Source organism: Schistocerca cancellata, chromosome 1, assembly GCF_023864275.1.
Source record: "Schistocerca cancellata isolate TAMUIC-IGC-003103 chromosome 1, iqSchCanc2.1, whole genome shotgun sequence".
Lineage (NCBI taxonomy): Eukaryota > Metazoa > Arthropoda > Insecta > Orthoptera > Acrididae > Schistocerca > Schistocerca cancellata.
In genome coordinates, this window is record NC_064626.1 from 686115446 (window position 1) to 686403803 (window position 288358).

Below are 288358 nucleotides of genomic sequence, written 5' to 3' on the forward strand. Positions count from 1 at the left end.
TAGAACTACTTAAACCTAACTAACCTAAGGACATCACACACATCCATGTCCGAGGCAGGATTCGAACCTGCGACCGTAGCGGTCGCGCGGTTCCAGACTGAAGTGCCTAGAACCTCTCAGCCACAGCGGCCGGCCCATCTCTACAACCCACGTCCCTGCGACAAAGTGGCACCTTTCCCTGACAGACAAATAACCAATTCCTCTGCTTCCCTGGGTTCACGTCCCGAAACCAATACACCTCTTCCTCAACTTTCTCTGTTACCTCTTGATGTATGAGGTTGACGTCCAGAAGGAAAACGCCGACATCGGTAATGCGCTATGGAGATGGTAAATGCTGTCTTCAGCGACTCTTCTGGCACTGCTTGTAACTGTTGGTAACTCCTTTTTAGATCCATTGTTGAAAAATACCTGCGTTGGCCCAGGTTGTCCAATGTTTCTGTGATATTTGGTATCGGTTACGTGTGCGTCACATTTCTGGCTTTTAAATGACGTTAGTCGCAACAGAACCTGTATGTTCTCGTCCTGAGCGATGAGTGACAAGGGGTGCTCCTCGGGGCTATCGCTCTCCTCGGTAGTGCTATTCTTTAACTGTTGATTGATGAGCTCTTTCATTAACGGTTGTATGTATGTGGTATTCTGTACGAATTCTTATAGAAAGGAGGATTATCCCCATCGGGATCCTGTGGGGCGTCAAATTGTCACTGGTAGTGATCCACTAGGATTAAACAAATCTGTGACCTGTTTTGTATCAACAGCGATTCTGTGGCTATCCTATCTTATGTTTTCATATGCTATACTTTTTCAAGTAATGTAGATGCACTGACTGTTTGCTTATTGCAAAGATTCACACCTGACCTTTCTACATTGTCCTCATTCCCCCAATTTCTTGTATACTATGTGCGATAGTTCTCGCTGCCATAAAATGCTGTATCTCGTGTTTTACGATCTGGCGTATGAAAGAGACGAGGTCATGCTGGTCTCCCACAACTGTCAAAGGGATCACCTTCGCGAGTATATAGTACCTCATTAAACCGACTATCCTTTTTTTCTGTTTTATTTCCTTGATACGCTGGCATCACTTAATGAATTCTTCTTTTGTAACATTCTTTAACGGAAGTACTTTGTACAAGTCTTCTACGATTCCTTTCATCTAATGTGAGGTATTTCAGCTTCTTTCATATTCGGATTCACGATGTTGCAAAAGGACAAAACATACTGCATGTAGGGTTGTGTCGTTTGGCCATGACATGGGATATGTTCTTCAATGGTTCTTCTGATAAGCGGACTTGCTGTTGATTGTAATCAAACTTTATCGTCAGTTGCATCTGAAATTTGTTCCAGATACCGAGCTTCTCTTCGATGTTCTCGACTGACTGCTGGGCTGTCCCAGACACTTAGAAGTATTCTTTTTCCAAGTACATCATGCTGTGCCACCTGCTGTGTTAGGCAACTCGGTCGAATTCTGTCAGCCATTTTGATCAGAGTCTCCGAAAAACAATGATAGATGCCTCATGTGCAGCTGAGTTATTGCTGACTTGGAATCCATTGGTCTCCTGAACTTATCTAACTTTGGAACGATGTACTGCTTATACACTGGTTCCTGTCAGTGTAAGCGACGGCTTCTACGTTGTCTAATTGGAGCCATGGTACTGTCAACAATTTTTGGTAACCGACATCACCACCAAGCAACGTCGCACCGTAACCAAAATAAAGTCTAAATCAGAAAACAGGGTCGTCAATGGAAACGCACACTTATCACTGAAAGAACGATTATTACGAACACTAACGTATGGCCAGAACAGAAATGGACTCCTGGACGGAGAGTGCAGCTATTTGTCCAAACATAGAATATTTCGGAATACACAAACATTACAAACATATTTCAAGAATCTTCCAGAAATTATAAATACTGAACAATTGCTGTTGGTCAGGTTTGAAGTGGCGATCGCGCATAAAACCAGCCAGCGACGCCATGCACCGTAGCTCGCAGCAACATAGTTCAGTTATTGAAAGCAACGGACACTGCAACCCATCTGGAGTCAAAGCCAGTAAAACGTGACTAGATTTACTGCAAACATTTTAACACTGTGGATTTCGTTGTCTTGAAACGTTACTACCAGTCTGGATTTGCTGAAAGTTCAATACCGATTTTTTTCGCAAATTTATCAGTTCTTCCCAACGAAAAAGTTCTGGTGTGGTATGATTATGAGACATAGCTCGTTTGGACCAAACAAGCAGCGCAAATCTACATCTTCATGTTTAGCGTTTCTCGTAAGTTATCTGCCCGAGTATACTGCGTTCAAACATTGCTGTAATGTGATCTGTATTTTTAATTGTTGTGCCGTTATTCGGCATGCTGATCGCAGATGTGGATTTAAGCCATATTAAATATTCAATAAAGTAATACACGATGTTCACAAAATAAGTAACTATTTCCTTGAAAAAAAAAAAGATGTATTTCAGAATTCATTCGTTTCCAGTGCACTACAGACATCCTTTACATCGTTTTTCCTTTACTACAACTCACTGGTTCGTTTCAACATGTCCGCCATTGACGTCTCTGCACTTTTCCCTTATGTTCATGTCTTCACGAAATGCGTTTCGCAGATGTCGCGATGTGATTAGGGACACAGCATCTCGGATTCTAGCTGTCAGCTCACCAATGTTAGCCACTTTTCTTGTATAGACTTTTGATTTAACAAATCTCCATATAAAAAAGTCCAGCGAGTTAAGGTCCGGGAATCTTGCTGCCCATGATCTATGACCTCCTCGTCCTCAGGTAGTCCCTGACCATTATCGCATAATGGCATGGGGCATCATCACAGGGGTAAACAACAGTGTCTAAGACACCGTCTTGTTCCTGTTGTGGCTGCAGAAATTCCGTGAGCATTTCCAAGTAACAGGCACCATGGCTTTCTCTCTGAAAAAGAATAGTCCAAAGATCTTTGTGCGAGTGATTCTCAACCATACATTAGTCTTTGGACTGTCCCTGATATACTCAGTGAACTCATTTGGAGGCGTGTTGGGCCACATGCGACAGTTACGCCGGTTGACGTGTCCATTTACGTGGAAGGGTGCCTCATCACAAGGTCCCGGATTTTAATGACAAGTCATATTTTTTTTCTGAACAGTAGGATGAATTTTCGAACAATTTATACACAAATCGAGGCATTTTAGTGTCGAAAAATGTATTTTGATTGTGCATTTAAAGTCATATTTCAACAAATTTTAGTAATAGGTCATATTGGGGCTAACTTTTAATATAATAGGTTACATTTCCGTCAACTTTTGCCAAAAATGCATACACCGTTTTTCTCGTATCTTTCGGGACACACGAATAAGAAAATGAATATGTTGCTCACGAGACAATATTTAACGTGGTATCATGAAAGATAAACAGATAAATTAGTACAAAGCTTTATTTCTCAGGACTGTAGCAGAAAATCGGTGTACCACAACAGTCGTTTCGCGAACATAAAACATTGTCGCGCAGAGTCGGTAATACGCTCTCAGAGCCAACAAAGGCGGCTTCTGCCGTAATAATCATCGCAGTCGCACAGGTGTGCCCAGTAACCAGTTTGAATACAGCCTTTGCCTTGTTCGACATGCCTAAAGCAAAGTGCTCCGACAGCGTGAAGTTGCGAGGATATGTTCGAGAATTTGGAGAGAAGTTCTTTAGTACTGATGGGAAAATATTATTTTGTAAACTGTGTGAAGTTAAAGTTAGTGCAGAAAAGCGCTTTAATCTGCAACAACATTGTAACACCGCGAAACACAGAAGCTGTGTGAAACGAAGTGCTGAAAATAACAGCAGGCAAACGCTGTTATTTGAACAGACACGTCAATCGTCAACCATGCAATCATTCTGCAAGGATTTGTGTGAGATGATGATGTCCTGCAACATCACATTGGAAAAGCTGAAGAATCCAAGCTTCACACGGTTCTTGGAGAAGTACACAACACTTCCAGTTCCAGATGAATCTACACTGAGAAAGAACTATTTATCTGTATGCTACAATGATGTGCTCAACAAAATACGAGTTACTATTGCTGAGCAAAAGATCTGGCTGTCGATAGATGAAACTACGGATATTAATGGGCGGTATATTGCAAATGTTGTTGTTGGTGTTCTAAAAGTTGAGGACCCTGGAGATATGTTCCTGCTAACGTGTGAAGCTCTTGATAGAGTAAACAATTCTACGTCTGCCATTTTGTTTGACAACTCTCTGAAGCTACTGTGGCCGGATGGTGTGAAAAGAGACAACGTTTTGCTGCTTGTACCAGATGGTGCTTCATATATGGCTAAAGCAGCCAAAGGGCTTCAGATTCTCTACCCCAGTATGGTGTACGCCACTTGCCTTGCACATGCGTTGCACAGAGTTGTCGAAGAGGTGCGATCAAATTATCCTGACGTGGACAAATTAATTTCCCGTGGCAAGAAAATCTATGTGAAGGCTCCGCTACGGCTGCAGAAATTCAAGGAACAAGCACCTTCAACGCCCGTCCCACCTGAACATGTTCTTACACGATGGGGTTCTTGCCTTAATACTGCTATTACTACACCCAAATAAAGACAATCTTGTGTGTGCTTGATAGCGATGAATCAAGTGCTATCAAAATTGTGAAAGAGGTTTTTACAGATACGTTGTCTCGAAACTTGGCATACATCAACGCCAATTTTTCAGTGATATCAAAAGCCATCAAACGACTGCAAGCTGTTGGCACTCAGCTATGTGAGGCCCTGAGTATTGTGAAACATGTGCAGAGTGAGTTGGGTCGAGCTCTTGGTCATGTGGCTGACAAAGTGAAAACCAAATTGCAAAGTGTTCTCCAACAAAATTAGTGACAGTCTTTCAGGGAATGCCGCAACTTTTGAAGATACTGAAACAAAGCTGAACTCCAGTGACGTGGCTGCCTTCAAATACGCTCCAGTGACGTGAAGTGGAGAGGAGATTTTCCAGGTACAAAACTGTCCTCAGCGACAACCGTAGATCTTTGACAATGGAAAACCTGAAAATGCACCTTGTGATCCAGTGCAACTTTGCAGATACTAAAGATTGACATACGGTATTAAATAATGTGAAACGCTTTAAATACTATGTAGAAATAAAAACATTATTTTACTGTTTCGATAGATGATCTTTTCACTGTACTTTGTGTTTAGAAAATAAAATATTCAGACATTCAAAAAATAGGTGCAAATTAGCCACAAACCCTACAGAAAGAAAGAACTTTACTTACAATATTTTGAGAAGTGAATTTTATATTACTTTATGGTGAATAAAAAATTAAATGAACAAACAAGAATGCTTTAAATAAACTTCTATTAAGTCGTATTTTATTTTTTAACGTCATATTTATGTAAGTTTTAGGTCATAAATGCTTTCATATTTCACTGTTTTTTAGGTAATAACAATCCGGGCTCTACTCATCGCTAACCAACACGTATGAATTTAATCATCAGTCTCCACACACTCCAACAAATCTATGCACATCGCCATGCGCTCCACTATGTCCTCGTCACGGAGTTGGTGAAAGACTTGCAAATGATATACACGCTGAAACTTCCTGGCAAATTAAAACAGTATGCCGGACCGAGACTCGAACTCGGGGCCTTCCCTTTCGCGGGCAAGTGCTCTACCAACTGAGCTACCCAAGCACGACTCAGGCCCAGTCCTCACAGCTTTACTTCTTCTTAGTCCGCCGCTCGTGGTCTCGCGGTAGCGTTCTCGCTTCCCGAGCACGGGGTCCCGGGTTCGATTCCCGGCGGGGTCAGGATTTTCACCTGCCTCGAGATGACTGGGTGTTTGTGTTGTCCTCATCATTTCATCATCATCCAGGAAAGTGGCGCAATTGGACTGAGCAAAGATTGGGTAATTGTACGGGCGCTGATAACCACGCTGTTGAGCGCCCCACAAACCAAACATCATCATCATCACAGCTTTACTTCTGCCAGTATCTCGTCTCCTACCTTTCAAACTTTACAGATGCTTTCCTGCGAACCTTGCAGAATTAGCACTCCTGAAAGAAAGGATATTGCGGAGAGGTCCCGAGTTCGAGTCTCGGTGCGGCACACAGTTTTAATCTGCCAGGAAGTTTCATATCAGCGCGCACTCCGCTGCAGAGTGAAAATCTCATTTTGGATATACACGCTTTTTCAAGCTGAATTTCAGTACTTTTAACACTATTGATTGCGGAATTTGCAATTGACGTGGAAGACATAATACAGTTTTAATACTCTGTTCAATTGACTCCCTTATGGCGTCAGTGTCAGCCGCACTTTTGGAAGGCCGACCTGGTGGAGACTCGTCAGCAACAGCGACTGTTCGTTGAAACTTATTCAACAGTCTCCATATGCTTTTATTCGGTGGTCCATCTTTCCGAACTTTCCGTTGAAACCGACGTCCCAGCTCATCGTGTGGAACATCCTGTAGACACCATGCGACAATGGCAATACGTTCAGGAATCGTCAGCATACTGCTCAGTGAGCAGGCTGTAACTAAAAGACACTGTAAGTTACTGCAAACACGAAATACTTAATTTATGAACACCCTGTATTTTGTTTTGTGTAACTGGATTGTAAATATTTTGTAACCATACTGAGATGTATGTAAGAATTGTGAATCTGAATGTTAGACATGAGTGATCGAAACTGATATTTTCAGCAAATGCAAAAAAAAGCATTGATCATTGATGCCCCTCTGAATTCCAATGGATAGAACCTTTCATTGCATTGTGTTCCGGAGGCTACTGTCCATGATGAAACAAAGTTTCCTCGTTCACCATTCATTTTGCGTTTCTCCACCCATTGCTTCGAGTATTTCTCCGATCGCCGTCCCTCATCGTTATAAGGTCCGCCCCCGGTAGCTGAGTAGTCAGCGCGACAGATTGTCAATCCTAACGCCCCGGGTTCGATTCCCGGCTGGATCGGAGATTTTCTCCGCTCAGGGACTGGGTGTTGTGTTGTCCTAATCATCATCATTTCATTCCCATCGACGCGCAAGTCGCCCAAGTGGCGTCAAATCGGAAGACTTGCACCAGGCGAAATGTCTACCCGACGGGAGGCCTTCGTCACACGATATTTTATTTATCGTTATAACGACCACGTGGACTGATTTTTATCTCTGCACCTGTCGTTGCCTGGACACTGCACCTCGTTGTAACCATTACTTGGTCTGTCTTCCCCACCCACTTGTCCACAAACATATTGTCCTTCCCACAACGCATTCTTTCATGTATCTGCCATCGTCTTCTTCTTCTTTTTAATCTTTTCATCTCAGGATAATACTTACAACCTACGTCCTAAATTATTTGCTGGATGTATTCCAACCTTTACAGTGTTAACCCTCTACGGCTCCCTCTAGTACCAAGGATGTTATTCACTGATGTTTTAACATATGTCCTGCCATCCTGTCCCTTCTTCTTGTCAGTGTTTTCCATATATTCCTCTACTCGCCGATTCTGAGGAGAACCACCTCATTAGTTGCCTTAACATTCCACGTAATTTTCAACATTCTTTTGTGGCTTCACCTCTCCAATGCTTCGGTTCTCGTCTGTTCTGGATTTTTTCACAGCCCGTGATTCACTGCCATACAATCTGTGCACCAAATGTACATTCTCAGAAATGTCATCCTCAAATCATGACCTATGTTTGATACTAGTACATTTCTCCTGGCCAGTAATACCCACTTTGTCAGTGCTAGACTGTTTTTTATGCCCTCCTTTCTCTGTCTATCACGGTTTATTTTGCTGTCTATGTAGCAGAATACCTTGACTACGTCTACTTTTTGATCCCAATTCTGAAGTTAAGTTTGTCGCTATTCTTATTTCTGCTACTTTTCATCTCCTCGATTTACTCGCATTTCGTATTCTTATTAGTCTGTTCATTCTATTCAACTCGTCCTGTAAATCTTCTTGACTTTCACTGAGGATAGCAAAGTCGTCAGCGAATCTTATCATTTCTCTTTCGTCAACCAACTGAAGTATTTCTTCTGTTGTCCAAGTTTTCTTCGCAGTTACCTTCCTTCTACCTATATTTTTCTTTCCTACTTCTGCGGTTGCGCTTTTTAGAGATATTCATTCCTCTTCACTGAATTGCCAACTGAGCTATTCATTACCGCTTCTTCTCATTTCTTCGATTTTCTCTCAATCCATATTATGTACTAATTAGTCTGTTCATTTTATTCAACACGTCCTGTAATTCTTCTTCCCTTACCAGCGAATCTTATCATTGATATTCTTTCATCTTGAATTTTATTCCACACTTGAATATTTTTTTAATTTTCATTATTGCTTCTTCGATGTGTAGATTAAACACTACGGACCGTACTGCATCGCTGGCTTGCACCGTTTTCAATTCGAGCATTTCTTCCGCGGCCTTACAGTCTTATTGTTCCCTCTTTGTTCTTGTATGTATTGTATATTCCCAGTCTTTCCATATAGCTTACCCTTGTTTTTCTCAGAGAACATCTTGCACCATTTTATTTTGTCGGACGCTTCTTCCAGGTTGAAATATCCTATGAACGTGTCTTGATTTTTCTTCAGTCTTGCTTCCATTACCAACCACAAGGTCAGTACTGCCTCTCTGGTGCCTTTACCTTTCCTAAAACCAAACTGATCCTCTTATTAACACAGCCTCAGTTTTTTTCGATTCTCCCGTATATTATTCAAGTCAGCAGTATGGATGCATGGACAGTTAAGGTGATTGTGCGATAATTGTCGCACTTGCTATCTTCAGCATTGTGTGAATGAGATTTTTCCGGAGGTCTGATGACATATCGCTAGTAGCCAATTTGCTGCCACTTCCCCTAACGATTTTAGGAATTATGATTGAATGTTATTTGCTCCTTCTGCCTTATTTGATCTTAAGTCATCTAAAGCTCTTAGAAATTCTGACTCTAATACTGCATCCCCTCACTCCTTCCTGTCCACTCGTGTTTCTTCTTCTGTCACGTCATCGTACAGGTCTCTGCACTCGTAGAGGCCTTCAGTATACTCTTTCACCTGTCTCCTCTCTGCTCTGCATTTAATGTTATCGCTCTTGCTTTTAATTTGCCCGAAAGTTATTTTGTCTATTCTGTATGCCGAGTCAGTCCTTCCGACAATGACTTCATTTTCCATTTCTTCATATTTTTCTTGTCGCAATTTCGCCTTAGCTTCCCTGGACTTCCTATTTATTTCATTCCAAAGTGACTTGAATTTCTGTATTCCTGAATTTCCCTGAACATTTTTATACTTCCTTCTTTCGTCGAGCAGCTGAAGTATTTCTCCTGTTATCCAAGGTTTATTCGCAGTTACCTTATTTTTACTTGTGTTTTTCTTTTCACCTTCTGCGGTTGTCCTTTTTAAAGATTTCCATTCCTCTTCAACTCAACTGCCTACTGACCTATTCACGACCGCAGTATTTGTAGCCTCGGAAAACTTCAAGCATACCTCTTCAATCCTTAGTACTTCTGTATGCCACATCTTTACGCATTGATTCTACCTGACTGGTCCGTTCAACGTTAGCGTACTGTACGTCACTACTGAAGTGTGATCCGAGTCTACATCTGCTCCTGGGTACACCTTACAAACCAAAATCTGATTTCGGAATCTCCTCCTAATTATGATGTAATCTGTCGGAAATTTTCTCGTATCTCCCGGCCTTTTACTCCTCTTCTTGTGATTCTTGAATAGAGTATTGGCTACTACACTACTGGCCATTAAAAATGCTACACCAAAAAGAGATGCAGATGATAAACTGATATTTATTGGACAAATATATTATACTAGAACTGACATGTGATTACATGTTCACGCAATCTGAGTGCATAGATCCTGAGAAATCAGCACCCAGAACAATCACCTCTGGCCGTAATAACGGCCTTGATACGCCTGGGCATTGAGTCAAACAGAACTTGGATGGCGTGTACAGTTACAGCTGCCCATGCAGCTTCAACACGATACCACAGTTCATTAAGAGTAGTGACTGGCGTATTGTGACGAGCCAGTTGCTCGGCCACCATTGACCAGACGTTTTCAATTGGTGATAATCCTACTCCCGTTATACAGTTTTCTGTTGCTGTATTGTATTATCTTATAGTCGTATGACCAGAAATCTGTGCCTTCTTTCCATTTCACGTCACTGACCCCTACTGTATCTAGATTGAGCCTTAGCATTTCTCTTTTAAGAGTTTGTAGCTCCCCTACCACGTTCAGACTTGTGACACTTTACGCCTAGATTGGTAGAATGTTACCCTTAAGTTGGTTACTCTTTCTTTTTCTCATGCCACCTCCCCCTTGTCAGTCGCATTCCTGATACCGGAACCTTTTGCCATTCCAGAGACAATCATGTCACTCTTTCAATTACAGGCCAAATGTCCTGTGGATAGACATTAGGTGTCTTTAATGCGATGGTTTTCATTGCTTTCTGCATCCTCGTGTCGTTGATCACTGCTGATTCTTTCGCCTTTTAAGACCCAAAAAGAGCATGAGAGTGCCCTGAACCTCTGTCCGCTTCACAGCCCTTTTTTACAAGGCTGTTGGCAGAACGAGGGTGATTTCTTCTGCCGGAAGTCTTCGGCCGCCATTGCCGATAATTTTTATTCATAATTTATGCACTGGCGACATTGTAACCGAAAACCTAGGACGCTCTGATTACTAGTCAGAGATGCTATCTCTAGACCATGGGTCCACTTCGCTGTCTTCTTACTCTTCTTACCACTTCTCGACAAATTAATGAGGCATGGATCGTCCCACCGCCAGAATCAGTTACATCTGTCTCTGTTCTACTCCAACCACAATAGTTACCTTCACCATAAATAAGTGTTCCATCTACCTTGACCTCTCCTGTCTTTACTCCACCTTACACTCATCCAACTTCTTATCGACAACCGGTAAACTTATTTACTTTTGCATTGCATCTTACATTGAACCAGTTGCTGCTCCAATCCCACTTCCAAAACCATTTCTGCAGCTCCAGCTTTGTCTTTAACTGACTCCTCTACCCCAGCGTCTTTATTTATTTTTGTCATCGGTCGTCTGACTAGATTGAAGTAGCCGTTACGACGTCATCTCCTGTACTGTTCTCGTCGTCTCAGAATAACACTTACACCCAACGTCCCCAATTGTTTGATCCTGTATTCAAGTCTCTGTCTGCCCATAAAGTTTTTCCCTCTACTGCTCCCCCAGTAACCATGGAAGCTATTCCTTGACGGTTTAATGCTTTTCCTACAATCTTAACTCTCCTTTTACGTAGTGTTTTCCTCACATTAGTTTCCTTGCTTATTGTATGGAGGAGCTCCATGTTTCTTATCTGAGCCGTACCTGCTATATTTAAATCAGCCTATTCAGCACCAACTTCATCTCGTTAACTTACCGTACTGCAGGTGAGATGTCCAGCCATAACAGATTCAATGCCGTTGAGCAATCACCTTCAATCATACAAAGTAGCGACATTCTAGCCATCCCACAAGCCAAGACAAGTCCACAAGAGCCTAACAGCTAACCATCTGCGCTGCTACCACACTCCAAAATCCTGCTCCAAACTACTCTTTGTCTTATTTGGAGCGAGCCTACAGAGCCCAGATGAGTGTGCCGCTATTCTGCTGACTAAGAAACCCATAACAGATTGCATAGCTCCTCCGTTATTCTTCTATATCGCAAGCATCGATCCAACTTGGTTAGATAGCAGATTGACGAAGGATATTCGATAATCGATCAGATGAGAGCAGTGCAACTGCTATCTAGCTCCTCAGTGAACAAACGGCACTCCCTTAGGATTCATCTCCGTCTGACATTTGCTTTGCGCACAACTAGATTCATGCGGTTGTTCCATCTTAGGCACCCTGGGTGGATACTCCTGGATGTTTCATGATTGTGACTGGTCCAAGACATTGATTGCCAATGGCGTCGTCAGATTCCGCTACATTTGGTCTTTCTGCACTTTGCAAAAATTTCATAACGATGCCACTTCACAGTATACGCATGTATCGTCTGGGAACAACGCAACAAAAATTAGTACTCCTCAGGAGACATCTCCCCAATACCGAGAAACACAGCCTCTAGCCTTGTCGATGGCCTCAATTAGACGAGAAAGAGCGTTCACAAGTTTCTTCAGGTACGCTAAATGCAACTGAGGCCACTTATTGATGAGCAGATTTTGTGGAGGTACAAAGTTTCGGAGATGTTGACTGCTTCGTTTCACCCGCTGTTGCAAATAATCCCACACGCTTACTGCAGGGTTGACAGCAGGTGACTTTCGAGGGCCTGTGGAGGTGCGAGGAGGTACGTGAGTCGTCGTCAAACTGAGAACGTATTCACGCGCCATTACGAAAATATATTGGAAGATGAAGTATTCATAGCATACTCATCATGAAAATGTAAAAGAAAGGGCAACTTTTGATCACCGAGAATACTAAAATAAACATCCTGGTTTATTCATGGTAACCTGAATGAGTGGATCCAAGTCATGGCATAACAAACGCGCATAAAACATCAGAGAAACAAATCCGGCGTAAATCACACCCTTCATGCATTGCAGGTTAAGCAACTCATTGGGCTGTCGATGCACTTGATCCCATACAACATTTGAAAAGAAGCAAATCGCGACTCTTCGGACCACACGACACGCCTCCAGTCAGGCACTGTTCCGTTTGAGTATTATTTGGCCCACTGATGATGCGAAGCTTTATATGCTGCTGTATTGGCCTTTTGCGACGTATTCGACTCGAAATGTTAGTTGAATGTAGTTAGCTTCGCAGTATCTCTCGGAAAATGGATGAGGTGGACCCGCATTCACGGACAGTAGCAATTCCTGGCGAGCTCAAAATCGATTTTTGTGGGTTAGTCGTATCCGATCCTGCCAGTTCACTGTGTTATGTGGCTGTGAGTTCTACGTCATTCCTTGTAGAAGCACTGGACAGTCTACGTTGGTAGACCTACACGACCGCCCGGAACCAGTTGTAGACTAGCTAGAGCGTTCCAGAATACTCAGTGTGCTATTTTAATGGAGTGAATAATATTTTGTGCGCTAAGCTTACACACACACACACACACACACGTGCGCGCGCGCGCTCAAAGTGGCTTAAAGTCATGGGAAGGCAGTGTGACACGAGTCGGTCGTCGTCTACTGAAGACAAATACCGTGCATTTGTCTCTGTACAGCCCTAGTACGAATGGGGTCCTAACGTCCCATATTCAGATCGGCGTTATCTGACTAAATAAACCTTCGATCGCCCCGAATGCGTCTGCAACTCTGTGCGGCGGTTTTCGTTTGTGGAAACAGTCTCTGTGGTACCAAAGACCCTCTTCTACACTGCTGGTTTCGGAAACCGGATTTCTTGAGTAATCTCCCATTTTCTACGATCACACACACCTTGTAACGATTATCGTCCCATATTCAAAGTCGGTGAAGTCGCAGTGTGTTATAACGTTCGATACCCACGTGTCTGTAGCAGGCTGCTCAGAAATCGTGTCTATCTTCCATATACAACATCTAGCCACACCTTCCGGGTGTCGTACACGGCACACCGCTTGTACTATTTCGTTTGTGGAATTTAGTGATATGTGATGGAAGTAATCTCTGCTCTCGGTAACGTAAGAATCAAGAGGAGCCGCGTGCGTGCATTTTAAATCACTGCCGCCATCCTTCTCTCTCTCTCGCTGCATTACCAGAAACTGTTCGATATCACACGATCATTTTGGATTCCCCATACCACTGATTTGTGCCACACCTGTAAGACACATTATTTGTAAAGGTATTTGGATTCTAATAATATTAAATTAACTATAAATAGTGAGCTAGTTATGACTTAAATTGTGTTTTCTTATTTTGTATCAAGTCCTGAGATAATCAGAAAACTATTTCCATTTGCCACGCATAAAGAGAATCGGCAGAATTACTATAATGTCTAATCTATCTGTGTGTTTACCTGGCACTGCAACTAATTGAGACATTAATTGCTCATTTTCTTTTGGCATATTTAGAACCTGTATCTTCACGCTTTTTTTTCGATGATTTAATTTAGTTATGACTTACAACTAAACTGACATACCTCATTATCGTGAGTCTACAGATAATACGAATAAATAACTTGATCTCTCTCAACCTTACACATTATAAATGGCGACCTGACAGGACTTGTAAGTCATTGAATTAACTTGCCAATTAATTTTTTGTTTCAAGGAAAACTTAAGTTCAGTGGAGGACGTCTACCACAAAAACAACTGAAGTGGAAAAATTGGCATGCTGAGAGAACAGCTTTCTTTGGTGGAGTTCGAATGAAAATTTGAAAAGTTTACTTATGCTATCTTGCTTGGTACCAAGTTGCTCTCTTAGACTAGTTCTAAGTGCGGTCTAGATGTAGCAGGCAGTTTCTGTTGTAAATTAATTACTATAATAAACATTCTTTATGTGTCCAAGATGTAAAAATTTGCGTGTCATGCAAACAATAGGGCCAGTCACAGTTAGATTTTTTTCGGCAAAATAGTGAAACAACTAAACATGGATCCCAGGGAGATTGGTGATGTTGAATTGGACCCTAAAATAGAAGAGTCTCTCACTTTGGGAAGTCAGTCGACTGACCAGTTCACTGAACTTTTCGAGAAGTTGGAGTTAATGTGTGTGACAGTATCCGCAGTCTTAAAATGTGTATTCTACGTTTCGTCAGCGGAAGTGGCTGGGTCGGTAGTACAAACAGAAATTTCAGAAAAACAAGATGCTGCCTGATACGAAATTTCAGCAACGCATAATGCTGTGATGCTCGAAGTTTCAGCGAAACAAGACAAACTATGTTCAAAGAAATTTAAGTTGAAATTTCAGCATAAAATTAGCGCAAGCAGGTCTACCATAAGCCGTCAGAATTAACCGATGATGTAGTACAGATAAAAAAAAAATTGTGGTGTCTGAAACTGTTTGTCAACTCTCTGATAGAGTAAATAATGTTGTTGCTCAACGCGAAAAGACGATGTGCGAACAACTCTAACTACAAAGGAAAATATTTGGAGATGAATTATCAGCTTGGACGTTTGAAAAGCACACACAAATAATTGATACGTTAGATGCAAAGTTCCAAGCAGGAACTCGCAAAATAACGAATGGCGTTACTTCCGAATGGGATTATTCAGCCAGTCACGTAGAAATCAAGTTATACAGTATTACAGAAAAGATAGACTAAAATTTGTCACTGTCGTGGAATGCCATAAATGAGAAGATAGAGACAGCAGAGAAAGAATAGCTGAAGTAAAGGATATGATGCACAAAAATCGTCAGTTTCAGATAACTCGGAATTCATTCAGGCTTGTGAATAGATGTCTAACGGGCTGCAGTGAGCGCAATGTGAACCGATGTCTCTATTGCTGCTCAAATCTCCATGTAGTAGGAAGGCTGCACGGACCTTTACTTCTATGCTACTGGAAGAGAATTCGAAAGATACCGTCCATTCCAAGTGTTTTTGCCTGACGAAAAGAGCATCCATCCAATTATTTTTTATAAGAGCATTTTATGGAACATTGCCACGTTCTTGGTTCGATGTTCAGAAATGTTTATATTCTCTGAGCTACAGAGGCAGCCAAATATTGGCATACATACAATGAATTTAAGAAGTGTTTTCTGTCCAGTTATTCTGTGGGGGACAGGAACGACTTCACAATGAGGTTTCCAACACGGAACGTTTTCATACTTCTCACGGTAGCCTAGTAAAGTACTTCGAAAAATGTGTCAACCAAACAAGATAGTGGAATGACCCTACATTTTATTGCGCCGTATTAAGAATACTAAGGGCAAAATTGCCAACATATAAGAGAGCGAAACTAATCAATGTACCTAAAATGACATCTAGAAGAATTCAAATCCATACTTGGTTCCACTGATCTGATTCATGAAGATCAAACCAGGAACAAAGTGAAAAATAACAATAGCAACTGCAGTAACAATCATAATAGATCTTTTGACTCTTCCAACACGAATCATCATTCAAATAATATTGACCAATATGATGTGCTGGAAGAACAGTGAAATAATAATAATAATAACAATCACTATAGTTATTCTAACAAGTGTAAGCACACACAACAACATACAGCACTGATTACGGATACAATAACAGTCATAATCACAAACAGCAAAACCATCAAGCTGACGAAAACTAGCTCAATCGAGAACCTGACAGAAATGTGGAAGACGAAAGCAGTCGCCCATCCACTTCTGAACAGGAAAATAATTGTGACCTCATTATGCCATGAGATGATGATTGCAGAGTGAAGTAGGGGCAGTGACAAGTCAATTAACTTGATGAGTTATGATAATGGGAATGACTTTATATGTGAATTTTACCCTGATGTAAATGATCCTAATAATCAATATTCTACAGGATCACAACCGGTGATTACTAAAAATCTTGTCTACATTCTGATCATAATACGAGTAATTCCAGGTGCAGGCTCTGCTGTCAATTCTTGTCCTGTTGAGAATGGCCTTTCTGATCATGGTGCTCAGCTAATTACAGTATATGACATAGCTCCATTCAGTAATTCAAAATTACCCTCCAAATTTGTGCATTCAATTAATGACTCAACAATTAGAAATTTCAGAGAAAATCATCAGCCGTTAGACTTGGATGAGGTGTACAAGGAACCCGATGCTAATTTAAAATATAACTTATTTCATAATAGACTTGTACGAATATTTGAAATCTGTTTCCCCAAGAAAGTAGTAAAATCTGATTATAAGCAACCATGCAAAAAACCTTGGCTTACTAAAGGAATAAAAATATCTTGTAACAACAAGAAAGAGTAATGATCCATAAACAGCCAAATATTATAAAAACTACTGGGCTACATTAAGAAAGGTTATTAAAAAGTCCAGAAGCATGTGCATCATGTCTGAGATTAATACCGCTGATAAAAAAATCAAAACAATTTAAAATATTATTACAAGGGAGGGGGGCAACCAAGAGTACAGGATGACAGCATTACCATCAAAGCGAATGGAAACTTGACAAACAACAAGTCGGTAGTCGAAAACATTTTGAATAATCATTTTTTAAACGTTGTAGAGAAAATAGGATCTAAATGTTCATTAGAAGAAGCAAGGCAGTAAATGGAAGAGACCTTACCCACACCATTTGATACAATTGAAATTCCACCCACCTCTCCATCTGAAATTAGGAAGATAATAAACTCTCTCAAGAATAAAAGCTCACATCGAATTGATACCATTTCCAGCAGGATAAAAGGGGTATTCTTAGCCACATATGTAACAGCTCTGTGAAGCAGGGTATTTACCCAGATAGACTGAAGTATGCCGCTGTTAAACCACTGCACAAAAAAGGGGATACGTCTGATGTCAACAACTACTGCCAAATCTCTCTTCTGACTGCCTTATCCAAAATTCTTGAAAAAAGTAATGTATTATAGAGTAGCTTCACACCTCTTTAAAAATAAAGTTTCAACAAAATGTCAGTTTGGTTTCCAGAAAGGTTTTTCAATGGAAAATGCTATATATACTTTCACTAATGAAATATTAAATACTCTGAGTAACCGGAGGTCACCTGTTGGGATTTTTTGTGATCTCTCAAAGGCTTTTGATTGTGTAAATCATGGAATACTTCTAGATAAGCTCAAGTCCTGTGGTATGAATGGGACAGCGCTCGAATGGTTTAAATCATACCTAACTGGAAGAGGGCAGAAAGTTGAAATAAACAGTTCACATAAAATGCAAAAAGAAGATGATTTCTCAAACTGGGGAACAATCAAGAATGGGGTGCCACAAGGTTCAGTCTTGGGCCCTCTGCTGTTCTTAATGTATATTAATGACTTGTCATTCTGTATTCACAAAGATGCAAAGCTGGTACTTTTGGCCGATATTACAAGTATAGCTATCACATCCAACAGACAAGAATTAACTAGTGAAATTGTAAACGATGTTTTTCAGAAAATCATTAAGTGGTTCTCTGCAAATGGGCTCTCATTAAACTTTGACAAAACACAGTACATACAGTTCCACACAGTAAATGGAATGACACCATTAATAAACATAGATTTCGACCAGAAATCTGTAGCTAAGGTAGAATACTCAAAATTTCTAGGAGTATACATTGATGAGAGGTTGAACTGGAAAAAACACACTGAAGATCTGCTGAAACGTTTGAGATCAGCCACATATGCTATTAGGGTCATTGCAAATTTTGGTGATATACATCTCAGTAAATTAGCTTATCACGCCTATTTTCATACACTGCTTTCGTATGGCATCATATTCTGGGGTAACTCCTCATTGAGTAAAAGAGTATTCATTGCACAAAAGCGTGTAATCAGAATAATTGCTGGAGCTCATCCACGATCATACTGCAGACACTTATTTAAAGAGCTAGAGATCTTCACTGTAGCCTCACAATACATATATTCACTTACGAAATTTGTTATTAACAATCCAAACGAATTCAAAAGTGATAGCAGTGTACATGGCTACAACACTAGGAGAAAGGATAATCTTCACTACTCAAGGTTAAATCTAACTTTGGCTCAGAAGGGGGTACATTATGCTGTCACAAAAGTCTTTGGTCGCTTACCTAATAGCATCAAAAGTTTGACAGATAGCCATATAGCATTTAAAAGGAAATTAAAAGAATTTCTTAATGGCAACTCCTTCTATGCATTAGATGAATTTTTTGATATAGTAAGTGGGTAATTTCCCCAAACACTACAAAAAATTAAGTGTCATGCAATATTTTGTGTAATGTAATATCTTGTATAGACACCTTTTATTAACCTGACATGTTCCATATCATTACGAAGTGTCGTATTCATGATCTATGGAACAAGTACTAATCTAATCTAATCTAATGTGGCCTCCTCTGATATGTTCAATAGAGTATACAGTAATGTAAAGATGTCACCCTGGCCCACCAGATTCTGGGAGCTCTAGGCACCAGATCTCATAATATAAAATTACAGGTCGACCCACCTTTTAAGCTGGAAATGTAGTGATAGGATATATGTTCCTAGCCGTTGATTCCATGTCGGATGACTATAATATTAGGTAGGAAAAGGATGCAGAGATCGATCTTTCTTTGCAGCTGATGGCGTTGAAGTATCTGTAGATTTGCTGAAAACTGACATCGGTGATGGTAAATTATGTCAAGGCAGTGAAACTAACTTTATAAATAGGTAGCAACTCCTTGTATAAAGGGGCAAGTTGTGAATAAAATAGTTGAGTCTACGTATTTAAGCAATAATTAGCAGTCTAATTTAACAAGAATTTTGTTAGTGTATTCAAATGAGTCTGAAGAGAAGCCTGGTGTAAGACAAGGTTATGAATGCTATCTCAAAAGTCATTCCACATAAGGCCTGTCACAATTCTTACTCCATTCCACGGGCCAAAAAACCTGCTAAACCCAAGCAGATTCGAAAAATGCTTGATTGAAACATAACTGAACCATTCTTGAGTTCACATTATAGCCCGATATTTGCAGTAGCGAAACCAGGAGGCAATGTTAGACTGGTTATAGATGCCAGAGCTATTAATAAAATCATTGTACCTGTCCAGATAGGACTAGAAAACATAAAGGATGAAATTTAAAGATTTTATTGGGCTAAATTTCGAACCAGTATAGATCTCCGTGCCCTCTACTGACAGATTCCTCTCTCCGAGGAGTCACGATAATATATCACTTTTATCCATGCAGGTAGAAGCTATCAATGGAAGGTGTCGACTTGATCGTTATTTCATGCGTGTTCATTGCAGCACTCTATCGTGAAACAACAAGTAGTACAGCCGTTATGCACAGATCCCTTCGTAATTGCTGGGATACCACAAGCTGGAGCTTATTTAATTCTCTACCATGGAACTAACGGATTCAAGGAACAGTATGCTCGCCAGGATCTGAATAGATGCTTCCCGTAGTGTTTTGTAGCTAGGCGTGTAGACAGTTATAAATACAAGTGTAGACTGTGTTTTCTGTAGAGCGAATCTGTACTACTAAACATTTTAACCCTAATGTGGAAAAAATAGGTGTATAAAAAGAAGCAGTGAATTACTGTGATGCATTTTCACTGAACAAATTGTATGTTCATACCGAGTGAAGCGATTGTGCAAATGTGTTAATTAACGCTTTCTCCATAATGGAGAGATTCCAGTATGATTTACAGTTACTTGCAATTAGTAAAGTTAACCACGTTTTTTAGTTATTTAATTGACTGTTTCTCTGTATGTAATGATGAACTTTAATGATAACGAACATTTGTCATGGTGGTGGACAGTCTGAAGTCGGAAGGTAATTGTGCGTAAATATGTATAATAATCATTTCAGTTACACTTTGAAAGAGAACCATTGTTATGTTTTAGACGCTAGAGAGTTTACTTTGATTTTGTATTTTGTAGAATTTTAAGCACTGAAGATGACAAAGCTATTTCCTGTGCTGAAAGCACATGAGTCAATATATTGCATCAGTGATTAGAAACAACAAAGCTATTAATATTATTATTTACTAGTAAAGTAATTGGGTACAAAAGTCATGTAACAGTTGTTTATAACCAGTTAGTGAAATGAAGGTATGTTAAAAGTTTTGCTGTATTTTGAACAATTATAAGTTGAGCGGGTTAATATAAATTAGGAGCGTTCTTTCATTCAGAGTTAGAGTGATATTTAAGATTGTACTATCTCAGTCTTGTGTTTATTTGCAACTTGTAATGAGTCTTGGAGCAGTAACTTATGGTATGGAATGGAGTGAGTAACAAGATAAGGTGCAATCTGCACTGCTATTATCTGTACACAAGAACAACCTGTGTCTAAGTTCTAGCTAAGGGTACACGTAAGGCAGCTGAGTAACAGAGGAGAAAATTTTATTCATTCATGTTTGAAGTGAAGGTAATTTATTAATGTTTATATATTAACTTTATTTGAACATACATATAGCCTGATGTGTGTAATTTCAGATGGCAGTCTTGAATGGTATAATGTGAGGATGCAATATAAGTCTTATCAATTTGTATTCACAGACTGGCGATATGAACATGCAATCTACAACTGAATGTGTCATTTGTGGATGATCTGATAATAGAACGCAAATGACTTAACACTTACCTCCAAGCAGCGACTACGATAGTGAAGGTGAACATCTGTTTTATGTGGTGAGGGTTATTCATGAACACGAATTTTAATGTGTCATGGAGAACACGCTTCGGCATTACAAATGTGAACAATAATGAATACTACGATTAACTAACGACAGAGACGCTATGTAGAACCGTATATGGGTGCTATGGACAGTGGCAATCTGATATTAACTGTAATATTTCCTGTGAGTCACGAAATGATGGACAGTGAACTGATTCAGCCACCACACGCTATTTGCTTGTCGCTGTCATATAAGTCGTAATGCTGACTGCGTTCCTCGGATCCTCATGACGCTAGTTTCACGTTCGGTTAAGATGATTTTTCAGCACAAGGCGCACCTGTGCCACCTATTACAGGAACTTTTTGTTTTCTCTTCAGAAACCTATTGCTGTTGCATATTTGTTGACAATGTTATACATTTTTTTCACATGGTCCTGCCATCTGACGTGCTGGATGGCAGCAATGTAAGCTGTATGTGTTATCATCCCGAGGGTCCTAAGATGAACCAAAACCGTCACACCCTGGGCTGGAGCAATGAGAGACTTGAGACAACACACTGCCGACAACTCATACAACAGCTGTGACCAATGACCAACGTAAAAATACCTTGTTTAAGCAAAACTATTAGCAAAAAGACTTTTTAGTTTCACATAAAAAATTAATAATTTCACATCTCCACTCGAGAAAGAAATGAAAAATACGTTGAAAACATTCAAACAAAATGAAAATCCCTTATCAAGACTACAGTAATCAAAGATTAGTAAGACTAAATGTCTCTTGAGATTGAAAGCTCCTCTCGTGATTTTCCCTGATTTTCGGCAAGGCTCGGTCGAATGATGGAGCAGCATAAAGAACCTTTTTAATAAGGGGTGAAAGATATAATCAGACCTCACAAGTAGACAGGCATAGACGACGAAAGCAATTTATATGCATAAACAAAACGATATGTAATGCAGTTTCACTGATGGACTCAATATATTGAACATATCATTTATACCTATCTTCTCTGTTTCATGACTTTTTATCACGATTGTAAGTAGGCTGTTTAGATTTTCATATTGGTAACGCCACGTAGCGCTCTGTATGAAAATCACTGGCTGTGCTGTGTGCAGTCTGTGGCTGGTTTGCATTGGCCATTGTAGTGTTGGGCAGTTGGCTGTTAACAGCGCGTAGCGTTGGGCAGTTGGAGGTGAGCCGCCAGCAGTGGTGGATGTGGGGAGAGAAATGGCGGAGATTTGAAATTTGTAAGACTGGATGTCATGATCTGCTATATATATTATGACCTTTGAACACTATTAAGGTAAATACATTGTTTGTTCTCTATCAAAATCTTTCATTTGCTAACTATGCCTATCAGTAGTTAGTGCCTTCAGTAGTTTGAATCTTTTATTTAGCTGGCAGTAGTGGCGCTCGCTGAATTGCGGTAGTTCAAGTAACGAAGATTTTTGGTGAGGTAAGTGATTTGTGAAAGGTATAGGTTATTGTTAGTCAGGGCCATTCTATTGTAGGGATTTTTGAAAGTCAGATTGCGCTGCGCTAAAAATTATTGTGTGACAGTTTAAGCACAGTCATGTACAATTTTTCTAAGGGGACGTTTCATATGTCGACCCTTAGCCGAGGATACCTCATTGGAATCTTCTGATTTTTTCTTGTAGTTTGTGCAATTAGTGCAGCCTTTGTTTATTGCTACCGCGTAAATGTAGAGAGAATTTCCTTTGTAGATCTAGTTTTTCATTCTTGTACAGTAAAACAGTTGTGGATTGCATGTAGATTTGCACCAAGTATTTCTCAGTTGCGCTTGCAATTAACGAGATATTATTTTCAATGCTACGTTAATGTGTTTTCTTATTTTGCTCTTCAAATTGTGGTTTTCTGTGTTGTCGTGTGAAATATTGTGACAATAATGGCGTGTGAAAAGCGTAATACTAGGCTGCAAAGTAAACTGAGAAATGACAGTGAAGACGAAAGCAGTGTGTTAGCGCCGCCGAGTAATGAATTAACTAATGTTCAAAGTAGTAATTTGATAATTGTGCATAGGGAAATGGAGCAGGCTGCAAGTAATGGTGTAGACAGTGAAACAAGTAATGAACAGGGAAGCATTATCGATCGATCGGTCGGCAACAGCTCGCCTCAGGAATCCGAAATGACAGAACACAATATTGCAAATACTGTAGACTCAAGTTTTGGGTCCTCACCGTTTTCTCAAATGAGTCAAGACACATTTTCTGCTTGTCAAAATGTGAATGTTGCCGGTGAAAATGCACTGCTAAAAAGCACAGAGAAACAGATTCCAGACACTAATACATTATTATTGCAATTAATGCAACAAATGGAACAAAATCAGAGACAAACACAGCAAAAGCTTCAAAAGTTAGACATAATGGAACAAAATCTTCGGAAGTTAGACATCACGCTTCTACAAACACGTGAAGATTTAACTACTGAGTTACATAACATTGAATCGAAATGTCAAAAAGTCTGCAATGACGTAAAAACACAAATTTGTGAGCATTTTCAACCTATTTTTTCGCGGTATGAAAATGCATTACAGAATCACGAAGCAGCCATAAAAGAACTGCAAACTATTGTTGATGGAAATCATGAGACCTTGCATGCTAAAATTGTCTCAGTTGCATCTACCGATTCGGTTACGCAACTTGCAAAAACTCAGGAAAACTTAATGGACACAGTAGATACTCTGAAAATTGGTTCAGAAGACACATGGAGGAAATTAGTTCATTATCAGAGAAAGTAGTTGAACTTTCGGATCAGCTAAATAATTTATCTACCAAGGTAGATGATAATCTGAATGACACAAAACCGGTAGTCTTTAATGACGCAGAAGAGTGCAAACAAATTAAGAAATTCAAACAAAATCAGAATCAAATTAATACGCAACACAAAAGAGAAATCCGGGAAGTACAAGATCAGTTGGCACAAGTAATACAAAAATTACATATTTCAGAGGACACTCGCGCTCCAACATGGGAAGAGGGACTTAGAAATACGGAAAAGCCACAAAATAATAACACGGGGCATTTCGGAAATTATGAAACAAATTGGCAAGGTGCACCGAATTTTGAGATGGAACCGCCGACACGACGTAACAGTGACCGATATGCTACTCGCCGACACGATGATTTTGACTATAAGCTGTTCACTACTACACGTAAATTCAGAACATTTAAGAATTTTGGCAACGACATTCATCCACAAGCGTGGCTCCATCAATTCTCTCACTGTTTTCCTCCCAACTTGTCATTAGAGCACAGATTAGAATTTATGTGTGGCTATTTAGAGAATGAACGAGCTGTAAGAATGCGATCGGTCATTCACGATTGTCACAGTGAAGGAGAATTTTATCATACCTTCCTCTCAACATGTTGGTCTCAAGCCACACAAGACCAAGTAAAACATAGCATCATAATGATGAAACATTTCGAACAATCTGAATTTTCCAGTCTTGTGAAATATTTTGAAGACATGTTGCACAATAATCAGTACCTGTCAGACCCATACAGCCCCTCGGAACTCATCCGCATTTGCTTAATCAAACTACCTGAACATTTTCGACATATTATTTTGGCAGGACGTTGCAAAGACGACATTGAAGCTCTTGAGGGACTCTTACAAGAATTAGAAATTGACACTGACAATCGCGGAATGCGATTATATAATGGTAAGACAGAGATTTAGGAACCAGGTTTTAAATTGTAAGACATTTCCTGGGGCAGATGTGGATTCTGACCACAATCTATTGGTTATGAACTGCAGATTGAAACTGAAGAAACTGCAAAAAGGTGGTAATTTAAGGAGATGGGACCTGGATAAACTGACTAAAGCAGAGGTTGTACAGAGTTTCAGGGAGAGCATAAGGGAACAATTGACAGGAATGGGGGAAAGAAATACAGTAGAAGAAGAATGGGTAGCTTTGAGGGATGAAGTAGTGAAGGCAGCAGAGGATCAAGTAGGTAAAAAGACGAGGGCTAATAGAAATCCTTGGGTAACAGAAGAAATATTGAATTTAATTGATGAAAGGAGAAAATATAAAAATGCAGTAAATGAAGCAGGCAAAAAGGAATACAAACGTCTCAAAAATGATATCGACAGGAAGTGCAAAGTGGCTAAGCAGGGATGGCTAGAGTACAAATGTAAGGATGTAGAGGCTTGTCTCACTAGGGGTAAGATAGATACTGCCTACAGGAAAATTAAAGAGACCTTTGGAGAGAAGAGAACCACTTGTATGAATATCAAGAGCTCAGATGGCAACCCAGTTCTAAGCAAAGAAGGGAAGGCAGAAAGGTGGAAGGAGTATATAGAGGGTTTATACAAGGGCGAGGTACTTGAGGACAATATTGTGGAAATGGAAGAGGATGTAGATGAAGACGAAATGGGAGATAAGATACTGCGTGAAGAGTTTGACAGAGCACTGAAAGACCTGAGTCGAAACAAGGCCCCGGGAGTAGACAACATTCCATTGGAACTACTGACGGCCTTGGGAGAGCCAGTCCTGACAAAACTCTACCAGCTGGTGAGCACGATGTATGAGACAGGCGAAATACCCTCAGACTTCAAGAAGAATATAATAATTCCAATCCCAAAGAAAGCAGGTGTTGACAGATGTGAAAATTACCGAACTATCAGTTTAATAAGTCACAGCTGCAAAATACTAACGCGAATTCTTTACAGACGAATGGAAAAACTGGTAGAAGCCGACCTCGGGGAAGATCAGTTTGGATTCCGTAGAAATGTTGGAACACGTGAGGCAATACTGACCTTACGACTTAGCTTAGAAGAAAGATTAAGAAAAGGAAAACCTACGTTTCTAGCATTTGTAGACTTAGAGAAAGCTTTTGACAATGTTAACTGGAATACTCTCTTTCAAATTCTGAAGGTGGCAGGGGTAAAATACAGGGAGCGAAAGGCTATTTACAATTTGTACAGAAACCAGATGGCAGTTATAAGAGTCGAGGGGCATGAAAGGGAAGCAGTGGTTGGGAAAGGTGTAAGACAGGGTTGTAGCCTCTCCCCGATGTTATTCAATCTGTATATTGAGCAAGCAGTAAAGGAAACAAAAGAAAAATTCGGAGTAGGTATTAAAACTCATGGAGAAGAAGTAAAAACTTTGAGGTTCGCCGATGACATTGTAATTCTGTCAGAGACAGCAAAGGACTTGGAAGAGCAGTTGAACGGAATGGACAGTGTCTTGAAAGGAGGATATAAGATGAACATCAACAAAAACAAAACGAGGATAATGGAATGTAGTCAAATTAAGTCGGGTGATGCTGAGGGAATTAGATTAGGAAATGAGACACTTAAAGTAGTAAAGGAGTTTTGCTATTTGGGGAGCAAAATAACTGATGATGGTCGAAGTAGAGAGGATATAAAATGTAGACTGGCAATGGCAAGGAAAGCGTTTCTCAAGAAGAGGAATTTGTTACCATCGAGTATAGATTTAAGTGTCAGGATGTCGTTTCTGAAAGTATTTGTATGGAGTGTAGCCATGTATGGAAGTGAAACATGGACGATAACTAGTTTGGACAAGAAGAGAATAGAAGCTTTCGAAATGTGGTGCTACAGAAGAATGCTGAAGATAAGGTGGGTAGATCACGTAACTAATGAGGAGGTATTGAATAGGATTGGGGAGAAGAGAAGTTTGTGGCACAACTTGACTAGAAGAAGGGATCGGTTGGTAGGACATGTTTTGAGGCATCAAGGGATCACAAATTTAGCATTGGAGGGCAGTGTGGAGGGTAAAAATCGTAGAGGGAGACCAAGAGATGAATACACTAAGCAGATTCAGAAGGATGTAGGTTGCAGTAGATACTGGGAGATGAAGAAGCTTGCACAGGATAGAGTAGCATGGAGAGCTGCATCAAACCAGTCTCAGGACTGAAGACCACAACAACAACAACAACAATCGCGGAATGCGAAAACAGGAACACAACAATTACAGGTCACATCTGTCGCAATTCCGCGATGAAAGAAATAATAACTGGACACGACAAGGCTATTCTCACAACACAAAAAGTGACCAAAACAGACACCACCCGTATGACAACCGTTGGCAGAGTAGTAATAATTACAGGGAAAGATCACCTCTCCGCAGTAGTGACTATTACAGAGACAGACAATATGGGAACCAAAATAATGATTATCAAGGGAGACAGAATAACTTCAGACGAAACAGTCCAACTCGCAGTTACGATTCAGGGAGAAATTCTTCACCACGTGACCGACAAGAAAGAAGCTATGGAAACTACCGACAAAACGACAGACCTGAATTCCATCAGAACTAGCGGGATTCAAACAGAGCAGGGCACTCTCGACAAGGTGAATTTGTAGAAGTTACGTCTCCTAATCCCAATAACGACGCAAGCCAACAAAGATACGGCCAATGACTCGCACCACAAGCAGCCACGTACACCGGCTGGTTCAGAGAAAAATAACATAGACGCTTACCTTGAGAAAAATTCCAGTATTCCTTACCGACGTATACCACATGATAATTGCGTTGAAGTCAAAACTCTGCGCACTATAAAGGGTAAAAGATTGTTCCACATTTCACATGTAAAACCGTTTATTGAAAGATAATCTGTCTGTTGACTTAGTCTTTACCATAAAACTTTTCTCTTCACGCTACTAGTACAATTTGTCACACTGAGAAACTGTTAACATGCAACAATGTTTTGAAGTTAACTATCCAGTCTAGAACCTAGGGAACATTTTTAAACAGAAATTACGAATGCATTGTTATAGTGAACTGACAACACAGTGTTGTTATTTGTACATTCTTGCTTGTTAGTTGCACAATTACATAACGACTATCAGGCTTACATACTTAGAACATATACTGGCACTGCTAATGAAATTTTAATGCAACATTTTGGTTTATTTGAAAATACATTCTGGATTTAAAGTACTTTCTGTGAGACACCAGATGACACAGTGGTTAGTTTATGTGACAGCTACACGATTTTATCACGACACTACTAATGAGTGACCATTTACAATGTTGCTTTTGCGGTGTTTCTGTTTTATATCTGCACAGTTTTTCTGAATTCTTCTGGAAAGTAAAACATGTTTTAGTAGCAACTTTTGTGGTATAGCTACAATGAGACAGCCTTTTTCGTAGCACAACAATACGTTACATTATAGTACTTTCTTGATCACGGTAAGGTACGTAATAACTAAGATATCTATACGCAAAGCATTTCACTTTTGTTTATCATGAGGTAAGTACATTGACTTCTGCAGAACTTAGCTTTCGGAGGACGATAACTACGACACTTCCACAGAGATTGACCTTACAACAAGACGCACAGTTTAGCGCTACAGTGCACGTATTTGAGTGATTAATTTTGTACTTGAACCATTTATTTTTCAAGATTTTTGAATTACAAAGAAAGTTTTCTGTGATACATTTCATTCCATTGCTGTAATCTGTAACACCTGAGGGTATAATTACATTAATCCTCAGGGGGGTACACGCATACTTTGTGTACCATGTGTTTGGCAAACACAAGGAGCCCTAGCTAATATGGTATTTGCTTATACAACTTTACACATCGGTACCATATTTCTGTAACACAGAATTACACAGATATCTGATTATTTGACAGAGAAACAAACATTCTTTTTCCTACGTCAGAGACACATGTTTACGCAATTACACAGTTGGATAACTTCACACTTATGAAATTGTATTTTGTCTGTAGTTTGTGAACTGTTCATATTTCTTTGGAATCATTGTGATACTATGAGAGCTCTGCATGATGTATTTGGTATGGGACCATGATTTTAAAGTACGTTTGAGGTAGATGACACTATCGAAATGAGCAGAGAATTGTTTTTAGGTTTTGAAATTATTGCAGAAAGCTATGACGTTTTAGAGATTTGGCTGAATTTTTAAGATATTATTGCGATGACGATGTGTATTATGCTGTTGAGGTATGTTTATGATCAATAAGATGATGCTACCATATATGAGGAATGTGATTATGTGTTTATATGTATATGAATAATGAATAGAAGTTAGGGACTCTGGTTTGTGAAAAAGGATGTTGGAAACCAAGAATCGTACTTTAAGAGTTATGAAATGTGTGTAAATGCGTGAATGTACCACAATGCCGACGAAAATTTTTTGGACACTGTTATATTTATAGGATTTTGTTTCTACACATTTGTAACGCAAATTCTCGACCTGTGAAATTTTTATATGAGACTGTCACTGTAGCGGAAACTGATGTCGCAAATATTTCGGTAAAGAAGGTAGGTCACCTTGACGTAATGCGTTTTGGGCTCCCAGCTGAGAGATAGTCGTCTGACAAAAGAAAGCCATTAGATGGAGAAAAAAAGAAGCCATTATCCTCGCTATTGACATTTCTTTGTCTAAAACATCGCAAATACGACACGCTCAAACTTGGAAACATGTGATTACACTGTGGAGCTCCTAATTTATGATATTTACTGAAATGCCTAATGAAATGATGAGAAACATTTTACATCTATTGTCTTTCTAGTTGAGAGATTGCTCATTTTGTTTAATATCTGGTTTCCAGCTGTGTTGCAGCATTGGCTTTATAAAATAAAATTAAGTGCATTTGCTAATGTGAACACTTTCTGCCAACAGATCTATTAAATAATAATTGTATGATCCATATTCTTTGAAAAAGAAGCACTTGGAATGCAAAGAACAATAAGAAGGGATTAATAAGAGTAACTGCATACATAATTTTCTTTTCAACTACTTGGTAATTTTTTTGGTAGAGTAAGTTATCGTGATGCACCACTCTAGTGTTAAGATGTGACATAGGTATTAAACATGGCCATTTTTACTGTAACATTTTTTCTGCTTGAGCTTTGTCATGTTTAGATATAAGTTATTGCATTTGCTGTTGATGTTTGCCAGGCATAATGTTACTGAATTTGACTTTTTATTACACTGTTAAGCCAATTTATTTTTCTTGTTGCTGCACATTGGCTCATATTAGTTGTAATATTGCAATTGCTCTGTTAATTTAGATTTACTGTTGCTTGCTTCAATTTGCATTTTTTTGTCATTGCTGTTTGTGTTAACTGTTTTGTGCTGCTGCATTGCCTCGTCCCTTAGTTTAGCATCTGAGCTCAGTAGATTTAAGTTAGCTTAAGAGGAGGTAGACTGTATAAGTAACTATGATGAACTGGAAGAAATGCATTGAGAAGCTATAAGAAAATGGATTGGCCAAAAAAGTAGTGTACAGTGGAGAAAAACTATTTTTGAAAGGGGAAGTGAACAGCATAAAGAAAGCATGCTTGGATAGGACTTTTTTGGTGGAAACAAATGTTGAAATAAGACGAAAGATCTATGGGATGAAGTTTTGGGTTGGACTGCTGTATCAAATGTTACAATGAAAACAAACCCTGTCCTTTCCTCCTGTGTTATTCTGCTATGTGTTTGTGTACTCTTGTGTATTAGTGTTTTTCCTGTCTTTATGTGTTTAGGTAATAAGATTTATGTTGTGGAATTTTTCTAATACTCAGTTACATTCACTATGATGAGGAATACTGTTATCCTCAAATATAATTTGCATTAATAATATGTCATTTTGTTTGTAAAGATGTTTATAGACATTATTTATTCTGTTTTGTTTTAATGCTCATGTGTGAAATTAATGTTTCGAAAACTATTCTCATTATTTTATATATTTACTTATGTTATAATTCCTGTAATACTGATGTACATGTTTATTTCTATTCTTTTGTAAGGCCTGTGTTACTACAAATGCTATCTGTACTGTTATGTTCTTTAATGATGTATTTTGTACATTTGTAATTGTATTCTTATGTTGTAAATTTATAATTGTAGAGACACCAGTTCTTCAAATTAAGAATCATTTCACTGCACATGTTTCTGTTGGTCATAGTATATGCACAATATATGAGAAGTTGGGACTGTCAGTGTTTGCATGTGTGTTAATAATTCAGCAAGGGACTCATTAACAGCATTGCTGGTTCTAAGGACAATTCCAAAAACTTTGTGAGTGCACAAGTGGTGGTTTATAGACTTGCTATATTGTCCGCAAGACTCTTCGATGGTGATTGTGCACCAGCACAGTCACAACAGATGGCTGCTGGCCGTCTCTACAAGGGCTGAAGTGGGTCTGCACCTCTGGTACCAATACCATACTCTCTACCAGGACTACAGTGGGTCTGCATTTTTGATGGCCCACCAATACCATTATTTCTGCAAGGACTACAGTGGGTCTGCTCTGCGATGACCTACCTACCAATATTCTTCAACTTCGACTGACTCTGCTGTGGGTTTGCTCTGTTGTGGACCATTACCTGTCTGCATGTCAAGAGTCAGCACTGTCTTTCCATTGGAAGGACAACACTACTTCTTCAAGACGGCATGGAAATCCACTACTTCTGTGTGCATTCTCTTTTACTGCTCAGACTTTGAGAAAAAAAAACACTGCAATTTTACTGTGATGAATGATCAGGACTGTCTTTATGGACTGTGAGAAAATTTTATCTTTTGACCAACATTGTATCAAAAATGTGTGCATTTGATATCTTTGTTATTGTAATTACGAAAAAATTTTTTACAAATATATATTGGCCAGTGCCAAAACAATTTGTAAAATTTTTTGTGGGGAGCATGGGGGTATGTAAGTTGGCTGTTTAGGTTTTCATATTGGTAACGCCATGTAGCGCTCTGTATGAAAATCACTGGCTGTGCTGGGTGCAGTCTGTGGCTGGTTTGCATTGTTGTTGGCCATTGTAGTGTTGGGCAGTTGGCTGTTAACAGCGCGTAGCGTTGGGCAGTTGGAGGTGAGCCGCCAGCAGTGGTGGATGTGGGGAGAGAAATGGCGGAGTTTTGAAATTTGTAATACTGGATGTCATGAACTGCTATATATAATGACTTTTGAACACTATTAAGGTAAATACATTGTTTGTTCTCTATCAAAATCTTTCATTTGCTAACTATGCCTATCAGTAGTTAGTGCCTTCAGTAGTTTGGTCACTCATTTTAAAGTAGGGAGTAGTAATAGCTCAGTAATCTTCGTGGTGCCACCGCAAGGCACCACACTTGCTAGGTTGTAGGCTTCAAATCGGCCGGGGTCCGTCATTAAACAACGGACCCGCGAGTCGCCACTGTCGACGCTAGCAGACCGATCGCCGCCACTCGGCTGGTCTTAAGAGACAAGCTAGAGCACTGCCCAGTTCTACAGCCGACTTGAATAGGAATGGTTCACTTGTTATAGCTTCAGAGATCTCATTTGCAGAGACGCTAGTTAGCATAGCCCTCAGCTAAGTCAGTAGCTACGACCTAGCCAGGCGCCACATACAGTTTATGCATTGGCGATTGATCTATATGTGTGAAGCAATGAGAATTGTAAAGAAGTATTTGCAGTTGAGTCTAAAATTGCACTTGTCAATATTATTGTACAAAGTAAAGATCGACGTTAACCGCTGATGCTGAATTAAAGCTAAGTATTTAATTGTATCCCTGTTTCCTAACTTTGTAATCACCTACGATGTTCCAGATACAACCCGTCAAGTATAGTTCATTGATCCTCACGTCAGCCTACGTGATCAACGCGTGCAATGGCCACACCTCGTGATCAGACTAACAAGGAGACGGTGGGATCGGGGATTTGTCCGATATTTTGTGTGGTGAAGGAGGACCCCTAACATCTCACGTGGTTAAAATATTAGGACGCACTACCCGGAAAATCCCTGGAAAAATCGATCCAAAATTTCTTAGGTGCCATATGAGAATAAACCAGAGGTCTCGGATTCGATTCCTTCTCCGGCACTTTTTTTCCTTCTGTTTCATTTTCTTTTATTATTCCACCAATTATTCAGAAAGTTTCCCAAATCTACATTATCTTTAACAAATTAGTTACATTATTGAATAAAAATTATTTTCTTTTTGTCCAACAACACAGTTCATGGCGGTGGGTTTCCCATTTTTCATTGTAAAGTATATGAGGAGAAACATTGCGTTTTTAATCAGAATAGCAAAGTCGATTGGGAAACATTCAATTTTTATACATATAATAATTATAAACAAGAACCGCAGTGGTAATTAACGTAAAAACAAAGCAATAGTTTTTGCGACGTCTTGCGCAACATATGAAAGCGAATTTTTTACAATCACAGGGCGTTTGCAATAAATCTGTACAAAAACATGCCCCATTAACATTTACGAAAATTTTTTGAGTTTCTGATAATTTTGAGGCAAACCAGGAATATTGAATCATGTCTCGGAATATTGGTGACGATAATTGATGGTGAATTATAGAACGAATTTTTATACAATCTTCCTGGAAATTAATTCACGATTCTCCTGTAACAATGCGCTGCAATTTTGCAAGTAACAGAAGGAAAAAAAAATGTTCAGGAGAAGGAATCGAACCCGAGACCTCTGGCATAAAGGTCCGAACGCTAACCACGTAGGCTAAACGACGGCTCGGCAATAACCTAACATTTTATACTTATGCGCACCTAAGAAACTTTGGATCGCTTTTTCTCGGGATTTTCCGAGTAGTGCGTCCTAATATTTTAACCACGTGAGGTGTTAGGGGTCCTCTTTCACCACACAAAATTGCGGACAAATCGCCGACCCCACGGTCGTGCCGTCTCCTTGTAAGAGTCAAATTGCGTGACTCAGCCGGGTCACCCTTCATCCATGAGGCCCATAGTTCCGCCTCATGCACAACACTCTTATCGTACAGCTATCGTAACTTTCATTTCGACAGTGGAGGTTTCTTACCGAGCTCTGTCTACCTTAAGTTCCTATGAGGCAACATGCGTGTTTTATTATTCTATAAGCACGTATTTCGTTCATTAGGTTGTAGTAAAGTACAAAACTGAACAAATTTCGTAGGTTTTTCTAGGAAATATTTATTATATACAAACACATCAACTAGGAAGAGTAAGCGTACACTAGTGATAAATATTCAATAAGACAACAGTTTTCCCCCGCGCTGTCGTTTGTAAGACGTGTGGAAAGCTCATGAACGCCTCAAATGTCTCTCCGTTGTGCCTGAAGAGCGAGGCACCGAGGTCTCGCAGCACAGCCGGTACGTAGGCTGCCGGAGAACTGGCGCCGAGCTGGGCCGCTCCGTGGAGAGGGCCGTGGCGCCGCACTGCAGGGGGCGCCGCCGCTGGGCGCGTGGGCGGGGCGCCGGGCCAGGGCCGCCGCTCTGCCGCAGGCTTCTCACTCAGAGTAGTTCGCGTACGAGTCGTCTGCCGCGTTTCCACTGCAACAGTTTTGTCTGTATTTGTTTATTCCGCTTGCGACACATCCTTGCACCTAACCATTCTTAAAATTTCGCCATTTCGCTAGTATTTGTATGGATGTGGGATATTAATTAAAATTTAGTTCCTATGAGAGCTTATTTACATTATTTTCAGTACAGAACAGAGCCACTGGTACAACTGCTGAATGGTGTGAGTACATACTGGCTGTTGGGTGTTTCCTAACATTATCGGAACTTTTCAGGAGGATGTCGCAAATGAGCAGGCCCACGGGATGCGCGCCTGCAGTTTATTGGCGTGTTTAGAATTTTAAGGTCGTAGCATTGGAGCACCATACCGACAAATCGATCAGTCAGTGGAAATACTGCAGAAAGAGTGGTAATCAGCTGGTCTCAGGTCAGCAGTGAGGCAAAGAAGATTTACCCCTCGAGAAATGGTAGCATAGTACGACAGACATGACGAACAGACGGGGGACAACAACTGAAATTCGACTAGAGGTTACAGAAATATGCATTATATGTGCCAAGCAAGATCGTAAGAGATGGAAAAGAGCCACCGTAATACAACAACCGAGTTAGAAAACTGCTACGGAAGCAAAGGGAACGTCACAGCAAACATAAACATACCTAAAGCCTTTGCAGACAAACAAATATTACATGAAGCGAAATGTAGTGTGAGGAGGGCTTTGCGAGAGGCGTTCAACGAATTCGAAAGTAAAGTTCTATGTACTGACTTGGCAGAAAATCCTAAGAAATTTTGGTCTCATGTCAAAGCGGTACGTGGATCAAAACAAAATATCCAGACACTCTGTGACCAAAATGGTACTGAAACAGAGGATGACAGGCTAAAGGCCGAAATACTGTCTTTTTCCAAAGCTGTTTCACAGGGGAAGACTGCACCGTAATTCCTTCTCTAGATTGTCGCACAGATGACAAAATGGTAGATATCTAAATACACGATAGAGGGATAGAGAAACAATTAGAATCGCTCAAAAGAGGAAAGGCCGCTGGACCTGATGGGATACCAGTTCGAATTTACACAGAGTACGCGAAGGAACTTGCCCCCCTTCTTGCAGCGGTGTACCGTAGGTCTCTAGAAGATCGTAGCGTTCCAAAGGATTGGACAAAGGCACAGGTCATCCCCGTTTTCAAGAAGGGACGTCGAACAGATGTGCAGAACTATAGACCTATATCTCTAACGTCGATCAGTTGTAGAATTTTGGAACACGTATTACGTTCGAGTATAATGACTTTTCTGGAGACTAGAAATCTACTCTACAGGAATCAACATCGGTTTCGAAAAAGACGATCGTGTAAAGCCCAGCTATTCGTCCACGAGACTCAGAGGGCCATAGATACGGGTTCCCAGGTAGATGCCGTGTTTCTTGACTTCCGCAAGGCGTTTGATACAGTTCCCCACAGTCGTTTAAAGAACAAAGTAAGAGCATCTGGACTATCAGACCAATTGTGTGATTGGATTGAAAAGAGTTCCTAGATAACAGAACGCAGCATGTCATTCTCAATGGAGAGAAGTCTTACGAAGTAAGAGTGATTTCAGATGTGCCGCAGGGGAGTGTCGTAGGACCGTTGCTATTCATAATATACATAAATGACCTTGTGGATGACATCGGAAGTTCACTGAGGCTTTTTGCGGATGATGCTATAGTATATCGGGAGGTTGTAACAATGGAAAATTGTACTGAAATGCAGGAAGATCTGCTACGAATTGACGCATGGTGCAGGGAATGGCAGTTGAATCTCAATGTAGACAAGAGTAATGTGCTGCGAATATATAGAAAGAAAGATCCTGTATCATTTAGCTACAAAATAGCAGGTCAGGAACTGGAAACAGTTAATTCCATAAATTATCTGGGAGTAGGCGTTAGGAGTGATTTAAAATGGAATGACCATATAAAATTAATCATCGGTAAAGCATATGCCAGACTGAGATTCATTGGAAGAATCCTAAGGAAATGCAATCCGAAAACAAAGGAAGTAGGTTATAGTACACTTGTTCGCCCACTGCTTGAATACTGCACACTAGTGTGGGATCTGTACCAGATGGGGTTGATAGAAGAGATAGAGAAGATCCAACGGAGAGCAGCGCGCTTCGTTACAGGATCATTTAGTAATCGCGAAAGCATTATGGAGATGATAGATAAATTGCAGTGGAAGACTCTGTAAGAGAGACGCTCAGTAGCTTGGTATGGGCTTTTGTTGAAGTTTCGAAAACATACCTTCACCGAGGAGTCAAGCAATGTATTGCTCCCTCCTACGTATATATCGCGAAGAGACTATGAGGATAAAATCAGAGAGATTAGAGCCCACACAGAGGCATACCGACAATCTTTCTTTCCACGAACAATACTAGCCTGGAATAGAAGGGAGAACTGATAGAGGTACTCAAAGTACTTTCCGCCACACACCGTCAGGTGGCTTGCGGAGTATGGATGTAGATGTAGAAGAGTGTCACCATGAACCGTAGGGAACATATTACTGGGAGCTCAGTTGAGATTTCGATATGTCATGCGTTGTTACTGCTGACACAACAGAGTTGCGTGGTGTACAGCCGAGTGAATAGGAGCATTGGATTGTTTTCTGTGATGTTAATCGATGAGTATCGCTTCTGTTTGTGGCGATCAGATCAGCACCAACGTGTCCGTGGACGACCCGGTGAGCGTCCGTACAATGCAGCGATTCTCGAGAGTCGTACCTGTCCAACTACTCAAATCATGGTGCAGGGAGCAACTGGATACGGCAAGAGGTAGTTGTGAATGGGAGCTGAATACTCGCCGGCATGCGGCAAGAATGATAAGCTCTGTTATCATACCCTTCACGACCAGGGTAAAAAGTTGCATATTCCAGCAGGACAACGCAAGACTGCACGCTATAGTTCACGCCGTAAACGTCTCGAAGAATGTAAGGGCTCTTAACCGTCCTGCAAGTTCGCCCGGGCATGTATAGGATGCAATGGGAAGACGTATAGTTTCCTGTCAGCCTCTAGCCAGTAGTGTTCATGAAATGAGACAGGACGTATATCAGTTATGGCAAGAGATTCCTCAAGATGACATTCGTAGGCTGTTTACTTGCATGCCACAACAAAAGTAACAAATGGGTCAAATGACTCTAAGCACTATGGGACTTAACATCTAAGGTCATCAGTCCCCTAGACTTAGAACTACTTAAACCTAACTATGTAAGTAGCCTGTTCAGGTTTTTATGTTGGTAACGCCACGTAGCGCTCTGTATGAAAATCACTGACTGTGCTGTCTGCAGTCTGTGGCTGGCTGGCATTGTTGGAATATTAGCTATTGTCGTGTTGGGCAGTTGGTTGTTAACAGCGCGTAGCGTTGGGCAGTTGGAGGTGAGCCACCAGCAGTGGTGGATGTGGGGAGAGAAATGGCGGAGTTTTGAAATTTGTAAGACTCGATGTCATGAACTGCTGTGTATATTATGATTTTTCAACACTATTAAGGTAAATACATTGATTGTTCTCTATCAAAATCTTTCATTTTCTAAGTATGCCTATCATTAGTTAGTGCCTTCAGTAGTTAGAATCTTTTATTTAGCTGGCAGTATTGGCGCTCGCTGTATTGCAGTAGTTCGAGTAAGGAAGATTTTTGTGAGGTAAGTGATTCATGAAAGGTATAGGTTATTGTTAGTCAGCGCCATTCTTTTGTAGGGATTATTGAAAGTCAGACTGCGTTGCGCTAAAAATATTGAGTGTCAGTTTAGTGTTGATCAGAATAAGTAAAGAGAGAAATGTCTGAGTACGTTCAGTTTTGCTTAGCTGTTTGAAAATCAAATAACGTAAGAGGTTTATCAGCACAGTAATTCATAAATTTTTCTAAGGGGAGGTTTCAACTAACGTAAAGACATCACACACATCCATGCCCGAGGCAGGATTCGAAACTGCGACCATAGCACCAGCGCGGTTCTGGACTGAAGCGCCTAGAACTGCTCGGCCACAACGGCTGACCAACGAAAGTAACAGTGTATGGTATTCGTGACCGCTTGATTTTACCCCAGTCTGATGTACACAATGGGCATCAGTTCCGAAAGGAATGAAAGTGTAATCGTTTAATATGTACAAGGTTTTTAAGAGAAACAAAGACATCGGTCGAAATTAGACACTGAAATAAATTCAACAGTGACAAGTGAAAACTTGTGCCGGAGTTCCAGAGTTCGAAAGCATCAATGGAGAAAACGTCTGAGGACGTTTTAATTTTATGGGTGAGCAAAAACATGATAAGAATCTTGTGTTACTATTACGACGAGATGAGAGACATTCGTTGGGCGGACGAGGTGCTGACAGGCGTGCACAATAAGAAACGAAAAAGATACAACGTGCTTTGGCCACGTAACTTCTCTGGTCATAGCCACCTTAAGAGAGCTGTCAGTCTAGCAGAAACCAGCATTTAAAGTTTACGGGGCATAGTGAGTTATTCACTGCTTGTTTCTTAATTTCGTAAAATACAATTTGTCCAGACGCTTCTTCATTTTGTAGGACAGATGATAGCTTTGCTATATTTTATAGGACGACGCGAGAAAATTTCAGAATGATGTGGCAAAAATTTACAAGAAGAAACAGTGATGTAATATCTAATGAGGACTTATTGGAGAATTATTAAAGTGGATGTCTAGCAATAAAGAAATATAAGCGATGACCAGATACTATTGAGAAACAGGAGATGTACAAGAGTGCTACAAACAGCAGAAACCGTGAAAGACTAAGAACAATTGGGAATTCATAATTGAAGTTAAATTACGAGAGAGTAGAAGAAACGGATGGAGATAGACTACATTGTGAACAAAAAGTGACTAAACGAATATATTTGGTAGAAGTTTTGTTTTCCGTCACAAGTGATATCGATAAATGGTGATGATGATGGTATAATGAAACTGGTCCCGAACCACCAGAGAACAGTGTATAATATGTCATTTCTAAGTCCAGCCGGCCGAAGTGGCCGTACGGTTCTAGGCGCTGCAGTCTGGAACCGCGAGACCGCTACGGTCGGAGGTTCGAATCCTGCCTCGGGCATGGATGTATGTGATGTCCTTAGGTTAGTTAGGCTTAAGTAGTTCTAAGTTCTAGGGGACTAATGACCTCAGAAGTTGAGTCCCATAGTGCTCAGAGCCATTTGAACCATTTTTTTTTCTAAGTCCAGCTTTCATAGCAGTAGATTATCCGTGTTTTTATTTGGGGAGAAATCTCCACAATTACGGATAATTTTCGCCATTTAGAATGCAGTGTACAATTTGTGGCCATTACCAGGCCAAGAGAACACCTTGGAGCCTCCAAATAAGATTAATTGATGTTTCGTTTCCGTAAGCCTAGTATTGTTTGGTTCTTAAGTAGCGCTCGTTGAAAACTCTTGGCAGAGACTTTTGGAGTGCTTTAGTTATTAGAGAATTTCCATGATGTCAGTGCAATCTTAACTTTCTGTTTAATTTTAAGTAATGTCCGCATGTAGTGCAGGCAGGTGCTAGCACCAAGCAGACTTGTGCAGTTCGCGAGATCAACTGGGAAGGCCTGTTTTAGGAAAAAAAAGCAGTCAAATTATGACCATAGGGCTGAATAAATGGAAATTAATTATTGTTATTGCTTTGGGCTCGATCTCAGGCAGCTAGTCGCAGACCTTTGCAGAGGGCTTAACGCATGGTTGACCGCATGCGAGATGCGAAGAAAGGTTACAGCTCTTTCACAAAATTCCAATTATCGAAGGTGAGTTTGTGTCTTGGCATAAACATGATGTTACCTTTTTATGCCAGCTCTTTGTTGTTTGACAGAAGTGAAAGAAGGATGGATTTGATCATAGGGTCGTACTTCCGTAAGTTTGTTAAATTGGAAATCATTTTTGTGGAAAGTAAAGCGTTTGTTTGTGTTACTGTGGCCCCATACTTCTCTAACTGTTATTCTGAGACTATTGTTTGTTTTGATCTGAGGACGTAGCAAGGAACGAGATAATTAAGTCGAGACTGTCAGTGGTGTACAATTTACGTCTGATGTCCAGAGAAGGAGTTTATGTGGTTGAAATCAGGTAGGTAGAGGGCTGAAATAAATAGTGAAAGAGTTGTGACTAATTAGTCGTTGATACGGTGAACTTCACAAGTGCAGGTCTATAGAAAATGGATTAAGGTTCAACTGTAAATGTTTCCTTCTCGACAATGAAATTATTGCATAGTGTAGTGAAATCACCACTCTCGCATATAACAGACCAGGAAGATGATTGTAACAGACGTTCCGTGTGAATTCTCGAGAAGACGAGAAGGAATATTGTAAGTGCTGCATCCCTGCCGTCTTCCACCTCACGGAGTATGAAATTATTGTTTCAGTTACAAGACGACAGTGGAGTGATCTAAACGAGTTTGTTCATGACGCTTCTATAAATCTACATCTATAGCTATAACTACATCTACTTCTATGTCTACGTCTATACTCCATTTTGTGTACCACTATCTAACCCCTCCCCCCCTTTTCCCCCCTTTATTGTTCCAGCAGTAGATGACATGCAGGAGGAGCGCCTGCTGGTAAGCTTCCGTATGATCACAAATCTTTCTCATTTTACTTGTTTGGTTTCCTTGCAAGATATATCCAGGAAGAAGTAATATGATTGTTGACTCTTTAAGGAATGTACGCTCTCGGAATTTCAGTAGTAAACCGCATTGTCATGGAAAACGCCTCTCTTGTAGCACTTGTCACAGGTGCCTCTTGAACATCTCCGTGATACATTCGACAGTACTAAACGAACCTCTGATGAATTGCGGAACTCTTTTTTGGATCTTTTCTACTTTCCCTGTACTACCTGCTACGGGTGCCATACTCCGAAGCAATACTCAGGTGTTGGTGGAACGCGGGCTTTGTGAGCTGTCTCCTTTACCGGTAAACTGTACTCGTAGGAGATTCTTCGAAAGACTATGTCTGGCACTTGCCTTCCCTACAATTAGTTTCTTGTGGTTGTTCAATTTTAAATCGCTCCTTACGCGTATTCGCATGTATTCAATGGATGTGACTCTTTCTGGTGACTGTTCTGCAGCCGTGTAATCAAACTTATTATCTTTCCCCCTATTTACTCGCAATGTGTTACATTTATTTTGAGAGCCAAAAGTCAATCTCCGCACCAAGCACTGAGCATATACAGGTCTTCCAGTCGCATCAAAAAGTTGTTCTAATATCCGACTATCTAATACAGTTGCTACCAGTTCAATCATAGTTGGCGGAGACTTCAATCTAAGCTCTGGATACAGGGATTAGTGACCATAAGGTCGTGGTAGCGAGGTTGAATACTGCAAAATCCAAAGCCATTAAAAATAATCGCAAAAGTTATCTATTTAAAAAAGCAGATAATAATTCACTTGGCGCCTTCTTAGAGACCGTCTTCATTTGTTCCAAACAAACTATGTGCAAGTAAGACCAGATGTGGCTGGAATTCAGAGAGGTAATATAGCTGGCAATTGAGAGATTTATAGCAAATAAATTAATAAGAGATGGAACAGTTCACTCTTGGTACGTAAAACAGGTCAAAACATCGTCACAGAAGCAACAATAAATGCATACCGGATTTAAAAGAAGTCCGTAAGAGGAGGGACAAGCATAGAGTAGGCAGTCTCTTTAGCAGATACGTTGCATCTTCGAAATGTGCTGCCAATAAAACGCAATCTTTGGTTCGCCTTCCCCGCAACATTATCCACAGCGTGGTCAGAAACTGCCTGAAAGGCTTGTTAGGAGTGATGTAGGTTGCGCTAAGTAATAATTCTTAAGATAAAAAAAAATCGATACATTGCACCGTTTCCGAGTTAGCCAATCAGGCCGTTGCGCGCAGCGGTCCGCCAGAGACAGTGTCACCAAACGCATTCTCCGTTTGCTTCCTCAAATCGAACAAGAAAGCGATACAGAAGTTGGACATGGGACGGCAGTAAGAGTCGAACCCGAGCCAAAGGCAGAACAGTCTCGTATACTATCGTCCACGCCATGAGAACATCTGACACCAAATGTAACTGGTGGGCCACTTGAATCGGAGCGCTCAGCGCCCTGATTGGCTAGCTTCAATGTTAATTAAAATGGAGCAACGTAGCAAATCTTTTTCTTCCCAATTATTTCTCAGCACAACCTATCCGGCAACGCTTTTCAGACTGACCGCCCTGTACATAATCCTTATTGTGGTATCCCGGCCTGGCGAGTTTGAAGCCCCGCCGGAGGGCCGCTAGGTGGAGGTCTGCATCTATTGGCGCTGGCGTCGCTACTGCAGCGCTGGCCGCAGAGGCACGCTCCTCTGGTTAGCCTATGTGCTCGCGGCCGCTCTTTAAAGCTAGCAGCGCAGCAACTCGGTCCTTCACCCCCATCCTGAGATACCTTGGCCTCACCCTCGACCGACACCTCACTTGGACCCCTCACCTCTAGACCATCCAGCAGAAAGCCCATTCTCGCCGCCGCCTTCTGAAACTCCTGTCTGGCCGGACTTGGGGATTGCGTCCTTCTACCATCCTCCACACCTACAAATCCCTCATCCGTCCTATCCTCTGTTATGCCAGCGTTGCCTGGATCTCCACACCCACCCGCTTTTACAAGACCCTCCAAATCATCGACGGCATGCGCTCCGCCTTGCCTTCCGTATCCGCCTTCCTTTCCCCACACGGCTCCTGTATGAACTCATCCCCTTCCCCCACCTCCTCCTGTTCCGCCAACATCTCCACATCCTTTACATTGTCCGCAGGCTTGATCCCCCCCCCCACCTTCTGGTTTCCTCCTTCCTCTCCCCCCCCCCCGTCCATTGCCATGCCTCTATCGCTGTATTCCTCCCTCTCTCCTTCTCCACACCCTCAATCTCCTTCATCAGCGCAATTTCCAGCGCCTCCCCCTCCCGGATGATGAACTTCGCTGTGACATCTACCCTTCCTTCCAACTATAACCTGGCCTTGTTCGCCCCCCCCCCCTCTCCAGGGCCCCCTTTTTCCTCTCTCCTCCTTCTCCCAGAGCGGATTTTCCTCCTTCCCCCCCTCCCCCTCCTGAGACCCTGCACCCCATCCTTGCCTCTTTCCTTCCCACATCCCTCCCTACCTGGTCCTCTTCAGCGCGCTCCCCGCCCATCTCCCCGCTCTCTTCCCCACCCTCCCTCCCTTCTTCCGGTCTCCCTCATCTCCTTGCGCCTGGCAGATCCTCCGTTTTGATCATCGTCAGTGTGCCATGTCAGTGTTGTGTTTACTGCTGTTTCTCCTGTGCATCAAGAGGTGTGATTTTAATTGTGTGCTGCCTTGAGGTTCGCTGTCAGTGTTTGTTGTGTGCTACGCCATCTGTCGATACTTTCATGCTCCGGACATACTGTGCCTTGTGTTCTTTTAATTGTCCCAGTGTGTGGTTTCTTGTATGTGCTACTTTTTTACGGTTTTTATCTCCATTTTACCGTCGCCCCTTTTTTTGTCTATTGCCTTCCATGAAGTTCCCCACTTTTATATCTATGTTCACCATATTCTCTCCTTTGTATATTTTTAAATGTCTTCTAATGTTTGTTCTATGTCTTTCGGCTGAAGAGCAGCGCATATGCTGCTGCCAGCCCGCCCTGATGGGGAATTGAAATACAATAAAGAAAAAAAAAAACTCGGTCCTCAGTCGTGATTTCACTGCGCTGTCGTATTGATCTCGCCACACACAGCTGTTTTCATTTCCGGATTCATTACGTCTCAGGTTCTTAGTTGGTTTACTCGTTCGACGTGTTACGAAACTGCGTCAACCTTCCTCCTGTTCTTGCCTTCCTGTTAACGATCGGTGAGTCGATACTGACGGCCCTTGTCCAGTTTCAGCGAGTTCACGAGTCGTCTGTGGTCTCTTCAGAGTTTGGTCACCGTAACTGGCGACGAGGAAAAAGATTGGCAGCAACAGCAACACCTGTTCTTGCAGCAGGAATTATAACAGCAGTTCTAGCAGGAAACTGAGTTGGTCTGCCAGGAAATTCAACTTGCGAAGGATCAACTGCAATTAAGGATACCCAACCCATCCAGGATATGGTCATGTCACAGGCGGAGAGTCACTCTTCCGCGTTTCCAGAATTTAACGACGCCAAAGGGGGTTGGGACACGTGTTTTGAGCGACTGAAGCCGCATTATGCAGATTTTCGGGCCTCTGATGACGCTCTCCGACGGTCGCGCATCTTTCTTGGGCTTCCCCAGAGAAGTTTTCTTTACTGAAGAAGTTGGTTCCACACTCGAATTCTGTCGCACTCAGTTAGAGAAGACGTGTTTGTTGCTTCCGAATTATTACCCGCAATGATTCTACGTGGCTGCGTCGTGCCTCGAGTTTTATTAATACTTCAAGTAACCTGGTCAGTCATATCGCTCGTGGATGATCGATTTGCAACGCTTGAGTCTCCGTTGCGATTTCACATGTGCAAAACCTCATTGCAGATTCTTTCCTTCGAGACGTAGTGGTTCAGTTGGCTCCCGGTCCGGAAGTATGAAGTGGGGAGTTCGAATTGGACAACACATGGCGGACAAGTTGCATATTACATTACAACTGCCAATCAAGAAGTCTGTTTCCAGGTGAGCGTCTAATCTCGACTGGGTTCCCCTGAGTTGCCCGCACCCTCTCGTACGTTGGTAGGGTATTGTGTCAGTTCGATTCCCCTTTGGGTTCAATTCACAATCACCACTGCACACGAAAATGTAGGACGGCTGATGACGCTTTTCATTGTCCTTAGTCACTCACCAGGAAACATTTTCGGTCTGGATGTCTCTCATTATTTGGGTTCTCTGATTCGTTTCAGATCGTCTCTGACACAGATCTATTAGAGCAACTTCACGTCCTTGTACTGCTTTCGCACCTATATTAGCGCCTGGCCTAGGGTATCCACAGATTTTCAGCCTAATATCTCTGTGTTTCCACACACAGGCCCCATTTTCTGCTGGGCGCGACACATTCCCATCTCCCTACAGGCAGCCGTTAAGCAGGAATTCGATCATCTTCACGAAACAGGAGTGATTGAATCTTTTAGAACCAGTGCTTGGGCCACACCCCTGGTAGTGGCCAGGAAACCAGATGGCTCCATACAGCCCTACAGAGACTTAAATGGACAATAAATACCCAATACGGAGTCCAAAGGACCTTCTCACATAGCTGGATAAACTTGGCCAAGGCATATTTTCAGATACCGCTGGAAGAGGAGAAGTGAATCATTGTCGTTATCAACACTCCCTTCGGTTATACAAGCGTTTGAGTTTTGGGACCTCTTCTGCTCTGGCAGTCTACCAGAGATACCTGGAACAGTTAACCATGTCCATCTCTGCTTGCACTAACTACCTAGATTAATTGTCATGGACATTACACGTCAGGGCCATCTGTGCAACCTTGGCACAAGCGCAGGATTCAAGTCCCACTTACACAAATGCCAGGTTTTTAGGAACAAATAGAACGCCTTGGATACTTGCTCAGCAAAGAAGGGATCCAGCTCACTGACAGTACTGTAGACTGTCTCCAGCACCTCCAAAACTTAGAGGAGCTACAGGCTTTTCCAGGGAAAGTGAGTTATTATTTTAAGTTCCTTCTCCAAGTGGCTCATATTATGGGTCTGCTAAACCAGCTGCAGAAAAAGGGAATTCATTACAGGTGCATGGCTTACTGTGGACACACTTTCACACGGTTGGTCTGCTATGCACGGCACCCTGCCTTATGCCCCTTTTCCCATCACATCCACTTTTTTTGGCAGCCGATGCCTCTCCTTACGGCATTGGTGGAGTCTTAGCACATCGGAATGATGACAGCACCGAGCAACCAATCACCCATGCGTCAAAGATACCGACAGTCATTCAAAGAACTTACCGACAAAAATGATGCTTTTGCGATTATTTGTGCAATTAAGAAGTTCCACATTTATCTATTCGTGACCAAGGTTACACTCACTGTGGACCACAAACCACTGGTCGAATTTTATGCGCTATACTCCCAACTTCCAGAGTGGACAGCACAAAGGGGTCAGCGCTGGGCACTTTTCCTCAGTTTCTATAATTATACTATTAAATACAAACCCACAGCAGAACATGCAAAATCTGATGCTCTAACTCACCTACCTGCAGGGCTACACCGAGGCTTTGACCAGCAGGAAACCTCATGTTTCCAGGTAGATGTGGAAGAGTGAGATGCTTTGAAAGTGTTTCCCATTACGGCTGCTCGGATCGCTACAGCCACGTGCTGCATCTGTTTCATACAGTGTGTAGTGAACTGTATTCCCCATGGGTGGTTCAAGTGCTTTTCAAAGAACACCGATCCAGAGATCCGAACCAACTGCCTTGTGACCTCAGGTTTTACAACTCCTCCATCATGGACATTGGCAGTATGTCTACTAGCCAGGCTCAAACTAAGACGTGGTGGCAGCTGTGCCACTTGTGCCGCTCCACCCTCTTCGCCCTTGGGATTGTATTCATTTGGATTTCGAGGGCCCGTTTCTAGGATTTGTCACTCGTTGTCGTGGATTCTTACTCTAACAGCCCATAAGTGGGCTTACGTGCTGGGACACCAACTGTGTGACCAGTTCACCTCCCAAAGCGCCATCCAATCTCCTTCTGGAGCTATACCAAGGTTTCACGGCCGGGGAGGGGGAGGGGGGGTAATCTGGTAGCCTGGGCTGGCGACTTTGAAGGCCCACCGGAGGACATGGAACTCATTGGCCGCTTGCTAGGCGGCTGTGCTTCATCCGTAAGCGCTGGCGTCACTGCTGCAGCACTGGTCAAAGGGGCTCGCTCCTCTGACTGGCTTCCTTTGAAAGGAGCACCTCTATCCTCAGTGGTGATTTCACTGTGGTCTTCTATTAATTTCGCTACACATAGTTGTTTTGATTTCTGGATTCGTCACGTCCCAAGTTTACGCTCGTTGTTTACTCTTTGATTATTCTATCGTGCCATCTCCATTGTTGTTCTTTTTGTTTTCACCTTATTGTTAACTCTCAACAACTGGCTGTTTATGGTCCTAGGCCAGTCGGCCTGATTTTTTTGTGTTGTCGCCTTGAGCCCGGTCTTATCAGATTCAGGGCATTACAGTCCCAGTTTAAGTTCTTCATAGCTGTACTCCCAAGATATTAAGTTGTAGTGGCAGCCTTTAAATTTGTAGGATTTTTCGTGTAACTGTGTACGCCAACGAAAAAAAGAATGCCAGACTTAAAAGAACGCAAATACTTTAACACTGACGATGTTTTACAGAACTTTGAAATTTAGCGCGGAGTTCAATGCCAGGTGCTTTTAACAGGTACCACAAAGAAATTATAGCTCGACATATGGCCGAAAATCCAAAGACATTCTGATCGTATGTAAAGTACACTAGTGCGAAGCCACAAACAATACCTTCGCTGCACAATAGCAATGGTTATGAAACCGACGACAGTGCCACTAAAGCGGGCTACAGCACATCGTTTTCTGAAATTACGTCACCACAGAAGACGAAGCAAATATTCTAGGATTCTAATCGAGAAGATCTGGAAACATAAGTAACTTGATAGTAGATATCCATGATGTAGCGAAGCAACTTAATTTATTTAATAAAGTCATTTCTCCCGCTCCAGACTGAATAACACCGACTTCCTCTCATAATGTGCTGATGTAGTGGCTCCATACTTAGCAACCATGTACAACCATTCTCTCGACGAAAGATCCGTTCCTAAGAAATGGAAATTTGTAAAGGTCACACAAAGACACAAAAAAGGAAACTGGAGTAATCCGAAAATTTAAGACCCATAACACTGACGTCCATTGGCAGTAGGATTTATGAACATACAGTGTTTTCGAACATTATAAATTACCTCGAAGAAAACCATCTATTGACGCCTAGTCAACACGGATTCAGAAAATATTGTTCTTGTGAAAGACAAGTGACCATTTATTTAGACGAAGTAATGAGTGCTATCACAGGGAACGTGAAATTGATTCAGTATTTTCAGAACGCTTTTGGTACCATTTCTCAAAAGCGGTTTGTAATCTAATTGTGTGCCTATGGAGTATCGTCTCAGTTGTGTGACAGGATTCGTGATTTCCTGTCTGAAACAACACAGTTCATAGTAACTGACGGAATGTCATCGATTAAAACAGAAGTAATATCTGTCGTTTCCCAAGGGAAGTGTTATAGGCCCTCTGCTGTTCCTAATCTATGTAAACGATTTAGGAGACAGTCTGAACACTATTTGCCGGCCGGAGTGGCCGAGCGGTTAAAGGCGCTACAGTCTGGAACCGCACGACCGCTACGGTCGCAGGTTCCAATCCTGCCTCGGGCATGGATGTGTGTGATGTCCTTAGGTTAGTTAGGTTTAAGTAGTTCTAAGTTCTAGGGGACTTATGACCACAGCAGTTGAGTCCCATAGTGCTCAGAGCCATTTGAACCATTTGAACTCTGAACACTATTAGATTGTTAGCATATGATGCTGTCGTCTACCATTTAGTAAAATCCTTACAATATCAAAACCAATTGCAATATGATTTAGGCAAGATGTCTGTAGGACGTGAAAAGTGCCAATTAACTGGAATCCGTTAGATTTCGGTTACACGTCAAATAGCAGAAATTAAAAGGCTGTCAATACAACTAAGTACCGAGGGATTAAAATTACGAACAACTTAAATTGGACTGATCATATAGATAATGTTATGGTGAAGGTGAACCTATAACTGCCTTTTATTGGCAGAATGCTTAGAAGGTACAGCACATGCCTGCCCTCTTCTGGGATACTGCTGCACGGTAAGAGACTTTTAAGAGACAGTATTGATAGAGGACATGGCGAAGTAGGGGACACAGTGACGCAGGTGTGATATGTGAGTTGGGGTGTCGTACATTGAAACAAAGGCATTTTTGAAATTTCCTGGCAGATTAAAACTGTGTGCCGGACCGAGACTCGAACTCGGGACGTGGCGGAATTACAGCTGTGAGGACAAGTCGTGAGTCGTGCTTAGCTAGTCCAGATGATAGAGCACTTTCCCTCGAAAGGCAAAGGTCCCGAGTTCGAGTCTCGGTCTGTAACACAGTTTTAATGTGCAAGGAAGTTTCATAGCACTTCACACTGCACTGCAGAGTGAAAATTTCATTTTGGAAAAGCGTTTTTCATTGCAAAGAAATATTTTCACGAAATTTCAATCAGTGACTTTCTCCACTGAATGCGAAAATACTTTCTTGGCGCCCAGCTATATGGGGGTGTAGTGGTCACCGTAATAATGTGAGAGAACCGAGCGAGATGGGGCAGTCCGCAGCTCGTGGTCGTGCGGTAGCGTTCTCGCTTCCCGCGCCCGGGTTCCCGGGTTCGATTCCCGGCGGGGTCAGGGATTTTCACTGCCTCGTGATGAGTGGGTGTTGTGTGGTGTTCTTAGGTTAGTTAGATTTAAGTAGTTCTACGTTCTAGGGGACTGATGACCATAGACATTAAGTCCCATAGTGCTCAGAGCCATTTGAACCATTTGAGATGGGGCAGTGGTTAGCGCACAGACTCGCATTCGGGAGGACGACGGTTCAAACCCGCGTTTGGCCATCTTGATCTAGGTTTTCCATGGTTTGCCTAAATCGCTTCAGGCAAATGCCGGGATGGTTCCTTTGAAAGGGCACAGCCAGCTTTCTTCCCCATCCTTCCCTAATCCAATGGGTCCGATGACCTCGCTGTTAGGTCGCCTCCACCGAATCAACGAACCAACCAATAAAGTAAGAGAAATCAGAGCTCGCAATTCGAGAGTAGAACGGTGGAGATGTAGTCTGACGGTGGTTCGATGAACCCCCTGTCAAGCACTTAAGTGTGAACAGCAGAGTAGTAACGCATATTTAGACAGTCTATATGCTTGTAGTTTGTTCATTGGACGACAATATGAAAGTATCTAACGCATTTAGGAAGACAGGAGATGGGGAGACTGGTGTCTGTTGTTGGCCGCGTGTTGACAAACAAGCTGGGTTTCACAACATCGATGAATGCATAGGGTCTTCCACCACGGGTTGGTGATTTGGTCTAATCACTGCAAAAAATCAAAGTGGAAAGTACACAGCAGCAATACTTCCAGTTTTATGAGGTATGCTGAGCCACGTGGGACGCCCACGGTGATCCTATCAACGGCACGGTGAGAACCGACGCTCTGTGCGTTGTCGTTACCTGGGCGCTGGCACTGCCGGCAGGGGGTCCTCCGCGTCCTCGGTCTCGACGGCGGGCGCGTCGAGGGCCTGGCGGCGCCGCCTGCTGCTGTGTTGCTGCGGGGGCGGCTGTGCGACCAGCAGGTTGTGGCTGTCCTCGGGCAGGCTGGGCACGCCCCCGCGGCCGCCGCCCTCCAGCCGCAGCAGCGGCAGCGCGGGCGCCCTGCGCAGCACCGCGTCGCTGTTGTCCGCCGGCGGCGGGTCCGACTCCACCGTCAGCGACCTCCTGCAGGACACGCAGACACACTGCTCACACCATCACGCTACAGCTAGCTGTGAAATCAGTGTTCCACCTACACTACTGGCCATTAAAATTGCTACACCACGAAGTTGACGTGCTACAGACGCGAAATTTAACCGACAGGAAGAAGATGCTGTGATATGCGAATGATTAGCTTTTCAGAGCATTCACACAAGGTTGGCTCCGGTACGACACCTACAACGTGCTGACATGAGGAAAGTGTCCAACCGATTTCTCATACCCAAACAGCAGTTGACCGGCGTTGCCTCGTGAAACGTTGTTGTGATGCCTCGTTTAAGGAGGAGAAATGCTTGCCATCACGTTTCCGACTTTGATAAAGGTCGGATTGTAGCCTATCGCGATTGCGGTTTATCGTACCGCGACATTTCTGCTCGCGTTGGTCGAGATCCAGTGACTGTTAGCAGAATATGGAATCGGTGGGTTCAGGAGGGTAATACGGAACGCCGTGCTGGATCCCAAAGGCCTCGCATCACTAGTAGTCGAGATGACAGGCATCTTATCTGCACGGCTGTAACGGATCGTGCTACCACGTCTCGTTCCCTGAGTCAACAGATGGGGATGTTTGCAAGACAGCAGCCATCTGCACGAACAGTTCGACGACATTTGCAGCAGCATGGGCTATCAGCTCGGAGACCATGGCTGCGGTCACCCTTGACGCTGCATCAGAGACATCAGCGCCTGCGATGGTGTACTCAACGACGAACCTGTTTGCAATGGCAAAACGTCATTTTTTCGGATGAATCCAGGTTCTGTTTACAGCATCATGATGGTCGCGTCCGTGTTTGGCGACATTGCGGTGAACGCACATTGGAAGCGTGTATTCGTCCTCGCCATACTGGCGTATCATCCAGCGTGATGATATGGGGTGCCAGTGGTCACACGTCTCCGTCACCTTTTGTTACCATTGATGGCACTTTGAACAGTGGACGTTACATTTCAGATGTGTTACGACCCGTGGCTCTACCCTTTATTCGATCCCTGCGAAACCCTACACTTCAGCAGGATAAAAAATCCAAGCTCTTTTTAACTCAATGCCCAGGCGTATCAAGGCCGTTATTACGGTCAGACGTGGTTGTTCTGGGTACTGATTTCTCAGGATCTATGCACCCAAATTGCTTGAAAATGTAATCACATGTCAGTTCTAGTATAATATATTTGTCCAATGAATACCCGTTTATCATATGCATTTCTTCTTGGTGTAGCAATTTTAATGGCAGTAGTGTATGACGGAAGGCTTCGGAACAAGTTAAGGCTTAATCACAATGCCTCTGACAACCAAGAACACAGGAATGCTCTGAAACCAAAGATACTGATTTCAAAATAATGTACAGGACAAAACTGATCTACATATAGGGTGTCTTAAACCTTTTAGGTCAAACTGAAACAGGTGGTAGGTTGTACACAACCGATTATATTGAGACAGGAAAATAATGGTCGAAAATGCGTATTTATTGCGTTATGGATGCATATAGCAGAACAGCAACGTAGCTCATAGCAGTTATTCAAAGCGAAGACCGCCTGTGTCAATGCTTGTATTGCAATGGCACTGCAATTCTGCCACGCTCTTGCAAAGATCCCGGGTGTCTGTTGGGCACTGGAACAGGGAGTGGGTGATAAACAGCGTACGCTTCTGACAACCAAACAAACATACTGTACTCATCTTAGCTCATAGCACATGTGTTGTGTTTCGGCCGGCCGAAGTGGCCGTGCGGTTAAAGGCGCTGCAGTCTGGAACCGCAAGACCGCTACGGTCGCAGGTTCGAATCCTGCCTCGGGCATGGATGTTTGTGATGTCCTTAGGTTAGTTAGGTTTAACTAGTTCTAAGTTCTAGGGGACTAATGACCTCAGCAGTTGAGTCCCATAGTGCTCAGAGCCATTTGAACCATTTTTTGTTGTGTTTCTGCGAGATGTGCTCCCACAGTTCTTGGGAACTGTACCCCTCGCTGCCCGTGTGAGGATGTGGTTTCAACACAGGTGCACCAGCTCACTTTGATGTTAATGCCCACGAGACCTGAATGACACGTACCGACATTGTTGAATTCGAAGGGGAGGTCGTGAGTCACGACCAGCGCGATCGCTGGACCTCACACTTCTGGACTTTATCCTTTGGGGTTACGTCAAGACATTGGTGTATGAAGCTCCATAGAAACGGAGGAAGACCTGCTTGTTAGGATCCAAGCTGCCTGCCTCCTGGTGCAACAGACACCGGGGACCTTTGAGAGAGTATGTATGTATGCATATGTGCACTAGGATAGGTAGGAACGCCAGGAGCAATTTCAACCAAACTCGTTACACACATGCCAGGAGACAGTTACTAGTGGGTGGGTGTAAGACACCCCTATGCGTGGTGGAGGGGTGGGGCTGAGGGGGAGGAGGGATGTGGTTGCATGTAGAAAAGCGGCTATATTTTCTGCAATTGTTCGACGTCAGTAAAAGTATGTTTACGTTGTATTGCCTTGCAGAAGATGATTAATCTCTAGATTGTTGTGGTCTTCAGTCCAAAGACTGGTTTGATGCAGCTCTCCACACCACTTTCTCCCAGTACAAGCGTTTTGATCTCCGAATAACTATTCCTACGTACATCTATTTGAACCTGCTTACTGTACAAAAAGTATTGGTGTCCCCCTACAATTATTCTCCCCCTCCCCTCACCCCACACTTCCCAGCATTATCAAACTGAAGATTTGTTGATGCCTCAGAGTGTCTTCCTGTCGACCGAGCCCTGCTTTTAGTCAACTTGTCGCACATATTTCTGTTTTCCTCAAGTCGATTCAGCACCTCTCAATCAGTTATGCGATCTACCCATCTTATCTTCACCGTTCTCCTGTAGCGCCACGTTCCTAAAGTTATTGTTTTTTGTGCGTTTCAGTTCCGTAAAAGCCTACTCCGTCCGAACAGGCCTCGAAAGACCCTAACAGTGTCATCCTCAGCCTATAGGCGTCCCTAGATGCGGATATGGAGGAGCGTGTAGTCAGCACACTGCTCTCCCGGCCGTCGTCAGTTTTCGTGACCGGAGCCGCTACTTCTTAATCAAGTAACTCCTCAATTTGCCTCACAAGAGCTGAGTGTACACCTCGCGCCAACAGCGCTCGGCAGAACTAACGGTCACGCATCCAAGTGCTAGCCAAGCTCAACTGCGCTTAACTTCGGTGATCAGGCGGGAATCGGTGTTACCACTGCGGCAAAGCTGTTGTTGCCCGTAAAAGCCTACACTACAGACAAATACCTTAAGAAGAGATTTCCTAACACTTGAACTGATATTAGTTGTAAATAAATACTTTTTGTGCTATAGATAGTGTTCATTTTCTGTCTTTCTACTTTGGCCATCGCCAGTTATTTTGCAGCCCAAATAGCAAAACTCGACTACGACTTTCAGCAGCTAGTTTTCTAATCCAGTTCCTAGAATCACCTGATTTAATTCGTCTAAAATCCTTTACCCTCCTTTATTTTTGTTGAAGTTCATCTTATATTCTTTTTTTCAAGACATTATACATTCCTTGATTTGCACCCGTGGTCTTGGGGTAGCGTCTTTGATTCAGAATCAAAACGTCTTCGATCGCAGGTTCGAAACCTGCAGTTGTTTAAATTTTGATTAATAATCAGCATTGGCGGAAGACTTCCGGCATAAGAAGTGGGCCTCATTCTGCCAACGGCCTTGCCAAAGAGAGCGGAGGAGCGGATAGAGGTTCAGGGCACTCTCTTGTCCTAGGGGTGGGAAATTGCCCCTAAAGGCGGAAAAATCAGCAATGATAAACGGCATGAGGATTCAGAAGGCAATTGAGACCACTGCGTTAAAGACACGTAACGTGTATCCACACGACATGTGGCCTGTAATTGAAGAAGTGTCATGATGATCTCTCCATTGACAAAAGATTCCGGAATAGTCCCCCATTCGGATCTCCGGGAGGCGACTCCCAAGGAGGAGTTTACCATGAGAAAAAGATTGAATAATCAACGGAAGGATAACGTCCTACGAGTCGGGGCGTGGAATATCAGAAGCTTGAACGTGGTAGGGAAAGTAGAAAATCTGAAAAGGGAAATGCAAAGGCTCAATATAGATATAGTAGGAGTCAGTGAAGTGAAGTCATTGATTTCTGGTCAGATGAGTAGAGGGTAATATCAACAGCAACAGAAAATGGTATAATGGGGGTAGGATTCGTTATGAATAGGAAGGTAGGGCAGAGAGTGTGTTCATGTGAACAGTTCAGTGACAGGGTTGTTCTTATCAGAAGCGACACAAACAAACACCAGCAACGATAGTTCAGGTATACATGCCGACGTCGCAAGCTGAAGATGAAGAGAAAGAGAAAGTATATGAGGATATTGAAAGGTTAGTACAGTATGTAAAGGGGGATTAAAATCTAATAGTCATGGGGAACTGGAATGCAGTTGTAGGCGAAGGAGTGGAAGAAAAGGTTACGGGAGGATATGGGCTTGAAACAAGGAATGAAGACTAATTGAATTCTATAACAAGTTTCAGCTAGTAATAGCGAATAATCTGTTCAAGAATCACAAGAGGAGGAAGTATACTTGCTAAAGCCGGGAGATACGGGAATATTTCAGTGAGATTACATCATGGTCAGACAGAGATTCCGAAATCAGGCACTGGATTGTAAGGTGTACCCATGAGCAGATATAGTCTCAGATCACAATGTAGTAGTGATGAAGAGCAGACTGAAGTTTAAGACATTAGTCAGGAAGAATCAATACGCAAAGAAGTGGGATACGGAAGTACTAAGAAATGACGAGATACAGTTGAAGTTATCTAAGGCTATATATACAGCAAAAAGGAATAGTTCAGTAGGCAGTACAGTTGAAGAGGAACGGACATCTCTAAAATGAGCCATTACAGAAGTTGGGAAGGAAAACATAGGTACAAAGAAGATAACTGCGAAGAAACCATGGGTAACAGAAGAAATACTTCAATTGATCGATGAAAGGAGGAAGTACAAAAATGTTCCGGGAAACTCAGGAATACAGAATCAGAAGCCACTGAGGATTGAAATAAATAGGAAATGCAGAGAAGCTATGACGAAATGGCTGCAGGAAAAATGTGAAGACACCGAAAAAGAAATGATTGTCGGAAGGACAGTCTCAACATACAGGAAAGTCAAAACAGCCTTCGGTGACATTAAAAGCAAGGGTGGCAACATTAAGAGTGCAACAGGAGTTCCACTGCTAAATGCAGAGGAGAGAGCAGATAGGTGGAAAGAATACATTGAAAGCTTTTATGAGGGGGAAGATTTGTCTCAGGTGATAGAAGAAGAAACAGGAGTCGATTTCGAAGAGATAGTGAATCCAGTATTAGCATCAGAATTTAAAAGAGCTTCGGAGGACTTTAGATCAAATAAGGCAGAAGGGATAGACAACATTTCATCAGCATTTCTAAAATCATGGAGGAAGTGGCAACAAAACGACTATTCACGTTGGTGTGTAGATTGTATGAGTCTGGCGACATACCATCTGACTTTCGGAAAAGCATCATCCACACAATTCCGAAGACGACAAGAGCTGACAAGTGCGAGAATTATCGCACAATCAGTTTAACAGCTGATGTTGCTTACAAGTATAATATACAGAAAAATGGAAAAGAAAATTGAGGATGCGCTAGATGACGATCAGTTTGGCTTTAGGAAAGGTAAAGGCACGAAAGAGGCAATTCTGACGTTGTGGATAATAATGGAAGCAAGACTAAAGAATAATCAAGACACGTTCATAGGATTTCTCGACCCGGAAAAAGCGTTCGACAATGTAAAATGGTGCAAAATGTTCGACATTCTGGAAAAAGGAGGGGTAACCTATAATGAGAGATGGGTCATGTACAATGTGTGCAACAGCCAAGAGGGAATAACTATAGTGGACGACCAAGAACGAAGTGCTCGTGTTAAAAAGGGTGTAAGACAAGGATGTAGCCTTTAACCCCTAATGTTTAGTCCGTATTTCGAGGAAGCAATTATTGAAATAAAAGTAAGGTTCAGGAGTGGAATTAAAATTCAAGATGAAAGGATATCAATGATACGATTCGCTGATGACACTGCTATCTTGAGTGAAAGCAAAGAAGAATTACATGATATGCCGAATGGAATGAACAGTCTAATGAGTACAGAGTATGGACCGAGAGTAAATCGAAGAAAGACGCAGGAAATGAGAAGTAGTAGAAATGAGAACAGCGAGAAACTTAACATCAGGATTGATGGTCACGAAGTAAATGAAGTTAAGGAATTCTGCTATCCAGGCAGTAAAATAACCAATGACGTACGGAGCAAGGTGGATATCAAAAGCGGACTAGCAATGGCAAGAGAAGTCTACCAATGTCAAATATCAGCCTTAATTCGAGAAAGAAATTTCTGAGAATGTACGTCTGGAGTATAGCATTGTATGGTAGTGAAACATGGACTGTGGGAAAACCGGAACAGAAGAGAATCGAAGCAATTGACATGTGGTGCTACAGACGAATGTTCTAAATTAGGTGGACTGATAAGGTAAGGAATGATGAGGTTCTGCGCAGAATGGGAGAGGAAACGAGCGTGGGGAAAGCACTGATAAGGAGAAGGGACAGTAAGATAGGACATCTGTTAAGACAGGAGGGAATGACTTCCATGGTACTAGAAGGAGCTGTAGAGGGCAAGAACTGTAGAGGAAGACAGCGATTGGAATACATCCAGCAAATAACTGAGGACGTAGGTTGCAACTGTTACTCTGTGATGAAGAGGTTAGCACAGGAGAGAAATTCGTGGTGGGCCGCATCAAACCAGTCAGAAGACTGATGACCAAAAAAAAGAAATCCATTCATTTTAACTGTTCTTCCAAGTCCTTTGCCATCCCTGACGTAAGTACAATGTCATCAGCAAACAATAAGTTTTTATTTCTTCTCTCTGAAATTTGTTTCCCTTTCCAAATTTCTTCTTGGTTTCCAGTACTGCTCCATGTAAAGATTGAATAACATCGGCGATAGTCCACCTCACTTCCTTTCTGCCACTGCTTCCCTTTCATATCTTTCGACTGCACTCTGGTTTCTTTACAGCTTGAAAATATCCACTCGCTTCCTGTATGGTATACTGCTATTTTCAGAATTTCAAAGAATGCATTCCGATCAACATTGTCAAAAACTTATTCTAAGTCTACAAACACTATAAACGTAGGTTTGCCTTTCTTTAACCTACGTTCTAAGATAACTCGTAGGCTCAGTATTGCCTAGTATGTCCTACATTTCTTAGAGAAACCAGACTGGCCTTCCCCGAGTTTGGCTTTGACTAGTTTTTCCATTCTCCTGTAAAAAAATTCGTCTCAGTATTTTGCAACCATAATTTATTAAACATATGGGAGTAATTTGTCAATTATTAGGCCTGTCAGACCCTGTCTTCTTCGGAATTGGAATTCAAAATCAAAATCAAATGGCTCTGAGCACTATGGGACTTTACATCTATGGTCATCAGTCCCCTAGAACTTAGAACTACTTAAACCTAACTAACCTAAGGACACCACACGACACCCAGCCATCACGAGGCAGAGAAAATCCCTGACCCCGCCGGGAATCGAACCCGGGAACCCGGGCGGGGGAAGCGAGAACGCTACCGCACGACCACGAGATGCGGGCGAATTGGAATTATTCCATTCGTATTGAAGTACGCAGGTGTTTCGGCTGACTCCTATCTTTCACACCAGATCGAGTAATTTCCTCGTGGATAGCTCTCCCAAGGATTTCAATAGTTTCGATTAAATATCATCTATTCCAGCCACCTTGTTTCGACTTAGGTCTTCCAGTGCTCTGCAAAATACTTCTCGTAGCGTCACAACTTATATTTTCTTCTTCCTCTTTCCTTTCTCTAATAATGCTTTCGAGCTTATTTCCTATAAACAGTCCTATATATTCGATCAACCTTTCAGCTTTCCCGTCTTTGAGTGAAACTGGCTTGACATCTCAGCTCTTGATATTCATACAGCCGCTTTAGCTTTCTGCGAAGGTTTCTTTAATTCTCCTATAGTCAGTGTCTATCATTCCCGTAGTTATACATTCTGCTACATCCTTGCGTTTCTCTTCTAGCCACTACTGCTTTGTCATTTTGCACTTCCTGTCAGTCTCATATTTTAGACGTTTATATCTTCTGCTGTGTTTCATTTGTTGCATTTTAATATATTCTCTTTTCAGCAGTTAGATTCAATCACTCGTACGCTACCCAACGATTTGTATTGGTTTTGGCTTTTTACCTATTCGATTCTCTTGCGGCTCCACTATTACGTCTGTCAAGAATACCCATTCGTCTTCTAATGTGTTCCTTACCTCCGTCCCAGTCAATCGTTGCCTGATGCTACTTTTTAAAATCTGGATAACCACTGGTTGTTTCAGTTTTTCCCAGTTCCCATTACCTTAAATCCCCACCTCTCTGCAACGTATTGCTACTCAGGTAGTCACATCTCTGTGTCGCTGCTTTGTTGCAAATCGACTATCGCTGGACGTATTAGGTTGGTGCATAAGTTCTTAGCGAGTCTGTTTTTCATGTTGGTATTCCGGTTGCTATGGGTTTATTTATCAATTTTCATTTTTTACTTGTAGTCCACTGTTGGTATTTGAGTTTACGTAGTGTCGTTTTTTCATTTGGAGATAGTGAGTGGAACTGTGGACGCTAGAAAATGGATTGCCAAGTAGGGAAATCGGAACACTGCCGACATATTCTTCTGTTTGAATTCATTAGAGGCGTGACAGTAACGGAAAATTTCCAACATATTATTTCGTTTGAGTTCGATAGAGCGGTGACGGCAGCGGAGGCAGCCAGAAGCATTTTCGCCGTGCATGAGGATAACAGCAATGGTCTGATCATAGCAAGAAAATACTTTTGTCGATTTAAGGAGGATCGTTTTACGGATTCTCCACGTTCAGGAAGATCTTCGGGATTTGATGAAGATCGTTTAGACGTATTAATCCACAATGTTCCACGTCAGTGTGCTCGAGAACTGGCAGATGTGATGAACTGTGGTCATTCCGCCATCGTGCGAGGTTTCCATACAAAACGAAACGTTCAAAAAGCTTGTGAATAGGTATCGCATGCTCTAAGCCAAAATCACAAAAGTCAGCGTGTGGTAGTACGTGTATCACTGCTTGCACGTCATCAGTTCTCTCGTGAACAACGCCGACCATTCATATACTGGTGACTACAAATGGTGTCTCTGTGCTAATATTAGGAACAACCTTCAAGGAACTTCGTTTCCTGCGAACATGATTCGACGAGTTGTTCTCCTCAAAACCACGTGATTTCTACTTTCACGGATTCTAAAAGCTACGCCAACGTTGGGAGACTGTTGTAAATAGTGGAGGACAATATATTACTGACGACTAAAGCCTCTGTTATGTGTACCTGTTGTGTTTACTGAACTTGTGGAAAAATGCTACGAACTGTACACCAACCCAACATGCAGATATCTCTGTTAACGATCTCCCGCACTGCCTGCCTTTACGAAACTTGGTCTATCCTTGGTCAGAACAAAGGAAGGTTGGTAGCGCCGAATATTATGGGTGGAAATCTTTTCCTCTGCTGGTCGTTACGAAATTTGACGTCAGTGAATCTGCGCTCCAGTTACACCTTTGAATGGAACACGCCGGCCGAAGGAATTCTGCCGACACTGGTATCTGTCCTTAACCACACTAAATTAGGCAATTGTTTTGATGGAAGTCATTTACGTTCATTGGAGCAGGCAGTCAGCAACATTCGTGAACTGACACGGAAGGTGCTTCAGGCGTGGCAGAAAAAAACCCTGAATGTGACATTCGAAGGCTGTTTGCTTCCATACCATAAAGAATACAAGAGGGTATTCTTGACTTTGGAGCTCACATTTCGTAATGATGCAGATGGTGGACATCAGCTCCGAATGGAATGAACGTTTATTCGTTTAATACCCTTTATGTGAAGAACATCTCTTAAAAGTTTGGTTAGTATGAAACTGGTGTTTCAACGAATAACACTACATTTCCATCTGCGTATTTTCAACATTGACGTGTTTTTGTTATTTATTCATGTTCTCTGAACAAATTGAGACATTTTATTCACTGTTAACTTACAACCATTACTCCAGCAATACAAAAGTTAATTTTGGTAGATGCTTACTTGACGACGGGCGGAGCGTGCGGCCGAAGCGTGGAAGAGTGAAGCGCAGACATCTCCTCCAGGGTGAGTGACACTCGGCTGCAACACAACACGTCAGTCCGATCATTACGGTGTCTGCTTCAGCCTACTGATTCAAGGGAGTGCAAACAAATGATAGCTGAAGAGTCGAGAAAAGGAAGATCTCGGAGAGAGGGGAACTGGTGCTGCACCTCGAGTAACGGTGGGAGGAAAATGGTGTGATGTCGACAATATCACTAAAGACGAATGTGTGATCTGTTAAGGGGCTCCGGAACGCCCTATCGCCCTATACATGCAATGTTAAAATAACGCTTATAAATTACATCTTTCCTCACAAAGTATTTGAGGTAGGAAGTTGAACTTTTTACAGATTATTTATTGGAATATGGGCTACAACTTAACACAGGGATTTTACAAAATTTTAGTTCAGTTATTAAAGATGATTTTTTTCGATTGTAATGAAAATTCACAACATTTTTTTGCAATTTTTTATTTATATATTCAAAAATATACAGTTTTTTGGAAAAAGGCTGTGTTAAATTATGCAGAAGGTACTGTGTAACATTTACTGAAAGTTTGAAACAAATATGTTTGTAAGATCCTTAGAAAACATGTAATTAGTATGAGAAAATAAAAGTTTTGGGAATCGAGCAACAAAGATTGGATTAACTTTTTAGTGCATTCCAGGTCCATAGGATGGATTATCTTCATCCTCTGCAAACTCCTCCTCCAGCTTCCTCTTGTTCCTCCTCCTGTTTACTCTTGCTTGTATTTCTAGACTCTTTACAGCCCCGTCTGCAGCCCGAAGGCGTTCCTTGTCTAAAGCAAGCATCGCTCGTACCATGTTAGAACCTATCTTCATTCCCATATTTCTAAATACCTTGCACCTTACAATGTTGCCATCATTGAAAGTCGCAACAGCAACTTTACTTTTACTCATTATTATACTTCAACAAAACAGAGACTCAAGAAACAGAATTAATTACGAATATTTTCGAGATAACGACAGAGTAAATAAACATGAAACAATCGACAATCACACCAGCGATATATATTGAACCATCACAGGTTAGCCACAACACATACTTTATCTCACATCACTAAAATGTACCTGATGAACACGGACGTTAATAATAACACCATTTGACAGCAGTTTAACAGCGCCACAGTGGGTCACGCCCATGTAGAACACATTTCAAAAAAAATTTAAAAATATTTGTAGTCTTCGGAATTGAATAAATTATATATCTATTAAAAGGTAATAGTCTGCAGATTCAGAAAACGTAAAAAAGTAAAAATAGAACTTTTCATGAGTTTGAGCCTTTCCGGAGCCCCTGAAGGTGATTACGAAACATTTTCCATCTTCTAAGATTCGACGTGTTGAATATTTCGTGCATAAACTACAAATGGGAAAATGTTTAGACGTTATTACAGTAGTTGAAAGAGCCGCTCGCTATTTTCTTGACAATACTAATGAACCACAACTGCAACGTCGTGTAAATTTCGGAGGGTTTCCCAAATTTTAAAGTTTCCTGTGTGGAAGGTCTGGTACTTAAAACGGTAGAACGGCGGCGTCAGTCACCCATCAGACATGAGACGTTTGGCACTTACATCTTCTAAGCCGCAAGAAAATTTGTTAACAGTTGCCGACTAAACGCTACATCTACATCTACATCTACATTTATACTCCGCAAGCCACCCAACGGTGTGTGGCGGAGGGCACTTTACGTGCCACTGTCATTACCTCCCTTTCCTGTTCCAGTCGCGTATGGTTCGCGGGAAGAACGACTGTCTGAAAGCCTCTGTGCGCGCTCTAATCTCTCTAATTTTACATTCGTGATCTCCTCGGGAGGTATAAGTAGGGGGAAGCAATATATTCGATACCTCATCCAGAAACACACCCTCTCGAAACCTGGCGAGCAAGCTACACCGCGAAGCAGAGCGCCTCTCTTGCAGAGTCCGCCACTTGAGTTTGTTAAACATCTCCGTAACGCTATCACGGTTACCAAATAACCCTGTGACGAAACGCGCCGCTCTTCTTTGAATCTTCTCTATCTCCTCCGTCAACCCGATCTGGTACGGATCCCACACTGATGAGCAATACTCAAGTATAGGTCGAACGAGTGTTTTGTAAGCCACCTCCTTTGTTGATGGACTACATTTTCTAAGGACTCTCCCAATGAATCTCAACCTGGTACCCGCCTTACCAACAATTAATTTTATATGATCATTCCACTTCAAATCGTTCCGCATGCATACTCCCAGATATTTTACAGAAGTAACTGCTACCAGTGTTTGTTCCGCTATCATATAATCATACAATAAAGGATCCTTCTTTCTATGTATTCGCAATACATTACATTTGTCTATGTTAAGGGTCAGTTGCCACTCCCTGCACCAAGTGCCTATCCGCTGCAGATCTTCCTGCATTTCGCTACAATTTTCTAATGCTGCAACTTCTCTGTATACTACAGCATCATCCGCGAAAAGCCGCATGGAACTTCCGACACTATCTACTAGGTCATTTATATATATTGTGAAAAGCAATGGTCCCATAACACTCCCCTGTGGCACACCAGAGGTTACTTTAACGTCTGTAGACGTCTCTCCGTTGATAAGAACATGCTGCGTTCTGTTTGCTAAAAACTCTTCAATCCAGCCACACAGCTGGTCTGATATTCCGTAGGCTCTTACTTTGTTTATCAGGCGACAGTGCGGAACTGTATCGAACGCCTTCCGGAAGTCAAGAAAAATAGCATCTACCTGGGAGCCTGTATCTAATATTTTCTGGGTCTCATGAACAAATAAAGCGAGTTGGGTCTCACACGATCGCTGTTTCCGGAATCCATGTTGATTCCTACATAGAAGATTCTGAGTTTCCAAAAACGACATGATATTCGAGCAAAAAACATGTTCTAAAATTCTACAACAGATCGACGTCAGAGATATAGGTCTATAGTTTTGCGCATCTGCTCGACGACCCTTCTTGAAGACTGGGACTACCTGTGCTCTTTTCCAATCATTTGGAACCTTCCGTTCCTCTAGAGACTTGCGGTACACGGCTGTTAGAAGGGGGGCAAGTTCTTTCGCGTACTCTGTGTAGAATCGAATTGGTATCCCGTCAGGTCCAGTGGACTTTCCTCTGTTGAGTGATTCCAGTTGCTTTTCTATTCCTTGGACACTTATTTCGATGTCAGCCATTTTTTCGTTTGTGCGAGGATTTAGAGAAGGAACTGCAGTGCGGTCTTCCTCTGTGAAACAGCTTTGGAAAAAGGTGTTTAGTATTTCAGCTTTACGCTTGTCATCCTCTGTTTCAATGCCATCATCATCCCGGAGTGTCTGGATATGCTGTTTCGAGCCACTTACTGATTTAACGTAAGACCAGAACTTCCTAGGATTTTCTGTCAAGTCGGTACATAGAATTTTACTTTCGAATTCACCGAACGCTTCACGCATAGCCCTCCTTACGCTAACTTTGACATCGTTTAGCTTCTGTTTGTCTGAGAGGTTTTGGCTGCGTTTAAACTTGGAGTGAAGCTCTCTTTGCTTTCGCAGTAGTTTCCTAACTTTGTTGTTGTACCACGGTGGGTTTTTCCCGTCCCTCACAGTTTTACTCGGCACGTACCTGTCTAAAACGCATTTTACGATTGCCTTGAACTTTTTCCATAAACACTCAACATTGTCAGAGTCGGAACAGAAATTTTCGTTTTGGTCTGTTAGGTAGTCTGAAATCTGCCTTCTATTACTCTTGCTAAACAGATAAACCTTCCGCCCTTTTTTTATATTCCTATTAACTTCCAAATTCAGTGATGCTGCAACGGCCTTATGATCACTGATTCCCTGTTCTGCACTTACAGAGTCGAAAAGTTCGGGTCTGTTTGTTACCAGTAGGTCCAAGATGTTATCTCCACGAGTCGGTTCTCTGTTTAATTGCTCAAGGTAATTTTCGGATAGTGCACTCAGTATAATGTCACTCGATGCTCTGTCCCTACCACCCGTCCTAAACATCTGAGTGTCCCAGTCTATATCTGGTAAATTGAAATCTCCACCTAAGACTATAACATGCTGAGAAAATTTATGTGAAATGTATTCCAAATTTTCTCTCAGTTGTTCTGCCACTAAAGCTGCTGAGTCGGGGGGTCGGTAAAAGGAGCCAATTATTAACCTAGCTCGGTTGTTGAGTGTAACCTCCACCCATAATAATTCACAGGAACTATCCACTTCTACTTCACTACAGGATAAACTACTACTAACAGCGACGAACACTCCACCACCGGTTGCATGCAATCTATCCTTTCTAAACACCGTCTGTACCTTTGTAAAAATTTCGGCAGAATTTATCTCTGGCTTCAGCCAGCTTTCTGTACCTATAACGATTTCAGCTTCAGTGCTTTCTATCAGCGCTTGAAGTTCCGGTACTTTACCAACGCAGCTTCGACAGTTTACAACTACAATACCGATTGCTGCTTGGTCCCCGCATGTTCTGACTTTGCCCCGCACCCGTTGAGGCTGTTGCCCTTTCTGTACTTGCCCGAGGCCATCTAACCTAAAAAACCGCCCAGCCCACGCCACACAACCCCTGCTACCCGTGTAGCCGCTTGTTGCGTGTAGTGGACTCCTGACCTATCCAGCGGAACCCGAAACCCCACCACCCTATGGCGCAAGTCGAGGAATCTGCAGCCCACAAGGTCGCAGAACCGTCTCAGCCTCTGATTCAGACCCTCCACTCGGCTCTGTACCAAAGGTCCGCAGTCAGTCCTGTCGACGATGCTGCAGATGGTGAGCTCTGCTTTCATCCCGCTAGCGAGACTGGCAGTCTTCACCAAATCAGATAGCCGCCGGAAGCCAGAGAGTATTTCCTCCGATCCATAGCGACACACATCATTGGTGCCGACATGAGCGACCACCTGCAGATGGGTGCACCCTGTACCCTTCATGGCATCCGGAAGGACCCTTTCCACATCTGGAATGACTCCCCCCGGTATGCACACGGAGTGCACTTTGGTCTTCTTCCCCTCCCTTGCTGCCATATCCCTAAGGGGCCCCATTACGCGCCTGACGTTGGAGCTCCCAACTACCAGTAAGCCCACCCTCTGCGACCGCCCGGATCTTGCAGACTGAGGGGCAACCTCTGGAACAGGACAGGCAGCCATGTCAGGCCGAAGATCAGTATCAGCCTGAGTATCAGCCAGAGACAGAGCCTGAAACCGGTTCGTCAGACAAACTGGAGAGGCCTTCCGTTCAGCCCTCCGGAATGTCTTTCGCCCCCTGCCACACCTTGAGACGACCTCCCACTCTACCACAGGTGAGGGATCAGCCTCAATGCGGGCAGAATCCCGGGCAACCACAGTCGTAGCCCGATCGGGGGATGCGTGGGACGAGCTGGCCGTCCCCGACAAACTCCCATCCAGACCCCCACAGTGATGCCCATTGGCAACAGCCTCAAGCTGTGTGACCGAAGCCAACACTGCCTGAAGCTGGGAGCGAAGGGATGCCAACTCAGCCTGCATCCGAACACAGCAGTTGCAGTCCCTATCCATGCTAAAAACTTGTGCAAAGAACGTCTGAACTAATCTACAGAGAGCGCAAACAAATCGACACAAAATTTAAACGGTTATTAAAATACGAGATTGCCTAGTAAATGCAGTAACTTGTGCACTGCTGACACACTGCTCGGCGGCGGAAGGAGACTACGCGAATTTACACTATTCAGGTACTAAAACGCGATGCTACAACTCTCAAATACTATAATACGCCCGAAATTTATGAATTTAACAATGCAAGTAACAAAAACACGCAAAGAAATTAAGAATTAAACTATGTAACAAATGAGTGAGCTAGGAGTATACGACTTGCTGCTGCAGCTGCTTATCCAACGGCGGCAGGGAGCACACTGACTGTGACCAACCGACACTGGCCGTTCAAAACAAAAACAGAAGACTGACGACTACGCGAATTTACACTATTCAGGTACTAAAACGCGATGCTACAACTCTTAAATACTATAATACGCCCGAAATTTATGAATTTAACAATGCAAGTACCAAAAACACGCAAATAAATTAAGGATTAAACTATGTAACAAATGAGTGAGCTAGGAGTATACGACTTGCTGCTGCAGCTGCTTATCCAACGGCGGCAGGGAGCACACTGACTGTGACCAACCGACACTGGCCGTTCAAAACAAAAACAGAAGACTGACGACTACGCGAATTTACACTATTCAGGTACTAAAACGCGATGCTACAACTCTCAAATACTATAATACGCCCGAAATTTATGAATTTAACAATGCAAGTACCAAAAACACGCAAATAAATTAAGGATTAAACTATGTAACAAATGAGTGAGCTAGGAGTATACGACTTGCTGCTGCAGCTGCTTATCCAACGGCGGCAGGGAGCTTCTGAATAATGCGAAATTACGAACTTTACAAATGGAGAACTCGAAAGTTCAACAATTCATCTGACATCTACATCTACATGGATACTCTGCAACACATTCAGGTGCCTGCCAGAGGGTTCATCGAACCGCCTTTACAATTCTCTATTATTCCAATCTCGCATAGCGCGCGGAAAGAATGAACACCTATATCTTTCCGTACGAGCTCTGATTTCCCTTATTTTATCGTGGTGATCGTTCCTCCCTATGTAGGTCGGTGTCAAAAAAATATTTTCGCATTCGGAGGAGAAAGTTGGTGATAGGAATGTCGTGAGAAGATTCCGTCGCAACGAAAAACGCCTTTCTTTTAATGATTGCCATTCCAATTTAGTTGAATTTACGGCTTTTAGAGTAGACTGATTTATCGTGTAACCGAAGTTTAACAAGTTCCTTTTAGCACTCATGTGGATTACCTCACACTTTTCGTTATTTAGGGTCAAGTGCCACTTTTCGCACAATTCAGATATCTTTTCTTAATCGTTTTGCAGTTTGTTTTGATCTTCTGATGACTATTAGTCAATAAACGAAAGCGTCATCTGCAAACAACCGAAGACGGCTGCTCAGATTGTCTCCAAAATCGTTTGTATAGATAAAGAACAGCAAAGGGCCTATAACTTATCTTGGGGAACTCCAGAAATCACTTCTGTTTTACTCAATGACTTTCCGTCAATTACTACGAACTGTGACCTTTGACAGGAAATCACAAATACAGTCACATAACTGAGACGATATTCCATAAGCACGCAATTTCACTACAAGCCGCTTGTGTGGTACAGTGTCAAAAACCTTACGGAAATCCAGAAATACGGAATCGATCTGAAATCCCTTGTCAATAGCACTCAACACTTCATATGTATAAAGATATAGTTGTACTTCACAGGAACGATATTTTCTAAACTCATGTTGACTGTGTGTCAACAGACCGTTTTCTTCGAGGTAATTCATAATGTTCGAACACAATATATGTTCTAAAATCCTGCTGCATATCGACGTTAACGATATGGGCCTGTAATTTGGTGGATTACTCCTACTACCTTTCTTGAATATTGGTGTTTGTTTTAGTAATTCGATTTTTTTAGAGCTATACACACTTTCGAGATGGCGATGGATTAATAGCTTACAACCGCTCAGGAAGCCCCATGAACCAGACAACTGGCGATGGCAGTACTAGGTTCCTAAAGCCACCGAACGCGAAACGAGCTTGGTAAAGTGCACATTTCTCTTGCTCTCTGACAATAAGGCTGCGAAAGACAGTCCAACTGATGGGGAGCGACGCTGATCCATGACTGCTTTACGTTCACATGCACGGTTCAAATTGTGCATAGCCCTCTCGACAGAGCCCAAGGTGGGGTTCCCAAAAGAACTGAGGACAGATGAAATAACCCCACCTCTCGGAATGTCCATCAGTCGATATTGACAGAATGCGGAAGTGAGCGTAATAGAATTATGCAGTGTATTATTTAACTAGCCTCCAGGTTAGGAGAAGAAGGAGGAACTGATGCATAAGGCTTGTCAGCCTGTACCCGATTGTAAGTATATATGAGCGACATGGCACAGGTGCTAGGCATCCTATATCGGAGAAAGTAAACGTTTTACGTACAGTGTTCCTTCTTTCTTAGCGATGGACAATGGAGACATCAGCTGTGAAATATTGTGCTATCTGGAACGAAGGCTGTTCTCTTATTACTTTTCTTCCTGTTAGTTGTGTTTATTGTTTTAATGTATTTGCTATCGACCTCGAAGCAACTAAGATTTCATCTTCAGGGACTTAAGCAATGTCATCGATGTGATATACCACCACAAGTACATCTTGTTAATGTCACACAGGAGCTTCTAGTGTAGAAAGTGTAAACCATATGAAGATGCTGCTGTTAATTACCAGACTGTTGGGGAGACTATGTCATTGCCACATATATGTTTTCTACGCCGTCGTACCTCGCCACTGTAGGGTAACGACATTTAGTGGGACACTTCAGTCCACACAGCGTTTTACCATGTGAGCCGCGCGTTCCCCCAATAGTTATAATGTGAGCCACGCCTTCAGCAGTACCCGTGAGGGCCGGTAGCTTCTCTCTCTCTCTCTCTCTCTCTCTCTCTCTCTCTCTCTCTCACACACACAGCGACGAAATTTTTCTGTATTAATGTGGCTGCTTCTTTGTCCAGCACTGAACTGGCGGGATATCTGCCTGTCTGCTATTATAATTCGAGCTATCCGATGGCGACTGGCGTTATTTGTACCTTGACGAGGATGGCAATTTACTATGGCGATGGCAGTTTCTCCGGAATCGCGGCATACGCGGTAGTCCGTTCATACCGTAGTCCACGACAAGTCCATGAAAGATTGTTTAGAAATGTAATAGTTCCACGTGGGTTTGGCACGTGTGAATGCAGACAGTGTGTGAGATCCCCAATCTCTCTTTCTTGTGCTCGATTATTAACCTGACATCCAGAACAGTCTTTCACGACATCATCGTCTCGCGCCGTTACTATCACCTTCTGGTGTTACTGGTGTATGCTGCTAAATTATTTTATTGATAGTCTTACGACAGGCAATTATCTGGTTATGTATGATGACAAATAATAATGAAATAACAGTATACCTCCAACAAAGTCAGGTGCTTGACAGGTTGAAGTGCCATTGTGGGGCGACAGGTAGAGAGCGTTGCTGGGGACTCTCCCAAGTGTTCACACGGGCCGCCCGAGATGGCTATCCCTCACACACCATTACACGGCCGCAGAAGGCCTTCTGCGACAAGTTAGCCTTGCGGCGTGGCAGCGTCCGCCTCTATTACGAGTGCAAAACCTGCTCGATGCGAAACGGCTGCACAAGTGCCTAGCGAGCGGGAAGTTACTCCTTATAAGCTCGTTTGGAACAACTATTTTGTCTATGAATCCCTAACATCATATAGCATTATTTTATTCGTGCAATATTCGAGTATCGGTATTTTGTCACACTATCACTTTACCTAACGAGCATATAGAGACGAAATCATCGAATACTTCAATTGGTCATCGGACGGTAACTCCGAAAAATGTATTGTCACACTGATTCGTCTACTCACATTGAAATTAAAAATATTATTCCTTTCCATGTCAAAAAGTAGCTCGAACGATTATTAGTGCTTCCACTTCTTCTTTAGGCGACATCATTGTACAAAGTCTTTCACAAATAAATTTTGTCGGTTAAAGCTGAGGATGGACTCTTTTGTATGATTAATTTGTAATTTTCGTCTTTTCGACCACAATAATAAGAGAAAGTACTTCCAGTAGTAACCATGACCGTTTTAATAAAGCCATCTCTTGAGAACTGAGATCTGTAAGAAGAAGATTTTTACGTGTTGGTTTACACGGTACGAGGTTCTAGACCATGTGCTTTTCGGGAAGGAGAGACGTTCCAGCAACATGTGTGACAGAATCTGTTCAGCGGACAGTCTTTTTCGTCTTTTCGTAGTACATGACTTAAGTGGTTTATACTACTCTTCGTACAGAAACCAATTCCTGAGGGAATTGCAATAAATGAAGTTCATGTGTCAGTGTAGTCTTTACAACACAGTTTTTCGGTTCCGAACAGCTGTAATCAGTTCATGTAGTGACAGTAAAATGTCGTTTTGTAATCTCGATAGGGACGTTACGTTATAGCGACTGGAAGCTCATGGGTACAACTGTTTTTAATGTACTTGTAACTTCTTGTGTTTTTAGTCGCTTGGTCACGTACCCAAATCTACCACCTGAATACCGGCATAAAACAGAAGAAAAATGAAAGATACGGCGAAGACACGAACAACAGGCGGAACAAAGGTTCGATTTCCGTCTGCCTGCGGATGCATAATATTACAACTAGCAACCACAGCACACGACACTTGCAGCCTCAGGAACAAGGTCCAAGGCCGGGGCACAGTTCGCTGCAAGAAGCAGCGGCAGCCTTTAGACACGGGGAAGGGCGAGTAAGGACGCTGGAGGGGACTTGTGTCTTTTTATATCCTGCTAGTATATTTGCAAAATTTCACTAGAAGATACAGTACCGGACATACTTCACATTCAGAAATGACAAAACGACATGAATTCCAGTTCGTGAAGCGATTTCCACGGCGAGATAAATAAAATATCATTGCATATATCAGTGATGGTGCTGCGATACAAATAGCTTTTGCAAAGTTTTTGAATTAAAGAATGCGATCAGAGAATTAGTGGTTCTTGTGAACCTTGTTGTCAAAAATCTGAAACTGGTTTGATGCAGCTCTCCACGCAAGATCTTTCACATCTGCATCAGGCGCAGATCTAAGGAGAGTCATGGAAAACCATCCCTCGCTCGCCCCCCTCCTTCCCCCCCCCCCCCAAAAAGAGACATTTAAGCTTTCATATTTCTACGTGTATCAATTCTCAAATTACCTGGATAAATTTTGGGAACTAAAGTAGCATGAAGACAGTTTAAAAATATTATGGAATTCCGCAAAATTACAGCTTTGTTTAACGCAGGATACTGTTCAGTGGTTTGCTGGAGGGTGCCAAGCGATGTAGTAAGCATCAACCATAGGGAATTATTATTATTATTATTATTATTATTATTATTATTATTATTATTATTATTATACTTAAGCATTTTATATTATTATTATTATTATTATTATTATTAAATATTAGGCAATATGGGACGTTATGTTTGGGAATGGTGAGGGAGGAGAAAGTTAGAAACTATAAGCCAATCCCCAAATCCAAGAATCCAACTCTGGATACGTGCCTGACCACCAGCATAGCTACTGGAGACTGCATCTGTTCAACGTACTTACAGTATTTAAACTTTGGTACCCCACATTACACTCCTATCAGGAAATTACCAAACTAATTTCTAGATTACTTGCGAATTGTCCTTTCAGCCTATCCCCCCTCGGGTCAATCAAGCTACATTTGAAGACAATATTTCCGCTGTCCGCCACATTTCATTTTTCGTAATGCATCAGTAGCATAGATAACTCATTAATGATTGCATCAGTGTGTTTGATATTTAGAGAGAGTAATTAGCAGTTTATTACTTTATTACATTCTTATGCTTATATCTATTTGCAAAGTCATAGCTGTGAACGACTGTTCTCTTCTCGAGGAAGAAATAATTTATTATAAAGAAAAGGTTGGTATTCAACTATCTTGATAGGGAAGTCATTACGCCTTTTAAATGCCAAGCTTCTTCTTCTGTTCCGTTTTTGGAACGCCTTTTCTTTGAGAGAAAGTGGGCGGTCCCCGCAGACAGTGGTCATCATGGGGCTACGAAGTGGCCTTGCCTTTTCCATTCTTTGGTGCGGCTTTTCTTTGGAAGAAGTCTGCGGCAGACAGATTGCAGTGGAGATGCTAGCCAATAAGCAGTGGTTGAGCAAAGTTCATGTAATAGTTAGCTCTAAAAGATTTTTATGTTTTGCGCTAATAATGGTGCATTTTATTGAGGAATGCCATAATTAGTACATTCGCGGTAATAAGTCGTCTCTTGTAAACTGTAGCTGTGGAGGCAACATATTTCCAGGAAAAACCGGTGTTGCAAGCATTACATCATCATTGTATCGAGAGTTCCAAAAGGTAGACAATAGGCCGTATTCGATCCAAATAATATGAGACGTTAAAATACTGAGATAGTTCATTCGCACCAATCCTTATCTCTACTGCGTATGAAAAGACAAGCGACACTGGACTCGCATTCGGGAGGACGACGGTTCAATCCCGCGTCCGGCCATCCTGATTTCGGTTTTCCATGATTTCCCTAAATCACTTCAGGCAAATGCCGGGATGGTTCCTCTGAAAGGGCACGGCCGACTTCCTTCCCAATCCTTCCCTAATCCGATGAGACCGATGACCACGCTGTCTGGTCTCCTTCACCAAACCAACCAACCAACCAAAAGACAAGCTACTGACGATTATTTTGTACTTTGTATTATTCTAAACATTCTGTGGCTGTGAGCTCAGCAACCGTGTATGCAGTTATATAAAATATGTCAGCAAACCGGTTGCACACAATTAAAAAAACACATTAACCAGATTTCGATGGTTCTATCTTCATGGGAACGGTAAAAGTTACTTAAAGGTATAAATAATATACATAAAATAGATACGTATGGGAAAATTCTCAACCAAAACCAGAAAACTGTACTTACATGAAATCTCATAACAACTTTATAATTTCTGCAACAGTGACCTCGTCAAATGGCATGTTTGTGTTCCATGAGTCAAGAATAAAAATCATAATAAGAAAGGCAGACAGTTATCACAGAATGATAAAACCATGGTTTCAAGTGGCGGCACAAATTAACAGATGTGGCCAGCTAAGACCGCCACATACACGGCGTAAGGGGGTCAGACTAAACGGCATGTAAGCCGACACTGCCATGAGATGGACACGAGGATTAGTAGTGCCATCTAGTAACAAAGCGGCAAACTTATAAACATCTGCGTTAAGAGCAAAATTACATGGCTGTAGGTAGGCACTAGTAACAAATAGTACCCAGATAATGGGCAATATGAAAATTCGCAAAAATAGTAAATCAGCCTTTTTACAGTAGTTTTAAATAAATTAAAAAACTGACAATGACAAGTGGATAAGGGAAACGGACATCCCCAACGCTACTGTAGTGAAAAATTAAAAAATCAGGCAGTTCTAAGTAACGGCTACAAACCTTGAAAGAAGTTTTTATTACGCAACTCTAATTGTTCGTTAAGAATAAAACCTTCTTTAAGCGGGAGGTGTTTGAAAATTTCCAATTCTTAAAGAATATCGAGTCTGAGACCATTTTCCTCGGAGTGTAGGATACTGACATCTTGCAGTTCTTTGGGTTTATGCCCTGTGATTAACAAGTGGTCGGCACAGGATGATTTATATTTTATAAACTCTTGACTTTTGCAAATGACACTGTGTTGAATCCAGATTGTGAATAAGATCGTTTTTTCGGGAATTATTGGCGGAAAAAGCTACTCTGCAATCATATTTCTTTTGCACAAGACGCTGTATTCTGTAAGAGACAGGTCCAAGAAATGGTACGGAAATAAAATTTTTCTGATCTTTTCGTCATTTATGGAAACGCCCAGAGTGGTGATTCTGTTCTTCGTTTTATTATTGAAAATGTTACTTACTGTGATGGGTTAGTAGCTATTATTAACTGCAATATTTTTGATCAATTTTCAATTAATGACCAAAATGATCAGATAAATTTTAGTTCCACACCATCTCTTCGATCTGTCTCTTACAGAATACAGCGCCATCTGCAAATCAAATGTGATTACAAAGTAGCTTTTTCCGCCAATAGTTCTCGAAAAAAATAATCTTATTCACAGTCTGAATTCAACACAGTCTCATTTGGAACAGTCAGTTTCTAAAATCAATTGCGACTTGTACAGCCTATTACATAGGACAGACAGGGCGGGCTATATCTGTAAGATTTAGAGAACATCTCCCGGGAAAAAATGGTACTAATATTCATAATTCATACTTTGCCGACCACTTGTTAATCACAGGGCATAAACCCGAAGAAGTGCAAGATGTCAATATCTTACACTCCGAGAAAAAAGGTCTCAGACTCGATATCCTTGAAGAACTTAAAATTTTCAAACACCTCCCGCTTAAAGACGGTTTTATTCTTAAAGAACAATTAGAGTTACGTAATAAAAACTTCTTTCAAGGTTTAGAGCCGTTACTTAGAACTGCCTGATTTTTTAATTTTTCGCTACAGTAGCATCGGGGATGTCGGTTTCCATTCTCCACTTGCCATTGTCAATGTTTTACTTTATTTAAAACTACCTGTAAAAAGGCTGATTTATTATTTTTGCGAATTTTCATATTGCCCATTATCTGGGTACTATTTGTTACTAGTGCATACCTACAGCCACGTAATTTTGCTCTTAACGCAGATGTTTATAAGTTTACCGCTTTGTTACTAGATGGCACTACTAATCCTCGCGTCCATCTCATGGCAGTGTCGGCTTACATGCTGTTTAGTGTGTGTGAAATCTTATGGGACTTAACTGCTAAGGTTATCAGTCCCTAAGCTTAAACAGTACTTAACCTAAATTATCCTAAGGACAAACACACACACCCATGCCTGAGGGAGGACTCGAACCTCCGACAGGACCAGCCGCACAGTCGATGATTTCAGCGCCCTAGACCGCTCGGCTAATCCCGCGCGACTGCTGTTTAGTCTGACCCCTCTCACGCCGTGTATATGGCGGTCTTGGCCGGCCACAGCTGTTAACTTGTGCCGCCACTTGCAACCATGGATTTATCATTCTGTGATAACTGTCTGCCTTTTTATTATGATATTTTTTCTTGACTCATGGAACACAAACGTGTCATTTGACGAGGTCACTGTTGCTGAAATTATAAAGTTGTTGTGAGATTTCATGTAAGTAAAGTTTTCTGGTTTTGGTTGAGAATTTTCACAAATGTATCTATTTTACGTATATTATTTGTACCTTATATATTTTTCTAGGTAGCTTTTAACGTTCTGATGAAGATAGTCTTAGAACTATCGAACCCTGATTAACGTGTTTCTTTCTTTTTTTTTTTAATTGTGTGCAACCGGTTGGCTGACTATTACATTTTATATAACTCTGTATCATGACAGGAGAGAAAGACCCTTTTGTGAAACAAAATGTTTTTTTGGGAACAATACAGTAATAATTTATTGTAAAATGTCTTACATTCTGTTTACAAGCTGTGCCCCCCCCCCCCCCCCCCCCCCCCCCCGTCGGTGGTTCGAGTCCTCCCTCGAGCTGGAGTGTGTGTGTTGCCCTTAGCGTAGGGTAGTTTGGCAGTTTATGTTAGATTAAGTAATGTGCAATCCTAGAGTCCGATGACCTCAGCAGTTTGATCCCATAGGAACTTACCACAAATTTTTTGTTTACAAATGCTTATAATTTACTTATGCTTGAATCCCATCCAAGAATATCAGTAGTGTGGCATGTGTGCTGGCTGGAACTACATTATGTGATCAAAAGTATCTGGACACCCTCAAAAACATATGTTTTTTCATATTAGGTGCATTTTGCTGCCACCTATTGCCAGGTATTCCATATCAACGACCTCAGTAGTCATTAGAAATCGTGAGAGTGCAGAATGGGACGCTCCGCGGAACTGACGAACTTCGAACGTGGTCAGGTGATTGGGTGTCACTTGTGTCATACGTCTGTACGCGAGATTTCCACACTCCTAAACATCCATAGGTCCACAGTTTCCGATACGATAGAAAAGGGGAAACTTTAAGGGACACGTACAGCACAAAAGCGTACAGACCGACCTCGTCTGTTGACTGACAGAGGCCGCCGACAGTTGAAGAGGTTCGTAACGTGTAATAAGCAGACATCTATCCAGACCATCAAACAGAAATTCCAAACCGCATCACAATCCACTGCAAGTACTATGACAGTTAGGCGGGAGGTGAGAACTTGGATTTCATGGTCGAGCGGCTGCTCATAAGTCACACATCACGCCGGTAAATGTCAAACGACGCCTCGCTTGGTGCAAGGAGCGTAAACATTGGACGATTGAACAGTGGAAAAACGTTGTTGGGAGTGACGAATCACGGTACACAATGTGGCGATCCGATGGCAGATTGTGGGTATGGCGAATGCCCGGTGAACATCGTCTGCTAGCGTGTGAAGTGCCAACAGTAACATTCGGAGGCGGCGGTGTTATGGTGTGGTTGTGTTTTTCATGGTAGGGGGCTTGTACCCCTTGTTGTTTTGTGCGACACTATCACAGCACAGGCTTATATTGATGTTTTAAGCACCTTCTTGCGTCCCACTATTGAAGAGCAATTCGGGGATGGCGACTGCATTTTTAACACGATCGAGCACCTGTTGACAATGCACGGCCTGTGGCGGAGTTGTTGCACGACAATAACATCCCTTTAATGGACTGGCCTATACAGAGTCCTGACCTGAGTCCTACAGAGAACCTTTGGGATGTTTTGGAACGCCGACTTCGTGCCAGGCCTCACCAACAGACATCGATACCTCTCCTCGGTGCAGCACTCCGTGAAGAATGGTCTGCCATTCCCCAAGAAACCTTCCAGCACCTGACTGAACGTATGCCTGCGAGAGTGGAAGCTATCATCGATGCTAAGTGTGGGCTAACACCATACTGAATTCCAGCATTACCGATGGAGGGCGCCACGAACTTTTAAGTCATTTTCAGCCAGGTGTCCGGATACTTTCTATCACATAGTTTGTAAGACCTAAGTCATATTTTGGCTATACATCCTTGTTCAAGGCGGTCTTCTCTCTCTGGTTGCGGAAGCGTTTATCTAGTGGCTGTCGGGACGAGGAGGTGGCCAGTCAGTCGGTGCACGGAGCCACGAGGAAAGGTGGGTGCTTGCTCGCTTGGGAGGAATGCGATTTGTTTAAGGGATACGCCGTACACAGTGAGCGACCGCGGGCCTGCAGTACTGTGGATTCTGGAGACGTCGCAGCCTTACCTTACAGCAGTGAATTTGACTCATGGAGTGAATGCTTGTCACTATCCATGGACGTTTCTGATTGAAACAGATACTGAGCTTTGGTGTGGCCATATCGCTATTTTGTCACCGTTTTCCAGATACCTCTCACAGATTGTGTGCCGACAGAATGTATAAAGTGTGGTAGTCGATTTCGCCGTACACTGTGTTCATGTGGTTTTATACAGCGACAGATTTCTCACGATTGTACATTGTTAATGAGCAGTTGTCTGATTGCCTTACACTGTTTCTGTGAATCAGACTGCTCACTGCATTTTAAAATGTTATGTAATGATGGGCTTTGTATGAGTACACTTTGTTGACGTATTAACTGGAATGCACTGACATTCATACACCTATGGACGTGTTAAGATAGAATTAGTGCTTGGGACCCAGCGGATTGTGCCAAAAAAGTTACTGTTCCTTTTATGGTTCTGCGTAAACTCAGATTTCATCTCAATCTGTTTGAAAATTTGTAAAATGAACATGTGTATACCGAAAATGCAATTAATTCAATTTTTTTGGATTCTAAAGTAAACTAGTGATTGTCAGCTTAAAGAATGTGATAGAGAGTGTTTTGTAAATATTTCTTTTCTAAACTGAGGAAAAATCGAGAGTACTTGTCACCTGGTCGTTTATGCTTACACTTAATTTCGTATGGGGCTAAATGCTGTAGAATTTTATTGAATCAGAGCCTTACAACATTTTGTGTTCCTTGTGGTATCTCATTTATTAGGACAGTTGTTGTTAAGTAAAATTGCACCTTTGTATTTGACTAAAGTGTTCAGATATTAACCTGACCTCAATTGATTCCACCCTTTTAACTTGTTAATCTACTACAGTACAGTACATTTGGAAGCAGAGTATGGTTGATTGATTGGTTGAAGGTGGACATTTTGTGTTGCGATAAGGTTTTTTCTTGTATTCTTATACTGTTGTTATTTTTCAGAATGCCTGACAATGTAAAGTATCCGCCTTTAGGTGTGGAGTTAATCTATGTATTACATGACCGAAGTTAGAGACTAAAGGCACTGTCCATGAACTGGTTGAAAAAGTGCTTCAAAATAGTCAGTTGCGGTGGAGCAACACATTACCGAGGCCAGTGAGGTAAGTCTGGATGCTGCTGCATGACAGGGGTGCTACAGAGTGAGGATAGCTGGACGCCGAATCAAATACGGAAGTTGGAGGCCTGTTTTAACCATTACCTGGATAGAATGAATGAGCTAGTGGGTGGGGACAAGGAAAAAGCGCATAGTCTAGTAACATACGGTGATACTATTCGAGGGTGGTTTCAGATCAGTAACAGAAGAGTAAGGGTCATTGACGGTGCAGTTGAAGTGAAAGATTAAAATATAGGTTGGGGCAAATGATCCTTGATACTCCATTTATAAAACTGCAGAAAGAGTTACAGGAAATTTTAAATGAATATCCCCATTTTCCGTTGAATTGAGTTGATTGTAAAGTTGATTTTTGTGTTTTACGGTGGAGTTTCAAATGGAGTACGGGCCACGGAAATGAGTGATTTAGATGGCTTGAGACTGATTGTCATTAAAGTAAAGAATTACTTGTTTGATGAAGTTTTGCAAGTGACACAAGAAAATAGTATGCAGAAACAGTTTAGGACTACAATTTGTAGGTTAATTCCACATAGACCACTGCAAGAGTTCATTTATCGGTAGTAAGGACGTGAACAGGGGACTCATGAGTCAGTGATAAAGTATTTGGAGTGAGTTAAAAGAAGCGTGAAAGCCTTGGAACTTTCATATAACAAAGAGCAAGTAAACCGCATTATAGGCCGGTTGAACCCTGACAGTAGGCAGCACACGGTATATTGTCAAATCTCCATGACTCAATTAGATGAAGTTGTAAGGTACAAGCAGGCCATGGAGCCACTGAATTTGTGGATTCGTACAGGGACAGCCAATCCGTAAAAGGAAGAGCTTGTAGAAGTAACGCTTTACAGAGGAAACAGGAGGAGCAAAACGTCGACAGAAAAGCACACTAAGGAAACAGTGATTGACAAAGGTGGGTAGACAGGGGGCCACGTAAGATAATTTGTAGGAAGTGTGGGAAGCACGTACATCTAACATTGAATAATGAACCAATCTGCACTCTTCTGGATTTAGGTAGTACGATCTTGGTAGTTAATTAGAAATGGTTTCGGAGCACGAGGGAATCTGAGCGTAGTGGGAGAAGGTAGCAGATAACAGACAATACCTGACAGATGATAAGTCTAGTTGAATTGTGAACGTAAGTTAAAGTCAAGCTGATGGTTGATGAGTTTTCTTGGAAGATGAGGATGAAGGTCATTGAAAATTTTGCCACTGACTATATTTCTGATTCCCGTCTGGTCAGTGGAGCAGTTTCATTGTAAAATTAGGCTACAAAGAAGTTTTTTGTTTAGCTGGCATGGGCAAAGAAGCGCGGTGGTGATGGCTTGTAATGAACCCATTGAGGAAGTAGGTAATACGGGGAAGTAAGATTCGTTAGATGACCAGGTAGCTCATTTGCATGAATTTATAAGGGATAAGATCAAAATTGTGTGTGCGGAATTTCCCGACGTCTTAACCAACGGATGTGGGGGTTACCGGTTTTCTATAGTATCGGACCAAATCAATGTGTCAGGTTCCAGTCAAGAAACAACCCTACAGATTGTCGCCACCAAGGATACAAACATATGGGAACAAAATCAAATGTTCAAATGTGTGTGAAATCTTATGGGACTTAACTGCTAAGGTCATCAGTCCATAAGCTTAACCTAAATTATCCTAAGGACAATCACACACATCCATGCCCGAGGGAGGACTCGAACCTCCGCCGGGACCAGCCGCACAGTCCATGACTGCAGCGCCCTAGACCGCCCGGCTAATTTATGGGAACACGTGGAAAAGATGCTTGAACAGGGTATAATTCGACCATCTAAATCCTCATTTGCTGCTACTGTGTTCTTCGTTCCTAAATCTAATGGTGAGCACCGTCCCGTAATGGACCCTGTAAATAAAACAAAAACTTACTATGGAGGTCATTGCCGTTACTGAATTTGCATTAGTGGTTCAGGTGCTCTAAGAGAATGTGGGTATTACCCTCTTTAGATCTTAACCAGGCTTATAATCAAATACCTTTAGAGGAGGCTTCGCAGCCGATTACCACGTTCGTAATGGACTAGAACTTACTCGAATTTAGTGGTGTACCTTTTGGACTGGCGACAGTGGCAGCGGTTCTTTGTAGCTTGTGGATGCCATGTTTTCCTGTATAAAATTTAATGCAGTATGTTTACAGTATCTGAATGATCTGGTGATGTAGGAGTAGTTCGATTCAGGAACACATTCGGCACTTACATGCGATGTTCGAGCAATTAAGAAAGGTAGTTGTGACATCCTATGACAGATAGTTGTTTTTGCATTTGCTTTTATTGGCATAGAATTTCAAGGGAAGGAATTTGTTTTGACCCAGAGAGACTGGAAGCCACTGATCACTTCCCACAACAACTGCAGAATGTCAAGCAAGTTGCCAGGACCGCCGGGTAGCCAATGTTTAGGACATTTATTGGTGGCTTTGCGGAGAAGGTAGTTCTCCTTAACGGTGTAAAAAGGGATTTAAATTTATGTGGGGGACCTTCCAGAAAGCCGCATCTTTGGCCTTAAAGGAAGCGTTAAGGTCAGCATCGGTACTGGCTATCCCAGATTTAAATGCTGAATTCATTTTGCAAACTAATGCATCAAGTGTAGAAACAGGTGCAGTTTTGTTGCAGGGACAGGGAAGGAATCATAAGGTACCTACGCCTCAAGGGGTTAAATGAATTGAAGGAAAGCTATTCAATCAGTTCTCCTGGTTTGTGCAGCTGGTGGATGAGTATACTTGTACTACCGAGATGGGTCGAGGCTTTGAGTCCATCTTGGCTATGGTAATCCGTTCAGGTCCATCTTGGCTATGGTAATCCGTTCAGCACCTTGTTCATAGTGGTTCACCTACGTTCATATATTCTGAAGCTTATCAATTGCAGTTTATAACTTGATTGTGGTGCGTCAATGTCTCGGAGAGGAGGAAATGATACTTAAACACACTAGGTGCTTCTTAAGTATCAAGTAAAAATATTAATTTACATAGATAGCAATTCGTCGGGTAGTCATTGTTTTGCACTATTCGACAGCACGTGTAACACGAAACGGAACAGATGCTGTCTAGATTTCTGTCCAACTGACCATCCAAACCATAAGTGATCGTGTTGTGCAGCCAAAGGCACTCCATAGCATCAAGCCAGTTTTTTGGGCGAATACGACAATGACGAATACAATCTGCTAATTTTCGTTCACGGAACCTCCACATATGATGGGTACGTACATCGTGATGTTGTATCTAGGACCGTGAGTCGTCTGAAATAACGACGTGGTGCCACTGCTTTGTACGGAGTTGTCGCTGTGCGCCCCACTTTCTGGGGGCTCCTCTCTGTGGTGCTGCAGACTTTATCACGCTGTCTATGTGAGTATTTATCTGGCTGCTAACAAGCCCATTTCCTGACTCAAGGTAGGTCACGTGGCTGTATAATCTTGCACATCCAAGCTAAGAATACGGTTGTCCTCTCGGGCGCTAAACGGATATGACCGATAAAACCCTGCATGGCGTTGGACACGGTCTCCCTGAACCCATCAACTCCATGTTCGAATGACGGTTGCGGGATCCCGACCAGCCGACCGCTGTGGCCGAGCGGTTCCAGGTGCTTCAGTCCGGAACCGCGCTGCTGCTGCGGTCGCAGGTTCCAATCCTACATCGGGCATGGATGTGTGTCATGTCCTTAGATTAGTTAGCTTTAAGTAGTTCTAAGTCTAGGGGACATACGACCTTAGACGTTAAGTCCCATAGTGCTTAGAACCATTTGAACTATTTTTTGATCCCGACCAACACGAGAAAAAAATGTCACGGATCTGTTTTCCCACAAATAACTGACATTTAAATTCGCTTTATGAATGAGGAACGCTCTGCGTAATCTTCCATCATATACAGAAGATAAATGGTGTTACGACTGCTTAATTAGTGCAGCTGCGCGGAAATGGTAATCGTTTGCATGTAATACACTTAATGCCAGTTTGACGTTTGTAAGACGCCGCGTTCACAGTAGTGTCATTTTAATGGGCGACAATTTACACTCCTGGAAATGGAAAAAAGAACACATTGACACCGGTGTGTCAGACCCACCATACTTGCTCCGGACACTGCGAGAGGGCTGTACAAGCAATGATCACACGCACGGCACAGCGGACACACCAGGAACCGCGGTGTTGGTCGTCGAATGGCGCTAGCTGCGCAGCATTTGTGCACCGCCGCCGTCAGTGTCAGCCAGTTTGCCGTGGCATACGGAGCTCCATCGCAGTCTTTAACACTGGTAGCATGCCGCGACAGCGTGGACGTGAACCGTATGTGCAGTTGACGGACTTTGAGCGAGGGCGTATAGTGGGCATGCGGGAGGCCGGGTGGACGTACCGCCGAATTGCTCAACACGTGGGGCGTGAGGTCTCCACAGTACATCGATGTTGTCGCCAGTGGTCGGCGGAAGGTGCACGTGCCCGTCGACCTGGGACCGGACCGCAGTGACACACGGATGCACGCCAAGACCGTAGGATCCTACGCAGTGCCGTAGGGGACCGCACCGCCACTTCCCAGCAAATTAGGGACACTGTTGCTCCTGGGGTATCGGCGAGGACCATTCGCAACCGTCTCCATGAAGCTGGGCTACGGTCCCGCACACCGTTAGGCCGTCTTCCGCTCACGCCCCAACATCGTGCAGCCCGCCTCCAGTGGTGTCGCGACAGGCGTGAATGGAGGGACGAATGGAGACGTGTCGTCTTCAGCGATGAGAGTCGCTTCTGCCTTGGTGCCAATGATGGTCGTATGCGTGTTTGGCGCCGTGCAGGTGAGCGCCACAATCAGGACTGCATACGACCGAGGCACACAGGGCCAACACCCGGCATCATGGTGTGGGGAGCGATCTCCTACACTGGCCGTACACCACTGGTGATCGTCGAGGGGACACTGAATAGTGCACGGTACATCCAAACCGTCATCGAACCCATCGTTCTACCATTCCTAGACCGGCAAGGGAACTTGCTGTTCCAACAGGACAATGCACGTCCGCATGTATCCCGTGCCACCCAACGTGCTCTAGAAGGTGTAAGTCAACTACCCTGGCCAGCAAGATCTCCGGATCTGTCCCCCATTGAGCATGTTTGGGACTGGATGAAGCGTCGTCTCACGCGGTCTGCACGTCCAGCACGAACGCTGGTCCAACTGAGGCGCCAGGTAGAAATGGCATGGCAAGCCGTTCCACAGGACTACATCCAGCATCTCTACGATCGTCTCCATGGGAGAATAGCAGCCTGCATTGCTGCGAAAGGTGGCTATACACTGTACTAGTGCCGACATTGTGCATGCTCTGTTGCCTGTGTCTATGTGCCTGTGGTTCTGTCAGTGTGATCATGTGATGTATCTGACCCCAGGAATGTGTCAATAAAGTTTCCCCTTCCTGGGACAATGAATTCACGGTGTTCTTATTTCAATTTCCAGGAGTGTATAAGCGCTGTCCGATAACAAATTCTACTATTTTTCATCGTACTGAATTAAAAATCTATCTTATCTCGTCTGTTTTCGTAATTATTTTGATCATTGTAGGAAACAACAAACTCCACTCCTCCTTAAGAACGCTAATAGCATAGCGAAACGAAAAATAAATTACAATAACTGTTAAAGCATCCGTCTTAAGTTCCGTGGGAAGTTTTATTTATTCACTGATGACTAGTTTCGGACGGTTCATCCTTTATCAGATTATTCAAGTACGTAAGCCTTGCATTACAACCAGATGTGCAATACAGGCCACAAAACATGTAAAAACGTTGCACTATAAAAAGCAGCATCAACACATGTTCATAGCCGTAGTGCCACGTTTACGTGTTTTGTGGTCTGTAATGCACATCTAGTTGTAACGCAAGACTTATGTACATGGATGATTTGATAATGGACAAACTGTCCGAAATCAGTCATCGGTGAATAAATGAAACTTCCTACTCAGTTTATGGCGGTTCCTCTAACAATTATTGTAATCACAGAAAAGTCGTAGCCCTTTGCGGTTCCAGCATGCTTGACATACGCAAAAATGAAATTAATTTGAGAGCGAAGTAAATACTTCCCTTGTAGAGTTCTCCAGTTAGAAAACCTACGGCTATTAATTCAAGAACCAAAATAAACCACAATAAGATTTGCACTCTGCAGCGGAGTGTGCGCTGATATGAAACTTCCTGGAAGATTAAAACTATATGCCGGACCGAGACTCGAACTCTTTTTATATATTTTTTCATTTTGTTCGTTGTTGATCGTTGTGTTTGGTCGTTGCGGACGTCACATGACTTCTGTTCAAGTTCGTTTGTTGATCCTTCCACTCAGTTTTGTATTACAGAGGCCAACCGGCTCTCTGACCGAACACGCTGAGCGAACGCGTTCGCAGGAGAGCTTCTGTAAAGTTTGGAAGGTAGGAGACGAGGTACTGGCAGAAGTAAAGCTGTGAGGACGGGGCGTCAGTCGTGCTTGGGTAGCTCAGTTGGAGTTCGGTCAGAGGGTTAGCTACCCTCTGTAACAAAAAAAAACTGAGTGAATGGATCAACGACGAACCTCAATGGGTGTCATCGGACGTCCGCCTCGAACAAATTCAACGAACAATATCGAACAAAATGAGATTAAAAAAAAAGTTGGTGGAGCACTTGCCCGAGAAAGGCAAAGGTCCTGAGTTCGAGTCTCGGTCTGGCATCCACTTTTAATCTGCCAGGAAGTTTTACCAAAATAAACGATACGTTGAGATTTCCTACCCGTGCTGGTCTTAGCTGCACCGGAGACAATATGAAATAAGAAAGTAGATTTTAGTGGCAGTTGATGTAACTACTACAACGAATGAGGATAATTCCTGTTATAAATCAGTCTAATAATGCACTTGTAGATTCATGCAACGTTTAATTGTATCACACGGTTCATAAATTAACTGAGGTTGCCATTACGAGATTCGGTAGGTATGCGTACCTGTCGAAGTTGTCCACCTCAGAGGTGTCCTCCGGCGTGACGGGCGACGGCACGGGGCTGGCGGTGACACATACCGCCCACCAGGGCGACACCTGCAACAGGAGCGTCTGGTTGGCACATTCCCATCTCTTGTAACAATGAAATCGCACAGCAAGTAGGTACGAGTAGTGCAGCTCCTAGTCTTAATAGCTTCTCCTCGAGCAGATGACAACCTTCATAGATTATTTCAACCTAAATTTGTTAGTCAAATGAGTTTCGAGCAGTGTTTAGGACATATTATTTTTCCCGATTTGGCGTTCTTTGTGTAATAACCAGTTTCACACACCAACTTGAAGTAGGTTTGCACTCCTGCTTTCTTAAGGCAGGAAGGAGCAACAAGTTTACAGATGCTGTCAGGATTTGTTTCACTGGGGTGTCCACAGAGCTCTAGTCAAGGATTTTCTACTTCTTTGCGATTTCGAGGATTTCTTAACTTTTCCAGGTTTTCGTGCAATAAATCACGATTTTAGAAGGCAGAATAGCAGGAGAATTTTAACTCAAAGGGATCGCATTTAAGTAGCTACTTGTTGCTGTGAAATCAGATTTAATAAATAGGAGCTAGTATGGTTGTTGTACATATCAGTCTATGTGATAGTCGGGTCTGACAGATCTCAAAATAGTCTTCTAAATATAGGGCAACATCACACTTTTTACACTGCCATGCACTTTCACTTCTTTTCCCTCCTGAGTAGCACACAGAATACCTTTTTGTGATTTTTTTCTTCTCCTTTGGGGGTACGTGCATCGGGAAACGAGCCCATGTCTTGTCTGAAGTCTCAGAGGTGGTAATCGCTGAACAGGCAGTTCACTAAAGTGAATTCTACAAAAGTGTCATCTAAGAAATAACTCAATTTCTTTCAGATTTCCGTACTAAAGAATGAAATGTGTGTTGTAGAGTGTATAGTTATTTTTAAAATGATTTTGTTTTCTGTTATGTAATGTTATTCTGTGAAACAGCTAAATAATAAATAAATACTTTTTTAAAAAAGCATTTACTGTTGCTGTGAAGTTAGTGTAGTAGATGTTTTCTTTCTACTGATTTTGTGATACACAATGAAGAATACATACAACTGAAAGATAAAAAAAACTATTTTTCAATGCCCCTTAAGTGTGCGTCACATAATTGGAAGGAGAGTTGTTATTTGGTCTTGAAGTCTACCCACAAGCTCCCTTCAAACGTTCAAGGGCACATTTAAGTTTTATCACCTTCTGCCATGGTGCCTGACTTTCCCTTCTTCTCACTTTGCCTGTTCTCGTCACGTCAACAAGTTCATTATCACTGTCGAAAACACTATCAACACATTTATACAATCCCTTCTAAGCGTCATCACGAACTACTCTTTCCACCGTGTTGGTCGTTTACTAAGATAAACTACCACGTGACACACATTTTCTGTGTTTCGTCTTAGAATACTTTTCAGAGCTATCAGTTGCCCAGAAATTGAACTCCATGCGTTCATATGATGAGGTGCACATACGTGATCTGAGTTCGTCATAAGATTTAAATGCCACAGCAACTTCATGCGACTACCGTTCGTCATTTGGTGCGACTGCGTTAATATATATCAGCAATGTTGCACACTCTTCAGTTCGTAAAAGTAATCAATAAGCCCTAAAGAGATGCCTAAAAATGCTGAAGGTGAAAACACTTAAATAGTACATGCCTGGCGATCCTTGTTTGTAGTTAGCACTGTGTTTCTGACACGATCAAAATCCACTATAGCCGGCATACTCGTACTGAGAGAATTCGGTAATTGTGTGGATATTTAAAAAAATTATATATCGTTATTTTTCCGTTTGTCCTACATTTTTTTCTAGTATAACTAGTTTCTACTTGCAGGTATCATTTTCAATAGTTGCGTAAGCAAGCCGTCGTGTCTGTGTCGGAACTACACGTAAGAATACTAAGTGAGATTGAAAAAGAAAGGACATATAAAATGTTTTATGCTTCAAAATTTAACAGTAGAGAACAAATGAAGAAAAAATGAAGCAAAAAGGGACTGCTTTAAAAAGTTTAACTTGCGCGTTCAAAGTGTGGGAATGGTACCGTATTAGCAGACACCTCGAGAAAGACACCTATCAAAATTTGAAGCATTACGTTTTCCTGATACAGTGGATTTAAATGTTTCGATCTTATGTAAATCACCGTTATTCGCCTCGACCAATGAATCGAAAGCTAAAAACAAATTTGATTCTTGTACCATGAAGTCACACACAGTTGTACACTTAAACGCTGTTTTAGCTCGAAGTGAAGATTTACAAGTAAAGAACAATTTTAAAACTTCCCTTAAGTCACGGAAACAAAGCTATGCCTGGTACAAAAATTACTTTTTTATTCACTCTTTCCTCCTTCCTGTATGTGCACAGAATTTCTTTCGCACTCCAGGTTTTCGGCTCTGGGATGAACGTAATGATACAAATTGTAACGGTAATAACATTTACGCACTGCATGAACAATCCTTTAACGAATCTATAAATAGATGTTATGCTGCCCCCCTAATATTCTTCCGAACCTATTGACGACCAGTGCTAGTGCACCATACCGATGAAAGTGGAGCAGTGGTTAGTACGCTGGCATTGCATGCGGGAGGACGGCTTTTTAAATCCATACATCTACATCTACGTATATACTCCCCTAGCCACCAAGCGGTGTGTGGCGGAGGGCACAATTCGCGCCAAAGTCATATTTCCCCCCCTCTGTTCCACTCGCGGATCGCGTGAGGGAAAAACGACTGTCTGAACGCCTCAGTACGAGTTCTTATTTCCCTTATCTTTGAATGGTGACCACTGCGCGATTTGAAAGTTTGTGGTAATAATATATGCTCTACATCCTCGGTGAAGATCGGATTCGAAATTTAGTGAGCAGACCCTTCTATATAGCGCGCCGTATATCTGCAAGTGTGTCCCACTTCAAACTTTCTATGAGATCTGTAACGCTCTCGCGATGGCTAAATGTACCAGTCGCGAATCTTGCTGCTCTTCTTTGGACCTTCTCAATCTCTTGAATCAGACCCAACTGGTAATGGTCCGATACAGACGAACAATACTCCAAGACTGGACGAACTAACGTACTGTAAGCAATTTCCTTTGTTGAAGGACTGTATCGCTTCAGGATTCTACCAATAAACCGCAATCTAGAGTTCGCCTTACCCGTTAGTTGTATAATCTGACCATTCCATTTGAGATCATTTCGAATAGTCACACCCAGATACTTGACGGACGTTACCGCTTCCAAAGACTGGGCATTTATTTTGTACTCTTACAGTAAGGGGGATTTTCGCCTTGTTATACGCAGTAGGTTACACTTACTTATATTGAGAGATAACTGCCAGTCTTTACATCACGCATTTATTTTCTGCAAATCTTCATTGATTTGTTCACAACTTTCGTGTGATACAACTTTCCTGTAGACTACAGGGTTATCGGCAAACAGTCTAAGGCCGCTGCCAATATCATCAACCAGATCGTTTATGTAAATCGTAAAAAGCAGAGGACTATTACGCTGCCCTGGGGCACACCTGAAGTTAGGCTTGTTTCTGTTGAAGTCACCCCGTCCAGGACGACATACTGCTTCCTGTCTGTCAGAAAACTTTCTATCCACCCGCATATGTCATCGGATAGACCGTAAGTGCGCACTTTTTGTAGCAAGCGACAGTGCGGAACTGAGTCGAATGCCTTTCGAAAGTAAAGAAATATGCCATCTAGATATAAGTTCTCCATGGTTTTCCGAAATCTGTCAAGGTGAATGCCAGGATAGTTGCTTTCATCTTTCATAAGGACAGCACCGACTTCCTTTCTTACTTTCCCCAATTCATTCTTTAATTATCTCGTTGTCGACAGAACGCTAAAGCATAATCTTCTTTCATTTTTGTGCACGTCGTATTTGGGTTCCAGCAAAGGATTTAGAGAGAATTACCCTCTAAGAAAAAAAATCGACACACTACGAAGGAATTAGCTGAATGGAGAGGGAATCGATAAATGTGATGTACACGCACAGACAGACAAATGATCACAGTATCAGAAAAACCGGATGATTTGTTCAAGGCAAAGAGCTTCATAAACTCAGGAAGGAAATAATGCGGTGGTCCACTTCTGGCCCTTACGCAAGCAGTTACTCGGTTTGACATTGATTTGCAGAGCTGTTGAGTGTCCTTCTGAGGGACATCGTGCCGAATTCTGTCCAATCCCGACGTAGCTGGAGGGCCCTGCTTATAATACCGCAAACGTTCTCAATTGGGGAAAGATCCAGAGAACTCGTATTGGGGAAAGAATCGGCATCCCTCCGGAATTTGCCGTAAATGAAATAAGGGGAACCATGGCGAAAGACAAACTTAGAGCTGAGGGCAAAAAGATGGTCTGTACAACACAGTAGGATCGCGAAGCGGATAGACATGTTTTGTTGCAGCGCGTCAGTAACCGAAATGACATGCGGCGTAATTGGCAATGTGATGTTTGTGCGTGTGTGTCCATGTGTGGCGAAAGTCAGCGTTTCCACACGCCGCAATCGACAGTGCAAAGCTTTATCGCGCAAGTCTTCTTCGGATGACGCAAAGTGCCGGGGTTAACAAGGTCAGTCACGCCGCGGGTGAGTGAACACGTGACGAAACTTTCGGTTTTCCTCCTAAAGAGCGAATTTAACTCGCAAGCTGGCGACCTCATCTGCAGAGGACGACCGGAGAATAACGATTGTTACGAAATTCTTGAGTCGTCTTGCCGAAACGTACTGTGATAATACACTACTGGCCATTAAAATTGCTACACTACGAAGATTATGAGCTACAGACGCGAAATTTAACCGACAGGAAGAAGATGCTGTGATATGCAAATGATTAGCTTTCCAGATCATTCACACAAGGTGTCATGCTGACATGAGGAATGTTTCCAACCGATTTCTCATACACAAGCAGCAGTTGACCGGCGTTGCCTGGTGAAACGTTGTTGTGATGCCTCGTGTAAGGAGGAGAAATGCGTACCATCACGTTTCCGACTTTGATAAAGGTCGGATTCTAGCCTATCGCGATTGCGGTTTATCGTATCGCGACATTGATGCTCGCGTTGGTCGAGATCCAATGAATCCAACGACTGTTAGCAGAATATGGAGTCGGTGCTGGATCCCAACGGTCTCGTATCACTAGCAGTCGAGGTGACAGGCGTCTTATCCGCATGGACGTACCGGATCGTGCAGCCACGTCTCGATCCCTGAGTCAACAGGTGGGGACGTTTGCAAGACAACAACCATCGGCACGAACAGTTCGACGACGTTTGCAGCAGCATGGACTATCTACTCGGGGACCATGGCTGCGGTTACCCTTGACGTTGAATCACAGACAGGAGCGCCTGCGATGGTGTACTCTACGACGAACCTGGGTGCACGAATGGCAAAACGTCATTTTTTCGGATGAATCCAGGTTCTGTTTACAGCATCATGATGGTCGCATCCGTGTTTGGCGACATCGTGGTGAATACACATTGGAAGCGTGTATTTGTCATCGCCATACATGCATATCAGCCGGCGTGTTGGTATGGGGTGCCATTGGTTACACGTCTCGGTCACCTCTTGTTCGCATTGACGGCACTTTGAACGTTACATTTCAGATGTGTTACGACCCGTGGCTCTACCCTTCATTCGATCCCTGCGAAACCTTACATTTCAGCAGGATAATGCACGACCGCATGATGCAGGTCCTGTACGGGCCTTTCTGGACACCAAAAATGTTAGACTGCTGCCCTGGCCAACACATTCTCCAGATCTCTCACCAACTGAAAACGTCTGGTCAATAGTGGCCGAGCAACTGGTTCGTCACAATACGCCAAAAAATGGTTCAAATGGCTCTGAGCACTATGGGACTTAACATCTGTGGTCATCAGTCCCCTAGAACTTAGAACTACTTAAAACTAACTAACCTAAGGACATCACACACATCCATGCCCGAGGCAGGATTCGAACCTGCGACCGCAGCAGTCGCGCGGTTCCGGACTGAGCGCCTAGAACCGCGAGACCACCGAGGCCGGCCACAATACGCCAGTCACTACTCTTGATGAACTGTGGTATCGTGTTGAAGCTGCATGGGCAGCTGTACCTGTACACGCCATCCAAGCTCTGTTTGACTCCGTGCCCAGGATTATGAAGGCCGTCATTACGGCCAGAGGTGGTTGTTCTGGGTACTGATTTCTCAGGATCTATGCACACAAATTGCATGAAAATGTAATCACATGTCAGTTCTAGTATAATATATATGTCCAATGAATACCAGTTTATCATCTGCATTTCTTCCTGGTGTAGCAATTTTAATGGCCAGTAGTGTAAGTGAACAGGGTGCCATGCAAGCCTTAGGTTTCATAGAATTATTGTTTACTCTCTTCCGCAGCGATAATGGAAGATTACCATTGCCTGTGCGTAACTAATTGTAGGTGTCGCAAGTTAGCGTGCGCTGTTTATCCTTCAGTGACTATGTAAACAGCTGCTAAGACAAGTCAGTAAGATTCTCGTTGGATACCCAGAACGATACTGCGCAGATATAGTGAACATGTACCCAAAACTGTAGATCTGGAGAAATGCCCCGTGGGAAATTATACGTGGCCGATGGGAAAACTAGAAAAGAAATGACTTGGTACTTTTGAGGAATGCGGTTAATGAATAGATGTAAAAATTAAAGGGATTAATACCCGGAAAACTGAAAGGTATTATACAGAATAAGTAATAGAGTAAAGGTTGCAGACGGAGAGAAAATTCTGTAGGAAAAGACGAAGGCTGGAGCGAGAATCATAACCGCTAGTAGTGTCGGAGGCGGGAAATACACGAGGATTGACGGAGTACCAGCATCTGTCATAACGCAAGTTTCGAGAATAATAACAGAAAGAAGTGAACAACTGTATGCAGACTGCACTGAATGATTTAAGAAGATCGCTGCAAATAATGAAAACAGTCCTTTCTGGAAGCCAACGCTGGCCGTATATCTTTCGCTCCGAAATCATGAGTAGCACTTGGCATTATATGACTTCTGCATATTTAAGAGTAACTGTATAGTGGGCTTGCATCTGGGATAGCAACAAGAGAAGAGTTAACTCACGTTGGGAAGAATGAAGTAATAAATGGTTCAAATGGCTCTGGGCACTATGGGACTTAACATCTGAGGTCATCAATCCCCTAGAACTTAGAACTACTCAAACCTAACCAACCTAAGGACATCACACACATCCATTCCCGAGGCAGGATTCGAAACTGCGACCGTAGCGGTCGCGCGGTTCCAAACTGAAGCGCCTAGAACCGCTCGGCCACTGCGGCCGGCGATGAAGTAACAGGTACAGTCAAATGAGGAACACGAGAGTTAAGGGGGTGTAAAATTAGAACGGTGATCTACGTTCAGGAATAAAACGTCCAAAGTTTTCTCTGTTTCACTTACACTTTCTGAGCAGTTATCATTTACTCTTGACAATTTTAAAACTCAACATGAAACGCAGGCGTAATCAGGCGATCGGCCCGCATCTCGTGGTCGTGCGGTAGCGTTCTCGCTTCCCACGCCCGCGTTCCCGGGTTCGATTCCCGGCGGGGTCAGGGATTTTCTCTGCCTCGTGATGGCTGGGTGTTGTGTGATGTTCTTAGGTTAGTTAGGTTTAAGTAGTTCTAAGTTCTAGGGGACTGATGACCACAGCAGTTGAGTCCCATAGTGCTCAGAGCCATTTGAACCATTTTTGAATCAGGCGATCGACGGCCGTCTTTAGCAGATAACTTCCAGAAATGGACACGTGCTCCGGTAATTTTTCAAATTTTCAGAACATTGGCAGAGAACTCATTCCTTACTAATTATCGTTATTCAGATGACAGAGATACACACAAGACTAAGAAAAACATTACAGAATTCAACGACTACTACGCTACGAGCAACAGCGACAGAAAAACGTTCACGACATGAATCTGATGGTGGGGAAGCTGAACAATGGCTTCAGATGTACGCATGCCAGCAACTTGCCGGAAGAGCAGCGTGTGACCGGAAGACAACGTTTACAAAACATTCGTTTGGCCTGTTTTCAGTGTCGGCATTCCCACGTCGTAGCGTTGGGTGGGAATTCTGAAGTTGGGAGGGGGACAGCTGATTCTGAACCCCTTCGTGGTTTTCATAATGCGACATAATCTTTGTAAATAGGCTTGTTTGTCTCGGTCGTGTCAATAAAGTCACTTTTATTTAGTGCGTCTCCTTCCTCCTGCATCTCAAATACGTAGTTCAAGTTTTTGTTAAAGTTGATCTTTGTTGCTTTAATTGGTGAACAGTTTCACTTACAGTCATTCGACAGCCCTGTCAAATAAAACGTTAAATTCTTCTTCTTCTTCATTAAGTGGCAAGGGTCTTATTGACCATCGCCTGCTCTACAAGCCTCCTCCATTTCCTTTTGTTGAGTGCACTGTTTGTCCATTCAGTGTTCATGTCCATCCTAGTTGTGTACTCCCGGATGTTATCTCTCCACCTACTTCTGAGTCTTCCTCTCGTTCCATCTATTGTCCTTCCAAATGCTATTTTAGGTAGCCTGTTTTGTGTCATTCTTTCTATGTGGCCTGCCCAGTTCAACCTTCTTTTCTTTAGCACATCTACGATGTTACGGTGTTTGTACAGCTCCCTTAATTTTTCATTTTTTCTTATTCTCCCTTCCATGTTATCTTCATCACATACTGGACCAAAAATTTTTCTTAGTATTTTTCTTTAAAGTATTAACAGTTTTTCTTTATCTTTCTTTCTAAATATTAATGGTTCACATCCGTGTAATGTTACTGGTATAATGATCGACTGATAAAAGCTTATTTTGAAGTTAGTACTTAGTGATCTTTTCGGCAAGATTTTGATAAAACTAAAGAATGTTTTGTTCGCTATTGCTAGACGGGCATCTATTTCTATATCCATTCCATTATTGTTACTAAACAGACTCCCTAAGTTCTTGAAGCGGTCAACTGTTTTGAAAGTGAATCCATCTGCAGCCAAAGGTGCATCACTTTGGCCATTCTTACTTATGAGCAGATATTCTGTCTTTTCTTCATTAACAAGTAATCCTGATTTCTCATCAATTTTGTAATAATTGTGCACCATTTTGATTAAATCTGTTTTGGAGTACCTATTAATGCTATATCATCTGCGTCGGGAAGTCTAGTAATGTTCATCTCCTGCATTTGGATCCCTCGTGGATTAGGTTAACTAAATTCTCTATCGATCTTCTCTAAGACGAGGTTAAATAAGATAGGTGAAATGGCGTCTCCTTGTCTCATTCCACTGAAGACTTTAAAAAATTTTGTGTTTCTCCTACAGTTATATTGATTCAAGGTAGTGTCATCTGTACAGGTTTTAATTAATCTGATTAGCTCTGATGGTATTTCACATTCCCTCAATACATTTAGAAGTGTCTTTCGGTGGATGCTATTATAGGCCTTTTTGAAATCTGCAACTAATATGTGTACATCTACATTGAATTCCCAAGCCTTTTCAGTTATCTGTCGCAGAGTGAAAAAAAGGCACGTCGATAGGATTTTATAAGTAACATCCAGTAAATTACTTTTTCAGAATTTTTTAGTAACTATGATTAAGTATTCTTCCCTCCAAACTCCTCTACTTAACAGTTTTATTGGGGCGAGATCTGCGATTATGTGACCGAATACCTCGTTGTTGCTTCACCAGTCAGTTTACAGTTACTCTCTTCACGTAATATAGAGTGGCGTTGGCTGAACTAAAAGTATAATTTTTATCTTTCTGTTTTCATATCTACGTAGTTGTCCGAATCAAACATCTGCTTGAAAGTTCAGTTTTGACTGACTTATCACGGGCAAAAAGTAATCTTGAAATATTTCTTATAAATAGAGTTTTATTGTAATGAATATTATATGGCATTTATTGGTAAGATTTCCGAACATATACGCGACATCAAGTTCATCGTTCGTTCCCGATAGCGAAAGATCGATTAAAAAAAATTACAAAGAGTCACTGCATTTCATAATATCTACACTAGGCCAATGTTTTGCCTTGGAACTTATAATCTGAGACTGACAGAAGCAAGCATTTTTGTGACTTGTTGAGTGCTAGCAGTTCATAGCCGAATTGTCTACCGAGCGAGGTGGCGCAATATTTAGCATTCTGAACTCGCGGTCGGGAGGACAACGGTTCAAATCCGCGTCCTCCCATCCACATTAAGGTTCTCCGTGATTTCCCTAGATCGTCACAAACAAATGCCGGCATGGTTCCTTTGAAAGAGCACGGCCGATCTGCTTCCCCGTCCTTCAAACGTTTTGAGCTCGTGCTCCGTCTCTAGTTGTGACCTCGATCGCGATGGAACGTTAAGTCCTAATCTCCTTCCTTTCCTTCTCGAAATGTTCTCTGCGACTGTACTGAATTGTCAGCGTTCAAGGTTTATGCCAGGCATTGTCCCTTGCTTTATTACGCTGATATGCTTTAGTCACCAATGATAAGATTCACTGATGGCATTGTTAGCCTCAGTGAAAGTGAGAAAGAGTTGCAAGAACTGTTGAATTGAATGAACAGTCTAATTACGCCACAGTTTCGACTGAGTGAACAGAAGAAAGACGAAAGAAATGAGAAACAGGAGAATTGAGACTAAACTTAAAAATCGCTTTACATTCTGGTACACTGCCACCCATACACACATATGAACCCGCATCTCCTCTCCTGAGTCTCTAAGCTAGTTACGCCTTGTCTTTAGTTCGTGTCCAGCCTAGTGGCCGATGTTATATAATATGCAAGGGATATAATGTAAGAACGAAGTGAGGTTCCTCTCCTAATATACACTGAGGTGATAAGTCATCGGGTAGCGACGTGCACAAATACGGATAGCGACGCTGTCGCATACACAATTTATATATAAAAAGGCAGTGCATTGGCGGAGCTGTAATTTTTTCTCAGGTAACTTATGTAAAAAGTTTAGTGGTTATGGACGCACGGTGGGAATTAACAGGCTCTGAAAGCGGAATGGTAGTTGGAGCTAAGCGAGTTGGACATTCAGCTTCGGAAATTAGAGAATTCAATATTCCGAGATCCACAGTGTCAAGTGTGTGCCGAGAATACGAGATTTCGGGCACTATCTCTCACCACGGACAGCGCAGTGGCCGACGGCCTTCACTTAATGACCGACAGCAATGGCGTTTGCGTAGAGTTGTCAGTGCTAACAGACATTCAACACTGCGTGAAATAACGGCAGAAATCAATGTAGGACGTAGGACGAACGTATCGTTAGGGCAGTGCGGCGAAATTTGGCGTTAATGGGCTATGGCAGCAGACGACCGACGTGAGTGCCTTTCCTAATAAAACGACAACACCTGCAGATCATCTTCTAGGGTCGGCTGGAGTGGTCGAGCGGTTCTAGGCGCTACAGTCTGGAACCGCGCGACTGCTACTGTCGCAGGTTCGAATCCTGCCTCGGGCATGGATGTGTGTGATGTCCTTCGGTTAGTCAGGTTTAAGTAGTTCTAAGTTTTAGGGGACTGATGACCACAGCTGTTAAGCCCCGTAGTGCTCAGAGCCATTTTGAACCTCTTCTAGGCTTGTGACCATATCGGTTTGACCCTAGATGACGAGAAAACCATGGCCTCGTCAGATGAGTCCCTACTTCAGTTGCTTAGAGCTGAAGGTAGGGTTCGAGTGAGCACAGACCTCACGAAGCGATGGACCTGAGTTGTCAACAAGGCACTGTGCATGGTGGTGGTGGCTCCATAGTGGTGTGGGCTGTGCTTACATGGAATGGACTTTGTCCTGGTTATGTTCGGTGACTTGGAGAGCATTTACAGCCAAACGACGATGGAATTTTTATGGATGACAATGCGCCATGTCACTGGGCCACAATTGTTCGCAATTGGTTTAAAGAACATTCTGGACAATACGAGTCAATGATTTGGCTATCAGGATCGCCTGACGTGAATCCTACCGAACATTTATTGTACATAATCGAGAGGTCAGTTCGAGCACAAAATGCTGCACCGGACTGCTATACAGGCAGCGTTGTTCAATATTTCTGCAGGGGGCTTCCAACGACTTCTTGAATCCATGCCACGTCGAGTTGCGGCACTTGAGGTATCCCATGGCTTTAGTTACCTCAGCGTAGTGTGCCATATGCATCTCTGAATCCTGCGGATGAAGGTGAAGCATTGTGGAGTGCTAAGGCTACACTTCTTGATCGGCATGAGTGGGACCGCCAATCTTAAGATCTTCTTCAGTCGAACAAATCACCATCATAAAACTGAGCTTCATCTACATCTACGTGGTTACTCTGAAATTCACACTTAAGTGCCTGGCAGAGGGTTCATCGAACTATTTTCAAACTAATTCTCTAACATTCCACTCTCGAATGGCGCGTGTGAAGAAGAAACACCTAAATCATTCCGTTCGAGCTCTGATTTCTCTTATTTTATTATAATGATCATTTCTCCCCGCGTAGGTGGATGTCAACAAAATATTTACGCATTCGGAAGAGAAAGCTGGTGACTGAAATTTCGTAAATAGATCTCCCTGCCTTTGTTTCAGTGACAGCCACCCCAACTCGCGTGTCATATCAGTGACACTCTCACCCCTACTGCGCGATAACACGAAACAAGCTCCCCTTCTTTGCAATTTTTCGATGTTCTCCGTCAATCCTAACTGGTAAGGATCCCATACCGCGCAGCAATATTCCAACAGAGGACGGACAAGTGTAATGTAGGCTGTCTCTTTAGTGGATGTGTCGCATCTTCTGAGTGTTCTGCCAACAAAGCGCAGTCTTTGTTTCGCCTTCCCCACAATATTGTCTATGTGGTCTTTCCAATTTAAATTGCTCGTAATTGTAATTCCTAGGTATTTAGTCGAATTGACAGCCCTTAGATTTGTGCGATTTATCGTATACCCAAAATTTATCGGATTTCTTTTAGTATCCATGTGGATGACCTCGCACTTTTCTTTGTTTAGTGCTAATTGCCACTTCTCGCAGCATACAGAAATTCTATCTAGATCATTTTGTAATTAGAATTGATCGTCTGATGATTTTACTAGACGGTAAATTACAGCGTCAACTGCAAACAATCTAAATGGGCTGCTCAGATTATCACCTAGATCATTTATATAAATCAGGAACAGCAGAGGGCCTATGAGACTACCTTGCGGAACGCCAGATATCACTTCTGTTCTGCTCGATGATTTACCGTCTATCACTACGAACTGTGACCTCTCTGAGAGGTCTCTTTGACCCATTACTGTTCCTCATATATGTAAACGATAGTATACAAAAAGGAGAATTAGTTCTTTTTGTTCCCACGCCCGGGTTCCCGGGTTCGATTCCCGGCGGGGTCAGGGATTTTCTCTGCCTCGTGATGGCTGGGTGTTGTGTGCTGTCCTTAGGTTAGTTAGGTTTAAGTAGTTCTAATTTCTAGGGGACTGATGACCATAGATGTTAAGTCCCATAGTGCTCAGAGCCATAGTTCTTTTTGCAGGCGACACTAGTATCATAATCAGTCCCAGCACATGTACAGAAACAGAAGAAATGGTAAACAAAGGTCTTAAAAATATCATCGACTGGTTTCCTGCGAATGGTCTTACTCTCAGTTTTAAAAAGACAACGTATTCAGTTCTGCACATCTAGAGACACTGCACAATTATAACACATGATGAGAAAATAATAAATGTGGCGTTAACAACAAAATTCTTAGAGATGGAAGTAAGGACAGAAAATCCACCGTGACTATGATCACTATAAGAGGGCTGACTGACTTATTGTTGTCCAATTTCTAACGTGACAATGTCTTCTTCTACCACCGGGATTTCCCTGGTTTTCGCTCTCTGGTACCTGAGGCAGTGACGTAGGAGGGTGGTTTAACTGTGCTGCTCCTCCGCTTCCCACTCCCGCCGTCCTTTTCATCCTCCTCCTCAGATTGCTCAAAGGAGCGCGTCTGCGGGCTGCGCAGCGGAGAAAGTGTGTCGCCGGCGTGCTGGCGTGAAGCGGCGAGACCGTGACAGCGGCCGCACGGAGGCAACGTCACCGCTGCCCTTACACTCGCCTGCACATGTGCTACAACACTCGTTCTGCCGCCGTCTCAGCTGTTTATGGCGCTCTTACCCTAAGCTGATGGCAACGTTTGGTTTGACTCTGAAATCTACGTGCAGAGTCTGGCATTGTAACTGTACCAGTTCGTATTTTCCTTGATTTCTGTCCGCTGCACCTACGGCAGGAAACGAGCGACGTTGTTCAGGGCTGACGATTGAGTAATTTTACATAAAGAATGTGTGACGTTATTCTGTTAACTTGTACTGAGCAGCTTTACGTTGATGACTTGCACAGATAGACAGCGAAGGCTGAAACCCATGAAAACTGCGAAACTCCTGAAACAGATTTTTCGAAACTGTATGGCAAACATTAGCAAACTTTTTATCTACTTAAGTATTTCGACTACTAAGTTTCTTCTGTAAACAGAACAGATTATCATTCCGAATAATATTCCACAGTTCTTCGTAATAGGTATAATAACAATGATTTGCTGGTGTTTGCTATGGAAGTTTTTTTCAAAGACGGCGGGAAAGTTTCTAAATGTGAGACTAAAGTCTGCCGACAGAGCCTTGTTTCAGACCCGTTACGCGATGTTGACTTGCCAATAGACGAAAACTGCCCTTTGCCGGTCCCATTAGTCTTAACTTCCAGGACGTTATACAGCTGGTCCTAAGAGGTAGTTCGTCGTCGTTATTAAGAAGTCTCATGTTACTGTGCTGCTGTTTTCGAGAACTATAAAATGCCGAAAAAGGTTCTGTTGTCGGAAAATTTCCGGTGTTCGCCTAGTTCGTGCAGCTGTGGAAGTATCGTCCACCTACTAGCTGATAACTCAGAGTTAACTTGGAGACAGAGGACAAAACTCTAATAATATAACGTTCATAGAAGATATGCTACTACCATTCTCTTGTAAATGAGATGAATACAAGTAAGACGATTCGACGTGGCAATTAACACCCTGAACTACTGACCGACACAAACAAGTTATGTGGTTCGCAACGCCTTGTTTTACCAAATATTATTGGTTTCTCCACCTTAATCTTACAGCAATTAATTAAACAGAATTTTCAACAGACGCGCTTCACTTTTATTTACAAAGCATCTTCTGTGTTCATTCTGGAAATATAGATACATGTCGTCGTTCATTTTGCTTGTTAAGATTATAACAATGGAAAATTACAACATACGTATCCATATTTGCAGAATGACGACAGAATGTACTTTGTAAAGAAAGGTGAAACGGGTCTGGTGTAAAATTGTCTTTAGTTAACTACAGTAAGCGTAAGACGGAGAAACCAATAATAATTGATTTTAATAGCTGCTGCGGAGATGGTCATGCAAACAAACATATAATAGTCTTCTTTTACATTATCTATAACAACGGATATGTTAACTAATGAAGGATGCACGGAGAAACGTATAGTCTGGACTTTCTTTTTATTGCAAGGTATTTTAAATAATATGTAACGATTTGGACAGTCGTACTGTAGTTTTCATTGGGTCCTATTCTGGTGCTACATTTATTTTATTATGGGCTCACGCCGTAAATTAAAGTAAATCACCATCTGCTTCCCTGTTTTCTCTCTGTCCCCGAGACGAGAGTGGTACTGAAATTACTGAACATTATACCCTCTGCTAGTAAGAATTGTTTTTCCATTATTTTACAGAGTAAAATTTAAATATAATAAAACCTCACAAAATGCTATTAAGATTATGAAATCAAGATGATCATAATGGAACGCTATGTTGCTTTAGAATGCTGTAACCCTACAGTGCATGGTGGTGCATGCATATATGCATTGTCACTCAGTTTCCATCAGCATTATAAAGCAGCAGTAATTATTTAAAGCTCTATCCTCGCAGCTGTGTATATTGCTGAATCACCACTTTCAATTGTTGCTTTTATTATTGGCAGTATTTACAGTGTCAGTCTTCTGTACCACTGATCTTTGGTGTTGACATTGTATAATCTTAGTGTTGAGTACTGAGTGTTTGCATAATCAATAATCATTGTTTTAGCTAAAGGTAAGCACTAAAACAATATCTTTTGATACACTAATTTGTATATAAAATATACAAACAAATCTGAGTCTCCTATGCTTCAAACTAGGATATTCGTGAGTTTTCAAAATTGCTTGTTATAGGTTAACAAACGATTGTATAAAATGAACCAAGAGACCCTTTCATCCTGCTAATTTGGTGAATCAGATGAAGCTGTTTGTCATAAGTCATCCGCATTCTCTTATGGTAGAAATCAGCTACAATCAGTTGAGGAAATGTCACCAGTGGACAAGGAGCTTCTACAGTGTGCGTCTGGGCCTGATTTTACTGAAGACGTCCAAATTTGTTCATACCATAATGCCTTGTTGATGATAAAATTCCAATTCCTGCAGAAGACTTGCTGCAGTCCATTTGGTAAAGAAAAAAATGTTATCAAGAAGCCTTTAACACTAGTAAACATTGCAGTAAATGAAGTTTTTATACCTGGTCACAAAATTTGTATCAAATGTAGACATGAAATGGCCGAAAAAGAATCATCCCACCAGGATAAGCAAAAATCACCATACACTGAAGACATGGATGTTGTTGATGCCTGCTTTACTGCTATTACTTATCAGCACTTGGAGAGTCACCATTGAATCTTCATCGGATCAGCAAAAGGAATTGAATGGGATACATAAAGTGCAAAGTTCTGAAAGCCCAAGGCAGCATTACTAAGATAATAAAATTGCCACAGCTGTTGCTGCGATCCAAGTGGATATTGCTCAAATACAAATGGAAAAGTGCCAAAAATGTAAACATATGGACAGCTCATGGTCTTGCCGTAGCGTTCTCGTTTCTCGCGCACGGAGTCCCGAGTGCAATTCCTGGTGGGGATAGGGATTTTTCCTGCCTCGAAATGACTGGGTGTTGTGTCGTCTTCATCATTGTCATTCATCCTTATTAAGGTTGGAGGAAGGCAATGGCAAACCACCTCCACTAGGACCTTGCCTAGTACGGCGGTGCGGGTTTCCAGTATCGTTCCCTACGCTCCTCGAAGTATGGGACCCTATCATCATCATCATCATATCCTCTGTACAAGAGTAATTTTGGGCCTTAAGGTAACGCCTTTCAAACTATAATTACTGGTGATCACCAAGAGGGCGTTAGAGAAGGTATTGTTTTGAACAAGGACGCCAAGAGCGCAGGATGCATCCCTAGGAGGTAGTTGTCAGTTAGTTCCAGGCAGGTACTGGCAGCCTAATAGATCTGAACAGTTCCCTCAGAACTCGCTGGTAAGACAGACATAGTTTTTGTAGGAACTGCTGTTCAGGGCGACAAAGGAAAATCGTGCCTATCCTGATAGCCTGTCATTTTCTGACTAAGACCAAATATTTAAATAAGACCCAGTAGAGAAAGTCAGCTTCACTTCTGTAGGTGTCCTGGAGCAGACGACACGTACCGTCCGTGTTCATCACAGAGAACCTCGTGGACAACCGCCAGCCGCCTTCGGCACAAGGCGAGATGTTGCGGTCTACGGACCGAGTATCGCGCCATCGTAGTCCACTGTTGCTCCTCGGTGCGGGCGTTTCTCTCTCTCGCTCGTCTCAACCTTTTAGGAGCTTCATTGTCTCCGATCTGGTAAACCTTATTTTAAATCTTATTTTAATTCGTGCTGCATGATACGTGAATTTGAATTTGAACACAAGTGCACTCTTTCATCCAGATTTCAGTGCTAAATATTCGTTTTCTGTTATCTGTAAATCTTGAATGCTGAATATGTCGCAGTTAAGGAGACCAATTTGGGCTCTTCCCATTCTTATGAATTTGGTATTGTTCTTCTCGTTCTCCTACATCCCCATGATTAACCTCGATTAATTTATGTTCAAAATCACTGCTTGATTCTTACCCTCAGAGAGGTGACACGGTATGGCATCACCTTCATTGCATTCCATTTGTTAGTGGAAGTGGTGAGCAGGCGAGGTATAACAGCACACTATGTTTACACCAAAGTGGATAGGCAATTACAAATCATGACACCAATCAGGTGACACTGTTTATTGAGTATCGGATACAATGTTTCCATCAGATGACTTTTCAAGAGTAGACGAGAAACGATGCAGACTCGTTTGATGTAAAAGAGGTTGAAATAAGATGTCTCTCATGACTTCCATGCTCACCGAGTCCGACTATTATCTTATCGTTTCGGTTTTCACAGAAAAAAAAAACAATAAAAACACATTTATCTACTTAGCAGTGCATCAAATGTGATGATATGAAACATGAATAAAAACAAATTCAAATTGTCATACATCGCATACCGTAGTGCGTCAGTTTCTGAGACAAAGAAACGATCTATGTAAGTATCGGATTCATGAGACAGGCCTTTCGTTTAGATTTTACATTGTTTTTAACGAGCGAATAAATTCGTATCATACTGTACCACAACTAGAATGTAAAAAAACCGAGAGACACAGACATACTTCTGAGATTTTGAATACATATTTGGTAGGTTACATGCAAGGTACGCAAGAGCAGTCTCTTGGACGGGGTTACACAGACCACAAATCACTACAGTGCTATTTACGTTCTTATGGCTCATATACATGCTATGCTAGCAATACACGTGGTGATATTAATCTACCATAATATTATTGCACCTGTGAGCGAGGGCGCTTTGGTCGACTTATCGTGAGTTTTTATTGTGACGTTTCATGAGGACACGCTGAACCACTTGATAATGTACGCACAACTGTCTTGAAATAATTTACAGTGATATGCGTTTTCCTTAGCCATCACTGTACTTGCTTACTGTAACGTCACCGTGTGTTTCCTATAACGCCGACGGAACGCCAGGTGCAATATTATCGTGATCGGGTAATAACCTTGTGGCTGAGCGCCCTTAACCGACAGACAAACGCTAGAAGACGCCGCTCATACTATGCAAAGGCTCATTAAATCCAGGTCCCGTGTGTGCTAGGTAAACATGTTTTGGTGGAAGTCTGCTTTTACGATTCTTGATTTATGGCCCAAGCATGTTTCGCCTCCGTTTCTCACTGTGATTTCTTTGCAGTGTGACCATCCTACGATTTTCTTGAGCTTTCTGCGTGTCGTCTAAAAAAGTAGGAACACATTTTCGCAACTAGTAGATCATAGTTGTGTTCACTATGTATGACGCGTAAGAGTCTTCAATGAAGAGGACGGCCTGGATGGTGTCTTTCTAGGTAAGTGAAGATCGCATCGAATTTATTTTGAAAGTAATATATATATATATATATATATATATATATATATATATATATATATATATATATAGTCAGTCATGACGGAATTACGTAGTTTCTTTCATAGCAAGAGTATCAGAATGAGGCGTTTGCATTACCTCGACCGAAACAGGCATAAAGGCACTCACTGTCCATTGTGTTATTGCATTGTTAGCAGTTTCTCCAATCTACGTTCTTCTTAATTACCGCAAAAATTCTGTTCGGTATTGATTTTGTTAGAGTTTTTAGTTCTTACAGAGCAGTTGTCATCCACTCTTCTTGTATCGCACTTTTCAGCTCACATACGACCTCAAATTTCCCTCCATACTGATAAACACGCCTTGCAGGTATTCGTCAAAGATTGACCAGGTGCATGATGTTATTGAAACATTAGACTTTCATTCTTTAGGTCCTCATGCATTCTAGTCAATTCTGTCTCTACCATATCAGTGTTCCATGTTAGAGCCGCTTCTAGTGTTCAGCCAAGCAACACGTGATCTACCTTTAGCGCAGAAGTCTGCCCTCATCATAACACTTCCACCAATAAAATTTCTGTTCTTTCTTTCCTTCTCCTCTGTTCTCAGATCATACCAGTAATACTGAAACCCATCTGGCCCATCTAAATTAAACTTTTTCTCGTCACAGATCATTTAATCCGATCCTGAAGTCCATCTAGTCTTTTTATTTTTCGATGTTTATTGAAGGCAAGATGTTTTCATTTGACAAAATTTATCGTACGCGTCTGGCAGGTACTGGCAACTGTAAATCAGCAACAAGTTGAGAAGAATAACTGTTGGTCACCCTTGATTTGAGCAAAAGCAACCATTTAGATGCCTCAGATAATTTTGCACCTTGCTCATATCTTCAGTTCTGTCCATATTCTTTGTCCAGTCTAACGAAATTATCAATAACTGTACTTGAACGGTTCGACTTCGTGGAGATTTGAAGATTAGAGAGTCTGATATCCTTGAACACACCGACTTTTACTTTTTCATCTCATGGTAACTGTTTTGCACATGATACTGTCAGAATCGTGATTTATGCACAGAATACTCACTGTCACTAATAGTCTCTGCTTCCTATCTTCAGTTAAGGTACGTACACGCGCACTTACACCACACAGAGCCTTTATTCCGAGTTCCACCCTGTACCACCTGAATTTTAGATGAAATTATAATTAACTCAATACCACTAGCTGATGACGGGCGTTGATATAGTTCAACGAGGACAGTTGAAAATGTGTGCTCCGACCGGGACTCGAACCCGGTATCTCCTGCTTACATGGCAGACGCTCTATCCATCTGAGCCACCGAGGGCACAGAGGATAGGGCGACTGCAGGGATATTTCGCGGGCACGTTCCCCGTGAGACCCACATTCTCAACTTATAGTCCACACACTGCATTCGTAGTGCCCCGGCAATTTTCCCCTTTACTCGCGGCAGACAATCCACCGAGTCCCATAAGAGTTCAGGCAAATCGTGTGGGATCCGCACTGAAGAAGGTCATCAGCCGATTAGCCTTAAACGATGTGAAGATGGCATCTGTTCTTTCGGACATGTCCGAAAGAACAGATGCCATTGGTGATGACCCGGCTGATGACCTTCTTCAGTGTGGATGCACACGATTTGCCTGAACTCTTACGGGACTCTGTGGATTGTCTGCGGCGAGTAATGGGTATAATGGCAGGGGCACTACGAATGTAGCGGGTGGAATATAAGTTGAGAATGTGAGTCTCACGGGGAGGGTGTCGGCGATAAATCCGTGCAGTTGCACCATCCTGTGTGCCCTCGGTGGCTCATGCCGGCACGGTAGCACAGCGTGTTCGGTCAGAGAGCTGGTTGGCCTCTGTAATAAAAAGACTGAGTGCAAGGATCAACAACGAACTTGAACGGATGTTACGTGACGTCCGCAGCAACGATAAAAAAAATGGTTAGAGCGTCTGACACGTAAGCAGGAGATCCCGGGTTCGAGTCCCGGCCGGAGCACCGAAGCACACATTTTTAACTGTCCCCGTTTATGTATACCAACGCCCGTCAGCAGCTAACGGTATTGAGTTAATTATAATTTCATTCTAGAAAGCTCCACGGTCACCAATTGCATATGAATTGCAATGTCTTGTTGTATACTGTTCTACCGATATCAAAAGCGATACTATTTGCATTCGACTGTGTACTGGATCTCATACTATTGCGTATACCCTGTGCACAAGTATTCCAACCGACAATATTAATTTTCTTACAAGTATCCATGTCTTGAGACTGATTTTCACCAGTGTATAGTTGTTGCGACTGAAGAAAGAGACTGGAAAGAGGAGAGAGAGATGTGTAGATTAGAGTTTAATGTCCCATCGAAATTGAGATCATTACAGACCAAGAAAAAGGGCTGATTGAAGGAAAATAGGGAAGGAAATCGGTCATGCCGTTAGAAATAATCATCGCGCGCCAATTGCCTTAAGCGGCACGTGGAAATCAGGAGAAACGATAATCTGGATGGCCGGACGGAATGTGAAACGGCGCCCCCCAGAATACGAGACACGTGTGTTTACAGCTCCTCGATGGGTGAGAGGAGTAGGCGGCGGCGGCAGCGGCGGCGGCGGCGGCGGCGGCTTCTGCTGGCGGCGTCTCGGCCTGGCTGCGCCCCTGCCCCTGCGGCCAGCGCCACACCCAACACGCGTCGGCGTGTCCCGCACAAATGTCAGCACCCGAGCCGTTCCAAACCTGAATCTGCTCACCCCGCCAGGACAGGCCAGGCCACCGTCCCGGCCGGGACCGGCTCGGCCGTCATGGTTGGCTCGGGTACGGCCGCGTGCTCTCTCTCTCTTTCTCCCCTTCTCTCTCTCTCTCTCTCTCTCTCTCTCTCTCTGTGCTCGGGCTACGGCCGCGTGCTCTCTCTCTCTTTCTCCCCTTCTCTCTCTCTCTCTCTCTCTCTCTCTCTCTCTCTGTCTGCTTCACTGACTGACAGGTGAGAGTCTTACCGGCACTCGAGACAGCTGGAAGCACTTCCAGTTCCAACTGCATTGAAAGTCCGTCCCACTGACAGATGTAGAAGTACCTAAAGGTGTGCTTCAGGAAAGCATGTTGGGACCAGTGCCGTGCATGTTCTACATTACTGAAGAACGACAACAAGTAACGAAATTTTTCTTATTGTGTATATAGAGTATGATAAGAAGGACCCACAATTAAATTTTCAGCCGATTTACTGGTATACAGGACGCCGAATTGAGTACGCTGAACTGCCTACTCCAACCTGGCTCAATATCGAGTCTAATAAGCTTCGAAGAGAGACGTGAGTACGTCATTCCATGCTGCTTCACGCCAACGTGCGTAGTGGCTGGTGAAAGAGTGGGTGCTAGTATCTAAGCAGGTCGTGACCAGATGTTTTGAATGGGTGTGAGATCTGGAGAAAGGGGTGCCAAGGTAACAGTTGAACACCTGTGCAGATGTTGGTCAGGACAGCAAGGGCAATATGCGGACATGCGTTACCTTGTTGGGAGGTATGTCGCGGAGACCTCGAAGGTAGGGAATAGTTACCAATCTTAAGATATCAGTAATGTAACGCTCGCTGTCCAGTGGACAGGCATGTGAACCGGAGATGATCATTTTGTGTACCCAGTGACAGCCAATGTCACCACGCCGCGTACACTCCACGGAACCTCCGCGTCCACCGTGATGCTGCACGCAGAATGGAGACTTGTCTAAAAAGACGACGTGGTGCCTCTCGGTGCCGAGTGTTGCCATCAGGCACACTAGCATTGGCTCGTACTTCTGTGCTGCCACATCAAGGGAAACTGCAATAATGGTTGCCTTCCTTATAGTTTGGGGTGCTCCAGAAGGCGTCTCACGGTCCATGTGGATATTTGTTTTGCTGCAAACAAGCCAATTCACTGACCAAAAGTACGTGATGTGGCTGCACAATCCTGCACTGCCGAGCGAATGTCTGTCCTTTCAGGCGTTAGCCGCGCGTAGGAGGCTTGACATCCGGCATGGCGTTGAGCATGATGCTCAAAACCCATAGATTAGATATGTGAATGACAGTAGTTCGACGCCGATACATATGATCAACAATACTGCGAACGACAATGTGCAGTGTCGATAGGGGCACGAAACCGCCGCTTTCGAATTCCAACATGTGCTGCTACACGTTTCCCACGCTTACACGGGGCGTCACACGATATTCTCAAAAAAAAAAAAAAAACAACTTTAATATGCGATTTATGAGTGAGAGACCCGCTGTGCAGTGTTTCCTTATACACGATGTGACGTGCGTAAGTGCAGGTATTTTTACGTATATGTGGTACATCAATATGTGTGCACACCAGTGAGTTGGTTCATTCTTCTCTGCCGCGAACAGTGTTCCCACAAACACGTCACATAATGTACTACCTGATGATCAGATAGTCTAACCGTTTTGCGTCCGTACATCCACACTTCAACATGTGATCTCCTGCCCAGGGAAAAGTAAGTATCATTGGCTTGCTCTTGCCACATATACTTGCAGGTGCTTACCAACCGAAAAACATATGACTTGTAGTTGCTGTAATTATTGGTCTGCAAATCACGGAAATACTGATGCAATGTTGTTCTGTACACCGTCCTCAGCCAGCAATAGAAACATCTGCACTTGTACTCGTTACAACCCATATACAAAATGTAGATAGTGTTAAACCTACTTACTTTGTGTGGCTCTGCTGAAATGCTATATATATATATATATATATATATATATATATATATATATATATATATATATATATACTCCTGGAAATTGAAATAAGAACACCGTGAATTCATTGTCCCAGGAAGGGGAAACTTTATTGACACATTCCTGGGGTCAGATACATCACATGATCACACTGACAGAACCACAGGCACATAGACACAGGCAACAGAGCATGCACAATGTCGGCACTAGTACAGTGTATATCCACCTTTCGCAGCAATGCAGGCTGCTATTCTCCCATGGAGACGATCGTACAGATGCTGGATGTAGTCCTGTGGAACGGCTTGCCATGCCATTTCCACCTGGCGCCTCAATTGGACCAGCGTTCGTGCTGGACGTGCAGACCGCGTGAGACGACGCTTCATCCAGTCCCAAACATGCTCAATGGGGGACAGATCCGGAGATCTTGCTGGCCAGGGTAGTTGACTTACACCTTCTAGAGCACGTTGGGTGGCACGGGATACATGCGGACGTGCATTGTCCTGTTGGAACAGCAAGTTCCCTGGCCGGTCTAGGAATGGTAGAACGATGGGTTCGATGACGGTTTGGATGTACCGTGCACTATTCAGTGTCCCCTCGACGATCACCAGTGGTGTACGGCCAGTGTAGGAGATCGCTCCCCATACCATGATGCCGGGTGTTGGCCCTGTGTGCCTCGGTCGTATGCAGTCCTGATTGTGGCGCTCACCTGCACGGCGCCAAACACGCATACGACCATCATTGGCACCAAGGCAGAAGCGACTCTCATCGCTGAAGACGACACGTCTCCATTCGTCCCTCCATTCACGCCTGTCGCGACACCACTGGAGGCGGGCTGCACGATGTTGGGGCGTGAGCGGAAGACGGCCTAACGGTGTGCGGGACCGTGGCCCAGCTTCATGGAGACGGTTGCGAATGGTCCTCGCCGATACCCCAGGAGCAACAGTGTCCCTAATTTGCTGGGAAGTGGCGGTGCGGTCCCCTACGGCACTGCGTAGGATCCTACGGTCTTGGCGTGCATCCGTGCGTCGCTGCGGTCCGGTCCCAGGTCGACGGGCACGTGCACCTTCCGCCGACTACTGGCGACAACATCGATGTACTGTGGAGACCTCACGCCCCACGTGTTGAGCAATTCGGCGGTACGTCCACCCGGCCTCCCGCATGCCCACTATACGCCCTCGCTCAAAGTCCGTCAACTGCACATACGGTTCACGTCCACGCTGTCGCGGCATGCTACCAGTGTTAAAGACTGCGATGGAGCTCCGTATGCCACGGCAAACTGGCTGACACTGACGGCGGCGGTCCACAAATGCTGCGCAGCTAGCGCCATTCGACGGCCAACACCGCGGTTCCTGGTGTGTCGCTGTGCCGTGCGTGTGATCATTGCTTGTACAGCCCTCTCGCAGTGTCCGGAGCAAGTATGGTGGTCTGACACACCGGTGTCAATGTGTTCTTTTTTCCATTTCCAGGAGTGTATATATATCATCTGGCAGACACTATTAATAGCATCTTTCGTTATATCGCAGATCATGGGGTTATCTATAATTTGCTATTCGTAAAAAGCCGCACAAAAAACCAGTCAGATTGTGATAAGATTTCAAACTGATGCAAAGATTAGCAACTTGCATTAAAAGTCGAGGAATGTGAAAGTGTGCACTTGAGAAAACACACAATCCATTGAGTCACAACTGAAATTTCTTATAACTACATGGATAAAACAATTTGTAGGGATGCGAAAACAGAATAATTATATACTCCCAGCATTAGGCAAAACAGGTGGCAGTCTGTTGGCGGTGTTGAGGAAAGGTGGTGAAGTCTAGGCTCTGTCAACATATTACTGGGCTTTCAGTTTGACGCTATCTTGGATGATGACAAAATCTAAGAGGAAATCACAGTAAACGTACCTTTTTTAAAATTTATGTACGTGAGTTTTAAGTCACATCTTTTGGACAAAATACCCCAAAATCGACATGGGTCAGGAAAACAATAAATGTGCATTCAGGACTCAGTTAGGTCAGACATCCCTGCGTAAGAGGTATGATGGGAAGTACCTTTTGTCATGCAATTCAGTGGTTTACCGAGGATCGGCGCAGATGTCGGTGCTGATGAAGAAGTAGACGACATTGGCCATATTTCTTCAGCACGTGTGCAGCTGAACTTTTCTTCAACAAGCTGAAGCGCCTTTGTGTATTTCCGTAAAGTGACTATATTTCTCATTCGCGAGCATCAGATTCCTTGGGTTCAATGTGTCGACTTATAACTGCTTCCCGACCAGCATCCGAGCATCTCACATGTCTTTTTATTCGTGCTGAAAGTCCCCGTCCAACTTTATTAACATTTCGCGTCTCGTGTACTGACACTGCTAGTGAGAAAAATATTACAACAGAATGCAGTTTTGACTTAGTAGTTGGGCCACATTTCTCTGAAACCTGTTCTCCAACAGCGCTGGTCTTTCGGTTTTGGAAAGCGAGCCTGTGTGCAGACGAGGGCGGGGCAGCGACGGGCTGTGGCAAGTTTCGCTCGCGAGAGGAAAAACTGTGTGCGAGGAGCAGTCCAGACAGCTATAGTCGAGCAGTCAGTGGGGTTGTCTGAAACGCGTGTGTGATGAGTTCTGTTCGCCGTACAGTCTCGCTCTTTTTCTTTCTGGGATTTCTGAAAGCTACTTGAAGGAGAAGTATGATTTGGAAAAACCAACATTAACAGCCGGGAAAGCGAAGTTTTGACCACGGATTACAGACTACAACATACTTATGTGCAAATAACGATACAGGTTGATGGATGACACAGCGGACGAGCGGCATCGCTATATTAACATTTTAGTTTTCAGCATGTGAAAAAAAAAATTACAGCATTTACCTCCGACTGTTCAGGGTTTTCCGTAAACGTTTCCAATTATTTTACGTGTGTACCAGAAACTTCCAAAGTTTCCGTAAAGCTTGCTGAGGCACAATTATGCGGCATTTCTGTTCTCTTTCAGAAAATATTTTATTTTCGCTGTACGTTTATAGTTCATATTTTCTTTAATTCCGTATGTCTTTCCTTTGTTTTGGTGTTGCAGAACCACTGGTAGGAAAATATTAAACATCCAAGAATCACGGAAAACTGTGTCTTTCCCATAGCTGCTCCCCCCACCCCCCACCCTCTCCCCCTGTCTTACCTAGACCTTTATTGCACAATGTACATGTGGGGTGTCGTCAGGCGCATTTTCTCTGGTGTTTCGGCAGATATTTGAAATTTTGTGTTTGCGCTGTGTAGCTGGAGTCAGCCAAAACAAATACCGCTCATCACATCTCTCATGCGACGCACAGTGTCGACGGAAAACGCCGGTTTGCTTTTTGTTACAAACAAAATGATTTTTAAACCGGAAATTTTATCTGTCCATTCAATAGAGCGATCCCAAATTGTTCTACTACGATACTCTTTTTATAGATATGTTTTAACGGGGGAGTAAAACAGAAGAATAGCTTTGTATTTCAGCAGCGACTGAGTAGCGCTGCCGCATGGCCGTAGCTGTCATTGCCGGCAAGGGCGATTCTGTCCCTCGTGGAGTCCTTGTTATTTCCGTGTTTTACTGTCGCTGTTAACACATAACGAGAAAACGAATGTCGCTAATTGGGACCGCTCTATCGATGGATACGTAAAATTCCGCTTTAAACATCATTTTGTTTGTACCGGGGAACAAATCGACGCTTTCCGTCGATACTGGACGTCGAGCTTATGTACCCACACGTGAAGAAAATCCAGTACTGATTCTTCTTGTCACTGTTGCACCACTGATGTAGTCATTCTTCCTTTTTACAAACATTAATCTCGTGCAGCTGGTTCCCTGTTACGAACAGGGGCTTTTCCTCTGCAGGTACCATATCTCTGGATCAGAGGTGTCTACTGAACATCAGGCCGTGGTGGCCGAGCGGTTCTAGGCGCTACAGTCTGGAACGGCGCGACCGCTAGGTCGCAGGTTCGAATCCTGGCTCGGGCATGGATGTTTGTGATGTCCTTAGGTTAGTTAGGTTTAAGTAGTTCTAAGTTCTAGGGGACTGATGACCTCAGAAGTTAAGTCCCATAGTGCTCAGAGACATTTGAACCATTTTCTACTGAACACTAGGTCCAGGGTTTGGCGGTTCACATCCCGCTGCTGGAAGAAATTTTCATCGGCAGTATTTGGCAGGAAAACGAGCGGTTGCCGATCAGTAGCCATTGTGTCAATGGCTTGTGTTAAATTCTAAACCTGTCTCGAGTGTGATACGGAACCAAAGCGTGACACATCAGCGATCCGTTCATCTGGTGGGAACGCTAAGCAAGGCGGCTCCCTTGGCGCTATTCGAAAGGGACAGGTTACGTAATAGCACCGAATCCCCCCCCCCCTCTGTCTCTCTCTCTCTCATCGTCTACAATACAAACAGTATGCTATACTGTGCACGTGAAAGTGATGTACAGTATACGATTACATTCCCGTCACGACAAACTTCGCGAAGGAAAGGTGACAATGCGCGCGGAAGAAGAGCAGTTTTCCAATTGATTCAAAAATGGTTCAAATGGCTCTGAGCACTATGGGACTTAACATCTTAGGTCATCAGTCCCCTTGAACTTAGAACTACTTAAACCTAACTAACCTAAGGACACCACACACACCCATACCCGAGGCAGGATTCGAACCTGCGACCGTAGCAGTCGCAGCAGTCGCACGGTTCTGGACTGAAGCGCCTAGAACCGCTCGGCCACCGCGGCCGGCTTTCCAATTGGACAGTTGACCCAAGACCAAGAGGTTTCCCTAAAAACAGTACCACACGAATTTACTCTATCTATCGTTGGCCACAAGCAACAAACGCTTCTTCATCTAAAATCGTGCGGGACTCATACGATGGAACTTGTGCTTGTTTAACACTTTTTAACATTTCTTTGTAATGCGTTCCTCATCGTGCTTGTCGGCCTCACGAGTTTTAAACGCCAGCTTGTGCCTCTTACTGGCACTGTCTAGTACACGAATTAGGCAGGGTTAGTAGTTTGAAAATAAGGAGTTCGATTATTTCCGTCAGATTTGCCTCATTCGACGAAAAGCTGTAAAGAGTTTAATTGTGCATTAAGGGGCTACCGTGAGAAACGAACAGCGACTGTGAGAGTCTGAATGAAATAACATCGCCTGGATTCGTAATTAATCAGAAATGGGGCGTCGTAAAGCGCTAATAAACGATAACATTTTAAAAAATTTCTGTTTGGGATCGTCAGTGGCTGACGCAAATGCAGAGAGAGTGTCGGCAAGTGCGTTCAGTGTGTGTTTAGGCAGAGGGACAGCTGAAAGTCGGCCAAGTTCAAGGCTGTGACTGGCGAGCACCGCAGAGGACGATAGTCGATGACCCGTGCGCAGCTGCGATGTTTACTGTCTGCCGAGCACCAGACGCGCGCTCCGTTTAAGCTCGCCTGACAAGGACACAACACTCAAGATCGAGGGCGTCCTCTGGCGGGCAACCTCGTCAAAAGTCGTATCGAAGCTGCTTTTCTGGCGTCTCATTCACGACATTTTGACGTCTTCCATGCCTTTGTAGGGTTCCGTATCTCAGTCGGTAGAAGCGGAACCCTTGTAGAATCACTTTAGTGTCCGTTGTCTGCCTGTCTGTCCGACTGTTAAAAACCTATCAAGTTGAAATTTATGGCGCGTACTGAGGTCCGTGGTCGCTTGGCGGTGTGAAACATTGAAGCTTCGAGGTCAATGAAATCAAAAGATACGGCCATTTATGTCACATATTTCGATGCTCGCAAAGTCACGCATCAAAACCAGTAGCGTATTCCTCGTTGTCCTAGAATCATTAAGTTTGGCAGGAAGCAAGGTTTTACAGTACAAATAAAGGAAAAAATCCGAAAATTGTGAAGCTGTAATTATATCACACGAAAAAAATTTCTTTTATCATTTGTTATACGACGTCACTAGTTCTGCATTCTAACTGACTGCGTCGCAATGGTAAAAGTTAAACATGAGGCATGAAATAACTTTTTGCTCATATGACGCTTTTCAGAATTTATCCATCATGAGATATCCATCATCAGAAATAGCGTTTCAGGCTGCATGTGATACAGACATTCGCAGGCGCGTTACATTAGCAATGAAGTCATTCCTTACCTGATGTCTGACTTTTACTACCGCAATCCAGTCCTCCCGAATAGAGAACTACTGATTATTATATTAATGGTCACCAGACTCATGCAAGATTTTATGTTTCAATTAAAACAATCTGGAAAATCTTGGAATTCCGGGGACCGATATACTGCCAATAGCAATGTCGAAAACAGGCAAAAATGGTCAAGATTCTCGGGCCTCAGAATTATTGAACTGTCTATATACATAATTAAATTTGTACAGAACCTTCAATGTGCGTGTCCCAGTCGCACCTGGCTAATTTTTTTGCGATATTCCAAGGCTCGTTTCCGACCCTATACCCTCCTACAGAAGCATAGTTCCAGAAACTCCTTCTGTAAATCTGGACTACTGTTTCTAGATCACTGGCTTTGTGCATACGAATGCATTTTTCTAGGCCTTTCTTATTTTGCCTTCTATTTGTTCTTCCTATGTACTTTAGTGACTTAGATTCATAAAGTTTAAAATTCTTTCCTTGCTTCTACTCTGTCTGTGACTAATTTTGTGTTCCACTGGATGTTATTGTCACTTCTAGTCTTCATTATTGTCTGTATCTTTCTTTCCCTTCTAAATTAAGCAACCTATTCATTTGATTTAATAGTTATCAAAAAATTTTGCAATCCCCAGGTGCAACAGTGGCGTCAACTGTCTTCATTTATACCTGTATCTTCGATGAGGAAGAACGGAAGCAGGATTGGCTACGTTTTACAGCACTGTTTTACTCATGAGTCTGTTCCTGCAGATAGTGAACCTGTTGTATAGTCCTACACGTCAAGAAACAAGTGACTCTCCCCCCCCCCCCTCCCACATTCACTCACGAATGACCATGACGATGTGTTTAGAAAAATTTTGGTCTATACGGAGTTGTTGTCCCAAACGCCGTTGCGTATGTTGCAAACACAGAAGTACAGCGTGTATCAAAAAGAATCATCAGATTTTTAAAAAAATCATAAGTTTTATGTTATTTGAGATAAGAGTGTGAACAATGTACTGTTAGAAAGAGCAACCTCTCGAGTCTTAATGCTTCCCGCTAGGTAGCACGCTGTCATCTGGAAGTACGCGGAATTTTTAAATCAATGGATTACTAAACGATGGATCGGTCGCACTGCACCAAATGATCCAGCCTTACATTACTCGCCTCCAGGGTCACCGGACCTGACTGCTTGTGATTATATTTTGTGGGGGTTTTAAAACACTCTGTTTATGTGCCTCCGTTACCAATAATAATGAATGAACTGAGAAATCGCATAACAACAGCTGTGGAAGCTGTAACTCTAGACATGCTCGCTGCAGTGTGGGAAAAATTTGAATATCGCATAGACATGTGCCGTGCATCTCAAGTCGGGGGCATATTGAACACCTATGAAAAGGTATGAAAAAAACTTTTTGAGCTTCCCGTTCATCAAAAAACAAAAATCACTATATATGTTTATTAGTTTCAGAAATGTAGACGTGCCAAATCGGATGATTCTTTTTGATACACTCTGCGTATAAAGGGTTACGCCTCCGCCTATTGTTTCCTTGAGACAAAATTGTTATGATAAATTTTTTTCATCGAAATACGGAATGACTATATCCGCAAAGTGCACTAACAGCCTTTACGGAGCCGTGTCATAGCTCTCACAATTGTGTAGTAAGAAATGCTGACCCCAGCCGCCTGCCGCCCCCTCCGCGACATTGCAATTGCGAAGGACACACAGATTGAAGTCCAAGTCCTGCCGATGCCGATATTCGATTCGCGACCGTTTGGCAGCCCACCAGTTCCGCAGCTGATTCGGAAGTTACTGAAAATTTTTTTGCAAGGTACGGATGTGTCTCATTGCATGACTGTTTTTAGGATGTATTGTTCCATCCGCACCGTTACTCTCTTTATCGCGTTTGCACGTAAGGAATATATCGTCTGCAGCGTTTATCGGAGAATCTGTTGCTTCATACATCTTCAAAAATAGTGCAAATGGCTCTGAGCACTATGGGACTTAACTTCTCAGGTCACCAGTCCCCTAGAACTTAGAACTACTTAAACCTAACTAACCTAAGGACATCACACACATCCATGCCCGAGGCAGGACTCGGACCTGCAACCATAGCGGTCGCGCGGCTCCAGACTGTAGCGGCTACAACCGCTTGGACACTCCGGCCGGCCATACATCTTCTATGTATCATTTTTTCCTTTAGACACATGGGAAAACGTGGAAATATATTTGGATGTCGTTTGCAGATTCATTATTGATTGAACGTTTTGGATACCTACACTAAATCACTATATTATATACTCATAAAAGTAGCAGAATTTAGCAGTGTTTTGGCATGCTCGTGTGAAATCACACTTTCCTTAGAACCAGCTATCAGCGTCGTGTACCCATACACAGCATACTAGCTGTAAATGTTTATGAATTCCAGTGTTTGGTCTTTGTCAGTTTACTTATCACGCGTTCTTCTTAAGATAAGAAGACTTGGTCCTTGTCGTTCATGGACTACTCTTACGAAATTTTACGTTCTCATATTTAGTCGAGTTTGAAAGCGCTACCACCTTTACGCAGCCAGACGCGAATCAAACCATATAAGCTGACTGAAAGGAAAGATAAAAACATGCACGATCACAGTTAATCATTATTTTAGAAGCGTTTCAGAAGTTTCTATTTACTCTCAGTTGCGTAACACATCCTACAAATTACGGTTTTTTGGATAACACTATCTAGGTACTACTGCAAGACTGAACTGTCCAGCATCGAGTTAAAAATCGAGATAATTCTTCATTTGGGATGTAAGTGGATCTGTATAATATCTGTTGTATGTACTGAAATTTGCTGGATGGCCAGGTAGTCACAACTTCTACCTTTAAACTAGATAGTATTCTCATCTCATGAATTAAAATTTTCTTCTATTCGTAGCACAGAATTACAGAATGCATTTTCGGATGACACCATCTGAATGGGAAATTTTTAGTTCTAAAATTGAAATAGTCTAAGGTAATCTAAAGTAATTTTTTAAAATTAAGTAATTTTATTAGGGAATGTCCACACCTACAAAAATTAGTTGTTTATTTAGAAAATTCCCAGTAGTTGAGCCCTGTCAGTTTCTCAGAGAAATTATAACCACTCATATCCACAATCTGTCGACTCATATGAGGTATCGGAAGCATACCCAATAAGTAGGACCTCACGCAGCTGTTCGTTTCCCAGTCGTTGACGAGGACTCTGCAGACAGGGCGTGCGTCCTGCTCTTAGACGCCTGTTGTCTGTGGAAGAAGGCAACGGAAATCTCCGGCCGGTGACTACAGCCAAGGTCAGATCGGCGCCGGATATTCTCAAAACTGGTCGGCAAACCTGTTGCTTTTTGCGGCCAGGTCCTCTGCAGGAGAATTGTGTAATGTGCCAGGCCTGCCGTCTGAGGTAAGCAACAGTCAGCCGGAGGCTTGGCCAGCCCGGCTGCTGCCACGGTCGGTTCAGCCGTCCCTCACCGATAGTGCTCCGATGCCGTGACTCTCGCCGAATGCTCCTACATCTCAACCTGTACTAGTTAAATACAATTTATTTTATGTTGGTAGAACTTGGAGACGTCATCTACTCCTGTCCATTAATATACACTACTGGCCATTAAAATTGATACACCATGAAGATGACGTGCTACAGACGCCAAATTTAACCGACAGGAAGAAGATGCTGTGATATGTAAATGATTAGCTTTTCAGAGCATTCACACAAGGTTGGCGCCGGTGGTGACATCTACAACGTGCTGACATGAGGAAAGTTTCCAATCGATTTCTAGTACACAAACAGCAGTTGACCGGCGTTGCCTGGTGAAACGTTGTTGTGAGGCCTCGTGTAAGGAGGAGAAATGCGTACCATCACGTTTCCGACTTTGATAAAGGTCAGATTGTAGCCTATAGCGATTTCGGTTTATCGTATCACGACATTGCTGCTCGCGTTGGTCGAGATCCAATGACTGTCAGCAGAATATAGAATCGGTGGGTTCAGGAGGGTAATACGGAACGCCGTGCTGGATCCCAACGACCTCGTATCACTAGCAGTCGAGATGACAGGCATCTTATCCGCATGGCTGTAACGGATCGTGCAGCAATGTCTCGAATCCTGAGTCAACGGATGGGGACGTTTGCAAGACAACAACCATCTGCACGAACAGTTCGACGACGTTTGCAGCAGTATGGACTATCAGCTCGGAGACCACGGCTGCGGTTACCCTTGACGCTGCATCACAGACAGGAGCGCCTGCGATGGTGTACTCGACGACAGACCTGGGTGCACGAATGGCAAAACGTCATTTTTTTCGGATAAATCCAGGTTCTGTTTACAGTATCATGATGGTCGCATCCGTGTTTGGCGACTTCGCGGTGAACGCACATTGGAAGCGTGTATTCGTCATCGCCATACCGGCGTATCAGCCAGCGTGATGGTATGGGGTGCCATTGGTTACACGTCTCCGTCACCTTTTGTTACCATTGATGGCACTTTGAACAGTGGACGTTACATTTCAGATGTGTTACGACCCGTGGCTCTATCCTTCATTCGATCCCTGTAAAACCCTACATTTCAGCAGGATAATGCACAACCTCATGTCGTAGGTCCTGTATGGGCCTCTCTCGATACAGAAAATGTTCGACTGTTGCCCTGGCCAGCACATTCTCCAGATCTCTCACCAATTGAAAACGTCTGGTCAATGGTGGCCGAGCAACTGGCTCGTCACAATACGCCAGTCACTACTCTTGATGTACTGTGGTATCGTATTGAAGCTGCATGGGCAGTTGTACCTCTACACGCCATCCAAGCTCTGTTTGACTCAATGCCCAGGCGTATGAAGGCCGTTATTACGGCCAGAGGCGGTTGTTCTGGGTACTGATTTCTCAGGATACATGCACCCAAATTGCGTGAAAATGTAATCACATATCAGTTCTAGTATAATATATTTGTCCAATGAATACCCGTTTATCATCTGCATTTCTTCCTGGTGTAGCAATTTTAATGGCCAGTAGTGCAGAATGTAATGCGCATGAGTGCAGATATTTCTATAGGTGACTGAGGACGGTGTACCGAGCAATATTACTTCAGTATTTACGTAATTTGCAGACTATTAATTATAGCCATTACAAGTCGTATATTGTTAGGATGGTTAGTAGTTCCAAGTACGTGTGGCAAGAGCAAGCCAGTAACGCTTATTTTCCCCTGGGCAGAACATTAGCTATTGAAGTGTGGAAGTGTGGATGCAAAATGTTAAGTGTATACTGACAGGGGTACTGCAATACAACCGTGCAGAAAACATCAGTTCGTAAAGTTTGTGAAGCCTCTTGGGAAGACTATTGGGCGCAGACGAAAAGAAAAAAAAAGCAACACACAGATGAGTGTACATATTAAGGTTATATATATATAAAAATCTCGGCACTTACAACCATTACATACTGTATTATAAGACCAGGAAGAACAGCACTTAGTGATATTTATGTATTGTGCATATACAGAATAAAAGAATATATGACTAAATTTGTGTGTGGTTTGAGCGTATACAGTACTCGAAATTTTATACAGAGTTCCCCCATTTGGCGGCAACAATGGCTCTAGCTTGACTAGTATCAAATCGTAGTGAATCTGGATGACAAATGCAGGTGCTTCATCCATGCTGGTTCAAATCTGAACCAGAGTTCATCAATCTTATTGATGGCCAATGGTGGCGTACCAGTCTCTCGGAAACCCACAACCAGATCTTTATGATGTGTGAGAGATGTGGAGAACGTGCTAACCAGGGCAACAGTTGAACACACTCCATTTCGAAGTAGGTCAGAACAGCATTGGAAACATGCAGTTGTTCACTATGTTGTTGGACAGTAATGGATCGGAGTCATCGAAAATAGGTATTACGAGTCAAAAATGTAACTGATGGTGTCCATATTACCCGGTTTGGGAATCACCGGAAATTACATTGTATACCCAACGGTACTTCACACCAACAGACTAGGTGCTGGACCCAAATGAGGATGATGAATGCAGTCTGTTTAGTTTCGTTCTCCTCCAAGCTTCCATGCACGGATACATCGATGGCGATGCAGAATTCGTCTGAAAAGATCACGTGGTGACACTCTTGTGTCTAGCATTGTTGTGAGGCGCTCACACCACTGTCGACTCGGCTCTCTCTCTGTTGCTGCGTCAAAGGGAGCTGCAATAACGGTCGCCTTGCTGGCAATCCGTGAGCTGGTCCAGCAGACGTCGTTGTACTGTCCATTTGCATACCAGTCTTGCTGCAAACAAGCAAATTTCTGACTCAAGGAACCTGACGTGGCCGTACGATCCTGCACAGTTGAGCGAACAATAAGTCTGTCCTCTCGGGCGCTGGTCTCTAGGGGCTATTGAGATCCTGCAGTTATTATGACCCTCCTGAATCCGTCGATACCGTATTCGCTTGACAGTCGTGGTATTTTCTCACAAACAACCGACATTGCATTGCGATTTATGAACGAGAAACCCGCTGTGTAGCTTTCCTCAATATACAGAAAAAAATGGTGGAAATGGCTCTAAGCACTATGGGACTTAACATCTGAGGTCATGAGTCCTAGCCAGCCGAAGTGGCCGTGCGGTTCTAGGCGCTGCAGTCTGGAACCGCGAGACCCCTACGGTCGCAGGTTCGAATCCTGCCTCGGGCATGGATGTGTGTGGTGTCCTTAGGTTAGTTAGGTTTAACTAGGGGACTAATGACCTCAGAAGTTGAGTCCCATAGTGCTCAGAGCCACTTGAACCATTTGAATAATGAGTACTAGACTTAGAACTACTTAAACCTAACTAACCTAAGGACGTCACACACATTCATGCTCAAGGCAGGATTCGAACCTGCGACCGTAGCAGCAGCGCGATTCCAGACCGAAGCGCCTAGAACCGCTGGGCCACAGCGGCCGGCCAGTCTATACAGATAGATTGATATACTCCCACCTACACTGTGTGGTTGCATTAGAATATTAATCATTTGCATATCCAAGCATATACTACATTCATGCCAATTATCGATTGCTGCATGCCGTCTTCACACAGTTTTAATTCTAATGGCCAGCAGTGTGTTGAAAACTTTTTATTGACCGTTTATATGATTTCAGAGTGCGTAATAATGATGTAATGACTGCGTAAAATACACGTTAATCTTTGACGACGCTGCTATAAGACAAGTTGCTACAAAATGGCGGGGCCCCATTCAGTGTAAGCACAGTGTCCATTAAGACAGGTTGATAAGAAATCGCAATGGTTGGACGCTGATTTGAAACGCAGTCCTCCCACATACAATGTGTCGTCAGAGTTTATTTTCCTATTAAAATCAGCGGTCTATCAAATGGTCTAACACTCATGTTCATACTCATTGTTCCTTCGTGTGTAGGACAGCAATACTTGCGATTTTCGCAACGACTGGGCTGTGGGAGCGACGAACTGGCGGAGTTTCTGCTTTATACCGGTTGAAACCGCACCACAGGGTAACGAATTACTGCCGACGTTATCAGTAGAAAAATATTTGTCGTGCTTGACTAGCAATTCCCGTCAAGAATAAGATAACTTTTTAATGGCGCTTATGACTCATCGTGAATCTGCTTTGAACTATTTGCTCACTGTTGCCTCAACCTCGCACAAAATAACGTGACACTCCATTTGCAAAAAATTTGTTTTAGTAAGTCGTACGATACTTCCACCCGTTTTTAATATTTGAAGCCAAATACTTAAAGCATTAAATGGTGTTTCTAATGCGGTGGCATCCAGTACTCAACATAGCCGTCGGGCATAATTTTACAGCTGAGGTTGTGAGAAGGTGTTGCATTATAACGGTCTCACAAAAATACGGAATACAATACTGCTGACTTAAGGACGTATTTTACGAGAAGCTATTCAGAGCGCACAAAAGAAAGTATCGATCTCCACACATATGGAATAATTATTTCGTAATTAGATCTTTCTGTTCTTGGCATCAAATTTTACTACTCACCTATACAGAATGACTAGGGTTACATTACAGTTTATTGCTGTGACAGTATTTAAAAACTATACTTTATATTCATGAAATGTGTGGTATAAAATTCCAGTAAACCAACCAGATTTGCTAGCGCTAGTACTATATGAAACAGCTTTGACGACCGTAGGTCATTAACTAAGATATCTCCTGCGAAGTAGAGCTTGTATTACATCGATTGACTACGAGTCAAAGAACATCCATCACAATATATAGCTCCAGAGTCTCTAATGACATATCTAAATATTGCAAAACTCTTCCCGTTTGTGCTCAAATACAGGAGTTTGAATCGTACTCGAGACTGCTGCTCAACTGCCTACTTGTCAAATCTAGATGAGTGACTTTCGAACCGCAATATTGTCTCATATTTTTGATGGGGGACAAAATACGGAATACATGATAATTATACTGTAAATTTAGAGATGGACACCAAGGAAATCTATCACCGCTTGCTTCTAATGTTCTACTTTTTTCTACATACACAAATGTTTGCATGCGATGACAGATCCTGATGCATTTGTGTTTTTATTGTTTCTCCGGCATTTGAGTCGTCTTCAGGGTGAACATGGCGTCGATTCAAAAGTGGTTATCCCATCCGTGACTGGTAGAATAGGAAATTCACCTTCTGTTACAATTTGGTACAATTTAGTGTTCACCTGCCCATCAAGCAATCGACCGAATGAGATGGCGCTGTGCTGGAGGAACGAGTCATTCATATTTAGTTTCTTTGTGGTTCGTTTAATGCGAATGCTGGAATGGTTCCTTTGTAAACGAATCAGAGCATTCCCTCCCAAATCTTAGACATATCCGAACTCTTAGTTCATTTCTGTCTTGTCTTCGACTGGACATGGAACCCTAATCGTACTTCCTTGCTACGACCAATCGACGTTCACTTTTATCTGCATAATCTATGTTTATTTGTCCTATTTTGGAGTATTGCTGTACCATGTGGGATCCTTCTAGTGGTGGAGGACTTTGAAAAAGCTCAAAGGAGGACAGCTGGTTTTGTATAAGCGCGAAATGGGATGGAGAGAGTCACGGAGGTAATGAGCGAGTTCGGGTGGCTGTCATTAAAACAAAGGCGTTTTTCTTTGCGGCGAGATATTTTCAGGAAATTTCAGTCACCAGATTTCTTCCTCGAATGTTAATTCATGATGTTGAATTTCACTTACCTCGGGAGAAGCAACTATCGTAATAAAATACGAGATATCAGCGCTCGCACGGAAAGATGTAGGTTTTCGTCGTTCATACGTGTTAATCGAGAGAGGGACGGTCGAGAAAGAGTCAGAAAGTGGATCTATAAATCCTCTGTCAAACACATAAGCGCTATTTGCAGAGTAAACTTGTAGAAGTAAATGTAATTTTTCCCGCACCTGTAATGACCAAAGTCCTGTGGTGCTCCTGATTGTACTTGGGAAAAGGTACATAAATTTCTAGTCGTTATTTGTTCCAGTTTCCCGTAAGTAGAGTGGAATGGTTCAGCTTTGGCCTTCTAAATTACGGTAACGTTTCCGTTATTTCTTGCCAAGAATATTTCCTGCAACCAGTATGTCCAAAACCTTGCTTGAGTGTCTTTCTGTCGAGGGTCAGGTCTTCCGACGCCAAGTATGATCTTTAATCTACCAGTAATAGCTCCAAAGAGGCAGTAGCAAGCAAGTCGGCTGCAAATTATGAATTTTTCCGCTGACACATGATGGTTTCCGCAACTACATTTTTCGCTTGTCCTTTTGCGCCACATGTACTCTTTGACTTTTCATGTCCTCATCAACTAGTTTCAGTTACGGTGCAAATTTGATAACAACGGAAAATATGCCTGTTACGGTTGTCGTACGAAATCAGCGGACTACTGGGCAATAAACGCCCTGACCATCTTGCAAAAAAGTGCACGAACTGATGCCCACTATAAATTCTTTGCAGGATTATGTTTACTGTCAGAGGCTTGCAGTTAAGGCTAACAATAATTTAAACTTGAAAGAAATTTTGAACTGTGCTATCCAATAGCAAATGCCGCTTAATTGTGGTCTTAAGCGGAAATAGATTATCACCATTAATATATTAAGAGCAAGCCACATGGTTACCATGAAACGTCCTCTTAGAAAAATTATGAATTACTGTGCTGGTAAACTTCTACGTTACTTGATACAGAAACAGCTGAGTAAAACTGAACGTACTCAGACATTGCTCTCTTTACTTATTCTGACCATCAATAAACTGACACACAATACTTTTAGCGCAACGCAATCTGACTTTCAATAATCCCTACAAAAGAATGGCCCTGACTTAACAATAACCTATACCTTTCATGAATCACTTACCTCACAAAAATCTTCGTTACTCGAACTACTGCGAGTGCCAATACTGCCAGCTAAATAAAAGATTCTAACTACGGAAGGCACTAACTACTGATAGGCATAGTTAGCAAATGAAAGATTTTTATAGAGAACAAACAATGTATATACCTTAATAATGCTGAAAAGTCTTCATATATAAATCAGTTCATGATATCCAGTCTTACAAATTTCCTCTTTCTGACGGACACACGTCCATATCGTCAGCTCTCAAAACTCTGGCATCTCTGTCCCCACATCCACCACTGCTGGCGGCTCACCTCCAACTGTGCAACACTACGCGCTGGCCGGCCGGTGTGGCTGTGCGGTTCTAGGCGCTTCAGTCTGGAACCGCGTGACCGCTACGGTCGCAGGTTCGAATCCTGCCTCGGGTATGGATGTGTGTGATGTCCTTAGGTTAGTTAGGTTTAATTAGTTCTAAGTTCTAGGCGACTGATGACCTCAGAAGTTAAGTCGCATAGTGCTCAGAGCCATTTGAACCACTACGCGCTGTTCACAACCAACTGCCCAACACTACAATAGCAAATATTCCAACAATGCCAACCAGCCACAGACTGCACACAGCACAGTCAGTGATTTTCATACAGAGCGCTACGTGGCGTTACCAACATAAAAACCTAAACAGTCTACTTACAACCAACAAAAAGAAACATCTATTAATGTTAATACCCTCTATGAATTGCGATTATTGTGCAGTCAACTACGACATTCGGCATTTTTTTTTACTGGAATGTGAAAAATATGAATAAAAAGACGAGAAAATATTACATTAAGAACTAAAAATTTCTGATTAATTTTCACTCGGATTGATTCTAAGTTATTTTAACTATCAAGCCTATAAATGTATGTAGAAATTCATTAGACCTTGCAAAATGAATCTTTAATAACACTTCGTTTGTACTTATCACGTGACTGTTTGGTTTTTTTATTTGTTACTTTATGAAAAGCGTAACTCTGAATGTCACAACGTTCAGTGCTCTTATATGGGCTCTCAGCACTATTAGACTTAACTTCTGAGGTCATCAGTCCCCTAGAACTTAGAACTACTTAAAGCTAACTAACCTAAGGACATCACACACAGCCATGCCCGAGGCAGGATTCGAACCTGCGACCGTAGCGGTAGCGCGGTTCCAGATTGTAGCGCCTAGAACAGCTCTGCCACTCCGGCCGGCTCCGTGCTCTTATATTCATGAAAAAAAATACACGAATATTAATTTTAAAAACTACCCTTATGTTTATGTCTTACGTACGAGGTCTCTTCAAAAAATTCCAGAACGTACGTAATTTCACGCCAATGGCATGTTGGAGGAAAATGCGACTGGCATCCCAGCACACGCCTGTGTTTAATGTGTAACTGTTAGTTATTGTACAGAATAGAACGTTGTGTCTCACAGTTTGCGAATTTTGAGATGGTAGAGTTAAAGGAGCAACGCGTTTGCATTAGATTTTGCGTGAAACCCAAATAAACCTGTACAGACACACACTAAATGATGAAGGAAGGCTACGGTGGTGAGTGTTTTGCCGTCCGACGACGCTCATGTCAAGAACGTCAAAGAAATTGTGACGCCAATCGAACACTAACCCTCCGAGGGATTTTAGTTGGATCATGTCATGAAATCCTGACACAGCATCTAGGAATGCATCGTGTTGCCGGCAAGTTCGTCCCACGGCTCATAGGTCAAGTCCAGAAAGACCTTCGCCTCTCAATCTGTGGAGAGCTTTTGGATCGCGCAAATGAAAACGAGATGTTCCTTAAGAGACTCATAACTGGTGATGAGACGTGAGACAAAGCTTACGATGTTCAGGCCAAGGTTCAGTTTTCACAGTGGGTCGGTAAAGGTTCTCCAAGACCAAAAAAAGCTCGTCAGGTCAGGTCAAATATCAAATTCATGCTGATAGTTTTCTTTGGCTTTGAAGGAATAGTTCATCATGAATTCCTGCAACAGGGACTAACTGTTAGTCTATGGTACTATCGGGACGTGATGCGACGACAGCCAGATAATGTGAGAACGTAACGGCCTGAAACGTGGCGAGACAATTTATGGTTCTCGCGCCACGATAACGCAGCCGCACATTCGTCCCTGCTGGTGCGTGATTATTGCACAAAAAACCAAATCTCTGTGCTGTCTCATCCTCCGTTGTCTCCAGGCCTGGCCCCTGCGGTGTTTTTTATTTATGAAGTTGGAAACCCCGTTGAAAGGACGAAGATTTGCAATGATAGACTAGATAAAAGAAAATTCGCAGACGGTGCTTCGCGCGATCCAGCAAGAGGCGTACGAAGACTGCTTCCGGAAGTGGAAACGGCGTTGCGAGCTTTGTATCCATCGTGGAGGAGAGTATCTCGAAGGAGCCCATGCCCAATAAGTAAAAGGTAAGCGTAGAATCTTTTTATGGATTTTTTGAACGGACCTCGTATAACGTAACTAGAATTTAATTTCACCTCATGCTTTCCAATCTTGTAGCTGGCTATAGATGCCATTGGTCGAAGTTATTTGAAATGAAATAAATATATACTTTTGCTGTAGGACTTGCTCTATAATTATAAATGTTTCAAATGGCTCTGAGCACTATGGGACTTAACATTGAAGTCATCAGTCCCCTAGAATTTAGAACTACTTAAACCTAACCAACCTAATGACATCACATACATCCATGCCCGAGGCAGGATTCGAACCTTCGACCGTAGCGGTCACGCGGTTCCAGACTGAAGCGCGTAGAACCGCTCGGCTACACCGGCCGGCTTCTATAATTATAGTCCCTGTTCTTGACTTCCAGTATTCCAAACTGTTTTTGGGTACAAATGAAGCCGCAGGTATGTAAAGAGAGCACAGGCATCCGAGCGCCACCTAGGGTGATTTGCAGGTTACCTCTTTAGCTCTAAACGTAACCACTTGCTAGTCAGCGCGAGCACTTAGTCACTTAATGCTACGCGGGAAGGTCGCTGCAGGCAGCTACTCAAAATAAAAAGGCGGCCCGGTGTGGGTACTGTCTCTCAGTGAAGAGGCTGCTAGGATGCGTTGCCTCCCCGCAGAGCAGAACTGCGGCTGTCTGCCACCGGCGCCAGCGGGATTCAAACAAGAAACAAGCGCAAAGCGACATGTGTGTCGAGACCGGTCCTTCCGGAATGCTAATTACCGATCCTCGTGCAGCCAGATAGACGACTGGAATTTGCCGAAGACGACAGGCTGTCCTCGTCAGGTTCTGCGAGTTTCTAAGCTTTCACTTTTTCCCCTTCAGTCTTTGCTTTTTTCGTCTTTTCTGCTTCCGTTCTTTTCTGTCCTTTTGCATGGTGCGGGGACTGGTTACACAGATTGGTTGCGAGTGTAATAGATACCACACTGCGGCTGACCTAATGGAGCAACTGACCTTTATTTTCTGCGCTAATGGTGGCGTGGATACCCAAATAGTTTCCTCTCCAAGTCGATTTTTGTTACTGAGGGTCCTTGTAGTAACCATCACTATTTTTAATACGAGTGTGTCTAACTTTTGCTCAGTAATTGATCGCTGAAAGCCGGCCGTGGTGGCCGAGCGGTTCTAGGCGCTTCAGTCCGGTACCGCACGACTGCTACGGTCGCAGGTTCGAATCCTGCTTCGGGCATGGATGCATGTCATGTCCTTAGGTAGTTCTAAGTTCTAGGGGACTGATGACCTCAGATGTTAAGTCCCATAGTGCTCAGAGCCATTTGAACCATTTGATCGCTGACGATCCAAACCTAATGCTGTAACCACTGCATCACTGATGGGAGTCCGTCGCCTAGCGTTTCGTCTTTATACCGATGCGAGACTGTTTCGCATGCAGTATTCACTTTTGTGGCCCGATTCTTTTTACGAGCAGGTCGCAAAAGTCGATTGCTCCCATAATGGTACACCTTAAATTGCAACAGAAATATTGTGCGCTGAGCTACTGACTCAAGGACGAGTCTTTAATGTGTCATTGTGACTCTCTAGAAGATTAATTAAAGAAGGCAAATTACCAATGCACCGAACATTCGTTTTTAGTACACTCACCAGCACGAAAAACGCAACACTTATATTTCTTACAAAAACTGAAATTTATTTTAAATTTATGACGCTTTTATGAGACTAATGATGGAATATTGTGGTACGGTCCCATTGTTATTAATTATTTTTATACGTTCAAATGATACGCACAGAAGGAGTATTTAGAATTTGAGTACCGCGAAAGCACGATGTTGCGCTACTGCGAGAGAAAGTAAGTACCAGCGTGCAAATATTTTCATCTGAGAAGAATAGCTGAATTATTGGTAATCTAACCTTCTGCGAATACACCGTTGCAGATAAAAAGCTATTATTTATTAAGTGAAATATCTACATCTGTATCATCATTTTATTATTGTTATTATGCACTAAATTTTTTTACACTTTTCCGGACAGTACAATCTTTCGCAAGGGACACCGTGCACCCAAATGCGGAGACCTGAAACGATTCACTTTTCACTGAACTTTACGGGTGCTTTCACGCGAAATGGGCATAGCATTGTCTTCTGTTCACTGTAGCTGTCGTGTATTTTTCCAAGGTACTCGTCGCTATACAGAGTGAAACGGCAGTCTTCGGATGGGACACCCCAAGCTGCCTGCCGCCAGTTTAAACAAGCGTTTAGGCTTCACTCTCAAGCTCAGTTTCGGTACACACTGTCAGGTCAGCAGCTTACAGTTTCTGTCAGCTGCAACCTGTATATCATTAGTCCAAAGAATATTAAAGGTTTTCTGGGCGCGTCTGCCGATGGAGCAAACAGTGACTACGATTAACGTAGAGATTTTCGTTGTCGACACATTCTACTGTAGTTCTTTCTGTACTAAGTGAGAACAAGTTATAAGTTATCTTTCGTGATCTGTAAAAGTTTTCGGTCTTAAATTGAAGAATATTGACATTCGCGTCATCCAGTGTTACTGATGAAGTGTTCTGCTACATTACTCCGAATAATTTTCGCCTCACTCGATATGCAGATTGTACTAGAGCCAGATTCTGTATCTTTGAAACCATCGAACTACGATATATCGTCAAATTTGGCTTCCTGTCTAGCGTGAACGAAATTGTGAAACAAAACGCAATGTGTTATGATGTCTTCCGCAAACCCAGCTGAGACTTCGAAAGTTCTGGGAAAAATCCGCCACTTATTGGATAATTCCAAACGTATAAGGGGTAGTCAAATGACAACGAGGAAGATGGGTTCAAATGGCTCTGAGCACTATGAGACTTAACATCTGAGGTCATCAGTATCCTAGAACTTAGAACTACTTAAACCTAACTAACCTAAGGACATCACACACATCCATGCCCGAGGCAGGATTCGAACCTGTGACCGTAGCGGTTGGGAAAAGTAAGTAAACTGATTATTATTTCAAAAGTAATCACCATACATTTATACCACTGTAAGAGAAGATGGTCAAAGCCTCCATGGAAATAATTTGCGGTTCTCTACGGAATAGTGATTGTACCCTGGATGCACCTCTTCGTCGTAAGCAAATCGACGACCACGAATGTCTTTCTTCAGTGCTCCAAAAATATGGAAATCGGATGGGGAGAATTCAGAAGTGTATGAAGAATGTGTAAGGGCTTCCCAGCGGAACTTATGTAGTGTAATTGACACAACAGGCACGCCAGCTCCGGGAAAGTCATGATGACCTTTTTCTTTGGGTGCAAGGGATCGCTGTACGTTAACCTTCTAGAACACGCGCCACAGTTAGCGTACAGCGGTACATGGACATTTTCAAAAATTGAAGCGCACCATAAAGTCCAAAAGCCCAGGAATGTTGACGGACAGCATCATTCTGTTGCAGAATGATGCCCGCCCACATTTTGCAAGGTCGTTTCGCCTACGCTGTAGAAATTTCGCTGGGAAGCCTTTACACATCCTTCATACAGTCCCGATCTCTCCCCATGCGATTTCAATATTTCTGTAGCCCTGAAGAAAGACATTTGTGGCCGTCGATTTGCTTACGACGAAAATGTGCACCCCTTATGGAACCGCAAACATATTTCTGTTTTGACCATCTTACCTCACAGTGTGATGAATGTATTAACAGTTGTGACTTTTAGGGTATTTCCATTTCTGTGGCTAAATGCTATTCCTGTCGCAGCAAAGTCATATTAAATGATAATTAGTTGAAACCCTCAGCTGCCGACAGGTGTTATTTATATACCTCGATGGGGACAGCTAAAATGCGTGCCCCGAGCGGAACTCGAACCGGGGATCTCCTGCTTACATGGCAGACGCTCTCATCCATCTGTGCATTCGCACAGAAGAAAGCCAATGGCCGGGTTTATTCTAGAGAAGCTGCACGGTCATCAATGGTATTCTTTCGAGAACAGTTACTACCTTCATATATAGTTAAAGGCTACCCGGCCATTGCCCTTCGCCTGTGCGAATGCTCACAGGTTGCCCGAACTCTTACGAGAATCGTCACCTTAGTTGGCGCGAGTAGTGAGTGGATGGGCAAATATCTATTAGGAACATTACCTATGTAGATTGTGGATAGTTGGGAATGTGGGTCTCACGGGAAGCGTGCAAAGGATAAGTCCCTGCAGTTGCGCTGTTCATCTGTGTTCTCGGTGGCTCAGATGGACAGAGTGTCTGCCATGTAAGCAGGAGATCCCGGGTTCGGGTCCCGGTCAAGGCACACATTTTCAGCTGTCCCCGTCGAGGTATATCAACAACACCTGTCGGCAGCTGAGGGTTTCAACTAATTATCATTTATTCTAGAGAAGCTGCACGGTCATCAGTGGTATCTGTTCATTCGAGAACAGTTACTATCTTCGTATAAAGTCACATTATCTTAAGTCTGGTAGCGAAAAGGCGTCTCGCCATTTGTACAAGTATCTCTCGTCACGGGTCTCTCCCTTTCACACCGCATTTGTGTATAAAGAACCTGCGGCACTGCTGAGGAAGCTGCAAACAGAATCAGCCACAGTCGATCCAGTTCTGGGATGTGTAAAAGCGCTGGCCGGTCTACTGGACAGTCGTCAGTTCGATGCACTGAGCCATTCCGAGTGTGGCCCATCTGCTTGTCTCTCAGATCTACGCTTTAAGTACGGTTCAGTCAGTGAGCATCAATGCCATTTGTTATGAGTAGGAAAATTTACGTCTCAGACCTGTTTTCTGTAAAATTAGTGTGACGGATTGCGCCTGTTGACTTGAAGTAAACATACCGGTTGCAATATTCTCTCTCAGGCGGCGAATGAAGCGACGTCATAGACTGGCAGGCACGATTGGCCTTTTGGCCAATCAGCGTTATGTAATTTCGCATTTACGTCACGCGCCTGTCCGAGTCTGCGGCGTTTTGCGCTTGCAGTGGCAAAGGTCGCTCAGCGGCGAAGACTGGTCTCGACGCAGCTGAATGGTTATGACTGCCAACAAGCGGATACCAGTTAGCAAACAGCTGCCAGTACTGACGGCTTCAGTTGAAGGATAACAAGAACAGAGTAAAATAGAAAGCAGTGTTAGTGGCAAAAGGGGAGGGGAGAAGGGAGGGCAAAATTTCTACAAGTTCACTTGCTGAGTTTTTGATACGGAGGGAGGTGGTTTAAGCAGTTAATTTGACTCTTTTATATACCACATGTCACGTAAATAAAAAATCAAGAGCAGCGATAACTGCTAAGACGCAGAACTGGTTTCCAGCATCGAGAGAGGTGCGCAGAGATGAGACAGTAGACGCATGCACCGAGGCTCAAATCCTCGACCGATCATCCAGATTTAGATTTTCCATGGTTTTCCTAAATCAAGTGAGACGAATCCGCGAGCTGTCACCGAAAATATCAGAATATTGGTCAAAGAATCAGATGTCCCTCAGTCCGGAACCGCGGTGCTGCTACGGCCGCAGGTTCGAATCCTGCTTCGGGCATGGATGTGTGTGATGTCCTTAGGTTAGTTAGGTTTAAGTAGTTCTAAGTCTCGGGGACAGATGACCCCAGATGTTAAGTCTCACAGTGCTCAGAGCCATTTGAACCATCAGATGTCCCTTCTCTAACAGCTGTTATCTCAATGGGATCGTATAGTTGTTTCCTACGTTCGTTTTCGAGAAGGTTAGACTTCAGGTTCCACTTGATCACTATAATTTACATCCCTCGTCTCCTTAAACCACTCTAAGATTGTTCCTACAACAAGCCTTTGCAACTCCTGCACCGACCTCTCTCTTTATTCTTTCTTGCACTTGCTGTCCACAGGAGTTTTAAACCTCAAAAGTAGAAAGCAAAGACCTTATAAAAAAGAAAAGTAGGAAGTAGCAAATGAAGTAGAAAACTGAACGTAAAAATCCGGTATTAATTTGAAATGTGTGATATTTGATTGGACGGTGATTGAAACTGTATGTTCGACATTCAGTTTGGATTCACGTGCTCTAAACTAAGTTGTAAAGACATAGTGTCATCTCTGTCTCACCTATAGGAATTTTGATCATACAGTTGAGGACCTAATTAAAGACGAACACCTTTTCATATATTCTTGTAGTCACTGACGGTAAGAACGACTTCGTAGGCAGACAGCTGCTATTTTTTCTCCATTTAGCAGCTTAGTATAAATGTACGTTTATTGCAACAGCATAGTGATACCGAGGCAAACTAACAGAGCACGGCCGATTATCGAGTCAACTCCTTAAATGAATTAGCAGTTTAGTTAGCATTCTGAATTGATAACCAGAAGAGAAAAAGTCTCTTAACGTCTAAGACAATTGGAAAAATGCATATTGATTCCTACGCAGATGTTTTTTGGCCCGGGCAACATGTCATCAACGCGAGCATCAAATCTTTTTCTTTTCCATAATGTTTATTCCGTCTAGTAATGGGTTCGCTTCTTCAGAATTCTGCAAATTTTATTTTACTTCTAGCTGACGAACCAGGTATTCCCCGGTTATTTATTTTGCCAATTTTCTGTTAGAAACGTATGGTCCCTGTGCTCTGGGAGTACCTGTTTCGCGATCTGAAACCCGATGTTGTAAACGTTCCTGTGGCAAACCCTCTTTTTAACTCTGTAGACGGCTGTTGCTTTCACCTACAGCCATTTGCGCTTCGTAGTTGAAAGCTGTCAAAAGCGCTGCCAGGTGTCATGGATTTCCTTAAGGTGACTCGAATGTAGGATTATCGTAACAGAAAAGAATACGTGCATTAAAACTTCTTGTACGATGCGTCATTTTTGACGCATCTCAGAGTTTAAGACGTCATGTCTGCTTAATTGTGATAATATGTGCTTCTTGCCCCCACAGCGATTGTTACGGGACAGTAAGGGATATGTGTACCAAGGTTCCTCGAAATCGATCCATTGGTTGAGGAGGAAATGCGGAAAACACACACACACACACACACACACACACACACACACGCGCGCGCGCGCGCGCGCGTGAGCACACAAACACACTTCCGTTTTTACAATACGTACGGATTTAACTTTGTGGCCGAATCCTCTTTCTGACGCCTCAGTCGTCAAGGTAACCTAAGGGAGCGACGACGAGTACTCCATTTGTTAGTTTCTCGTGTAAACTTCGTTCTATGTGCTATCGTATTTTAAAAAATGGTTCAAATGGCTCTGAGCACTATGGGACTTAACTTCTGAGGTCATCAGTACCCTAGAACGTAGAACTACTTAAACCTATCTAACCTATGGACATAACACACATCCATGCCCGAGGCAGGATTCGAACCTGCGACCGTAGTGGTCACGCAGTTCCAGATTGTAGCGCCTAGAACCGCTCGGCCACTCCGGCCGGCCTATCGTATTTTAACTCTTCATGTACTATATTCCGTGACACGGAACCAGCCCAGCATTTGCATGGGAAACCGCCTAAAAACCACACCCAGGCTGGTCGGTGTACCAGTCCACGATCGTTAATCCGCCGCGCGGATTAATGCAAGGCTGGCTCGCTCCCCGGTCTCCCAAGCCGGCGCGCTCCGCGTTACGCTACACGAGAAGGCCACACGCGAACATAAATATGTTTCATAATTATACTGTCATTTTCATGAAATACTAACACGAATTAAATAAAGAAGAATCGAGAAACCGGTGGAAACGACCCCGGAAAAGATAACTTTGGGTTCCGGAGAAATGTAGGAACACGCGAGGCAATACTGAGCCTACGACTTACTTTGGAAGAAAGTTCAAGAAAAGGCAAACCAATGTTTATAGCATTTCTACTTTTAGAGAAATTTTTTAATGATGTTGTCTGGAATATACTGCCTGTAATTCTGAAGGTAGCAGGGGTAAAATACTGGGAACAAAAGGCTATTTACAACTTGTACAGAAACCAGACAGCAGTTATAAGAATTGAGGAGCATGAAAGGGAAGCCCTGGCTGAGAAGGGAATAAGCCAGGGTTGTAGCGTATCCTCGATGTTATTCAATATGTAAGTAGAGCAAGCAGTGAAAGAAAGCAAAGAAAAATTTGGAGTTGGAATCGAAGTTCAGGGAGAAGAAATAAAAACGTTGAGGTTTGCCGATTAAGTTATAGTTGACAAAGACAGCAAAGGTCCTAGAAGAGCAGTTGAATGGAATCGGTAGTGTCCTGAAAGGAGGATATAAGATGAAAATCAATAAAAGCAAAACAGTGATAATGGAATGTAGACTAATTAAACCAGGCTATGATGAAGGAATTAGATTAGGAAATGAGAAATTTAAAGTAGTAGATGAGTTTTGTTATTTGGGTAGCAAAATAAATGATGATGGCCGAAGACGAGAGAATACAAAATGTGGACTAGCAATCGCGAGAAAAGAGTTTCTGTACAAAAGAAATTTGTTAATATCGAATATAGATTTAAGTGTTAGGAAGTCTTTTGTGAAGGTATTTGCATGGAATGTAGCCATGCACTGAAGTGAAACGTGGACGATAAATAGTTTAGACAAGAAGAGATAGAAGCTTTCGAAATGTGGTGCTACAGAACAATGCTGAAAATTAAATCGGTGATATATGTAACTAATAAGGAGATACTAGAAAGAAAATGGGGCGAAAAGAAGTTTTTGCACGACTAAAAGAAGGAATCGGTTGGTAGGATAACAAGGGATCACACATTTAGCACTGGTGGGAAGTGTGGGGCGTAAAAACCGTAGAGTGAGAACAAGAAATAAATACAGTAAGAAGTTTTAAAAGGATATAGGTGGCAGTAGTTATTCGGAGATGAGTAGATTTGCACAGAATAGAGTACCACGGAGAGCAGTATCAAACCAATCTTCAGACTGAAGACCACGACGACAAAAATTCTACTGCAGTCAGATGGGTGTGTAGTGAAGCGCGTCCGAAGGGCATCTCTTCTTGAAGACTGGAACGAGTTGCGGGCGTTTTACCAATTGTGTGGGATGCATCGTTCTTCCAGTGAGTTACGACACACCGTTGTTTGAAGATGGGCGATATCTTCCGCATATCTGTATTACAGTCAAAAGGATACTTCATGAGATCTACGAGCTTCTGCTGTATCGAGTGGCCGGCCAGAGTGGCCGAGCGGTTCTAGGCGCTTCAGTCTGGAACCATGCGACCGCTACGGTCGCAAGTTCTAATCCTGCCTCGGGCATGGATGTGTGTGATGTCCTTAAGTTAGTTAAGTTTAAGTAGTTCTAAGTTCAAGGGGACTGATGACCTCAGATGTTAAGTCCCATAGTGCTCAGAGCCATTTGAACCGTTTCTATCGAGTGTTTTGCACTCAGATTTTAAAGCTATCAATGCTGCATTCGAGTGACTGACGAAAGTGGGAATTATTTTGTGATCTTCGAATTTCAGAAGGCAGTATTTATTAATATAACCGTAATGTTATCACCATTCAGTTTGGTTTCATTACGAACAACGAGCGTCAAGCTAGAAGATTTAAATCCGTTAACTGATTTTACGCGAGTCAAATCTTTTTGTTTTGTTTGTGTTAACTCAGCAGACATAGTAATTATAATTGAGCATGCTTCTGATATTGCCACTGAACTGTTTCGCATCCATCACTGTCTTTCACTGCACAAACTATCGTGTGGCTTACTATATTTCTCAATTTGTGTTGCCAGACGTCCACACTCTGCTCCCCAGAGCTCAACGTTTGTAACTGGCTGTTCAGGTAATTTCTGATCACTTTCTTAGGATAAAAATAACCAGATTTGCCTTACCAACTTTCTAGAGATCAATAACGCTATAATAGCCTTGTGATCACTGTTTACACTGAATCGTTAACATTAAGCCTTTATTTTTTACCGTTTGAACTAAATACAAGAGACCCACTATTTGCAGCGTGTTATGCTGAACCAAAAGAGGTTTCTATAAACCCTAAAAATGCCTCATGACTGCAACACATCTACTCTACTGTTCACACTGCTGTTTCCCCTGTGTGGCGCATATCTCATCCTTTAAGGGGGACACTATAGCTGTACTCTTAATAGCGTAAGTCGATAAATGATGTTAGTGCCATAAAAGCTCGAAAAGACAAAATTAACTAAAACGATGCCTATTTTCTGTGCATTAGAAAGTGATAGTGTATGGAAGAACACTCACTTGTACTATTTTTCCTGCAACATTTGGGTGTATTTTTTCCTCTTCTGTGACTTGTTAAACGTAAATATTAGTAGTGGATTCTCGAAAAAAGTAAATTAGTGTATTTTTGATTGAACGGATAGATCTGTTCACAACCTTAACGCCAATTGCTGATGTAACAGGAAGAGTGCACTGCCTAACACTGATTACATGCGATCCAGTCACATTAATATGATTACCGCCTATATTCGACGTTAACGTGTAATAACCACTCACAGCCGGCAGGTGTTAGCCTAGCGGTAGGGGGGATGTAAAGCGTGCCTGGGGAACGGGGGAAACAGTGCAATCCTTGTCATAGCGAGCGATTTATCCGAGACATGAGCATTGGCTTTAGGGCCCAGGGTGGAAGCATTTCCGAAATGGCCAAGTCTGTTAACTGTTCGCGTGCTGCGCTTGTTAAAGTATACCGTGCATGGCAAAATGGCGCTATCCAAAATCGGCGTTGAGGCAACTGTGATGCACCACGGGCCATGGATGAGAGGGGTGAACGGAGGCTGCGGAGTTGTGTACGGAGGAACAGACGTGCAACTGTTGAACAACTGGCCGCCCAGGTGAACCGAGGGGGCTACCAGCAGCGTCTCCTCAGCGAAGGCTGCTGCCTCTGGGCCTCCGCAGCAGGCGCTTAGTCGTGGGTCCGTGCTGACTGCCGCTCATCGATAACGAAGGCTGGAATTTGCACGCCATTACCGCAATTGTACGTCCACTGAGTGGCGACAAATATGGCCTTTTCAGGCGAATCACGTTTTATTCTCCATCGGAGAGATGGAAAATGCCCTGCAACAATCGTCGCAAGGGTTCAGGACGGAGGAAAGAGCGTTGTGATTTTTTCGTGGCATTCTCTGGGTTATCCCGTCATTCTGGAAGGCACAGTCGATCGGTACAACTATTATTTGTCCTTAGGGACCACGTCCATTCCTATATGCAGTGTGGTTTTCTCGGCACCATGGCATTTACCAGCACGACAATGCAACGTGTCAGACTGCTCTTAATGTACGTGCGTGGTTTGAAGAGCTCCAGGATGAGTCTACCGTGCTCCCCTGGCCTCCAAAGTCCTTGGATTTAAACCCAGTCGAGTATTTGTAGACCATCTCGATCAGGCTGTTTGCCCCACGGGTCCTCTACCGGGAAACCTAGCGCAGGTGGAGACGGCAGTGGAGTCAGCGTGCCTCCACATACCCGTCGGTTCCTTCTTGAAACTCACTGACTCTTTTCCCTCACTCCTCGCAGCGGCCTGCGCTGCAAAAGGTGATTATTCAGGCTTTTGACGGCTGATCACGTTAATGTGACTGGACAGTGCATAATGACAGTGTAATTTATATTACGACATGACAACAGTGACAAATTCATCCTTTTCGGTTGGTAGGACATGTTCTGAGGCATCAAGGGATCACCAGTTTGGTATTGGAGGGCAGCGCGGAGGGTAAAAATCGTAGAAGGAGACCAAGAGATGAATACACTAAACGCATACAGAAGGATGTAGGTTGCAGTATGTACTGGGAGATTAAGAAGCTTGCACAGGATAGAGTAGCATGGAGAGCTGCATCAAATCAGTCTCAGGACTGAAGACCACAACAACAACAACTATCTGAAGTTAATGATTTTATATTCATCTAAGATGATTCTGTAAATTCTCTTAGGAACCTGTTGGACAGTCGGCCGAAACTGGTTGTTTAAATAAAGATTTTATCGCAGTTCGAGACGGTAATCGGGATATTTATCAAATATCTACGCGTTGTGGGGCACCACCTCGTGAAAATGTACTTAAAATTTACACAATAGCGTTTCGTGAGAGATATGTTGTCTTTCTTCCAAAGATTCTCATTTCAGTTTGCTGAACACATCCTGTTACGCCCCTAGCAGCGTGTCTCGAAGAGCGTACGACGTCTACAGATGTGCTCGCCTGATAAGGACTCCAAACAGTGGAAAAATACTTTAGAATTGGTCACACCAGCTTCTTGTGTGCAATTTCCTTTACATATACGCCGCGCTTCTCCAGAGCCCTTCCGAAAAAAAACAGTCGACTTTCCTACTAGCGATTGAACAGGTTCGTCCCAGTGTACGTCGCTTTTTAGTATTACCACTAACAACTTACACGATGTTTATCGCTAAACCTGTAACCGGATACTATCGGTAAGTGTTCGTGCGGGTGAAGATATCTGCCGATATCCGTAGCAATAACTACTTTTTAGTTAAAAGTCAAAGGACAACGTCAATATTACATTTTTTGCCTGTTTTCCATTACATGCCATCGATAATGATTATTACTATTCTTTTTATTCGTATTACTTATCCGGGACGAAGTGCCACTGAACTTACTTTAAAGTACAGTGTCCTGGAGAGGGTTGACGTTCTGCTGACGCCTATAAGGACTAGAAAAGCAGGCGACGTGCTTTCCAGCCTAGTTTCTCGCACAGTTACGCGTCCGTCCAGTTTCCGTCGTACCAGTCTGAGGCCCGAGTCCACCCAGCTTCGGTCTGGAGTAACAGGGTGTCTTATGGATCTATCGGAAGCCACTACAAAACGACGCTGGTACTCTGTCCAGTGGACTCTTTGCTTTGTGGTGTGACTACTGTTTATGTAGCACGCACAAAATAAATAATTTTAAATACAAAATCAGTGGGTCTATTAGCTTGCCTCTTAAATTTGTTCACTAGTATGCAGTGCAACGCTCATTACTCAAATGTCTAACAGAGAAACATTATATAACATTGTGGTAAATAAACGTAATCTGCTAGCACAGCCGAGAGTATTAAGGCACCGTTTCTGTGACGGGGAGATTTCGGCTTGCCTGGATGAGATTTTTAGGCGGTTGCTCACATTCCGCTAGGTGAATGGCGGGTTGGTACCCATGTCCTGCCTCAGTTAGAAGAATCGAAAATATTTAGAGAAACTTCAGCACACTTTCACATAAATAAGACTACACTAAGTTAGTGTGGTACGCGCATTCCGTCCCGAAGGGTGACGTCGTGGAGAGAGGAGGGGCATCCTGCCACACCTCAAATTCGCAAATCCGTTCTTAACCGTGCCGATCCTGCGCCGACGTGAAACAAGGGCAGAAGAGAAGAGAAATGAAAAGAAAATGAAGAAACTGGCGAATTAACGTACATTTGATAAACGAAATCTATCACTAACCTTTAACAGTATGTGACGGCAATTTGTAGCACGATTCCTTTTGACTTGACAATTTCACAAGCTGCGACATCGTCGCGGAAAGAGAGTGACCCGTATTAAAGGAAACTTACGACTTGACAATATTACGGAAATACTCCGGTGAAAATTTCATGATATCAGTTTCATTACTTGCGAAGTTCAGCGGAATATATTAATAATATGGAAGGCTAAGTTGTATTAAAATATAGTCAAAGTTGGCATCTACGTTTACCGAACAGGTTAAAATGATTTAAGATTTTTAATATCCATAGATGAGAATAAAAGACTTGGGGGCAAGGGATTTGAGGTTGCGGTGCGGATCTAATGTCCCTTAAACACACAGAGCTCTAATGGCTTATTTCTCTTCTTTACGGACGAAGTTTACTGAATGGAAGCAATATTCTGACAGCACGTGGCGCGATGCGTATTCACAGAGCGGTGGGCAGGGGGAGAGCGGCGGCGCGGCCCGGTTTGCGGTACTCACGGAGAGCGCGAGGCAGAGAGCGGCTGCTGCGGCGGCGCGCATCGTTCGTCTGTTCTGTTATGTGCTGTGGTGCGGCTGACACTGCTCGCCGCGCCGGCCCCCGGACGCTTATATGCGGCTCCGCGCCGCGCCACGTCACGCAGCACCCTCCCCACCACAGCACGGCGCCGGGTCACAGCTCGTCACCCCGGCGACGCAGCTGCCGATACCGTATCTGCATAGCTACCGTCTCATAATTCCCACAAGCTGCTCTCTCCCTCTTCCGCACATGTGTAAACAATTGCCAGAACGATACATTACCGAGAAAACCGCTTGACCCCGTTCCACACCAACATTTATTAATGCAAAAACTATGATACAGAGTGAGTAAAATAAGGCCTGCGACTCAAGCCCGTGACCGGGCTATTGGCTTGAATGCAAGTAGAATGCAGCCATTCTTCGCCGCGGCACGAGGAAGCTGAGGGAGGCCGGCCCGCAATCCCGTGCACCTTTAATCCACGGGAAGGAGTCACAGAACTTGTTTGATAGCAACGATGAATAGACCTTGGCCATCCTGTAGGAACACGAACGAGGAAAAATTCCCGCTCTGGTGCACATTGTTTACCAGTCAGGTTATTTTCCCATTACGTTGATCAGATAGCTCCAACACACACACAACTGATTAACTTCTCATGGTTGGGATTCACAGTCATCTATTTCTTAAAAGACATCATATCGCCATTGACTGTATGAAATATTTATTGTTACGGTTGCAGTTTCGCCCTTAGGGCCATTTTCAAGTAACACTGCAAAAGTTACCTAAACACAAAAATACAAAAATGAAGCAAGGGTGTATGTACATAATTCAACAAACATTTCATTAACATAGTAGCGTAATTACAAAAATTGGTGAGAAATGTACATAACTTACATTCTGTCAGAATATAAGACTATCTGACATGAGTACATGTCGTTGTCAAAATGCAGCCTTTTGAATGCGAGAGTCCCACAAGATCCGATGAGCACGACACTTATTACATCGTAAAATGTTGTTAAATATGTTGTAAGACGTCGTGGTTTCCTGACCTTCATTGCTTACATATTCTGCCCTCACAATCATATTCCGCACATCAAGACGCTGCATTCGAATCCAAACTCGATAAGATAAAGTCAATGTTGTATGAATTCATGTAAACGATATGCAAATAGCAAATAAATGGCAAGTGCGCACCGAGATTGAAATACTCGAGACTGGCGTACACACACACATTCAAGACACGACGGTCACAAAAGCTTTTAGTTTGAGAGAGGCAAACCGCATGCCAGGTGGCCAGTCCCTTCAGAGGATGAGTCAACCTATCTACGTCGGCTGGCGACTGCCCGTAGAGCAGACAGCATTTGCCCGAGTGAAAGGGAGAACGACCACATGTTCAGCTTAAAAGCAAATTCTGCTACGTTGTGTGGGAGTGCCCATCCCACGAAATTCTTTACAAACATAGCACACAGTTTCAGGTGTTTTCACAGGGAGACAGCAAACGCCAAATGCTGATGCTACAGATATCCGGATTGGTCGCCTTAAACGAAACGTAATTCTCCCGTTTTAGAAGAGCAATGCTGATTGGCAGACGATATTACTCATGCCTTGAGCTGAAGGAATAGTGGAAGAGACCAAAAGATATACCCCTTCACATCTGGCATGGAGAGGGGCCGTTACGTTGTCGCTCTTGGAGCGAGAACATGTAATGAGAGCGTGTGCATTCATACATGTACTCAAAGAGCGAGGAACAAGTCTCTCCTCAGTACTTCACTGGGAGAGCACCTCTGTCGAGAGCGAATCGGAGTGCGACTCTATATTGAGTCCTTGCGATTAAGCATTGTTCACTGTGTTGGCCACCACACTTATTGTGCAGTGTGAACGGACAGAGTTACAGTTAAACGCCTGTGAGCGAATTTTTGAGTGGCATCGCGGTGGACTGGTTATCTGACCGGTGTACCACGCCAATAGTTGGACTAGGGGCAAATAGGAGTCCTTGACTTCATCAAGGCATAGGGAGAGTTTGATTGGCGAAGGTCAATCCAGATAGAACAAGAGTTATCTTATTTGTCAGCAGCGAGCGGCGCAGACAGCAGTCATCGCAGCTTACGGTATTGTGCTCTTGCGAGCCCCATATTTCCTCCACAACAGTACACTTCACTGCATTTCACATGCGGCAGCCTCGACCGTACCTAGCAACATTCTAACGGATAATTATTCAAGTTGAGTAGGCGTGGCTCTCAGCCATTGTGCTAAGTCAATTTTGTATAGAAATTTCATTAGCGAATCTTATCCTTAAGAGGTAACTTCACATTTCAGTTCATAACTAAAAGTGCCATTGTGATTTCTCAGATTTTTTGCAAAATAAATAATAATTTTCGTTAGTTTCGTGTTTTTCTTACACTAACTAGCACTACTCCAGTACCCAAGTATCCCACTAGTTACATAAGAAATTTTGTGAATTTTTGTGTCGTTTCCTTACAGCGGACGACTCCAGAAGATATTAATTGCTGAAAGTTTTTGAGGCATTTCTCTTTAGAACGTTAGGAGCGTGTGGGGGTGGAAATTGCATCTTGCAGGAGCCACAGGGTAAAGGGTACACCTCAGATTAATCTGTTGCACAGAATAACAGAATAGCACCCACACGGTCCCCACAGAATATGCTGAATTGTCAATGTTACCATCGTTCTAACAATCTATTACAAATAAAGTTCAGATGTACTGACAACATGTGGAGCTAAGTCTGTTGGCGCGAAAACACATTTACTAGAGATACTGCCTGTGCATGTAGCAACTATTCAGTGGACGAAAGATCCGTATCTAAGGACTGGAAAGTTCCACAGCTCACACCAATACACAGGAAAGGAAACAGAAGTAATCCGCTGAATTATACACCTGTATGACTGACATCACTGTGCATTAAAATTTTTTGAACTTACACTGTGTTCTAACATTACGAAATATCTCGAAGAATCCGGTTTATAGTCAACACGGATTCAGAAAATATCTTCCTTGCGAAACACAACTGGCCATTTGTTTACACAAAGTAATGAATGGTATTGGCAGGGGATCTCAAGTTGATTCCATATTTCTAGATTTCAGGAAGGCTTTTGTCAGCGTTCCGCACAAGCGAGTGCTAATCTAATTGATTGGCTATGCAGTATCGTCTAGTTAGATGATTCCTGATTTCCTGTCAGAAAGGACACACTTCACAGTAGCTAATGGCAAGTCACTGAGTGAAACAAATGATATCTATTTGAAGATGGTATCTGTTCTTTCGGACATGTCCAAAAGTACAGATGCCATTTTCATATAGTTAAAGCCAACCGGCCATTGACCTTCTTCTTCTGTGCAGGTGCACACGTATTGCCGGAACTCTTACGGGACTCGCTAAGATTGTCTATCGCGAGTAATGAGTGTAATCGGTAGAGGCACTACGAATGTAGTGTGTGGACGTTAAGTTGCGAATGTGGGTCTCACGGGGAGTGTGCAAGGGATAAGTCCCTGCAGTCGCACAATGTGTCCTCGGTGGCTCAGATGGATAGAGCGTCTGCCGTGTTAGCAGGAGATCACGGGTTCGAGTCTCGGTCGGAGCACACATTTTCAACTGTCCCCGTTGATGTATATCAACGCTTGTCAACAGCGTAAGGTCTTGAAAAAAAATGGTTCAAATGGCTCTGAACACTATGGGACTTACCTTCTGAGATCATCAGTCCACTAGAACTTAGAACTACTTAAACCTAGCTAACCTAGGGACATCACACACATCCATGCCCGAGGCAGGATTCGAACCTGCTACCGTAGCGGTCGCGCGGTTCCTGACTGTAGCGCCTAGAACCGCTCGGCCACTCTGGCCGGCATAGGGTCTTGATTTAATTATCATTTCACAAGTGATATTTGGCGTTCCCCAAGCAAGTGTTAGAAGCCCTCTCCCGTATCTGACCTATGGGCGGCGATCAAAAAGATTCCACTCGAGGGACATGGAGTCCAGAATCGGTATGCCAATCAAGCGAAACCGCCGTCAGTATTGAGGCAATCATCCTATCGACGCACCAGTTTGAAGATACTTGTTTGATAAAACACCGTGTCCAGTTACGTGAAGAGTTCGTAATGGCTGCTGCTCACCTTCACCCGACAGGAATCGTCGATCCGTGAAGGCCTTTTTTAAGGGACCGAAAGCGTGATAATCACGTGGGAGAGGTCAGGACTATAGGGTAGGTGCTCCAATGTCTCCTACTTGGGTTGACGTAACTTCCGCGACATGACATTATCATTATGCAGCAATACCCCTTGACGCACCATTCCACAACAGTCGTTTTTGACAGACACGTTGCCCCATATGCATTATTCATTCTCCAGTGGATGTCTATCGGTCTTTGTCCTTCGGCAGCCAAGAAAAGAATATCAGTACGTTGGTCCTGTTTGGACGCATTTGGCAATAAAATCATCATAGGTCACGTTTCTGAATTTTTTGCACTCATGTACGTTTCATACACGCTGCAGCAACACTGTCAAAAGGAAGCATTTTGATCGTGCCTTATATACGAACTTTTGAGACACAATGTGAACAGCCCTCACGAGTTGGTTGCAACTGATCGTATCGTTTACTGTCTAGTAAATTCCTCAGATCAATATAATTAAGAAATGTTCAGACACGATGGAGCGGAAACTATCTCTTGATAATGAACTATACAAAGTGTGAGGTCCACCACATGAGTACTAAAAGAAATCCGTTGAATTTCGATTACACAATAAATTGTATAAATTTAAAGGTTTTCGATTGAAGTAAATACCCAGCAATTACGAACACCTTACAATGGAACTACCGCGCAGAGAAAGTCTGTAGATGGCGAACCAAAGACTGCCTTTTATTGACAGAACAATTAGAAGTTACAACAAATATACAAATGGTTCAAATGGCTCTGAGCACTATGGGACTTAACTTCTAAGGTCATTAGTCCCCTAGAACTTAGAACTACTTAAGCCTAACTAACCTAAGAACATCACACACATCCATGCCCGAGGCAGGATTCGAACCTGCGACCGTAGCGGTCGCGCGGTTCCAAACTGTAGCTCCTAGAACCGCTCGGCCACCCTGGCCGGCCAACAAATATACAAAAGAGCCTGCCTGCACTACGCTTGTCCGTTCTCTGCTAGACTATTGCTGCACGGTATGGAATCCTTAACAGAGAGGATAGAAAGAGAACAGTGAAAACTTCAAAGAAGGGAAACTCGATTCGTATCGTCGCAAAACGTGAACTACTGGTACATTAATAACCGGTGTAGCCGCCAGAGTGTTGAGTGCAAACATGCAAACGTGTACAAGCATCGGATGTCAGTTTGTGGGAGGGAGTTTCCTGCACATTTCCAACACAACAGGTACAGTCATTAGACTGATGTACAGATTAGCAGCCAAGGTGCGTGGGATAACCACGAGAGTGCTCCTTCTGTCATACGAAACCGCACTTCAGACCATAATTCAGATGTAGGTCCAATGTGGCTAGCGCACAGAGAGGTTTGTTGCAGGCGCTCACCTGGCCTCCTCCTCCTAACCAACACAGAGCTATCACTGGCACTGAGGAAGAACCAGCTTTCATCAGAAAACACAACATACTTCTAACGTGAACCTCCAGTGAGCTCTCACTTGACACCACTGAAGTCGGAAATGGCGGTGGTCTGGGCTGAGTGGAAACCACGCTTAAGGACGTCTGGCTCGGAGCTGTTCTTGAAGCAACCGATTAGCAACAGTTCGTTTTGTCACTGTGGTGGAAACTGCTGCTCAAATTGCTGCTGCAGATGCAGTACGAAGCCCCAGAACAATACACAGAACACGATGGTCTTCCCTCCTGGTAGTGCCAAGTGACCATCCGGGGCGTGGTCTTCTTGTGACCGTACATTATCGTAACAACCACTGCCATCAGTCATGTACAGTGCCTACGTACCTGCCAAGTCTTTCTACAATATCGCAGAACGAACATCCAGCTTCTTGTGATCCTAGTAAACTCAGTGACGTGTTGGTAATCGCATCTTGTTCGCCTTAAAGGCATTCTTGACTAACGTCAGCTCACCAGGTCCAATCACAAAGGTAAGTAACGCTCACGACCGTTACAGCGTGTATTTAAAGCAATCCTGATTTGCGACCTCATAGTGGCGCCACTAGCGCCTCTCTTATGCGACTGGAGCGAAATTTGAATAGACAACGTCTTTCAGATGTAAAAACACGCCTATCAACTTTGATTTACGTTGCACAGCTCTTTCTTGGTGTTGCAACTTTTTCCTTCAGTGAATTTAGGTGTTCATTTCTCACACGTGCTGCTCGGTGGTGAAACGCTCGAGAAATATTCCAAACCTGAACCTTCTGCCAAATTCATGAGCTCATGTGGAAAGTATTGATATAGATGTAGATGTATCCGGCATCTTCAGGGCTGAAGACTAACACTCTACCAAGGTCATCCTCAAACAGAGTCTCAAAAGAAATTTCTGACTTGACTGAGAATGTATTTTCTGGGACGACGTAGCATGCTACGTTGGTTAGAAAGTCATAGACAGATCTAGAAATAGCTTCAGGGGCGTCCCGTGCTAGTGAAATGGGACACTTGTTGTTCATATAGTACATTAATGGCCTGAAAGACAATGTAGAGTCAGACTTTTCGCACATAAACAGTTATCTGCACAGAAGTACTATCCGAAAATAGTTGTATAGATATACCGTTAGACCTTGATAAGATTTTGACGTGGTGCCAAAACTGACAGGTAGTTTAAATGCTCAGAAACGCACAAATGTTCACTTCAAATAAAGAAAAAACTTAGTTTCCTATGAATACACTATCAATGACTCACAACTGGAATCAGTCAGCTTATTTTTTATTGCAGAATTTGGCCATTTATAGACCGATTGGAACCTAAAACTAAGGATCAATCGTTTTCTTCTTATCTTCCCAGAACATATTAATGCTCTGGTTGATGGGTTGCCTCTGTTCATTTGACGCCACCCTCCTAGGTTGTGAATTTTGTTATTGTACAAGAAATTTTGCAGTATTGATCAGAAGCCTAAAACATTCCCTCTTCTGTGGGGTCTCTTCTGTGATGTTAAATTTTCTCAAACTGCTCTCTGTCTCTCCCTACCATCCCGTGGTGATTTTTAATTTGGAAATGAAATTAAAAACTTTCTTCGTTTGTCTGTTGTCATTCATTCTGTAAATATGACAGTAAATTTTAATCTTCTCTTTCTTATTGTGTCTATGATTGTTTCCATGTTTATATATAGATCTTCATTTCTCATCCTCGTCCAGTTGTTACCTTTGTTCTTTTGTGGTTCTAAATTTTTTTCTGATTGTTTTCCTTTCTTTCTTTTCCAGTTCTTCTTATTCGCCTCTTTTATTCATTGTTGTGTAGTGTTTAATGTTCCCGTGGAATGATGCTGATCTTTTATCATATTGGTTTTGGCCGAGTTGTATGCTAATTCTTTTTTCTTCGATCTTTCTTTACTTCTGGAGTTATCTAACTCATTTGGTTGTATCTATTCCCCCAAATACTTAAACTCATCAACCCCTTTGATGTTTTCCTGTTGCATGTGTATACATTTCTTTTCTGTGGTATTTACGTTCAATGTATTCCGTTTTTCCATACGATATTTGTTGTAGCTGCAATTTCATGAAGTGTTTTTATCATCATCGTTGCATCTGTTATGTCCTTAGAAATTACAGCAACAACATCAGCAGAAGCTCAAAATGCTTCAAATGGCTCTGAGCACTATGGGACTTAACGTCTAAGGTCATCAGTCCCCTAGAACTTAGAACTACATAGACCTAACTAACCTAAGGACGTCACACACATCCACGCCCGAGGCAGGATTCGAACCTGTACTGGAAGCTGTTTTGAATGTCAAAGGTTTTCCTATACCTTATTGTCATGGTAGTGTGTTATGTTTTTGGTGTTACCACATTTTTTTCCACCTTGTGTATCATAACCCTCTAGATATCGCTCGTACAACGAAGATGTGATCAGACTGATTCCAGTACTCACAGAGGTATTAACATTCCCCCAAGCTCCGTAGGCAAACACAACGTGAAGTAGCCGTAATAAGTAGTACAAGCACCCTCTGATATGCACTTCTCAATGGTTCGTAGAGTATAGATGTACATGTAGACACAGGAGTTGCTGCATAAGACTACGCTCATCAACCGCAACTGCCAAATTCCACTCAGAGAACCGTCGGCCAGCCATTCCAATGACGTCATTCAGACAGAAACAGTGGAGCCTCCTTTGATCAGATCGCCGGTCCTTTACCGTCATTCTAGTTTCGCAGGTCACGCTACTCGGATGTTGTCACACCTTGTAAAGCCGGTCGCTGTGGGAGTCAACGTCAACAGGGATATGATGAGCCACATCAGTTTATTTGATAGCAGCCAAATATTGATTTTTCCGACGAATGGGACACTCGGTCACGAAGTGGACGGGAATGGCGAGGAACATTTAATCTATGAAAGGCGTTCGCTACCGATAATATTTTATGGGAACTCTATTCAGCGCAACAGGTCTCATAAACTAAGCGAAGATTTGTTAATGAAAGCTATAGAAACCTGAGGTCGGAGTTGCATATTAGCAGTTTAGAAGAGCCACGAATAAAGGCAAAACAAGCGAAACAGTCAAGTCTACGAAGCTACTACGAGATGTGCACGCGTTCGATGAGGCGAAACGACGGACAAAATCTAAGAGAACCTGTTTTTGGTTCGTGCATTAGTTCTTAGCGTTCTTCCATAAGTTCAATAAACGCACCAGATACACTAAACAGAGACTACAGTCATTAATATTAGGTCTACAACTTCGCATCCGCCGTTTTGCAATAGACGGCAGTAGCGGCAAGTGGGGTTCGGGTGGTTGGTCGTAGGTGTAATACAATAAGTTTAGGCATCTGTAAAGATATTGTCATAAAAGTACACTCCTGGAAATGGAAAAAAGAACACATTGAAACCGGTGTGTCAGACCCACCATACTTGCTCCGGACACTGCGAGAGGGCTGTACAAGCAATGATCACACGCACGGCACAGCGGACACACCAGGAACCGCGGTGTTGGCCGTCGAATGGCGCTAGCTGCGCAGCATTTGTGCACCGCCGCCGTCAGTGTCAGCCAGTTTGCCGTGGCATACGGAGCTCCATCGCAGTCTTTAACACTGGTAGCATGCCGCGACAGCGTGGACGTGAACCGTATGTGCAGTTGACGGACTTTGAGCGAGGGCGTATAGTGGGCATGCGGGAGGCCGGGTGGACGTACCGCCGAATTGCTCAACACGTGGGGCGTGAGGTCTCCACAGTACATCGATGTTGTCGCCAGTGGTCGGCGGAAGGTGCACGTGCCCGTCGACCTGGGACCGGACCGCAGCGACGCACGGATGCACGCCAAGACCGTAGGATCCTACGCAGTGCCGTAGGGGACCGCACCGCCACTTCCCAGCAAATTAGGGACACTGTTGCTCCTGGGGTATCGGCGAGGACCATTCGCAACCGTCTCCATGAAGCTGGGCTACGGTCCCGCACACCGTTAGGCCGTCTTCCGCTCACGCCCCAACATCGTGCAGCCGGCCTCCAGTGGTGTCGCGACAGGCGTGAATGGAGGGACGAATGGAGACGTGTCGTCTTCAGCGATGAGAGTCGCTTCTGCCTTGGTGCCAATGATGGTCGTATGCGTGTTTGGCGCCGTGCAGGTGAGCGCCACAATCAGGACTGCATACGACCGAGGCACACAAGGCCAACACCCGGCTTCATGGTGTGGGGAGCGATCTCCTACACTGGCCGTACACCACTGGTGATCGTCGAGGGGACACTGAATAGTGCACGGTACATCCAAACCGTCATCGAACCCATCGTTCTACCATTCCTAGACCGGCAAGGGAACTTGCTGTTCCAACAGGACAATGCACGTCCGCATGTATCCCGTGCCACCCAACGTGCTCTAGAAGGTGTAAGTCAACTACCCTGGCCAGCAAGATCTCCGGATCTGTCCCCCATTGAGCATGTTTGGATGAAGCGTCGTCTCACGCGGTCTGCACGTCCAGCACGAACGCTGGTCCCACTGAGGCGCCAGGTGGAAATGGCATGGCAAGCCGTTCCACAGGACTACATCCAGCATCTCTACGATCGTCTCCATGGGAGAATAGCAGCCTGCATTGCTGCGAAAGGTGGATATACACTGTACTAGTGCCGACATTGTGCATGCTCTGTTGCCTGTGTCTATGTGCCTGTGGTTCTGTCAGTGTGATCATGTGATGTATCTGACCCCAGGAATGTGTCAATAAAGTTTCCCCTTCCTGGGACAATGAATTCACGGTGTTCTTATTTCAATTTCCAGGAGTGTATTAGTTGATTTGTGATCGCATCATAAGGTTATTCTCGATTAAGCATTTCAACTTCCTACCCATTTCTCGCCATTTGCGGGAAGTTTTAATTTTCTTCTTTAACATGAAGAAATCTGCGGCTGTGGCTATTAAAATGTTGGGTAAGACCAATGCTGAGGGAACTATTAGTGGAAGAACGTGCAGAGAATGTTTTCAGCACCTTAAGAACGGTGATTTTGATGTTGAAGACCGGAATGGAGGTGGAAGACAGAACGTTTTCGTAGCTACTGAAAGAGACGAAGACAGTCACAGGACATCATTACCGATAGCGATTAATACGTTCGAGCCCAGCACTGAAACACAAACGGCCACAATACAGCGATAAACACGTAAAGGTAATTTTGCAGCAGGTCAGTGCTCGACCCCATGTCGTAAAACCTGTCAAAATGTAGGTGGAAACGTTGAAATGAGAAGTCCTATCCACCCCGCTGTACACTTCATACGTTGCTCTCTCTGACTACCACCTTTTTCGATAAGTGGCGTACAGTCTGGCTGACCAGCACTTCCGATCATATGAACAAGTGAAAAATTGAACCGATTCATGGATCCCCACAAAAGACGTCCAGTTCTTCCACCACGGGATTCGTATGCTATCCGAAAGATGGGAGAATGTAGTGGCCAGCGATGGGCAATACTATGATTCATAATTTTTTTGTCACAATAAAGCCCCGAACTTCGAGAAAAAACGGTGTAACCAAAGTTGTAGACCTAGTAATATATTCTCCTTGACTACTGCCAACGCTGGGGTAACTTTTCGGTTCCGTAACTGTAGAAATCATTTGGTTTTGAGGCGAAGAACTCATCGAGCCATCTTCGGAGATCTTCATCCGGGAAGGAAGTTCCTTCAAGGATGCTCGACAGAGAGCGGAAAAGGTGGACGTCTGAGGTTGCAGGATCAGGTGAATAAGATGGATGCGACATGACTTCCCAAATCAACTCCCATGTAATGTGTTTTTGTCAGTCTAGCAGAATGCGGGAGGGCGTTGTCGCAGAGTAGCATCACTTCACTCTTTGTCCTTGGACTGCGTCTCCAGGACGACTCATTTGTTGAAAATAATTTTCAGTAGAGATGGTTACACCTCGGGGAAGCAATTGTAGTGCACCACACTGTCGCTCTTAAACCAGATGCATAATACCATATTTTGCGAATGTGTGTACGTCTTTGTCCTTACGTCAGCATCAAGACACCATTTCTCGTCACCAGTAATGATGCCGGATAGGAATGGTCGGTGTTGTTCACGAGCCAACTGATGATGATTTTAGCTCATCAATACACGAATGTTGGACTGGTCGCAGTTCATCACATTTGCGAACTCTCGTGAACTTATGCACCAAACTAATAATAGGCAGGTAAAATATTTGTGAGGTAGACCTTAACCTGAGGCTTAAAAGAGGGCAGAAACTTTTCTAGGATTTACAAGCAGCTACAGAATGTTGGTGCAGCGCTCTACAGTTATTTGAAATATTGATGATGTTAGTAAGAGCCAAACAAAGAGAGCCACTAAATATTTATTCACCAAATTCCACTCTCTGATTAACATGTATTCCTTACAAAGAAAATATGCTATGGTCGATTATCATTTCTAGATTCGTCTGCGAGCATAATAATGTACTTAGTTTAGTTAATATTGGAATACATTAACACTAGCTTCTTTGAATCTTCACTTACCACTCCTCCTACCTGTTCGCCCTCCATATGACGCTTGATATACTTAACACCCAATACTTTTACGTTTTAATAAATATTGTCAATAACTGCCAATATGTTCATCTTCATGAGCATCATCGTTATAATCAGGCAAAAAAATATTCAAATATGTGTGAAATCTTATGGGACTTAACTGCTAAGGTCATCAGTCCCTAAGCTTAAACACTACTTAACCTAAATTATCCTAAGGACAAACACACACACCATGCTCGAGGGAGGACTCAAACCTCCGCCGGGATCAGCCGCACAGGCCATGACTGCAGCGCCTAGACCGCTCGGCTAATCCCACGCGGCTGTCATCAGGCATTTGACGTTCATTGTTCGATAAAACCCATCTCTAGACTTTTCAATGCGTCACCGTCTTCTACTACATGCATTCATGTTGCTACTTTGTGCTTTCTATTGTTATTCACCTATCTCCTATTAGGTCGTTGTCTAATTGTCTGTCTTATTTTAGTTCTTGGCATCTGACAAAGTAGTTACTTGGTCCATTTGCCAGACACCTAGCCTGATATTCCGTACGCGTCCACTTCATTTTTTATTTTGTTCATGATTACATCTTCATCCGAGTCTAATCCATTCTTTTCGTTTCCCTGCCTCTCCTCGTGGTTTGCAATATGCATCAATCCATTGCTCACTCGGCAACCGTCAGTTTTTGAATCGTTTTCGCAATGAAAGTTCATAGGTCACTGTCATAAGTCAAAGTGGATAACACGGGCTGACTGTATACTTTTAATCTTGATCGTGTTGAGCGCCACAACTGACACTAATATTAATGTTAGTGAAAATCAGCCCAGATGTATTATTACATATTTACTGTGTTAAGACCGGATCGTTATTAAGGCATCTTCCCGTTGCCTGCAGATAAACAAAAGAGGAAATCAACTAAAGCTTCAGCTTCTTAAGAAACATTGTCAGCTCACACTGATAACAGCCTCATACTGAATCCTCGTCGAGTCATGCTCAGCTCGTGTTCTGGTTGTTGTACATTATGTTGAAGACCAAATTCAAAAATTATTATCAAAACATTCTGCCGGCCACCTGGCGGAAGTATGGCAAGTAGGCTCGGCATGATTCCTACAGCAAACCGTCCAGGCAGAGCCGGGCCACGGCAGAGATGAACAATACCTAAACGTAACACTTGACCTCTGTCGAGGCCTTTGCGATGACAACGTCTTACGCACATAACTGGTACTAAAGACTACTCAGTTATCCCAACAACTCAAAAATAGAAACGAACAAAAGTTAACAGCACAATTATGCACAGTAACAAGGGAGCAAGTGACGGTGTGTAACGTGTGAAAAGAATTGAGCGTTGTTATGAGAAGTGCAAGTCGTTGCCTCAAATCATACCCGAATCGATCAGTCGATGGTAATAGATCTTGCGGTGTTTTTTTTAACATGTTTTCTTATATTTTTTGTTAAATGTTGTAAAAGTAAGGAGAGGGTCGCGTGATGCTGTCATCTGGTATAAGGACCACCGTCAAAGTACTTGCGTCGGTAGGCGGCACCGCTAACCGAAGTGTCGGAAGCGGCAAAGAGTACCCATCACACCGCAGCCGGCTGCTGGAGGCCCCAACGAACGCCGAATGTAATAATAACTACAATGTTAAATGTGAGGATCGTTTTCTGTGTTAATGGTTCCGAAAGGGTTCTACATAGAGAGTTCTTATCTAGTCCTCATCAGGCCATGATCAAACTCTCATGTCGTTGTGGCTGAGTTTTCAACCTTGATCATCAATCTTGATCATCGGACGGTATTTTACCATTAATGTTCAGTTATTCAAAGTATATTCTGATTTCAGGACTAATTTTATGTTCCGTGGAGGATAGAAGTGAATGAAGAGATATTCACAACAAACGTAGAAATCTTGAAGGGATCGTGGTCGGTGTAAGAAAATATTTTGTAGTGAAATTCATGTCAGATTGTTCACTAGTAGAAGATATTGTGACCAATACTGTGTGGAAAGTTTGTGTGTTGACGATATTGGTTTAGATCCGCGTGGTAGGCTACTGATCGAGCTACAGCTGAATAACTAACGATTCTTGTGCGGAAGAAATATTCCAGTAATTCGACACGACACCGGGGACGCGACTTTCAAGTAAAGTGTCTCTCCTGTACGCTGTACGGGAATATACGTAATGGATGTACGGTTGCAGGCTGTAGACACTTGGTTGACAACATACGGAAATTTCTGTCTGGCCGTGGGTCGCGCTCGGATAACCTAATGTCTGCCGGCACAGTAGCTCAGCGTAACCGGTCAGAGGGTTTGCTACCCTCTAAAATAAAAAAAAAACTAATTGAATGGCTCAAAGAACAGCCTGAACGGGTGTTGACGGACTTATGCGCAGAACACATTCAATGAACAATATAGAACAAAATGAGATAAAAAAATGGTAAGGCGTTTGCTCGAGATAAGCAGGTAATCCGGGTTCGAGTCCCGGTCCGACACAAATTTTCACTGTCGTCATTGCATTATAGAGATGATGGTTGTTCATATTCGCAACTGCCAATGTATTTCATGTATGCCAGTAGTTGGTGGGTTGTGGAAAACAGCATTGAGTAAAGTACCGTCTCAGTAGCTGGTTATTCGCGTGGATTCGCAGTGAGCTGTGGGTGCCTCAGTGGTTTCATTGAACACAGGTCTTAGTGTGGTTAATTTTGCGGCACTCAGGTTTACAACATCACTACAAAACTATTACAGTCTGCTAATATCCATATTCCTGAGTTTTAGTAAAGTTATGCCCACTCGAACCACTGATTAGAATCATGACTGGCGATACTGTACACTTTTACATATTACGACGAATGACTCACATCAACTTGTGTAAGTGGAAATTTCTGAGTTGCGCCAAAGGCTGAAAAGTATAGCTTCGTACAATTTGTTAACGTTAAGGTCTAAAGTGGCAGTGGAAAAGAAGGCATTTTTTTCCAGCGCACATTTTTTTGTAATTCTTATCGGAGGGTTAACGGGCACTCGTTCACAACCGACGCTTTGTGTATTGTATTTGAAGAAACAAATAAAAAGAAACGAGCTTCACGCTCATATGTAAACTGAAGAAGAAGTATACGTCTATTCCTTTCAAGTCTATCTTTAAAAGTTGAGAGAGTTTTATTCGAAAGAAAGGTATTATAAATACTGAAGTGAAAAGCACTAATAAAAGAGAATATATGCACAACAGACAAATTATATTTCTGAATATTAAAAGATGTAATCTGATTGATTGGAAAAGAATTTCTTAGGGACAGAAGGATACGAAAAAGTTTGCTTGATCTTCGTTAATAAAAAATGAATGGAGTCTTTAATTGAATTTCCAGTTTCTGACTAAACCCAAACAGAGATAGTAGTCAGCCGTATCGTTTATGGTTGTAATTATTTAGTGATTTATTTAATTTTTTTTGGAGAGGAATCACTGAGAGAAACAAATAAGTAATACGAGAGCAAAGATTGCTAGAAATTTAATTTTTTATCAGTTTGTGTAAGAATCGTAACAACTGTTAAGAAATAGTTACATCGCTGATTTTATTGTGAGAACCATCTTTGCTCGCGTGGATGGGTGAATTATAAACAAAAGAAGCGTGTAAATCATTCTCAATATTATACAATCTTGTAGATTAGGTTTTATCAGGTTTTGAATTGTAAAGAAGACCGAACTTTTGTATTTTATCGGAAGGGTAAACGATGTGTTTACGGGAAACGCCAAAGTTAGTGACGTACTTTAAAAGATCGTACACTTAATCATGTCTGACAGCAAGCAATATTGTAGAAAAAGGTTTTCAACTTGGGTAGCAAGCTGTTATTTAGAACATCACAGCTCAGTTGTGCGTAAAGTAAATAAATAATTGTACCAACTGGTACCCTACAGATATCTAAACATTAAAAAAATCTCCAGCTAGCATCCCTTTAGGGTAACATGTTATTATCATATCATTAAAAGTAATAGTCCTAAAGGCTTAACTGCAACTGTTAGAGAGTCTTTGGTTTAAATATGGGTAGGTATAATCCAGTGTTGTGTAATTATCCAAGTACGATACTATTACATACAGGTTGCTATTAGTCACAAACGTGTGAGTGATCCAGAAGACACCCAGAACTTATTAATCTTATAAAAATAAATGAAAACGCAATCAGATGCGTTGATAGGTCATCCACGAGCGCGGTTAGAGAATCTGTGCCGAAAAGTGGGGGTAGTAACGAACTCAGCTTACACGGTCATGCCATTTAGTTTGCTGGTTCTTTTAAGTTAGTTATATTAACTGCTATCACCCACAAGCTGTAACACGAAATATATAAAACAGCAGGCTACAAGTGCTTAAACTGAACAACATCGGCATTTGACAACTATGATAGTGACAGATTAGTTATAAAATACAGTTCTGAAATAATTATGTAAAATATATCAGGAACGCTAATTTTGATATTACAGAATGATCATAAGTCATAAATAACGCAATTACAAAAGGTGAATGTCTTTACAAATGTAAAAAAGCTAAAGCAAACAAACTGGTGTTTTTCTCCAATGTTGTTAATACGATTACAAGCGAGATGTATTCTTGTATTCCACCTAATGATGACGCAACCATTAGATAACTGTTTTACCTGGCTATCTTTTGTTTGATCATTTACTCACTGACTGACCTATTAGAAGATGATGTAGTTTTGTGCAACCGCTGGCCATTCCCTCCTTTACAGTACATAACAGTAGCAAGTACAACACAGTTAGAATTTGTCAACGCACGACTGAAAACATCCAGTCTACTTATTTTAGCTCTCCATATTCCAATGCTAACACTATTTTTTGCAGTAGTTTTTATTCATTCGTCATGGTCACGTTGAGTGAGTACATTTACTGGCTTTAGTTAGTTGATATAGTTACTTCAATTCGGGAGGACGACGGTTCAATCCCACGTCCGGCCATCCTGATTTAGGTTTTTCGTGATTTCCCTAAATCGCTCCAGGCAAATGCCGGGATGGTTCCTTTGAAAGGGCACGGCCGACTTCCTTCCCCGTCCTTCCCTAATTCTATGAGACCGATGATCATGCTGTCTGGTCTCTTCCCCCAAACAATCTCAACCCCCAGTTACTTCATACTCGTATGTGTAATCAGTTGTTCACTGTGGCATGTGTCTAATGTGGGTCAACTTTGTGTACACTTTGACATCGGCTCTTTCATTGTACAGACACGTAGCAAATTCAGCACAATTCGCTTTTAGTTCGTGAGTTACACACAAGAACTACTCAGTTCAGCCATTTAAATTATTTTAAATGTTCAATGATAACTCGTTATTTGTTGTAATTACTTTTATTCTGTAGTCACCATCAATTTATGTGGTGGGTCTCTCATATTGTATGTAAATATTTCACAGTCGATTGTGCAATAAGTCGTATGACTTCGTCAATCGGTACCGGCTTGTGTAATCACTGGCATTTGTTCTCTTGCATTGTACATAATTGTAGCTAATTTACCACCGATCGCTTGTAATTTTATTAACAGTATACGATAACCAACAGTTTCTTTGCTTTAACTCTCAACGGCAATGCATCTTCTGTAGCTATGTTATTTATGACTTCTGATCGTTCTGTAAGGTCTTAATTATAGCTCCTGGTGTACTTTACAAAATTACTTTGTATTTTATAGTTACTTACTTCGTCCGTTCGTGTCAAATGACGATGCACTGTCACCTGTTCCTTTGGTATTGTGGAGAGTACTGAAGAATGGGATACAACCATGGAGGTAAAAGAAGAAGGGAGGTGGCATTACGTCACAAACTTGAAGCCGATGTCCGTCATCTTAACTAGCCCAAAAGATTAGGTTCACTGCATTCATACCTCCATAGTTCACTGAGGTGACGCTTCCCCGTGAGATCTCTCTGACTTTGTCGTATTACTTGAGCAAATACGCATGCAACAGAAAAAACTTCCGGAATTGCCTTCCTGACACAATGTTAATTCATGTAAGCTCTATAATTTGTAGTATTTAAAACAGTTGTTTTTCGCACACGACAGAAACAAATAACTGCTTTTATTCTGTAGTCATGATCACCTTGTATGATCACAAACATTGATTCTGTTATACTGCATGCAATTACCTCACAGTCGATGCAATGAGAAGTCGTTTGGCGTTAACAAACTAGTGACGATACAGCTTTGTGTAACCATTGGTAATGTGTTCTCTTCCGTTTCAAATAATTGTAGCAAGTTTAACGCAGCTCGTTTGTAATTTTATATGTTGTATACATTAACAATATATAACGAAAAACTCCACTTTCGTTGCTTTAACTCTTTTAAATTTCGAAGACACTGCATCTTTTGGACCTACGTTATCATGACTTAAGATCGTTCTCTGCAGTAATTACCGTTCCTGATATATTTTACGTAATTTTTCTGCAACTGAATTTTATAATTATTGACTTACTGTCACAGGTGTCAAATGACGATGTGGTTTGGTGTAAGCACTGTCACCTGTTTCCATATTATTGTGTGTAATTGTGTTATCAACTTTTGATCGTTTTCAATTGTTTGGATTAATTGCGTTATCTTTAATATATGTTCTGTGTTTACGGTTTTATCATTGCTTGCAACGATTATGATCACAAAGACGACTATCGCACTCTACGGACAAATATTATGTACGCAAAAATATCGGAGGCTTATTTTTGAAAACCATGCTTAAGAGCTAGATTTCCTAAAGCACTGCAGGCAGTTTTTATCCTTCTGTTTGTTTTTGTCCAGTCAGTCGTTGTCTTGAACTATGCTATATACTGAATTCAATAATTGCTTCTGTATGTTCATTGTTAACGTGAACAGTTTTCTGCTACATTGTTTGATTGTCAATGATTGTTGTAATCATTTTCAAGTGGTTTATTTAAATCGCGTAACGCGAAATCCAGAATGTTTCCTATGGAAAGGACATCGCTGATCTGATTTCCCATTCTTCTTCGTTCCGACCACGTGTTATATCTCTAATGACAGCGACATCGATGGGCATTAAATACCTCCCATTTATTTTTCAGCCGTATTTTCAGATGTGACCTGTTAACAATAAAGTTGATTTCAGTCAAATGTTCACGTAAATTCTATAACGTTCTTTAGTAGCCGTTAAATAATCTACATGAACATTTGACTGAAGCCGGTCAGTGTGGCCGTGCGGTTCTAGGCGCTTCAGTCTGGAACCGCGTGACCGCTACGGTCGCAGGTTAGAATCCTGCCTCGGGCATGGATGTGTGTGTGATGTCCTTAGGTTAGTTAGGTTTAAGTAGTTCTAAGTTCTAGGGGACTGATGACCTCAGATGTTAAGTCCCATAATGCATAGAGCCAATTTGACTGAAACTAAATTGTTAAAAAGTAAAGCGCTCACTGATGCTCTGTGCCAGAAATACGAAAATTACGGGTGTTGTTGCAGTTTCTCTTCTCTAGAGGGAAACAGTGAAATTACATCAGCAAAATGAAGATGGTTTTGATATACACCGACGAAAAAAAAAAAAAAAATCGCAGCACCAAAGAATGATTGATGTAAAGTTAAGAATTTCGGGAGTACATTTGTCTAGGTAATATACACACATCAAAAAAAACTTTTGCATCAACTCGGTTCCGAGAGTTCCGGAACCTGTACAGAAAATTAGAACAGAGATCAACATGAACTTCATTTCCGCCCTTTTTATTGCTAATGAAAACCACACACTGCATGTTGTACTACCATATAGCGAGACCTTCAGAGGTGGTGGTTCAGACTGCTGTAGACACCGGTACCCCCAATACACAGTAGCCCGTCCTCTTGCATTGAGCCCGCATCTCGTGGTCGTGCGGTAGCGTTCTCGCTTCCCACGCCCGGGTTCCCGGGTTCGATTCCCGGCGGGGTCAGGGATTTTCTCTGCCTCGTGATGGCTGGGTGTTGTGTGCTGTCCTTAGGTTAGTTAGGTTTAAGTAGTTCTAAGTTTAGGTTTAAGTAGTTCTAAGTTCTAGGGGACTTATGACCACAGCAGTTGAGTCCCATAGTGCTCAGAGCCATTTTCTTGCATTGATGCATGCATGTATCCGTCGTGGCATGCTATCCAGAAGTTCAGCAAGGTACTGTTGGCCCAGATCGTCCCACTCCTCAACGGCGATTCGGTGTAGAACCCTCAGAGTGGTCACATCGTCCATAAACAGGCATGTTCGATAGGGATTGTGTCTGGAGAATATGCTGGCCACAGTAGTCGAGTGATGTCGTTATCCTGAAGGAAGTCATTCACAAGATGTGCACGATGGAGGCGCCAATTGTCGTCCATGAAGACGAATGCCTCACCAATATGCCGCCGATATGGTTGCATTATCAGTCGGAGGATGGCATTCGCGTATCGTACAGTCGTTAAGGTGCCTTCCATGACCACCAGCGGCGTACGTCGGCCCCACATAATGCCACCCCAAAACAGCAGGGAACCTCCACCTCACTGCGCTCGCTGGTCAGTGTGTCTAAGGCGGACCGGGTTGCCTCCAAACACGTCACCGGCGATTGTCTGGTTGAAGGCATATGCGACACTCAGCGGTGAAGAGTACGTGATGTCAATCCTGAGCGGTCCATTCGGCATGCTGTTGGATCCATCTGTACCACCCTGCATGATGTCGTGGTTGCAAAGATGAACCTCGCCATGGAAGTCGTGAGTGAAACGTCCAATAGGCGCTGCTCATGCATGGTTGTTTTACATCTTTGGGCGTGTTTGGTGACACCTCTGAACAAAGGGACTTTGTCTGTGATACAATATCCACAGTCAACGTCTATCTTCAGGAGTTCTGGGAACCGGGATGATGCAAAACTTTTTTTGATGTGTGTATATAAGTGATTAACACTACAAGATCGCGGATTAATGTAAATGCGAGATAAGTCATTGCAAGTACGAAATCCTGGTTCATTAATAACCTGTGTAACCACCAGAATGTTGCAAGCATGAGGACGTGCATGCACTGGCTGGTAGAAATCCTTCTCACAAAACCTGTGATATTGAGCATATTTAGCACAAAGGTCCTCATCACAGATATGTTCCCGAACTTCGTGAGCCCATTTCGTTCCAGTGCTTCGTGAGCCCAGTCATCACCTTGCCTTTCAACTACCTCAATAACAGTATCTCTTAATTCAAGTTTCATCACTTTATGAGCAATATTTCGCTTCGTATAGGAAAGTCTGCTAATTTCCTCCCAATCAGCATCAATTTCTTCGCCACAATAAAAGCATTGTGTAAACATTAATTATCCGCCTGGATGATCAAAGATTCAACATGGACAGTGCAGGGCCTTTTGTCAAAGACGATCTAATCAGTTTTGGGTTATTGTACTTCTTCTGACAATCACTGTGCATTGCAGTTTCAGCCATACCAGTTAATAATTTACGACCTGCGATTCTCCTATCCTTACTGGATTGTAGTAGCGTTTCCAGTCCTTTCTACTTCGCTTGAACCACATCGTCATCTGCCATACTGCCATCGCACATAAAACACCTCTCCATACGATTTGGAGCACTCATCTTAAATGCACAGACCGCACAACGAATGTAAACTCAAATGAGGAAACGCGAATTTTGCAAGACGGAAGGAATTTTGAATGCATCTGTCGTTAACAATGGAAACAGTAACAAAGGAACGGAGAGTATGGCAGCCTCGGCTGTTTACTACATGTCAATCGAGGGAGATATATAGATACCGCTACACCCGAAAGTGGGGCAGCTTTATGTCTTCCTATTGGTAATTTCATTTCAATGATTAACTTTGACTTACAAAACAACTAAATGGAATTACTTTGACTTTCAGGTGTAGGGACGCTTGGTAGTACGTAAAACTGAAAAACTACATTCTATGTAAGGTGAAATTTGATAGCTTGACTTTTTCATTTGGAATAGCCGTTTTTGAGTTACAGGGGTTAGAACAGACTTGTTAGCCAACATTGTAAAAATGAGTAAACTTTGACAATTTATTGCGACCAAACAGCTGCACCGATTTTGACATTTAAGTGTGTCATTCGACGCAAAATTTAATGCCCATTCATTTTGCTAATATTAACATTTTCAATAGGATGCATGGTTCCCGGGTAATAGGCGAAAACCTGAAAAAATTATCGAAATTTCGTGCTTTTTTTTGCCACAAAAAGTTGTTCCGAACGGAGGTCGGAAACTTCGATTCTACATACTTTCAGTTATATACACGAAATAAATATATAGAATCTTCTACCTTATTTCTGGCAAGCAAAGGACCTTTTATGTGACGCCTTTACTGGACTATGCAACCAATTTTTCTGCATGATAGACACACTGGACCTACACCTGGGGTTATGGCCTCGTGTATGATTTCATATGACAGCGGGAGCACTCTCATGGTTATCCGACACACCCTGACTGTAAATGTTTGCATCAGTGTGGTGACTGGACCGGTTGTGCTGCTATTCGTGAACAGCATTCTAGGGGGTGTTTTCAACAGTATGACTAAACGTTGTATATCGACAGAGAATATCTACCAAAACAACGATATGGTTTGTATTATGTGCTGTCGTACAGGAGAACGTGCGTAAAGGATAAGTGACAAGTAACACCTAATCTGTGGAGCACAGGAAAAGCCGAACTGTGAGTAACTGTCGCGTAGAGCTCTCGTGGGGAAGGCGGTAGAACGTTAGTTGGTCGCACCAAGGGTCCCGGGTTCGAGCCCCAGTAATGCTAGTTTCTGTACTGTAGTACATGTGAAAGTGTTATATGAGACATGTTCCTGACATGTAAAAGTAATGTTCAGAGTTTATAACAATGTTCTACTGGCAGTCTGCTTTCGTTTGATTTATATGAAATCTGGAGGTTTCGGTGTCAGTGCATCTGGATTCGTAGCTCGATGTATGGAAGCTTACCTGTTTGAGACGTCCTCGACTGCACGACTTGAGCATTGTAACATAAAAAGTGAAGAATTCATCCAGTTCATCTTTGATAACGGAGATTTTAACATTGCACGATTGACGGCTTGAATACTTTCCATTCCATGGGAAGAATCGTGGCAGTCACTCCCTACACAGCTATGGAGACTGACAATAACATTGATCGGGAAGGAAAACGTTCAACTTCTTAATTTTTGTACCTCAACTGACCACCTATCACCCTAAAGCAAATGATGTTGGATAAAACAGTATTATTATAAGGGATCTCAATTTCAGCGACCCTCAGTGCTTAACGCTAACGCTCTCTGGATATGAGAGTTTATGATTTTATGGAAAGTGGAAGAAATTCACTGACGTGCCATAGTGGAATGGATTCATGGAAGAAGCCGCAAATCACTGACAGTCGGTTCGTTCGAAAATAATGTGCCTCCCATTCTTAAATCATCCTCCTACTTTGTACAACACAATATGTACATCTCTACTAACACCACTGAAAAAATGCATAAAACATGGTCAAGGGTGGTGATGTATCACTTTCGATGAGCCACGTTATCTGAGGGCGATGGATATTGTAAGAAGCGAAGACAATGATTTAGAACATGTCATTGTATAGTTAAGTAGGTATCACCTTCTAATGTCCTTCTTGGGGAACATCGGTGTAGTGATGGCAAGAAGTACCTTGACAGACTTGCTGTCCACAATATTTGCTGAAATTAATGTTTTGAGTGGGCATGTGTACTCTCGAGCAGTAACAGCTCATACACTGATTCACATGTTACTGTCGTATTACATCGTTCTGATATTTAAATTGTGTTTTTAATATTTTCCTGCCCTTTCATTTGTTGATGTGTGCAACTTTTTATATTACTTGTTTTTTTTTTTTTTGGTCATCAGTCTAGTGACTGGTTTGATGCGGTCCGCCACGAATTCCTTTCCTGTGCTAACCTCTTCATCTTAGAGTAGCACTTGCAACCTACGTCCTCAATTATTTGCTTGACGTATTCCAATCTCTGTCTTCCTCTACAGTTTTTGCCCGCTACAGCTCCCTCTAGTACCATGGAAGTCATTCCCTCATGTCTTAGCAGATGTCCTATCATCCTGTCCCTTCTCCTTATCAGTGTTTTCCACATATTCCTTTCCTCTCCGATTCTGCGTAGAACCTCCTCATTCCTTACCTTATCAGTCCACCTAATTTTCAACATTCGTCTATAGCACCACATCTCAAGTGCTTCGATTCTCTTCTGTTCCGGTTTTCCCACAGTCCATGTTTCACTATCATACAATGCTGTTCTCCAGACGTACATCCTCAGAAATTTCTTCCTCAAATTAAGGCCGGTATTTGATATTAGTAGACTTCTCTTGGCCAGAAATGCCTTTTTTGCCATAGCGAGTCTGCTTTTGATGTCCTCCTTGCTCCGTCCGTCATTGGTTATTTTACTGCCTAGGTAGCAGAATTCCTTAACTTCATTGACTTCGTGACCATCAATCCTGATGTTAAGTTTCTCGCTGTTCTCATTTCTACTACTTCTCATTACCTTCGTCTTTCTCCGATTTACTCTCAAACCATTCTGTGTACTCATTAGACTGTTCACATGACTTTCCTGTATGCTGAGTCTGTCCTTCCGACAATCATATCTTTTTCGATGTCTTCACATTTTTCCTGCAGCCATTTCGTCTTAGCTTCCCTGCACTTCCTATTTATTTCATTCCTCAGCGACTTGTATTTCTGTATTCCTGATTTTCCCGGAACATGTTTGTACTTCCTCCTTTCATCAATCAACTGAAGTATTTCTTCTGTTACCCATGGTTTCTTTGCAGCTACCTTCTTTGTACCTATGTTTTCCTTCCCAACTTCTGTGATGGCCCTTTTTAGAGTTGTCCATTCCTCTTCAACTGTACTGCCTACTGCGCTATTCCTTATTGCTGTATCTATAGCGTTAGAGAACTTCAAACGTATCTCGTCATTCCTTAGTACTTCCGTATTCCACTTCTTTGCGTATTGATTCTTCCTGACTAATGTCTTGAACTTCAGCCTACTCTTCATCACTACTATATTGTGATCTGAGTCTATATCTGCTCCTGGGTACGCCTTACAATCCAGTATCTGATTTCGGGATCTCTGTCTGACCATGATGTAATCTAATTAAAATCTTCCCGTATATCCCGGCCTTTTCCAAGTATACCTCTTCCTCTTGTGATTCTTGTACAGGGTATTCGCTATTACTAGCTGAAACTTGTTACAGAACTCAGTTAGTCTTTCTCCTCTTTCATTCCTTGTCCCAAGCCCATATTCTCCTGTAACCTTTTCTTCTACTCCTTCCCCTGCAACTGCATTCCAGTCGCCCATGACTATTAGATTTTCGTCCCCCTTTACATACTGCATTAACCTTTCAATATCCTCATACACTTTCTCTATCTGTTCATCTTCAGCTTGCGACGTCGGCATGTATACCTGAAATATCGTTGTCGGTGTTGGTCTGCTGTCGATTCTGATTAGAACAATCCGGTCACTGAACTGTTCACAGTAACACACCCGCTGCCCTACCTTCCTATTCATAACGAATCCTACACCTGTTATACCATTTTCTGCTGTTGTTTATATTACCCGATACTCATCTGACGAGAAATCCTTGTGTTCCTTCCACTTCACTTCACTGACCCCTACTGTATCTAGATTTTCTCATGGTAACCTCCCCCTTGGCAGTCCCATCCCAGAGATCCGAATGGGGGACTATTCCGGAATCTTTTGCCAATGGAGAGATCATCATGACACTTCATCAATTACAGGCCACATGTCCTGTGGATACACGTTACGTGTCTTTAATGCAGTGGTTTCCATTGCCTTCTGCATCCTCATGTCGTTGATCATTGCTGATTCTTCCGCCTTTAGGGGCAATTTCCCACCCCTAGGACAAGAGAGTGCCCTGAACCTCTATCCGCTCCTCCGCCCTCTTTAAGAAGGCCGTTGGCAGAATGAGGCTGACGTCTTATGCCGGAAGTCTTCGGCCTCCAATGCTGATTATTTATCAAAATTCAGGCAGTGGCGGGGATCGGACCCGGGACCGAAAACGTTTTGATTATGAGTCAAAGATGCTACCCCTGGACCACGGGTTCCCCCTTGTACCTAAATATAAAATGGTAGTTACTATGTACTTGGTTTTCATTTTAACAACCCACTCTTCCCATTTAAGGCACCGATAAAAATGAACAAAAATACGCATGAATAAAAACACGTATGTGCTCATTAGAGAGTCATCTTTCCCACAGGAAATTTCATTGCATTGAATAACTTTGACATACAAAGAAAACAACAAAATTGAATTACTTTGGCTTTCAAGTATATGAACACTTAATAGTGCCTAAAACTGAAACACTAGATGCTTTTTTAACATGAAATTTCATGTTCTACAACTGTGAATAAGCTTGACATTTTTTATTTGGAGTAGCGGTTTTTGAGTTACAGGGGGTGGAGCCGACTTGTTGGCCAATTTGCTAAAAATCAACGAAGTTTGAAAACTGATTGCGTCCAAACTGCATTTTGACATTTAAGTAGTCCATTCGATGCAAAATTTAACGCTCTTTCATTGTGGTAATAATGACATTTTTAGCAGGATCTATAGTTTCGGAATAACAGGCGAAAACCTGAAAAAAAGTGGAAATTTTTTTTTTGCCACAAAAAGTTGTCCCGAGAGTTTTGGTGGTCGAAAACTTGGATTCAACATATGCTCAGCTATATACACAAGATAAAAAATAAAATCTTCTACCTCGTTTTTACATGCAAAAAGTACCCCATTACTTGACTAGCAGGCCTCCTGCTGATCAACGCACAGCCATCACTGGCACCGAGGCAGAACCAGCTTTCATCAGAAAACACGACAGACCTTCACCCTGCCCCCCAATGAGCTCTCTCGCTTGACACTACCAAAGTCGCAAATGGCGGAGATTTGGGATCGATGGAATGCACACTGTAGGGCATTTGACTCGCAGGAGACCTTAACGTGAATCAAAACTTGACATGTAACTGCAGAATGTCAGGCCATTAATGAATTCGCGGCTGTTAGAGCATTTATCAAAACAAGTAGACTCAGCGTTTCGTAACTATTTTGCAATTGTCCATAGGTTAAGTGAAATAAACAACATCCTAATATTAGCCACAGATAATGTTAGCCACAGATGATTCTGAATGCTGGGTCTTTATTCCAACCCCTCTCTGGCTCCACATTCTCCACCTGCCCCGTGTATTTCATAACCCGGAAGGGGGATGACGCACATGAAGGCATTACCTTCCGCAGATTTATTACGCCATCAGCAATGGTGCTACTGAACATCCGTGCTGCTCCAACTAACCTTACTGCTCAAACCAGGCAGCTCCGACACAGTGCACTGCTGGACATCCGCAGAGACAGTACTTGTTAATTTAGCAGGACAAAAAAATGGTTCAAATGGCTCTGAGCACTATGGGACTTAATTTCTGACGCCATCAGTCCCCTAGAACTTAGAACTACTTAAACCTAACTAATCTACGGACATCACCAACATCCATGCCCGATGCAGGATTCGAACCTGCGACCGTAACGGTCCCGCGGTTCCAGACTGTAGCGCCTAGAACCGCTTGGCCACTCCGGCCGGCTGATTTAGCAGGACAATTTCAGCAACCTGTGTTATAGCAAGATGTCCGAAATTCTGAGACAAACAGGAGTAAGCTACAAGAAAAGACTGATAATATACAGTATCTACAAGAACCAAGAGAGAACAATAAAAATGGAAGGCCAAGAACAAAGTGCTTGGAAATAAAAGCAGCAGTAATTTAAGTTTACACACTGTATTTAGTTAGTTTTTATCTCATATGATTCTGCGAAGAAGTAAACTATATGTGTAATTTACTGACTAGTGCATACCAGATTAGATTAGATTAGTTTTTCGTTCCATAGATCCGTGCTGAGGAGATCCTCGTGGATGTGGAACATGTCAAAAAAAAATTTTTTTACGCTGAAATAAAAATACTAATAGTATGAATATATACAATATATCATTTATTTCTATTAAAAAATTCGTCAATGGAGTAGAAGGAGTTGGCCACTAGTAAGTCTTTCAGGCTCCTTTTAAACTGATCTTTATTTGTAACTAAATTTATTATGTTTGCTGGCAAATTATTGAAGATGAGTGTTCCTGAGTAGTGGACCCCTTTTTGAACTAAAGTAAGTGATTTTAAGTCCTTGTGCAGCTCATTTTTGTTCCTGGTATTGTACGTATGAACTGAGCTGTTTGTTGGAAAATTGTTCTAAATTTCTGGGCATATTTTAGTGCATCTGCAACATGTGAACTGACTTTCTAGTGTAGCTCCATGCCACTATGAGCGCTTCTGTCTCCTGATTCAGACTGAATCTCGTGACTGTTGAGTAGAGTGCTTGCGTAGCCCATTAGCTGCAGCCGCAGACGAACGTACACACCACAAGCAGCAGCAGCAGTTTCAGTTTATAGACAGGATTTAGTTTAGTTTTCATCTCACGTTCCTCTACGAAGAAGTGGAGCATATCTGTGCCTTTTACTGTGCTGACTAGTGTATATTAACTTAAGCCTATTAGTGCATTTGCATTGTGTGAGTATAATGAAAATAAGAAGTAGTGTAGCAGCAAAATTTAGGTTGCACCCAGAGACTCTTTGGGTCAGTGTTATATTAGTTGTGGTATACACAAAAATTAATTAGGGACAGGGACTGCACCTGAACCGTACGGATGCAGGAGAAACTGGCCACTGTCCGTAGGCACCTGGAAGCTGCATCGGCCACAGTCGACAGGCTTGAGGCTGCTGCCCTGGGCTGCGGTGTCGTTGGAGCCTGTAGTGTCGCCTGGGGTCCTTGATGTCGCAGCACCTTCTGATATGCACGTCCCAGCCAGTCAACACTCACCTAACGGTGGATAGTGAACAGTGGCGGGTTGTGAATCTCTGGGTCGACGGTGAAAGTGGATGCTGGTCACATGGTTGTTCACTTGCACCTTTAAAACAGGCCTGAGATATTGCCACTGCTGAAAATATGTCCGAAACAGCACAGGACCCATCATCTGTTGAGACTGGGGCCAATCCTCCTGAAAGTTCCAAACAAGTGTAGAGGGCGAGATTGCTTGTCATTGGGAGCACCAACGTTAGGCGGGTGACTGAGCAGCAGGTCTGGGGAGAAGGTCAATTTCCACTCCCTTTGCTTTCCAGGGAGCACATGTAAAGGTGGCTCTACTTGCAGTGGTTAAGTGCACTGGGTGGACCCGACACCCGGCTGCAAATCGTGGCTCGTATTGGTAATAATGACCCTGGCCGCCTGGGTTCGGAGGCCATTCTCTTCATACTGCTGCCTGACTGGGGGTGAAGACATGGGATGGAAACTGCGCTGTCGTTTTACAGCATTGTTCCCAGAACTGATCATAGTCCTCTATTTTGGAGCCAAATGGAAGGCTTAAACCAGAGCTGCAGATGATCTTGTATGCAGATTTATTGACGTCCGCTATCGTGTGCAAAATTGCAGGACCTGCCCCCCGCCCCTTTCCCATTAAGAGATCAGGCGTGCGCTACACGCAGGAAGCGACTACTAGATTAATGGGAATCACTTTACAGGCCCTATACGATGCATTCTGATTCCAGACAGGATATAATTCACCAAAGAGGTTCGCAGAAAGGAAATGTTATTATAGTATTAGCTAACTGCAGGAGTGTCTATAGAAAGGTACCGGAACTAGTATCGCTTATAAACGGTAAAACAGTAACATTTCCAAAATAGTACTTCGGCCAGAAGCCTGGCTGATTGCCAGATGTTAGTAGCAATGAAATTCTTAATTCAGATTGGATTTTTATCGCAAAGATAGATTGGACGCACGTGTGGAGGCGTGTTTATAGCTGAAAAAAATACGTCACTATGTATTGAGGTTATTACAGATTTCGAATGCGAAATAATTTGGGCGAAGAAAGTGTTAAAGCTGTATCAAACATGCTCATCAGATGCGTTTATACATCCTTTGCCTCAGGAGGAGTAGTGATGGAACATCTGACGGAAACTTGTAGAATATTTCGCGTAAATTTAAAAGTTGAGTTGTAGTATTAGGTGAGAGACTATTGTTTGGGAGGCTCATGTGATTAATGTGAGGAGCAAGGACAGGGAATCATGTGAAATTGTTCTAAATGCCCTACCCTATTATTACCTTCAGCAGCTACTCAGAGAACCGACTAATCAAGGCGATGTATTAGATTTCCTGGTCACCAACAAACCCAAACTTTTAGACTCTGCATAGAAAGCGAATCAGTGATTGTAAGGTCGCTATAGCATCACTGAATACGGTTGTCAATAGGACTGTAAAGAAAGGTTAGAAAGATATTTCGGCTCAGCAAGAACGACAGTAAATAGATTTTGGGTTATGTGAGGGGTCAACATGAAAATTTTATCTACAGCACTGACAATGTTGAGCATCAACGGACAAAATTCAAGAATATTGTGCAATATGCTTTAGATTGGTATGTGCCGAACAAAGTTATGACGCATGAGAAAGACTCATCGCAGCAAGACAGTCACGCTGCAAAACTGGAATGAAAATAAAAAGACCTGCACTGCAAATTTAAACGCAGCCAATGGCTCACACACAAACGAAAATTGAACGAAGTTAAAATTAGCATAAAGACAGCCATGCGTGAAGCGTTCAAGGAATTCGAAAGTAAAATTCTGTCCACCACCTTGACAGAAATCCCTTAGAAGTTTTGGTCTTCTGTTAAATCATTAAACGAATCGAAGTCAACTGTCCTGACACTCAATGACCGTAATGGCGTCAAAACGTAGGATGATACAGGGAAGGCCGAAATAGTAAAAATCTTTTCCAAAAACTGTTTCACTGACGAAGATCTAACTGTAGATCCCTCTAGAAATCGTAGCAGGAACATCAAAATGGCAGATATCGAAATAAGTGACCATAGGACGAAAAGCAACTTAAATCGCCCAACAGAAAAAGGCTACTAGACCTGACGGGATACCAACACGATTCTAAATAGCGTATGTAGGGGAAGTGTTTCCTCTTGTAGCAGCAGTGTACCGCCGAAGGAGCGAAGCGTTCCTAACGACTGGAAAAAAGGGCAGGTCATTCCCGTTTCCAGATAGGGTCGTCGAAGAGATGCTCGGAACTATAGGCCTATATCTCTGACATCGGTCTGTTGTAGAAGTCTGAAGTATGTTACATGTTCGTGTATTACGACATTTCTGGAGACCAAAAAATATAGTCTGTAAGAATAAAGATGGGTTCCGAAAACAACGATGCTGTGAAACCCAGCGCGCACTGTTCGTCCACGAGATGCAGAAATTAGTATATACAGCCGCCCAGGTAGACGTATTCCTTGTCTTAAGGAAGGCAGTGGATGCAGTTTCGCACTGCTGCCTAATGAAAAAACTACGAGAGAAGACTGAAGAGTTTCTACAAACGGTACACAGGATTTCATTCTCAACGGAGACAACTCCTCAGACGTAAACGTAAATTCGAGCGTACCTCGAGGGAATATTATTGGAGCATTACTTTCCACAGCGTATATAAATAACCTGGCGAATAACATCGGAAGTTCGAAAATATCCGAAAAAGAGTATTGCGTTTCGTTAAAGGAGCATTCAGTAAGCGTGAATGCGTCACGGAGATGCTCAGCCGACTCCATTGGCAGACGCTGTAATAGAGGCGTTCTGCATCACGATATGGTTTACTGAAAAATTCCGAGTGTGTACGTTCTTTCGAGACTGGAAAAGGGAAGTGGAGAAATGACGGTGGTACGCAAAATATCATCTAATTTACGGGATTTCTTTTTGTGTTTTATGTTCTTTTGGTGTTTGTTGCCAAACTCTGGCGTGGTAACTTTTGTTACGTTTGGAAGAAAACGAGCCGGCCGAAGTGGCCGAACGGTTCTAGGTGCTTCAGTCTGGAACCGCGCGACCGCTATGGTCGCAGGTTCGAATCCTGCCTCGGGCATGGATGTGTGTGATGTCCTTAGGTTAGTTAGGTTTAAGTAGTTCTAAGTTCTAGGGGACTGATGACCTCAGATGTTAAGTCCCATAGTACTCAGAGCCATTTGAACCATTTGAACATATGAGAATATTGACAAGAGGAAGCGATGGGATAATAGGACATGTGCTGAGACGTCGGGAAATACTTTCCATGGCACGAGAGTAAAAACTGATGGGAAAGAAAGACATTGGCATACACTCAATAAATGAAGTAGAATGTAAGGTAGATGTGAAATGTCAGAAGTTTGAACGCGGTAGGGAAGCGAGAAGGTCTTGAAAGGAAGATGCTAAGACACAATCTAGATAGCGGGAGGCGGGGAGGGGGGGGGGGGGGGGTCAGTGAAGTGAAATGGAACGAAGACAAGGACTTCTGGTCAGAGGAGTAAAGGGTAATACCAACAACAGCAGGAAGTGGTATAACTGGAGTGGGGTTCGTTGGCGGCCGTTGTGACCGAGCGGTCCTAGGCGATTCAGTCCGGAACCACGTGACTGCTACGGTCGCAGGTTCGAATCCTGCCTCGGGTATGGATGTGTGTGATGTCCTTAGGTTCGTTAGGTTTAAGTAGTTCTAAGTTCTAGGGAACTCATGACCTCAGATGTTAAGTCCCAGAGTACTCAGAGCCATTTGAACCATTTTAAGGGTTCGATGTGAATAGGAAGATAGGGAAGAAAATGAGTTACTCTGAAATGTTCAATGAAAGGGTTGTTCTTATGCGAATCGATAACAAACCAATACCGACAACAACAGTTCACGAATACGTGTCGATTGTCGATATCGCAAGCAGAAGGCGAAGAGACAGAGAAAGTATTGAGGGTATTGAACGGGTAAAGCAGTATGTAAAGGGAGATGGAAAACCTAGTAGCATGGAAGACTGGAATGCGGTTATAGGGGAAGGAGTAGAATAAAAGGGTTACGAGAGAATATGGATTGGTGCTAGGGATGAAAGACGAGAAAGACTAATTGACATCTGTAATAAATTTTAGTTAGTAATAGCGAATATTCTGTTTAAGAATCACAAGGAGAGCAGATGTGCTTTGCAAAGGCCGGGAGATACGGGAAAATTTCAGTTAGATTACATCATAATCAGACAGAAATTCCGAAATAAGATACTGGATTGTAATGTGTTCGTAGGAGTAGATTACAATGGAATAGTGACAAAGAGTAGGCTGACGTTTAAGAACAGATCTGAAGATGGTCATTACTGACTGAAACCGGTCATCGTCGAAGGACTATATATTGTGATCAATGACTGGAATAAAAATTAGCTCAGTAGACAGTAAAGTCGAAGAGGAATGGACATCTCTAAAAAGGGCAATCACACACGTTGGAAAGGAAAACATGATTACAAAGAAGGTAACTGCAAATAAATCTTGGATAACAAAAGAAATACTTCAGTAGATCGATGAAAGAAGGAAATACGAAAATGTTCAGGCAAATTCAGGGATACACAGGGATACAGAAACACAAGTCGCTGACGAGTGAAATGAACAGGAAGTGAAGGGAACCAAAGATGAAATGGTTACATGAAAAATGTGAAGAAATCGGAAGAGAAGTGACTGTCGGAAGGACTGCCTCAGCACGTAGGAAATCATACAGTCTTCGGTGAAATTAGAAGCAAGGGGCTAACATTAAGAGTGCAACAGGAATTCCCTGTTAAACGCAGGGGAAGCGCGGAGAGGTGGAGAGAGTACACTGACGACCTCTATGAGGAGGAAGACTGGTCTGATGACCTAATAGAAGAAGCTATACTCGAGAGGGGAGAGATAGGGGATTCAGCATTAGGATCAGAGTTTATAAGGGCTTTGGATGACTTCAGTGCAAATAAGGTAAAAGCGATAGATAACATGCCATCGGAATTTCTGTAATCACCGGAGGAAGAGGTGTGTAGAATGTATTAGTCTGGCAACATAGCAAGAGAATTTCACAAAAATATCATCCACACAGTTCCGAAGATAGCAAGAGCCGACAAGTGCGAGAAGTATTGCACAATCAATATAACAGCTCATGCACCCAAGCTACCAACAAAAATAATATACAGAAGAATGGAAAAGGAAATTGGGGGTGTCTTAGATGACGATCGGTTTGCCTGTTTGGCTTTAGGAAAGACAAAGTCACCAAAGAGGCAATTATGACGTTGCCGTTGATAATGAAAGCAAGACTAAAGAAATAACAAGACACGTTCATAGGATCTGTCGACCTGGAAATAGCGTTTGACAATTTCAAATGGTGCAAGATGTTTGAAATTCCGAAGAAAATAGGTTAAGCTAAGAGAGAGACGGATCATATACAACATGTACAAGAACCAAGAGGGAATAATAAGAGTGGAAGACCAAGAACGAAATGCTCGGATTAGAAAGGGTGTAAGACAGGGATGTAGTCTTTCGCCCTTACTGTTACAGTCTATACATCGAAGAAGCAATGATAGAAATAAAAGAAAGATTCAAGAGTGGAATTGAAGTTCAAGGTGAAAGTTCATCAATGATAGGATTCGCTGATGACATTGCTATCCTCAATGTAAATGAAGAACAATTACAGGATCTGCTGTACAGATGAACAGTCTGATGAGTATAGAATATGGATTGAGAGTAAATCGGAGAAAGACGAAAGTAATGAGAAGAATCAGAAATGAGAACAGCGAAAAACTTAACATCAGGATTGATGGTCACAAAGTAGATGAAGTTAAGGAATTCTGCTACCTAGGTGCAAAATAACCAGTGATGGACAGAACAAGGAGGACATCAAAAGCAGACTAGCAAAGGCAAAAAGGACATTCCTGGCCAAGAGAAGTCTACTAGTATCAAAAATAATCCTTAATTTGGAGGAGAATTTTCTGAGAATGTACGTTTGGAGCACAACATTCTATCGTAGTGAAACATGGGCTGTGAAGAAAATGATTAAATACTGTAACGAAAATAAACCAAAACAGTTGTGCTACCTAGTCCTGTCGTGAATTGAGCCATATGTGAAGAAAACGGTTCTCGGGGACCTACCATGTGTAATTTCGACCGATAATTTCAATTATTTAAACTCAAAAGCCCCCGTTTTACTTCTGTTCACAGCATTATCGCCGATTGCTGATGTAACAAATGGTTCAAATGGCTCTGAGCAGTATGGGACTTAACATCTGAGGTCATCAGTCCCCTAGAACTTAGAACTACTTATACCTAACTAACCTAAGGACATCACATACATCCATGCCCGAGGCAGGATTCGAACCTGCGACCATAGCGGTCGCGCGGTTCCAGACTGAAGCACCTAGAACCGTTCGGCCACTTCGGCCGGCTCGTTTTCTTCCAAACGTAACAAAAGTTACCACGCCAGAGTTTGGCAACAAACACCAAAAGAACATAAAACACAAAAAGAAATCCCGTAAATAAATACGGAAACGGCTCTTATTTTGTTCAGTTTTAACTAAAAGGGCCAAATAAACTTGCACCTGGTTATGAGTATGTCGTAACACGACGTCTTACTGAATGTAAACACAGCGACAGATTCAGAATTCCCGCCGGCCGCTGTGCCAGAGCGGTTCTAGGCGCTTCAGTCTGGAACCGCGCGACCGCTATAGTCGCAGGTTCGAATCCTGCCTCGGGCATGGATGTGTATGATATTCTAGGTTAGTTAGGTTTAAGTAGTTCTAAGCTCTAGGGGACTGATGACCTCAGAAGTTAAGTCCCATAGTGCTCAGAGCCAATTGAACCATTTTTTTCAGAATTCCCACCAACAGCGTGCCTTGCACCAAGAGATGTCGAGCCGGCTAACTGTGAGTGGTCGGCACTCAGAATTGAATGGCGGACGTCACAACTTACGCAGTGAACCATATACCACAACAAAACACGTAAATGAGCCCGATAAAAACACTACACGTGTGCATAAAACACTTCCTTCCAAAGGAATACGTAAAACAAGTGCAATAACAACCTCAGTAACATAAATGAGTAAGACAGAGAAAGTACAGGGTGTTTCAAAAATGATCGGTATATTTGAAACGGCAATAAAAACTAAACGAGCAGCGATAGAAATACACCGTTTGTTGCAATATGCTTGGGACAACAGTACATTTTCAGGCGGACAAACTTTCGAAATTACAGTAGTTACAATTTTCAACAACAGATGGCGTTGCAAGTGATGTGAAAGATATAGAAGACAACGCAGTCTGTGGGTGCGCCATTCTGTACGTCGTCTTTCTGCTGTAAGCGTGTGCTGTTCACAACGTGCAAGTGTGCTGTGGACAACATGGTTTATTCCTTAGAACAGAGGATTTTTCTGGTGTTGGAATTCCACCGCCTAGAACACAGTGTTGTTGCAACAAGACGAAGTTTTCAACGGAGGTTTAATGTAACCAAAGGACCGAAAAGCGATACAATAAAGGATCTGTTTGAAAAATTTCAACGGACTGGGAACGTGACGGATGAACGTGCTGGAAAGGTAGGGCGACCGCGTACGGCAACCACAGAGGGCAATGCGCAGCTAGTGCAGCAGGTGATCCAACAGTGGCCTCGGGTTTCCGTTCGCCGTGTTGCAGCTGCGGTCCAAATGACGCCAACGTCCACGTATCGTCTCATGCGCCAGAGTTTACACCTCTATCCATACAAAATCAAACGCGGCAACCCCTCAGCGCCGCTACCATTGCTGCACGAGAGACATTCGCTAACGATATAGTGCACAGGATTGATGACGGCGATATGCATGTGGGCAGCATTTGGTGTACTGACGAAGCTTATTTTTACCTGGACGGCTTCGTCAATAAACAGAACTGGCGCATATTGGGAACCGAAAAGCCCCATGTTGCAGTCCCATCGTCCCTGCATCCTCAAAAAGTACTAGTCTGGGCCGCCATTTCTTCCAAAGGAATCATTGGCCCATTTTTCAGATCCGAAACGATTACTGCATCACGCTATCTGGACATTCTTCGTGAATTTGTGGCGGTACAAACTGCCTTAGACGACATTGCGAACACCTCGTGGTTTATGCAAGATGGTGCCCGGCCACATCGCACGGCCGACGTCTTTAATTTCCTGAATGAATATTTCGATGATCGTGTGATTGCTTTGGGCTATCCGAAACATACAGGAGGCGGCGTGGATTGGCCTCCCTATTCGCCAGACATGAACCCCTGTGACTTCTTTCTGTGGGGACACTTGAAAGACCAGGTGTACCGCCAGAATCCAGAAACAATTGAACAGCTGAAGCAGTACATCTCATCTGCATGTGAAGCCATTCCGCCAGACACGTTGTCAAAGGTTTCGGGTAATTTCATTCAGAGACTACGCCATATTATTGCTACGCATGGTGGATATGTGGAAAATATCGTACTATAGAGTTTCCCAGACCGCAGCGCCATCTGTTGTTGACAATTGTAACTACTGTAATTTCGAAAGTTTGTCTGCCTGAAAATGTACTGTTGTCCCAAGCATATTGCAACAAACGGTGTATTTCTATCGCTGCTCGTTTAGTTTTTATTACCGTTTCAAATATACCGATCATTTTTGAAACACCCTGTAAATAGTAATAACCACTAATAAGGGTGGATTCAACAATGTCAACACTGATTGCGAACACTCTTTTCAGAAACTGAATTTGTTTTTGAAGATGATAAATATGGAGAAAAGATCGTCACAAAAGAGAGAGAAATAACAATTAAATCTAAATGAAAGAATCTCAGTCTTTACAGGTGGAGAACGCTTGTTGCGTTGTGACGTCGACGGCGGTCCGGTGATGCTGGCGGCGTAATTATTGTGCCCCCATCAATCATGAAAATGCAATGGACTTGTCCTCTTGCTCAGAATATGATTCTCTAGACGGGATATAATCTTTCTTTGGTCATAAGTTGCTCAGACGTAATAGTTAACGTATAGATCCAGTTTGATTTACGTGCGACTACGATGTTCCATACGCACACAATTATCTGTTTGCGACGTCCCGTACACAGTTTTATAACAGCGTAGAACGCACTTATACTCGCTGATCGCGAAGTTAGAGTCCGTCAGCTTTTATCAAGTACGGTCGCGAAATCACAGTTCTGGCGAAAAACAGTACCATACGTAGCCGTTTACAACTCACCACGGCGACAGTTAATATTTTAACGCCGGAGCAGCTCATTAAGTTACACACAAGATAACATGTTCCAAGAACATTATTCGTGCAACTCCGTTACGTGCAAAACAGTTCGGTTCTAACCATGACAATCACTGTCCATTCGCTTGAGCACTGTAACTGTTATTTACTGTACTCAATGAAGCTCACACTATCCACAGTCTTAACGTTTCGTTTCATAACGTCCACGTCGAAATTTAGTTTATACCGTGACTAAAATTACAAGAACGCGGCCGTAACGTTTCGCGAGCTTCTGTCTAGCACGATTACACAACACGTGCAAGAAAGGTGCGACGCTGCACTTCCACTCATTGTCACTGTTTGACTGTGAAGTATCGATATCACTATCGCATCACAGTTCACACAACAGTGCTGTATATTAATAGTCCCGGATGTACCATATTTCCGAACCGGGGCAAAAACTTGATAGTGGCGCCCCCTTCGCCCTTCCCCCTCGAGCGCTTGAGCTGGACGCCAAAAATTTTAAAAGAAATCGATTTTTTTTAAAAAAAGTTCGTTTTATAGCGCACGTCTTTTTGAGGAATATGATATATGAAGCATATACGTTCGAGGAAATGTAAGATATGTTATTCGGTATGGAGTATGCCAAAGTGCAGTGCCACGCCTCTTCACACAGCATTCTTATATCGCACGTCACTGTATTTCGCTCTGTGGAATTGAAACGTGTGTGTTTTATAAACGAACCATCAAACCTATAGTCAGGACAGTGGAAATTAAAATGCCCTGCGAGGCCTCTCCTGCTCCCATCCACCGGTTTGACATCCTACACCTTTAAAAAACACAATAACTAAGTGGGATTACTTGTGACTAGGAGAATAAGAACTCCTCAGAAAATTTGCACTCTTTATTGGTTCAAAATGGTTCAAATGGCTCTGAACACTATGGGACTGAACTTCTAAGGTCATCAGTCCCCTAGAACTTAGAACTACTTAAACCTAACTAACCTAAGGACAGCACACACACCCATGCCCGAGGCAGGATTCGAACCTGCGACCGTTGCGGTCGCGCGGTTCCAGACTGTAGCGCCTAGAACCGCTCGGCCACCCTGGCCGGCTCACTCTTTATTGCCTATTAGCTAAAAACTTCCTCTTTTGTGTGACATAAAATTAAATGTACGAAACATAAAACCAATAAAGACAAGAGACAACCAAGACAGTACACGTTTTTTCAATCATTAGGGCTCACTATCTTTGTCTCCCTACTCTTCCTACAACTTTACACGTATGCTTTTCATTCTGCGAAAACATCTATTACCTTACCAAAGTTCGTCAAACATTTAGCGACGGGAAAAATCAGATGTCGGTGTCTAGTACTGAACAAGCTGTTAATACGGATAGTACCCAAGACTGATGCGGTTTCTCAATCTGATTACATCTATTTTGTCACTGTCTACTAGATATTACGAAAAACCCCTTTCTAATATTGCAATTGTAGCACACGTCAGATAACCGAGAATGTTTTGGCACAAATGGTCATTTTTATTTACGTCATTTACATAAATAATACGGCACAACATAATTTACGAAATACCAATATCAAATGCTTATTGGGCCTACTACAAGCAGAAAGTTTTATGTTAGGAAACAGTTTCACATTTCATTCATAGACTCTAGTTTCTCAAGCTTGGAATCGAAAAGTAGTAGCACTAAATTTTTATAGAAATTTGGAATCATCATATTCTTCCACATACACTGAACAGCCAAACAAACTGGTACATCTACCTTATATCTTTTAGGTCCCTGCAAGCGCGGACAAGGGCCGCAGCACGACGTGGCATGTACTCGGCTGATGTCTGAAGTAATGACACCAGGAATCCCGCATGGCTGTCCGTAAACCCGTAAGAGAACGAAGGGTTGGAGATCTCTTCTGAACAGCACGTTGCAAGGCATCCCAGATATGCTCAATAATGTTCAGGTCTGGGGAATTTGGTGGCCAGCGGAAGTGTTTAAACGCACAAGAGTGTTCCTGGAGCCACCCTGGACGTGTAGGGTGTCGCATTACACTGCTGGAATTGCTCAAGTCCGTCGGAATGCACAACAGACATGAATGGATGCAGGTGATCAGACAGGATGCTTACGTACATGTTACCTGTCAGTGTCGTATCCAGACATTTCAGGGGTCCCATATCACTCCAACAGCACACGTCCCACACCATTACAGAGCCTCCACCAGCTAGAATAGTCCCCTGATGACATGCAAGGCCCATGGATTCCACGCCCGTACACGTCCATCCGCTCGATACAATCTGAAACGAGACTCGACCGACCAGGCAACATGTTTCCAGTTATCAACAGTCCAATGTCGGTGTTGATGGCGAAGGCGAGGCGTAAAGCTTTGTGTCGTGCAGTCATCAAGTGTACACGAGTGGGTCATCGGTTCAGAAAGCCCATATCGATGATGTTTCGTTGGATGTTTCCCACGCTGACACTTGTTGATGGCCCAGCACTGATATCTGTAGCAATTTGCGGAAGGATTGCACTTTTGTATCGTTGAACGATTCTCTTCAGTCGTCCTTGGTCCCGTTCTTGCAGGATCTTTTTCCAGCCGCAGCAATGTCGTAGATTTGATGTTTTATCGGATGCCTGATATTTAAGGTACACTCGTGAAATGATAGTACGAGAAAATCTGAACTTCATCGCTACCTCGGAGATGCTGTGTCCCATTGCTCGTGCGCCAATTATAACACCACGTTCAAACTCACTTAAATCTTGATAAACTGCCATTGTAGCAGCAGTAACCGATCTAATAACTGCGGCAAACACTTGTTATCTTATGCAGCCCTTGGCGACCATAGCGCCTTGTTCTACTTGTTTACATATCTCTGTATGTGAATACGCATGCCCATACCAGATTCTTTGGCGCTTCAGTGTAGTTTGTGTGATGTCTTTGTTTCTTCTCTATCCTCGTTCTAACAAAAAGTCTTGTCATCACTAATTCTGGAACTACTCCTTCCATTGCCAGAACTTATATTCCAGTTAACTTCGCTAACCTTGCCAGTATCACACGTACAGTTACTCCGCGTTTATTCTCTGGTTAGACGTTATTGCATTTTCCGCGCTGTTGAGTGTACGGTTGGTAGTGTAGCGATATGTCAAAAAATTTTCTGAGTACACCGAGAGTATAATATCTAATCTTTGTTACCTGTTATTACTATTAGTCTTTTATTTCCACTCTGATAATCTGGATCTATGGACTTCGCAATTCATTACAACAATGCTGATGATTCGTGCACCCAGTCAACCACATAAAGAAACAGCGATTGGCATCGATCCTTTCGGGTTTACTCGGCTCAGCTTATAAAGCTCCGTCCTCTTCTGTCTGCGGGAAGTTTATTTCTAGATGCGACTGGGATTCCCCTGGCAGAGACATCACGTACACTACGCACACATTCAAAAATGAACTTATGATTTGTTCAGAAATCAACTTAGAATGTGTTCAAAAATGTTTAAAAACCAACTGGGATACATTTCAAAATCATATGAATACTCGATAGAACAACGTGCGCTGGATGCTAGGCATTTTGTGAAAAAAGATTTTTTTTTCTTAGAGAATATGAATTCAGCGTCCCCTGACATTGTCGCCCACGGGAGGTATCCCGCTGTCCCCCCCCCCCCCCCCGCCACCCCCCCCCCTCCTGGATCCGATCCCTGCATATTACACTTGGTTTCACGCAGAACATTTGACAAAAGCATTACAAGGAACATCAAGCATACATTACACTTTTGCATAATCAATTAAATATTCATGTAGCAATATTAAAAAAATAAAAACAGTTACATTTCATACTGTAGAATAAAACAAGAAATATTGTATACCATCAAATATGTGTGAACAGATTAAATGAAGGAGAAGGAAAGAGAGAAGAAAAGAAAAAAAAGTCTCACAATTTGAGTTGTCTTCCTAGTACTACAAAAGGATGTTGAAAATTAGGTGAGTGATAATGTAAGGAAGTGTGGAGGTCCTCCGTAGAACCAGCAAGGAGAGGAATATATGGTCAAGACTGACAAGACGACGATAGGTGATCTGTTAAGACGTCAGGTAACAACTTCTTTGTTACTAAAAGTATGTATAGAGGGTAAAAACTGTAGAGGATGAGAGTGATTGGAGTACAGCCAGCAAATAATTGAGGACATAGGCTGCAATTGCTGCTCTGTGATGAAAAGCTTGGCATACGAGAGGAATTCGTGGCGGCCTGCATCGAACCAACCAGAAAACAGATGACTCAAAAGAATGTGGTCGCTGCTCTCTCCAACACCATTTTCTGGCACTGGTGTTGTCACTGACAACTCACTCATTCATCTGTGCTGTCTCTGGAATCTTTGCAGTTGAGGGAGCGTCCCGCAACTAATGAACCGGTTCCCAGTTCACTTTCTCAGTTCAAAGCAATCTGCCGCCTCATCGGCAATGAACACCTGACTCCATTTACACCTGCCTCCGAATTACTGATGGAGCAGTTGGTCAGGATGCTCATACTGCAACTGCACAAGACCTTGCTGACGACGTCAACCGAGGAAGCTCTACACAGCTACCTCGCTGTATAGTAGCCGGCTCCGTCGACGGGGCCAGTGCGGTAGAAATTCTATGTGGGCGCAAGCATCGAATCCTGCCACACCTCCCGCGCTACGTGCACCGTGGCCAGTACAGACCCGCCTATAAGCATGGCCCCACGCACATTCTGCTGGTTGTGATGGTGGACGCAAGGGGTTGTCATGGGTTTTAGGAGTCAACTGTTTGACATCGCGGCCCATCATGAGCTCAATCTTTTCTCCTAAACCATCTCCAGCGGCGACTGCGTTTACAAAAAACGCCCCAACTGCCACCGCCTCGAGCCCAGGGAATTGGCAGACAGGCAAAGTACCTGTCCCGCTGTCAGCTGCAACCCTGTGCCTCTTCCGCCACGCGCTCACCACTGCGACCTGTGCACCGACTACCCCAATCGTAAACACACAGTCGAGTGGACTAGACTGTGGGAGTCCATGGACGCGGATCGACTCCCACCACGAAGGTCGCTCCTAGATTAAGGAGATTCTGGCCTTTGTTAGGAAATTATGAGAATAAGCGTTGCTTGTTGTTACGTAAGAGCGACCCTTACCTAGAAAGGAAACAATTAGGCTAATGTGTTTGACTGGAAGTGCGTGATAACAGAGTTTATGTAGGAGTGTATAACACTAAAAGTGGATGTAAGTTCCACCTGTTATTCAAAACTTGTTTTTCCATCTGACCCAAAATAATAATAATTATTATTTTAACTGAAAACACGACAAACAGAAGAGCAGCAGGTCCAAACGATGAATATTTCGTAGCCCAGACAGGCATTTCCCAACAAGCTCAACAATAAATACAGAACACCTTAATGAAATTTCAGAAGACGATCTTAATATACAGTTTAATAAAAAAGAAACAAGCTTTAATGTAATGCCGACTATGAAAAAAAAAACTCTGTGAATAGCATGTCATTTGCACCAAAGAAAGTGAAAAGGAAGGTGGAGGTAATGTGGTTAAAACAAGAAATTAGGGCAAAAACAGACATAATGTCTTATGGGATAACAGCAATCAGTGATTTTATAATGTTACTTAACATCCGTCTTGATTGCAAAAAATTTTTTTATTATTCATATGACCGGTTTCGGTTCATTCAGAACCATCTTCAGATCTGATATTTCAGTTACAGGAGTAACCCGTCCAAATCCAGCAACTTTCACATGCTACGTTACGTAGCGTAGCATGTGAAAGTTGCTGGATTTGGACGGGCTACTCCTGTAACTGAAATATAAGATCTGAAGATGGTTCTGAATGAACCGAAACCGGTCATATGAATAATAATAAAAAAAAATTTTTTTGCAATCAAGACGGATTTTAAGTAACATTAAGAAATTAGGGAACTGCTTGCTGAAAAACAGTTGCTCAACACTGAACTTTACAACACGCATCTAGAACTGGCCAATAAATTTCCAATATTAGCTCACTTTGAGGAAGTAGCAGAGAAGGCCCATTGACGATGACACAGAAACGCTGAAACACGTTTGGATCACATGGAAAAAAACTGTTTTGCGTAAAAGACGGACCTCATAACGAATAATTTTTAATGCGGACAAGTCCAATACGGAGCAGCAAGTCTAAATCAAAAAACAATAAAAAAATGTTTTCCGATGCCTAGAGAAAGAAAGTAATAAATTCTAAGTGTGTTGTGTTGTTGGTGTTGTAAGTGGGTAAGGTGCGTCTGTGACCTGAAAAAAAGTCACATTCCATTATGGGATGAGTTTTTAGGTGTTAGCGGCGGTCAAAGTTCGATGTCAGGCATGCTGAATGAATCTTGAAATGAGAAGGAAAAGAATGAATGTAGTTAGATTATCATAGAGGGGTTGACTAATATACATGAGCGTGTAATTTGGAGCAAGATGGTGGAAAGTCGGTGGAGAGCTTTCTGGAATTTATTTTACTTGTCTGTCGCTAGTCTTGGCTTAGTATGTTACAGTTATGTATATGAAGGTAGGCATGATGAAACACCTGGGATTTTCTGAGTGCATCGAAAGATAGCAGGAAGAGTGGAGGAAGGAAAATGTGGATTCAGAATAGTGGAACGATTGGGTATGTATACCGAAGAGCCAAAAAAAAAAAAAAAAAAACTGGTACACCTGTCTGATATCCCAAAGGGCCCTCGCGAACACGCAGAAGTGCCGCAACAGACGTAGTGCTGGAGAGAATTGACACCAAGAATCCTGCAAGGCCGTCCATAAACCCATAAGAGTACGAGGGGTTGGAGATCTCTTCTGAACCGCACGTTGCGAGGCATCCCAGATATCCCCAATAATGTTCATGTCTGGGGAGACTGGTGGCCAGCGGAAGTGTTCAGACTCAGAAGAGAGATCCCTGAGACACTCTGTAGCAATTCTGGACGTGTGGGGTGTAGCATTGTTCTACTGGAATTACCCAAGTCCGTCGGAACGCACAACAGGCATGAACAGATGCAGGTGATCAGACAGGATGCTTACGTACGTTTCACCTGTCAGAGTCGTATCTAGATGTATCAGGGGTACCATATCACTCCTGCTGCATAGGCCCCATACACAGCCTTCAACAGCTTGAACAGGCCACTGCTGACATTCAGGGTCCATGAATTTTTGGATACAGTAAGTGGGTAATTTCCCCAACCCCCACAAAAACATTAAGTGTCATATAATATTTTGTGTAATGTAATATCTTCTATAGACACCTTTTATTAACCTGACAAGTTCCACATCATTACGAAGTGTCGTATTCATGATCTATTTAACAACTACTAATCTAATCTGGAGTCATGAGGTTGTCTCCATACCCGTACACATCCATCTGATCGGTACAATTTGACAAGAGACTCGTCCGACCAGGGAACGTGTTTCCAGTCATCAACAGTCCAGTGTCGGTGTTGACGGGCTCTGGCGAGGCCTAAAGCTTTGTGTCGTGCAATTATCAAGGGTACATGAGTGGACCTAGGGCTCCGAAAGCCCATATCGATGATGTTTCGTTGAATGGTTCGCACCTTGACTCTTGTTGATGGCCCAGCATAGGAATCTGTAGCAATTTGCTTAAGGGTTGCATTTCTGTCGCGTTGAACGGTTCTCTTCAGTCGTCGTTGGTCCCGTTCTTACAGGATCTTTTTCCGACATCAGCGATGTCGGAGGTTTGATGTTTTACCGGATTCCTGATATTCAAGGAACACTCGTGAAATGGTCGTACGAGAAAATCCCCACTTCAGCGCTTCCTCGGAGATGCTATGTCCCATCGCTCGCGCACCGACTCCAACACTACGTTCAAACTCACTTAAATCTTGATAACCTGCTATTGTTGCAGCAGTAACCGATCTAAAAACTGCTCCATACACTTGCTATCTTATACAGGCATTGCCGACCGCAGCGCCGTATTCTGACCGGTTTCATATCTCTGTATTTGAAAACGCATGCCTATACCAGTTTCTTTGACACTTCGGTGTAGAAGCAATTTTTGAGATCTGTATGGGGAATCTGGAAGGTAACATTGTCTTGGATTGTTTTGGATGAAGCTATTGGGTCTTACATTTAATGATAGAAAGCAATTTTAAAAGCTGAGAGTTATGAATGACTTATGATGACTACCAAAAGCACTGAAGACCGCTGCAATTATGTGACTCATAAGATTGGAGGCTGCTGTTGTAACATGTGGCGGAAACTGAAATGTACTACTGACTGAGTTCAGCTTGGGAGTTATTATGGAGATCTAGGTAGGAGCCAAAAGTGAAGTTGTATGGAATGGGACTACAGGTTGGATAGAGACAGTGGCACAGAGGACTGTTCGGTAATGGTAATGCTTAAGTGTTCGACTGGATGGCAACCGAGTTTTGTGGCTGAATAAGAAGATTTTTTGGTTAGGTTTCATTTGCACCTCCGTCTCGGCCACTGGGTGGTAATTGTTGGCACCATGAAAGTTACAGGGGGACATGCGGTTGAGGAGATGTGATATGAAGAAGAATACATTTGGGATAGAGGAGTGATTTCTACAGTGTGAGGAATTTTGTAACGTTATGTTAGGGTTTCAGTAAAGGACATGGAAGACGAGGATTTTACACTGTACAACATAACATTTATGGCAAATTAATATTAATCCAAACTTGTTGTGCAATACACAGGGTGAGTCACATAAGATGTAATAACCCTTTTGTTTCATGAACGGTTAAAAATATCGAAACGCATTTTTTTTTTTTTTTTTTTTTTTAAGCACTGGTATCAACTGATGGCTGTGTGCTTCTTAGAGGTAAAATGCATGCTGTCGGACAAGTTTCTCTAAATCATATCGTATGTGTGGTGTGCGTACTGTAAGACCTTCGGTACACATACCATCAGATTATTTGACTTGTCGCTCTAACGAAGTAGGCGAGTGTCAGTAATATGTCTCGTGGCCTTATCGTGGCGTGTTTATCTTCTGCCGTTAGGTCAGACGATAGAAATGCCACTTGCACGCTTAGAGTAACAGATTGACGGTGACCAACTTTAAACAGAACTTGTAAATTTTCACACACATTTATTAAAATAATAACAAGCATAAAATTACTCACCTGTATTCTGGATGCTATTTACAATTGACAATCTGAAATTCCTTTGGTCTTGGTATGTTAATCTTATTCTCACATATCTCTGATACTTGACAAAGTGTCTATACATTTATCTTCATGGCTGTGTACAGGAATATGATAATCTTATTAGGCGCAGACTGAAACTTGACTATATACAAATGCAGACTAATGTAGACTGGTACAGACTAATGCAGTCTGACTAATCGGAGGTCTGTACACTCGTTATAATACCTCGAGCGTTCAGGTACCACTGCGCGAGTGTGATCCGCGAGGAGAAAAGGTTCTACGTTAGCAGCAATCTCATCGGCTGCGTGCATGTTAATAGGCGGATCGGCGGAAGCAGAATTTGGTCCGTCTCTAAAACAGCGCCATCTCGTAGTGACGGACGAGCGCTGCGCCTGCGCTGTTGTGCTTAGCGGGGCGCGCCTTAGTGGGAAAGTTGTGTACGCGCTGACTACGCAGAACTATGTACACAACAGCATGGGATACATTCGTTGAAGTAAACATTTTATTAAAAATACTTTGGTGACCAACTTTACACCGCAAAATAAATTTTCTCCTTAACGAAACGTTGTGTCATGCTGAACGTAAGCGCATAATGCCAGTGTTACCAGCTACGTGCAATACACGTTTTTGCATTGCAATGCGATTTCGTGCGCACGTAAATGAAATAAATAATTTACTAACAATGATTTGGTAACCACCCAAATCACATAACATAAATTTTGTCTTAAAAAAATAACTGTATCCTTTGTTTAAGCATGTGTTCAAACTACTGACCATGGACTGACAGGCACATTTGCAATCGCCGTTCCAAAGAAGCCGAACAGATGTAATTATGTTGGATGATATGGTAGAGCATGTACTGGCGATTCGACGACACATATCATCTGGTGTAGTTGGTGCTTCGTTATAGACCGCATCCTTAAGTGCTCCCCAAAGAAAGAAATCGAGAGGAGCCAAATTGGGGACCTCGCAGGCCATTTGACAGCAGAATTTCGTTCTAGCCAATGTCTGGGAAGTTTTCATTCAGTATTTGCGTTGCAACACGGGACGAGTGAGCTGCACAACCGTCGTGTTGCAGCCACATACACTGTCGAATATCCAGTGGTACCAATTCTAGAACAACCGGCAGAATGTTCGTCAGAAATTGTGTGTACGAATGTTTTTTTTAGAACGCCTGAGATGAAGTAAGGTTGTAACCTCCCTCTTACTAATCGACCTATCCTGCTTTCGATATGAAATATGACCGTGGATCGCGTGTATGCCTAATGGATTTTTTCTAATTGTATAAGGCTATCTTTCCCGAAGAAGTGATACCGATAAGCACGAGGAAAGTGTACAACCGACCCTTCTGATGGAAAGTCTACTAAAAATAAAAGTAATTAAACCGATCTGGGCTATAAAATGGAAAATGAAAGTTATTTTGTGCATTCACTCACGAACAACACTGGACAGAAAGGGGTACCACTGATCATGAATCCAAAAGTTACACTAATGAACGAAAAGGAAGTAATTAATGGTCACCAGCCCACTAGGGCAATTTACGTCCAAAATCCTGTACAAGATGATGGGAAAGAAAAAGATGTATTATTAAACACTGGCGTGGCAACTAAGGGTTGCCAGTTTTTTTTTTTTGTTTTTTTTTAATACTGATTTTAAGTGAGTATATAATGATAAAGAAAACTGAGAAGTCACTCTTACGTTATGTTTGGCATTAAATTTTGAAAAAGGCAATCGAGTAATGATTTAATAATATGCAATTAAATTGAATGTTAGTACTGGACTTCGTTATGTGAACAATTACTTTCAGTGACCTCAGCATAATGGTCATCAAAGAAATTTAGAAAAAATGCATGCACTTTTTACTTTACCGTTACTTATTTTGAAAATTGGATTTCATATTATTGTCTGAACAACTGAGGCTTTTTTACTGACTTAAACAGCCATGTGCTCCAAGCTATATGTAAAATAAATAAAACTTCCGCACTCTTGTGCATTCCTTAGATTTGGATTTTTTCCAGTGATTGATTCTCAAACTTGAAAAATGAAACTGCTTTACTTTAGTCATATACTGAAGCCTCTGTTGTACAACAGTTAATTTAAAGTAGACTGAGGCTAAAATTCTTAAAAGAGAAATTATTCATTAATAAACTGGCTGTAACTATTCAATTTGTTTCTTATGACACTCAGTTAGCATATTAGGAAAAAAAGCAACAAGGATCCTGCTTGGTAACAATGTCTGGGGGCAATGAGGCCACAATCGCCCTGAGTTTAGCTGATTATTATTTAAATAAATCTTATCAATCAAATCACATTCAGTTGTGCTGCTGGGTTAGCCGTTAATACTTTCTACCAATGAACAGTCTTACTTCAGTGCTGTGCATACGACGAAACTCGGAGCCGACGACGAAACTGTGTTGCTGGAACTGCTGCAGTTGTTGAAGACGGTAACATATTGTGGAGCTAATTATACGAATGGGCAATCGTAATTAATACAGCCTCTTCCGCCCGTCCACTGTCCGTACTCCTGCTCTAGACATCTAGCCGGCGCGCGTACATGATGCCGCCGAAAATGGTACTCTCTACTGCGAGAGCATGTACACCACACTTACGCATACTACAAGCGCTGGAACCCGTCTATCCCTCTCTCCGCGCGCTCTGCGCAAACAACTCCCCTATCCAAAGGTTTTACAACACACAAGCACTGTTATTGTCGTTGCTAGTCGATGCAAATAACAATCCCTTTGGCTTTTTCCCAGAGCTTATATGTTTCACAGTAAGACACAGATAAATACAATGAAATGTAAACAGACTTCTACCTAAATGTACACATACAGTGAAGCAATGTCCTTACTTACTAAAAGAAAGCATTTAAATTACAAATATTTACATACAATTAAAAAAAGTTATATATCGGTAGCAGGTGCCATGCATCCTGCATTTTCGGCCTTACAAGGTTCCTGAGTGGAATTTATTATGATGCCACACCATACGTTTACACTCCACGGCCATTGATGTTACCTGACGAAGGCAGTGTGGATTTTCGGCTGCCCAGTAGTGCATGTTATGCAAATTTACACTAGCGTGGTTATTAAATGTTGCTTTATCGGTAAAGAGCACACGTTGGCAAAACGTAGGTTCGCCTCTCAGTTGCTAAAGGACAAACCGATATAATTCTGTAGGGTGTTCGATATCACTGTCGTTGATGGCCTGACGTAGGGACATGATAGGGATGGAAATTCTGCCGATGCAGGATGCGAATGACACTCGTCTGGCTGATTCCATATTCCTTGGGAATCTGCCGCGTACCACTGTACGGATTCATTAGCGTCGCAACCAGAACACCTTCTTCGTGTTCTGTCAGTTGCAGTCTTCTTTCTTGGCCTCTTTTTGACGTTCAAGCAGCGTATCCCCACTAATTTGTGCAATTACCTGGCGCGTCGGACTTTGGCGATGCAGATGGATATCTCTACACTGCACTGTTTTTACGGCGTTTCTTTTACATTCGCCATATAAAAGCAGTATGTCCAACTTCTGCTCACTGTTGTACCCGTCTGCACGAGACGAATGTTGAAGCAGGAATGAGTGGCCTGCACTGCAGACAAGTAATCAGACAAATGTGTTGAATTCTGACTCAATGTAGCACGAAAGTTCTGCTTAGTGGTGTTTGCACCGCTAATGCCGATTCCGGCCACCGTGCTCTCAATTTCTGGGACATATCTCGAATTTTTTAAAGACATGCTTCAACGTCGACATTAACAAACGCTGTATCACTGTAATAGACAGTACTGTAATCTTCTTCTGCAGTGAGACGGACATCATCTTTGGAAGATACCAAATGAGATCTAGAAAGCTTGTGAGATGTACCTGGTGCTGTGCAACCATAGCCCTCACGTTACAACCAGCCACCGGGGATGGCTTATGGAGGTGAGGTGTTGTAACTGCTGTCACAGCATTATGAAGTTACGGAAGAAGGCTGGGAAAGGAGATACTGTTTTAACCAGGATGGATGAGGTATTAAAATTGATGGGGTGGCTGTTAACAAGAGGAGGAAAACGGATTTTGATTAGTAGCCAGAGAAACTAGTGTAAAGTATAGAGACGTTCAGATTGTAAAGGTTTAGCAGAAACGTATCATGTCTTCCAGTGTTGGAATGGGAACGAAGGATTTGGTAGAATGGTTTTGGTTTCATGTGTACTGATAGGGACGATGAGACGAGGATTCTTCAGGTGTCTATGGAAGTATGTGGTGTGTTGATTTCTAGTGATTTGTAAGAGTATTTCAAACTGGAAGAATCTTTGCGGAGTTGACGGGACTTGTAGTGAGAACAGTGGATTATATGTTGGTATGTTGACCTGTATGGTCGTCAGTGTACTGAAGGCAGCAGAGACATTGCTATGATGGTATTTCAGACTGAAACAATCTTTGTGGGGGTTTGGGAAATGTAGGTACTGTGATCAGTGCACTGCAGGCAGCGGAGACGTGGGTACAGGAACCGAGGAGCTGACAGGGTACCCGAGTGAGGCAGTGAACGTTGGAACTAGTGGGAGGAATGAGTGGGTAGATCAAACCTGTAATGTTCGGATACAGTTTTACTAGTATCTGCTTGACACAGTCAAGATGTTTAAACAACTGTGCATAACGTTGCAAAGCGATTGAGGTGTAACAAGCATGTGAGAACTGTGGTAGAGAAGGCGAATGGTCGACTTCGGTTTATTGGGAGAATTTTAGGAAAGAGTGGTTCACCTGTAAAGAAGACCACATATAGGGCGCTGGTGCGACCCTATTCATCTACATCTACATCTACATCTACATCCATACTCCGCAAGCCACCTGACGGTGTGTGGCGGAGTGTACCCTGAGTACCTCTATCGGTTCTCTCTTCTATTCCAGTCTCGTATTGTTCGTGGAAAGAAGGATTGTCGGTATGCTTCTGTGTGGGCTCTAATCTCTCTGATTTTATCCTCATGGTCTCTTCGCGAGATATACGTAGGAGGGAGGAATATACTGCTTGACTCTTCGGTGAAGGTATGTTCTCGAAACTTTAACAAAAGCCCGTACCGAGCTACTGAGCGTCTCTCCTGCAGAGTCTTCCACTGGAGTTTATCCATCATCACCGTAACGCTTTCATGATTACTAAATGATCCTGTAACGAAGCGCGCTGCTCTCCGTTGGATTTTCTCTATCTCTTCTATCAACCCTATCTGGTACGGATCCCACACTGCTGAGCAGTATTCAAGCAGTGGGCGAACAAGCGTACTGTAACCTACTTCCTTTGTTTCCGGATTGCATTTCCTTAGGATTCTTCCAATGAATCTCAGTCTGGCATCTGCTTTACCGACGCTCAACATTATATGATCATTCCATTTTAAATCACTCCTAATGCGTACTCCCAGATAATTTATGGAATTAACTGTTTCCAGTTGCTGACCTGCTATTTTGTAGCTAAATGATAAGGGATCTCTCTATGTATGCGCAGCACATTACACTTGTCTACATTGAGATTGAATTGCCATTCCCTGCACCATGCGTCAATTCGCTGCAGATCCTCCTCTATTTCAGTACAATTTTCCATTGTTACAACCTTTCGATACACCACAGCATCATCTGCAAAAAGCCTCAGTGAACTTCCGATGTCACCCGTAAGGTCATTTATGTATATTGTGAATAGCAACGGTCCTATGACACTCCCCTGCGGCACACCTGAAATCAGTCTTACTTCGGAAGACTTTTCTCCATTGAGTACTGCTCGAATGTTGGGATCCGTACCAGGTCGGACTGAAGAAAGACATGGAAGCAATTCATAGGCGGGCTGCTAGATTTGTTACCGGCAGGTTCGAACAACACATAAGTATTACGGAGATTCTTCGGGAACTTAGATGGGAACCCCTGGAGGGAATGCGACGTTCTTTTCGAGAAACACTATTGAGCAAATTTAGAGAACCTGCATTTGAAGCAAACTACCGAATGATTCAACTGCCGTCAACATACAATGCGCGTAAGGACCACGAAGATAAGATATGAGAAATTAGGGCTCATACGGAGGCATACGGACAGTCGTTTTCCCCTGCCTCTATTTGCGAGTGGAACAGGAAAGGAAACGACAAGTAGTGGTACAGGGTACCCTCCGCCACGCACCTTACGGTGTCTTGCGGAGTATCTGTGTGGATGTAGATTAAATACGAAATCTTTTCTGGGTGTGATTTTGGAGACTTAGAGGGTAGGTGTTTACTTATAGTGCTTATATAAGGTGGGCGCCGGATTAGCCGAGCGGTCTAAGTCGCTGCTGTCATGGACTGTGCGGCTGGTCCCGGCGGAGGTTCGAGTCCTCCCTCGGGCGTGGGTGTGTGTGTTTGTCCTTAGGATAATTTCGGTTAAGTAGTGTGTAAGCTTAGGGACTGATGAACTTAGCAGTTAAGTCCCATAAAATTTCACACACACACTTTTCACTTATATAAGGTGGTATCGTAGGATTCGCATGCTTAAGAGTTTTATCTTGGTATCCAGAATTTTTAGGTGGTGGGAGAATTTCGTTGAGTGGAGGAAGCGTATGGATAGAAGACGACTGGTTCAAAGGAGGTGATTCATTCTGTTGTCGAATTCATACAGTCTAGAGGATCATTTTCATTTTAAGAGTTGGGAGCTTTCAGGATTTTATTAGCTTTGGATGTTGTCTGAGCTACATGTTGTGGAGTTCGCAGGATACGAGAAAAATCTTACTCCTGGATGACTGGACTTTTGGTTGAGGGCTACTTGTTCCGAATTCGATCCAATATCTTGAACGTGGATGTGGTGTTGTACCGATATAAAGAATTGATAACTACCAGCACGGAACACAGTTCTAGTACCGCACAGCAGAACAGTATGCTGTGTAATCTGGGAGACCATCAAGTACACTCCTATTGCCCACAACATGTGCGGCCGGCCGGTGTGCCCGTGCGGTTAAAGGCGCTCAGTCTGGAACCGCGTGACCGCTACGGTCGCATGTTCGAATCCTGCCTCGGGCATGGATGTGTGTGATGTCCTTAGGTTAGTTAGGTTTAATTAGTTCTAAGTTCTAGGCGACTGATGACCTCAGAAGTTAAGTCGCATAGTGCTCATAGCCATTTGAACCATTTGAACTACAAGTGCGGTAAATATACATCAACTTCTGAGCACGGTAACGATATTTCTGCTTGGCCTTTTTTTTTCTTTACATGCGGCCGTCGTTTACCATGAAAGCAAAGGCGGTGTTTCGGTACTTATTCTCAGCTCCTGATCACGATGAGTTTGAGCTTTATTCTCTCTGTCAAAGAACTCCATTGAGAGCCTTGTATTAACTGTCTCATTTTGCATAACAGATTCTCGATCAAGCTATGTTAACAATAAATTTTTAATTATCTCAGGAAAAGAGACTAAATGTGACTATTATTTGAAACAAACTGTGAAAGTGCGTCATACCAATCAATATATCTGCCCTTACGTGATCCTAAAGAGAACCGCTAAGTTGGACATGACCATTGACACTGCTGAATGCCACCACATTGAGAGCGGTTCGTATAGGCCAGAGAGGCAGATGTCCTTGGTTTACAGACTTTACCCCACACATGATGTCGAGGTGGCGCAGTGGTTAGCACACTGGACTCGCATTCGGGAGGACGACGGTTCAATCCCGCGTCCGGCCATCCTGATTTCGGTTTTCCGTGATTCCATTAAATCACTCCAGGCAAATGCCGGGATGGTTCCTTCGAAAGGGCGCGACCGACTTCCTTCCCTGTCCTTCCCTAATCCGATGAGACCGATGACCTCGCAGTTTGTTCTCTTCCCCCAAACAATCCAATCCACACATGATATCCAATGTAGGTGCTACTGGGACGTGTCTCAGGTTCTCCCCGGCACACCGATTTCCGAACACTTCTTTTAAGAGATTCGTTTTAGTTGCTAAAGGTAGTGAGGTAGCAAGACAGAGGATGCAATGAATAACATTTCGGAGGAAACAGGCTACCGTTGCTTAGAATAAGCTTAGCATAAACTACATCTCTGCATTCATTGCAAATAAACGAATATTTGACTTCCCTATTACGAATTCAAACTTAAAAAGTAATAATTCCGACAAAATTCCAGCGGGCGCATGATTTCCACATCATTAGAGATTTGCTGTACTTTTACAGCTGCATGCCGATATCAAAAAATCACTTTGTGATATCAGATGACTAATCATCGAAAAGAGGCATTAAAGGCGCCGCAAACGTTTCAGCTCCAACATCCCTGCTAATATTAAGTGACAGTAATTTGCTGCTGCTAACTGCTTGAATCAGTCAGTGACAGTTCTGAAAGTTCTGAGGCTGCACGTTACATCTTCTATCTACATATGCATTCTGTGAAGATAAAATATGAAACCAGTAATGTGGTCGTATACCTGGTAATTTAAATATAATGCAGAGTCATACGGGTATCCGCTTCGGTGGTAAATAGTTTTATTGGTTTAAAATCACGACCGATTAAAAGCCCATCTTCAGGTGTACAAGACTGCAGAAGGGAAAATTAAGAAACTGTAATAAGATATCGTGTAACACTTAATTGTTTGTTGCAACAACAGGGGGGATATCATTTTTAACAGATGACTAGGCATTCTCACCAATTATGTCCAAGTACGCGATTTTCCCTTTTTTTTATTTTGACGACGTACATTTAACTATCTTCTATTCAGTTATATATTATGCATTCACCATTTGTTAACGTGGGTCTAATCGTCACCTCTTACGCTATTCGCCACTGTATGGTTTCACTTTACCTTGTAATACGACGGTCGCTGCCTTCTACCATCGTGTCAACCCGTGTCACGGCTTCACCTGGCGGTTGTCACCCGACCGCAACCTAGTGTTCACAGTGTGCGGCGGCCATGTGCCTCACGGTGTAATTTATCTTAGGTTATTCGGTGATGTTCTCTCCGAATTTTTCTCCCTTTTTTCTTCCTTTGACAGCTCACTTTTGTTATGTTAGTGTGTGGCTATCTGGTGCGACAGCCGTACTTTCATTCTGACTAACCCAACCGTAAAAACCTCATAACTATTGCTGGACAGTGAATCACCACTATTATTATAACAACCAGATGCTTAGGGTCACACCACATCTCATTATAGTTTCTTCATTTTCCCTTTTGGAGTCTTGTACGCCTGAAGATGGGCTTATAATTGCCCAAAACCGGTCGTGATTTCGAACGAGTAAAACTATTTACAACTGAAGTGATTAACTAGCGACTCTGCTGCGAAGCTGATTTGCGGATATCCGTCTACCCAGATCTTATACTTAACTCAAATATGTTCTGAAAGCGTATACGATTTTTAGATTTAGATGACAGAGGTGGTTGTTTAAAAAGAAATAAGGCAGAACTACGTGCATGGTTGTATACAATTTTTGTACAATCACAGAAACCTCAGTAAAACAGGAAGTTCGCGCTGCGAAGAAACGTTACGCATAACAAGAGCTATAAGAAAGCTGCAGTAAAAAATAAAAGCAAAAAGAAATCAATGAAGTTCTTATTCTCTGAAGCTGAGAAGCGTGTTGTGTGTTCCTGAATCTTGCTGTCTTTACTTCTTTTCCTGATCATCGGCATGTTCCTAATAAATAACGATCAATTGTTCTCCGAAAAAAATGTAGTTTTTCCTTCTTCTTCCTATTTTTACACATGAAATGAGGAAATTGCTGGTGATGTATGTTTTTGCAGTCACTCCGCGAATACGTTACAGAATCTTTCTCCGAAGGAATTCCAGCCTGTTCTAATGTGCTGGTTGTTTACATTAGATGACCTACAGATGGTCTTGCAGTCACTAAAAAATTTCTTCTCGAAGAGTCCTCATTGCCACGAAAGGTTCATACCGTTAGACATCTTCGTGAGCGTTTGGCAAAATGGCCTCGTCCACTAATACGTGACACTTTACAGAAAGCATTTTCAATTTTACTCTTGTTTTCGAAGGTAACAGAGGGTATGACTATTGTTCTTCATGCAAAGCTGTTATCAGTAGTGCAAGGTGGAGAATGGCAAAAGACTGTGACCAACCAACAACAGGTCACACCTTCCTACTCCCCCCCCCCCCACCCAAGAAAAGGCCCTGGAGAATTTGAAACATACTGCAATGAATCAAAGACTTGTGATCGAGGAAAACACATAGGTTCTAATTGTTTGTTGGTGAAGCTCTATGCTGTAAAATATTGTCTTATCAGATACTGCGTAGGCATGAAGCCACATACAGGGTGGTCCATTGATTGTGACCGGGCCAAATACCTCACGAAATAAGAGTCAAACGAAAAAACTACAAAGAACGAAACTTGTCTAGCTTGAAGGGGGAAACCAGATGGCGCTATGGTTGGCCACCTAGATGGCGCTGCCATAGGTCAAACAATATCAACTGCGGTTTTTTTAAAAATAGGAACCCCAATTTTTTATTACATATTCGTGTAGTACGTAAAGAAATATGAATGTTTTAGTTGGACCACTTTTTTCGCTTTGTGATAGATGCCGCTGTAATAGTCACAGACATATGGCTCACAATTATAGACGAACAGTTGGTAACAGGTAGGTTTTTTTAAATTAAAATACAGAACGTGGGTACGTTTGGTTGTATACATGGAAGAACCCTGGAGATATTAAAAGGTTTCAGATAGATTATATAATGGTAAGACAGAGATTTAGAAACCAGACTTTAAATTGTAAGACATTTCCAGGGGCAGATGTGGACTCTGACCACAATTTATCGGTTATGAACTGTAGATTAAAACTGAAGAAACTGCAAAAAGTTGGGAATTTAAGGAGATGGGACCTGGATAAACTGAAAGAACCAGAGGATGTACAGAGTTCCAGGGAGAGCATAAGGGAACAGTTGTCACGAACGGGGGAAAGAAAGACAGTAGAAGAAGAATGGATAGCTTTGAGGAATGAAATAGTGTAGGCAGCAGAGGATCAAGTAGGTAAAAAGACGAGGGCTAGTAGAAATCCTTGGGTAACAGAAGACATACTGAATTTAATTGATGAAAGGAGAAAATACAAAAATGCAGTAAGTGAAGCAGGCAAAAAGGAATACAAACGTCTCAAAAATGAGATCGACAGGAAGTGCAAAATGGCTAAGCAGGGATGGATAGAGGACAAATGTAAGGATATAGAGGCTTATCTCACTAGGGGTAAGATAGATACTGCCTACAGGAAAATTAAAGAGACCTTTGGAGATAAGAGAACCACTTGCATGAATATCAAGAGGTCAGATGAAAACCCAGTTCTAAGCAAAGAAGGGAAAGCAGAAAGGTGGAAGGAGTATATAGAGGGTCTATACAGGGGCGATGTTCTTGAGGACAATATTATGGAAATGGAAGAGGAGATAGATGAAGATGAAATGGGAGATATGATACTGCGTGAAGAGTTTGACAGAGCACTGAAAGACCTACTTCGAAACAAGGCCCCGGGAGTAGACAACATCCCATTAGAACTGCTGACAGCCTTGGGAGAGCCACTCCTGACAAAACTCTACCATCTGGTGAGCAAGATGTATGAGACAGGCGAAATTCCCTCAAACTTCAAGAAGAATATAGTAATTCCAATCCCAAAGAAAGCAGGTGTTGACAGATGTGAAAATTACCGAACTATCATTTTCATAAGTCACAGCTGCAAAGTACTAACGCAGATTCTTTACAGACGAATGGAAAAACTGGTAGAAGCTGACCTCGGGGAAGATCAGTTTGGATTACGTAGAAATGTTGGAACACGTGAGGCAATACTGACCCTACGACTTACCTTAGAAGAAAGATTAAGGAAAGGCAAACCTACGTTTCTAGCATTTGTAGACTTAGAGAAAGCTTTTGACAATGTTGACTGGAATACTCTCTTTCAAATTCTGAAGGTGGCAGGGGTGAAATACAGGGAGCGAAAGGCTATTTACAATTTGTACAGAAACCAGATGGCAGTTATAAGAGTCGAGGGACATGAAATGGAAGCAGTGGTTGGGAAGGGAGTGAGACAGGTTGTAGCCTCTCCCCGATGCTATTCAATCTGTATATTGAGCAAGCAGTAAAGGAAACAAAAGAAACGTTCGGAGTAGGTATTAAAATCCATGGAGAAGAAATAAAAAATTTGAGGTTCGCCGAGGACATTGTAATTCTGTCAGAGACAGCAAAGGACTTGGAAGAACAGTTGAACGAAATGGACAGTGTCTTGAAAGGAGGGTATAAGATGAACATCAACAAAATGAGGAAAATGGAATGTAGTCGAATTAAGTCGGGTGACGCTGAGGGAATTAGATTAGGAAATGAGACACTTAAAGTAGTAAAACAGTTTTGCTATTTGAGGAGCAAGATAACTGATGATGGTGGAAGTAGAGAGGATATAAAATGTAGACTGGCAATGGCATGGAAAGCGTTTCTGAAGAAGAGAAATTTGTTAACATCGAGTGTTGATTTAAGTGTCAGTAAGTCGTTTCTGAAAGTATTTGTATGGAGTGTAGCCATGTATTTAAGTGAAACATGGACGATAAATAATTTAGACTAGAAGAGAATAGAAGCTTTCGAAATGTGGTGCTACAGAAGAATGCTGAAGATTAAATGGGTAGATCACATAACTAATGAGGAGGTATTGAATAGAATTGGGGAGAAGAGGAGTTTCTGGCACAACTTGACTAGAAGAACGGATCGGTTGGTAGGACATATTCTGAGGCATCAAGGGATCACCAACTTGGTACTGGAGGGCATCGTGGAGGGTAAAAATCGTAGAGGGAGACCAAGAGATGAATACACTAAGCAGATTCAGAAGGATGTAGGCTGCGGTAGGTACTGGGAGATGAAGAAGCTTGCACAGGATAGAGTAGCATGGAGAGCTGCATCAGATCAGTCTCGGGACTGAAGACCACAAAGACGACAACAACAACAACAACAACAACAACAGGTACGTTTGAACATTTTATTTCGGTTGTTCCAATGTTATACATGTACCTTTGTGAACTTATCATTTCTGAGAACGCATGGTGTTACAGCATGATTACCTGTAAATACCACATTAATGTAATAAATGCTCAAAATGATGTCCATCAACCTCAATGCATTTGGAAATAAGTGTAACGGCGTTCCGCTCAACAGCGAGTAGTTCGCCTTCCGTAATGTTCGCACACGCATTGACAATGCGCTGATGCATGTTGTCAAGCGTTGTCGGTGGATTACGATAGCAAATATCCTTCAAGTTTCCCCACAGAAAGAATCCGGAGACGTCAGATCCGGTGAACGTGCGGGCCATGGTATGGTGCTTTGGCGACCAGTCCACCTGTCATGAAATACGACCAATCCACCTGTTATGAAATATGCAATTCAATACCGCTTCAACCGCACGCGAGTATGTGCCGGACATCCATCGAGTTGGAAGTACAACGCCATTCTGTCATGCTGTGAAACATCTTGTAGGAAGATCGGTAGAACATTACGTAGGAAATCAGCATACATTGCACCATTTAGATTGCCATCGATAAAATGGGGGCCAATTATCTTTCCTTCCATAATTAACCCGGCAAGATCGCCGATGTTCCACTTGTCGCAGCCATCGTGGATTTTCCGTTGCCCAATGGTGCATATTAAGCCGTTTACGTTACCGCTGTTGGTGATACTTCGTCGCTTAATAGAACGCGTACAAAAAAATCTGTCATCGTTCCGTAATTTCTCTTGTGCACAGTGGCAGAACTGTACACGACGTTCAAAGTCGTCGCCATGCAGTTCCTAGTGCATAGAAATATGGTACGGGTGCAATCGATGTTGATGTAGCATTATCAAGACCGACGTTTTTGAGATTCCCGATTCCCGCGCAATTCGTCTGCTACTGATGTGCGGATTAGCCGCGACAGCAGCTGAAACACCTACTTGGACATCATCATTGGTTGCAGGTCTTGGTTGACGTTTCACTTGTGGCTGAACACTTCCTGTTTCCTTAAATAACGTAACTATCCGGCTAACGGTCCGGACACTTGGATGATGTCGTCCAGGATACCGAGCAGCATACATAGCACACGCCGTTGGGCATTTTGATCACAATAGCCATACATCAACACGATATCGACCTTTTCCGCAATTGGTAAACGGTCCATTTTAACACTGGTAATGTATCACGAAGTAAATACCATCCACACTGGCGCAATGTTAGGTGATACCACGTACTTATACGTGTGTGACTATTACAGCGCCATCCATCACAAAGCGAAAAAAGTGGTCCAACTAAAACATTCATATTTCTTTGCATACTACACCAATATGTAATAAAAATGGGGGTTCCTATTTAAAAAAATAAACGCAGTTGATATCGTTTGACCTATGGCAGCAGCATCTAGCAGGCCAACCATAGCGCCATGTGGTTTCCCCCTTCAAGCTAGACAAGTTTCGTTCTTTGTAGTTTTTTCGTTTGATGCTTATTTCGTGAGATATTTGGCCCGGTCACGATCAATGGACCACCCTGTACAAATCTCAAGGAAGTGTTCTCCATAAAAGTGCAAAATTAAAGTTAACCGTGAGAATATATGAGCGTTCATGCACTCATCTGAAGATATACCAGAACATATACATATTGCTTCCTCCGGAGAATAAAATTTCGCAGGTCTTTGAAAGATGATAATGGGAGTCTTCGTTAGATCATAGCACGACTATTACTTTGCAAGCGACGTCCGTGGAGAGAAATGTCCTCATTATGGTCTGCAGTCCATCACTTGCGCGATCATGTCACCATTGCTATGGTCTCTGCCAGAACAGATCATGAATGGGATAGGGTCGAGACGCTGTTTGTAAGAACATATAACAAAAAAATTACTGTAGCGTGCCGTAGCCCTTAGCCGTTCTTGAATTAATATTGTGGTTGCCGAACCTTTTTTTTTTTTTTTTCTTATTCAGTGTCCGTCTCACCTAAGAAAGGGCTGCTAATGATTGGCAAATATTGTTGTTATACCACAACCGGATCACCTTCGTGTAGTCACATACCTGTACAAGCCGAACTTCGCATCTTGTAACCTTTATTCTGTATCTCTTCATGTTTAACGATCTGTGTATAATTTGTGCATAATGAAATAGGCAATAAGGAGTACAAACAAAAAATCGACATAAAGTGCGAAATGACAAAGCAAGAATGGCTAAAGGAAGAATGCAGAGCTATAGAAAAGTAAATAACTACAGGGAAAACTAGACGCTTCTTATAAGGAAATTAGAGAAACCTCTGGAGAGAAAAGATGTATTGCACAAATTAACTAAGCGAAAGGATCGCCTTACAGGACACTCTGTGAAGCATGAAAGGGATAGATCATTTGGGATTGAAAGAAAATGTAGATGGAAACCAAAATGAGCTCGCACAAAACAGACTTGCGTGTAGAGCTGCATTCAACCTATCTTCAATCTGAAAATTACGGTAATAACATATTCTTCACATAAAATTCTGTTTGATTGTAGTCAGCGTAACGTGTATGCGTCGAGCTACTGTATAGGACCTCTATTACAGCTCAAGATAGTTCAGCAATGGTCAATGACAGAACAAACTACCGAGAGGCCATAGGACTGTAGGTTTATGACCGCGCTTCTGGTCAAAAGTCCCTTACAGATGTGCAAATAACACCGACATTGGTCTGTGGAGCAATAATTCTGTAGTCAGGTGGATGAACGAATGGATGGCGAACGGTGTTTACCTGAATATATCATAGTGTCAGTGAAACTTGGTGGGACTGGTGCGATGATTTCAGGCTTTTGTGCTAGGTCTAGGCTTGGATCTCAGGTTTTGACGATGGCAAAATGAACATAAATACGTATGAAAAAACTAAAGGCAACATACTTCCCGCCGTGTGGCATCAGTTTGGAGCTGTCAAGTTTCTGAATGTAATGTCCTGTCAACGACGAAAAGACCTAGAGGAAAATCGCGCGAATTTGCTGAACTAATCTGTCAAAGCACCGAACTGTACCACTTAGAACATCTTTAGGACGAACATGAGCGCAATTTACGAGTACAAAAATTGTCATTTGCCCCTTTCATTGCATTATTACTAACTGTACAGTCTTCCCCTAAAATTAAATTTCATAATAGCAACAAATGGAGGACTTACATGCAGGCAACTACATGACTGGCGTCCTTTGAACTAACTGCACTGGCGTGTTGAGGTTCTGGGCCAAGCAGTGTTGCTTTTGTTTTCTTCTCCAGGATACTGACATCCTGCACGCTCTTCATTACACGCATCAGCTGTAGACCTGTACTGAAGATGTGCCTTTCCTAATGTGTTGACATGTAAATTGCTATCCAGTCACAGAGTTGAGAAATAATTTATTTGTTTGCGTGGTCATTAATACCATAATGACTTGCAACAGCTCTCCTTTGCTCAGACTGTGTAATGTGGAAAATCTGACATGTAGTCGTCAGCGAGTACCATACAATTTAGGGGCCTCGATAGACAGTAAAGACAGAAACCTGAGGGAACATAGGGGATCGTTGTGCGGAGTTGTTTGCTTTCCCAAAGAAGGAACACGGACTCTGGAATCTTACCATCTAAGTCGCGATACACTGAGATGACAAAGGTTATGGGATACCTCCTAACATCGAGTCGGACCTCCTTTTGCCCGGCATAGTGCAGCAGATCGATGTGGTAGGAACTGAACAAGTCGTTGGAAGTTTCTCACAAAAATATTGAACCATATTGCCTTTGTAGATCTCCATAACTGCGAAAGTACTGCCGGTGCAGGGTTTTGTGAACGAACTAACTTTCGGTCACGTCCCATAAATGTTCTGTGGGATTCATGTCAGGCGATCTGGATGGCAAAATCATTTGCTCGAGTTGTCCAGAATGTTCTTCAAACCAGTCGTGGACAAATGTGACCCAGTGACATAACGCATTGTCATCTATAAAAATTGCATCATTGTTTGGGAACATGAAGTTCATGAAAGGCTGCAAATGGTCTCCAAGTAGCAGATCAGTACCATTTCCAGTCAGTGATTGATTCACTTGGGCCAGAGGGAGCAATCCATTCCACATAAACATCCTTATCAAGCATACACCATTATCAAGCTACCATCAGCTTGCACAGTCCCCATTGACAACCTGGGAGTAGTGGGACAAAGAGAATGTCACCCCACTCTGAACTGTTGCCAAATTTATTCAAGGTGGCGGATTCAAATGGCAGCCATAGATCTGGCAACATTGCAGTGACGCCATGGTGGAAAATTCAAATGTTGGTGGGAAAATAGGCCAGTTTGGCTACCTCCACTAACCTATGAAAATGGTAGGAAAATTTTGCAGGAAAAAAATTGTGAGAAAGTAGGTCAATTGGGCTACTTCCACTAACCTAAGTCATCCTTTCACCTGGAATTGGCGGGAAACGGTCCGTCTCCATCCAGCTGCTGGAGAGGAAAAAGTGTTATTTATTTATTTTCAGTGGGAAGCTGGAACAATGTATTTAGAGATGGATTTCACATAGTTTATTTATTGCACTGATACAAAACACTCGCCCTGACATGCAGGGATCACATTACATAGCCTACAGATCCAGATGCAGGATAGGAAGGAGTGTATTTATTTCCAGTTTGGGAGTTGCAACAATTTGTTTAGGGGGTGGAGTTCACTTAGTTTTATTATTATATTGATACAAAACACTCGCCCTGACGTACTTGGGGTCACAATACATAGCCTACAGAACTGCGGACTACCCGTAAACTATCGAAATAATGCAGTATAGTCATGGACAGACACACAAACAACTCACAAAGTATAAACATAGGCTTCTGTGGCCATTGTCACATTAAATGAAATCTTTCTGGGTTTGTGACTGCATTGTCAACACATATAAAACTACCGATGTTCGGTCCCTGTTGCAAGCGACCTTCTTCAGGGTGTTTTTGTTTACTGATGAATGAGAAAACTTTGTTTCTTATACACCTGCAAACATAGGTGTTATCTAATTCTGATAGCTTGGACGCCAAGTCTTTATTCACGAATGTACCAGTACAAGAGGAACGCATAGCATCCAATATCTGCGATCCAATGCGCCACTGTTTAACGACCACCTATTTGAGGTGAAAAGGGGAATTTTTTGAACAGACACATGGTGTAGCTATCGGCTCCCTTCTCTCGCCTATTGCAGCAGACATCTTTATGGAAGCATTTGAAGAAACGACACTCCAGTCCACACCATTATGCCCAGAATGTTGGCTCCAATTTGTTTGCGAGCCTTTCTTATATGGCCACATGGAGAAGAAGAGCTAAGAAATTTCCACCAACACCTCAACCAGCAGCACAGCACAATCCAATTCATTATGGAGATAAAAAAGAATGGGGTGCTGCCTTTCCTCGATAAGGAAGTTTAAAGAAAGCCTGTTGGTAAACTGGGCCATAGAGTATATATGAAGCCAACCAGTACTGATAGGTACCTGCATGCCTTCTCCCATCACCACCCTACGCTGAAGAAATCCGCCCTGCTCACTTTAACCAAGTGGTCTCACAGGATCAGCGATGAATAACATCTAAAGGGTGAACTACAAAACCTCAAGTCCATTTTTTGGCCATTGGTTATGGAATGAGAGTAATAGATGAAACTATGGCGACAAAGAATGAAGGCAATAGAGGAGAACAAAAGGAAGCACAAAACATCGCTCTTTTAACATATGTTCAATGTGTCGCTGAACAGGTGGGCAAAACTCTCCGCCGAGCAGGCATCAAGCCGATTTTCCGAGGCAGCAGCAGAATAAAATATATTCTTCGCATAATGCTGATGAGCTACATGGAGCTGGAATTCGCGAAATCAGGTGCGAATGTGGATTAGTGTATGTAGGCGGTATGGGGCGGCCCATCAGCACACGGGTATTTGAACACGAAAGGTAAATCCAACCAAGTCAGCGGTGGCAGAACACCAGGATGAGTGCGGCAAACATATTGATTTTGATGACGGACGCGCACTGGCGAAACAGCCCCTTATTTTCAGGAGGAAGATTACAGAGGCAATAGAAATAGCCAAGCAACCAGCCAACATGAACAGAGAAGGTGGGTACCGATTTACGACGTCTTGGCTGCCAGCAATAACAGCGCCATGGGACGATGGCTCATGTGAAGCAACACATACAGGCTCACGGGAGACCGCAGCGGCCGCAGGTACATAAAGAGTAATGGCACGCCTCGGCCAGCGCTAGAAAGCAGGAAAACGACGCCACGTCACAGCTGCCTCCTGGTTTTGCATTCGCCGATTTCCACTAATCACAGGCAGTAATGCAATCTCCAATCAAAACGTCAGATTGCCACAAATGAAAAGAAATAATAGAAACACCAATAAAGACTTCTAACATCCCTCCCCTTCATCCTAAACAGCCTATCATAATTAGATAACAGCCATGCCTGCAGGGCCTGCAGCTGGTGGCCGAGCGGTTCTAGGCGCTTCAGTCTGGAACCGCGCGACTGCTACGGTCACAGGTTCGAATCCTGCCTCGGGCATGGATGTGTGTCATGTCCTTAGGTTAGTTACGTTTAAGTAGTTCTAAGTTCTAGGGGACTGATGACCTTAGATGTTAAGTCTCATAGTGCTCAGTGCCATTTGAATTTTGAACCATGTCTGCAGGTATACAGAAAACAAAGTTTTCTCATTCGGCAGTAAATAAAACGCCCTGAAGAAGGTCGCTTGCAACAGGGACCAAAACGTCGGTAGTTTTAGGTGTAGGTATTGACAATGCGGTCACAAACCCAGAAAAAATTTTATTGAACTCGTAAACTGTCAAAATAATGCATGTAGAGCGCTCTGCAATTACGCTCACAACGGTTAAACAGCCTAAGATATTGCAGTGCACACTCACTCATTGCACGTAGAAACGTTTTCGAACTATCGTTAAGAAATCCGACCACAACGTATCAGCTGTATGCTCCCTACAGAGGTTGAAGGCGGAATGATGACCGGCTGTGTTGGGCGTGGACGTCGGTGCGGCGCGCTGACGTGGGTCCAGCCTGTCCCAAAGGCGAGGCGTGTCTGTGCGCACGTGCCTGGAGAGGGTGGTAACGTGCTTACCTGGCCACCGTGGTTGGTGTGCTGACGCGTCGCCTTTGTAGCTGTGGGTCCAGCACGGATGATCATCAACACTAGGAGACACACTCCTCTAATTACTACGCATGCTAGCCTGTCCCACAGTCGATATGCATCTGACTGGCGCCCGTGACGTGAACGACGACTGGTTCAGAGCTTCTATACGTGACAGTTCTATGACAAGGTCTAATTGCGGAGCGAGAAGTTATCCTAGCAACCCGTCCTCACGTGTGCGGCTAAAAGGTTTTCAGTGTTATACTGAAGTCTCATGTCTATGTAAATGAAAGCCAAGTCTCACTCTGGACACGCTATAAAAATCTTTTGCTCTGCTTTCAGAAACATTTTTACGAAAATATCCCAGAATAATACCAAATGCATTGTTCATGATGGTCCTAATGAGGCACCCCATCCATCATGTGTTACCCTTCCCAGAAATCGTGACGTCCTGTTTTCAACAAACATCTCAGTAACAGTAAACGTACGCTCTTGTTCTCACCGCTAAAAGACTTCATCACGTCTGTGCATGCTTCCGAAAACACCGTTAATCATAAACGCATTCTTGTTGTTTGGAAAGAGAGATGAGGATCACACCAATCCTTTCCAGGAAAAAGTAACGTTCCAAAAAGGCTTCTCATTGGCTGTCCATTCAACCATTCAAATGAAGCTCTCTCATTGGTCTTCTAAGTCCACTGTTGTCTGCTTTGTGTATACTCTCATTTCTGTGTGTGCATGCTTGTCTCCAAGATGAAGAGAGCTAGCAGCAATTCAGGGAATTGCGCCAAGAGGCATAGAGTTCTGGAGTCAGGATTACCAAGAGAGTAAATAATTTGTATTTTAAGTGTCAATTTTCCTGTGTATGTTAAATTCTTCTTATTAATTTCGTTTCTTTGTTATAGTACAACTCCAGGATTTTATCTTGCATTATGAGGAGAGATGGGAGGGTGCTGGACAGTGGCAGACTCTCAAAGTCCAGCGTCTTGTGATGGGCTCACAGCCAGGATTGCCTTGTGAATATAATACTCATAGTAATTTGCCATGTATAGTAGCAGTTCAAAAATTTTCTTATTTCATACTCTTTTTTCTAGCTCACTTGATGCGAATGCAAACTGAGCTGGAGGCAAATCTGGAGGTTGAGAAGAACTATCCACTGCAGCAACAGCAACGCTATGTGGAACAGCCTCCACCTGTGGATAACCAACAGCAACACTCACGAAAGTATAGAAAAAAATATCGATGTGTGATCTTTCTGCTGTGTAACTCGACATTTAAAACGAATAAAATTATTTCTCGTCCTGTTACCGGAACAGCTCTAGAGGAGGAGTTCGATTTGTTGAACAGGCAGCTGGAGGCTTTTCATCAGCAGATGTAGGAACAGCCTCCAGCAAATAATGAGATGCCCGAGCAACCTACTTGTAAGTTGAAAAATATTCCGTCTGAACATGCCTCTAGTAGTAGTAGTAGTAGTAGTAGTAGTAGCTGTAGTAGTAGTAGGGTATAGGAAGATTTTTTATCTCTAACAAATTGGTTTATATATCTTGTTTGTTGTTGTTTTAGACGAGACAGACCAGTTACCAGATGCCGATTCTGACAAGGATAATGACAAGGGGTCGCTGAAATAGACGCAGAAAGGTGGCCTGATCTGGCCCTGTTAGATGATGGTGATGATGACTTCTTTGAGTGTGTGGTAGAGTTGCCTGATGAAATACTCATGTGTTGGAGCCAGAGCGAAAAAGGTGATCACTCACTCTTCTTATAACGTCTGTATTCTATCTTCCACTGCCCCAGCAAGAATTGTACTTAATTATTATTTCTTTATCTCTTCTTTTACAGCGGTTGCGTCTCCGCAGCTGCAGTACAGCGTGGCGCCCATACTTCTGATGGCGGGCCGGCCGGGGTGGCCGAGCGGTTCTAGACGCTACAGTCTGGAACCGGGCGACCGCTACGGTCGCATGTTCGAATCCTGCCTCGCGCATGGATGTGTGTGATGTTTTTGTTTTGCTGATGGTGGCTAAACCTTCCTCTCCAAAGCAGCATCCAGTAGGACACGCCTCGCATATACGGGCGCCGCTACACATAGAATGGGAGGTAGTGGTCACCACCCCGGCACCACTGCTCTGGCGTCCTGGACCGAGCAACAATCTCGCATCCCTAAAGTTAGCGGGTCTGCTCTGCAGCAGCAGCAAGAGAATCGGGAGCTATCGCCGCAGCCTGGCGTTTCCCACTGGTCTGACCCGGTAGCACCGGAGCATCCTCCTCCATCATCATCGTCAGATCAGCCTCGTCAGAATCGGCGTAAATGGAAGCTATGTGTGCCTTGGTGCATTCCGATTTGCCCCTCGCCAGCACCATCATCAACGAGGAGGACACAGATTAGTATTAACAGTAATAGAGAAGATCCTGTGGCTAGTGGCAGATCCCTCTCCCGTCCTTTTAGTGAAGGACATCAGGTCAGTGATACCATACTGCAATTATAGTACTCGGAGATTTCAGATGCTTTCGAGGAACGAATCTCATTCACGAGGATCGAGAACCTGGCAGGAGGGTACTACAACCCTAATGGTTTTCTAAGGGCATGCCTTCCTGTCGTTGAAAAGGAGCTCCTTGAGGTAATCAATGATCCATGGTATCCCACCATTAAATGCAATGTGGTGCTCTGCATCGAACTACCACATCCCACCAAAGTTGATTCTGGTGTTGAAGAGACAACTACTCATTATCTTTCGGGGGAAAATGACGTGATTTCTTGTAGCAAGTCAGTAGTGAAGTGGTTTCGTAAATCCAGCTTGAGTGCTATACTGACACAGTTTTCCGAGATGGAAGTCAGAGGGTCTTCTAAAGCACTCAGCTGAATACTACACCTGCACACCCTACACATGTCTATGACCCGGTAAATTGAGGGTCAAGCTAGATCAAGCTCCCTAAAGATATAGCTAATAATTTGGCATGCATTAACGTCGAAAATAGAAACGATCAGTCTTGTTTTGCATGGTCAATCGCGGTTTGCGAGAGAAATTACAAATACAGAGATCACCCTACCATGTAGGTGATAATATTCGTGGGTGTTACAACTTTGGTGGTACGAAGTTCCCCATCAATATCCAGCACATATCTAAATTACTGGAATATTGGTTCATTTTTGTGGCCTGGAGAAGAAGAGCAAGACAATCATATTGTTGTCAGCCCACTCCATTTCTCAAAATTTGCTCGTGTGTGTGTGTTGCATGTAAACATGCTGCTCTACTCTGAAGGTGATAATTATCACTATATTTGGATCAAGAACGTGTCCCAACTTCTATTCTCTCACTTGAGTGAAAATGAACATAAAAAGCATATTTGCTTAAGGTGCCTGAATTATTTCTCCTCAGACAAGTTATTAGTGGTGCATGTTGCAGACTGCGCTTCCAAGGGCCCAGTATGTGTTATGCCTACTGAGGAAAACAAATTCATAAAGTTTAAGGATGCTCACCACCACCTTACAGGCGACACCATAACGAGTGCAGAGTATGAGCATTCCCTGAATATCTGGCGGGAATTCAACATCTCCACTTTAGGAGAGTACCCGTGGCCTTATATGGACTCAGATGTGCGCTAGCTTGTGGACGTTTTCTAGAAATTCCAGAGTCTATGTATGGTCACATATTCTCTGGATCCTGCCTTTTATTACATGGCACCTGGGTTGTCTTGAGAAGCAATGCTCAAGAAAACAAAGTGCAGTATCGAATTTTTGTTCAATGCTGATATGCTTCTTTTCTTTGAGCAAGGGATCCTTGGGGTACTTTGCCAATGCATCCATAGGCATCCAAAGGCAAATAGCCCATGGATAGGTGACAGGTTCAATGCATCCCTTGATTCGAGTTACATAATGTACCTGGATGTGAACAACTTATATGAGCATGACATGCAGCATTCACTACTGAGCGGTGAGTTTCGGTGGGTGCCTGAAGACAAATGCAGGGGCTAGGTGGGAAAATCATGGGGATATGGCGGCTGATTCTGATGTAAGGTATGTGATGGAGGCAGAACTCATACACTATTAGTCTGCATGATGTTCACGCCAATTTGCCGCTGTGTCCAGAGCAACTAGTTCTGCGAGGAGGCTCTACTCCAAAAGTGATAACAATGCTGGGGAGTAAGAGGAGATACATTATTCATTATTGTGACCACCAGCAGTGTCTCAGCTTGGGGATGGATCTGGTTAGAATCACCCACACTATCTCTTTCAAGCAGTCCCCCTGGTTGAAGGAGTATATTGATTTGAATACGAGACAGAGTGCTTGCGTGATGTGCTACTTTGAGAAAGATTTTTACAAATTAATGAATAATCCCATTTTCGGTAGAAAAATGGAAAATTTGAGGGAACGAAATGAAATTTTGATTATAATCGAATGGGATGGGCGTTATGGCGTAAGAAAATGCATTGTCAGACCAAATTTTAGGCAGGTCATCATATTCAATAAGAACTTTGTTGCTGTGGAGTTTGTGAAGTCTGCATTAGAGTTTATGAAACCTATTTATTTGGAGATGTGCGTACTAGACCTATCCAAACTCCACGTGAACCATTTTCATTATGAGTTTGCGAAAATTCAGTACGTAGATTCTAAATTACTTTATATGGATACAGATAACTTCTTCTACTGGGTGAAGAAGTGTGATCCAGATGAAGTACCACAGTAATGAATTTGACATGTCCTCATACATGGTAGATAATCCTTATGGTATTGTTACACAGAATAAGGAGGTTAGCGGCCTTACTAAGGACAAGGCGAATGGATTGCCGATTGTGGAATTTGTAGGTCTGCGATCAAAATTGTATGTGTATCGCACTCGGAAGGTGCCATCCAAAGGCGGGCTTAGGGTTTGCGTCATATGGCATCGAGAGTCCTCTCTATCAAAGACTATTTGTGATGACTCTACAGCAATGTCTGCGGTGATGTCCTGCAGCTGCCGCATATGGCAATCGAGAGGAAACGAGGTGTACACTGTGCTGCAGTCTAAAATCAGCCTGTCGCCTCATGATGGTAAAAGGGTCATTTGTGATGATGGGGTTGAAACCCTCCTGTACTCACACTACTCACTTTTAGTGAGAGAAGGGCTGGGGGACTGATTGAGTGAGATTAAGAGAATGAGAGAGAGAGTGAGAGAATGTGTGTCTGCAGATTATAAGTACGATCCATTTATCCGAGTGTAAGAAATTTTGTGTGTGTGTGTGTGTGTGTGTGTGTGTGTGAGAGAGAGAGAGAGAGAGAGAGAGAGAGAGAGAGAGTGTGTCGTGTAAATATTTATGTGTACTAAGTTCATTTGTTTATACACACAAAGAAAAAGAAAAAATGTAGATATATGCACAGCATGTGTGTGAAAGAAAAAAGTTAAAAAAGCACAAAAAAAAATTAAAAACGTAAACAGAAAAAAAATTTGTGTATTTACTTATGTGCGTATTTACCTATGTGCAGCCTTTATATATAGGCTGCGTATATATATATATATATATATATATATATATATATATATATATTAATATATATATATATTACGCCTATTGTGCAGCACGAATTCTGTTATAGGAGCAGGAGGTACATGACTGTGTCTACTTCCAAAGACATATAGCAAACATATCTCTGGTGCTTGAAGATAACAACAGACATAAGTATCTGGTTAAAACTATACACTGTCAAAGCGGGAACAGGGTTGAAAAAATAAAGAACACCGAGGTTGTGACTTAAAAACTCATTTATTTCTCATCAAACTTAAAAGTAATTTTACATTTTCATAAGCAGACACAGCAACTTTATTTTCACACTTCTTCTTCTTCTTCTTCTTCTTCTTCTTGTTAAGTCGATGGAGAGCAGGACACCCCACAGATTTCCACATATTGAACAATCAAAAAACATGAAGATTCGACGCATCCATGAGATCTTCTCCTTCCACTTTACATAGATGATATTCGTGTGGTTGAATAATAGAAGCGACGTCCCCATGTCTTTACAGGATATGGCAGGATCATCCCAGTGAATTCAATGGTAGAAATGTGTTAACCACTTTGCACTCTTCCGGGTCTTAGCGCACTTCACATCCTTGAAGGACCTCGGTGATGCACATTTGTTGAGAATGTTTTTATTATTCATACATTTTCTGTGTACGCTATGAAGGCAACATCTTTAGATATGAACTGTCTACATTCATCATTATGGAAACCCTGAGTGTCTGCAATGATATTCACACCTTGAGATGCCATTGTGGAATGCTCTAGGTATGCGCAGCACCTGTTCATTTAGACAGTTCATTGTACAACACCGCTGGGCGTGCAGTACTTGATCACTAGAGCATACGTCGAAGAGTGAAATTCAATTTGCACATCTATAGGTCCAGACTTAATTACCTCATTCTGTTTCGAGCAGTCTATTACAATGACCGGTGAAAGCTCCTTGAACTTACGTGGACTGAGTAGACACCCTCCTCCATCTTCTTCAGCACTTTCATAGTAAGAAGCAGGAAACCTCGCACGCATTTCATATGCTAGACTGTATGCATTTTCATCCCACTGCAGGTGTAAATTGTCATATGGGTAGGATTCTGAATTCAGATGGACTTTGGCATTAACTAACTTGTAGTTGTCGAGTACAGTGGAATAATTTGCAATATTCCCTCTATCAGTCTGAAATGTAAGCATGATGAATCTAGGTGTCTAACTGCGAAGAGGTGTTACAACCCATGTTTGTCTGCTTGCATTCGGTAGCACTGGGTACTCGAAAACCTCTCAGGACTTTTAAAAGCTTCAAATGCTTCTTGTCAGATACACTGATGTGAGACGTTTTCCATATTATCTTGCTGATTGTGATCATTTTCTCCTCTTGAGCTCCTTGAATGTATGAGTCGTACTCCGCACCAGAATGAATTCTTGTTTAGCATTCATAATAATCTGCCTCATAGCATAAAAGTAGCCCATAAGTATTTTTAGAGGCTTGCTTGCAGTAAATCGCTTGTGCTATGCAAATGCTCTAATCTGTAGATCGTATATGAACCATTCCGCGTTTTCTGAACCATTCAAATCCCTGGGCGATGCAGAGACGTATGTTTTAAGGGTTGATGTTATGCCGGCATTGTGTGTGCGGTTGATCTCAGAGCCACTGAGTTGATAGCGCATCTCTTGAAACAGGAATGCTACAGCTGTACGGGTAAGCTTGGATCCTACTGCATCGGTGCGGTCGGTTTTCTTGAATGACACCTCCAAATATATGAAACTCTTGCATGGAAGCGTTAGCGCATCCTGGTGCTGGATGACAATCCTAATTTCATCATTCTTGTTAAATGTGGCTGAAGCGTAAGGTTTATGCGAGATGTATTCCTGACGTATAATTCGCTCATCATACTCTACAGCACTGGTTATATTGAATGAGGATATCATTGCGAGGTTTCAAGCCAGCTGATTTAAGAACATCGTAGTTTGCATGTGTTATCACTATGCGGTTCGGCAGCGAAATGACGTGCTGTGGATTGCGTGCACTGGTTTGATATCTTATGCCCAACCTGGCTTAGATGTAATTGTACAATGATTTCTTCCCCCCAAAAGTCAACAAATTGATTATTCTGGTCCACAGTACGCAACTCCAAAAAGTCCCTTGTTTGAACTGTCACTGGAAGGTATATTGCATTGGTAGGAGTCTCAACAGTCTTATACCCTGTTGCAACTGAGGGGGAGAATCCGTAAATAGTATGAATCAGACTGTCGTTGAGATAGGAGTTCGTTGCAATGTTACATTCGACTCTGATTGTGGTGACAGGCAGTATGTCCACAGTTGATCTCACTTGTAAAATTTACTAGAATCCTTCTTCAAAACCTGCCCTTTTGTGAAATCCAGTAGAGGCCCTATTGAACCTTTCTAGTTAGTCAATCGTTGAATTTACAGTCCTTATTTCAGATTTAAGCGTATTGATGTTTGCACACAGCTCAGTACCTTTTCCAGACTGTTTTAAGACTTCGTTTAAATCGTCAATATTGCAAGCACCAAGTTTTATTTCCAAAATGCCTTTCTCACCACTATTATCCAGATGCAGTTTGTTGTTAGTCTCGATGATATTTGGGATGCTGTTGTACGTTTCCAGTCCAGTCAATGCAATACTCCACTCACCAATGCTCAAATAAATTGGCGGGGAGTAATTTGCACGCAATACAGTTGATCGTTCTTTTACAATTAAAGTGTAAAACATTGCATCGCAACTTCAACTGATGAAGAATTGTTTAAAGCTCCTCCGTGTATATTCTGCTTCTTCTTCTTTGTAAACGTCAAGAGAAACATAATGCCTAGGTGAGCGCAGAGGTGTGCATTAAAGTCCTGACAGCGCCGAAAATTGAATCGGTGAGTGCAGAAACCACTTCAATCACAAATTGCAAATTTTCCAGCAGAGAGAAAAAACGTCATAACTCCTCCAAATTATCAAATATTTTTACTTTTTTTTCCTCTGTCATAACATGCATTTATGTTGCTGTTATGCAAAAATTTCCTGATTTCAGCATAAATTAAGCTCAGGAAAATTTAAAATCTGATCCGGACTTACGATGTTTCTGCACTCAAATGATTTTTACAGACAGCTGATAACTTTGAAAAAAGTAATCATTCATTTAAAGTTTATATTTTTTAATATTATATCAAAAATGAAGTTACAGTACTGCAGAGTTATCAGAAAACAGGAATACAAGAAAGTAAAACGCTCTTAAAATAGATCATTCTCGAACAGTGTATCATTGTCATGTGCAGTTGTACAGGTAAATAGTTCATTATAAAAAAAACTTCGAAGCTTTCGGAATATGAATTATCGTCTTCTTGATGTCTTCCATTTTCTTGATGTTGATTGGAACTTTCCTTGATGGGTAGGCTGCAATGAGGCTATAATGAGGTTGGCACAATCCCTAACCAACTATTTCGGGATTCTGGAATATGTCTGGCTTAGATAAAATACATCAGGCACCCATATGACATTCTAAACAGAAATAATTTCGAATTTGGTCTTGGTTTTCCACGGAAACACGTCAAATATTAAGACAGTGTTTGGCTTTACTTTTTCAGGTGAAGGGATATCACCGCTTTCACTGAATGTCGTGTATGTGACAACTTTTACACTGCACAATATCTCCTGTAATAGCTGATACTTTGATTGAAAGTGTTTTTGAGGATACACAAACACGTTCAAATCGGACTACATCTAAATGTGTTAGCAGCCCCAAGAGGACATTAGTCTTGCCACAATTGGATGGACCTACAGTAATTGCTCGTATATTATGAGGAAGGAATATTCCGTTTTTCTTCTTCTTCTTCTTCTTCCGGTCTTCTTTTGCATCTTCAAGGGATCAGTCACCGACAACGAAGTCCTTGTGATGAGGATGTTTCACCCACCTTGACATGATACTGACTACACCAGGTACTGACAAGTAGTTGGCATATATAGAAAGATCCACTTGTAAGGACGGTAATGGTATGTGTAGCAACATAACTCCAGCAGTTAACGATTAAGGTATGTTGTTTGCATAGAGAAATCATCTACATATTTTACCGATGAAGAGTAACTTCATCATTCATTTTGTCAATGACTGGTGAGGAGATGTTTGGGGCAATTGTCTGCTGCTGCATCATTATAGGTGTAGCATTGAAAATTATTATATTAATAAGTGTAATACTTGGACTATAATGAGAGAGGTATGAAATAAAACAAAAACACAGTTAGAGATTATATATACAAATATTATTTATTTAAATATCATACATTAGATGCAGTGATTCAAAAAAATCATCAGACTCTTCACTTAAAACTTCCGGGCCGATTGGCCGTGGTCGAAGTATAAAACACTCTCCTGACGTTTCGTCTCCAACTGCGGGAGACATCCTCGGAGGTAAAGCGGCGAACTGTGAAGAGAACTCGACGAAGCGCTGATTATATAGGCAGTACAGAGGGCGCCACAGTCGATCACGTGGCGTCGGCTATGAGATTGTCTCTGGTAATGCCAACATTCTCGATTGAAAGTAATCGATCGTCACGCTTGCGGTGCAACGCTGACGATCGATTACTTTCAATCGAGAATGTTGGCATTACCAGAGACAATCTCATAGCCGACGCCACGTGATCGACTGTGGCGCCCTCTGTACTGCCTATATAATCAGCGCTTCGTCGAGTTCTCTTCGCAGTTCGCCGCTTTACCTCCGAGGATGTCTCCCGCAGTTGGAGACGAAACGTCAGGAGAGTGTTTTATACTTCGACCACGGCCTATCAGCCCGGAAGTTTTAAGTGAAGACAATACCGGCCGTGAAAGCTTACATTGTATGATCAATCATCAGACTCTTTCTTTATCTTCTTCATACCTGTATAGTATTTCCCAAACAAAGATTTTTCGTTGTAATAAATTTCGCGCGTATCTATTTCAAGCCGGTGGGTGTTTCACAATACTCAGGATTTTCACATGCACATTTAATCTGTTTCTCTTTTGGTTCTGCGTTCATGTGCAAACAAAGCTACTGCTCCAAATCATCGACATGTACTCTGTGCACACGTAGGAAGTTTACATCATTGTATGCGGAACCTGTGCTCGGCAAACAATGACTCAGTCTCTCCAAAGCAATGTGTAGCGCAGTATCCAGATCGTATAAGTTTGCAAGTGAGGCGTGCCATGGATAAACATACTTGTCACCCGATTTCACACATAGTGCAGAGTCATCATACACTGTTGTAATACGAGGTTAATACCAAAAGTAAGGTCTCTTATTTTTTTATAAGTACAGAACTCAGTTTGTGTGGTAGTTGGTCACACAGTTATGAAGAGTGCTTCAGGCGCTGTAGGTAAACATGCGCACTCCGCGCTGAGGCGCTCAGTCTTGGCTTGGCAGCCGTTGAGAATCGAGCTCCCGTTAGATGTTACCACCAAGTGCGAATTGCGCGCAGTTATTCGGTTTTTGAACGCAAAGGGCACTCCGCCGATTGACATCCATCGCCAGTTGACGGAAGTGTATGGTGAGTCGTGCATCGATGTCAAAAATGTTCGTAAGTGGTGTAGAGAGTTTGCAGCTGGTCGGACCGAAATTCACGACGAACAGAAATGCGGGAGACCGTCAATTTCTGAGGAGACAGTGTTGAAGGTTGAGCAAAGCATGCGTGAAGATCGGCGGCTCACCCTGGATGATCGCTGCACGTTGGTTCCTGAGTTTTCCCGAAGCACCGCTCAGTGAATTTTAACGGAAACATTTAACTACCAGAAGGTGTGCGCAATATGGGTGCCACGCATGCTGACTGAGGACCTCTTGCGGCAACGAGTTGATGCTTCCCGCGCATTTCTTCACCGCCTTGCAGCCGAATAGGACAACTTTCTGGACTCAATTTTCACGGACGCCGAAACCTGGGCATACCACTGAGACCAAGCAACAATCACGCCAGTGGCGGCATCCTTCTTCGCCAAAGCCGCGCAAATTCAAACAAACACAGTCTGCCGGTAAAGTCATGACAACCGTTTTTTGGGATCGGAAAGGGGTATTGTTGGTCTACTTTATGCCCATTGGGACCACAATTGTCGCTGACAGGTACTGTGAGACTTTGAAAAAACTCAAACGGGCAATTCAGAACCGGAGAAGAGGAAAGTTGAGCAAGGACCTACACATTCTCCATGACAACGCTCGCCCACGCATCTTTCAGCAAACCGTTTCTCTCCTGCAACAGTTTCAGTGGAACATAATCACCCACCCACCCTATAGTCCTGACTTGGCGCCCAGTGACTAACACCTGTTCCCTAGGTTAAAAGAACATTTGGCTGGAAAGCGATTCAGCTCCGACGACGAGGTGAAAGAAGAGGTTCATAACTTTCTGAACAGCATGGTGGCGACCTGGTATGACATGGGCATACAAAAACTGCCACAGCGTCTACAAAAATGCATCGACAGGAATGGTGATTATGTCAAAAAATTGCTACATGTTCAAACTGTAAACTGATGTAAACCATTGTAGAAATAAACAGGTCTATCTACTTATAAAAAAAACAGGAGACCTTGTGTGTGTGTGTGTGTGTGTGTGTGTGTGTGTGTGTGTGTGTGTGTGTGTAGGGGAGAGGGGGTACGAGTTTGATAATACTCTGCAGTTATTTCCTGATTGATGTAGCGCTCTGCACGACATATTTCAACCTAATCGAACTCAGAAATAGGCATTTTAATACCTTTCGATGTATTTTCAATTTCTATTCTCGCATGCAAGCCCCAGTCATGATATGCTTATATACCCACGTTTACATGTTTTGTTCCACTGAGAGTTAAAATATGGACACACTTGATACCTTCTTATCCACAACATCTGCACTCTGTGCCTGCACTAGCACAGATATGTTCTTTTGGGATGGGTCGTATGTTGGTGAGTAGTACTGTCCTCCATATTGCTGTTGTTTAGGACGACTAGCAGAATTCGATGTGTTGGGAGAAGACCACATGTCATCACACAAATCGATGAGTGGGACAGACAATGACAGCTCTGTATCCTACTCCAGCAAGTAGCCTATGTGTGCTACAGGATCCCACGTGGTCACTACAGGTTCAGACATGCTGGAGGTTGTTGCTGCCGTAGATCCAGAGGTTGGTGCAGGTCTCGACAAGATGGCAGCAGAGGTTGCTGTAGGTCCAGACATGTTGACGCTCGTCCCTGCAGGCTTGGGCGTGTCAAGGACTACTGCTGAACAAAGAGGAGGAAGCATTACATATGGAGCAAGATGCAGAAACAACCATTAACACTAGTAATGCTAACCACAGACAAAGATGTGATATGGGATACTTGCTTTTCCGTTTCTTCCTGCTCTGCAGGGCTGTGCTGGATCACAACTGCTGTTGACACTTCATGGTTCTTCTTCTTCTTCTTTGTCTTCTTCTGTCGCTGCTGCTGGCTAATTCAGCGAGACTGAGGTCACAGAGCTGCTGAACCTGCCCTATCCCCCTCCAACGGCGTTACCATATACTGCCATCCTACTGGCTGAGGTCTAACAAATGACCGGATTCAGATTTCCTACTGGTTCCCACCCTTTTTTTCTGGATTGCCATCTTGGACTACATCACAGGAGGGTGGGGTGGTGGTGGTGGTGGTGGTGGGGAGGGGGGCAGCACACTCTGGCGGTAGTGTTGTGAACTAGGCCAGTCAGCCTGCAATCCTCAAGGTGAACAACTATAGTTCATGTGGAACAGGACAAAATTGATGTGGGATGTTAGGCAATTTGAAAAAAAAGGTAGGCATTTCCAATTTCCAGTACAAGCATCTATCTGCATGAGCACTGCAATCTATATTCACGGCATCCCACTGCACTGCCACTGTTTCTAGAAAAGTGTTCACCACATGCTTCTCGTCCATTATCTTTTCTTCCACTCACTGTGTAGGAGGCTATGGATACAGTCCTCAGCTGTGTGTTTGCATGTAGTACACATATTAAATCCACCCCTGCTCATCACTAGCATTTCCTCAATTGTACACATGGATGCTCGCACCAGAGTGAGTGAACATCTTGCCTCTTGTGCTTTTGCAGGACTTTTATTGAACGATCTACGTATACAGCACACATGAAGTGTGGCTGCATAACTTAGCCCATATTCCTCTTCACCAAATTTCAAGGCTATTGACACATTCCTCAGATGCTAATATACTCCTCTTTCTCCAGCACAGACATCCTGTCCATTGAACACAGTAAACAATTGCATCCTTCCTCGTAGTTCAGTAGCTAGATATAGACTGGGTCCTTTTTCCACCATTTTTCCCCAGACCGCCATGTTGGATTCCGTCATAGGAGGAGAGAGGGGGAGGGTCAACAGCGCCCTCTGGTGGTGTTGCTGTGAACCAGGTCATTTGGACTCCAGACCTCATGGCGAACACACTGGATGGAGCTACTGCTTACGACAACAAAATTGTTTAAATAAACAATGCATGCAAAATAAAGACTTATATCCATTCTATCCAGCAGCCCAGCACAGACTGAGTCCTTTTCCCGCCAATTTACAGATGGGGGAGGGGAGTAATGCATACAAAGTGAATGTTTTGTGTCAGTGTAATAAATAAACTACGTGAAATCAACCCACTAAATAAATTGTTGCAGCTCCCCAACCGAAAATAAATAAAGCACTTTCTTTCCTATGCTGCAACTGGGTCTGTAGGCTATGTGCTGTGATCCCTGCACGTCAAGGCGAGTGTTTTGTATCAATGTTCTGAACAAACTACTTGAAATACATCCTTAATAAATTGTTGCAGCTTCCCACCGAAAATAAATGAAGTACACTTCCTCTCCAGCAGTTGGAGAGACCGTTTCTCGCTAATTCTAAGGAAGAGGCAGTGGTTGAATGACGTAGGTCAGTGGAAATAGCCCAGTTGACCTTTCACCCCTCCAATTTTTTCTCCTCCAAAATTTTCCCGCCAGTTTCTTAGGTTATTGGAGGTAGCCCAAGTGAGCTGCTTTCCTGCCATTTTCTTAGGTTAGTGGAGGTAGCCCAGTTGACCTATTTTCCCGCAAAAATTTGAACTTCGCGTCATGACATCACTGTGACGTTGCCACATCTATGCCCGCTATCTTGAATAAATTTGACAACAATGCAGAGTGGGGTGACGCTCTCTTTGTCCCCCTACACCTGTGTCCATGGCTTCGTGGGGTCTGCACCACACTCAAACCCTACCATCCGTTCTTACCAAGGGAAATCGGGACTCACCTGACAAGGCCACAATTTTCCATATGTCTGGGGTCCAACTGATGCGGTTACGAGCCCAGGAGAGGTGCTGCAGGCAGTGTCGTGCTGTTAGGAAAGGCACTCACGTGGGTCGTCTGTTGACACAGCCCGTTAACGCCAAATTTCACCGAACTGTCCTTACGCTCTCCGAACGTCCCATATTGATTTCTGGGGTTACTGCACGCAGTGTTGCTTATCTGTTAGCACTGACAACTCTAGGCAAATGCCTCTGCTCTCGGTCGTACAATGAAACCCATCATCCATTGCGTTCTCCATGGTGAGAGATAATGCCTGAAATGTGTTATTCTTGGCACACTTTTGACGCTATGGATCACGGAATCTTGCATTCCCTAACTGTTTTCGAAATGGATTCTCCTATGCATCTAACTCCAACTATGATTCCGTGTTCAGAGTCTGTTATTTCCAGTCGTGCGGCCATAATCACGTCGGAAATTCTTTCACATGAATCATCAGAGTAGAAATGACAGCTCCGCCAATCCACTGCCCTCTAATATCTGGTTCAAATGGCTCTGAATGGAGTATGTATAAGGGCTTCCCAGCGAAACTACTGCTGCGTGCTCTAATATCTTGTGCATGTGATACTACGGCCATCTGCATATGTGAGTATCGCTATCCCATGACATTTGTCATTTCAGTGTATAATGAGATAACGATTGAAATGCTACCTTTCTGCTGCATCTTAAGGGCGCTTGGCTATCACCAGCAGTTTGTGCACCGGTCATAGTTATGAACCTGCGCAGGGATACCATGATAAGAGGAGACAAGGTGTTAGCAAATGTGACCTCATTAATATTCAGAAACTTCATATCACCGAATGGCAGCAGATCTAGTGCCTTTCTCGGCAAGTTCTAGACAACACACGTTTACACCAGTCTAGTTTTTCAGAAGAGTATGTCTAGTTTTCAGAAGAATATCCTTCACATCGCTGGAGTAGCTACATATTTGAGGTAACTGATTTCTTGATTCGTAGGTTGGATGCAGCTGCACGAAGTAAGAATACAAAGGGAAAAGTGAGAGATAGATGGGATGTGTACATCCGTGCCAAGACCGAAAGAGATTATAAGAGACAGTTAAATGAAAACGAGACAGATGCAAAAAAGTATGTAAACTTGTTATTGTTTAAAAATTAATGGCTGTAACTGTGAGACAGGACGGTCAATGCCTTCAGCGAAAAATGATCACGGTTGGCTACGGTACCATGATTGTACCCAGACATGCGTCTCTTCGTGCGAGACAAATCGACGACCTGAAATGTCTTTCTCCAGGGCTCCAAAAATATCGAATTCGCATGGATAGAGATCTGAATAGAGAATGTGAAAGGGCTTCCCAGTGAAACTTCTGCAGCGTGCTCTAAGCAGACTTGGCAATATTTGCAGGGGAACCTGTTCCCTATGCAATCGCAAACATTTGCTCATGAAGGCATTGACCGTCTTGTCCCACAGTGGACTAAACGTATTAACAGTTATTGCGAGTAATTTTGAAATAATAGACATTTTACTTAAGTTTTAGTGTTCCGTACCTCAATCGCTAAAAACGGAACTGTCCGTCTGTTAAGAAAACTTTTTCTCAGGGACGAGTAGACGTATCAAGCTGAAATTTATGTCACATACTAAGGTCTACGGTCCCTTGGTGATGTAAAACATTTAACCTTTGAATCAATGCAATCAAAAGATAGGGCTATTTATGTCACATATTTTGATACTTGTAACTTCACTCATTAAAATCTATAGTATGGGTTCCGTTGACCTCGAATCATGAAATGTGTCGGGAACTAAGGTATCAGAGTATAAGTAAATCAAAATTCCGAAAAATATTAAACTGTAATTATATCACACAAAGGATATCTTTTTGCCGTCGGAACTTACATTCTATTCATCATCCGTCAAAGGCGTAACAGAAAAATATCACTGCTTGCAAACATAAAATGTAAGTTGTAATCATGTTTTAGTAAATAAATAAATTTTTATTAAATATTCTCTCTCCCTACATATATAAACTGAAGTCGCTTGCTCGTTTTTTTATATGCAGGGTGGTCCATTGATCGGGCCAAATATCTCACGAAATAAGTGTCAAACGAAAAAACTACAAAGAACGATACTTGTCTATCTTGAAGGGGGAAACCAGATGGCGCAATGGTTGGCCCGCTAGACGGCGCTGCCATAGGTCAAACGGATATCAACTCCGTTTTTTTAAATAGGAACCCCCTTTTTTTATTACATATTCGTGTAGTATGATTGTTGTAGTTGGACCACTGTTTTCGCTTTGTGATAGATAGCGCTAAAATAGTCACAAACATATGGCTCACAATTTTAGACGAACAATTGGTAACAGGTAGGTTTTTTAAATTAAAATATAGAACGTAGGTACGTTTGAACATCTGATTTCGGTTGTTCCAATGTGATACATGTACCTTTGTGAACTTATCATTTCTGAGAACGCATGCTGTTACAGCGTGATTACCTATAAATACCAAATTAATGTAATAAATGCTCAGAATGATGTCCGTCAACCTCAGTGCATTTGGCAATACGTGTAACGACATTCCTCTCAACAGCGAGTAGTTCGCCTTCCGTAATGTTCGCACATGCATTGACAATGCGCTGCCGCATCTTCTCAGGCGTTGTCGGTGGATCACGATAGAAAATATCCTTCATCTTTCCCCACAGAAAGGAATCCGGAGACGTCAGATCCGGTAAACGTGCGGGCACGACATGGTGCTTCGACGACCAACCCACCTGTCATGAAATATGCTATTCAATACCGCTTCAACCGCACGCGAGCTATGTGCCGGATATCCATAGAGTTGGAAGTACATCGCCATTCTGTCATGCAGTGAAACATCTTGTAGTAACATCCGTAGAACATTAGGTAGGAAATCAGCATACATTGCATCATTTAGATTGCCATCGATAAAATGGGGCCAATTATCTTTCCTCCCATAATGCCGTACCATAGATTAACCCGCCAAGGTCGCTGATGTTCCACTTGTCGCAGCTATCGCGGAGTTTCCGTTGCCCAATAGTGCATATTACGCCGGTTTACGTTAGTGCTGTTGGTGAATGACGCTTCGTCGCTAAATAGAACGCGTGCAAAAAATCTGTCATCGTCCCGTAATTTCTCTTGTGCCCAGTGGCAGAACTGTACACGACGTTCAAATTTGTCGCCATGCAATTCCTGGTGCATAGAAATATGGTACAAGTGCAATCGATGTTGATGTAGCATTCTCAACACCGACGTTTTTGAGATTCCCGATTCTCTCGCAATTTGCTATTGATGTGCGGATTAGTCGCGACAGCAACTAAAACACCCACTTGGGCATCATAATTTGTTGCAGGTCGTGGTTGACGTTTCACATGTGGCTGAACAGTTCCTGTCTGCTTAAATAACGTAAGTATCCGGCGAACGGTCCTGACACTTGGATGATGTCGTCCAGGATACCGAGCAGCATACATAGCACAAGCCCGTTGGGCATTTTGATCACAATAGCTGTACATCAACACGATATCGCCCTTTTCCGCAATTGGTAAACGGTCCATTTTAACACGGGTAATGTATCACGAAGCAAATACCGTCCGCACTGGCGGAATGTTACGTGATAGTACGTACTTACACGTTTGTGACTATTACGGCGCCATCTATCACAAAGAGAAAAAAGTGGTCCAACTAAAACATTCATATTTCCTTACGTACTACACGAATATGTAATAAAAAGGGGGGTTCCTATTTAAAAAAATGGAGTTGATATCCGTTTGACCTATGGCAGCGTCATCTAGCAGGCCAACCATAGCGCCATCTGGTTTCAAGCTAGACGAGTTTCGTTGTTTGTAGTTTTTTCGTTTGATGCTTACTTCGTGAGATATTTGGCCCGGTCATTATCAATGGACTACCCTGTATATCCGTGCTAGTCTCAGGAACGAGTTAGATTTTGATACGGTCTTTGAACTCTCAAGATAGATATCTTTCCTTTACTGACATCGATAACAAACAAAAATCTTTCGAGATTTCTCAATTTCCGGGACGGATGAGCTGCCTGTGAACATAGTTAAGTTTTCACGGAACTCTCAGAGCGCGAGTCCTACTTGCACTTGACCAATTTTTTCCCCAGCCGTCTTGTTTCCATCCGACTGCCCCCTACATATGCCCATGGAGACATTATAAGTGCGTTATCTACAAGCTGCAATATGAGATTCTGATGTTGATGTAACTTTCTTTACTAGCACCAAAAATCATTGAGAAAATGCAATCTGTTAAGAATTGAATTGAATGAATGTTTCTGCAATCGAGAAGGAAGAGTTTGTTCCCGTCCCTTATACGACTGTAGTCGACTGATGAGGCAATGTGTTTGATGGATACCGAAGAGTCTAATTATAGAGGCTGCGTTATTTTATACTGCTTCCCCCTGCATTGCTGTGGACGTCCGATGTCTCATTCCTGTTGCAAACACAAACTTTTTAACTTGTCCGCTGATATTTACGGTACACTGTCATTCCCACAGAGAGCACTACACGCCAGGCAGCCTTCAGCGTGGCGCCACAGACTTTGATCGGTCGCCACATAGCTAGGCATACGACAGGAACCGCACTGTGAACATTTTTTTTTTTTCAATCAGCAGTCTTCAGACGGGCTTAATTGCAACCAACGTCCTAAATTATTTGCTGGATGTATTCCAATCTTTGTCTTTCTCTACAGCTTTTACACTCTACAGCTCCCTCCAGTAACGTGGAAGTAATTGTCTGATGTCTTAACAGACGTCCTTTCATCCTGTCCCTTTTTCTTGACAATGTTTTCCATGTGCTCTTTTTCTCACTGATTCTGCGGAGAAGCTCCTCACTCCTTACTTTTCAAGTCCGCCTAATTTCCAATGTTCTTCTCTAGCACCACATCTCAAATTATTCGATTCTCTTCTCTTCCGATTTTCCCACAGTCCATGTCCCTCTACCATATAATACTGTGCTCCAGATGAGCATTCTCAGAAATTTGTTCCTCAAGACCTATATTGGATGCTAGCAGACTTCTCTTGGCTAGGAATGCCCTTTTTGCCAGTTGACAGTGCTAGTCTGCTTTTTTACATCCTCCTTGCTCCGTCCGTCCTGGGCTATTTTGCTGGTTAGGTACAAAATTTCTTAGCTTCATCAACTTCGTGAGCCACAATTCTGATGTTCAGTTTCTGGCTGTTCTCATTTCTTCTACTCCTCATTACTTTCGTATTACTTCGGTTTATTCTAAATCCTTCTTCTGTACTCATTAAACTGTTCATCCCATTCAACATATCCTGTAATACTTGCTCACCTGCCGGCAGGAGTGGCCTAGCGATTCTAGGCGCTACAGTCTGGAACCGCGCGACCGTTACGGTCGCAGGTTCGAATCCTGCCTCGGGCATTGATGTGTGTGATTAGGTTTAAGTAGTTCTAAGTTCTAGGGGACTGATGACCTCAGAAGTTAAGTCCCATAGTGCTCCGAGCCATTTTGAATTTGAACTTGTTCACATTCAGTGAGGATAGCAGTGTCATCGACGAATCTTATCATTGACATACTTTCACGATGAATTTTAATCCTTCTCTTGAACGTTTCTTTTATTTTCTTCATTGCTTTATCGATGTATAGATTGAACAGTAAGGGTGAAAGACTACATCTCTGTCTTACACCTTTCTTAATCCGAGCACTCCGTTCCTGTTCTTCCAGTCCTATTGTTCCTTCTTGATTCTTGTACGAATTGTATATTACCCACCTTTCCCTTTAGCTTACCCCTATTTTTCTCAGAATTTCAAACATGCTGCACCACTTTATATAGTCGAAGCTTTTCCCAGGTCGACAAACCCAATGAACGTGTCTTGATTTTTCTTCAGTTTTTCTTCCATTATCAACAGCAACATGAGAACTGCCTCTCTGGTGCCTTTACCTTTCCTAACGCCAAATTGATCGTCATCTAACAGATCCACAATTTTTTTCCCATTCTTCCGATTATTATTATTTCAGCAACTTGGATGCATGAGCTGGTGGTATATCGCCAGTCTCATACGTTCTACACACCAACGGGAATAATCGTTTTGTTCCCATTTTTCCCAACGATTTTAAAAATCCCGATGGAATGTTATACATACTTTCTGCCTTATTTGATCCTAAGATGTTCAAATTTCGCCGAAGGTTATTTTGACTTTATATGTTGAGCCCGTTCTTCCGACAATCATTTCTTTTCGGTTTCTCCACATTTTCATGTAGCCATTTTCCTTATCCTCTCTGCACTTCCTATTTATTTTGTACCTAAGTGATTTGTATTTATGTATTCCTGAATTACCCAGGACATTTTCCCTGGACCCCCTTCTTTCTTCTGTTTTTTTCGCAGCTGCCTTCCTTGTATCTAAGGTTTTCTTTCCAACTACTGTGATATCCATTCTTCTTTAACTGAATTGCCTACTAAGCTACTCACTGTCGGATTATCTATAGCCTCAGAGAGCTTCAAGCGTGTCTCTTCATTTCGTATCCCACTTCTTTGCACATTGATTCTAACTGACTAGTCTCTTAAATTTCAGCCTCCTCTTCGTCATTACTAAATTGTGATCTGAATCTATATCTGCTCCTGGGTACGCCTTACAATATCTGATTTCAGAATCTCTGCCTGATCATGATGTAATCACCCAGTTCCACTAAGATGGACGTAGAGAGATTATAGGTAAAGTTTAAGCAAATTCTAAATCGTGATCTGGAGAGCTACGTGACTAGTAAGTGGATAAAGGATGGAAAAGACCCACCATAGTTTAATAACGATATTCGGCTTATGCTGAGGAAGCAGGGGCTGTTGCACTCTCGGTTAAAAAGGAAACGCGTAAATGACGTCAAGCGAAGGTTAGTTGAGATTAGTACATCTGTGGAAAGACGTACGCGCGAAGCACACATGTGCCAGCTTCACACCTTAGCATAAGATCTGGCAGAGAACCCGAGAAAATTCTGGTCGTATATAAAATAACTAAGTGGGTCTAAGGCTTCCATTCAGTCCCTTGTCGACCAGTCCGGTGTGGTAGTTTGAAGACAGCATAACGAAAGCTGAAGTGTTAAGTTTCACGCTCAAGAAATCGTTCACATAGGAGAATCGTACAAACATACCGTCATTTGACCACAGAACACACTCCCGTATGGACGACATAGTAATAATCACACCCGACGTAGAGAAACAACTGAAGGATTTGAAAGCAAATAAGTCACCAGGTCCGGATGGAATCCCAGTTAGATTTCACAAAGAGCACTCTGCGGCATTGGCCCCTTATCTAGCTTGCATTGATCGCGTATCTCTCGCCCAGCGCAAAGTACCGAGTGACTGGAAAAACACGGGCGACTCCAGTACGTAACAAAAATAAAAGAACGGACTCACAAAATTACAGACTAATATCCCTAACTTCCGTTTGCTGCAGAATCCTTGAACATATTCTCAGCTCCAATATAATAAAATTCTTAAGACTGAGAAGCTTATGTGTACGAATCAGCATGGTTTTAGAGAGCATCGCTCATGCGAAACTCAGCTTACCCTTTTCTCACATGATATACTGAGATCTATGGATGAAGAGCAACAGGAAAATTAATATTTTTAGATTTACAGAAAGCATTTGACACGGTCCCCATTGCAGGTTGTTAACGAAGGTACGAACATATAGCATAAATTCACTGATATGTGAGTGGCTCGAAGCCTTGTTAAGTAATGGAACCTAGTATGTTCTCTTCGAGGTCAGTGTTCATCAGAGACAAGAATATCGTCAGGAGAGCCCCAGGGAAATGTGACAGCACCGCTGTTTTCTATATACGTAAATTATTTGGCTGACAGGGTGGGCGGCGATCTGCGGTTGTTTGCTGCTGATGCCTTGGTGTACGGTAAGTTAACTGACAGTAGGAAGGTACAAGAAGACTTAGACAGAATTTCCAGTTGGTGTGATGAATGACAGCTAGCCCTAAATGTGAGGAAGTGTAAGTTAATGCGGATGAGCACTAAGATTAAACCTTTAATGTTATGAAACAGCTTTACTAATGTCGGGCATAACATTGCAACGTGATATGAGGTGGAACGAGAATGTGAGAACTTTGGTAGGGAAAGCGAATGGTCGACTTGGGAGAATTTTAGGAAAGAGTGGTTCACCTGTAAAGGAGACCACATTTAGGACGTTGGTGCGACCTATTCTTGAGTACTGCTCGAGTATTTGGGATCTATACCAGGTCGTATTGAAGGAAGACATCGAAGCAATATAGAGGCGGGCTGCTAGATTTGTTACCGGTAGCTACGTGTTACGGAGTTGCTTCGGGAAATCAAACGGGAAGGCTACGTTCTTTTCGAGGAACACTATTGAGAAAATTTAGAGAACTGGCAGTTGAATCTGACTGCCGAAGGATTCTACTGCCGCCAACATACACTGCGCGTATGGACTACGAAGATGAAATACGAGAAATTAGGGCTTATGAGGAGGCATATAGACAATCGTTTTTTCCTCGCTCTATTTGCGATTGGAACAGGAAAGGAAATGACCAGTAGTGAAACAAGATACCCTTTGACACGCACATTACTGTGGCTTGCGGAGTATCTATGTAGAAGTAGATGTAACTGAAATCTTCTCAAGTGTACCTCATTCTCTTGTGATTCTTGAACACATCATTCACGATTTCTCCTCTCTCGCTCTACTAACAAGCCCATAATTTCCCATAACCCTTTCTTCTGCTCCCTCACCTACAACTGCATTCCAATCCCACGTGACTATTAGATTTCCATATCCCTTTACGTAATGAATTACCCGTTCAATATCTTCATGTACTTTCCCTATTTCTTCATCTTCTGCCTGCGACGTCGACATGTACACGTACGCGTGAACTGTTGTAGGCAGTGCTGATTCGTTATCGATTCGGATAAGAACAATCCTCTCATTGAACTATTCACAGTATCTCACTCTCTGCCCTACCTTCTTATTCATAACAAACCCTACTCCCGTTATACCATATTCTGCTGCTGTTGATATTATCCTATAATCGTCTGACCAGAAATCCTTGTCGTTCTTTCACTTGACTGACACACATCATATCTATATTGTGCCTCTGCATTTCCATTTTCAGATTTTCTAGGTTTCCTATCAGGTTCAATAAAAAGGCAGAGCGCCAACAAACTCCCGTCAACTAGTCACATGCGTAAATAAACATTAAATTTGAAAATATATTAACGCAATGTAAAAAATGTTTGAAAGCGAGAAGGAATTACTAAAATCTAAAAATTGAAGCAGTACACTCACGACATGCAAACTGGTATCACTAGATGCATTGAAATGCTAAGCAAAACCTAAGGAACGACCTGCCTGTTGGTAATAGAACTTAATGTCCTCTGGTTTTTACGCTACATAAATAAATAAAAATCAGGCAAGATATCAAAACATTAAATGAGGCAACGGTCACCATATCGTGACAGTTATCGCCATAAATACAGTATCATATAGCTAAAAACGTCGGCAATGGGATCAAACCATGTTACAGATGTAGAATTAATAGGATACGATAAGGAAAAAGGAAACAATACATATGTCATAGGGCTTAATACGTACACGTACTTGCTGCGTGGCAACGTGTATAATTGCCAAAAAGTATTACTTTTGTAGCGCAGAACCCTCAGTTTAACAGAGTAGTTTATAGCTAGGGAGACAAGGGGAAAACCTTTTATTTAAAATGTAGTAGACTATTGTACATACGTGACCTATGTGCGTGGTATTGGTGATACATAACCAATGGCGATTATTTCTCACCTTCGTATATTTTTCTTTTACGTAACGTTTGATGAGTGCATGTTTTTGAGGATGCGTTTGTATAGGTTATTCCTCCTTGTATCCTTTTCTTGTTTGACGCTATCCTTTGCTAACAACCAACCTTTTTATGACATGGCTTCCAAATTTAACCTCTTCATCTAAAATTTTCGGCTTCACAGACGCTAAACAGTGTGTTTACAGTATGTTGCCTTATACTATTATAATTTTACTGATGTTTATTTTATATTACGATTGATCCTTACGAGAACTTTTTGTACGGGACATTTCATTTGTAGTATTTTTCGTGTAATATGTTCCTGCTTATTCACTATTAAGATACGCTATACACAGTAGCCCATAAATAAATGTATTGTTTCCATTTTACCTTACGGTAGCCTATCAATTTTGCATTTGTAGTATGGTTTGGTTCCATTGCTGACATTTTTGGCTTTATGGCGATAAGAATCAGGTTTTGATGACTTATTTCATTTAATGTTTTGGCATCTTGCATTACTTTCATTTATTTATTTATTTAGCGTAACATTCAGAAGACAATAAGTTATTTTGCCAACTGACAAGTCATTCTCCAGGTTTTGTTTAGTATCTCAACATATCTAACGATACGCTTTTGCATCAGTCTGCGAGTCACTTCAGTTGTTAAATTTCATTAATGTCTTCCGGCTTTCCAACTTTTTGTCATTGCTATAATACATTTGCATCTTTAATGTTTGTATAGCCTTGTGACAAGTTGACGGGGTTGAGTTTAAAAAAATTTATAAGTCATATATCACGGGAGTTTGTTTGCATCCCGCCTTTTTATTGGTTCGAGTTTTCTTCCCTGGATATTGACTATTCTAGCACACTATTCAAGTTTCTAAATGAAGCAGGCAAAAAGGAATACAAACGTCTCAAAAATGAGATCGACAGGAAGTGCAAAATGGCTAAGCAGGCATGGCTAGAGGACAAATGTAACGATGTAGAGGCTTATCTCACTAGGGGTAAGATAGATACAGCCTACAGGAAAATTAAAGAGACCTTCAGAGAAAAGAGAACCACTTGTATGAATATCAAAAGCTCAGATGGAAACCCAGTTCTAAGCAAAGAAGGGAAAGCAGAAAGGTGGAAGGAGTATGTAGAGGGTCTATACAAGGGCGACGTACTTGAGGACAATATTATGGAAATGGAAGAGGATGTAGATGAAGATGACATGGGAGATATAATACTGCGTGAAGAGTTTGACAGAACTGGAAGACCTGAGTCGAAACTAGGCCCGGGAGTAGACAACATTCCATTAGAACTACTGACAGCCTTGGGAGAGCAGGTCCTGACGAAACTCTACCATCTGGTGAGCAAGATGTATGAAACAGGGTCCGCAGCTCGTGGTCGTGCGGTAGCGTTCTCGCTTCCCACGCCCGGGTTCCCGGGTTCGATTCCCGGCGGGGTCAGGGATTTACTCTGCCTCGTGATGACTGGGTGTTGTGTGATGTCCTTAGGTTAGTTGGGTTTAAATAGTTCTAAGTTCTAGGGAACTGATGACCATAGATGTAAATTCCCATAGTGCTCAGAGCCATTTGCCTTTATGAACCAGGCGAAATACCCTCAGACTTCAAGAAGAATATAATAATTCCAATCCCAAAGAAAGCAGGTGTTGACAAATGTGAAAATTACCGAACTATCAGTTTAATAAGTCACGGCTGCAAAATACTAACGCGGATTCTTTACAGACGAATGGAAAAACTAGTAGTAGCCGACCTCGGGGAAGATCAGTTTGGATTCCGTAGAAATGTTGGGACACATAAGGCAATACTGACCATACGACTTACCTTAGAAGCTAGATTAAGGGAAGGCAAACCTACATTTCTAACATTTGTGGACTTAGAGAAAGTTTTTGACAATGTTGTCTGGAATACGCTCTTTCAAATTCTGAAGGTGGCAGGGGTAAAATACAGGGAGCGAAAGGCTATTTACAATTTGTACAGAAACCAGATGGCAGTTATAAGACTCGAGGGACATGAAAGGGAAGGAGACAGGGTTGGCCGGCCGGTGTGGCCGTGCGGTTCTAGGCGCTTCAGTCTGGAACCGCGTCACCGCTACGGTCGCAGGTTCGAATCCTGCCTCGGGCATGGATGTGTGTGATCTCCATAGGTTATTTAGGTTGAAGTAGTTCTAAGTTCTAGGGGACTGATGTTAAGTCCCATAGTGCTCAGAGCCATTTGAACCATTTTTTTAGACAGGGTTGTAGTCTCTCCCCGATGTTATTCAATCTATATATTGAGCAAGCAGTGAAGGAAACAAAAGAAAAATTCGGAGTAGGTATTAAAATCCATGGAGAAGTAATAAAAACTTTGAGGTTCGCCGATGACATTGTAACTCTGTCAGAGACAGCAAAGGACTTGGAAGAGCAGTTGAATGGAATGGACAGTGTCTTGAAAGGAGGGTATAAGATGAACATCAAGAAAAGCAAAACGAGGATAATGGAATGTAGTCGAATGAAGTCGGGTGGTGCTGAGGGAATTGGATTAGGAAATGAGACACTTAAAGTAGTAAAGGAATTTTGCTATTTGGGGAGCAAAATAACTGATGATGGTCGAAGTAGAGAGGATATAAAATGTAGACTGGCAATGGCAAGGAAAGCGTTTCTGAAGAAGAGAAATTTGTTAACATCGAGTATAGATTTAAGTGTCAGGAAGTCATTTCTGAAAGTATTTGTATGGGGTGTAGCCATGTATGGAAGTGAAACATGGACGATAAATAGTTTGGACAAGAAGAGAATAGAAGCTTTCGAAATGTGGTGCTACAGAAGAATGCTGAAGATTAGATGGGTAGATCACATAACTAATGAGGAGGTATTGAATAGGATTGGGGAGAAGAGAAATTTGTGGCACAACTTGACTAGAAGAAGGGATCGTTTGGTAGGGCATGTTCTGAGGCATCAAGGGATCACCAATTTAGTATTGGAGGGCAGCGTGGAGGGTAAAAATCGTAGAGGGAGACCAAGAGATGAATACACTAAGCAGATTCAGAAGGATGTAGGTTGCAGTAGGTACTGGGAGATGAAGAAGCTTGCACAGGATAGAGTAGCATGGAGAGCTGCATCAAATCAGTCTCAGGTCTGAAGACCACAACAACAACATTCAAATTTCTAGTTGCACATGGTTTTTTTATGTTTTCGTTCTTGTCTCATTTTTCACACTCGTGCAACGTTTCTACTACTTAACAGTTGCTGCGTCTGCGGATGGCTCTTCGATTATCCTCACGAGTATGAGTTGAGCCCATTACGGGTTGCTTCCACCGAGTTACGCTACTGGCACTACCTGAATTTGAGCCCGCGTCCTTCATGAGGCAGTTTGGCAACCTGGACGCACAGCCACTGAGAAGAACTACTCCTGTACCTCCTGTCTTTAATAGGCACCGAAAACCCTTATGCTGGCATTGACTATGCCAGTATTATGTGCTTAACTTTTCGACAGGTATGTGTACTCGTCGTAGAACTGTGACAGATATTTATTGACTAAATATATTAGTTTTGCTTTAAAAACCGCATATTCTGCAAACAGGACTAGCGTAAGAGCACAAAAATACCAAAAGCTGATGCTTTATTTCACGGTTTCTGATACTGTTATAAATGATTCCGCTGCACTTCACTCTTATCTGTTGCGACGACAGTACCCGAAATACAAATCTGTGTTCTCTACTTATTAACGGCAGAGGATCTTGGTGAGGTTTTCAAACTACTCTGACTTAGCAAAATGTCATAGGATAGTGGGGTACAGGTGTGTTGTATGTGCACCACATTCCCCACGTGCCAGCAAGCTGCAATTCTGTAGGATACCTTTTGAGAAGTAATTGTGCAAGTGATTTGCAAAGACGTCGTGAGCTAACGCCCTTCGAACGAGGTACGGTGGTCGGCGCCCGGTGGATGGGAATTTAGATTCAACCGTGTCGAGGGTGTATCGTGAACGGTTAAATGAGGGTGACTTCACATTACACAACAGACGAACTACCTACCAGCCCTACAGCCACCCTCGATGACCGTGACCGGCGACATCTGAGACGGCTTGTCAATTTTGACATAAGGGCAACAGTGCAACAAAACGCGGCTCAGTTCAACTCAGGACATGCTGGACATGTCACCCAGTGGATAATCCGAAAGAACGTGGCTTCCGTGGGGTATGCGAGCCGGCGCTGCACACAGGTGCCGCTGTTAACCCAACGTCAATGGTCACAACGGCTTACATTTGTCGCTAGTCACCAGGGATGGATACTGTAACAATGGCTTAAAGTGATATGGTGGGACGAGTCACAGTTTCAACTGAACCATGCTGATAGGAGGCACAGTGTTTGGCGCACACCACATGAATCGATGGATACGGCTGTCAAGAAGGTGTGGTTCACGGCGGTGGTGTGTATGCTCTGGTCTGGGGTGCATTTCCCTGGTATGGAATGGGCTTACTAGTTGTTCTGGCAGCGACGTTGAATGTTCCGCGGTATGCTGAGCTGCTAGGGGCCCCAATGCACCCATTTTTGGCCTTCCAACACCCTCACGATTCTGCAGTGTTTAGAGATGATAACGTGCCGCCACATCACTCCCATATCGTCCAGGAATGGCTCCTGCAGGAACATGCAGGGAAAGACCAAAAACCAAGATGGCCACCCTGGAGCCAATATTTGAACCCCACTGGGCATTTCTGGGGTGTCATGGAACGCCGGCTCCATAGCATGGATACTGCACCCACGGACAGGCCAGAATTCGCTGCCGCTCTTTAAACGATTTGGTGTCAGCTGCTTTCAGAGGAGTACCAGGGAATTGCAGACTCACTTCCACGGCATCTCACTGCAGTCTGCAGGACCAGAGATGGTCCCACGCAGCATTACGTGCCCATCCAATGACACTTGCTAAGTCAGTGTGCTTCTGCATCAATCTAAAAATGTGTCGGCTTAATGCCTTCCTCTAATTCGGTTACGCTCTATAGGTACACTAGAAGCACAAAAAAATTGCGAAAAACCTCCAAGGTGGTTCCTTTAAGATATACAGGTCCGATATACAAACCACCCTTAGAAGCACTACTGGCTTGTTCTCTTTCTATAATGATCTCGTTGTCGACGGAACGTAATTCCTACATCCTACTTTTTTCCTTCTTCTTACTCACAACGTTCATTTGGCATGGATACAGCAAGCCTTACGGAAATTTGCATTTTTTTGTTTACTTTTTTATCTAATGAAACGGTTGTGAATTCACTGGGGAAAGACGAGGGGCGATGTTTACATCTTCAGTAATGGAGATTAATAGTGGACATTAATGTGGGCCGTGTCCGTCGTTCATCTTTATCGCGAACTGAACTCTGCTGGGATACTTTCAGTGAATGTCTGTGGAGAAATGGCAGTCCATTATTCCTCAAAAAGCAAAACCCGGCTAGGTAGTGATGTTGGACGCAGGAGTCTGGAGCGAAGTCAACATTCTGACTCATCCCAAATATGATTACCTGAATTCAGGTCGAGACTAAGGGCAAGTCAGTCCATTTGAGGAATGTTGTTATCCACATACCATTGTGTCACTGATTTTACAGGCTGCATTATCATTCTGATACACTTATCTCCTCCCAACTGTTCCTCTACTACACGCTGCACACAGTACTGTAAAACATGTTCATACCCTTCCCGATTTGGCATTTTCTCAAGCACAGTAAGGGGGCCACACCCTACCACAAAAGACATCCCCCTACCGTAAAGCACCGAGCGAGGTGGCGCAGTGGTTAGACACTGGACTCGCATTCGGGAGGACGACGGTTCAATCCCGCGTCCGGCCATCCTGATTTAGGTTTTCCGTGATTTCCCTAAATCGCTCCAGGCAAATGCCGGGATGGCTCCGTTGAAAGGGCACGGCCGACTTCCTTCCCCGTCCTTCTCTAATCCGATGAGACTGATGACCTCGCTGTTTGGTCTCTTCCCCCAAACAACCCCCCCCAACCCCTACCGTAAAACCACCTTCTCTGTACTCCACTGTTGATAGGACGTAACGTTCTCCAGGCATTCGCCAAACTCACACCATTCCAACAGAATTTGGCAGGGTACAGAGTGATCCATAAACCCAAATCAGTTGTTTCCTGTCATATATTCTCTAGTGGCGACGCTCTTTAAACAACCTCAACGGTCGCTTAGCACTGATTAAAAAAATGTGTGGCATATGAGGAGCTGCTCCATCATTTTACCAAATTATTTTTAACTTCCTACGCAGAAACGTGCTAGCGTGACTGCTGGAAGCATTTTGCAACTCGCGAGTGCTTCCTTCCGCTGATTTCGTGCGATTTTTTACTAACACTCTTGGTAATGCTCCAAAATTCCTGTCAGTTATTACATGACGTCTTGCTGGTTTTGGTTTAACAGTGGTTGTTTCTTCACGTTTCCTCTTCATAGTCGCATCAACATTCAGGCAGATTGTTGTTGTCGTTGTAGTCTTCAGTCCAGAGACTGGTTTGATGCAGCTCTGCGTTGCAGCCTATCCTGTGCAAGCTAATTCATTCTACATCCTTCTGAATCTGCTTAATGTATTCATATCTTAGTCTCCCTCTACAATTTTTACCCTCCACGCTGCTCTCCAGTACTAAGTTGGTGATCCATTGATGCCTCAGAACATGTCCTATCAACCGGTCACTTCTTCTAGTCAAGTTGTGCCACAAATACTGTAAGTAGGCTGTTTATGTTTTCTTATTGGCAACGTTACGTAGCGCTCTGTATGAAAATCACTGGCTGTGCTGTGCTGTGGCTAGTTTGCATTGTTGTCTGCCATTGTAGTGTTGGGCAGCGGCAGCTGGATGTGAACAGCGCGTAGGGTGGCGCGGTTGGAGGTGAGCCGCCAGCAGTGGTGGATGTGAGGAGAGAGATGGCGGAGTTTTGTAATTTGTCATGAACTGCTATATATATTAGGACTATTAAAGTAAATACATTGTTTGTTCCCTATTAATATCTTTCATTTGCTAACTATCCCTATCAGTAGTTAGTGCCTTCTGTAGTTTGAATCTATTATTTAGCTGGCAATAGTGGCGCTCGCTGTATTGCAGTAGTTCGAGTAACAAAGATTTTTGTGAGGTAAGTGATTTTTGAAAGGTATAGGTTAAATTTAGTCAGTGCCATTGTTTTGTAGGATTATTGAAAGTCAGATTGCGTTGCGCTAAAAAATATTGTGTCAGTTTAACCACAGTCGTGTACAATTGTTCTAAGGGGACGTTTCAATACCCCTTCTCCCCAGTTCTATTCAGTACCTCCTCATTAGTTACGTGATCTACCCATGTAATCTTCAGCATTCTTCTGTAGCACCACATTTCGAAAGACTATTCTCTTCTTGTCTAAACTGTTTATCGTCCATGTTTCACTTCCATACATGATTATACTCCATGCAAATATTTTCAGAGATGACTTCCTGTCATTTAAATCTATACTCGGTGTTAACAAATTTCTCTTCTTCCGAAATGCTTTACTTGCTATTGTCACTCTTCATTTTATATAATCTCTACTTCGACCAGCATCAGTTATTTTGCTCCCCAAATAGCAAAACTCATCTACTACTTTAAGTGTCTTATTTCCTAATCTAATTTCCTCGACATCACCTAATTTAGTTCGACTACATTCCATTATACTCGTTTGGCTTTTGTTGATGTTCATCTTATACCCTCCTTTCAAGACACTGTCCATTCCGTCCAACTGCTCTTCCAAGTCCTTTGCTGTCTCTGACAGAATTACAATGTCATCGGCGAACCTCAAAGTTTTTATTTCTTCTCCATGGATTTTAATTCCTACTCCGAATTTTTCTTTTGTTTCCTTTACTGCTTGCTCAATATACAGATTGAATAACATCGGGGAGAGGTTACAACCTTGTCTGCAGGCCGGGGTGGCCGAGCGGTTCTAGGCGCTACAGTCTGGAACCGCGCGACCGCTACGGTCGCAGGTTCGAATCCTGCCTCGGGTATGGATGTGTGTGATGTCCTTAGGTTAGTTAGGTTTAAGTAGTTCTGAGTTCTAGGGGACTGATGACCTCAGAAGTTAAGTCCCGTAATGCTCAGAGCCATTTTACAACCTTGTCTCACTCCCTTCCCAACCAATGCTTCCCTTTTATGCCCCTCGACTCTTACAACTGCCATCTGGTTTCCGTACAAACTGTAAATAGCCTTTCGTTCCTTGTATTTGATCCCTGTAACCTTCATAATTTTAAAGAGAATATTCAAGTCATCACTGTCAAAAGCATTCCCTAAGTCTACAAACGCTTGAAACGTAGGTTTTCCTTTCCTTAATCTATCTTCCAAGATAAGTCGTAGGGTCAGTATTGTCACACGTATTCCAAAATTTCTACGGAATCCAAACTGATCTTCCCCAAGGACGACTTCTTCAAGGTTTTCCATTCGTCTGCAAACAATTCGTGTTTTATTTAGTCGTCGTGAATTATTAAACTGATAGTTCGATAATTTTCACACATGCAACACCTGCTTTCTTTGGGATTGGAATTATTATATTCTTGAAGTCAGGGTATTTCGCCTGTTTCATACATATTGCTCACAAGGCGGTAGAGTTTTGTCAGGGCTGGCTCTCCCAAGGATGTCAGTAGTTCTAATGGAATGTTGTCTACTTCCGGGGCCTTGTTTCGACTAACGTCTTTCAGTGCTTTATCAAACTCTTCACGCAGTATTATATCTCCCATTTCATCTTTATTTACGTCCTCTTCCACTTCCATAATACTGCCCTCCCGTACATTGCCCTTATATACTCCTTTCACCTTTCTGCTTTCCCTTCTTTGTTTAGAACTGGTTTTCCACCTGAGCTCTTGATGTTCATATAAGTGATTCTCTTTTCTCCAAAGGTCTCTTTAATTTTCCTGTAGGCAGTATCTATCTTACCCCTAGTGAGATAAGCCTCTACATCCTTATATTTGTCCTGTAGCCATCCCTGCTTAGCCATTTTGCATTTCCCGTTGATCTCGTTTTTGAGACGTTTGTATTAATGTTTGCCTGCTTCATTTACTGCATTTTCATATTTTCTCCTTTCCCCAATTAAATTCATTATCTCTTCCGTTACCCAAGGTTTTCTATTAGCCCTCGTCTTTTTACCTACTTGATCCTCTACTGCCCTCACTATTTCATCTATCAAAGCTACCCATTTTTCTTCTACTCTCTTTCCCCCATTCTTGTCAATCGTTCCCTAATGCTCCCTCTGAAATTCTCTACTCTTCCCTCTAGATAGTCTATCTGAAACCTTCCAGTGTCTCCAGGCCTCTTCCATGTATACAACCTTCTTTCATGATTCTTGAACCAAGTGTTTAATATGATTAAGTTATGCTCTGTGCAAAAGTCTACCAGGCGTCTCTCTTTCCTTATCCCTAGTCCATATTCACCTACTACTTTTCCTTCTCTTCCTTTTCCTTCTATCGAAATCCAGTCGCCCCATGACAGGCAGATCAGAAGGCTACAAATCACTACAGTAGGGTTGAAATGTTTCTTACGGAACTGTGACTCTGGTGACAGTCCATGATCAGTTCGCCTTCGAAGTCACTGAGCTCTCCTGACGTACACATTCTGCTGTTACTGCTTCTCTGTTGACAACGGAATTGTAACCCTCGTCCCAGTTTATAATGGCTGTTCCGCCTCTCTTGACATCTGTGGTCAGTTCAGTATTACACTGGGGTGGGTAGTTTTGTCATTTAGTGCATATCGAAGGAGCAATGATGGGAATAAAAGGAAGGTTTAGGAGCGTATTAAAATTCAGAATGAAGGAATATCAAAGATAATTTTCGCTAATGATATTGTTGTCTTCTGTGAAAGTTATGAAGAACTATAGGACGTTCTCCATGGAATGAACAGTCTCCTGAACACAGAATATGGGCTGAGAGTAAACTAAAGAAAGATTAATACAGTCTTTAATTTGAGAAAAAATTCTGATAAAGAGATTGTGGACAAGAAGGGAATAGAAGTGTTTGAGGCGTGTTGTTGTATAGTGATACTAAAACTTAGTTGGATTCGTAAGATAAGAAATGAAGATGTTCCCCACAGATTACGTGGAAAATGCTTTCTGAAACAAGTGAGAAGATGGAAGGATATGTGTTAAGGCATTGTGGAATCACTTCCATCGTACTAGAGGGAGTGGGCGAAGATGGGGTTAGAATGAATAGCACAATTAATTGAAGAGGTTGGCACAGTGAAGAAGATCACGACAGCTTGTATGAAACCATTCAGAAGACTGATGATAAAAGATTCATATTTGCCAGTTTCAAAGGTTAATTTTCGCATTATGGAAACGTACATTTATAGCATTTATCGACTTGGAGAAAGCTTTTGATAGTGTCGAATTAGAGATTACATAAAATGTAGACTGGCAATGGCAAGGAAAGCGTTTCTAAAGAAGAGAAATTTGTTACCATCGAGTATAGATTTAAGTGTCACGAAGTCTTTTCTGAAAGCTCGAGACAGTACTGACTGGAAACTCTCTTTGAGTCCTTGGGGTGTTTCATGGCGGCATGGCTGGATAAAATCTTCTTGGTTTTGAAGCCGCGTCAGTTCCCATAAAATTCTCGAGCTTTCGATGGCTAGCTCCCCCATCGTTGTCAACGGTAAAACTACTGATTGCTGGTTTTTTTCTTTATCGTACTTTCATTCCCTGACACCATATGGGTGGGGGAGGGCTGTTAGGGGCACAATCCGCAGGTCTTCAGCCGACAGACAATACAAACAATTACAAAATATGAAACAAAACATATAAAAAGGCGATAAAAGGAGAACATAGTATACATAATAAGGAAGGAGACAATGGGGGTTAAAATATATGCTTACATGGAGATGTTCATTGTGGGACACAGTTAAAAATGATCCACTTAAAGATAAAAACACAGCTGGCGATGTGTGTAGCACATAAAATGCATCGGAGAAACAAGCACAAGATAAAAGTTGGCCACAGTATTAAAAATCCACACCAGAATAACAGCGCATCAAAACCAATGAATGAGGCAGAGCACACATGACAATGAATAAAATTGTGAGGAGGGATCTGCAGAGGGAAGGGAGACAGGAGTGGAGGGAAGAGAGGGGAGAGGAGGAGGCAGTGTTGGATGGTGGCTGGAGAGGGTGGGATGAAAAAAATGGAGTCAGGTGACACACCACGGTGCAGGAGATGAGTGGAGTGGGAGAGGGAAAGCAAGCCAGAAGGGAGTGCAAAGACACAAGAGGGATTTTCTGGAAAGGCAGGGGTGTAACAGGGAGGAAAAACCGCTCAGGGGAACGGTTGGTAAACGAGGCGGAGGTTATGGAGAGGGAGAGAGGGTGGAACACAATGGTAAAGGTGCCGCAATGAGTGGGGGGGGGGGGGTAGAAAAGATAGGAGACAGCAGGGGGTGAGGGGGATCGAGTCTGCAGATGATGTAGAGCGTTCAGACGTGTTCGAGGAAAAGGAGAGGATGTGGGAAAGAGGTGAGGTCATACAGGACCTTTGTGGGGGATGGGAAGCACATATGGAAGGCAAGGTAGAGTTCATGGCATTCGAGCATATGGAGGGTGTTCAGAATCTGGGTGGAGTGAGAATTCGGGCGACATTGGCATAGCAATGGATGGGGCAGATCAAGGATTTGTAGGTGTAAAGAATGGTGGGAGAATGCAGCCCCCTTGTCCGGCCAGACAGGAGTTTCAGGAGACGAAGTCTATTGTGGGCTTTGTGTAGGATCATAAGGGGATGGGGAGTCCAGGTAAGGTGACAGTCGAGGGTGAGACCAATGTATTTCCGGGCAGGAAAAATTTGGAAATTTGTGGTAAGCTTCTATGGGACCAAACTGATGAGGTCATCAGTCCCTAGACTTACGCACTACTTAATCTAACTTAAACCATCTTAAATTTACACTAAGGACAACACACACACACCCATGCCCGAGGGAGGAATCGAACCTCCGACGAGGGTGAGCTGTGCGAATCGTGACAAGTGACCTAGACTGTGCAGCTACAGGATAGGAGTGAGGTGGAAAGGGCAATCATAAATGCTAAGGTAAAACTCGTGGAGCCTGAAGGAGGGGGGGTATATGATCTAGGATGATCGCCTGGGTCTTGAAGGTGTTGATGAGAAGGAGCCACTGGTTGCACCAAGTGAACTGGTGGAGGTGGGTTTGAAGGATATGTTGGGACCATTGAAGGGTAGGGCAGACGACCAGGAAAGCGGTGTCATCAGAAAACTGGAGGAGTTGAACAGGTGGGGGAGGTTTGTGCATATCTGCAGTATACAGGGGATGGAGGAGGGTGAAAGGACGGAGCTTTGGGCACGCCTGCAGTGGGATTTTGTATTGTGGATAGTAACATAGGAAAGACGATGGGAGAGGAAGGAAGCAACGAGTGAACGAAATTTGGAGAAGGACATATGTCAGGAGTTTAAAGAGGGGCCCGGGATGCCATACACTGTCATAAGCGTTCTGGATGTCGAGGGAAACAAAAATAGCGGAACGACGGGAGCTAAGCTGAAGGGGAAGAAGATTGGTAAGGTTAAAGAACTGGTTGTCAGTGGAGAAGGAGGGTGGGAAGCCAAATGGAGTAAGGGGAAAGAGGTGGCGCTGGTTGAGGTGGTGATGAATATGTCGGGAGAAGATGGATTCGAAGATCTTTTGAATACCAAAGAAAATTTTTAAGAAGGAATTAAAGTTCAGGAAAAAGAAATAAAATCTTTGGCGTTTGCCGATTACACTGTAATTCTGTTAGAGACAGCAAAGGGCTTGGAAAAGCAGTTGAACGTAATGGACACCGTGTTGAGAAGTGTGTATAAAGATAATGGAATGTAGTTGAATTACATCAGCAGTTATTCCAGCGTCGAGGGTCGGCGCAACTTGTCCACGGAGTCCACCCACCGTTCTGGAGTCTGAAGATGGTTCTTAAATAGAATCGAAACCGGTCACTCCAATAAAAATAAATAAGTTGCGATCGAGACTGTTTTTAATCTTTAAATCAGGTGATACTGAGGGAATTATATTAGGAATCGAGACACTTAAAGTAGTGGATGAGTTTTGCCATTTGATCAGTAAAATAGCTGATGATGTCAGAAGTAGAGAAGATATAAAATTCAGATTGGCACTGGCAAGAAAAACGTTTCTGAAGAATAGAAATGTGTCAACATCGAATGTCGATCTAAGTATTACGACATATTTTCTGAAATTATGTGAGCCATGTGTTGAAGTGGGACATGGACGATAAACAGTGGGATATAAGTTGCAAAAGTTATTCGGAGATGAAGAGGCTTCCCAGGATACAGTAGCGTGGAGAGCTGCATGAAATCAGTCTTCGGACTGCAGACCACAGCAGCAACAACAACAATTTTTTCTATACAATAATTTTTAAGTCCTCATACAGTAGATGTATTTATTTTACTACTAATAGCTAACTGGTTGGTAGAGTACTGCATTATGAATAAGTGGAATACGTTTTGACCAGTAACGTTGTACTATGCTATCGCAATAATTTCTCTGACAGTTTTTATACAATTAACAATTTTGTCAAAACTGGGGAAAAACAAAATTAGTAACTGCTGAAACATACAAAAATGTATCCAAATTCAAAACATTTCATGCTCGAGCTTTTCTGCTGCGACGTACTAATACTAGTCAACACACATAGTTTTATGTACAAGTGTAGTAATATTACTGAAACTGCAGGAGCATTAAAATAAAACTTTTATTATTGAATTTGAGTGCAAGGTTACTTTTTGTATCGAAACTTCATTAATCAAACTGCTTACTAAAGGCAACAATTACAAGTCACAAAAGGCCGAAATAAATTAAAGCTTTTAATGGCAATTTCTTATAAACCCCAAATTAGCTACAAAGAATCGCTGAAGAAAATATTTGACATTGTTAATCAGCATCTTGAAGTGGATGGTCTTGTTGAATCAAAATAAAGTCAATGGAGCGATTCATTTAGTAAACTATACAAAATGAAAACAGTTGTGAGATTTCGCATAACCTTAAAGAGATTGTATAAATTCTCTGTGTCTAGGACACTTCCTCCTTTAAGACGGTAATTCTCTATTTTTTAAAACTTGTTAGCCGCGTGATGGTGATCCCTCTTCCGCGAAACGATAATACCTTGCCAAATACGTAGAGATGCAAACATCATATTTTTTTCTCTTTTTATCAGTGTACGATAAACAGGCAGAACGCGTAATATGACTAAGTTTGCTCTCAAATGGGTCAACAAAACAAAAATCTCACGACACTGGATAAATCGTGTTTAGTCATAACGTGATTTATTGCCGCATTTGAAGTTCGCTGATTCCCCATCTAACAAAGTGCGCGGAGCGTCACTAAATGATAGTGAAATTCCACAGACCACGTCCTGTGTTTGTATCGTTGTAAGAACTGGTGCTACAGCTCTTTGCTGCAGTATTGAGAGTGTTGATGATCTGTAGCGCCCTATTAACTAAATAGTGCGTCCTGTTTAAGAAGGATAAACTTACAATTTTAGCATCGAAAAAAGGCAAGAAGCGAAATATTTCAAAAAATTGTACTCAGAAGACAGAAACTCGTCCTATTATCAATATGTGTTACTTGTGGACAATATATTTTAACTTTATAATACAATAAGTATTTACGTCTCCATTTTTGTCTAAGTAGAGTTTCACTTTATTCGTAGCCTTATTCCACCTAAGCATACGACACCTACCCCGTATGATAAGGTAATACCTCCCGCGTTATGACTAAAATAAATTTCATGTAGCCTGCTAATTTATTATTGGAATGGAAAACATATCGACACCATTTGTCTGTGAACTGCATATATTTTTCGGCCTTACTGCTTTCATCTACTAAACTTTCAATGAATTTTATATGCTGAGTAAACTATACATTCCATTCAACGAGTCAATCATTCTCCATTAGCTGGAAGAATGCCCCACATTCATCGAGTCATGTAATTCATCCGTACTTTCACAGAGGTAAACAATGTCATCAGCAAAGTTTATCGTTGATGTCCTTCCACCTTGAATTTTAATCCCACTTGTGATCTTTTTCTGTTTGCTTCATTTATTCTTCAACATACAAGTTGAACAGTAGAGGAAAAAGATACAAGCCTTACGTCCTTCTTAATCAAAGCACTTCTATCGTAGTTTGTTTTCTCTTGGATCTGATCCAAATTTCCCTATAGGATTTTTCCTTATGGAATATACTTATTTCTCCGAGGAATTAAAATATTTTTCACTACTTTGCAATTTATTTTATTTATTTGCAACATTGCAGCCGGTTACCTATAATTTAGACATAGGCTGTGTTCCAAAGAAAACGCAGTAAATATTCTAGAGTTCGAATAAAGAAGAGCTGCCAACATGAGTAACTTAAAAGCAGATATCCTTAAACCACTGAATAAGAAAATGAGTGAATGATTGACTCGTCGAATGGTATGAATAGTTTACTCAGCACATAAAATGCATTGAGAGTTTAGTAGATAAAAGCAGTAAGGCCGAAAAATATATGCAGTTCACAGACAAATGGTGTCTATATGATTTCCATTCCAATAATAAATTAGCAGGCTACATGAAATTTATTTTAGTCATAACACGGGAGGTATTACCTTACCATACTGTGTTCTAAGGTCCAAACCGCATACCAGTTCGATTCCTTTCGCAATTTGCTGATATAATAACTCCATACTTAGCAATCACATACAAGCATTCGATCGACGGAAATACGCACCTAAAACGCGGAAAGATGCACAGGATATACCAACATCAGGTAAGGAAATAGGAGTAACGTGCTGAATTACAGACCCATTATACTGACATCGATTTCTAGGATTCTGGAACATATACTGTGTTCGAATATTATGAATTAATTCGAGGAAAACGATGTATTAACACATAGTACGGTTTCATAAAATATCGTTATTTTGAAACATAACGACGTATGTATTCACACGAAGTAATGTGTGCTAGTGACTGGGGATGTCAAATTGGTTCCATGATTTCCAGATTTTCAGAGGCTTTTGACACTGTTCCTCACAAGCTGTGGCCGAGCGGTTCTAGGCGCTACAGTCTGTAACCGCGAGACCGCTACGGTCGCAGGTTAGAATCCTGCCTCGGGCATGGATGTGTGTGATGTCCTTAGGTTAGTTAGGTTTAAGTAGTTCTAAGTTCTAGGGGACTGATGACCTCAGAAGTTAAGTCCCACAGTGCTCAGAGCCATTAGAACCTCACAAGCTGCTTGTAAACAAATTACGAGCCCATGAAGTACCGTCTCAGTTGTGCGAATGGATTTGTGACTCCTTGTCAGATAGGTCGTCCAGTAAAACAGGCGTGATTTGTGGTGTTCCCAAGGGAAGTGTTACAGGCGTTCTGATGTTCCTAATCTATGAAGCAGTTTTGGAGACAATTTGAACAGCGCTCTCATGTTTTATATAGATGTTTGCTGTAATTTACCGTCTCGTAAAGTCATCAGGAGATAAAAAAAATCGCAAAATGATTTAAAGAAGATATATGTAATGCGCAAAAAGTGGAAATTGAATGTAAATAATGAAAAATGGGAGGTCACCCACATGAGTACGAAAAGGAATCGTTGAATTTCGGTTACATGGGATAATACAGATTTTTTGTGTTGTTCTAGTCTTCAGTCCAAACACTGGTTAGATGCAGCTCTCCATGCTACTATATCCTGGGCAAGCCTCTTCATCTCCGAATAGCCGCTGCAACTTACATCCTTCTGAATCTGCTTACTGTATTCATCTCTTGGTCTCCCTCTGCGATTTTTACCCGCACACTGATATTTACATTCAACTAAATAATAAGGGATTACAATTACAAGCAATCTGAAATGGAACGATCATATCAATAATGCTGTGGTGGAAACGAACTAAAGAATGAGATGTATTGGCAGAACAGTTAGAAGATGCAATAGGTCTAGTAAGAAGACTGCAATCACTACGTTTGTCCATACTCTTCTGGAATATTGCTTCACGGTGGAGGATCCATATCAGATAGGAATGATGGAGGACATAGGAAAGGTTCAAAGAAGGGCAGCTCGTTTGGTATTATCATGAAATGCGGGAGAGAGTGTCACGGATATGATACGCGAGTTGGGGTTGTAATCATTGAGATAAACGCGTTTTTCGTTGCGGCGAGACCTTTTCACGAAATTTCAATCAGCGACTTTCCCCTCCGCATGCGAAAATATTTTGTTGCCGTAGTAAGAAATGGTCACCATAATAAATAAAATCAGGGTGAACTCGCACTAGAAGATTTAAGCGTTCGTTTTCCAGCGCGCTGTTCGAGAGTGGAACACCAGAGAAATAGCTTGAAGATGGTTCGGTGAGCTCTCTGCCAGGGACTTACGTGTGAAATGCAGAGTAGTCATGCAGGTGTAGATATATCTGTTCTTACACACATTATTGATATCAACAGGAAATATTGGCTATACGTGGGCCAGCAGTTAATGATACAATATGCGTTTTTACGTCTTACACAATACTACTGCCGTCATCGTACTGTTCCTCTCTTAAGAGTCAACAGCAAACCAACACCGACAACAACAGTTCAGGTATAAATGCTGACGTCGCAAGCTGAAGATGAAGAGATAGAGAGTGTATATGAGGATACTGAAGGCGTAATTCAGTACGTGAAGGGAGATGAAAACCTAACAGTCATGGTGAACAGGATTGCAATTGCAGGGGAAGGAGTAGAAGAAAGGATTACAGGAGAGTATGGACTTGGTACTAGGAATGAGAGAGGAGAAAGACTAATCGAGTTATGCAATAAATTTCAGCTAGTAATAGCTAATACTCTGTTCAAGGTTCACATGAGGAGGAGGTATACTTGGAAAAGACCGGGAGATACGGGAATATTTGAGTGAGATTACATCATGGTCAGACAGATGGTCAGATACCGCATCGTAAGGCATACCCAGGAGCAGATATATATCAGACCACAATTTAATAATGATGAAGACTTCCAGAATGAGATTTTGACTCTGCAGCAGAGTGTGCGCTCATATGAAACTTCCTGGAACATTAAAACTGTGTGCCGGACCGAGACTGGAACTCGGGACCTTTGCCTTTCCCGGGCAAGTGCTCTACCATCTGAGCTATCCAATCATGACTCACGCCCCGTCCTCACAGCTTGCCCGCGAAAGGCAAAGGTCCCGAGTTCGAGTCTCGGTCCGGCACACAGTTTTAATCTGCCAGGAAGTTTCATGATGAAGACTATACTGAAGTTTAAGCGACCAGTCAGGTAGACTCAATATGCAAAGAAGTGGGATACGGAGTACTAAGGAATGAAGAGATACGCTTGAAGTTCCCTAGGGAGATAGGTACTGCAATAAGGAATAGTTCAGTAGGCAGTACAGTTGAAGACGAATGGACATTTCTAAAAAGGGCATTCACAGAAATTGCAAACAAAAACCCAGGTACGAAGATAGTAACAGAAGAAATACTTCGGTTGATCGATGAAATGAGGAAGTACAAAAATGTTTAGGGAAATTCAGGAATACAAGAATACAAGTCACTTAGGTATGAAATAGCAGGATGTGCAGGGAAGCTAAGACGAAATGAAGAATGAAAAATGTGAAAAAATCGAAAAGAGATAATTGTTGGAACAACTGCCTCAACATACCGAAAAGGCAAAACAACAATCGGTGAAATGAAAAGCGAGGTTAATAACATTAAGAGTGCAATGGGATTTCCACTGTTAAATGCAGACGAGAGAGTGGATAAGTGGAAAGAGTACACTGAAGGCCTCTATGAGGGGCGACTTGTCTGATGTGATAAAAGAAGAAACAGGAGTCGATAGAGGAGAGGTAGATAATTATTAGAGACAGGACTTAATGTCAAATAAGGCAGAAGGGATCAACAACATTCCATCAGAATTTCTAAAATCATTGGGGGAAGTGGCAACAAAAAGACTGTTCACGTGGGTGTGTAGAATGTAAGAGTCTGGCGGTATACCATCTGACTTAACAGGAAAATATCATCCACACAATTCCGAAAACTGGAAAATCTGACAAGTGCGAGAATTGTCACACAGTGAGCTTAACGGCTCATGCATGCATGTTCCTAACAAGAATAATATACAAAAGAACGGAAAAGAAAATTGAGGATGTCTTAGTTGATGATCAGTGTGGCTTTTGGAAAACTAAAGGCATCAGCGAAGCAGTTATTATTGCGGTTCATAATGGAAGCAAGACTAATGAAAAATCATGACAAGTTCATAGGATTTGTCGACCAGGAAAAAGCATTCAACAATATCAAATGGTGCAAGATGATCAGATGATCACAATTCTGGGGAAAATGGTGGTAAGCTATAGGGAGAGAGGGGTAATATACAACATTTACGAGAGCCTAGAGGGAATAATGGGAGTGCAAGACCAAGAATGAAGTGCTCAGATTAGAAAGGGTGTAAGACAGGGATGTAATCTTTCGCTCTTACTGTTCAATCTATACATCGAAGAAGCAATGACAGAAATAAAGAAAGGTTCAAGAGAGCAATTAAAGATCGAGGTGAAATGACATCAATGATAAGATTCACTGAAGACGTTGGTATCATGAGTAAAAGAGAAGAAGAATTACATTATCTGCTGAATGGAATGAACAGTCTACTGAGCACAGAATATGGATTAAGAGTAAATCAAAGAAAGACGAAAGTAAAGACAAGTAGGAGAAATGAGAAGAGCTAGAAACATAATATCAGAATTGATGGTGACAAAATAGATGAAATTATGGAATTCTGCTACCTAGGCAGCAAAATAACCCATGATGGACGGAGCAAGGAGGACAGCAAAAGTATATCAATACTGGGAAAAATTGTATTCCTGGATAAGGTAAGTCTACTAGTATCAAACATGGGCCTTAACTTGAGGAAGAAATTTCTGAGAATGTACGCGTCGAGCACAGCATTGTATGGTAGTGAAACCTGGACTGTGAGAAAGCCGGAGTAGAAGAGGATCGAAGCATTTGAGATGTGGTGCTACAGACAAATGTTGAAAATTAGATGGACTGATAAGGTAAGGAATGAGGAGGTTCTGCGCAGAATCGGAGAGGAAAGGAATATCTGGAAAACACTGTCAAGAAAAAGGAACAGGATGATAGGACATATGCTAAGACATCGGCGAATAACTAATAATGGCATGAAAAGTCACACACGCAGATTCGTCACTATTATCTGGTTTGAAATAACATACTCTATAAACGTTGCACTGTTTTGTGACAAGCTACGGGTACTTTGTATTCCTGACGATTTTGTTAATAAGCTCATCTGGTACATTCATTTCAGCTACGCTTATTTTGGTCCACGAAAATCTTACCATATTCTTTGGACGGCTTGTTATTTTAACAACATGGAAAAGAGAATTAGGAAAGTCTGGTCTATTTGTAAACTTTGTCAAAAGACTAAACCGTCTACCACCCCACATCATGCTCCATTGTTTCCTTTGATTCCTACTAGATTAAAAGAATTAGCTGCTGTTGATCTTCTGGGAGCTCTTGTGAAAACATTGAATGGATTTTCATACGTTCTCGTCACTGTCGAACTTAATTCAAAATTTGTTTCTTTCACACCGTTATGCAAAGCCACTGGACGGTCTGCATCCAACGCCTTTGTTAAAAATTTCTTACGTGAAGTTGGACACGCTGACAAGGTCATTTCAGGTAACAGACCACAATTCAGATCTTCTATTTGGTCACGCATGTTGTGAAATCGTAAAATCAAAGCTGTTTTTATTTCATTGTACTCTTCACATTGTAACCCATCTGAACGCATTATGAAAGAAATTAATAAGCTTTGCAGACTTTGTCACAGGATGCATCAGTATTGGGACAGATACCTACACTTATTTCAAAATGTACTGAATGAAATGCCTCATGACTCCAGTGTGTTGCCACCTGTTCTTGTACTGAAGAATGAGGAACCACCGAACAGAATCAGAGAGCTTATACCTTTTCCGAATACACGTAAACTTCGACATAAAGACATGATTGATTTGGCTATTAAATATATGAATCCTGCTGCAGACAAAACTACATGGTAAGACGAATGCAAAGAAACTACACATTAGTCAAAAAGTTCTCATTAAAACCCATTCATTGTCATATAAGTTACAAATCCTTTCTGATTTCCAATGGACCTTACAGGATCTGACGTATATTGCATGATAATTGCGTTGAAGTTGAAACTCTATGTACTAAGAAAAGTAAAGGATTACACCACATTTCTCATGTAAAACCGTTTATTGAGAAATAATTTGCTTTCTGACTTAGTCTTTGCTATAAAATTTTTCACTGCAAGTTACTATTACGCTTTGTCACATTTAGCAAGCAGCGATGTTTTGCAGTTTACTGTCTGGTCAAGAACCTATGGAACATATTAAGACAGTAATTTTACGAGTTCACTTTTATAGGGAGCAGACGACACAGTCTTATTGTGTGTCCATTTCTGCTTGTTAGTTACACGATTTTGTCACGACTATTAGGTTCACATTCTGGGAACATATACTGCTAATGAGGTTCTACTGCAACATTTTGGTTTACTTGAAAAAAACAATTGTGTAAAGTACTTTCTGAGAGGTCACAGACGACACAGTATTTGGTTTGTGTGACAGCTACACGATTATATTACGACGATACCTATGAGTGACACAATTTTCATTATCGCTGTTACGCTGTATCTGTTTCATGTCTGCACAGTATCACATCAATATATTACAGTTCGGTACTTTCAAGGTCACGGCAATGAACGTAATAACTACGACATTATATGCGATTGCAGGCTTTCTCGGCGTATTTCAGCTATGAAATCTTCACAGGTTATCAGCCGAGTGGCCTGAAGATGATGGATACGCAGTCCACTGAAACGTTGCGACTAGAAGACGACGCCACTCGGCTGATAACCCGTGAAGATTTCATAGCTAACTACGGCATTTATATTCATAGCACTTTCCTTTTATATATGACAAGGTAAGTACACTGATTTTTGGAGAATTTTTTGTATGAACGACGATAACTATGACACTTGGCACATTTTTACCGTTAAGCAATGACAGAAATTTCTGACAGCAAGAAATATAGTAGTGCTACATGAGATGCATTTGAGTGATTACTTTTTGTACTTTAAACATTATTAGAAATATTTTTGAACTACAATGATACAGAGAAGGTTTTTGGTGATACATTTCATTCTGCAGTTTTAATTTGTAAGATATGCGGTATAATTACATTATCCCTCATGGGAGTATGCCTGCTTTGTGTACCATGTGCGTTGCAAGTGCAAGGAGCCCTAGCTAATATGGTATTTGCTTATACAGTTTTAGACATCAGTACCATATTTCTCTAACTCAGAATTACACAGCTATATGACATTTAACAGAGAGAAATAAGCATTTTACTACGTCTCTGACATGTCTAGGTAATTGCACAGTTGGATTACTTCGCATTTAGGAAATTGTACTTTGTCTGCATTTTGTGAACTGCTCACGTTTACCTTAGGAACCATTCTGATACTGCTAGAACTTTGAGTGATGTATACTGTATGTGACCTTGATGTAATGCTCTGCTGCGCTGGGCTGTTTAGCCTGCCGGAAATACCCATTCCTGTGTTGCCATCAACTTCAATGGTGTCGCTTCAGCCGCTTTTAAGCTCACTGCACTCCTGCAAGCGCTCACATAGCTCTAGAAAAGAGAGGCCGTTGACCTCGCTATGAACATTTCTTCGCAGAACACACCACAAACACAACACACACTATTACTTGTAAACATATGATTACAATTTGGATATAGTACTTTGTGCTACTTACTGAAATGCATATGAATTGATGGGAAATATTCTTACGTTTACACAACTGATTATGACAAGTGTCTCTCTACGAGAGTTGAGAGAATTTCTAATGACTTATGAAATGCCAAATGGCTGTTGAATGACGTTTTTATGTTTTTGTCTGTACATATTTGCTTATTTTATTTGAAATCAGGTTTCTAGTTGCGCTGCAGCATTGGTTTTATAAAATAAAATTCAGCACATTTGCTAATGTGAACACTTTCTGTCAATAGATCCATTAAATAATAATTTTATGATACACAAGGAGCACTTGGGAAGAAAAGAAAAATAAGAAGGAGAAGGGACTAGTAACAGGAACTGCATACATAATTTTCTTTTCAAGGGCTTGGTAATTTTTTGGTAGAATAAGTTGTTGTGGCGCCCCACTTTAGTTTAAAATATGACATAGAATTGTCGCATTTCACCTGGGAGATCTTGTTCCTTGTGCAGACACTTTGCATAGTTTTGATGATCACAGATGCACACATGCTATTGTAAGCTTACACGTATATTTCCCTTATCTGCATTGCTCTCTTTGCTGTAATAGTTTTTCTGCTTCTGCTTTCTGATGTTTAGGTATAAGTCATTGCATTTGCTGCTGCCAATTGTCAGGTCATTACCTACTGAATTTTATTTTGTATTACTGTGATAAGCCAGTTTTACCACTGATTTATTTTTCTTATTTGGTGCATATTGCCTTACATTACTTGTAATGTTGCATTTAGTTTGCTAATTTAGATATGCTACTGTTTACTTTGACAATTTGTTTCTTTGTCGTTATTGTTTGTGCTAATTGTTTTGTGCTGCTGCATTGTCTCGTACTCTATTTTATGTATCTGAACTCAGTAGATTTAAGTTAGCTTAAGAGTGGGTATGCTATTTAAGAAAATGCATTATGATGAGTTGGGAAGAAACGCTTTGAGAATCTATAAGAAAAATGTCTGGCCAAAATCTATTGTATAATGAGGAACAATTATTTTGAAAAAGGAAATGAACAGATATAAGTAAGGTATAGTGACAACAGGTTCAGTTAAGATTTTCTTGGAAACGAATGATGAGGTAAGAAAAATATGGAAGCACAAGCACTGGTTGAAAGTATAAATACTGATAGATAGGATTTTTTGTGGAAACAAATGTTGAAGTAAGAGAAGTCTTCGTGAATTAAATGTAGATTTTGTTGGAAATGAAGTAGTTTTGGGTGAAACAATGGTATAAAATGCACACCACAAGTACTGCAGTATCAAATGTTACACTTACTCTTTGACATTTTCACTTGAAAACAGATCCTGTCTTTTCATTTTGTGTTGTTCCGCTATGTTTATGTTGTACCATTGTCTCTGTGTTCTTCCAAGTTCTTTGTGTTTACCTGGTAAGATAAATTTGGTAAAATTTTTTGTTCCTTCCAATACTAGGTTGTATTCACTACGATGAGGAATACTGTTATCCTTAAATCAAGTCTCTGTTTTTGTACCATGTTCTTTACGTTAGGAAGATCGTTTTTAATGTTATTTATTCTGTTATGCTTCTACTGATATTCTCATTTTTCGTCTATTTACTCATGTCATAATTGCTGTAATACTCTTATACACTCCTGGAAATGGAAAAAAGAACACATTGACACCGGTGTGTCAGACCCACCATACTTGCTCCGGACACTGCGAGAGGGCTGTACAAGGAATGATCACACGCACGGCACAGCGGACACACCAGGAACCGCGGTGTTGGCAGTCGAATGGCGCTAGCTGCGCAGCATTTGTGCACCGCCGCCGTCAGTGTCAGCCAGTTTGCCGTGGCATACGGAGCTCCATCGCAGTCTTTAACACTGGTAGCATGCCGCGACAGCGTGGACGTGAACCGTATGTGCGGTTGACGGACTTTGAGCGAGGGCGTATAGTGGGCATGCGGGAGGCCGGGTGGACGTACCGCCGAATTGCTCAACACGTGGGGCGTGAGGTCTCCACAGTACATCGATGTTGTCGCCAGTGGTCGGCGGAAGGTGCACGTGCCCGTCGACCTGGGACCGGACCGCAGCGACGCACGGATGCACGCCAAGACCGTAGGATCCTACGCAGTGCCGTAGGGGACCGCACCGCCACTTCCCAGCAAATTAGGGACACTGTTGCTCCTGGGGTATCGGCGAGGACCATTCGCAACCGTCTCCATGAAGCTGGGCTACGGTCCCGCACACCGTTAGGCCGTCTTCCGCTCACGCCCCAACATCGTGCAGCCCGCCTCCAGTGGTGTCGCGACAGGCGTGAATGGAGGGACGAATGGAGACGTGTCGTCTTCAGCGATGAGAGTCGCTTCTGCCTTGGTGCCAATGATGGTCGTATGCGTGTTTGGCGCCGTGCAGGTGAGCGCCACAATCAGGACTGCATACGACCGAGGCACACAGAGCCAACACCCGGCATCATGGTGTGGGGAGCGATCTCCTACACTGGCCGTACTCCACTGGTGATCGTCGAGGGGACACTGAATAGTGCACGGTACATCCAAACCGTCATCGAACCCATCGTTCTACCATTCCTAGACCGGCAAGGGAACTTGCTGTTCCTACAGGACAATGCACGTCCGCATGTATCCCGTGCCACCCAACGTGCTCTAGAAGGTGTAAGTCAACTACCCTGGCCAGCAAGTTCTCCGGATCTGTCCCCCATTGAGCATGTTTGGGACTGGATGAAGCGTCGTCTCACGCGGTCTGCACGTCCAGCACGAACGCTGGTCCAACTGAGGCGCCAGGTGGAAATGGCATGGCAAGCCGTTCCACAGGACTACATCCAGCATCTGTACGATCGTCTCCATGGGAGAATAGCAGCCTGCATTGCTGCGAAAGGTGGATATACACTGTACTAGTGCCGACATTGTGCATGCTCTGTTGCCTGTGACTATGTGCCTGTGGTTCTGTCAGTGTGATCATGTGATGTATCTGACCCCAGGAATGTGTCAATAAAGTTTCCCCTTCCTGGGACAATGAATTCACGGTGTTCTTATTTCAATTTCCAGGAGTGTATATACTTAATTTCATTCTTTTTGTAAAGCCTGTATTACTACAAATGTTATTTGTATTATCACGTTCTTTATTACAATGATGTTTTCTTTACATTTGTGATTGTATTTGTGTGTTCAGTTTTAATTGTACAGACACCAGTTCTTCAAGTTAGGTAAATATTAGGGATTTATTTTATTGCTCACATTTGTCTGTTGGTCATACTATATGTATCAAATCTCAGATCATATGACTGTGTTAGTGCTTGCACATGTGTTGAGAATTCAGCAAGGGACTGGTTAACAGCATTGCCGGTTGTAAGGATATTGCCAAAAAATCAGTCAGTGCACAATGGTGGTTCATGGACTTGCTATATTACCATCAAGACTCTTCAATTGTGACTGTGCGCCCAGACAGACACGACGGATGGCTATTGGCCATCTCTACAAGGACTAAAGTGGGTCTGCATCTTTGGTGGCCCACTACTATCACAATCTCTACAAGGACTACTGTGGGTCTGCGCTGTGGTGACCCATCAATTCCACCAATATTCTTCGAGACTTCGACTGATACTGCTGTGGGTCTGCTCTGTTGTGACCCATTACCAATCTTACGATATCAATTGAAATCTTCATGTGAAGACTCAGCACTGTGTTTCAATGAGGAGGACAACGCTGCTTTTTCAAGACTGCATGGTTGAACACTACTTACATGTGCATTTTCATATACTACTCAGCCTTTGTGCATAAAACTGGCGTGGACTTCTCTTGTATTGTATTATTAGAACTGTCTTTAGGGACTGTGAGGAGATTTTTTGCTTTATTGACCAACAGCATATTACTTAACCTTCGTGTGCATCTGATCTATTTGATATTGTTAATATAAAAAAATTTAACAACTTAGTCTTAGCCACTGACCAAAACACTTCGTAAAATTTTTTGAGGGGAGCAGGGGGCTACGTAAGTAGTTTGTTTATATGTTTGTATGTTGGCAGCGCTATAGACTGTCTTAATGTCACTGACAGCGCTCTGCGTTCTCGGTAAGAGACTCTGTGATTGGACGGACTAACAATTAGCAGTTAGCGAGCGGACGGCTTGTACATGTGTCCTTCTTGGAGACTCAGTGTTGGTAAGACATGCATTGTAAAATGAGGATGGATGTAGTTGGTAATGTTTGGGTAGTGGAATTATTGTTAACTATATAATTTTTGGAATTGGATGTCACATGAATAAGGTAAAATCTGCGAAATACATTGCTAACCATATGCCTCCTAGTAGTTAGAATCTTTATATTTTGCTGGATATAGTTGCTTCTTGCTGTAATTGCTGTAGTTCGTGTTATGATTTTCTGTCAGGTAAGTGACTTATGAAAAAGTATGGGTTATTTTTAGGATTTATTCCAGTTCAGGGCCTTTCTTGGTGTTAATTATTTGAAGCCATGTGGTCATTGTATAGCAGTCATATTACGCTGCGCTTGTATATTGTAGATAATAAATAAATAGGTTAAGTTTGAGTTGCCTTTGTCAGGGTAAATTCTGTAGGTCAGTGTTGAAACGATAAAAATAAGTAAAGACACAGTAGCAGCAGTTTCACTCAGCAGTTTAAGTAAATACGAAGAAGTTTCAACTGTACCATAGGATCGGAGCGCCACCAGGACGTCTGCCGCCGGAAGTTCGAAGGGTAGTTCAAATATGCGTATAGTCCGCAGTCTCAGTTCGGAATGATCAACGTCGACGTTGCCGACATTTCCGTCTGCGTGGCAGGAGTGTAGTCTTTGTTTCATGTCTTGAAGAACCCTGTCGCACGTTGTGTCGTTAGTAATTTTTACAGGGATGGTGTTACTTACGATCGAAGAATTGGATGCCGACGATGTCGGCAGCCGGGATCTTTGCCTCTTCCTTTAAAACGCCGTCGACATCGAGTGCACTTGGTCTAGCAAAGTCGTTTCTAAAAGCGAATCTCACGGTTGATTTTCGGTATTGATTCCCCATGATTTTGCAGCCCTACCGCGTCATGTTAGTGTCGGCCGAAGAATGTAAATAAGGCGAGCGGCCTGCACTGCAGGTGGAAACACACAGCACGTCCGCGCTGCTCGGCCGCTGAAGCAGTACCTTTTAACCACTGCACCATTCTCTCACCCGCGTACGCTTTAATTGCGAAATGGTAAGATATGGTCCGTGATGTCACACCTTTCCCACTGACTGTGGATACCATCAATGGAGTTATGAAAAACATAAGCTCATTGAAAGTGACACAGTAGGTATTCTACTAGCTTTTATCAGATCGGCTTCTTTTGGAGAGAGTGTGAGAATTTTAATAGCTGCAAACGTTTGTGTCAAAAAATTTCGACAAAGTTATGGAAAGGGTACTCACGTGGCAGTTGTTCGTGCTGTATTATCACCCAGCCCAAACCGCTTAGGATAGAAATTTGAAATTTGGAGAAGGTGTGGATCTTACACTGTAGGCGCCGTTTAAGAAGTGTTTTCCGAAATTCCTATCTAAGGGGCTGAAATAGGTGATGAAATTTTTTTTTTAAAATGCCGCTATTAAGGTAATTTCGAAGCTTGAGCTACGAAAACTGGTATTTGGTTTCTAGGTCAGAAATAAAGAAATAAGTGTCTCAGCTTTTTTTGAAATTTTACCCTATGGGGGTGAAACAGTGATTAAAATCTTTTTTTTTAATATAGCATTAAAATATATCATTACTAGAGAACTACTAAAGTACTTTTAAAGCTACATCTATGAACACTGGTATTTGACTTCTCGGTTACAACATAAAAATACGTGCTTCACTGTTTCTGGAAATTGAACCCCAAGGAGGTGAAATAGGGGATGAATTTCTTTTATGAAAATACTTGATTATGAAAGCATTATAAAGCTAAATGAATGAAAATTTAAAATTTGCTCCTCAGTTAGAAATAAAAAAATATTTTTGGAAATCAACTCCTATGGGGGCGACATGGGGGATGGAAGTTTTTATGGAAATATTTCATTGTGCAGTCATTTTTGAAGCTAGCTATGAAGTTTTGTACTTGGCTTTTCTGTTAAAATTAAACATAAACATGTCACTGTTTTTGAAAATTCAGCACCTAAGGGTACAATAGGGATTAAAACATTTTATGAAAATATTTCATTTCGAAAACATTTTTAAAGCTAAATCTTTGAAAATTGGTGTTTAGCGTCTCAGTTAGAGATGGAAAATTCAACCCCTAAAGGAATGAAATCGGATCACACTTATTCACTGACTCGTCATCGTCCAGTCCAAACTGCTAATGATGGAAACATTCAGAGAGGGTATGTAACTTATACTGTTGGCACCATTTTAAAAAGGGATTGTCCGAAATTCCATTCCTAAGGGGTGAATTAGGGGATGAAGGCTTTTTGAAAGTATGTCGCCATTAAAGGAATTTTGAAGCTAGAACTGCGAAAATTGGTTTTTGCTTTCTCTGTCAGAAAATATGAAATACGTGTTGCAGTATTTCTGGAAATTCAACCACTAACGATGTAAAATAGTGAATGAACTTTTTTAAAAAATAAACAATTACTAAAGATCTCCTGATGGGTTTTTAAGGCTACATCTATGACAATTTAAAGTTAAAAAACAAACGTGTTTCAGTGTCTCTGGAAATTCGACCCCTTATGGACTGCAACAAAGGATTAAAAATTTCTAGAAAATATTCCCTTACGTTATAAAATTTTGAAGTTAAATTTTTGAAAATTGGTAGGTGTAAGGAAATATTTGTTAGCGGATGGTAGTTCCTATGGAAATATCTCCACAAGAACGCAAAAGGCGTTGGACTCCAGCTATTAGAATCGCTTTTTAGCCAAAAGTACATTCAGAAAACACCATGCTTATATGGCCTTAATAATAATATAAGGAAACTAATTTAAACTCGATTTTATATAACAATAATAAATGCTTATAACATAATGAATCATCCATTACAAGTTCAATTGACAAAAAGGACGCTGGAAACGCTCCTGGAATCCAGATTATGCAGAAAAGATTTCTTACGAGCTCTATGGGATAATTATCGTCTTTAGCAACTGCAATGAAATATCTATTAAGATCATACACGTTTCGCTTTATTCTAAAGCTTCTTGAGTGGCTACTGTAGCTATATCGTTTTTTTTATCTTGCAATTTTGTTTGGTAAGATCATTAACAGTTCGCTTGCTTTACTTACTACTATAAACAGTTTTCATTCTTATTGCTACTCATGCTTTTTTGTTGTTGTTTACTTCATTCTTCCTGTTCTTCCATGTGTATGCCTTGGGTTTTGCAGCACACAACATTTTCACTGCACCAAATATATTCGCGGTTCTGCGTGTTGAGAAGAACTACTGTAATCTCGCCGTTTCGTGTTTTGTTTTACTATCGTGAGCAGCGTTCGTCTTTTGTTTGTTTTGGTAGTGGTGGGAGCCTCTCCTATCGTTCTGTGAGTGTTTATATTTTCCGACTATATATATATATATATATATATATATATATATATATATATATATATATATATATGTGTGTGTGTGTGTGTGTGTGTGTGTGTGTGTGTGTGTGTGTTTGTGAAGAGTACTAACATGTCTTAACTACTGTGTGCGTAAATTATTTGTTTACTATGGTACAGCATAGGATAATCTAGGGCAGCAATATTTTCTCGTTTGTGATATTATTTTGCCGTGTCTAGGAGGTTTTTTCTGTCTCTATAGCATGTATTATTAGTTTAAATAGCTTCTGGTTGTTGACGTTTGTCTCAAAGAGTTCATAGAACAAAATCATTAGCTCAAAAAAGTTGGCTTGCGAGTGAAATTACAGCTCAAAAAAGTTGGCTTGCGAGTGAAATTAGAACGTTATACGCACATAAAAAAAAAACACGCGAACAAAATCATAAACTGTATGAAAAACACTTGCACTTAGCAGAGACTATGAACAACACCACCCTCCTGTGGTATATATAAGGGGCAAAGTTGAAGAACACACCTGTAATGCTATAGAACAGTTAAAACAGAGGCAGAATAAGAAACTAGAGGCACTTATGGACAAACATATATAATGAAATGTCCCAAGCAGGCAGAGACATACACATAAGTTCTAACTGCGTCTCATGAACCTCAAAGACATCAAACTAAGGGAGAAGGAACATAGCTACTACCAAAAGGCTTCGAAGAATCTGAGAACGTACTGTCTCGAAAACCGAGGAAGACACAAGAATCATGAACATAGGCCTAACAAGAGAATTAGTAGGCAAAAAACTTCGAAACATCATAGATACAAGACGTGAACACAGTTAAACAAGAGAGATAACCACAGAAACTAAGACCCTGAAAACCCCTATATAAGAACTACACTCAGGCAACATAATCATAACGAAGGTAGACAAGGGGAATAATGTTGTCGTAATGGATGAACAAAAATACAATAACAAGACATAAAAATTCATTTCATAGAATAAAATCACAAAACTAAAATCCAACCCAACAAAGAGATTCCAGACAAAAATGAAAAACATACTCCAGGCCATAGAACACACTTGAGGGCAGACAAAAAGCTCATATGACATGCATGAAATCTAATACCATAAAACTCTGCAGCTAACCAAAGCTTCATAAAGTGAATACTCCTGTTGGGCCTGTCTTCTCTTGTAGTTTTAGGAGATGTTCTTTGTTACTGCATCTGACTATTTTCATGTACTTTTCTATTGTGGTAGGCTGGTTGTTTTCTTTCCTGAGGTATTCTACAAATGATGAAAAGTTGATGCCATATCCCTGTGCTATTTTGTGTTCCTCATACCTTATTTCTAAAGTTCTGTCTGTCTGTCCTCAGCATAAAGCATCACAGCTGTTACACTGAAGTTGTAAATGCCATTTTTGGTATATGTCAGTGTGATCTTCCTTTTTTAGATGTTTCTTTGTACAGTTAATGCTTTTGTATGCTATTTTTACTCATTTATTTCATGAGGATATTCCCAATTCTGTGAGTCAGTTTGTTTTCGTATGCGAGTGTGTACCAGCTTGTTTGTTGAGTTTTGTGTTGTTCACTTTTATGTAGTGGTGATGATGTTGGGATGTATGATTATGGAGGGTGTTGTGGGTCTGTGGATTTGTGAAGTGTTTTTTTTTCATATTTTTCTGAATTTTCTTGTTCAGTTTTGTTAGTAGGGATTGTTGGTATCCATTACTTTTTGTTATCTGAGTGATTGTGTTCAGCTCCTTATTATAGTTATCTTTAGCATGTGGTACTGTGTTTGATCCTTGGATCATAAAACTGTGGATGTATTCTTTTTGGACCTATCGGTGGTTAGATGATTGCTGTCATATTGTGTCTGTTGTGATGTTTTTCCTGTAATTGCAGAATGAGTGTTGGTTATTTTGCTCTGTGGTGAATATTTTTATGATGTTTGTTTGGTCTGTTTGTCCTGTCTCTAACGTGAACTATATCTTTTTGTGTAATGTGTCTGTCTCTACCTACAGTTGTTCTATTTTATTTTCTGGTTCATCTACCAAGCTGAGAACGTCATTCGTGTATTTCCACAATACCAATATATTGTATTTTGTTGGTACTATCTTCTGGAAACTTTTTTCATATTTTTTCGTTCATGAAGAAATTTGCTTACTTTCCTGAAATTATGAATCTCATTGTCAATCCTTCTTCTAGTAGATAGAATTCTTTATTGAATTCAGAGTAATTTTAGTCGTTAAAGACAAGCAGTAATGTGCTTATCTCTCTTCTGTGGCTCTGTCGTAACTGATTGTGAGTATCCAGGTCTGACTGAGATTCTGGAGTATATTTTTTCTACATAAAATGAGTCCAACATGGCTGTATCTGGAATATATAAGTCTTTTATGTGATTTATTAATTGTCCTGTGTTTTTCACTGTCCTGTCATTTTGTGTTTTATACTGTTGTGTGAGTATGTCTAGTGAGGATGTGTGCTTATCTGTAATTCATGATGGGCCTCACAGGAGGTATGTACTTCATGAAGCTTTCTTCGCTCTAGAGTTTTGGGGCATTCGATTTTACACATGCCATAGGAGCGTTTTGTCTGCTTTCAGGTTTGTGTTCTATTGTCTTTAGTATGTTTTCATTTTTTCTGGAACCTCTTTGTTGTTTAGTTTTGTGATTCTATTCTATGAAAGGAATTCTTGTGTGTCAATATTGTATTCTTGTTTATCCATTAGGACAACTGTACGCTCCTTGTCTGCCTTCATTCGTAACATTTTTTCCAACCATTTCAAACATCATCATAATCATAATCATCATTACCATACAGCAGTCCATGTGGTGAAGGTATGATCAAGGGGACAAAAAGGAAGAGTGATTACAATAAAGAGGAAAATACTATTTTGAAATGAGCTGACAATATACTGACCAGCATAATAAACCAAAAACTGCTCCAACTTATGTTGAAGTATTTTGTTCATATGTAACTGCTTCTCTACAGCAAATAAATAGTAAAGTTCTGATGATAAAAGCTAAGAGAGACATATTTAACATACTGTGCACTGTGCAAGAGGAAGACCAAGGCAACAACGAGTAACAACACTCTTCATTTATTTATTTTGAGTGACAAGACTGTTTATTTTGAGTAACAAGACTGCCTATTTCTTATTTTGAGTAAGAAGGCTGTTTATTTGTTTATTTTCATTAAAACGTAATTCCTTAACATCTGTTGTTGTTGTGGTCTTCAGTTCAGAGACTGGTTTGATGCCGCTCTCTATGCTGCTCTATCCTGTGCAAGCTTCTTCATCTTCCACTATCTGCTGCAACCTACATCCTTCTGAATATGCGTAGTGTGTTCATCTCTTGGTCTCACTCTACGATTTTTACCCTCCACGCTGCCCTCCAATACTAAATTCGTGATCCCTTGATGCCTCAGAACATGTCCTACCAACCGATCCCTTCTTCTAGTCAAGATGTGCCACAAATTTCTCTTCTCCCTAATTCTATTCAATACCTTTTCATTAGTTATGTGACCTACCCATCTAATCTTCAGGATTCTTCTGTAGCACCACATTTCGAAAGCTTCTAGTCTCTTCTTGTCTACACTATTTATCGTCAACGTTCCACTTCCATACATGGCCACGCTCCATACAAATACTTCCCGAAACGACTTACTGCCACTTAAGTCTATAACCGATGTTAACAAATTCCTCTTCTTCAGAAACGCTTTCCTTGCCATTGCCAGTCTACATTTTATATCCTCTCTACATCGACCATCATCAATTATTTTGCTCCCCAAATAGCAAAACTCATTTACTACTTTAAGCGTCTCATTTCATAATCTAATATCCTCAGCATTACCCGATTTAATTCGACTACATTCCATTTTCCTCATTTTGCTTTTGTTGATGTTCATCTTATATCCTCCTTTCAAGACGCAGTCCATTCCGTTCAGCTGCTCTTCCAAGTCCTTTGCTGTCTCTGACAGAATTACAATGTCATCGGCAAACCTCAAAGGTTTTTTTCTGCTCCGTGGATTTTAATTTCTACTCCGAATTTTCATTTTTTTCCTTTACTGCTTGCTCAATATACAGATTGAATAACACCGGGGAGAGGCTACAATCCTGTCTCACTCCCTTCCCAACCACTGCTTCCCTTTCATGCCCCTTGACTCTTATAACTGCCATCTGGTTTCTGTACAAATTGTAAATAGCCTTTCGCTTCCTGAATTTTACCCCTGCCACCTTCAGAATTTGAAAGAGAGTATTCTAGTCAACATTGTCAAAGGCTTTCTCTGAGCCTACAAATGCTAGAAACGTTGATTTGCCTTTCCTTGTTCTATTTTCTAAGATAAGTCGTTGGGTCAGTATTGCCTCACGTGTTCGAACATTTCTACAGAATCCAAACTGATCTTCCCCGAGGTAGGCTTCTACCATTTTTTCTGGTAAGAATTCTGTAAAGAATTCGTGTTAGTATTTTGCAGCTGTGATCAATTAAACTGATATTTCGGTAATTTTCACACCTGTTAACACCTGCTTTATTTGGGATTGGAATTATTATATTCTTCTTGAAGTCTGAGGGTATTTCGCCTGTCTCATACATCTTGCTCACCAGATGGTAGAATTTTGTTAGGGCAGGCTCTCCCAACTCTATCAGTAGTTCTAATGGAATGTTGTCTACTCCCGGGGCCTTGTTTCGGCTTAGGTCTTTCAGTGCTCTGTTAAACTCTTCACGCAGTATCATATCTCCCATTTCATCTTCATCTACATCCTCTTCCATTCCCATAATATTGTCCTCAAGAAGATCGACCTTGTATAGACCCTCTATCTACTCCTTCCACCTTTCTGCTTTCTCTTCTTTGCTTAGAACTGGGTTTCCATCTGAGCTCTTGATATTCATACAAGTGGTTCTCCTTGTTCCAAAAGTCTCTTTAATTTTCCTGTAGGCAGTATCTATCTTACCCCTAGTGAGATATGCCTCTACATCCTTACATTTGTCCTCTAGCCATCCCTGCTTAGCTATTTCGCATTTCCTGTAGATCTCATTTTTGAGACGTTTGTATTCCTTTTTCCCTGTTTCATTTACTGCATTTTTATATTTTCTCTTGTCATCAATTAAATTCAATATGTCTTCTGTTACCCAAGGATTTCAATTAGCCCTCGTCTTTTTACCTACTTGATCCTCTGCTGGCTTCACTATTTCATCCCTCAAAGCTACCCATTCTTCTTCTAGTGTATTTCTTTCCCACATTCGTGTCAATCATTTCCTAATGCTCTCCCTGAAACTCTACAACTTCTGATTCTGTCAGTTTATCCAGATCCCATCTCCTTAAATTCCCACCTTTTTGCAGTTTCTTCATTTTTAATCTACAGTTCATAACCAATAGATTGTGGCCAGAGTCCAGTCTGCCCCTGGAAATGTCTTATAATTTAAATCCTGGTTCCTAAATCTCTGTCTTACCATTATATAATATATCTGAAACCTTCGAGTATCTCCAGGCCTCTTTCATGTATACAACCTTCTTTTATGATTATTGTGTTAGCTATGATTAAGTTATGCTCCACGCAAAATTCTACCAGGCGGCTTCCTCTTTCATTACTTACCCCCATGTCCTTCTCTTCCTATTCCTACCATCGAATTCCAGTCACCCGTGACTATTAAATTTTCGTCTCCCTTCACTGTCTGAATAATTTCTTTTATCTCATCATACATTTCATCAATCTATTGGTCATCTGCGGAGCTAGTTGGCATATAAACTTGTACTACTACGGTAGGCGTGGACTTCGTGTCTATCTTGACCACAATAATGCGTTCACTATACTGTTTGTAGTAGCTTTCCCGCACTCCTATTTTTTATTCATTATTATACCTACTCCTGCATTACCCCTATTTGATTTTGTATTTATAACCCTGTATTCACCTGACCAAAAGTCTTGTTCCTCCTGCCACCAAACTTCACTGATTCGCACTATATCTAACTTCAACCTATCCATTTCCCTTTTTAAATTAACCTCTATAAAATACAAATTGTATGCAGTGCTTTATCTGGAATGTGGACTGTAATTATTACAAATTCAAATTACAAAATTTGGTGGTAGTACCAACTAAGCTGATTTATGAATATCATACAGTCTCCTGCATACTGTATTAACTTTTAAGTCATAATTGACATTACTTATTTTCAAAATCTAGCACTATATCAGAACTGAAATTTTTTTACAGATTCCCACTGCCACTGTACATACTCAGTAGTGCTGAAGTATTCCTGTAGAATGTCTCTCACCTTCCTAGCTTCTTTAACTGATTTGTGTTGACCTAATCTTCCAATGCCCCTCAGATTATTTTGCTACCATTCTCCTGGAATGATAACACAATAATTTGCGTCCTCTTTCTTTCCCAGTTGTGCAACATAATTCTTTCCACATGTGTCCAGTAAAAAATTATGTAACACACAAGTAGATAGTGTGATTTTTTCTACAGATTCAACAGGTGGCTCCATTTTCTTAATGAGAATTCTGAACCTCTTGCTCAGTATTCCAAAAACATTTTCAGAAGTTCTTCTTGCCCTGCTCAAACGGTAATTCGTTATTTTCTGTTCCTGCGTGAGATTTCTCTTATATGGTTTCATTGTATGCGCTAATCATGGAAAAGAATCATCAGCTACAACTATAAAAGGCACTGCAGTTTGAGTTCCTGGTAATATCTCTGGTGCAAGAATGTTCATCAAGTTTTCAGCACCAGTAGGAGCTTCACAGAGTGGACTGTTCTGGAACACTCCTCCAGCACCAATCCTCCCATTGCAACCCATATCCACACATGTAAATTACCCTGTGTGGCAACAAATGCCAGTAACACAATGCTGCTACCTCCTTTGTAATTGTGGGAGTATGATCCCAGACATCTTGGTGATCGGAATGCCACATGATTGCTTTCTAAAGCACCAAGACAATTTGGAAAGTTACATATGTCTTGGAACTGTTTTGATATACGTTTCCATTCACTTTTTTTTTTTTTTTTTTTTTTGATGGCACCTGAAATATAGAAAAATGTGATGTGAATATGTCAATGTGACTTTCATACACGTGAACTCAAAAATAAGTATAATCTTATGGAATCACTATGTTTCAGACACATTTTTCCCTAGCAACTGAAAATGATGAATTATGAAGTGTACTGATTTTGTCTGAAAATTCCGCTGGTAGGGGAGAAACAGTTTTGGCCTCTAAATTGTAAAGTTGAATTCTTAACATAAACTTTTACAATGTGGGGATATATTTTGAATATAACTGCCAAACTATAAAAATGTGTGATAATACCTGGACACAGGGATAGCGCAAGGTTGGATCAGAGATACATCGTTCTCCCAAACAAATATTTTTTGGAAATTTTTAAGATGCCACTTTAAAGACTTTGTTGCTATTTCTAACGAATTTCGCAGAATAAAGAGAAAACTAGGGGTTTGTCAGCTAACTAAACGTAACAAGCAAAGCTGCATCAAAAAGTTGTGGCAGGGGCACTCAGAATACACACCCCGATATATGCTTCTTGCTGCCCCTTCCGCTGGAGGTTCGTGTCCTCCCTCGGGCATGGATGTGTGTGTTGTTCTTGGCATAAGTTATTTTAAATAGTGTGTAAGTCTAGGGACCGATGACTTCAGCAGTTTGGTGCCTTAGGAATTCACACACATTTGAACATGTTTCTTGCTGACAGTAACACATCTGAACAAAAATGGTTCCTTTATTGTACTTTTCAGCTTTTTTAAATGTGTTATTACATTAACTTATTTTGGTCATGTTCTCATGAAATTCAACAAAATCAACGTGCTATCATGTACGAGTCCTTCAAGCATTGGTAAACTGTGTCACAAATTTCAGGAATAATTGAGGGTATCGTGCTTACAGGTATTCTGAATGAAAACATAAGGCTTCTGTAGCTTTTTCCAGTAGCTAGAAACGCCTGTGTTAGAACTAACCTAAAGAAAATTATGGAATTAACTACAACTTACAAGTATGCACCGTATGTACAGCAGCCTAGTAATACTACGCTTATATAAAGGTACCTACTTACCTCTTTCAAGCTGAGATATATTCTCGAATAACTGTGTTTTGCTACGTAATTCTTGGACTTACTAAATGAAGCAATGTCAACAATTCTGCCTTGCATATTCTCAGAAAAATTTTGTATGATTCCCTGTCCTCCAACTTCAGTTCATCGCGTAATAAACTGTACAACTCCCGACCGCCCTCGTCACGTCCTAAAATCTAAGGTCTACTCCACCATCTTCTATTACGCCAACGTAAATTTCTTCGTGGACGCCGCCAAGATATTACTGCAGTAATGACTGCATAAGCAGCAGTTGCCAGTCTCAGTTCGCCATCAGCCATTTTCTAAAATAATGTTGCGCCATCCGTAGTCATTGTCTGTACAAACTCAGCTACCAGATGGCATGCTAGGTCTTGGAGCAGGAAGTTGTTGCATCTTATTGCACCATTAGTGGCGCAAGATGTGCCCTCGTGTGTTCAGGGCTTAAGCGTTCAGTAACAGCAACAGCTGGGGACGCCAAGGGCGTGTCCTCACCCCAGAGACGGATAGGTTAGGCACCTCTTTGACCTCAGTCATTATCACGAACAGCTGTCTGTTATAGGGGGATGACTCAACCGGACTGTAGCGCTACTGGGTTACGTGTGCTTGTTTTATCCTGTACCGTCGCAGTCAACACGTACTCAGATTTCAAGTCAGTTGCTTAATTTTTGCCAGACTATAACTGTTTCCTTGGGTGTCATGCAACTTATGAAATTACATGGGAAGAACCGACTATTCTCCAACTCACAGACCCAGAAACAACCGGCAGTCGTTCGATATGCTGCTGCGAACGCTCAAGTCAAACGTATGAATTCTGTCGTAGCAGGATATCAGCTCGCACATAGCATAATGAGTATCCAGGCGCTGTTTGGTCTGCAGACGTCAAGCCCCCAGCTGCGAGACAGAACGCGCCAACTGCGCGCCTAGTTCGTGACCCGCAGTTTTTCCTCGGTCTCCGTTTCCAAGAACGACCATGTTGATAGCTCACGTGCCGGCAGTAAACCTTCCGGATAAACATTTGCTAGAAAAATGGAGAACTTAGTCATATGTACAGATACACCACAGTTTTATCCGTAAGCACATCTGCCAGAATCGCTAGCACATATAGCACAAGCTATCATGGGCCCTGCAGACGCAATGTTCCGGGTTTATTTTTTTTTTTGCTTGTGTTTGTGTGGGGGGGCGGGAGGGTGGAACTTAGTACTGTTTTTGCAATCCTGTTTTGCATTCCCTTCACCAGCTTCAAGTTTAGCCGCATGGTGCCTTTAAAGTATGTTTGTCTACCAAGTTTCAACGGATTTCTATAAAAATTTTCGAGCGTTGTAGCCTATTCCCCACAAACCGAATGTTGCAGTGCTAGGTCCCCATCTTCTACCATTCTGCTTAAAATATTTATAGAGTGTCTGCAGAGGAAAGTAAATTTCCCTCTAAGAAAGACAGCGAAATACTGAGTTGTGGTCAATGGCCCACTTGCACAACAAAAGAGAAACATTTACTCCCAATTTAAAATAAGTACTGAACGTGTTAGTATGGAACAAGTTCTGTGAGTATTTCAGGCAAGAATCTGTAGAAAGTGGCATATTCTAAAGTTAATGGAATGGCACATCCTATACGTACAAGGCTCAGATTCTTCGAAAAAAAGTGTTATCATAAGGAAGAGATGACACAAGTGTCGAAGAAAACAATGGCAGCAAATGGTGGGAGCTGCCTTGCCAGTTTACTTGTTGATATTTTCAAAAAAAATGGTTCAAATGGCTCTGAGCACTATGGGACTCAACTGCTGTGGTCATAAGTGCCCTAGAACTTAGAACTACTTAAACCTAACTAACCTAAGGACATCACACACATCCATGCCCGAGGCAGGATTCGAACCTGTGACCGTAGCGGTCGTGCGGTTCCAGACTGTAGCGCCTTTAACCGCTCGGCCACTCCGGCCGGCTGATATTTTCATTGAGAATGTAAATTATTTATAGCAAAACATCAGATAGTTAACATAGTAATTAATACGTATTATAAAATGTATGTATTATGTGTGTACGTGTGGGTATGCGTATATATGTTCCACATCTCCTCCTAAACGAGTTGATCGATTTGGATCAAACTTAGTACACATATACTTCACAGTCAGGCAACAATTGCTGTGGGAGTAAGAGCCACCTACCTACCAAAGGGTGAGTGTGGGAGTGTAAAAGGTGCGTAACGCGCGTCTTATGAATTCCCAGATTTTTACTCAACCAGTAATTGAGAATGAGACTACTTAGCAACTTGCAACAGACTTCATACATAATTTCAAAGCTTTATGAAACTTTTTATTGCTGACAACCCCTAGAAAATCATGAAAGAATTTCCGCTGTTCATGGAGTAAAAGTACCGCATGAGGCACGACGCTATAATTTATGACTTCTTTACTACTAACTGTATTCGCGAGGCATTTTGCAGACAGTAAGCAGATATAGCAGTACCTGCAAAATTGTATCACTGTACGACAAGTAGTCCGGGAGATGTGACGTCATAAACAAGATGCGTGATAAACTGTTGCATCATGCATGACGTTTTAAATTTATTACTTTTTTCTTACTGACTCTAACGACAATTAATTCCGTAGATTGTGTCCACACATGCCGCTGAATGTTTATACAAAATTACATCATTGTACGACTCATAGTTCAGGAGATATAACGACGTAAACATTAAGCACAAGGCCAGACGCTTCGTGCTACAGAAGTGGGCGCTCAGTTATAAATACACTACTGGCCAATAAAATTGCTACGCCAAGAAGAAATGCAGATGATAAACGGGTATTCATTCGACAAATGTATTATACTAGAACTGAAATGTGATTATATTTTCACGGAATTTGGGTGCATAGATCCTGAGAAATCAGTACCCATAACAACCCCCTCTAGGCGCTGCAGTCTGGAACCGCGCGTCCGCTACGGTCACAGGCTCGAATCCTGTCTCGGGCATGGATGTGTGTAATGTCCTTAGGTTAGTTAGGTTTAAGTAGTTCTAAGTTCTAGGGGACTGATGACCACAGAAGTGAAGTCCCATAGTGCTCAGAGCCATTTGAATCATTTGAGCCAGCCAACCCCCTCTGGCCGTAATAACGGCCTTGATACGCCTGGGCATTGAGTCAAACGGAGCTTGGATGGCGTGTGCAGGTACAGTTGCCCATGCAGCTTCAATACGATACTACAGTTCATCAAGAGTAGTGACTGGCGTATTGTGACGAGCCAGACGTTTTCAGCTGGTGAGAGATCTGGAGAATGTGCTGGCCATGGCAGCAGTCGAACATTTTCTGTATCCAGAAAGGCCCGTACAGGATCTGCAACATGCGGTCGTGCATTATCCTCCTGAAATGTAGGGTTTCGCATGGATCGAATGGAGGGTAGAGCCACGGGTCATAATACATCTGAAAGGTAACGTCCACTGTTCAAAGTGCCGTCGATGCGAACAAGAGGTGACCGAGACGTGTAAACAATGGCACCCCATACCATCACGCCGGGTGATACGCCAGTATGGCGATGACAAATACACGCTTCCAATGTGCGTTCACCGCGATGTCGCCAAACACGGATGCGACCATCATGATGCTGTAAACAAAACCTGAATTCATCCGAAAAAATGACGTTTTGCCATTCGTGCACCCAGGTTCGTCGTTGAGTACACCATCGCAGGCGCTCCTATCTGTGATGCAGCGTCAAGGGTAACCGCAGCCATAGTCTCCGAGCTGATAGTCCATGCTGCTGGAAACGTCGTCGAACTGTTCGTGCAGATGGTTGTTGTCTTGCAAACGTCCCCATCTGTTGCCTCAGGGATCGAGACGTGGCTGCACGATCCGCTACAGCCATGCTGATAAGATACCTGTCACCTCGACTACTAGTGATACGAGGCCGTTGGGGTCCAGCACGGCGTTCCATATTACCCTCCTGAACCCACCGATTCCATATTCTGCTAACAGTCATTGGATGTCGACCAACGTGAGCAGCAATGTCGCGATACGATAAACCGCAATCGCGATAGGCTCCAATCCGACCTTTATCAAAGTCCGAAACGTGATGGCAAGCATTTCTCCTCCTTACACGAGGCATCACAACAATGTTTCACCAGGCAACGCCGGACAACTGCTGTTTGTGTATGAGAAATCGGTTGGGAACTTTCCTCATGTCAGCACGTTGTAGGTGTCGCTACCGGCGTCAACCTTGTGTGAATGCCCTGAAAAACTAATCATTTGCATATCACAGCATCTTCTTCCTGTCGGTTAAATTTCGCGTTTGTAGCACGTCATCTTTGTGGTGTAGCAATTTTAATGGCCAGTTGTGTAAACACCTGGGCAACGTTGAGTTTCTCTGCTAGTATATTATAAACGTTACGTAGATGATACACTAATCTGATGACACAACGGATGAAATTGAATGCCTTGTGAAAGAAATTAGTGAAATGCATCAGAATAGCGTCTTTACAGTTGAATACAATATAGTCAAAGCTTTAAATTTCCAGGATCTCTTCATAACTCGCTCCAGTAAGAGACAGAGATTTCAAGGATACTGGAAGCTAAGATAGAAAGATGCCACAGTCAGCGAAATCTCATGTGACCCAGTTAAGCACAAAACGGCTTCATGCAGGTCAGTGTACAACAGAATGCACAAAATAGTGTTAGAAACAGCTGACAAAATTGAAACACCAAACACCAATAAAACAACTGTTTACAGTAATGGCGACAGTCAAAAATTAACAGATGAGCAAAATATTAAAATAAAATCCTACATAAGCAAAAACAAATTTATACCAAATAACATCCTATCACAGTTAACAGCACAATACGTGAGCAAGCTGTTTTTAGGAAAACTATTGTTTAAAGTAGAAATCTTTTTGAAGAGCAAATACCAGTATCATTATTTACACAAATTACAGACTAAAGGTCTATGCTGTTCGTAATGTCAACAATAACAGCAAGCCGTGAAATCGATCAGTGATATACAAATTTAACTGCAATTGAAGTACAAAATAATGCATTGGCCAGACAGCAGGAAATTTCAGAATACTATTCAGTTAACACATTGGCTGTCTTTGTTTACAAAAGCTAAACAGATTCACATTTGCCCTACATGTAGCTGAAGATGAATATCGCGTGACGGCCATAGCACACAACCTACATGTACTTCACCTGCTCAACAAAGGCAGAAGATTGAACCTACCTGAAGAGACTGAAATTTGTTCTCACAAATATTTATCCCTAAATGACATTGTCAGTAACCAAAAATACTTTGAAGAAAAGCATAATAATAAATAAAGGCCATACATTTATGTGTCCGCAGCTCGTGGTTTTGCGGTAGTGTTCTTGCTTCCCGCGCAAGGGGTCCTGGGTTCGGTTCCCGGCGGAGTCAGGGATTTTTCCTGCCTCGAGACGACTGGTTGTTGTTGTGTCGTCTGCATCATCATCATTCATTCTCATTACTTTCGGAGGAAGGCAATGGCAAACCACCTCCACTAGGACCTTGTCTAGTACGGCGGTGCGGGTCTCCTGCATCTTGCCCTACACTCCTCGGAGTATGTAACCTCATCATCATCATCATTATACATTTATGTTGTACTACACAATACGTGTAGCAACTCTGTATAATGTAAGTCATCTGTTTGCCTTTATTCATTCTACATCTCAGTCCAATATGTCAGTTTATCAACTATGGGTAAAACATGTATGCTTTTATATAAAGTTTGCTCTGTTACTTCTCTACTACTCAATGTTATTTAGTGAACCCATGACTACTGCAATTGGTAAATCAGCATGCATATCAGTTACTAAAGTAACTTAATAATGAAGGACCACAGTATAGCAGGTTTTGTGTAGTGGAGAAAAATTTTGAAGCCTTCTCCTGGTAAAATTCATGGAGAAGAAATAAAAGCTTTGAGGTTCGCCGATGACATTGTAATTCTGTCAGAGGCAGCAAAGGACTTGGAAGAGCAGTTGAACGGAATGGATGGTGTCTTGAAGGGAGGATATAAGATGAACGCCAACAAAAGCAAAACGAGGATAATGGAATGTAATCGAATTAAGTCGGGTGATATTGAGGGTATTAGATTAGGGAATGAGACACTTAAATTAGTGAAGGAGTTTTGCTATTTGGGGAGCAAAATAACTGATGATGGTCGAAATAGAGAGGATATAAAATGTAGACTGGCAATGGCAAGGAAAGCGTTTCTGAAGAAGAGAAATTTGTTAACATCGAGTATTGATTTAAGTGTTAGGAAGTCGTTTCTGAAAGTATTTGTATGGAGTGTAGCCATGTATGGAAGTGAAACATGGACGATAAATAGTTTAGACAAGAAGAGAATAGAAGCTTTCGAAATGTGGTGCTACGTAATAATGCTGAAGATTAGATGGGTAGATCACATAACTAATGAGGAGGTGTTGAATAGGATTGGGGAGAAGAGGAGTTTGTGGAACAACTTGACTAGAAGAAGGGATCGGTTGGTAGGACATGTTCTGAGACATCAAGGGATCACCAATTTAGTATTGGAGGGCAGCGTGGAGGGTAAAAATCGTAGAGGGAGGCCAAGAGATGAATACACCAAGCAGATTCAGAAGGATGTAGGTTGCAGTAGGTACTGGGAGATGAAGAAGCTTGCACAGGATAGAGTAGCATGGAGAGCTGCATCAAACCAGTCTCAGGACTGAAGACCACAACAACAAACAAACTCCTGGTAACAAGCAGGTCGGGCCATAACAGCGGGGCAGAACTGCAACTGGGAAGAACTGCTGATGTTGTGTGTGGTACGGTCGCAGGACGAAGTTAATTGCTACATGCCATTAGTGCTGTGCATCCACAGTGTCAATGCAGCAGAATAGCGTCATAGGAGAGAAGGATGCCATCATTTTGACGACTATGCAGCGTGGAGTAAGTAAGCGTAAGTCGTATACGAGAGTAAGACCTAGCTGCCTACAATCTTTGACGGAGCAGCGAGTCCCATCTGGGAGACATAACCACTCTGAGCTGCAACGCCACCATGAGAGTCAAGACTAGTGGAAGGCTATGGGCGCCATCATACAGTGAGTCTTCTGGTGGCCTAACTATCAGTTCCAGAGAGCACACCATCATCCGACCTCGTAGGGGATGGGGTGGGGGGGTGGGGGGAGGAATGCAGCTGCCACCACCCACAATCTATTCCTATGGGCACACTCGATGCTACTGGCCATCTGGAGGACCACAGCGTAAATTATAACACTCTAGGAGTTACTACAACAGCAAAGCAGCCCTATAATGCTATCCCTGTACCAAGATTTAAAGTTTGAGCAAGTTTGTGCACGCTGATGGAAAACAATCGAACTGTACATCGTCATATGAAGGGTTACATGTTGGAAGGATGGAATATATTATCTATCAGGAGTAGAAACAATGGTATATGGTTTCAAAAAGAAAAATCCGTGGTTGTGGTAAATACAGTCGCCAGCCTAATTAGGCAAAAATAATTACAAGTGAATTTACAGCAAGCAAGATAAACTAGCTGCTGTATTAATCTTGACTTCGAAATCTGTTTAGTAAATGAACACTCTAATCTATATTAGCGAAATTATTAGTCATGAGCTTATGTACTATCTGTTTAAGTTCAGTGGTAACAAACTTCTTCTAACGTATACTGGTTACTTTGGTGCATAAAGAATAATGTTAATTACAACGTGCTACTCCACAGGGGAAAAGTACAGTAGAACCCCTCTAATCCGTCACCTTCGGGACTGGGACCACGGTCGGAACGAAAACAAGGTCGGATTATCCGAAAAATCTAATATTTATTGCAAATGATATAAAAAGACATTTAATACAAAAAATTAAACTATTTAAGAACTAAAAGACGTCTACAGTAATATAAAAACATGATTTTTACACAGCGTTAAACAATATATTAACTAAAAAACGTCTACACACACTGTAATATGTATTGGTTTTAAAAGGAAAAAAGACAAACAAATTACAGTACTGTACTGACTTAATAACGTATAAACGATATATACTGTAAACTAAAAAATGTTTACGGCACTGTATATAAAAATAATTTTTTTACAAAGAAATAAACTACTATATGTATAAACTAAGAAGTGATTATACTGTAAGCATTGTTTTTACAGTAAAAACGAAAGCAAATTTCTTGGAAAAAAGGTCAGTGATACATTTTTGTTTAGCAGATGTTATTCTAGATTTAGCTGCAGTGTCCTTCCATTTTTTATCCACAAAATGTCCATTGGAGTTGAAGATGGATTCTGCTCGATGTATTGAAGGGCGATGACAAAAGCGTTTTTTTGCATCGTTGTGTGAAATCCGGGTGGGGGGTTCGTCTTCGCTGTCCGAATCCTCATTCAAAGTTTCCTGGCTAAGAGCGGCAACAATCTGGTCGTAATTGAGCTCTTCAAAAGTGTCACAGTCTTTGTCACATTCGTTGAGCCACTCTTCAACTTCATTGGCAGGGACGTTCGGCTCCAGAGTTTGTAGATCTTCAACGATTTCCAGTCCGTCGTGGTTTTGTCCATCTTCGGTATGCTCATTTTCAGTCATAACTTGTGGCCAAAGCTTACCCCACGATTTCCGCAGTGTTTCAGGTTTCAGTTCATCCCATGCTGCAGCGATTGTGTAGATAGCATTTTTGATGTTCAGGGATTTCATTGCCTCAAATAAGTTATGACCACCTTCATATTTTTCCAAGATTGAGCGGATATACTTTCTGCGATATGGCCTTTTTAACCATTCGATAACGCCCTGATCCATTGGTTGGATGAGTGAGGTCACATTAGGAGGCAGAAAGAGAGCTTTTATGTCACCGTTCACCAAATCTTCCTCAGATGGGTCTGATGGTGCGTTATCCAAGAGCAATAGAGCACGAACAGGCAGATTTTTATGTTTCAAGTCTTTTTCGACCGATGGCACAAACTCGTCGAAAAACCAGGTTTTAAAAAGGTTGCAGTCCATCCAAGCAGATTTTTGATTGCGGTAATTAACCGGCAAGGAAAATAAGTTTATATTTTTTATTGCCCTTGGCTTCTTAGATTTGCCAATGACGTACTGTAGAGAACACGGAATAAAGCAAACAACGACGTTTTTTAATCCCAACAAAGGATAAAACTGCAAAATAACGCACAGTATAACAATATGCACAGCGACAGACACCGCAACAATGACCCGACAGACGTCCAGTCAGTGACAAGTCGGCACAGGCTCGCGAGCCTGAGCATAGTCGGACTAACCGGAGTGACGGACCATCCAAGGTCGGATTAGAGGGGTTCTACTGTACTGTTAATTTGGAATTGAGATGGCCCTGAAGCTCCAGTATTGAAGGCCAGTAATTTTGATATAGTTACCTAGCCATTATTTTAACTAACAATAACACAAATAGCATTCAAAGACTGTATGTAACCTTTGCCTAGCACAGAACATGAGATGTACAGGGCTATTACAAATGATTGAAGCGATTTCATAAATTCACTGTAGCTCCATTCATTGACATATGGTCACGATCCTCTACAGATACGTAGAAAAACTCATGAAGTTTTGTTCGACTCAAGCCGCACTTCAGGTTTCTGCCGTCAGAGCACTCGAGAGCGCAGTGAGACAAAATGGCGACAGGAGCCGAGAAAGCGTATGTCGTGCTTGAAATGCACTCACATCTGTCAATCATAACAGTGCAACGACACTTCAGGACGAAGTTCAACAAAGATCCACCAACTGCTAACTCCATTCGGCGATGGTATGCGCAGTTTAAAGCTTCTGGATGCCTCTGTAAGGGGAAATCAACGGGTCGGCCTGCAGTGAGAGAAGAAACGGTTGAACGCGTGCGGGCAAGTTTCACGCGTAGCCCGCGGAAAATTGGCTCATGCCACAACTGGAAACCGACAGCGCCGACTTCATCTTTCAACAGGATGGTGCTCCACCGCACTTCCATCATGATGTTCGGCATTTCTTAAACAGGAGATCGGAAAACTGATGGATCGGTCGTGGTGGAGATCATGATCAGCAATTCATGTCATGGCCTCCACGCTCTCCCTGCTTAACCCCATGCTATTTCTTTCTGTGGGGTTATGTGAAAGATTCAGTGTTTAAACCTCCTCTACCAGGAAACGTGCCAGAACTGCGAGCTCGCATCAACGATGCTTTCAAACTCATTGATGGGGACATGCTGCGCCGTGTGTGGGAGGAACTTGATTATCGGCTTGATGCCTGCCGAATCACTAAAGGGGCACATATCGAACATTTGTGAATGCCTAAAAAAATTTTTTGAGTTTTTGTATGTGTGTGCAAAGCATTTTGAAAATATCTCAAATAATAAAGTTATTGTAGAGCTGTGAAATCGCTTCAATCATTTGTAATAACCCTGTACATGTGGACACTGTATCTGTTATAGTTTAAGTAAGATGAACCAATTCATGATTTTAACAGGGCAACTAGTATTGCATGAACTTTCTCTGTGAATTAATGATTAACTGACTATAACATGCAGTGAAGGACCCTAAAACTGTTCTGTCTCATAACACATTGCCTGATTAATTCTTTCAATGATAAACAATAATAACAACACACATAAGAAGAACAGACATACAAAATCACTATTTACAAAACTTTTTTATCAATATAACTGTTGTATGCCTTCAGAGTGTTATGGCCAGGACTTTGTTTCTGTAATCACTGTTCTTTAGTAATTTTTACATTCTGAGAAATGATTTTAAAAGTCTTTGAAAGTTTTGCTTCAGAATAAAATTGCAATTAAATATGGTTTTACTATGGACTGATCTTAGGAACTTTAACTGTCACATGGAGTATTTTACTCAAAATACTATTTGCAAAACCAAATCCTTACTCTGCAAAGTCAGCAATTGTTTTAATTTGTGTAATTGATCATTCATGCACTTTTACTTTATAAAGAGAGGAAAATTTGGAACTTTCTTGTAGCAGGAACAGGATGCTCTCAAGGTGAATAACTTAGGACAAAACACAGTTCATGGTGGGTAACTAGGCATTAATCACTTATTATATGAACACTTCAGCAAACACTGGTCCGTGTGTGTATTTACAAAATTAAGTTTTACTTTGTCTGAGGTCGGATGTAGTGGCGATTATCTGTGGCGACAGAACAAAGCCTTATTATGCAAACATGGCTCTTGATGCAATATACTCTGTAATATCTACTTGGCGTTGTAAACACGGATATCAGAGTAACCCAATAAATGCCGTGATACACTGACTGGTAACAGTCCACATCTTAGCCATAATTACTTGACTTTACCAGTAATCTTTGCCTCATTGGTCAATCGGGTTGTTGACTCGTCGAGAGCTAGCCACGACTATATGGCCACCAACACTTGTCTCACCAGTTCGCGTCCTTGCACCATTTACTTTCCGCCTAAGGCCTTTCGTTGTGGAGGGACGTCCCTCTAGCATTTCTATCGTATACTATTCTACATTCCCTAAGCATGTACCAGTTATATGTCACAATTTAGTATATAAAATGACAAGGCTTCAGAAAAGACATATACAAAATATCTGCAGATTACATAAAATTAGAGAGTGAGAAAATATATTTACATCCATCTCAAGTCAAAGAAGTTACAGAATACAGATTTTACAGAATCTTTAACCGACATAAGCGTTACAGACTCCACACAAGTTCATGTACTTGGTTCAGAGCCTGTGGTACCTCTTCTGCACGCAGTCTATGGTGTCGTTAGGCGTGGCCTGGCCAGTGGTCACCCACTTCCCAGCACTGCTAGTGGCTGTGACCAGTATGATCCCCACACCATGCCGGATGTACAGGGATGTAAATGTGCCACTGATTCTTGGATCGTTCGGAGGACGACTGCAGACGATGATTTTATTGGGGATACTACGGGGGATGCACAGGAATCCATCGAAAATGTTAGTTGTGTTGCTAATGTTGTGGATAATGAGGTAGTACAGACGCCTTTATTTTCCAAAGGATGCAGATTCGGCACCACTTACGATGGCTCCGCCTCCTCCAAAGGGGGAGGCAGGAAGAAAAGGAGGATGAAAAATTACGGCGTATTGATAATTTTTGCTTATGGACCGTCTGATATTATCAATACAGTAATATTACACGCAACTGAGGAAGACAGGACTACAAAAGTTGAAGGATGAAAAATGCTCGTAAGCGGACAAGACTGAATCCTTCCAAAAATCTGAGCCTGAGAATCAAGGTAAATTTAACGATTCTTGCAATGTTAAAAGTATTGAGTGTAAGAATAAGTGTCATGTAAGTCTTCTTAAAAGCACAGTCAAGCTCGAGAAAACATTGTTTCAACAGAAGGAGACAGTTACACGGGTCACATCGTCGCAAGGAGCTATTATCATGACAGTAGAACCAACAAACTGCATAAGGCATCATTTAGATTCAATAGTGCCAAAGAGCACAAGGAAGTTGGTTTTTAAAGGTAACGATAAAAGAGAGCATGGCAATGCAAGACATAGTGACGTGTAACTAGTTGTGAAGTAAAGAAAATATTTGAATCTATTGGCCAGTATGCTGTATGTGGTAATACTGTAAGTACTTTGTATATAAGTGTAGTTTTAACGACGTGTGTTGCGGGAAAAAGTAAGGGAGATTTTTCTCACAAAGACAGTGTTCTAGATGATATAAGAAAACATCAGTTTAAGAAACGACCTCATAGACGAAGGAAGGTACTGAACATAAGAAATAATTAAATGGAACGATTTGCTATTGAGCGCTTTGATGAGGAGGAAGAGTTTTGTAATTTTATTTGAGTGATTTTTATCATTATGATTTAATGATGTCATGCTTATGTGGAAATGAGAGAAGTTGTTTGTTTTATCAGTAGAAGAAAGCATTAAGTAATCAAGACAGTATATTGCACAATTAATAAAGGAAGGAGTGAGTGTCGTTGTAATCTGGGATGTGTGTGATCCATGTCATAGGAAAATGATTTACTAGTTTTAAGTAATGACTAAGAAGAAATAAACAGTTATAAAATATGTTGCTCAGTGAGCTAAACCCTGATCAACGATGCTGTTAAATGGAGACTGAGCTAAGGAACTTTGAGGTTCTAGCTTGATTTTACAAAACTGGAAGCTACAGTGTACAATGTAAATATTTGATTTGTATATGTTCCTCAAGACTTTTCCCAGAGATACATTGAGTCAAATCCAGGGCAGATTTGTTAAAGGAATGTGGAGTAAACCACCACATAATAACAGGCTTTGCATAGCTGTGTAGATTTCTGAAGCCCTCTCCTGGTAGTGTACGAGGAGTGCAAAGTAGATAAGGATGAAACTGCTGAGCATAATGCCAAGGAAGAACCGCTGATGCTAGGTGAAATATGGTTACAAGACATAGTTAATTGCTACATAATGTAAGATCTAGGTAGCCAAGATGCCACTGCCACAGAATGACATCATAGGGAGAGAGTAATAACGTCATTGTGATGACTACACTGCGTCAGTAAGAAAGCTTATGTCAGACACAAGAGTAACTATTCAGTACACTGACTCCACAAAACATGCTCACGTTTGCCCTGAAAGTGGGAGCTGAGACACCTTTCAGTTGCAATCAGGGTGACCAGTGCAGATGAACGGACAAAAAATGCAGACCAAGTCATGTCATTGCTGACTCACAGTATCAAAGCACATGGGCCAACCCTGTATAAACATACTCCTCTTCTGGTGGGAGAATCTACTCAGCCTGCAGCCACCCAGCCCGAAGGCTGGACCTGTGTCAGTCAACCCCCGCTCTCCTAGCCATCTACAATTTAGGATGGAGCAGCAAAACCCTCCTGGGAGCCACAGCCACTGCTATTCACAGCACCGCCATGTGAGTCAAGACTGATGGAGAGCTGTGGGTTCCTTCATCCACTGGGTCCTTTGATGGTCTAACCTGTGGTTCCAGGGAGCAAACCATCATCCGCCATTTTGGGGAGCGGCATGCAGTTGTCACCTCCCGCCTTCTGTTCCTGTGGTCAGACTTCAGACTTCGATGGTGCCCGCTGTTCTCCTGTGAGCTGGCTACAGCGTGATTTTGTACAACTTCACACACTTGTTGCACATCCAGTGGAGCCTCTTCTGCACAAAGTGTATGGTATTGTCAGGTGTCACCTGGTCACACCCTTTCCAGAGATAGTGGTGGCCATGGCCAGTGCAAACGATCCTGTCTTCACGGCGTGGCTGTTGTGCCCCTTGACGTCAGAGGGCGCTGTCGCCGCTGCTTCTGCCATCGCTACATGTTGGTTTCGGCGCGTTGCCGGCGTGTTGAATGTCAGGCAGGCTGAGAATCGAGACAACTGTGTGCCTTTGAGCAGTAAAAACTTACTTTGTTAATTATGTTTCACTGACGCCTTCGGGCATATGGTACGCCATTATATACTGATTGACTGCTCACCACGTCCAGGGATGGTGGTCCATTTAGATCCAGACCATGACGACGTCAACGTAGTGTCCAAGACATGGGAGCTACACTAATAATAAAAATGATCTGTAAAATAACTTACACTGTTTTGGTACATTACATGTTGAGCAATTATTATTTTTAGTCACTCAGAATAGAAGCTTTCGAAATGTGGTGCCATAGAAGAATGCTGAAGATTAGATAGGTAGATAACGTAACTAATGAGAAGGTACTGAGCAGAATTGGGGAGAAGAGGAATATGTGGCACAACTTGACTAGAAGAGGGGATCGGTTGGTAGAACATGTTTTGCGGCATCAAGGGATCACCAACTTAGTAGTGGAGGGCAGCGTGGAGGGTAAAAAATGTAGAGGGAGACCAAGAGATGAATACACTAAGCAGGTTCAGAAGGATGTCGGTTGCAGTAGGTGTGGTGTCACCGCCAGACACCACACTTGCTAGGTGGTAGCTTTAAATCGGCCGCGGTCCATTAGTACATGTCGGATCCGCGTGTCGCCACTGTCAGTAATTGTAGACCGAGCGCCACCACACGGCAGGTCTAGAGAGACGTACTAGGACTCGTCCCAGTTGTACGGACGACTTTGCTAGCGACTACACGTACGAAGCCTTTCTCTCATTTGCCGAGAGACAGTTAGAATACCCTTCAGCTAAGTCCATGGCTACGACCTAGCAAGGCGCCATTAACCATTTCTAGAGAGAGTCTCACTTGTATCATCAAGAACGCTGTATACAAATGATGGATTAAAGTTAAGTAGTCCAGCAGCTACGTACTTTTCTTTAGAGCATTCATTACGTATCCTGTTTCAGACCTAACGCCAGCCGGCGTGTGTAAACGCGTGCCTTTCGGTTACCCATCACTGTGGACTGGCTGTCTTGTCAGTCCACTACAGTTTGGCGACGAGCTAAATCGCGTTTGTACCAATTGCTGCACTAATTTACTTGTATAATGGCTTCGCCACAATCTCCAGATGTACTGTCCGAATTTTATCGCTTGCAGAATCAGCAGACGCAGGCGTTATTGGATGCCCTTGGACAGCTCGTCCAGGGTCAACGTGCACTGCAAAACGATGCGGCCGCCGCCGCTTCATCGCTACCGCAGCCACAACACGCAGTTGCACCACCGTTTCGTAATTTTCAGCCAGACGAGGAAATATGGACGGAGTGGTCACGCCAATTTCGATTCCATCTCGCCGCCTACAGAATTCAAGGTAATGAGCAGCAGCCGTTTTTGCTTTCGTGTGTAGGTGTGTCCACCTACCGTGTGATAGTGAAATTGTTTCCCCGACGCAACGTCGCAACCCTGTCCTACGAAGAAATTTTGTCGGCATTGGATGCAAATTTCAAAGAAACAGTTAATGTAGTTGCAAAAAGGTATACATTCTTTCGTACAAAACGTACGGCCGGTCAGACTAATCGGGAGTGGGTTGCAACATTGCAAGGCCTTACAAGGGATTGTGCTTTTCAGTGTGAATGTGGACTCCCTTATTCAGATACTATGGTGCGTGATGCAATTGCACAGA

At 42.4% G+C, this 288358-nt stretch overlaps 1 protein-coding gene across 1 annotated transcript; it reads right to left on the reverse strand.

Annotated features, from left to right (window-relative positions):
• Positions 1–33964: 33964 nt before the first annotated feature.
• LOC126184367 (uncharacterized) lies at positions 33965–142502 on the reverse strand. The gene is made up of 5 exons (XM_049926753.1): positions 142403–142502; positions 85821–85912; positions 60838–60915; positions 50437–50700; positions 33965–34348 (listed from the first exon to the last, which is right to left on the reverse strand). The coding sequence occupies exons 1-5, from the start codon at positions 142442–142444 to the stop codon at positions 34306–34308; spliced, it is 519 nt and encodes a 172-aa protein (XP_049782710.1). The 5' UTR covers positions 142445–142502; the 3' UTR covers positions 33965–34305.
• Positions 142503–288358: the final 145856 nt, after the last annotated feature.

Bases quoted from the DNA above. Each gene is read 5' to 3' on its own strand.
- LOC126184367 (XM_049926753.1), bottom strand. From the start codon at position 142,444: ATGCGCGCCGCCGCAGCAGCCGCTCTCTGCCTCGCGCTCTCC. The intron at 85,913-142,402 runs GTGAGTACCGCA...CTCCTGTTGCAG, and splicing joins CTCTCTGCCTCGCGCTCTCC to GTGTCGCCCTGGTGGGCGGT. The intron at 34,349-50,436 runs GTAACGACAACG...AAACTGTTGCAG, and splicing joins CCGGCAGTGCCAGCGCCCAG to TGGAAACGCGGCAGACGACT.